The sequence below is a fragment of the Rattus norvegicus genome, chromosome 8, assembly GCF_036323735.1.
Source record: "Rattus norvegicus strain BN/NHsdMcwi chromosome 8, GRCr8, whole genome shotgun sequence".
Classification (NCBI taxonomy): domain Eukaryota; kingdom Metazoa; phylum Chordata; class Mammalia; order Rodentia; family Muridae; genus Rattus; species Rattus norvegicus.
In genome coordinates this window covers 89638597-89866232 of record NC_086026.1, presented here as the reverse complement: position 1 = coordinate 89866232, position 227636 = coordinate 89638597, and the positions used below count along the sequence as shown (strand labels likewise).

At 42.8% G+C, this 227636-nt stretch overlaps 1 protein-coding gene, 2 long non-coding RNA genes, 1 other non-coding gene and 1 pseudogene across 11 annotated transcripts; 2 read left to right on the top strand and 3 right to left on the bottom strand.

The window, feature by feature from the left end:
* Window positions 1-27077: 27077 nt before the first annotated feature.
* LOC134480211 (uncharacterized) lies at window positions 27078-34477 on the bottom strand. Its single transcript, XR_010054441.1, has 3 exons — window positions 34093-34477; window positions 32600-32842; window positions 27078-30161 (listed from the first exon to the last, which is right to left on the bottom strand). It is a non-coding gene; the product is annotated as an uncharacterized LOC134480211 (long non-coding RNA).
* Window positions 29461-224724, top strand: Filip1 (filamin A interacting protein 1). Of its 8 annotated transcripts, XM_017595472.3 has the most exons (8): window positions 109885-109962; window positions 126691-126969; window positions 167041-167214; window positions 180802-180980; window positions 205425-208230; window positions 209703-209760; window positions 218868-218930; window positions 220613-224724. In XM_017595472.3, the coding sequence occupies exons 1-7, from the start codon at window positions 109903-109905 to the stop codon at window positions 218900-218902; spliced, it is 3591 nt and encodes a 1196-aa protein (XP_017450961.3). In that variant the 5' UTR covers window positions 109885-109902; the 3' UTR covers window positions 218903-218930; window positions 220613-224724. The 8 variants fall into 8 exon arrangements, with proteins under 8 accessions (XP_017450956.1, XP_017450957.1, NP_663715.2 ...); XM_017595468.3 differs by lacking the exons at window positions 109885-109962; window positions 218868-218930; window positions 220613-224724 and adding exons at window positions 62502-63529; window positions 79117-79334 and having other exon boundaries at window positions 209703-210534; XM_017595471.3 differs by lacking the exon at window positions 218868-218930.
* On the bottom strand, window positions 34548-37164 carry LOC103690485 (5'-nucleotidase domain-containing protein 2 pseudogene; annotated as a pseudogene).
* LOC120094506 (small nucleolar RNA SNORA17) lies at window positions 137915-138047 on the top strand. The gene has a single exon (XR_005488810.1). It is a non-coding gene; the product is annotated as a small nucleolar RNA SNORA17 (small nucleolar RNA).
* Window positions 139844-145611, bottom strand: LOC134480210 (uncharacterized). The gene is made up of 2 exons (XR_010054440.1): window positions 144744-145611; window positions 139844-140183 (listed from the first exon to the last, which is right to left on the bottom strand). It is a non-coding gene; the product is annotated as an uncharacterized LOC134480210 (long non-coding RNA).
* Window positions 224725-227636: the final 2912 nt, after the last annotated feature.

Sequence of the window (227636 nt, the reverse complement as noted above, 5' to 3'; positions counted from 1 at the left end):
ACCCTGAGTTTCTTTAAGTGTTAGTAACTTCTGCTAGTCTGTGGAGCACCATCATTCCAGAAGTATAAAGCATCATCCAAAGGCTCCTTACAACACACTGGTTCACCCAAATCCATCGTGCCTGAGACGAGACAGACTGCAATTCTAACAAGTTCCAAAGGCACCGTTGCTGGGGGCTTTACTCTGGGGATGAGCTTTCAACAGTCTCTTAAGTTCTTTTCTAGTTCAGCCATTCTTGTACTGAGCCTGCAATTAGAAATCAGTTTCCATACTCAGGTATATTGCAGTGATGTTCTCTAACTCACCATTACTCCTAATGAGTACGATCAACTAAGATCAGTAGTGTCGTATTTATCTAGCACTCAGGACCTAGAAAATCTTATATTGGAAGATGTTCCTGTAGCTATATATTCAATATATTCACAAAAGTACTGAGACCTCCTCACCCTCCTCTACCTCCTCCTGTCCCCTCTCCCCCTTTTCTGAGGCAGGGTCTCCCTGCAGAGCTGAAGCCCCCATTGTCTCAGCCTCCTAGTGCTAGGTAGCATAGGGTTTGTACCACTATGCCCGCATTAGCCCTTCCTTAACCACACATTTTGAAGCTCATGGACTAATGACTAATAACAAAGCAGTTATTTTAGTTATTCGGATTTGATTAAGGTTAGCCATGGGCTAACAAGTTGGCTCAACAGGAAAAGTCTCTTGCTCGGCAAGCCTGGTGAGCAGAATTCAATCCGGGAGACCACATAAAGAAGCCAGGGTAGGGTGTTGATACAGCTCAAAAGGTAGACAATGGCTGGATACTTGCTGTGCAAGCCTGATGGCCTGAGTTTGATCCTAGGAACCCATTCCAAGGTGGGAGGAGAGACCGACCGACTGACCGACTCTACAAGTTTGTTCTCTGACTTCCAAATGCACACCCATTTCACGGACTCGTGGAGAAAAATGGTAGTATGTAAATTAGTTTCAAAGCCCAAATGTGGTGTCATCACTTCTACAGCAAAGTAAGAGGAGGGAACTATCTCTCAAAGTTGTCCTCTGACCTCCTCCACACACTAAATACACAGTAATAATAAACTTTAAAGAAAAACATTCGGGGCTGGAGAGATGGCTCAGCGGTTAAGAGCACCCGACTGCTCTTCCAGAGGTCATGAGTTCAATTCCCAGCAACCACATGGTGGCTCACAACCATCTGTAAAGAGATCCGATGCCCTCTTCTGGTGTATCTGAAGACAGCTACAGTGTACTTATATATAATAAATAAATAAATCTTTAAAAAAAAAAAAAAGAAAAAGAAAAACATTCATTTATTTAAAACGTTTTCCTTACCATGCTTTTATCATTTAAATTTAGCAAATGCCATTCAACTATCCGCTAACATTAAGGAAATTTTACTTTGGCATAAAATATAAAAGAGAAAAAGTTAGGTTATTTTAACATATATGAGTAGGCAACTAATATTAAATAATGTGATATTTTGTTTTGCTTATTTTAATTATTCCATTAAAGAAAATTTAGGGGCTAGAGATAGAGCTCAACCGTATATAAGGTGTTTATATAGGACCTGTGAGGCCTGCCTCCAGTCTTACCACAAGGAACGTCAGCTTTTCTCACCATTCCCAGCAATTCTCACCATACCAGTCCTCAGTGTTCACTGTAGAATAAAACACAAGCTAGCATTCCCTTAATTTACCAGAATTGTCTGCCTGGGCACAACCTATTCTAGTTTTAATATCCTGATTTAAAGTAGAGATGCTCACTCTCCACGGTCTACTAGATTAGATCTTCTCTGAATCAGAAAGCATTACTGCTTGTAACCTTAGGATGCTTTCTCACCACATATGCTTCAGTGTTGCAGACAAGTGGCAAGCATAGCTGTAGCCTACTTAAATTGTTTAAGCATGCATGGGAAGCTGGATACGGTGTTACAGTCCTATAATGCCAGCACTTGGGAGATAGAAGCAGGAGAGCCACTCAGGGGTTCAGGGCCACTCCTGGTAGAGTTCTCCATACTGAATTCCAGGCTACCCTAATAATGAAAGCCTGTCTCAAAACAATGCAAACAAACAAACAAAATTGATAACTGTGTTCTCAAAAACACACGTACTGAAACCAGGATGCTATTTTATTAATGTGGATCTGTTTGTCCCAAGAATTCTCTACCAGTGTTCCCCTGTGCTCCTCCCTGCCCAGATTTGTGGTGCTGGAGTCTCCCTAGTTCTTGAGATGGCATCCAGTGCTTCCTGCATGCTACATGAGCACTCTAACAACACAGATACACCTCCTTGGTTTTTGTTTGTGTTTATTTTTCTGTCTAGGATGGGAGAAAGCTTTTGTGGTCTGCACATGGTGGAAGTTAGAGGACCTAGAGATTGGTCATCAGGTGCCTTCCACCATTCAAGACAGGGTCTTTAATTGACCCTGGGACTTAAATTAGACCAGCCTGTCTTCCAGTTTGCCACCCCTGGTATTAAAAGTATGTTCCATGCTTGGGTTCTTGGTTTTTGTTTTGTTTTGTTTTTTAACATTGATTCTGGGAATTTGGTAGTTAGAATGAGAATGCCCACTCCCAGGCTCCCACACTTGAATGAATGCCTAATCTCCAGTTAATGGAGCTGTTTGGGAAAGATTAGGAAGTATGGCCTTGCTGGGGCTGGTATGTGAGGTTTCAAAACCCAAGCCAGGCCCAGTCTGTCTCTGTCTCTGTCTCTGTCTCTGTCTCTGTCTCTGTCTCTGTCTCTGTCACTCCTCCCTTTCTACTGCCTGTGGGGTTAGGTTGAAAAGCTCTTAGTTACTGCCTTACTGCCAAGCCTGCCTGCTTCTTACTATGATAATCATGGATTAACCCTCTAAAGAAGTCAGTGCAGGGCTGTTGATATAGCTCAAAAGGTAGACAATTAATTGCTCTCTTTGAAAAGAGTTGTCTTGGTCGTGGTGTCTCTTCGCAGCATAGAACCGTGACTTAGTGGGATCTGAATTCAGGTCTTTACACATATAAAGGCAAGAACTTTACCTACTGACCCATGTGTTTCTTTAGTCATGCCCCCTTTTCTTTTGTTTTAGAGACCAGGTTACATGTAGCCTAGGCTGCCCTCAAACTCCTGATCCTTCTGCCGTTGTCCGCAGAGTGAGCAGACTACCAGCCTGCCATTCAGGCCTGGCTTTGACATTTTACATCAACCTAAGTTTTCACTAAGTTGCCCATACTAGCCTTGAACTCATTTGTAGCCCAAGCAAATCTTGAATTGGCAGTGCCCAGTTTCAGAATCCAGAGCTTCGGGGATTACAGGCTTAAATCAAGTGTGGTTAAAGGCCTATTTCAAAAGGTCAGTCAAACAAAACAAACTAACAAAACAAACTGATAGAAAGGTCAACCAGAACCAGGGATGGTGAGTGAAGCCTGTAATCCTAGACCTCAGAGGTTTAAGAGGAGAGCTTGGGAGCTCGATAAAGAACCACTGTGAGTTACTGATGATTGTGAGCCACCATGTGGATGCTCAAAATCTAGGTCCTCTGTAAGAGCAACAAGCACACTTAACTGCTGAGCCCCTCTCCAGCCCCAGTCCCCCGAATTTTATATCAATATCAGTAGTTTCTTCTCACTTTTCCTTTCAAAAATAAACTTTGTTTATTTGGTGGTGCGTAGTACATGTGGAGGTCAGAGGACAACTTGTGAGGGTTAATTATCTCCTTCTACCTAGAGATGAAATCCAGGTTGTCAGATTTGAAAACAGCACCTTTACCCACTGAGCCATCTCCTTGACCTTCTTTTTCGTGGTTCTTTGTTTTTGTTTTGTTTTGACAAAGTCTCACTATGTAGGCTGGCTTCAAACTTTCAGTAATGTTGTTGTAAAAATATAAAAAATAAAAAAGTAACACTGTCTTTTACCCCGCTGGGTCCTGCACTTCGGTGCCCCAAGATATCTGCTAGATGTCTCTGCGGAAACTCATCCCAGCTCCTCGGCAGCCCACACCAGTCGCCCCCCACTCCATTACACTTAAATCTACACATTAAAGAACACACAACACAATAATCTTTGACCCAATTGGTAAGATATAATTGCCCACCTAAACATACAAAGCCCAGTACCATCCATCCCTTAGGAACATTAATAACAACCTGTAAATACACAGAGCGGAATCCCCCCCCCCCCCCCCCCCCCCCCGAGCTGGAGACCGAACCCAGGGCCTTGTGCTTCCTAGGCAAGCGCTCTACCACTGAGCTAAATCCCCAACCCCCACAGAGCAGAATCTTAACGTCAGCCTCCATTGTCCTGCCACAGCTTCTCTCTCTCTCTCCTGTCTCTTCCTTTCTCTTCTAGTCTCCTCCTCCTTCAAACTTCTCTCCTGCCCATCCTTCCTTCTCCTCCAATGACAGGCCTCCTTCTATCCTGTACCTACCCATCACCTGTACTTTACAAATTCAATGGGGAGAAGGTTCTGGTGAAGTCACCTGATTCCTGAGTAGTGACTAGGCAGCTGTCCTTGGGGCAGTGGAATGAGCATCAAAATACAGATAACAGCAGGGTAAACCACAACACAGTAATCTTGCGTTAGTCTCTAGTGCTGGTGTTGCAAGTGTGGGCCTCTGCATCTGGCTGTTTCTTTTAAAGGTTTTAAATTTTATTATTACTGTTTAGAGTGTATGCATGCGTGCATGTGTCTGTGTCTGTGTCTGTGTCTGTGTCTGTGTCTGTGTCTGTGTCTGTGTGTCTGTGTGTGTAGGCCATTGAGAATGTATGGTTGTCAGAGGACAGGAGCCAGTTCTCTCTTTCACCTTGCTGAGGCAGACTCTCTCTTGTTCTTGCTATTCAGAATACTCCAGGCTAGCTGGCTTCAGGGTGATTGTCTTGTATCTGCCACCCATCTCAGAGTAAGGATGTGGGATTGCAGACATATGCAACCACACTAGCTTTCTCCCTACAGGCTCTGGGGATTGAACTCAGGTTGACAGGCTTGCTTGGCAAGACCCCTTACCCATGAGTCCAGCTCACCATACCCTTTTAATTGGCATGTGTTTGTTACTCATAGTGATGGCTTTCATAAAAACATTTTCATACAAGGGTATTAATAAGTTCTTTCTCCATCGAGGGTGAAATGAGCCAATTCATTCCAGATGCAAGTTTGTTGGGAAGCTGCTCTGGGTCATGTTCACTGGCCCCAGGGACTGAGGCAAGGGAGTTGCTGTGGGAAGGAAGGGGGGGGGGGAGAAAAAACAAATGCAGAGAGAGAAGGAGAAGGAGAGGGCGAGAGAAGAGAGCAGGAAAACCAAAATGTCTGGATTGTATAGCCTGGGGGTTAGGACAGCCCAGCCCCTGGGAGGGAAAGTTCAAGGTTTGGGGCCTGGTATGCAAGGTAGGGACTGGAGGATGCTGGGAGAGCCTGGAGGACAGGTCTGCTTTGGTCTGTAAAATACGTGCCTGAGTCCCTCCTCAGGCCAGAAACCAAACACTAGGGCCTTGAGTTTCCTAAGCAGTCCTTCTACCACTGAACTGGAACCTCAGCCTTTAGTGTGTCTTTTTACTACTGTTGTTGCTGCTGCTGCTGCTGCTGCTGCTGCTTTTGAGATGGTACTGGTATGTAGCCCTGGCTGGCACTGAATTCAGAGATCTGAGAACTGGGATTGAAGATACATACTACTTCAGGCTTGAATGGTTTCTTTTCTTGATTGTTTTAGGTTTATTTTATGTGTATGAGTGTTTTGCCTACAGATATGTGCACCATGTGTGTCCCTGGTACCCAAACAGGGGGTCCCTGGACCCCCTGAAATTGGAGTTACATGTCAGCCACCACGTGGGTGCTGGGAACTGAACCTGGGTCCTGCAAGAGCAGTCAGTGCTCTTAACCACTGAGCCATCTCTCCAGCCTCCTCAGTGGTTTCTTAATCCTCATAAGCACGGGGATTTGTGTTGGTGGATTCTAGGGAAACTAGAAAGGTAACAAAACTAATCGGGATGTGGGGAGGACAAAAGAGACCCTCACTGCAGCAACTGGTGGAGCCTCTTACATGCTGAGCCAAGAATTCTACTAAAATTACTACAAAGGTGCCAACAGTAGAGAAAATATTTCTTTTATATGAAAATATTTTCAATTAAAAATGTTAAGTTATCATTAAGCAGGTACAAAACCTGAATGCATATGAACTCAGATAGGACCTGCTTCCTCTCGCTGATATTTTTGGGGAGTCTCAAAACCAAGATGATTCACTGTTTGACACTACATATATCCCACTTTGCTTCACCCCTGTGACCCAGAGCATTACCATTTCTCTCTTCCATGTCGTAGTCTTTCCAGATACACATGTGTAACATTCTTCTACCATCAATACGATAATCAATAAGTTGGACAAGCATTCACTTTTGATTTCTCCTTTGGTTTTGACATCTTAAGGTCCTTGGGGTGGTTTGGACCCCATAGACTCATCTGTTTGAATGCTTGGCCCACAGGGAGTGGTCCAAGCGTACAGGAAGAAATGCATCATCTACATGGAACGAGTCCAGCAGGAAAAGGCTAACGGCACAACTGACATGTGGGCACCCACCCAGCAAGGCGGGTGTCACCAGGCTAACGCTGGACAAGGACTGCAGAAGATCCTAGAGGGGAAAGCAAAGTCCCTACAAGTAGGAAAAGAGAACAGCAGTATAAGGAGGAAACAAGATGAGAGAGAGAGAGAGAGAGAGAGAGCGCATGGAGGGGTGCCGCTTACTGGCTTGCTTCCTATGGCTTGCTCAGCCTGTTTCTCAGATAACCCAGGACTACAAGCCTAGGGATGGTACTACCCACCATGGGCTGGGCCCTCTTCTCTTGATCACTAATTGAGAAAATACCTAAATGTAATGAGAAATATAGCTGTATCTCATGAAAGCATTTGTGTGTGTGTGTGTGTGCGTGTGTGTGTGTGTGTGTGCGTGTGTGTGTGTGTGTGTGTGTGTGTGTGCGTGTGCGCGCGCATATGCTCTCGCACGTGCATGCAAAGGAGAACATTCTTGAGTGTTGTGGTAGGGTGGTGATAGGTTCTCTCTTTGGCTGGCTGGTGAGCCAACCTCAAGGATCCATTGACCTCTTTCAAGCAGTGGATTTACAAGTTCACATCACCATGCCCAGCTTTTCACATGAGTCTTCAGGATAGAGTTCAGGTCCTCAAACTTGTATAGCAAACATTATTCCTACTGAGCCTTTTCTACATCCCAGTTGCTGCCTGCCAACCTGCTGGCCTGCCTACCTGAACCCTTCCGGTCTTTCTCATTCTCTTCCAGGCTAACCTCAAACTCATGATATAGTTGAGGATGACCTTGAATTCCCGATTCTCCTTCCTCTAGATTGGGATTATGGGGATGAGCCTGGTCCATGCCATTCTATTCATGAGTCCTGTTGCTGTGAAGAGAAGCCAGTGACCACAGCAGGTCTTAGAAAACAAAGCATTTTAACTGGGCAGTTGCTTCCAGTTTCAGAGGCTTACTCCATTATCATCGAGGCGGGGAGCACGGCAGCAGAGGGTCTTGTGGATGCTCAGAAGAGACCTCTGCAACAGCAGCCAGTGCTTTTAACTGCTGAGCCGTCTGTCTCTCCAGCCCCAGATTATACTTTTTAAATAACATTTGATTCACTGGCTTTTTCTTCCCCCACTGCTGTTTGTTCTTATTTGCATATACTGCAGAATTTTAGCATTATTTTACTGAAGTTTAAAGTAAAACTCACCTTAGAAAACTGAATTATTCAATCTGTGGAAGAAAGCTTCCTGTTTAAAAAAAAAAACAAACAAAAACCATTTTTTAAGAAACTAGGTTTTATTTTTAAAGCTTTCTAAAAATATCACTAGGTTTTTAAAATATTTCCCCCTTTTCTCCAAGTGGTGCCAGCTGTGCAGTTTTACTTCCAGCCAGGGTACTGCTTTCTACTCCCACTGCGGGGTTTTCTTCCCTGCATTAATCAGGCTATTTTGGATGTCATTTGCCGTAGCTTGAGAGAAATACTGAGACATGCTTACATATTGAACAGACATAAAATCACTACACGTGATTATATCTGCACTGAACAAATTGGAATCGTTTTGGATTGTTTTCTTCTTAAAGTATTTTTAAAACCCCTCTAAATTTTATATTCTGTTCTGTGGCCTTTAAGAGAAAAGGGGAGGGAGTTATCCCTCTTGTACTGTAAGATATTTGTAGCCACCGCCCTAAATACCAACTGTCTCCCTGAGAGAAAGCGGCCTGAGGACAGCTGTGTGGAAGGAAACCCCAACACAGTGCCTCTGAGCTGACGACACTCGGAATATCCAGGCCTCCTCTCTGTACAGGGAGTGTCTTCTCAGCAGGGAGCCGTCTGCTTCTTCCCAGCTTCCACTGAAGTACTCATTGTTTCAGCCGACTTGTTTTCTCATCTCAGGAGCCTTACCTCCCTTCTCCTTACCTCATCTCTCAGCATTCCTCTCATTCAGGGACAGCCAGCCTCTCGGATTGGCTTCCCCTCACCCTTCCTCTCCAGGCTCCCTCCTGGAAGCCAGCCTACTCAGGTACCCTAGACAGCATTCCCTCCATACCACCACTATCCTGAAAGCTAGGGAGGAAGGGTAAGGAAGGAGGGACTGAAGCACTCAGGTCTTCATTTGAATTTTTAAAAAACAATAGGCAGGGTGAATTGATCATTAAACAGGGTCCTGAGAATTCCAAATTTTAGAAAATTTGAGGGCTTACATGACTGTTTTCTATTGTTCCAGTGCAGCATTTGGATAGTATACATATTTTTATTTTGGTTAGTGGTTTTTGCATGAGTTCTGATTTACTGAGGCTTGATTAAAACAGGCTGTCAGGGAGTCCTGGTCAACTATGTCTGGGAATGCATTGACCTACACTCAAGCATTTGGAGTTTCTGAAATATGCTCCCTCTTCTCTCTTCCCACTCTTCCTCTTTTGTGTCTCTATCTTTCTCTTTCTCTCCCCCAGCTACTCTGTTTTGATATAGACTTTATTTTTTTAAAAAAAAATTCTATGTGACTGGTGGTTTAAATGAGAACGGGCCCCCATTGGTTCATATGTTTGACTGCTTGGTCCCCAGTTGGTGAAACTGTTTCCGAAGGATTAGGTGTCATGGTCTTCTTGGTGTAGGTGTGACCTTGTTGGAGGGAAATGTGTCACTGGGGATAGGCTTTGAGGTTTCAAAAGCCCATACCAGGCAGGCAGGCAGGCAGGCAGGCAGGCAGGCAGGCAGGCAGGCAGGCAGGCAGGCAGGCAGTCTCACCAACTTTCTTTCTCTTCCTCTTCTCCTCCCCCTCTGCCTCCCTGTCTCTTTCTCTCTGCCTGTCTCTGCAATTTGCAGATCAGAAGTGAGCTCTTGGGCTGAAGAGATGGCCCCGAAGTTAAAAACACTGACTGTTCTTTCAGAGGTCCTGAGTTCAATTCCCAGCAACCACATGGTGGCTCACAACCATCTGTAAAGAGATCCGATGCCCTCTTCTGGTGTATCTGAAGACAGCTAGTGTACTTATATATAATAAATGAATAAATCTTTAAAAAAAAAAAAAGAAAATTCAATACAAAGACAATACAGAGGATACAATAAACAGTAGTACTGGAAAAATTAACTTCTACTTAACTGTATCCCCAACCACAGAGAATCATGGAATGGGGGTAATGAATGCCCAAAGCCCACTATGGTTACAGCGTAAGATGCTACAACTATATGATGGGGAGAAATTAGAGGGGAAGAAATGGGGGGTGGATTTGATAAAAACATATTGTATTAGTCAGGGTTATCTAGAGCCACAGAACTTTGGAATGTCTCTCTGTATTGAGAGAAATTATTGTGATGACTTACAGTCTGTAGTCCAACTAACCCAAAAATGGGCAGCTGTGGATGGGAAGTCCAAGAGTCTAAAGTTGCTCAGCTGGTCTTCTTAGAAGTAGCTTCCAACAGGCGGACTGGCTGGTGAATGCAAACAGTTGAAGAAGAGTAAATCTTCCTTCTTCCAGTGTCCTTATGTAGGCCTCCAACAGAAGGTGTGTCCCAAATTAAAGGTCCCAGCTTGTCCCAGGCTAACCTTGAACTCAGAGATCTCCTTGCCTCAGTCTCCTGGGATTAAAGGCATGTGCTACCTTGCCTAGGCCTAAGCTTTTCATAGCCACTATGCCTCAAGATCCATGCCAAGATCCAGGTCAGAAACTTGTGTCTTCTGGCCTCAAGATCTGGATGGCAGGTGAGTCCTCCAATTCCGGATTCTAGTTCATTTCAGATATAGTCAACCAGGAATAGCCATTACATATATATGCATGCATTACAAAACAATATGATTTTTAAAAGATCCTATGATCAAAACAAAACAGAATTGCAAAAAATAAAAAATAACATGTTAGCTGTTAGGGGAAATTATTATACAGCACTACATAATATATAGAGCCCTTAAATGTCTGCAAATAATTTTTTTAACCTCCATGCTAGTTTGTAGGTTTGGCTGAGATATAAATATAACTCAAGTCTGAAATATAAATTAACTTAATAATTTAAGCTGAACAATCACGAGTCATCTATTTGTTTCTTGTCCTGTTTTTTTTTTTTTTTTTTTTTTTTGTAAATTTAACAAAAGCTAGAATTCCACCAGAAAGAGGATTCATAATTGAAGATGTCCCCATCGGAATGGCCTGTAGGCAAGTCTGTAATTTCTTGATTAATGGTTGACATGGAAGGTCCACTGGGGCAGTGCTACCTGTGGGAAGGTAGTCTTGGGTGATGAGGAGTAGGCTGTGCAAACCGTGATGAACCATGGGTGAGCAGCATCCCTCCATGGGCTCGGTGGATCGTGACCCAGGAGACATAAGTCAAATCAACCCTTTCCTCCCACGTTTCTTTGATGTAGTGAGAATTTTGGTTTCTTTAAAAACACAGGAGTATTATGGGAATACATTTTGTAAACGAAGCACATCCAGGTGTGGGATGTGGGGCCGGCTGCTTTAGAGTGTCCACAGCAGCTGACCCTGATTTGCCTCGTGCTCTAGCAGGGACGTGGTTTTGCCAGGTGCAGCCCAGGTGCAGATCGTTTCATCCAGTGTGTGATATTTGGAATTCTGGGACTTTTCAGAGAGTATGTAAACGTCAGGGCCTCTTGAGGCCGTGTGTGTTGTTGGTTGGTTGCTGTTTGTTATGTAGTTATATGCAAAGAAGAAAGAAGAAGAAATGAGATGTTTTGAAAGTGAAGATCCAACTTGCCTCAAGGAACTTCATGCCCCTTGTCAGCAGGAAGTAATCTAAAGATAAAGATACTCCCTTCCCCTTCTTCTTTCTCTCCTATCTGTGTAAGGGGGATTGGTGTGTGTTGGGGTGGGGGTGGGGGATGCACAAAGTGACCAAAAGTCTACCCTGGCTACACTTTGGCCAGTGTTTTTTTCACAGTAATAAAAACCAAACTAAGACAACCCCTCTTCTGTCAGAATTTCTTCCTCCTTCCCTGTCTTTGGTTTTGCTGAGATGGTCTCAAGAAGCCCAAGTAGTCTTGAATTCTGAATCCTCTTGCCTTTATTTTTTATATGCTAAGACTACAGCTGTGGTTCACCAAGTTACGATTTCCACACAAAACAGCTTGGGACCTTCCTTACCTCAGTCAGAAATGTCAGGATGGCATTCTTAATATGAATGTTGTTTATTATGCTAGACCTGCATTCTTATGCCTGCGTTCCCAAGGTTCCTCCTTCAGGCAGTCACAGCTATCAGTCCTTATGTGACTTTCTAAAAGTCACATGTGCAGAACAAAGAATTGTGCTGTGCTAACCTTTAGACAGCATTCTGGACTAGGATTCTGAATCTTTCCCATTTAATGATTTCCCATTTACTTAAAGAGTGCACAGAACCAATCCCCTCCCTTTCTCTTTTGTCCTTCCTTTCAGAAATGTATTCAGCCACTCTCTGTGAGATGTGCTGCTACCCATTGGGTGGATCTTACACTTTTCCTGCTGCCTCGCTGTATTTTATATGAAAGTTCCATAGTTTAATTAAGCTCTCTTACTGGGAGGCATTGGAGTTATTTTTAAAAACCGGGTAGTAAGCCAGGCGTGGTGTCGTTCACATGTAATTCCAGCATATAGAAGCAAGAGTTAGAAGGGTTACATGTTCAAGGTCATCCTCCACTAAACAGAGGTTGAGGCTAGCCTGAGGTACATTAAACACTGTCTCAAAAGTGTAAACAAAGCTCAAAGGTCTAAGAACAAGGAAGCACGAAAGTGCGGGAAGGAGCGCCTCTAAGCCAAGAAGGAGGAGATCATCAAGACTCTGTCCGAGGAGGAAGAGACCAAGAAATGAAGCTTCCCTCGTGTCTGTACATAGTGGCCAGGCTGTGGCCTCACGTGGATCAGTCATTAAAATAAAACAAGCCTTAAAAAATGTAAACAAAAAACAGCACAACTCTTGATATTGCTTGATATACTATTGGGATTAATCTTGGGTAGCTGTTATTTTGAAACTCAGTGAATCTTACTGAAAGATAAGTTCTACCAGTCAAATTGCCTGAACATTCACATCAAGTCACTGAGTCGGCTTCCACAGGGGTTGTACCAAACTGCACCCCAGAAGCAACGTGTCCAGTTTATTGGTTTTCTACATTTAACAACTGATAGGTGAGGTCATAGCTCAGAGTTGTTTTGCATATGCAAACAACTTTTGGTATGAGTTCCTTCCTGTTGAGCAAGACTTAAGTTCAATTCAAGAGCTGCTGGTTGGGCTGGGGAGATGGCTCAGCGGTTAAGAGCACCGGCTGGTCTTCCAGAGGTCCTGAGTTCAAATCCCAGCAACCACATGGTGGCTCACAACCATTTACAATGGGATCCGATGCCCTCTTCTGGTGTGTCTGAAGACAGCTACAGTGTACTTATATATACATAAAATAAATAAACTTTAAAAAAAAAAAAAAGAGCTGCTGGTTACCACCAACGTATTCACAGCACCATTGCAGGTTATCCTGCTATGCACTGTCAGTGTGGGTTATAGGTGTCATATCTACTGGGTAGGGACTCTTGATTCCTTCCCCATTTGGAAGCTTCCAGGGCACCTTCTCATATCTTGAAAATCCTACCAAGTGCTAATATTTATTAGACACATATATCAGGCATTAATATTTCCTTTCTTTAATTATTAAAACAGCTTTGTGCTTGGAACATTGCTAGTATGGTGTATTTTTATTTTTAAAAAATCATTTATAATTTGGAGACAGGCTCTCACTATGTAGCCCGGGCTAGCCCAGAACTTGCTTTGTATCCAGGCTGTTGTTGTTGTTGTTGTTTTATTTACATTTCGAATGTTGTTCCCCTTTCCGGTTTCCCCTCTGCACCCCTCCCATCCTATCCTCCCTCCCCTTCCCCCTGCTTCTATGAAGATACTACCCACTCCCACCTCAACACCCTGGCATTCCCCTACACTGAGGAAACAGGCCTTCACAGGACCATGGGCTTCTCCTCCTATTGATGCCAAACAATGCCAGCCTCTGCTACACAGGCAGCTGGAGCCGTGGGTACTCTTTGGTTGGTGATTTAGCCCTTGGGAGCTCTGGGGGGTCTGGTTGGTTGATATTGTTCTTCCTATGGGGGTGCAAACCCTGTCAGCTCCTTCAGTCCTTTCCCTAACTCCTCCGTTGGGGTCCCTGGGCTCAGTCCAGTGGTTGGCTGTGACTATCTGCATCCACATTGGTCAGGTGCTGGCAGAGCCTCTCAGGGGACAGCTATACCAGGCTCCTGTCTGCAAGCACTTCTTGGCATTGGCAATAGTGTTTGGGTTTGGGGTCTGCAGTGGGGATGCGTCCCCAGGTGGATGGCCTTTCCTTTAGCCTCCCCTCCATTTTTTTTTTGTCTCTGCATTTCCTTCAGATAGGAACAATTCTGGGTTAAAAGTTTGAGATGGGTGGGTAGCCCCTCCCTCAACTGGGGGCTGTGCCTATCCACTGGAGATGATTTCTACAGGTTCTACCCCCCTTTGTTGGGTATTTCAGCTAATGTCATTCCTATTGAGTCCTGGGAGTCTCTTGCTTCCCTGGAGTCTGGGACTTGTACTGGATACCTCCAGGTCCCTGCCCACCACTGCTACTTACTTCCATTTAACTTCCTGACCCTCTGGACTTCTCTCTCGTCTCTTCCCATAGCTGCCTCCCCTTCCCCTCCATCTCCTCTCTCCCTTCCTCCCTCTATCTCCTGAGATTATTTTGTTCTTCCTTCTAAGTAGGATTAAGTCCACACTTTGGTCATCCTTCTTCTTACTCTTCATATTGTCTGTGAGTTGTCTTGGGTGATTCGAGCTTTTGGGCTAATATCCACTTATCAGTGAGTACATACCATGTGTGTTCTTTTGTGTCTGGGTCCCTCACTCAGGATGATATTTTCTAGTTCCATCCATTTGCCTATGAATTTCATGAAGTCATTGTTTTTAATAGCTGAGTAGTACTCAATTGTGTAAATGTACCACATTTTCTATATCCATTCCTCTGTTGAGGGACATCTGGGTTCTTTCCAGCTTCTGGCTATTATAAATAAGGCTGCTATGAACATAGTGGAGCATGTGTCCTTGTTATATGTTGGAGCATTTTTGGGGGCATATGCCCAGGAGTTGTATAGCTGGGTCCTCAGGTAGTACTATGTCCAATTTTTTGAGGAACTGCCTGACTAATTTCTAGAGTGGTTCCGGCTGTTCTTGAACTCCTCTGCCTCCCGAAGGCTGGGATTAAAGACAAACTCCACCACCTCGACTAATGTACTTTAAAGTAAATATATATTAAATAAGAAACGGCCTTAGCAATGAGCTTTAAAGATAAGATCACGGGAACTGAGGCTGTGAGTGTCTGTCAGATTCCCCCAAGAAACACGACCCCAGTGCAGGTTCCATCAGTGTTTATGTCCGACTTTCACCACTAGGTGTCAGGGTTGCGCTGCATGAATGAATACCTCTGTTGTGAGTTGTAAGGATTTTGTTTCTGTCTAAAGGCCTTTGAGAACGTGACTGTTCTCTTTGTGAAATCAATCGAAAGGAATGTTTCTCTTTTCTCTGATATGTTCAGGTTAACTGCATTTGCCACCAGCCTGGAAGATGAGTCAGTTAGCTCTGTTACTGTGTTACTGTGACCAATACCTGTTAGAAGGAGTCACTCCGTTCCTGGTCTCAGAAAACTCTCTCTATGGTTGCTTGGTTCCAGGTGCCTAGGCAGGATACCCGTGTTGGCATATTGGCACATGCCTGTGATCCCAGCTATATAGTGCATTTGTGACCAGCTGGGCTATAGGAGACCCTGCCTCAAACAAACATGCAAAAGCAAAAGAAAAAAAATTGAAGAAGCAATATAGTTGAATTTCAAAATATAAAACCATAGACTTCATGTGGACAGCAACACACATGTGCTTTATACTGGCATATGTATCTGTACGTGGCCATCTCTGCTCTAACTCCCCCTCCAACCTAATAGTCTTAGAGATCTTCCCACACCCCTCCATAAATATTTTCTGGTTTTGTTGTTTTTGTTTTTGTGTCTACATATCTAATCAGTATTTTTTTATCTTGTCAATCAATCCGATCTAGATAATCCACAAGAGCTGCCCAGAGGCTTATGTTCATGGTGATTCAAAAGCCTATGAAGTTGATAATATTAAACACAACTCAGAGATCTTTAATTAATACTTAGTATATGAATAATCAATTCTGAGATTTTGATTACTAAATATGGGACTGTATATCCGTGCTCTTCTTATGTTTAATGTGTGTTAGTGAAGGGCTGTGATCTCGGTTATTTTACGACCTATTTATATTTTTGCCATTCCAGGCTGTAACGGGGATGTGCATAGTGGGAAGAGATTCTGCAGTGTGCCTCGGCGAGCTTTGCTAGTCTGCTCTTTACTAAGCAGTTTTCTCTACCTTCTATGTGAAGCAGACATTGACTACTTTGATTAAAAATAATAATGTGGGTGAGGGAGGCTACACTGTGGATGTAGGTGGTAGAGAAGTGAAATTGGTGTGTATTTATCTATTTATTTGCTGAAGCTGGAGACTAGTTTATCGCACTGTAGATAGTCTCGAGTCCTTGATCTTAGCATCCCTTTATTACCATATATATATATATATATATATAAACAGGGATTCACTATGCTACCTCAGGCTGGCCCCTGTCTCTCTCTGCCTAGAAATTGATTGCATGTGCCACCAATATGGGCAGTTTTTTCTGTTTTCTTTTTTTTTTCTTTTTTTCCGGAGCTGGGGACCGAACCCAGGGCCTTGCGCTTGCTAGGCAAGCGCTCTACCACTGAGCTAAATCCCCAACCCCAGTTTTTTCTTTAAAGCAGGGTTTCACATTGCCCCCCACTGGCCTACACTTCCTACACAGCAAGAACAGCATTGGACTTTGATCTTCTTGCTTCTACCTCCTGTGTGTGTGGGGATCACAGGCGTGTGCCACCACACCCAGCTACCTAAGGGAAACTGAAGAGCTCATGTTTACACAGGTCTTAGTGAGCAACATTTACCGTAGTGGAAATGAAAACCAAATGATTCTTTTGTGAAGTAGCAATGATGAACTGATTGTAACATATTTAGTAACAATTAATTATATTAAAAAGTATATAATACTTTGGATGGATGTATACATACAGTACTATTGGATGGCCCAATAGGTTAAACAAACAAACAAAAACAAAAACAAACAAAAACAAAACCAAAGCACACATGCTGCAACAAGTATGACAACCAGAGTTCAGTTCTTAAAGTCACTGTGGAAAGAGAGAACCAATTTCCAAGGGCATCCATTTGACCTTCACACATTCACTATAGCATGTATGCCCCCTGTCCAGGCCCCCACACACTAAAATAATGAAAAAAATTAAAATTATGCCAGGTGTAGATTGGAAATAGTGGCACATGATTTAATCCCAGCACTGGGGAGGCTCAGGTAGATAGGTCTCAGTATGTACAAGGATAGCCTGGTCTACATATCAGTTCTGAGCCAGCCAGGGACACATAGTGAGGTCATGTCAAAAAAATACTGTATGAATTGCATTGCTTTAAAGCTTCGTAAATCTCTTATATTTTGGTAAAACAAACAAACAGCTGAACCTAGGGCTTTAGTATAAAATTACTGTCTGGATTTATGTAATACTACATACCATGTTAGGCTCAAAGCTTTCATTACAAACTTCTGAAGAGCAGGAGTATAAAAGGCAGCCAATTCTGAAGTGTTTATTCTAGAATGTGAACCTTTTGACGTGAATTCGGTACTCAATTTTGATGCACTTCCTCCCAGCCCCCACTCTCCATGACTTGCCGATTAGTGCCTTTACCTACGAGAGGAAGTGTTACCTCCGGAAATGTGCTTAATAACCCCAGCTGAGGAGGCCAAAACAAGAGAATCAAAAGTAGGAGAGGCCTAAGCTGTATGGTGAATTCAACACTAGTCTGAGCAAGATACTATCCATAACAACAAGAAACAAAAGGGCATGGAATGTGCTTGCCTAGTTTATGTAATACTTGTGAAGCCCTAGGCACAACCCTCGGCACTGAAAAATAATTACTGCCTTTTATCCTTATATTCTGTGAAACCTGCCTGGATAGCAGACTTCCCCAGTTCATCTCAAGCTCTGTTTTCCCAGCATCATTTTCTGTGCTTTATTTGACTGTGTTTTATGTTCTTGCAATGCCGAGTGTAGAGCAAGGCTTGCCTGCCCGACGTGGCCGCAAAGCTGCCTTTCTTGGATGTGGACAATAGGGTGAGAGGGAGAGAGACAGACACACTCTAAACAGTCAGACCTGCTGTGCCCTTGTGGCCCAGGCTGGCTTGGACTCACTATGTCACAGAGGGTGACCTTGAACTGATCTTCCTTCCAAGTGCTGGCACTGGAGATGTGTGAGTGCCACTATGCCCAGCTTCTAAGTTTTTACAGATCTTTTTTCTATTTTTCTGTAATTTATATTGATTTTATATGTCCTTTTAAAAATAGAAAACCACATGCTTTCTTTACTAAGGGTGAAGGTTTGGTACGGTCATGTTATTTTGTATCTATTTTAAAATACTTCTTGTCATTGATTAAGTAGCTAGCCAAGCATTGACTTGCAGCTTCTTGGGCTCCCTGTCCTGCTGTGATTCAGTCTTAATCAACGACCCAAACCTTTTCTGACATCTATTGATTTTTGCTAAATAAAAGAACAACAGAATTATCAGGCTGGGGAGATTGCATAATGGGTGAAGTGCTTTCTGAGCAAGCCTTAGGACCAGAGTTCAAGTTCCCAGCCCAGGGAAAGCAGGTACAATGGCAGGACTCTGTAATTTCCATGCTCATATGATGAAATGGGAGATAGAGACAGAGTATCCCCGCACGCTCCCAAGCCAGCTAGCTGGGGTATGCTGCTGAAGAACAAAGAGTCTATCCTCTGAACTGCACTGCACTCCGAGTGGCACGCATGCATCTGCAGTCCCATGCATGAATGCCCATATGCACACATGTGCCACACAGAAAGATAAGACAAATTACTAAGGTCTCTTTGATGCATGGACTATTCTTGAAGGTCCCCAGATAAGGTCACAAGTTTGTTCTTTCAGTTATACTAATAAAAGTTTTCAGAAATAATTAGATTTGGGCAGTTGCAGCTTCTTCAGGCCTCCCCACAGCCCACCCCACACCCCCCTCGGCTCAGGAGTTCTGAACCACCAGTGGTAGAAGGCATGCCAAATGCTTCTTGGAGTACAAACTGTCAGGGATCATGCCTGAAGAGGTGTTGGCATAGAAGCTGCACCCGAATCGTGGTGGACAGAGTTGGGCAGCTAAGAAACCCAGGGGTGGAGACTGATGGTGTGAGAGAAAGGGGTTCATCACAGTGGATGAGCTTAAGCTAGTCTGAGTTGAGGGGCTCCATGCCTTTGCTGTGTCAGATGAGAGGGGCACTTGTTAAAGAGAGCCAACTTAGGTTTTGAAAATTAAAAGCATCAGGTATCGTCAGGGTTCCATAGCTCTAATCCCAGCACTTGGGAGGTGGAAGCAGAAGGATTAGAAGCTCAAAGCCATCTTTAGCCACACAGCAAGTTCAAGGCCATCCTAGGCTATCTAGTTAATAAATAGGATCAGCATCTGCTCATGCAACCCCTACCAGTGGCTTAGTCTGATCACTCCTGCCAGTGGTAAGCTCTGCAGACAGCAGCAGTTAATGAAGTGCCCACACTAAACCCAGCAAAGGAACTTGTTCTGTTATTTGAAGAATTAGCAAAAGTTATGGAAGCTTGTTAATCCAATACTGGTTTTCATTTTTTTTTGTCTTCATTATACCAGCAAGATATGAATTCAGCCGTTGCCACCTTCCACCTTTAGGCGCTCACAGATGTAGTATATAGTCACATCAAATGGTTTATGGGTTTGTTTATGGTCTTTTCTTACTTGAGATCTGAGCGTACCACAGAAAGGGTTTGGTGTACTGCAGCTTCTGTTGAGCTAGTGCAATTGCCAGACATGAATGGATCAGACTCAAAATGGTGCGCTTGTCCCTTAAGTGTTGCCTGCTGTACTGCACTCCCAGGCCTCTGTGAGTACAGCAAAGCTTGTTTAGGATGAATAATAGCAAGGGCGTATGGGGGAGGTATGTTTCATTTGTTTGCATTGTGTGTGAAGGAGATGAAATAGCTTAGTAAAAATAATGCAATTGGTACAATCACTACCTTTTCCTGTATATATTATTTTTCAGTTTAGATGGATATCACTACTTGATTTGATTCTTTTGTGTTTTTTTCTAAGGCAGGGTCTCATTATGCATCCCTGCCTAGTCTGGAACTCTAAAAGATCCATCTGCATCTGCTTCCCAAATGCTGGGTTGAAAGGTATGTGCCACCATGCCTGGCTACACATTTTTCAAAAGATGTTTTTATTTGTAATTAAGTGTGTCTATGGTGGGTTTGTGAACATGAATGGACTGCCTGTGGAGTCCAGAAGAGGGCGCTAGATTCTCCTCATCTGGAGTTAGAGGCAATTATGAACAACCAGAAGCCGGTATGGGGAACCAAACCTGGGTCCTTGTAAGAGCTGTGTGCACCCTTAACCACTGAGCCATCTCTCCAGCTCCTGACTCTCCTTTTCAGGCAGTATATACAAAACCACTGGATTGTTTACCCTGTATCCCCATGCTAATTCCATGACAGATGTTTTCAACCAGAGGACATTCTCAGTCTTACCTGCATGTCCTAGTCAATTTCCTCCCCTCTGATAAAATACTGCAGGTACAGTTTACAAGAGGAAATATTTATTTGGATGCACAGTTGTCAGCCCGTAGTTGCTAGTTCTATTGTGGGTTTGGGTCCATGTCAGGCAGAACATCATGATGGAAGGATGTGGTGGAGGCAGATGCTTGCCTGTCCCCAGAGAGCGAGCAGAGAGCGAGAGAAGCATTGTGGGATGGGAATTGCCTTACTCTTCCTGGCAACAGATTTCTCACATGTTCAGTAAGAACACACTTCTTTTCTTTAAGATAGTTACTAGAAAATCATTGAAAATTTGAATAGGAAGCTGATGCAGCAGGATAACCAGCTTGGCTTCATGGCTACTCCATGTTTTGAGGGAAAAGTGCCCAAATAGATAAATACATTGTGAAAGTAATTTCTTGGAATGGTTCATATCCTTGGGCTAGCTATGGGATAGTTTTAGAGGTCCAGTTCAAGATTCATAAGGAAAAATTTCAAAAACAAAATAAATGGTGACCTTAGGACTTGTTTAGCAAATAAAATTCCAGTCTGTAAGACCAGTATTTAGAACATGAATTTGTTAATTCACACATGGTGCATCAAAGTAGAAACTGAGACCAAACTAAGTAAGAACATTACCGTTTTCATGTGTACTAAATTAATTATAAGATTACTATTCCATAAAATACACGCGGGATACTATAAAAGCAAAACAAAACAGTGAAAGCTTTAGAAATAAATGGCCAAAAGATCTTTATTTCTTCCACCTTTTCTTCTTTCTTTTTCTTTTTTAAGGGCTTATTTTAAGTGTGTCTGTGTGTGTGTGTGTGTGTGTGTGTGTGAGAGAGAGAGAGAGAGAGAGAGAGAGAGAGAGAGAGAGAGGGAGAGAGAGAGAGAGAGAGAGAGAGAGAGAGAGAGAGAGGGAGAGAGAGAGAGAGAGAGAGAGAGAGAGAGAGAGAGAGAGAAGAGCCCATGTACACAGATCATACTAGGGTCTTGCAATGATAAGGATGAACTCTGCCATTGAGGTATACTTTCAGCCTTTCATTTTCTGTAGTTGAACTATTTCTTAACTATGAAATGATAGAGAACAAAATAATTCTAATGAGCTCTCTACTAGAAGGCAGCTCTGTGGCTATTGGTAAATGTGTCCGCCATCTTGATTGCTGTGAATATTTCTGTGCCTTTCCTTTAGTTCTAAACTGGTTATCACAGTTTTTTTTTCCCCCAGCATGTACCAATACATCAAAAGGTTTTGTTTGTTTGTTTGTTTGTTTGTTTGTTTTTGCATCCAGTAATACTTTTGTGTGGGAAAACTTTTTGGGAGCGTGTGCTCTGCTGGAAGGCATCCATCTAGAGGAATGACTTCAGGGGAACACTTGGCAGTGCTGCCGGAGATAAGTGTCTTCTATGCCTGGAATGAGACTTGGGTCCATGAGGACTCTCGAGGCATGAGATAAAATCACATTGGTGTCACCCTAGCCCTTGGCCCCTGGAGTTGCTCTTTGTGGGTAGGAGGTAAGAAGACCTGGAATCAATGACAGACTTCAGGAATGAGGTGAGAAGCAGAATCAGACTCATTTATTGCAGAACTGGGGAGTGCCACTACACCCTCCACTCATGCCCCATTGGTCCATGACATCTCGCTCCTTGTTGCTGGCACCCTGATTGACTGGCCAGGTCATACTCTGTCATCATTTGTCTCCCTGTGCCAGGCAGATCCTAAAGTTGTAAAATGCTGATATAGCTGTTGTGTTGCTTGGGCCATTACGGACCGGACCGCCAGTCAGGGTATGCTGACTCATTCCTCCTACAACACTGGTGTTGAATCGGTGTATTTGGATGCCTTTTGGTGTTTTGTTTTGTTTCTGTGACAGGGTTTCCCTGCTTGCCCCTGCTGCTCCGAAACTTACTCTGTAGACCTAATTGCCTCTGCCTCCCGAGTGCTGGGATTAAAGGTGGGTGCCACTGCCACACCTTTTAAAGCCAGAAGTTTAAATATTTTTAGGGGACAGTTTGAGTTGATTGAGTACCTGGCAGGATGGTTACATCACTGTATGTATACACATATGCATATGACAGACTAGTTCTAATCCATAATATATGCATAATTGATAAATCAATGGAAACAGGAAACAGATGCTCTTTTGTCGTCCCTGTAAAAAGGAAGACTAGCCCTTTTTAAATGCAAGGGTTTCCTTGCAGAGGAGGTCACCTAAATGGCAAGAGTCTGGAACTTTGAAGAGGCAGGAGTACGTTAGCTACCTGTGAAGCAAAATTCCCAGAGTGGCTGTGTGGAATAGCCTCAGTGAGCACAGAATGTCCTGGAGCAGCAGCAGCTGGACAGAGGTGGCACAGGGGACCAGAGTCTGTTTCTGGAGCTTAGTAATATTGATTTTACTTTGTGTTCCAGGATGAGAATATGATTTAACTGGAAAATCAGAATATTAGATTTCCTAAATAATCGGCTTAGCAATGGACACGTCATCTCATTTGCACTGATTACAGCCCAGTACTTCTGTTCAAGTATGAAAAAAAAAAAAAAAAGGAAAAGCCAAGCTTTCCTATTTGCTGGAAAAGGAACAATTAAGAACATGAGGCTGTATATGCTTTGCTTTGGAAAAGATCTTTATGACAAAAGCCAACCGAAGAGATTTGAAAAAAGAGAGAGGGAGAAAAGATCATACTGACCCAAACCCAGTCAAGATGCATGTACACCTACGTTCTGTCTCCTGAAATCCATCTTTATAGTCTTACAACTGAAACAACAAAACCAAAACATTAGAACACAGAATATTGAACAGGGCCCTGGACAATGAATAAGAAGCAAGACTCTCAGAGCTTTGGGACCAAACTCCTTTCTGAATAACAAAAGGGCCAGGTCTGCTGAGTTCCAAGGTCTATTCTGGTCCACCTGCAGACTTTGCTTTGGCACACCCAGAGATCCAGACCATTTGATTGACACTTAATTTTGTATTTTTAATATCCTCGTTGCAAGCTTGATTTTGTCCTTTGTTTTGAGATGGGGTCCCATGCAACCCAAATTGGCCTAGGACATGCCACATAGCTGAGAATGACCTTAACCTCTTACTACTTCTGCCACCACCTTCCAAGTTCTGGGATTCAGGCATGAGCCACAGCCTCCGGCTTATGAGAGAATCCTTTCTTTGAATGTAGAATTCCGAGTTGACATATTTCTTTCCCAAGAACTATAGAGATACATTTATTTTTCTTAACAATTATTTATGTATTTAGTAATGTACCCACATATGTTCAGGAGCTGGAAGAGACCAGAAGAGGATATCAGGTCCCTTGGGACTAAAGTTTCAGGTGGTTGGGTGCTAGGAACCAAAGCCAGGTCCTCTGCAAAAGCAGCAAGGGCTCCTAATCGCTGAGCCATTTCTCCAGCCCATTTGAGATCACTCATTAGCCTCATCACAAATTTGGTTAGCAAATGACCCGAAGAAATAAGCTGGAGTTGCCATTCTAATACCAAATAAAAATTGACTTTCAAGCAAAAGTCATTAAAAAAGATAACGTAGGATACTTCATATTCATCAAAGGAAAAATCCACCAAAATGAACTCTCAATCCTGAATATCTATGCTCCAAGTGCAAGGGCACCTACGTTCATAAAAGAAACCTTACTAAAGCTCAAAGCACACATTGCACTTCATACATTAATAGTGAGAGACTTCAACACCCCACTCTCATCAATGGGCAGATCATGGAAACAGAAATTAAACAGAGACATAGAGAAACTAACAGAAGTTATGTACCAAATGGATTTAATAGATATTTATAGAACATTTCATCCTAAAACAAAATAATATACCTTCTTAGCACTTCATGATACCTTCTCCAAAACTGACCATATCATCTGTCACAAAACAGGTCTCAACAGATACAAGATGATAGAATAATCCCACGCATTCTATCACATTACCACGGACTAAGGCTGGTCTTCAATAACAGCAAAAACAACAGAAAGCCCACAAACACATGGAAGCTAAGCAATGCTCTACTCAATGATAACTTGGTCAAGGAACAAATAAAGAAATTAAAGACTTTTTAGAATTTGATGAAAATGAACGCACAACATACCCAAACTTATGGAACATAATGAAAACAGTGCTAAGAGGAAAACTCATAGCTCTGAGTGCCTCCAAAAAGAAACTGAAGTGAGCATACACTAATAGCTTGACAGCACACCTGAAAGCTCTAGAACAAAAGGAAGCAATTATACCCAAGAGCAGTAGAAGGCAGGAAATCAACCAAGTAGAAACAAAAAGAACTATATAAAGAATCAACAAAACCAGGAGCTAATTCTTTTAGAAAATCAAAAGATAGATAAACCTTTAGCCATACTAACCGGAGGGCATAGATACAGTATGCAAATTAACAAAATCAGAAATGAAAAAGGAGACATAACAACAGAAACTGAGGAAATCCAAAAAGTCATCAGATCCTACTACAAAAGTGTATACTCAACAAAGCTGGAAAATCTGGATGAAATGGACAATTTTCTAGACAGATATCAGGTACTTAAGGTAAATCAGGATCAGATAAACCATCTAAACAGTTCCATAACTTCTAAAGAAATAGAAGCAGTCATTAAAAGTCTCCCAACCAAAAAAAGCCCAGGACCAGATGGGTTTAGTTCTGAATTCTCTCAGACCTTTGTAGAAGATCTCATACAAATACTATCCAAACTATTCCACGAAATAGAAACAGAAGGAACACTACCCAATTCTTTCTATGAAGCCACAATTACACTTATACCTAAACCACACAAAGACTTAACAAAGGAAGAGAACTTCAGACCAATTTCCCTTACGAACATGGATGCCAAAATACTCAATAATATTCTTGCAAACAGAATCCAAGAACACATCCCATCGTGATCAGGTAGGCTTCATCAGCGATGCAGGGATGGTTCAATATACGGAAATCCATTAATGTAATGTACTATATAAACAAACTCAAAGAAAAAAACACGTGATCATCTCATTAGATACTGAGAAAACATTTGACAAAATTCAACACCCCTTCATGATAAAAGTCTTGGAAAGATCAGGAATTCAAGGCCATATGTAAACATAATAAAAGCAATATATAGCAAACCAGTAGCCAACATTAAACTAAATGGAGAGAAACTTGAAGCAATCCCACTAAAATCAGGGACTAAACAAGGCTGCCCACTCTTTCCCTACCTATTCAATATACTACTTGAAGTCCTAGCCAGAGCAATTAGACAACAAAAAGAGATCAAAGGGATACAAATTGGAAAAGAAGTCAAAATATCACTATGTACAGATGATATGATAATATACTTAAGTGACCCCAAAAATTCCACCAGAGAACTCCTATAGCTGATAAACAACTTCAGCAAAATGGCTGAATATAAAATTAACTCAAATCAGTAGCCTTCCTATACTCAAATGATAGGTTGACAAAGAAATTAGGAAAATGTCACCCTTCACAGTAGTCATAAATAATATAAAATACCTTGGGGTGACTCTAACCAAGCAAGTGCAAGAACTGTATGATAAGAACTTCAAGTCTCTGAAGAAAGAAATTGAAGATGATCTCAGAAGTTGGGAAGACCTCCCATGCTCATGGATTGGCAGGATTAATATAGTAAAAATGGCCATCTTGCCAAAAGCAATCTACAGATTCAAAACAATCCCCATCAAAATTCCAAGTCAATTCTAGACAGAGTTAGAAAGAGCAATTTGCAAATTCATTTAGAATAACAAAAAACACAGGATAGCAAAAACTATTCTCAACAATAAAAGCACGTCTGGGGGAATCACCATCCCTAACCTCAAATAGTATTATATAAAAAACTGTATGGTATTGGTACAGAGACAGGCAGGTAGATCAATGGAATAGAATTGAAGACCCAGAAATGAACCCACACACCTATGGTCACTTGATCTTTGACAAAGGATCTAAAACCATCCTTTGGAAAAAAGATAACATTTTCAACAAATGGTGCTGGTTCAACTGGAGGACAGCATGTAGAAGAATGCAAATTGATCCATTCTTACTGCCTTGTACAAAGCTTAAGTCCAAGATCAAGGACCTCCACATAAAACCAGATACACTCAAACTAGTAGAAGAAAAAGTTGGGAAGAGCCTTGAACACATGGGCACTGGGGAAAATTTCCTGAACAAACACCAATGGCTTATGCTTTAACATCAAGAATGGACAAATGGGACCTCAGAAAATTGCAAGGCTTCTCTAAGACAAAGGACACTATCAATAAGACAAATCAGCAAACAATAGATTGGGAAAAGATCTTTACCAATCCTACATCTGATCGAGGGCTAATATCCAATATATACAAAGAACTCAAGTAGTTAGACTCCAGAGAATCAATGAACCCTTTTAAAAATGGGCTACAGAGCTAAACAAAGAATTCTCAACTGAGGAATATTGAACGGCTGAGAAGCACCTAAAGAAATGTTCACCATCCTTAGTCATCAGGGAAATGGAAATCAAAACAATCCTGAGATTCCACCCCACACCAGTCAGAATAGCTAAGATCAAAAACTCAGGTGACAGCAGATGCTGGCAAAGATGTGGAGAAAGAGGAACATTCCTCCATTGTTGGTGGGATTGCATGTTGGTACAACTACTCTGGAAATAAGTCTGGAGGTTCCTCAGAAAATTGGACATAGTACTACTTGAGGACCCAACTATACCACTCCTAGGTATATACCCAAAAGATGCTCCAACATATAACAAGGACACATACTCCACTATGTTCATAGCAGCCTTATTTATAATAGCCAGAAGCTGAAAAGAACCCAGATGTTCTTCACCAGAGGAATGGATATAGAAAATGTGGTACATTTACACAATGGAATACTAATCAGCTATTAAAATCAATGACTTTGTGAAATTCTTTTTTTTAAAGATTTATTCATTTATTATATATAAGTACACTGTAGCTGTCTTCAGATACACCAGAAGAGGGCATCGGATCTCTTTACCGATGGTTGTGAGCCACCATGTGGTTGCTGGGAATTGAACTCAGGACCTCTGGAAGAGTAGTCGGGTGCTCTCAACCGCTGAGCCATCTCTCCAGCCCAGATTTTGTGAAATTCTTAAGCAAATGGATGGAACTTAAAAAATATCATCCTGAGTGAGGTAACCCAATCACAAAAGAATACACATGGTATGTACTGTACTCACTGATATGTGGATATTAACCCCAAAGCTTGGAATACCCAAGATACAATTCACAAACCGCATGAAGCTCAAGAAGAAGGAAGACCAAAGTGTAGATGCTTCAGACCTTCTTAGAAGGGGGAGCAAAAATATTCACAAGAGGAAATACAGTGACAAAATATGGAGCAGAGACTGAAGGAAAGGTCATCCAGAGACTGCCTCACATAGGGATGCATCCCATATACAGCCACCAAACCCAGACAATATTATGGATGCCAAGAAGGGCACGGTGACAGGAGCCTGATATAGCTTTCTCCTGAGAGGCTCAGCCAGAGCATGACAAATACAGAGGTGAATGCTAGCAGCAAACCACTGGACTGAGAGTGGGGTCTCCGTAGGAGCAATTAGAGAAAGGATTGAAGGATCTGGAGGGGCTTATAACTCCATAAGAACAATAATACCTGTCAACCAGAGTTCCAAGGGACTAAACCACTACCCAAAGACTACATACACATGGACAGACCCATGGCTCCAGCTGCATATGGGAGGGGAAGCCCTTGGTCCTGTCAAGGCTAGATGTCCCAGTGTAGGGGAATGTCTGGGAGGGAGTGGGTATGTGTGTGAGGCAGCACCCTGATAGAAGCGGGGGTTGGGGGTGGGATAGGGGGTTTCTGGAGGGGAAGCCAGGAAATGGGATAACATTTAAAATGTAATTAAAAATTTTACTTATGAGTCCCCCACCCCAAATGTTCTTCATGAGACTTAACCAGACAACAAAGTCTATTAAACAAAAGAAGAAGAAGAAGCTGTGATGTTAGTTGACTGGGAGGCCCCAAGATGTTAACGATATCCGAGCCATGGTCTATCTGCTGAGGGAAGCTGCTAGCAGGAAGTGGAACCAGCCCAGGAGAAACAAGTTTGCTGCAGTCAACAAAGATGAAAAAAGGATCTGAAGACTGCTTTGACATCAGACACAGAGATGCAGAGTTTGGAGTATTCCCAGCTGGTTTTCTGTCCTGCTTTGGGGCTTACAGTTAAGTGATTGGATGAATCTCAGAAGAGACTTTGAACTTTGCACTTTTAACATTATTGAGACTGCTATAGGCTATGGGGAGTTTTGAAGTTGCAATAAATGTACTTTTTAAAAATTATATGTATGCCCCCCTCCTCCCATAGACTCATGTGCCTGAGGGAGGAGGGAGTGGGATGGTTTGTATATGCTAGGCCTAGGGAGTGGTATTATTAGGAGGTGTAGCTTTGTCGGAGTAGATGTATCACTGTGGGCCTGGGCTTTAATACCCTTGTCCTACTTGTCTGGAAGTCAGTCTTCTCCTAGCAGCCTTCAGATGAAGATGTAGACCTCTCAGCTCCTCCTGCACCATGCCTGCCTGGATGCTGCCATGCTTCTGCCTTGATGATAATGGACTGAATCTCTGAACCTCTAAACCAGCCCCAATTAAATGTTGATCTTATAAGACTTGCCTTGGTCATGGTGTCTGTTCACAGCAGTAAAACCCTAGTTAAGATAGGTGCTTTGGGAGGAGAAATCCTGGAGGCTGGTTGGAAACCATGAATGTCAAGCAGTCTACAAAGACTTCAAGAAAATGTGAAGTTTAGTTATGGTGGTACATACTTGGATAACTAGCACTCAAGAGATTCTTAAGTTTGAGGACAGTCTCAGCTACATCAAGAAACCTTTCCTCAAAAAAAAAAAATAAAGGCAATCAATAACAACAGAATAAACATCAAACAAAGAAGCAGAAAAGAAAAATCCTGAATTACGCAGGATAGCAAAGCTGTGTTTACAAAGATTGTCCTGGCAGTCCTGGAAGAGAGTCGGGCAGCCAGGGCACTTTCCCTGCTGCCATACACAGCAGCCATTCTTCTCTCATCTAGGCTGGCCCCTGCTTCTGTTAGACAAGGCTATGACAAAAATGTGGCAAGCATGACAAATATTTCCTCAGTGCGTACTTGACTCCCACTACTAGGAAAACAAAAATTGTCTTTCTAGTCCCACCCCACCCCCTCGAATCTCCTATCTGACCAAAGAAAGAGCATGCCTTGGGGGAAGACAATACTTCCCCCACAGATGCATAACTAGAGCGGCATTTTGAGATAGGTTTAATGTATAATGAGACACTGCAAACCTGAGGGAGATGTTTGCACACTATCGTTTCTTATTTTGCCTCTGAGCTAACCAAAGAAAGACATTTGAAAAAAATCAGCTGCAGACCTGAAAATAGAGAAACATCTTCTACAATTTTCTGCTTCCAAAGTCCTTAGCAAACTACAATGCCTAGAAGCTTCTGGAAGGCAGTGACCGTGGCTGTGGTAAGTCTCCACTTCTTCGTATCACATTATTTCTCTAATTTGTTGTTGCTGTTCACTCATTAATGACCCCTGAATGTACTGTGTGAATGGGGCTCAATTTGAGATCTGGGAGTTGATAGCAGAGGTGTGAATGAGATTTTTTTTTTTTGATTTTGCAATTAGATTTATGACTTGGTTAAAAGAAAATGAAGAGATGCAGCATCATTCCTCAAGCCATTCACCTCACAACCGAGATTTCTTTTCAGATTTCTCGGATCATGATCAGGATCATGACATAAGATTGCATGCCTTCATACTGAACATGTGGCTAGAATTAGCGCTAACAAGGCAGAAACAGTTTAAAAATACAGAGACTAACATCTGGAATCCTACATACGTACCCAGCTGTTCTTCTGTGCTAGGCATGGTGTCAAATGCTCTGCTCACTTCCTACAGCAGCAGCAGCATAGAAAGCAGTTGCCTTCTCATTGTACCTTGAGGGGACAGCCTGCACAGAAAGGAAAACTGATGAAGGCCCTACAACTGGTACCAGTTAATGCTGGTGCTCAACCCTGTTCTAGAGTCAGGCATGGCGGAGCACAGTAGCAATCCCAGTGCTCACCAGTAGAGCCAGAGGATAAGGAGTCAAGACCAGCCTCAACTCCATAATGAATCCGAAGTCAGTTCTGGCTTCAGGAAACCCTTCCTCATTACCTGTCAAACAACTTCAACTTAAACCATTTGAAAGCAACCCAAGCACCACGGCAAATCAGCCTTTCTCTTGCATGCACGGCTTCTTTTACATTTTATCCATGTGTATTGATAATTTGTGTTTGGTTTTTACTCCCTACCCTGCCTGGCCCAGAACTTACTTTACGGACCAGGCTGGCCTTGAACTTGTGACGATCCTCTTGTGTCTGACCCTGAGTGCTGGAATAGAGTTGTGGGCTGCTAGGCTCAGCTTTGTGTTCTTAAACATTTTGGTAGCTGTTCTACCAAATAGACCCCTGATCACCCATCAACCACTTTTATAATGCTTGACATCTTCTATTCTATAATGTTTATATTTTGTATGTTTTCTTTAAGATCTATTTCTAGGAAATACTGCGTCAAGAGCAGAATAGTTAAGTTTCTATGCTCTCTGCATGTGCAGATGCATGTACAAGGACACCTACTATACTGTGGAGGCAGGAAGGAAATCTCAGGAGCTAATTCACTTAAATCTTAAATGTTAATTAATTTATATTTTATGTGGATGACCAATTTGCCTGCATGTATGTCTGGTACCTACAGAGGAAACGAAGAGCAGCAGGCTCCCTGAAACCGGGGTTAAGAACAGTTGCAGGCCGTTATATAGGTGCTGGACCAGAACCTTGGTCTACAAGACCACAAATGCTCTTAACCTCTGACCCATATCTCAAGTCTGTACCTTACCCTTTGAAACAGAGCTTCTAATTGGCCTAGAGTTTGCTAATTTAGACTAAGCCTGATGGACAGTGAGCCCCAGGGACTCACCTGACTTTGTCTTTCCAGTGCTGGGATCATCAGTGTGCATCACTGTGCCCAGCTGCTTACTGATTTGTTTTATTTTTAACATGGATTCAGGAGATGGAATTCAGGTCCTCATGCTTCCAAGACAGCTTTGTTTTGGAGACACCAGCATTTTGGGGAAGGGGGGTGAACAGAATTTCATGTGTCCCAGGCTAGCACAGACCTGTAATCCCTACTACAAGAGGCTGACATAGGAGGATCAAAAATGATTTTTTAAAATTTGTAATTAAAATATAATTAATTATATAATTTCTCCTCTTTGTTTTCCTTCCCAATATTCTCATTCCTGCTCAAATGGATGGCCTGATTTTCTTTATTATTTTTACATATGAATATGCACATCAATATATAAATACAACCTGCTGAACCCAGTTCAGTGTATGATTCCAGGCTGACCACTATGTATTGAATAACCAATCAGGGGGCTCAATCCCTAGAAAAGAGAGTCCTCCCTCTCTTTGCAGTCATCAGTTGCTCGTAGGTCTTTGAGATCCTGCCCCCCCCCACATTAGCATGTCTACTGGTGCTGTCATTGTTTAGGTCTTGTTCTGGCAACCATACCATTGAGGTAGCATATGTGTAGTCTAGGAGATACACTCTCACAGCAGAGCTCCTGGTTCTCTGGTTCTTACAATCTTTCTGCTGTCGTCTTCTAGAATGTTCTCTTAGCCTTAGGTCCAGGAGTTCAGTGGTAGATGTATCTGTTGGGGCTGGGCACTCATTATCAATAGATCTTTGCACTTTGACCAGTGTGGTTTTCTGTCATGGTTTCCATTAGACCTTGACTCAACATAAAATGATATAAAAGGCTGGGAACTTATCAGTGGTAAAGTATTTGCCTAGAAAATATGTGTATGTTGCTGTGTTCAATACCCAGTGCTGGGGTAGGGGAACCAATGATGAAAATGGTTTTGGCAATGACAAAGAACTGGACAAGAAAAACCGAGCTGTGCACGATACACAAGACTCTGTCCGGGGGGACAGTGGGGCAGAAAAGCATCTCATACTCTTAGAATAATAGGGAATTTTGTTCACATGATGGATTAGCGGAAACGGTGTACTTTTGGAAACAGCAGTTGCTATGCCCTAACCTTCTTAGTACATTTCTGATTTCTAATTGATGGAAGAACAGAGCCCAGTGCTCAGTGGAAGGACATTTACAAATCACTAGATCTGGGCTTTGCTAGCTCTTGTCCCTTAGAGTCAGAACCTCATGTTGCCTGTTGCCCATTGTTGCTCAGTGTTATTGAAAAGGTTAGGCTGATTCCATGACAGACTTCAAATTGGCAGTCAAGGAGACTAAGTCAGTTACTAATAGAAAAAACCCCAGGCTCCAGCCTTCACACCTCAGTAATAGTTCCAGAGTGTCCTTAAGAGTAAGATAAAGCCACCTACCTAGGAATTCCAATGTGCCTTAAATGGAGCCTTTGAAGCTCACTTGTTTCTCTATCTTGGTAATGGGGAGACCCCAGCATGCTGGACTTCTGCAGAATAAAACACTTTTTGCGTTTACATACTCTCTGAGTCCAGGGCGTCATTCTTTGGCGTAGTTTTTTGTGCTTATCCAGTTTTGGTGTCAGGGTAACACTGGAATCACAGAAAGAGTTTGTGGAATTGATGTGGTACTTCATTCGGGACCTGCTTTGACAAATGCATAGTAAACTAAAATCACATTGAGAAAGGATCTGTTCTTGCATGTTTGACTTAACTTTCTTACCAATTAATATGAGGACATAAAAAGGAATAGAAAAAAACAATGTGAATATTGAGGAAACTTTCATTCATGCAAAGCAGAATCAAATTTCCACACTCTAGAGATGGTTCAATTCCCAGCAACCACATGGTGGCTCACAATCATCTATACCTGGATTTGATGCCCTCTTCTAGTGTGTAGATGTACATGTAGATAGAGCACTCACATACAAAAAAATAAATCTATAAAAAAAAAGTATTGATGTTAGCTCTTCCTTCAGGGTTTAAGAGAATTCAATACTGGGCTGGAGAGATGGCTCAGTGGTTAAGAGCACAGACTGCTCTTCCGGAGGCCCTGAGTTCAAATCCCAGGAACCACATGGTGGCTCACAACCATCTGTAATGGGATCTGATGCCCTCTTCTGGTGTGTCTGAAGACAGCTACAATGTACTTATATATAATAAATAAATAAATCTTAAAAAACAAAACAAAACAGGGTTCCAGGACTGGCAAGGCTATACAGAGAAACCTTGTCTAAAACCAAAAAAACAAAAAACTTAAAAAAAAAAAAAAAGAGAATTCAATACTGAGTCCATTCTGCCCTGTGTTACTGCAGTTCGACTAGGCTCCTCTCAGGAACCTAGCAACTGCTTAGGTAATTATTTGCCACAGTCGTCAGGTGTGGGCTGCATATAAAAAGACTGCCTGCCACCCCAGCTTGCTCTCTCTCTCTCTCTCTGTCTCTCTCTCTCTCTCTCTCTCTCTCTTTCTCTCTCTCTCTCTCTCTCTCTCTCTCTCTCTCTCTCTCTCTCTCTCTCTCTCTCTGTGTGTGTGTGTGTGTGTGTGCATTCTATATGTGTATGGGTGGTTCCAGAGGCCAGAAGATGGTGTTGGATCCCCTGGAGCCAGAGCTAGAGGCAGTCATGAGACCTTGAGTGGTTACCAGGAACAGAATTCTAGCTCTCTTTACTGCTGAGTCATCTCTCTAGCCCCCATCTGCATCCCTGGAGTGAAACTAGCTTGGTCCTCATCTTCTCAGTGTGTCCTTGAACTCAGTTTGCAAGAATGTTACTGGGAATGTTTACGTGTACTCACTGTGGTCTATAGTTTTCTTCCTGTTGTTTTTTTGTCAGTATCCAGTTTTGGTGTCAGGGTAACACCGGGATCACAGAAAGAATTTGGTAGTGTTCCTTACCTTTCTGTCTTGTGGAACAGTTCAAGAAGTATTGATGTGGGGTTGGGGATTTAGCTCAGTGGTAGAGCGCTTGCCTAGCAAGCGCAAGGCCCTGGGTTCCGTCCCCAGCTCTGAAAAAAAAAAGTATTGATGTGGGGTAAGAGAGATGGTTTAGCAGTTAAGAGACCTGTCTGCTCTTCCAGAGGTCCTGAGTTCAATCCTCAGCAACTACATGGTGACTCATAACCATCTATAATAAGATCTGGTGCCCTCTTCTGGAATGCAGGCATATATGCAGGCAGAACACTGCTCATAATAAATAAATAAATCTAAAAAAATACAAGTAATCCAATCTATAAATGGGCTAATGAACTTATCAGACATTTTTAAGAGAACTACAAATGGCCAGTAAATATTTGAAAAAAAATGTTTGTCATCCTTAGCCATCAGCATGCTAAAACTGCTCTATGGTGACATTGAACCCCAGTTAGAATTGCTGCAAACAAGAAAGCAAATGGTAACAAATGGTTGAACTATCAATGAGGGTGTGGTGGCACAGGTATCTTTATAGACTAGAGCAGCCACTTTAGAAATCAAGTTAGACCGACCACATGGCAGGTCCCTTCGGAATATGCCAAGGAACTCTTAAGTGGTATCTCGGAGATATTTGCATATCATTTTTTATTGCTGCACTATTCACAGAAAAATAAATGAAGAAAATGTGGTACATGCACAATGGAATTTTATTCAATGTAAAGAAAATGTAAACTGGGCAAGGTGGCTAACTAGGTAGAGATGCTTGATGAAGAATTTCCAGAGGAAGCTAATAGACTCCACGAAGTTGTCCTCTGGCATGAAATTCATTGACACAAGTGGAAATCATCATGTTAAGTGCAAAAAGCCAATACTCAAAGAAATAAATACCACATTTTCTGTGAAGTGGGTATCCTATACGGAGAGAGAGGCACAAAGACAGAGAGACAGAGACAGAGATAGACAGAGAGATATGAAGTGGACCATGGGAGAGGAAAATGAGATTTTTTTAAAAAAAGAGACTACTTTTGTTGCTTGTCAAGGTAGCTGGGGCTAAAAGGAATGGTCTGTCCAAGACAGTAAAAGTGTCTCCAGGGAATGTGGGCCATTTTTCAAGAATGGGTAGTTCCATGTAGTCAGTGCAGAACTTGTCCATCCAGAGGGGCACCTCAGGCTGCAGGGGTATGTGGCATGGCTAGACAGTGACCATATGGTAGTGAACACACAGCTGAGACCATGTACAGGTCAGAGAAGTATACAAGGCTTCTGGAAAAGTGGATTATGGAAGGTGTGGGAGATGCTCCCAAACGGAGCGTTGAATAGGGTGATGCATCTCGATTCTTGTGGCTCCTTCATCCACACAGCCAGGCATCTGCATCCTGGCAAATTTGCACACGCTCTAGCCATCCAGTGAGCACCTGTGGCGGGGCCAACAGTGTCCTTACTGTTGTATGTTGATGATGCAGATCTCATGCTCTAGCTCAGAGAGGAGGGCTCCTGGGTGCCTGCCAGGCCATAGCATGAGATCTGCCATGTCCTCATAGCAGTGGTCACTAAAGTAGAACACACGCAGCACTTGCCATTCTGTCAGACGAAGAAAGTCAAAAAGGTTGCCGATAGATACTGGCCCTTTTCCAGGAAAGTGACACAGTCCCAGGGGAGAGAAGCCTTACTCATCACGCTTTTCTAAAAGATTCTGCCAGGCAGTGAAATAGCCTGGCTTGTCTGCCTGGATGCTGACCACATTGAAGAGCTAGAGCCAATCAGGACCTAGCATGCGCCGCATGCCCTTGTCCACAAAGCGGAAGGGTGATGAGCAACAGATGTTTTACATGGCTAGCACGTGGCTCAGGACTGCAAATGTTTCATCCCTTCTCAGGATATACTTTGCCATGTCTTGCTCAACCCACTGGTACAGGAGGCCCTTCACATCCTGGGCGCCATCTCTCACATCCTTGGAGAGGTATACTTGATCAAACTCCAGGCTGTGGCCCAGAAAGTAATCTACCTACCATACAGGGCAGCAGTGGCATCGCTGGCAGTAAGAAGATGTCCATGAATTGCTTGATGAATGGGCTCTTGCCAAAAGCCACTCATCTATTATAGTGTCATATGCTGGGTGCCACCATATAAGGTCAGTCACTTGTACATAATGAAAAGCATCAATTTTCACCAGGGAACTCTTCTAAATGTCATAGTGCAGGTCACCGATGGCCCAGCTGGGGTCATTGTAATTCTGAATCCGCGCAGGGTATGAGTATGCTCGATCAGGATGTTCGGGGAGACATTGATGATCTCAGGGTGAAGCGCGTCCGCATACTGGTCAGTGTGTCGTCATAGTCAAAGCCACAGACTTCAGATGTCACTCGGGCAGATGTCATTGTTGGCGTAGACGGCTGCTGGGTTAAGGAAGCTGTAGACTTTGTGGCAGAAAGTTATGCACCGGCCTAGACTTGTCCTGGTAACAAGCCCACATGTGCTCCCTGAGGTACCTCCACTGTCTGCGGGCACTGAGCCTGGGGTGATGCAGCAGTGGCCTCTGGGACCTGGTGGGCCACAGTGAGGACTGGAGGGTGAGGACGAGACCTTTGTACAGCAGCCAGAGGTGAGCTGCAGCCAAGGTCCGGGAACGCCATACCCCTGCCACTGAATCTGCCGCCTTTGACTGGAAGACTGGATCTTAAGGGAGGTTAGAGGGGATAAAAGGGAGATTAATGGAATACATGAGGCATGAAAGCAGAAAAGAGGCTGTGGGTAAAGGAGAGAGACTAGCAAAAGAAAGAAGGGAAGGGGTGTGTTGTGGTGTGGTAGTGGGTGGGGAAGGGCAGTGGGGCCGGCACAAAAACAAAACTAAACAAAACAAAATTTCTATGAAAATGCCACGAAAAAATGAGTTTCTGTCTTAACTTTTAAAAATTAATAAATCATTACTGGATTTTTCTTTTTTGAGACAGGTCTTGTGTTGCCTAGGGCAGCCTCAAACCCACTAGGTAGCAACATGACCTTGAGCTTCCGATCCTTATGATCCTGAGTGCTGGAATTACTGATGTGTGCCGCCATGCCCCATTTTAGATATTACTGTATTGGAACCCAGAGTTTCATGCATGCTTGGCGAGCATTCTACCAACTGAGCTACAGCCACATTTTGGATTTAAATTTTTTTAAAAGTTTTATTTATTTTTTATGTGCGTTGATGTTTTGCCTGCCTGTCTGGGTGAGGCTGCTAGATCTTCCGGGACTGGAGTTACAGTTGTGAGCTGCCATGTGCGTTCTGGGAATTAAACCTAGGTTCTCTGGAAGAACAACCAGCGCTTTTAACAACGGAGCCTTCTCGTCAAGCCCTGGATTATTTTTTAACTTTCTACTTTCAATTTTTTTCACTATTAGAGAGTAATTGAGAGCAGCAAAAGGAACTATCTATGTATTTGAAAGCATGTGCTATGCATGTAGTCACGTTCTGTGTTTTGGTATTATATAGCCTCTAAGCAGGTGTGCTCCCTGGTATTTGGTGTCAGGCCCTTGTCCTAGCTGATAAAATCCCATGCTGCAGAGAGCGAATGCGCCACCAGGTGGCTCCCAAACACCATCCACTGATGGTTTCAGCTTAGAGCACAAGGGTGTGTTGGTATAAAAATCTATTTTCTTAAGAAAGTACTTAATTTTAATTTCATTTGTGGATGAACTCTAATATTGAAAAAATCCATCATTAAAATTCATCTAAATGAAAATAAGATTTCATCTGTTGTCTCTCTTGTTTTTTCCCCCTTTCATGCAGTGTTCACACAGAATTCTAGGTCACCCAGTGCTGCAAGACCCTATCTCCAAAAAGGGGGGCGGGGGAGGGGCAAAACCTACAAATACTAAGGAACGTAGCACATCAGACACAAAGTCAGTCCACAGTGGAACTCAAAAGAAAAGTCAAGGGCAGGCGGCAAGTGCTTGAGCACTTGCGATCTCGGCACTAAACTCCTGAGGCCCAAGTGCTGGGGTTTGAGGAGAGCTTGAATTGATCCTGTTCAATCAGGAAAGCAAAAGAAAGGGAAAGAGGGGGAAGAAAAACTTCATCTTGATAGAAGAGTGGCAATAGTCTTAAAAGAATAATGAAATGAAAAAGTAGCCGTTGTAGCTGGGCATGGTATTGCCTAGAAGCAGGGAGAATCCCAGACTACACAGAGCAACATATTGAAAACTTTGTCTCAAAACAAAATAAAAGCCCCTCCCCCACAAAACCCAACCAACCAACCCAACCAACTAACCAATTAAAAAACACAAAATATGGAGATATGCGAACATAAGAATATACTAGTTTTCTAAGAAAATTATGTTTTGGGCTGGAGAGATGGCTCAGCGGTTAAGAGCACCCGACTGCTCTTCCAGAGGTCCTGAGTTCAATTCCCAGCAACCACATGGTGGCTCACAACCATCTGTAAGGAGACCCGATGCCCTCTTCTGGTGTGTCTGAAGACAGCTACAGTGTACTTATATATAATAAATGAATAAATAAATCTTTTAAAAAAAAAAAGAAAATTATGTTTTTATTCTCTCACTTTTAAATGTATACCTTAATTTTTTTATTTGGTGTGTGTGTGTGTGTGTGTGTGTGTGTGTGTGTGTGTGTGTGTGTGTGTGTAAGAGAGAGAGAGAGAGAGAGAGAGAACACTTGTGGAGCCCCTTGCTCCTTCCACCTTTGTGGTGGATTCTGCTGGTCAAACTCAGGTCACCAAGTTTGCACAGCAGTCGCCTTTACCCAGTAAGCAGACTCACTGACCCTAATCTTTACACTTGATCTTAGCCAAAAGGCCGAGAAGCGATGACCCTAATCTTTAATACATACTTTAAGATAGCTTCTTCATACACTGAAGGAAAATTTGCAATTTCACTAAGGCAGTTAAAATATGTTGAATTAATAATATCATAAAATGGGCTGGAGAGATGGCTCAGAGGTTAAGAGCACTGGCTGTTCTTCCAGAGGTCCTGAGTTCAAATCCCAGCAACCACATGGTGGCTCACAACCATCTGTAACAAGATCCGGTGCCTTCTTATGGTGTGCAGGCATGCAGGCAGAACATTATATAAATAATAAATAAATAAACCTTTAAAAATAATATCATAAAATAGCTAAGATGACCTTGTTAAAGCATAAAATTATAATATCATTTTTATTTATATTAAACTATGTCTCTATTTGTAGTGTATCTTACACACACACCGAGGAAGAGCTAGCACATGAGCATCAGGCAGCTTTGGTGATATAAAAATTCTGTGCTACAATTACATGATTTATAACCTTAATTTTCCAAAAGTATTAGGAGTTTTTGGACTTTTTTTTTTTCAAATCCAGGAGGACCTATTGTTTGCTTGTAAATATCAAGTTTGTGGAGCAAAAGGGAACTTTAGCCTTCCCCACCCCTCCCCTTCTCCAAGTATATCACTGGAGAACAGAATGGGCAGATGTGCTAAGGCCCAGCTAGGCAGGTGGCATCCTCAAGGAAAAGCGCTTAATCGTGAAATGCTAAAATAAGAATGTGCTATAGAAGATTAAATGGGGGCTAAATAGGCAGACTTTAAAGGTGAAAGCTTTCAGTGTGCAAATATTCATTATTTAGTCAAAGTTTGCATATCTTTATATATCTCAAGTGTAAGGTATTGGAAAGATGAAAATCACGATGTGCTTCTGGACTGTTTAGGTCCTTTTATTCATGCGAAATCTGTTTACTACTTTAAGTTAGGTAAGTGTGTTCGAGCGTAGTTATTTCTGCTTGTGAGTCCAGTGAGTGTGTAGTTCTAACCTGCACACTGTTTTAGTATGAGTCTGTGTGAATTACGACCACTGGCCTGTAACTACATTAGCTAAGCTGTGTGTCTACTTAAGACATTTGGGTGGCGGGCTCTTCTGACTCTGGTCTTCATCCTTCTTCAGACTTAGTGTGATGCAATGTTCCTTACAAAAGTCTGCCATCAGTGAGGCTGGGCACTGACACAGGACTTGGCTGAAGACAATCGGGCCTTAGTATTCTCCCCATGCCCATTCGACTCAGCTGAAGCAGCCGTGACCACAGGCTTCCTTTAACCTCAAATAACCAAAGATCGCATTACACAGTTCAGCTGACCACAGGAGGAATGCAGCTTCCAGGGTTGAATGTGAGTGACATCGAGTGTCTTCTTGGGAATATGATCTTTAAAAACTATTTGAAGGTGCTAAGGAATAAACAGAAAGCTGTCTCCCACTCTGACAAGATGTTGACATGCTTTTGTGCTGTTCACAAAATCATCTTTTCATGTGTATGTATGTTTTGCCTGAATGTATGCATGTGTATCACATGAGCACCTTGTACTCATGGAGGTCGGAAGACGGTGTTGGGGCCCCTGAGCTAGAGTTACAGGTAGTTCTGAGCCACTGTGTGGGCATAGGGAGCAGAACTGGGATCCTCTGGAAGGACAATAGGAACTTCAACCATTTTAACAGGGGGAATTCCCCGTCTGTGACAGGTTCACAGGGGTTTCCCAGCCAGGTTATTACCTTAAAATAGAAAACGTTGTATTGATGAAACTGTTACTGCAGTAAGGATAAAGATTTTTCCTGTCCTCTTCCTATACTTGCCTTTTAAAATATAAAACCCAAAGTCATAAGGTAGCTAACTTTTTTAATTATTGACGTTTCAAATGTTATCCCCTTTCCTGGTTTCCCTTCTGGAAACCCCTTATCCCATCCTTCCTCCCCCTGCTTCTAGGAGGATGCTCCCCCACCTACCCACCCACTCCCTCCCTCCTCCCTGCCCTGGCATTCCCCTACACTGGGGCAATGAGCCTTCCCAGGACATTCTTATATCAAAATTCTAGGTCTTCCACAGATCCAGTCTTAATTATTTGTTCAAATGCATATGCAAAGCTGTGCCCTTTATGTCTTATTATGAATCACTTACATCTCCATGTATAGTCACCTGTTCTATTCTCTACACAATGTCAACAGGAAGTGCATAGACCAGGATCCTGTGAGGAGGAAGGGATGGGGACCATCTTAAGTAGGCTTGTTCAACAGAGTTAGCCTTGGCCAAGAGATGACTGACTAAATATAAAAAAAAGTCGTGTTAGCAAATGCCCTGATCATGTCTCGTTCCACCTTCAGGCTTAAAAAAAATCTGCTAAATTAAAAATATTATCAGAGAAGTTTTATTTATGCAATGTATCTAGGCTAACACAACCAGTTTTGTCTAATTTCCTATGAAACTGTTAGCATCACCACTGACAGGAAACGGGAAACTACTTTTGGTAGGAAGTCCACTTGTTTTGGAGGGTATAGAAACTTCTGAGAGTCACTGACTTTGTTTCCCGTTCTGACTCGCAGCCTTGTCAAGTTAATTAACTTAGAAATTATATTTGTCCATCCATAGTATTAGCTAGCATTATCCATAATGGTGGATTTATTAAGATTTGATTTGGGGGGTTGGGGATTTAGCTCAGCGGTAGAGCGATTGCCTAGCGAGCGCAAGGCCCTGGGTTCGGTCCCCAGCTCCAAAAAACAGAAAAAAGAAAAAAAAAAGATTTGATTTGGACTGGAATGGTGAATATAAAGTAGCTGAGGAAAATTAAGATTTGTGTTTTTTCTTGCATCTGTCTCTGATGCCCAGATTATCCTGAGAAGAAGCAATTGAGGGGAGAAAAGGTTTGACTTCCATGGGGATAGAAGAGACCATCCTGGCAACAGGCAGAGAAGGCGAGAGGAGCACACAGAAGCTTCCTGAGCACAGGCATCAGAAAGGGAAGCAAGTAGGCTGGACTGTAAAGCCTTCAAGATCACCCCAAGTTACACACTTACTCTAGGAAGGTCCACCACCTCTTACAGGTTCCTTAACTTTCCCAAACAGCGTCACCAGCTGGGACCAGGTGTGCAAACACCAGAGAACTGGCAGGATATTATATCTGACCTGTGGGGCAAGTTAGAACAGACATTCCAAAAACACGGAATAAAACCACCTTCAGGCTAAGGTGCATAAGATGCATGTGAAACATAAATGAGTTTCACATGTAGGCGTGGGTTCTGCCCCCCAATATCTCATCACATACACACACACACACACACACACACACACACACACACACACACACACATTTCCCAAAAAGAAAAGAAACATGAAATCTTTTAGTCACAGCACTTCAGAGAAGGGATAACCAATCTGCATTAGGGGCTGGAGAGATGGCTCAACGGTTAAGAGCTACTGACTGCTTTTCCAAAGGTCTTGAGTTCAAATCCCAGCAACCACATGGTGGCTCACAACTATCTGTAATGAGTTCAGATGCCCTCTTCTGGTGTATCTGAGGACAGTGACAGTATACTCATATACAAAATAAATAAATATTAAAAAATACTTTAAAGAAAGACATAACTTTTCCTTCATAATGTGCTTTCTTATCCAAGTTATCCATTACAAGGCTGAGCTGCTATAACCGACACCCTGTGCACAGTGGTGAAAAATAGGGTTCCGGATACAATGATCTTGATCAGCATGGCAGATCAGCTCCACATGCCAGTTCAGGGACCTGGGTTTCTTCTATCTTTCTGCTTCTCCCAGGACAGTGCTTGTGTATTACTGAGACAGATACAATGTCCCATATGGAAGATTCAGTCAGTGGGAAGGAGAAGAGAACAGAGAGGAATGTGTTCTTGTTATCTCAGGCCTAGATCCCAAGTGGCACACAAGACTTCTCTTCAGAAGGACAGACCTTAGTCATAAAACTGTGTGCAATTGCAATGAGTTTGGGAAGTATTGGTTAGCTAGGTAACTGAGTGCCTAACAAAACTGAACTAGGCTTTGGTGGACAGCCATCACTCCAAACCACATCCTCGTACATTGTACTGTAGCATCTATTTCAGGCTCCGTTCAGGTTTTTTTAGATCTTACCTCAGAAAGAGGGACAGGATGAACCTGTCACCTTGCCTGGTATCCTCCTTCTTATGTACTTGTGGACACTCTAGGTTTCTGCTCCTCTTTTGTCCTCACCCAACCACATTCTTGCCAAGAAATGCAACTATGCCATGCATATTTCTGTGTATTTGAGTGTTTGAATGTTTTGAATTGTTATAGTAGTATTCAGATCGAGGCTTGCCTAATTTCCTCCTTCCTCTACTGAGTAACTTCTGTTGTTTCATTGAAAAAAAGAGGTGCAACTAAAGTCACCAAAAGCTATGGTAGGGTGTCCCATGCTTCCACACATAGTAATCTCACAAAGACAGTGCCTGACCTGCCAAGAGGGGTGAGGAGGATCAGGAGCCAGAAGCCAGTTTCATGAGTCCCAGGATGGCCTTGATTGTATCATGAGATCTTTCCTCAGAACGCAAGAATAAAAACTTGTGTTTGAAGGTCTTTAATATATGCATATAGTGTATTTTTAGAGCTATAACCCCATAATATATTACCTAAAAATACTTTAATCAAATACTGCTTGCCCACCCCATATTTAAGTAAACTAGATGGTGAATAAAGATCTTCAAGAGTGTGGGCCTTCAATATAACACTATTGGTTTGATGGGGTCTTATGTTTCCCAGGAGATGATGGGTCATGTGAAATAGAAAGCTAAAGGATATTCAGATATCTGGAAAACATTATTTTTCATTGTGCTTGTGAGGCTGTTTCTGGAAGAGATTAGCATTTGAGTCACTAAAATGTGTAAAGGAGGTCTTCCTCAATCAGTGTGGGTGGGCACCATCTAATATAATGAGGTCCCTGTGGAGACAAAGCTCAGGGGGAATCCCTTCTTCCCAACTAGAACTTCCATCTATTCCTTCCAGGAAACACTCCTAGCTCTCAGAATTTGGACTTGGGCCAGGCTTACAGTATTTCTTTCCCACTCTTTGGCTCATAGAACTGGGACTACATTACACCGCCATCTTTTCCAGTTCTCTTCCTCAGCCAGCAGATCGGAGATGTCTCTGCTTCTATAATCATGTGAGCAAATTTTCATAGTAATGTCTTCATTCCCTTCTCTTTACCTATGAATCTACTATCTGACCATAATCCATCTATCCATCTATCTGTCTATCATCTATCTATCTATCTATCTATCTATCTATCTATCTATCTATCTATCTCTGTTTCTTCTATATAATTGGTTCCAGTTTTCTGTAGAATTTTGCCTCAGGATTGTGACTCTTGTCAGCTGTGGATACCAGTGATAAACTTGCAGGCTACAGACATAGAGGAATCATTGGTTCATGGCTTGCTGTTCTGATGGAGGCTAGACTCTCTTGTCTACACAACAGCTTGTACATGGCACTGCCTTGTAAGCATCCAAATGACTTTTAGTCAAGTGATTTACAAGATTTAAGATTTTGTTTTAGGTCTTATGTCTTAGGTTGTTACATGATGAATAAAGTTTGGAATGTTTGAAAATTTAATGTATAACAACAATGTAAACTATATTATTTTATTGTGTGTATTATCACTATATACTTTCTGTCTTTATAATCATGTATAATTGAGAATGGCTAATTTCCATTTTATGTATGTCATATATTCTTTGTCTGCATCTCTGATTTGTCCAGATCCTTCCAGAGAAGGATTCTCTTCTTTAAAAACTCCTGCAATGAATACAAATGATCCTGATTTTACATCATTATATAATTTTATTTTGCTCAAATTAAAATTTGTATAAATCCTGATTTTATGTTTGTTACATCCACTAGATGATATTTGCAGAAGTGAGAGACAACATAATTCTTCTCATTCCTAAGAACAAGGCTTCCTCATGGTGGTACTCAAGGACTGTATGATAGTACTGGCTTACTCTTTTATTTCTGGGGCTTTAATTTCTAAAGACACGGTCTTATGTCTTATGTAGCTCAGTCTGGCCTTTATCAAACTCTTTAGCCACCGATGACTTTGAATTTCTGATTCACTATAGATGGCCTACATGTCCTCAGTAAGTCAAATAAAAAGCTGCCTTTCATGAGACAGTCAGAATCGTTAGACTTCAGAAGTTGAAGATCAACTTCTATAGTTCTCAAACCCTGTTCTCAATGTTGTATGATTCTGTGATTTCTTTTTTAATGACCAAGAGGCCAAATACTATTATATGTCATATTTCCACTTAGGGCTTTGTTTGCTCTTTAGAGTTCCTCAAAAAGAACTGTGAGCCTTAATGTTTTAAGAGTAGTAAGAAATTGTTTTCCAATAGCCAGCAGGGATTGTCAAGTTTCTGACGCATTTTAATGGGCTCACCATTGGAGTTATTATATTTAGTGGTGCTAGACAGCAGCAACGAAATTCTGTTACTTTAACTGCTTTTGAGCAAGTCTAACTAAATTCTCTACACAATGTGCAGTTTCCACACAGGAGTGAACCAGCACACAACTGCAGAGGGTTCAGGCAGTGCAGATACCAAGAAGAAGCCAGGTGGAGTTTCCCTGGAAAGGTTTTTATTTCACTTTTATGATTAATAAAGTGTAGGCAGATGTCAGGAGCTTCTCTGAAATGTTCATAATGAACTATTGGAGGACAACTGCCTTTCAAAGACTAGCAAACCTCTGCAGCAGGATGAGGGTCGGGTAGATCTCATCATCCCCCTCCCACACATGAACCCATGTTACTCAGAAAGGAATAAAAGGCTATGTTCAACATGCTACAAAAAATTCTATTCACTCATTAAGCTCTTCCCTTTAAACGTGAGTCCTAGAGTTTCCAAGGTAACTTCTTGGGAAATCGTGTTACACAATTGCATGTTCCCAGAAACACAGCTGCTATTACACATTCAGACTCCATGGGACTTAGCAAAAGGAAATGGCACAGGAGTACAGCTAGTTCTATAAAACATCTCCAGCTACTTCATCCTAATGACAACAAGGTTATGAGGTCACAGAAGGGCAGGGGACCTGACTCAGTGATTGAGAGCGCTTACTGCTTTTGCAGAGAACCCAGGTTTAGTTGCCAGCACTCGTGTCGGAAGTTCAGAGCCACCTGTAGTTCCAGCTCCAGGAGGCCTCGCAGCCCTGGGCATCCAGAAGCACCGCCACTCTGTGCACGTACCACCCCTCCCACAGACGTACATACTTAAATATCATGAAAAATAACTCTGTTTGTAAAAGACACCACATAGAAGCTGGGCCTAGTGGTGAAGACCTGTTATCTCATCACTTGGGAGGACTGCTGTGAGTTTGAGGAGGTTAAAGTCTAAGCCTGCCCTGGCCTCAGAATAAGATACCATCTGAAACCAACCAAACAAATAACAACAACAACAACAACAACAACAAAAAAAAAGACTGCCAAAAATATTAGTTTTTAATATTATTGTACTGTTGACAGACATGAGTAAGGATGGATAGCTTCTGATATGGTAACAGATTTTATTTTGCAAATATATTAACACGCTATTTTTCCCACACCTGTCCTTTAAATTCTTCTCATTCATAGACTCCTTGTAGGCTGCCCTTCAGCTTTCTATAACCCTCTTGCCTCAAGTGCTGGGATCACAGGCATGGGCACTGTATTTCCCAGTGGACTTTTGCAGTGAGTCTTGAAGGCTATATAGGTCCAAGAATGGGAAGGGAGACCATGAGTCTCTAACAAGGCAACAAGGTTGACTTAAGGGAGCAGGAGAGTTGTTTTCACTTCCTGTGATGTGGATTTTCTTTGTAAAGGGAAAGTCTGGGGAACTTGCTCTGAGCTGGAGCTCTCCCATAAGGAAGAGGGGGCACTGCCTTTCCTCTGGCTTCTAGAAAATTTCCTGTCTGGGCCTTGGCCTGAGCAGCAATAGGTGTAGTAAACAGCTGTGTAGACAGCCATATTGGTTTTTGTATGAGAAAGATTGGGTGACCCCAAACAATTCAGGCTTCATTCATTACAAAATGAACTTGACCATGCAGTGTCACCCGGAGGTATTCTCAAGAATTAACTTTCTGTGTCAGATCTCTTTTTATCCCGAACCTCTCCTTATCCCTGCATCTTAAAAAGGACCCAGGCATCTGCAAAATTTCTGGAGGGAAATTTGCAAGATAGCAGTTTATTGTTGAGACCTGCTCTCTGGTCCCATTAGACACTGCTCTGGTTCCCCCTGCTACTCTGCTGGTTTAGTAATAAACCTATTCTGTGAAAGGTTTTGAGTTTGGGAGTCAAGGTGGGAAAATGGAGGTGGATTGTCTCTTGAGGTAAGGTATGCACTCGAATAGTTAATATCACCACAGACAAGCAAACAGCAGCATGGCATGGGCTCAGGTATGTGGTATGCAGGAGCCCCTTTCTGTAGGGGTCAGGAAGGGGACACATTTCAGGCCATGTGACTGCTGAGTCAGGCTATGTCTGAGTCAGCTATGAGGCTGGGGAGGGCAAGCATGTAGACCAACAAGCCACTTTAGTTATGTAAACCAACAATGCTGTTTTTTGTTTTTTGTTTTTTGTTTTTTTTTTTTTGGAGTTGTCGCAATTCAGTCAAAATAGAGAAACTTTACAAAATATAGAGAGCTGTAGGTCAGATCAAGGTCTAACACTGTTCTGCACTAGGGCTTATGCTTTCCGAACCCTCTATCACCTGGGCCATCCTTATGTTTCCTGAAGGTTCTGTGCTTTCCCACTCTGCAGCCCATCGACAGATGACTGCCTCTGCCGGAATCCCTCTGTCCATCTGCAATTTGCATTCTGTGGAATGACAGAAATGAAATAGACCTTCTCTTGCAGATGTCTTTAACGTCAGGTACCCTAGTGAGCAAGGGCTGAACCAAGACAAGGAAGGTTATTCAATATCATCTGTTCTCTGAGAAATGTAATCTTAGGACAGAAAGACCAGAGACACCAAGGAAATGCAGAAGGATGGAGGGTGGGAGCCCTGTCGTGTGACGTACCTCAGGATCATCTGTGAAGAGACAGCTCTAACATGGTTCAGAACATCTGAAAGATATATTCATCTGTCCGGATGTTGTATCTGCAGGAGGATCCAGAGTTTAAGGTCAACCAGATATTGACAAAGTCTGTCTCGAAAACAGATGGGCAGACAGACAAAAATCCAATACTGTAGAGGGGGAGAGGTGGGATGATGTGGGGAAATTGGATGGGGAGATGGTGTGGACAGATCATATTTCACTTTATACATGTATGAAATTCTCAAAAATAAATAAAATTGAGAATACAAATCAAAATGAAAGCCAACATTTCTTTGCCTTTCTACCATATGTTCTGATAACTTACCAACAAGGAGCTCCTTCCCGCAATGTCTTGCATTGGGAACATGGTGGTGCTCATGTGCTTGCCAAACTTGCTGAAACCTGGCCGTGAGAAGGGATGCTAGTGTTATCCCGCCCCCAAAAAGAGCTGGAGCAAGATGGGCAGGTGTCCTTCTTAGTCTCTTGCCTTTATCATTTTATTTCTTCTTTTAGTTCAAAGATCCCAGTGCTATCCAGAGATTTGAACATGAGATTCTAATCTTGTGTGTATATGTGTGTGTACATGTATATGTGCACATGTGTGTTAGTGAGTGTATGTCTATAAGTGTGCATGTGTGTAAGGGTATCTGTGTATGTGTGTATGTGCATGTGTGTGAATGTGTGAGTGTGTATGTGTGTGAGTGTATGTGTGCGAGTGTGTGAGTGTGTGTGTGTGCACATGTGTACGGGGTATGAGTGTGAGTCAGTGCATGTGTGTGTGTGTGTGTGTGTGTGTGTGTGTGTCAGTGTGTACTGCTAGAATGGAGCTCAGCTGGTCTTTGTTTCTCACAGAATCCAGTGCTATTGTAGAGCAGAGCAAATGTTTCAGCATTTTTTTTAGTTATTTATACTAAAAAGAACTACAGATATCTCTACCTTGTTTGGCTGGGTGTGATAGACAAGCTTGGGGCAGAAGCAGGAGGATCACTGCAAATCTGAGGCAAACCTGGACTACGTAGTTAGTTCTAGAAATGAGAATAAGCAACAAAACTCCATCCGAAAAGGCCAACCAACTGTGCCTGGGGTGCGTGGTGCACGTCTTTAATCTTGGCACTGGGGAGGCAGAAGCAGGCAGATCAGCGAGTTGAAGCTAGCCTGGTGTGTGTAGCAAGTTCTAGGCCAGACAGAGCTATGCAGGGAGACCCTGTCCCAAACAAACAAATAAACAAACAAACAATAATAACGAAACCCATCATTGAAACCACCGCCACCCTCCCCCATTGACACCTAAGTTTACTAAAAAAAACAACAAAGCAAAAAAACCCAAAACCCCCACCCTATTAAGATGGATATTAAAGGTATTCTTTTCCTTAAAAATTCCCTGACCTCAAAGCTAGAAGTCATTTTTAAATCTATATTGCTTAACATAGCCCCTCCTTGGGAATCAAACTGGGGTTTCATCCGTCCTAGCTATAGCCTCCTACTTGTATATCTTGTGGTTCTTTGTGCTTTGCTTGGCTTTTATGTCTCTGTCTCGTTATTGCTGTCAGACTCCAAGCTCTTGCTGGTCATTTTGTCTGATTGCTACTACTACTCTAGTTCTCTAGAGCAAAGTTTGTCACCCATACACTCACTACTGATATTTTGGGCAGTGTGATTCCTCTCTGGGGGGCTGTCCTGGCATTGGATAGCAGCCCAAGCCTCCATGTGAAACTGAAAAATTTGTCTGGCCATTGCCAAGTAGCTGCTGGGTGGTGAAGTCTCTCTCGATTCAGAAGCGTTGCATCGGGGAGCCTTGTATTAAGTTAGTGTTCACATCTATTTATGACATAATTTCTAAGGCAGATTTTAATCCAACCCCACAAAAAGACAATGTGGGAATTTTTGTCGTTTTGGGGGAAACCAATCTGGTGTTGGACTAGTCCTGTCAGCGGGCCTGGACTGACACTGAGATGAGCTGTGTTCCTGATTCCATTCCTCAAGGCCTGTCCTTTCATTAACATCCACTGATTCACAGTTTTAAAACATCTGGAGGTTTACAGTGTTAGTGTGTAGATAAAGCCTCCTTGCTTCCATAATGTGTAGGTTTATTTTCTGACACATGTCAATTCACACTCAGATGTACTTGTTTTACAGATGACTGAATTTCCAAGGCACCAAAGAATCAAATAGTTTTTTTTGGGGGGGGCGGGGGAGGGAGATAAACAAGAAAAAAATTGGCCTTGAAACTGAAACATATTTTTCTTCTTTAGCAAAGCTATAGATAATTAAGTCAGCGACTTTTTTTTTTAAAAAGGAACATTTGTCCTTTCTTATATTCACATATTTGACAGTGTTTTTCAACAGTTTAGAATTATGTAGAAAAACCTAAGCAGTGAAATATGTTTTGCAAAGAAAGACATTTATGTTAAAACAAAGCTTATAACAAGTAACACATTGTAGGTAATGAAAATTGTCTGGACTAAACCTCACTGTCCTCATGCCCCCTACTGCTATTTCCTTAAAAGCTCAGGGCACTGATGCCCTGTCACCCACAAGATCACCACTAGAAGTAGAGGCGGTGGTGGAGGGGAGAGAGCTCTGGAGGTAAAACTCCTTCATTCTGGGGAAATATCATCCCACTAGTGGGGTCAGATGGTCACCTCTTCCCAAGGCTCTTTGTAACCAAGTGACATATTCAGATAGTGACGTCACGTTCTAGTTCTTTGTAAGAAAAGGAAAAAGGAGTTTCTTGCCCTCTTAAGGTCAACTGCAGCAGAATGACCACACCCTTTCCTTAGGTAAACCCCAAAGGAGAAAATATGCCCTCCCACACCACGAAAAATTTCTGTGCAGATCCCAAACACAGCTCATGGCTTAGAAGGAAATGTCACAGCAGGAGCCACAGCAGAAACACACAGGGACTGTGAGAATTAATACGGGATGGAGATAAAAGAGCAGAAAACCCACACCCTGTGCATAGCCATCAAAGGAAGCTTAGTTTGTTGGGGGAAAAAATACCCAAACTATAAGACGATCTTGTTCTTTTTTCTGTGAGCAAATAGTGCAAACTGATAATTCCTATAGTTGGGAGGCAGAGCCCAGCCAGAGGTACACGGTAAGATTATCTCAGACAACAAAAGTTGCAAAATGACAGGGATTAAGTTAGTGAACTTGAATTCAGACCCACACCATAAAAATACTGATATTCATTTTCTTAATTACATTATTCCAAGGCAAACTTACTGAAATCCTGAGTAGTAACAAGAAAGGTAAGCTATGCAGACAGGCTCACCTTACGTGGTTCAGCCTGGCCTGGAGCTAGCATCCTCGTACTTCAGCCTCCTGGGTGTGGGGATTACAGACAAGAACCACGTCTGGCCTAAGTATGAAGCTTTATGTTAAATATTGAAAATTATCCCAATGAGAAGTGAATGACCTTTCCCCTCATTATGAAATATAGTGAATTTATGAAGTTTAAAAGCGTAGAGAGCACTGGGGAGATAACCATCTTCTGTTCTTGTTGTAGTACGTGTTCTTCAGATATATACCATCCCACCCTACACTTTCAGGGAATTCTATAGAAACAATGTGCACACACAAAAAGCATATATATTTGTGCCTATCTCCTTTTGGGTACAATAGTCACCATTCAATTGTGTTTTCTTGCCTGCTGCTCTCGCCAACGTTTCAGTATAGCTCTTTCCAATTCACCAAATAACTCAATAACCTTCTGTATTGTTATTTTAATTTTATGTATATCTGTTAATTCATGTACACACATGTGTGCACCTGGGAGTACACACTTGTGAGTATGTGTGTGTGTGTGTGTGTGTGTGTGTGTGTGTGTGTGTGTGTGTGTGTGGGTTCAGAGTACAACTTTCAGGATTCTGTTGTCTTCTTCCACCATGTGGGTTCTGGGGATCAAAGTCAGGTTTTGTCTGCAAAGCAAACATTTTACAGATTGAGCTAGCTCCCTAAACATCATATTTTTTGAGGTAGGGTCTCATGTGTCCTAGGCTGGACTAGAACTCACTATTTAGCCCAGGATGGGGTTGACCTTTCAAATATCCCTGCCTGTACCTCCTAAATGCTGGGATTAAAGGCATGCAGCACAGGTATGCGCGCGCATGTGTTTGTGTGTGTGTGTGTGTGTGTGTGTGTGTGTGTGTGTGTGTGTGTGTATGTGTGTGTGTGTGTGTGTGTGCTGCATGTTAAGTTACATCCTCAGCCTGTACTGTACTGTTTTGTTTTTGTCTTTTAAAGAAGCATCTGGGAACTCATGATGGCAGAGGCAAACTTTGTTTTAAAATATTTACTGTTACAGAACAGTAGTAGTTACTTTTTTATTGTCTCATCCTACCGAGTGATTCTAACAGCCATGTGTCTGTTTGTAGTACACTTAATTAACACAAGGCTTCAAGAGAACTTTCTCCACTACTCTGATCCATTGTCGACTTGTCTTGCATGGGTTACTGAGAGGAAGACACGAGAGCCACAAAGTTCTCGGATCATTTAGAAACAGGCTTCTATTCCTGAATATTTGTTTAACCTCCATCAGAAGATGACTTACCACCCCATTTTCAGAAAAGAGGTGTGATGGTTTGTGTATGTTTGGCCCATGGAGTGACACTATTAGAAGGTGTGGGCTGGAGTAAGTGTGTCATTGTGGGTGTGGACCTTAAGACCCTCCTTCTAGCTGCCTGCAAGTCAGTATTCTCCTCGATGCCTTCAGATGAAGATGTAGAACTCTCAGTTCCTCCTGCACCATGCCTGCCTGGATGCTGCCATGTTCTCACCTTGATGATAGTGGACTGAACCTCTGAACCTGTAAACCAGCCCCAATTAAATGCTGTCCTTTATAAGACTTGCCTTGGTCATGGTATCTATTCACAGAAGTAAAACCCTAAGACAAAATAAAATAAATGCAAATACTGAGCTCAAGAAGGCTTGCTCAGATGAATGGCAGATTCACATGTTCAGAAGATGTCTCCCTGTTTTCAGTTGAATGTTTGATCATGTGACCACAGTGCTGATACACAGGCAGGGCTGCAGCAGCTCTTGTGCTCCTTGGCTGCCTAACTTCCATGATAGTTTCCTCTGTAGTTTCAAACAGGTAAACCATTTACTCATGAGCTTTGTAATAGCAGGAAGGGCATCTTTTCCAGTAATTGGTAAACTAACTGCTTCAGGCAGGCCTCTCTCTCTCTCTCTCTCTCTCTCTTCATGTTTATAATTTCTAGATTTTTAAAAAAATTTTTTTTATTTTTAAAAATTTTAATTTTTAAAATTTGCATATCAAATTTTCCAGTTTCCCATCCATAAACCCCTATCCCATCTCCCTTTCCCCTGCTTCTGTGAGGGTGTTTCCCCATTCATTCCCCAACCCCTTAGGCCTTCCTGCCCTACCATTCCCCTACACTGGGTATCGAGAGCCTTGGCAGGACCAAAGGTTTCTCCTCCCATTGGTGCCCAACAAGGCCATCCTCTGCTACATATGCAGCTGGAGCCATGGGTCTGTCCATGTGTAGTCTTTGGACGGTGGTTTTGTCCCTGGGAGCTCAGGTTGGCTGGTGTTGTTGTTCTTATGGAACTGCAAACCCCTTCAGCTCCTTCAATCCTTTCTCTAATTCTTCCATTGGGGACCCCATTCTCAGTTCAGTGGTTGGCTGTGAACATCCACCTCTGTATTTGTCATGCTCTGGCAGACAGGCAGGCCTCTCTAGTTCCCTTCTTATTGACTTTTTAAAAATTTAATTGTTAGTAGCATACTGATACTATAAATCTAATTCTCTTTTAATGTTCTCAAGTCACCATTGAAATTTCATGTGCCTTCTGTGGAAGGATTCAGTTAGACAAAGAGTTCAGCTCAAAAATGTTTTTTTTTTTTTTTTGATTCTTTTTTTCGGAGCTGGGGACCGAACCCAGGGCCTTGCGCTTCCTAGGTAAGCGCTCTACCACTAAGCTAAATCCCCAGCCCCTCAAAAATGTTTTTACCTACTATCTATCCATCCATCATAATTTGTGACTAACTGGCTTTATATTCCATTGCTTTGAATGCCCCTCCCCACCCCCACCCCCCATTTTTCCATCGTTAGCTCCTGAATGCAGGGATTAAGGTTGTGTCCCACCACACCCAGCTCTTATGTTCATAATGATATTATATTTAATATTTGTTGACTATGTACTTTTGTGCAAACAGTCACCAGTGTTTAAATGCCTTATATTAGAGAAAACCTAAAGTTTCCATGAGAGTCCATAGAGCAGCATCATGGGTAGCTGCTTCTTGCCATCAGCATCTGTGGCCATTTTGTTTCCTCTTCCCATAATAGAATGGTTAGAAGCAAATCTCAGACAAAAATCTAGTTTCCTCAGGTATTCATGTGTCTAGGGTTTTCCCACAGAATTAAAGCCTATAAACAGAAAAATTTGTGAATCATCTTGATGAATCTTAGTGGTTGCACTTACTGGTGTAACGTGTAAGAAGAGCAATACTCATGCCCTGTGAGCCTTCCTCCTGGCCAGTTCCAGTGGTGTCCTACCTTCCAACGGCGCTATGCATCCTTGCTCCCATGCTGCAGATTCTCATGGTCCAGCTATGAGCTATGTGGATGAAATCACATAGTGTACTTTTTGAGTCTGGATTCTTTCACAACATTTTGTTTGAGAGATTTTATCTATTGGCCACTGCAACCATGCAGATAAATATCATTCTCAAAGCTATGGAGTATGTCATTTTGTGACTGTCCTAACCTACCTCTTTCTGATAGCATCCTAGTGCATGACCTTATGTTCCTTTATTCATCTAACAGAATATGCAAATGAGGCTTAGTAGAAAATAATTTACTAAATTCATGGAGACCACAAGCAGTGGTGTTAGAACATTCAAGCTAGTTCTGCCTGATTCTAGGATCAGAAATATTAATGGCTTCACCCAAGCCAAAACCATTTTTGCTTATTTGTTTGGATTTATCTAGGTATCTAAACAGCATTCTAATAAAAACCTATGTGTTCTGTGGAGAAAAAAAACTCTGATTATTAAATGGAGTTGTGTATCCAGTTCCCAGTTTTCATATTTTATTCTCTGTTTTCTAGAGAGTCCCTGTACAATTTTGTAATTTTGGTTTCTTTAAAAAACACAGAAGTATTATAAGAATGTTTTCATTTTAATCCACAGGTTGGGATATACAGCTGCTTCAGATTGTCCACAGCTGCTGACTATGATTTGCCCCACGCTCTAGCAGGGGTGTGATTTTGCCAGCTGTAGATGGTTTCTGTGATTGTTTGACATTTGGAATTCTTGGGTCTTTTCAGAGGGTATATAAATGCTAGGGCCCAGGAAGGCTTGGGTAGTGGGTGTTTGTAATCGGTTGTTGTTGGTCCCTCTTGGTCGCTGTTGGTTGTGTTAAGTAGGTTCTTTTCACATAATGATCATATTTTAAAAGTAGATCTAAGTTAGATATTTTGACTGCAAAGATCAAATTTTCCCCAAGGAACTAAAGCCCCCTAATCAGCAGGAAGTAGCTAAAGATAATGTTACCCCACCACCACCACCCCCTCCCCACCCCCATCCCCCTCCACCCAACACACACTCTCATACACAAAGTAGCAAAAGACTGGCTACAAATTCCACTTTCTTTCAAAAAACATTGAATAAGATGCAGTAGTGCGCACCTGCCGTCTTGGCACTCAGGAGACAGGAGGATGGACAGAGCCCTGCCTGACATATAGTGAGATCTTGCCTCAGAAAATCGGGAGCAATAGCAACCACAAACAGTTAAAAGTCATCTGTTGAAGTTCAGAGTGTTGAGTAAGAGAGGGGCATGGCTGTGGTGTAAGGAGAGGGAGCAGGAAGCGTATGCTGGACAATGTTGTCCAAGCTCCTTGAAAGTGGGATGCTGGCATCTGTCACTGCAGAACATGATCCTGTCACAACATGCATGCTCCTTTCTTGCTTGCTCTCTTGCTCCTTTGTTTTTTAAAAAATGATATAGGTTTTATGTATATGAGTGTGCACATGCCTGAATGTATGTATGTGTACTATGTGTGTGCATGGCACATGCTACAGAGGACAGGAGAGGGAATCAGACATCTTGGAATTGGAGTTAGGGATAGTTGAGAGCCACCATGTGGTGCTGGGAACTGAACCTAGGTCTTCTGCAAGAGCAGCCAGTGCTCTTGGCTCAGGAGCTGCCTCTCCAGCCTTGCTTTCCTGCTTGCTTGTATTCTTGCCCTGCTCTCCACTTTCTTTTTTAAACTTGGAAGACTGAGGCAGGAAAACAAAAGGATCTGAGGCCAAACTGGGCTATATTTGGTTCTCTCTGTCCACTATGTGTGGGTCCAGGGAATCAAACTCAGGTTGTCAAATGCTTTTGCCCCTGAGCTAGCTCTCAGAACCTAAAGTTCTGTAACCTCTTTTGAAAATCGTTTTATTTTTCATGCATATGAGTGTTTTGGTTGCATGCATGTATGTGTGCCACATATGTTCCTGGTGCCCTTAGAAATCAGAAGAGGAAGTCAGATCCCCCGTAAATGGAGCTGCAGATGATAATTGCCGAGAAATCTGGACCTCGGGACAAGCAGCCTTGCTCATAACCTCTGAGCCGCCGCTCCAGCCCCAAATTCTGCAAAATCTTAATAGCATGAGAACCACATTAACAGCAAATGGAAAACCTGATTATATCCAGATAAACAAAACAAAACAAACAAACAAACCCCAGCATTGTTCTGGCACCAAATAACCAAATGTAAATTTCTCTCCAATGCCCTTTTGCCTTTTCTTGTTGTTGTTTGTGCCTTTGTGAGGTTTTGGTTATGAACACATCACTCATAAACATTTTTCAATTCTTATCAAACCACAGACCCAGGGTGTCTTTTTAAAAGACATTTTTAGAATTTCCCTGAGCAGTGAACTTGTTCATCCCCAAGCCATTATGAATCACTCTTTAAAGAGAAAGTGCTAAATAGCTCACACATACACATTTTTTAAAATTAGTCATTCCATTTGTTTACATCTCAAATGATATCCATCTTCCTGGTTACCCCTCCACAATTTTTAAAATAAGATTTATTTATTTATTCATTTATTTATTTATTATATATAAGTACACCATAGCTGTCTTCAGACACACCAGAAGAGGGCATCAGATCTCATTATATATGGTTGTGAGCCACCATGTGGTTGCTGGGAATTGAACTCAGGACCTCTGGAAGAGCAGCCAGTGCTCTTAACCACTGAGCCATCTCTCCAGGTCCTCATTTTTTTTTTAAAACTATGCTTCTAATGGGATTATCTTGATTTCTGTCTTCAGCACTATTGGGTTTGAAATGAACTTTGTTAGGGCTTGAGACATAGCTGAGGATAGAACACTTGCTTAACACATGTGCCCTGGACTCAAGCCCCAGTACCACAAAACAAAACATTTTGTTGTTGTTGTTGTTAAAAGTCTGTGTGTTCAGAGGTAGTAAAGTCCATATGGTTTAGCTGTCAGAGATCATGTAAGTAATTACTGTACTTACTATAATTACTGAATACGGGAGAGAACTACGAGGTTGAAACCACACATTTTCAGAGCCGTACTCTCTGACATAAGTACTGGTTCTACTACTTAACAACCAGTTTGTGACCTTGGCTCACTTACTTTGTGTCCCCGCGCCTGGATTTCGTTGCCTTCCACATGTAGGCAATTGTTCCTACGTCGTAAGATTGCTGTAAGACTTAAGCAAGCCAGTGCATGTCAAGTGCTCAGAACTCTGCTCAGCTTCTGCAAGCATTCAATGGATGGTAGTTCTCTATTTTCCTTTTTGTTTTTAGAAATACAACATCCTCTCTTTCGAAGTTTTTATTTTTATTTACGTGTGTGTGTGTGTGTGTGTGTGTGTGTGTGTGTGTGTTTATGCCATAGAGCAGGTGAGAAGCCAGAGGATGACTTACTGAAGTCAGTTCTCTCCTTCCAACATGTGGGTTCTAGGAACCTAACTCAGACCGTCAGTCTCGAGGGTAAGCACCTGTATCTGCTGCCACCTCTTCAGCCTAGGCTATATGTTTGTTTGAGACAGGTTTTCATGGTATAGCCATGGCTGTCCTAGACAGAACTCACTATGTAGACCAGGTTGCACTCAAACTCACAGAGATCCCCTCGCCTCTGCTGCTTTCCACGTTCTAGGCTTAAAGTTGTACACTATCATGCCCAACTTCAGGAGATAATAGATGCTAGTTCAATAATTTTTTAATTTTTATTTTTATTACTTGTATATTTTTATAATTTCACAAAGTATACTTTGCATTGTGACACTCTCATTTCCTATTCCCCTACCACTCCATTCACCCTTCCTTGCCCACTAATTACTCTCCCTCTCTCAAGTACACATCTGTCTGTCTGTTTGATCTACCAAGATGAACCAGGCCCATACGTCTGTGTGACCAGGGTTTTAGAGCTCTGTATTGGAACCTGGTTGACTCAGAAGAAGATAGGCAACTAAAGACTGGGGTTCTTCTGTCTCCCAGAATCTACAGATACTCTATGGTTCGGGAGCCCTTCACTCTTCTTTAACTGATTGTTGGTGGGACTGGCATTGTGGAGGCTCAGTGCTGGTAGCTACAGTTCATAGGAACTAACGATTACAATGGTTGAATCAAGACTACAGAGTGTTGCTTCACAGCCGGTTACCAGTCGCTCAGTTCTTATGAAGTTCCCACTCCATCTCCTGGGCTGTCTTAATTTGCTTTCTATTTCTGTGATAAAACACCACAACCAAAAGTAACTTGAGGAAGAAAGGGTTTATTTCTGCTATTATCTTATCGTCTATCATGAAGTCAGCACAGAACTCAAGGCAGGAACACGGACACAGGAACTGAAACAGAGACCATGGAGGAATGTGCATACAACCTGGTCCAGGGGTAACACCTTCCTCAGAGGGCTGAATCTTCCCACATTAGTTAACATAAGTCCTCCACAGACATGCATGCTGGTCAAGCTTGTCTAGACAGTCCTTCATTGAGATTCTCTTTCCAGGTAACTCTAGACTGTGTCATGCCGACAATTAAATATAAACATCGTGGTGACTGTATTGGTCAGGGTTCTTTAAAGTCACAGAACTTATAGAATGTCTCTCTATATTGAGGGAACTTATTGTGATGACTTACAGCCTGAAGTCCAACTAACCCAACAATGGGCAGCTGTGGATGGGAAGTCCAAGAACCTAGTAGTTGCTCAGTCCCACGAGGCTGATTGTTTCAGCTGCTCTTCTGTAGAAGTAGATTCCAACAGATGTGCTGGCAAGTAAATGCAAGCAGGGGAAGAGTGAGCCTTCTTTCTTCTAATGTCCTTATGTAGGCCTTCAGCAGATAGTGTGTACCAATATGCCTAGATCTGGGTCTTGCTAGCCCAGGATAACCTTGAATTCAGAGATCTCTGCTTCAGTCTCCTGGGATTAGAGGCATGTACTACCTTGCCCGATCGTAAGCTTTCCTGGCCACTATGCCTCAAGATCTTCATGCCAAGATCTAGGTCAGAAACTTGTGTCTTCCAGCCTCAAAATCTGGATCACAGTTGAGTCCTCCAATTCTGGATTGCAGTTCATTCCAGATATAGTCAAGTTGACAACCAGGAATAGTCATTACAGTGACCAAGATTTTTTTTTTTTGTATCCGGAAATCTATTATTTTTGCAGGAAATTTAAACATTAAAAATGTTTGACTTTTAACCCGAGTGTCTCTTTTCATCATTTTTATTTATAATTATTATTGTTGTTATTTCATGGTTACTTTGAGACAAGTCTCAGGTAGCCATGGCCGACCTCAAACTCAGTATGTAGCTAAGGTTGGTTTTGAATTGCTGATCCTACTGCCTTAGCCTTCCGAGTATTGGGAGGACAGTCATGTGCAGGAACACTTTACTTTCTTTCCACCGTGTGCATCTGGCTAATGATGATCTAGTTGTGTACACAGAGCCTGGAGGCACTTTTGTATGTGTTAAGCTTTCCTTTTTCTTTGAGAAAACCTTTCAGAACCACCAGGAGTGAACTGGTTCGTCCTTCCATCCTTCCATCCATCCATCCATTCATTTTTACAAAGGCAGAGATAACTTTGAACAATACACACACTCCTGACATCCGTACCACACACAACAGTTCCAAGTTGAAAACCACCAAAGAGAGCTCTGGGAATGTGTCATTTCACCGCTGTAGAGTTGGTCTTTGGTTGGCTCCAATCCACAATGCAGCGAAGAAGAGTGGAAACAGCCCAGTGTGCCTGTACATTCCACCAAAAAATAATGTGCTAGAACATTCCAGCAAAAGAATAATGGGCCTATTTCTTCTGTAAATATCCATAAGGGGCTTTTGGATTTATTTTGTTTTGTATTATGGAAAGTGGATTCCTTGATATTATCGGATATTCAGCAAGGAATAAGAGATATTTTCTGCTACTGATAGGCTTAAACTTAAATCTCAGAGTTGGGCACTAAATATCAACAGAGCATATCTGTGTGGAACATTGATCATGAATGACACCTCTCTAGTCTTGTACGTTGCCAATGTAAACATACCAGTCAGTCACAAATGTATTGAAGAATGTAATACATCTTTATGATGGAAAATCACTAAATCACTATGGTTTTTAAAATAAACAAGGGGGGAGATTTGGTTTTAGAAATGGATCTAGAGATAGTGTGCTGACAGCTATTTCATTCACTTGCTTTTTCTCCAAATGATAGCAATCTGCAAAAAAAAAAAAAATCTTCATGACTCATCCTTGAAGTTGGGAAATTAAGCTTACTCTTCAAGAGGTTCCCAGAGTGCTCATACTTGAGACCGTGGGAGAGGATACAGCTGAACAGTCATGTATGAACAGCATGTGCTGAAAATCAGGTCCTCATCAACTGTGCACAAATCACAAATTTCTAATAATTTTTAATGGCACTGCTTCCTCTGTGGGTAATGTAGGAACTACTTTAGTCTGAATAATTGTTCCCGAAGGAAAAGCCTTCGAAATAAATTCACAGTATGCACTCACACATACATACACACGTAAACACATGCATGCATACATACATACATACATACATACATACATAAACACACACACACGATGGGGGAGGGAAAGAGGGGGAGGGGAAAGAGAGAGGGAGACAGAGAGACACGAAGACATAGCAACTGAGAGAGAGAGAGCCTGTGAGCATGTGCTATAAGTAGAATACTAATCTGTTATGTTTGCGTGTCTAGTATAATTAAGAACAGTTTAATCAGCTGGGTGTGGTGGCTCATGCCCTCCTTCAGCACACAGGAGTTCAGGAGGCAGAGGCAGGCAGAGCTCTGTGAGGTAGAGACCAATTTGGTATACACATCCAGAACAGTCAGCACTACAAAGAGCCTGTCTCAGGAGAAAAAAAAACCAAAAGAACGTAGTTTGAAGGTGGCAACAGTCTGATTATAAGTCACATTCTGTATGTTTTGGCTTACTACTGCATTGTTTAAAGCTAATAGCAATAGTGGTCCGCTCATCCAAGGGCTAAAGTAACAGCAGGGGATTCACTTTCCATAATACAAAACAAAACAAATCCGGAAACCCTTCATGGATATTTGTGGAAGATGTAGCCCCATTATTCTTTTGCTGGAATGTTCTAGTACATTATTCTCTGGTGGAATGTATAGGTACACTGGGCTGTTTCCACTCTCCTTCCCTGCATTGTGGATTGGAGCCAGCCATAGACCAATTCTACAGCGATGAAATGACACATTCCCAGAGCTCTCTTTGGTGGTTTTCCACTTGGACCTGTTGTGTGTGGTATGTCAGGAGTGTGTGCATTTTCCAAAGCTATCTCTGCCTTTGTGGTGGTGGTGGTGATAATGACGATGACAATGATGACGATGACAACAATAATAACAACCATTGCTCTCCCGATGGTTCTGAATCATCCATAGCCTGGATTCATAATGTCCACGTGTATCAGAACCTACTTTTGGGACTGTGACTAGGCAGTCCGTTGTAGGGACTGTGAATGAAATATCAATTATTGTTCTAGAAGATACAGCTACTTTCACACGGAAGCTTAACAGCAGTTTCTCCCTTTAAACACTTTATTTATTGATTGTCAATGTATGTATACGCCATGTAGGCATGTGTGCCAGGGGACAAGTGTAGAGGTCAGAGGGCAACTTTGTGTATTCCTGCCATCTTTATGTGCATCGTGGTCACCAGGCTTTTGTGCTGTACCTGCTGAGCTATCTCACCTGTGTCACACACACCCCTGCCCCACTTCTCCTTCCTTCTCCCCAGCCTTAAGGCTAGTTCAGACCCAGAAAGACCGAGCCTGAACAAATGAAATTTGAAAGGATATTACTGAGAGCTTTGTCTGGGCAATATTCTGGGAAGGTTCTGAAGCAGCCCTGAACACCATTAATTTCCTGTATATACATAGTAAATTAGAGCACTAAGCACACATTTTTATAAATCTTAAGCTTGGGAGGTTCATACTTTTCTATGATACAGAATGAAGTAGAGGGAAAAAAAAAAAAAAACCTCCAGACTTGAAGTTTAAGTCGGAGGTGTTTGTTCACTGGTTTTGGAGAATGGAGGGTTACTGATGACTCAAGCTTGTCAACCACTAGCGAGGTCTCCGGTCCTGGTGTTTCTGGGGTGTTTGCCATGCGCTGCTTTGAATGAATGGCTTGAGTGGAAATAGTAAGAGTTTCCTTCCTGCCTTTACTTTCATATTCCTAGTGCTGTCGACATTCCTTTACGGTAGCCTTATTTGAAAAACACTCATATATACAGCAGGACACATCTTTCAGGAGTTAGGGATCAAGCTATAAATATAACTCTCCAATGATGAAAGCTGCTTGGAAAAGATCTCTTACTATGACTTTTCTCAACCGTCGCAGCGCACTATTAAATGCATTTAAAAAAAAAACAAAACACTTATCTAAGAGTCTAATTGAGAAGAGTATTGCCTTGGGAAATTGCTCTGCCCAAGACAGCTGCCGCTCTGTTCCTTCTCAGATTTAAAAAGCCAAGTCCCACTTCGCAGTCTGCAAACAGTAATTACCTCGGTGAAATGAGCAGAGGTTCCTTAAAAGGGTCTGCCGGCTTCCCGGGATCTTTCCGGGGTGAGCAGGGATGCGGGGCTGATAACCCAGCTGCCTAGGAACTGAGCAGGGCCGGCTGCAAACTTCTCAGCTGTTGACAGGCTGGCCTGCTGAGAACACTGGTTAAATATAGCACGCGCAGCTCAGCGCCCCAACAAAGTCACTGCGCTGACAGTGTGCGGGGAGCAGCAGAGGAGAAACCTAATCTCAGAACCCAACAACACCTAGCAACAGTTGAAAAAACTTTGAAACAAAAGTCTGGGGTGGGAGATAGGCGACTTCCAATTCCTGCTGATCCTGACTGAAGGCGAAGCTGCAGCTACTCTGTTTCCTGTATGACTTCAGCTACTGGCTAGTCCTAGCACAGTGGGAAAAGCGTTTTTTCCTCAGTCTTCTTTTGGGCTGGCTAGTTTTTCAGGACTCAGTCTTGGGCTGTGGGACAAGCCACTGGGTTCTTCAAGGGATAAACCAGCGGCGAAAGAACACACCATTGGTTAAGGAGTCGACAACAGGTAAGACAAACCCCCCCCCCCCCGCACCCCCAAGTAGCAACTTACTCCGGTAAGAAATCTGTTTCTACAAGAAGATGGGTCGCTCCTATTCTGCTTTGTCTCTTGCTTGGCCCCTGAACGTGTAGGAATTATTAGAATCGGTGTGAATTATTAAAAAAAATCAAAACCTTTTCTCTTCTTCACAGTCATATCGATTCCCTTTTAAAGGCAACATTCTGTGCTGTCTTAATAGTCATCAAGCTAGCCCTGCTGAGTGATTCATGTTTCTGCAGGTAATAGAAATATGACGAAAGTACAACCAGGGTAACTAGCTAAGTCGTGGAGGGGACATTTTCCCAGGGACAAAATAGCTTTTATTTACTGAAAGTAGCTGAGCAGCTTGTGAGGTGACTGAGGAATGTCCTGTCTGCTGTCCGGCGTTGTTGTGCTGTTGACCCGCTTCTTTGTGGGCTTGGTTTGCTGGGTTCTCTGATTGCACCGGGACACCTTGTGCCGGTTCTGACCTCATTTGCCTGCTGTTGCCCAAATGCATCTGACTCGCACAAAATCTGCCTGCTGCTGATTCACTGGGAATGCTGTGTTACTTAAACAAATTACATTGAGTGATTGCCTTTGTACAGATAATAGATTCTGCTTTAAGAAACTTAGAATTTTTTCTTTCTTTTAGGAAACAAATTTATCTTTTCGAAAGCTGCGTGGGTGTGAGTAAGAGTGTATTTCCAGTTGTGTGAAGGAAATTCTGGTATCCTCTGAGGGTGTATTGTCTCCCCTTCCATGAAGTGACATGCACTTTCATCAGAACTGCTTACACAGAACAGTTTCATGTTGAGTCTCATGCAGAGCTTGTGGCTACAAACCACTGATACAATAGCCACTGTATCAAACCACTGATTGATTCCCAGCGATGTGTAGCATAAGAGAATGGAATTATTTTTTCAAATAATGCAGAGTTTGGATGAATAAATCTAAGAGCAATATCAAAGAAAATACTGAAGAACTTTTTAAATAATTGAATGCTGGACTTGGAAGTCCATGCTTGTAATCTAGCAATGGAGAGACTGAGGCAGGAAGATTGCTGTGAGTTCAAAGCTAACCCGAGTGACAGAGTAGCTACATGGTACATTTTAGTCTAGCCTGGCTACAGAGTAAGACTCTGCCTTTAAAGACAAGAAGAAACAAAAAAATGTATTTGTGTCTATTTTGTCAATGTAAAAAAAAGAGAGAGAGAGAATTTCCAGGGGCTAGGGAGATGGTGAAGAGCACTGGGGGCAGAGGACCAGGGTTCAATTCCCAGCACCTGCATGGCAGCTCACAATTGTCTGTAACTTCATTTCCAGGGAGATCGGACACCCTCGCACAGGCATACATGTAGGCAAAACACCAATACACATTAAATAAAAAAAATTCAAAAAATCCTGAGCTTCCATAAACCAATTTGGAAAAGAACCTTTTTGACAGATGATAATATGAAAGCCTTTTTAGCAAATGTTCCTGTAGTCGATTGATGACTAAACAGTGTGTTTAGGGAAAAGAAGTGACACTGTCATTTCAATGTGTATCATGCTACACAGTTCTGGCTATGTGCTTGGTTTGCAAAATAAGTGAGGCCAATCCTGTGTTACTGACTTATGCAAATGACACTGAGTGTGCCTGCTAGGAGCATCCAGGTTGGAGAGGAAACTCACGGTTTGCCGGGGATGAACTATCTTTGTCTTGAGACACTTATGAGAGTAAGACGTAGATGATCTGCCTCTTTCTCAGTCCTAGGAAGGGCTACACCGCTGGCTTCCACACGCCTGTGGAAGTTCAGAATCTGCCGTCAGTCTGAGGCCCTCAATACTCTCTGCCATCAGGGAGAGGCACCTTTTAGATACCAGCACAGTGTTCTACCCTGAGTGAAGGCCGCGTCTGCTGAAGTGGAGTCTTGAGTATCATGAATTGTTTTCCTGGCTCTAAGTTTCCTCACGAGAGTTAAGAAGTGCTAAGGTTAAACCATGTCGTTCCCTCCACTATCTGAACAAAATATCAAAGTCCACGAGTGCGGCATCCATCCTCTGATTCGCTTGAGTGCACGTTTGTGTGCTGTTTTGGAGTGTCCTCTCCTTCCTTTCCCTGTAAGAGCAGTTGGACTCCACTGTTGCTCTCTTTAGCTCTTGGCTGGATGCTCTTCTGCTGCCCACTTTCAGCCCCATTACCGTCCAAACCATGCTGCTGGCGACTAGGGGAAATATCTGTCCACTTTGCTGTACTTGTCTGTCTATGTGTTGGGTATCCAGTGGATAACCAACGCCTTGTTGCTGCTAAACACCAAGGCTGGATATTTTGAAAACCTTCCATTACCTGACACCCACTTCACTTTTCCATTTTCATTCCCACTACTCAGCAGCAAGGTCCCTTGGCTTCAGGTACTTCAGACTGGGGACCATCCTTCAAAACAGGCACAGTGGACATTTGAAGACGTTGCCCTTTCTCTTGCCACTCGCCTTGCTTGGGACACACTTACTCTGCACTACCACCTCCCATCTTCACAGTGGTTTTGGAAGTGACTCCTTAGTTTGGACAGTGGGATGCTGTTTGAGTTATCGTCCTTCACGGTAGGCTTGGCCTCATTCAAGCTGGGTCTGTTCTGTGAAATCTTGATAGCTCTGAAGTGTCCCGGCCCCATGTACACAGTGGATGATCTATTAACTTCCTAGGTTCCAGATCTCTAACAATGGCCATGTGAGGAAGTATAAAATCAAGAAAACTAACGAGAAGCATGGCTAAAAGCATCTTACCTAACGTTTTTCTCAGTGAAAAAAATGTTCACAGTTTTGCCAAGCTTAACAGTGTTCATGCATCTGACCGTGAGGATGATATCGCATGCCTCACAAGTGATCCCAAAAGGATAGCTATTTACCTCCATTCTGTATATGAACCTAGACTTGTTAAGCCACTAAATTCTGTAGTTCATATTTTTTTAAAAGTCATCTTTTAAGGCCAGATTTTGTGTATGGTTACCTTTGGTCAATTCACTTAAATCATGACTCTATGAGTCATGGATTAAACTCTGGCCATGAACAACAAAACATTTAAATATCATGGTCATTTAAAATATTTTCTTCTTATGTATTTAAAACACAGATGTTTCTTGGTACCGCTTTCAATCGTTCATGAAAGCTGCAGCCTTGCTGAGAGAGGGCAAGACTGCACAAGGCATTTGAAGCAATTTGTTCTGTATTCACCAAGACAAACAGAGTCTTTTCCTATTCTAAGGTGGTTTTCTATTGGGATTAGTGAAATAGTTAATATATTCATTGAGCAGTGATCTCTGCCTAGTTTATAGTTTTTAGTTAATCTTTAGGAGTGAGATGTTGGGGTTTATACCTTCTAAGTAGTGTATATTGTAATATACTACGTTTTTGTTTTAGATGAGCATTTCTCTTTAAAAGTTTTTATTTATATCATTTTTAGTTTGTGTGTGTGTGTGTGTGTGTGTGTGTGTGTGTGTGTGTGTGTGTGCGCACACGCGAGCACATGCACGTACCTGGTGAGGCCAGAGGCACAGGATCTTGCAGGAGCTGGAGTTGTAGGCCATTATGAACTGCCTGACGTGGGTGTTCAGAATTAAACACACATCCTTCGCAAGAAAATTAATGTGCCTGATATGCACCGCCCCCTTCCAAGACTTATGTTTATTTATGTTTATGTGCTTGCCTCTGTGTGACTGTGGGCCACATGGGTGATGCTGCCCGAGGATACCAGAAGAGGGCACTTCATTCCCTGCAACTCTTAGCTGTTCACCTTAACTGTTGAGTGCTGGGAACTGAACTCCACACAGTCAGGGAGTCCCCGTAACCACGGGTCTTCTCTCCAGCCTACAGATGAGCATTGAAAAAAAGATAACAATAGGACAATAGATGCCTCAGACTTAAGAGTATTATAGAGTTTAATCCACACTTTGTGCTTTTAAATAGAAAGGGATGGGACCAGTAAGCAAGCTTAGGCTAATGTCTACTTTAACAAGAATGATTAACAGAAAAATTAACAACTTAGAAAAGTGATATAAAATGTACATTATAAATTAATTTATGCAATATTTTAATACACGCTAACAGAATAAAAGGTAAGGTAATGAAATAATTTTTGCTGTCTTGAGTCTGATTAAAGATCTAATAGTAAGGAGCCCGTCCTGGAAGGGGAGTCAGGAACAGCAAGCCTGGTGACCTGGGCTCAGATTTCAGCTCGCTTTGGCCTTGGTCAGGTTCCCTGTGCTCCGGTTTTCTTACCTGAGAGTTACAGTGCTTTGTCTTCATAGTGCTGTGAGAGGATTGAGCAGCTAATACTGTAGGTATGTGTCTGATAGGTTGCCCAATGAATCTAGTCTCACCTTTACTGTCACATTTTAAGTGTAATTATTTTAATCCTAGTTCTCTGATAGCTTGTAAACCGAAGCTCCCCATCGTTAAGAAGGGCAGGAGAACTCATTCTTTACATTGGAATCTGGGTTGGGACATTCTCTGCTGCTGGGCGCCCTAAGCAGACACAATTTGAAGAGCAGCCAATAATTCCAGATGGAATTTATGCTGCAACCCCCACCCCACCCCCACCCCTGTTATCACTCGGCAGTCTTGTGTCTTCTAGAAGCTTTACTAAAAAGGTTAAGAAATCACCCACAGGATAGACTGTTCTTGTTTCTATATTTGCACTTGGAGATAAAATGTCTTTATACTTAGGGCTTGGCTGTCTCTTCCACAGCCAGCTACGCCGGGTAATGCATAGCAGGGAAGACTTCCATGGGGTGGAATGATATTAAATTTATTATTCTTTATTTCTTGCCTTAGATGTTTTGTTTTGTTTCACTAACCTAATAACAAGTAAATCAAAAAACAAACAAATCAACAACAGTTAAAAAAAAAAAACAAACCAAGAAAGGTCGCCTCAGGCTAACTTAGACCTTACCAAGTCAAAATGAATCCTTGCTACTCAGAGCTCTTAACTCTAGTCAGTCTTAAACATGACAAGAAAATCTACCACAGGACAAACAGAAGTGATGTCATAATACAAAGATGTTTGCGCATACACGGTACATTGTATGCACCCAATTTAACAGAAATATATGAAGTACTCCTACCGGGGGTGAGTTTCTAAGTGGAGAGAGTAGCAGTAAACTTCGTTAGATATCTATGGTTTAGATTTGCCGATTCTATTCCAGCTCCCTAGTTGGCCGGCCAAGTCTGTACTGAAGATGTGGCATTGCTCTCCAGTGAAAACCTGGTGTGATGAAGGAAAGAACGAAGTGGGGTGGAAGACAAACATATAGATAGGTGAGGTGGGGGATGGGGGTTAGGGGAGAAAGCCCTTTTCTTGGTTTTGCAAATACACCGCAGAGGTTCTGAGGCCAAAATATAAGGACTCAGGAAAGCAAACCAAGTTATATTATTTTTCCTTAAATGGTCAATATCACTCTTTCCCTAACAAGAAAAGGGAAAGGTGGTTGGCAGAATACAAGTTTCTCTGGTAGTAAGTAGCTGGAGCAGTTGAATTTCAAAGGCCAGGCATCCTGTTGTGGCAGAACTCAGGAGGAAAGTCAGCCTTGAAGTGAGTAGTTTTATGGTTTAACATCCGATGGACAACTTGAGAAACTCTGGGCAGAGGAATGAAGTCATGAGACTTTGCTAGTGTCCCTGTGTCCCCCACCCCTGCGGGCTTCGTTTAAGCCACAGCAACACGGAAGCATGGCGTAAGTTTGTGTTTGCTTGTCCTTTTTTGGGAAATGGTGTCAGTGTGTAAGACTGGGTGATTTATGTGTTTCTGGGGGCCTGTGGAGGACAAACCAAAGGATATTTTAAAGCTAGGACAGAATTGATCCCAAGTAATTTGACTTCAATTGAGCACTCAAGGTTTAAGGATTTTTCCAGTCTGAGTTCCTTGCTTAAATGCTGCTTCCTACTGCTTTGTCTTAAACGTGGGGAAAACCATGCTCGTTACACTGTGGCCGAGGACCTTAAGAGTCTGCACTTAGGAATAGCTCTTTCTCTTTTGTCATCATTGTAGCTGCAGTCTTCCAGGCGCCTCAAATAAATGAATTATCCATTCCTTACTTTCCTAAAGAAAATGCATAGGAAAGACATGACTCGGACATAGGAGGGAGAGGGGAACGCATGCTTAAAACATCTTCCATTCTGAGGATCTGAGATCAGAAGATGATTTGATTGAAAACAGTAGACTTATGACGTCACCAAGACAATCAAGTTATTGCCAACTTGTCTTGTTTGTCTGTAAGAGTTTTGCAAAAATAATCTCCCCCCTACACACGCAGACGTACATGAGTCACAGGCAACATAGTAATAGGGATAAATTAACTTTCTTTTTCTTTAATATACTTATGCCTCGAGTAACTCGTTTTAGAGCTTTCTGCCCGGGCTGGAGTGCTACAGAACAACAGGAAGGGAAGAGGCATTGCTGAGTTCATAATGCTATTTCAGTGCAGCAGTAGAGGCGCATGAGGAAATGACACCCGGGTCTGTGTCTGGAGCCTGCAGTTACTGTGACAACAATGAAATTCGAATGAAAACAAAGATGGTCTGCTCAATGGGGAGAGCCAGCAAGCTGTGCCAGCTGAGAGGTGTTCAAGGCTCTCTGAGCTTCCTTGACTGTTCAGGAAGGGACTCGTGCTTGAAGGGCAGCCTGGTATTTGGATCATGGAAGCTTGGTTTTCACACGCTGCCCTTTTGGACATCCTCTGCTCTGTTGGGCACCACCAAACCAGATGCTTTACTCACAGCCTGCTCTGCTCTGCTCTTTAAGCTAGTTGGGTTCGTGGTAGTCACTCCTCAGGTGATGCCCCAACCTTGGTAAGACATTCTCACCTTCAACTCTCTGCCCATTCAACAGATCATTGCCCAGCTCACCAGGGGTTTCATCAGTTACTGGGGCACTCAAGCCCCAAGTTTTGCAGAGTGATCTGATTCATAATATAATGACAACAGTAGCTGTGTGTATCACCATTTACATGTGACCATGTGTGATATATGCGAATAGTGATAATAACAGCCAGTGTACACTTGAGAGCAATTTGTGCAAGCATTATGCCAAGCATACCATGTGACTGGTTTCATGTGCTCCTCAGAGAAGCTCTATGACTCCACCCTCAATTTTTTTTAAGTGTTAGAATTTGAACTCAGGGCCTCAAACATACTAGAAAAAATGATCTACCTTTTTTTAAATCCCTAATCTCATAGATTAGGGAATGAAATTCATACATGCTGAGTAACTTGCCCAGTGGTAGATATAAAATTCAAAGTCAGGTGATTCATCCACTTTTATGCCTTAGTTCAGCCACCTTTTTGAAATGTAGGAAGTTTCTCAAGGAGCAACCCCTGTGCCGTGTTTAGGAGACTATAGAACTCAACACTGAAGGGCTTTGCTGCCCTTGTAGTTGTAGAAGGTTCACCAAGGGCAGAGGATAAACAGACTGAAGGGCCTTTTCCAGAGCTCCCACAGCTGAACTAAAAGCTTGAAAGGCTAATGAAGTCTAATAACGCAGGAAGAAGTGGAAGACCTGGGCACAGAGTTCAGGAGAAGCAAGTCTTAGTCACTGATTTTCTCTCCCAGGACAGTTTGGTTTCTGTCAACTGGCAGGAAGTTGTCCCATCAAAGCCAAGCAGAAAGGATCAGAGAGTCTGCCATAGCTTAAGAACAACTACCTGAGTTGGGGATTTAGCTCAGCGGTAGAGCACTTGCCTAGCGAGTGCAAGGCCCTGGGTTCAGTCGCCAGCTCCGGAAAAAAAAAAAAAAAAAAAAAGAACAACTACCTGAAAGTTGTCAAATTTTGTGTTATTTGAGACAAGATCTCACTATGTAGCCCAGGCTGGCCTTGAGTTAATGATTCTCAGCTTCCCGAGTTCTGGCTAACATACTTAATTACCTCTGGCTCTGCAGCCAGTGCATGGCTATTGTGAAGCTCTGCCAAGACATTTTACCAGGTACTTCTTTTCAGCCTTTTATCTTCATAATTCAAGAGTTACATGATGCTAAGTTCTAACCATTCAGAAATAATTGGGAAATTTTTAGTTTCCTCTGTTGACATTTAACTTCTGGATTGTCTGAAGTAAAGGAAAACAGTTTGAAAGGAAGGGAGTTTTAATATTATATTTATTTTTATTATTTTGATTTATGTATATATGCATATTCACTCCCATGTGTGGGTATGTTCATAAGACTGCAGGTGCCCACGAAAGCCACAGTGGTTGGAATCCCAGGACTGGAGTTTCAGGCAGTTGTGAGCAGCCCAATGTGTGTGTACTGAGAACTAAATTCAGATCCTCTGTTAAGAGTAGCAAGGGCTCTTAACCACTGAGCCCTCTCCCCACATTGCTAATAAATTTTAAATGGAGCGTATAGAATGCTTTTTCTTATGCCAGAGTCTGTAAATACTTTATTTTCCCAGTGAATCAAACAGTTCTCCCAAAGAGAATGTTTCATACAGAATGAAGATGCATAATAGAACTAAGTTCTCCCTTCCGAGAGATGCTCTAAGTTGAAAGCAGTGCCTTGGCCACCAGGTTAGCACAGCCTCGTCCCTCCTCCCAACACCCACTCACTATTATGCACTTGGCTAATGCATAGGACTTGCACTGTGGCTACAGGATGAACATCTTCCTCAAGCAAAGCTGATGTGTGTGTGTGTGTGCGTGTGCGTGTGTGTGGCATAGACCTGTTTCATACATGGTGATGGGGAAAAATTAAGGCAGAGAGTTTCCTTTTTACCATCAAGGCTTTCTGCTTCATTTGTAGATCCCCTTGTAACAAATTCAGAATTTCCCCCCTATTCTTCTTCTGCCTTTAAGTTAAAAGATCACACTGTCAAAGGGAGGAAAATCCTTAAGTGTTCTCTCCTTTGGTGACAAAGGACTTGACTGGTTGACTTCCGGAATCTTCTCCCTACCTCACTCAATTATTCTAAAGCTCTCTTGGCAACAAGACTGACTGATACTTTCCACACTGGTCTTTAATGAATGCCTCTTAAGTGGGAGATATTAACAATTTATCACACTTAAGAGTTATTGAGATCTCTGTAAGATTTGCTAATTCTCTTGATACTTCTGTGCCTGTCTGACGGCAAGCAGAAATGGGGGCTGTGAGTTTTATGCCTCTAATGATTTTGTAGATTTGCTTCTGGGGCCATCTCTCCCAGGATACAGAAGAGCTTGGACACCTGTAGACTCGCTTCAAGTGGAAACCATCCCACCATCCAGTGGGGCGGTTCTTAGCACTCTGGTATTAGCGATGCTTCTGGCACTATGATGAAATATCCACAGAAGCAACTTAGGAGAGGAGAGATTTTCTCTGGTTCATAGTTTCTGAAGGGACAGTCTGTCATGGCCAGGAAGGCATGGTAGCCAGAGGCTTGGTCTGTGGCCTTCAGAGCTTTTAACATGGTAGATTAGGTATCTGTGCCCTCAGTCTGGAAACCAAAAGTAGATACCACCTACAGGGTCCAGTTGCAGCAACCCACTTCTGCCAGTGAGGCCACAACCTCAAAGGTTCCAGTCTCCCAAGACAGCACTACCATCTGGAGACCAAGTGTTCAAACACAGGAGTCCATGTAGGACATTTTACATGTTACATTCTGTTTGTTATGCAATGGTAATGAAATTCTATGAATCCAGTTCTCGTGCGAGTACTTGAAACATGTAAGTGCCCATAGCTCCAGAGATTCTGATCCAAGTTGGCCTATGTGGGGACTTTCATGTGACTATAACTTGTATTCGTAGATTAAGTTCCCAAGTCCTCTGAAGGTAGCATTGGGTTGGGAACAGCCCCTGCCCAGTGCTTGGTAGTGGGCTCTTCCCACACCTCCTAGTGGCTGCATTTCTGTCTGAGGTCAGTGGATCCCAGGATCATATGTGGATTTATCTCTTAGAGTCTCAACTCGTGATCAGTGACCGCTTCCTGATTTGTCTTTTTGTGATTGCACTTCGGTTCTATAGAAGTGGCACAGATGTAAACTAGGTCCAGAACAAGGACCTGAATGTGAGGCCTCACGTCCTCATGTATTCATCTCTATCACACAGGTCTCATAAACGTTATAGCGGCTTAGCAATTATTGACATTTTCTGTGAAATGGGTGTATGAGATAGGTACTCATATATGATGACTTGACAGATTGGGAGGCTGAGGGAACTGAGGCTGCCTCCCTCCCCACAGCAAGCAGGTGGCCCGTCTGAAATGAGTCCAGGCGCTCCCAGTCCGTGCTCATCCACTCTTAATCACTCTGCTATTTTGGAGCTGCTCTGAGGGTATAAGGTGTTGAACAGCAGCTGCTCCTTGTTTCGGCATGAGTCTGGTGGCAGCTGGCTTTGGTGCCATGAGCGCTCACTCCTGGGTTTTTGCTTGACTAGGGACTAGGATTGTGCCTTGCCTTCTCTTTTCCCAATGAGTAATCTGGTTGGAGGAACCCTACTGCCCTCAAGACTTCGTCCAGTGACTTTGCTCCCTAAGTCCAGCCTTTTCTTCCCTTGTGGTCTGTATAATACCTTATGCCTTTCTGCTGGGAACGGGTTCTTTTACTGTTCCGGTCATTCTAACCACAAATTCTACTCCTGTTTTAGATCCCTTGACATTTCTTTGCTCTGTAAGTCCGGTTTGTCCCTTTCATTCTTCCTGTAAGTCCTTGGTCTATGCGTTCACACCACACCCCAGCTTCTCAAACAGGATCCACAGCACCAGGAAGGGATTAATCAGTTATACTCCACAGCAGCAATGGAGCATGGGAAGCACACTGTTCCCTCGTGTGAGGCTGGTCAGTGGGTCAGTGCAGTCGGAAGAACTTTTAAAAAATCTACATTTTTAGGCAGTACCTATAAAATTCTGTATGTGGTACATTCTACAACTTTCAAGTTCCACAGAACAGGCCCTTGAATACCTGTAAGGAAATTTATCACTAGCCTATTAAGTGAACCTTTCTTAAGATAAAAATCAACGACACACATTGTGCTATAGATTTCTCTAAACAATAGAAACAAAATAGGAAGCGAGAGACTATTGTGATCACTTTGTAATAAATAAATGCAAACTGAAACAGTGCAATAAGATAGTTCCAATTATGACTTAAGACTGCCTTTAGAATCATCTACAAGTAGTGCTGAACAGTGTTTGTTAAGTCATTAAATACCAGGAACTCGAGAAAGCAAATATTCTCAACCAGTTTTTATTATTAACAGGCTCCACATCTTTGCCACCCCACAACAGGAGAGAGAGAGAGAGAGAGAGAGAGAGAGAGAGAGAGAGAGAGAGAGAGAGAGAGAGAGAGAGAGAGAGAAAACGAACTATGGGTGTTTTTCCTGCTTCCCACCTCTAGACATCATAGCAATGTTTTTTCTAAACAGTAACCTAAAATCCGCCAGCACTGCCTGAGCAGCGGATGTTACCAGGTGAGAGGGGGCGAGCCATCACTCTGACTCCCAAGGCACAGATGCACTTCCGGTAGCAAGCTAGAATGTTGTTTGTCGTACCTGCATACCACAGTCCAAAACTCAACCATCTATAGGCTTCACAACAACTGTTTGCTCCTCATTCTTTTCCCACAAGCTCATGAGAAAAAAAAAAAAAAAAAAAAAAAAAAGGAGAATCCCACAACCAGGCTTCTCCTGCAGTCATTAGCTGGAAACGCTCTCATCCTCAGAAATCTATTTTGGAGTTAGGATTGCTCCACTCCCCTACAAGTGGTGAAGCAACAGCTGCCATTTAATGAATGTCCTTGCTGACAGTTCCAGATGAATACCGCGGAGTTTCCCCACCCGTGTGGATGCTCCCCGTGTCGCTCCCGGAGGACATGTTGAGTGGACTTGTTTGATTTCATCTTCTTTGCCACAGCTTTTTTTTCCCCCTTGCATCACTTCCTCCAGATTTTAGCGATGCCGGAATGTGCATCAGGATTCCCGGCTCCCGGGGAATAAAGTCCCAGTGCGCGCATGTGTTCCTGGTGATGTACTGGGATGGACTCTTTCCAAGACGAGCACGTGGACCTCTGAGCTCAATGAGAAGAAAGGACAAGGGCTGGGAGCAGCCAGATGAAAGTGGCTTGTGGTTTCTCAAGAACTGAAGAATTGTGTCCATTCGAGAAACAAATTAGACAAAAGACAGAGCTCTTGTTTCCCACATAGTGCTAATGAAAGACGGTGATCCTACAGTTGGATGCCTGGCTGGAATATATTATCGTTCCAATTTCTGTTTCTAGACACTCTCCACAGTGCTGGCTCGATTACTGTGAGATTTAAAAGGATTTGGGCTATGTGGAAGCAAGTGACCCTAGAGGGAGGTCTCTGCATCCACTCATGTTGAAGAACAAGTCCTGGGGCCCAGTCAGTCTCCTGTAGCCAGAGAGGGGGCTAGGCTGATGCTGAGCTGGGAGCATGACAGAACACAGGATCCAAGCGTCAAAGCACCAGACAGCAAACAGGTTGAGATGCTATGTCAATATTGCACGGTCTGTACTCGCTCACAGGGACAGAGCTGACAGCAACACAGCCTCACTGTCATGTGACCAGACCACTTACACTTGGGGGTGTCAGGGATGCATGCGGTAAATTGATTCTTGCTGTGGTCAATTGGGAATGCTGAGGTCGAGAGGGAAATAGGGCTGGATAAATAGGGCCTAAGGGAACACAGCAGAAATTAACGTGACTGAAAGTTGCCGCTACCAGGGATGCTGGGACAGGTCCGCCGTAGCTCGATACATGTGGAGTTGGGAAGTTGCACTTTTTCCTCTATGTGATAATTTTAATGTCTTAAAAATATCATGAAGAGAGTCTATTGCACACACACACACACACACACACACACACACACACACACACATACACACACACACACATTTCATCACACTTTAGACTGTAGTGGGTTTAATGAGCCCAGAAAATATGCATTTGTGGCCTGGAAAATTCCTAATCCATACCATTCCCACTTCAGAACAGTGAGCACTCTCACCATGTTTGAGAAGGGGAGCAGAAGGCATCCTACAAAAGTGTTTGCTTTGGGCCTTTTATAAGTTTGTGCACTTTAACAAAAATGCTTACATGTATTGAATCCTCCAAGTACCCAGCTGCTGCTGAGCCAATAAACCCCACAAGCAGCCAGAAGTGTTTCGAAGCACAAGTTGAAAGTGTTGCCTCACCACATATTAAAATACAAGTTGAAGGGCTGGAGAGACGGCTCAGCGAGGAAGCTTGCTGCTCGTGCAGAGGACCCTGGCTCCGTTTCCAGCACCCTTTTCTTTGTGTGGCTGACGACTGCCTGTAGCTCCAGCTTTAGGATATCTGAGCTCTCTCCTGGCCTCTGTGTGCACCCGTGCACACACAGATATACATGTAATATAATGAGCCTTAATATACATGTAGTATTATACATGTAATAATAAAATGAACCTTAAATTGGAACCACACAAGTTAGACACACTTTCATAGTGGTATCGAAATCAGCTTACATCAGATAAGGAGATCAAGGGGGAAAAGAATAGAAAGTAAAAATCAACCCCAAATAATCCAAACCTGGCCATGTATGGTTTTAGTATTGGAGGGCAGAGACATATCAAACCCGAAGTGGTATTGTCATTTAACCAACAGCGTTGAAATGACTCTGGAGAAGAGAAATTAAGTTTCTACATCATACTCAAAATACATATTAGATAGACCAGAAATTTAAGTTTTAAAAAAAATTTAAGTTCCTCAAACGTGTACATAGACGCAGACAGATGACCGTGGAAGACCTTCCTAATCCAGAACAAACAAACACTCCAGGAAGGTGGGCCAGTGACCATGGCCCAGTGGGCAAAGGGCCTTGGTGCCAGTCCTGACGAACTGAGTTGGATCCAGTCATGGTGGAAGGAAAGAACCAAGTCCTCCGTGTTGACCTCTAACCTCCAATACACTCTGTGGCACATGTGCACATGCCAACATGCCCCCACATAATTATTTGTAAAGCAAAAGGTTTTTTAAAAAAACCCTGTGAAACAAAACAGTCAAATGAGTTTGACTCTGTAAAAAATGGGGAAAACTCTTGATCAGGAAAATAAAAACAAACACCCAAAATACCAACAGAGCAGGACATGGGCACAGATACCCATAAGCCCGACGCTTTGGGAGAGAAGCCAGAGGATCAGGACTTCAAGGCCAGTCTCAGCTACTTACTGAATTCAAGGCCGGTTTAGTGTTATTGCAGCCCTGTCTCATTGAAAACAAACGAAACAAAAATACAAACAACCTTTATGAACAAAGTTTAAACTTTAAATAGCAATTTGTGATTTAGTGACGAAGACCAATGTCTTTAAAACAAGGAGCTCCTTTAAGTAAAGCAAACGCCATTATAGAGAAATGGATAAATGACAATTCCAATAAGCCCTTGGAAGACCGTTTAACCTTCCTGGGAATAAAAACTTCAAATTAAAAGAATTTGTTATGATCTCAGCCAGCACATTAACAAGGGACCGAAAAAATTCTGACATTAGTGGAAGTAGGAAACAGACGCTATATATTGATGGTGGGAAATTCAACTGGGACAGGCTTCCTGAAAAATACGGTTCGACAATAGGTGACAATATGCTTGCAGTCAGAAGGAAAATAAGTGCATTTCCATTCTGAAAAATAAGAGAGTGCACACACACACACACACACACACACACACACACACACACGAAATGCTTCTGAGAGCACATTGTTTTCTTTTTCCTCCTATTGTTCTCAAATCTGGCAGATGTAAAGCCTTTTATTTTCAAAAAAGCCAGCATACTTCTCACTCAGTTGTTTTGGTGACTTTACCAGGTTGATTTACTGGGCTGGAGTTTTGAAGCAGGCTCAGCAGGCTGAAGCGGCAAGTGCATCATGGTAGCCTCTTGTTTCCTGAGTGACGCTATGGTCCAAGCCTAAGCTGACAGCCCACATTACAGAGTGTCATATGGGGTGGATGTGCTCCAAAGTGGAGTCCCTCCCACAGGGAGGTGCGTGATCCCCAGATGCTTGACAGTTAGCGGGCTGGTGCAGAGCAGAGATGGAGGCAGCATCTCCCTTGAGTCCCATGCGCTCACATCCTGCTTCCCTCTGGGGCAGTCCTGCTTTGGGAAGAGCCTTGCCTGCAGCTGGACCTCGTGAGGGCAAGCCTGCTGTTTGCTGTCTGATCCTGCGGCTGAGATGAGTAGCGGTGTGTGCCCGCTTTGTTTTTCCAAATGTGCTTTTTCACAACACTGATTTACTATTATGTGGGCATGCCTGGTGTGTGTGTGTGTGTGTGTGTGTGTGTGTGTGTGTGTGTGTGTGTGTATGTGTGTGTGTGTGTTTGCCACACGTGCAGGTCAGAGGAAAAATTTTGAGGAGTTGGTCCTCCCCTTCCACCTTTATGTGGAATCCAGAAATTGAACTTGAGTAGCCAGGCATGAATGGCAAGCAGCTCTACTCACTGAGCCATCTTGCTAGCCTGAGATCTTTTTACCTTTCTCTCAGTGAGGACTGAGGCCAAATACTACCCACAATTCTGTGTGCTTTAGCCGGTGACTGCTAGATGAAGGGCAGTTGTGTACCTCATGAGTACCAGTTGGCTTTTTTGGCTTCCAGGCACTTGGTACCTCACACAATGCTACCTGAAAATAATACCTAGAAAGTTTCAGAAGTGCACACCTCCTGCGTGTGAAATGGTGCAGTGCTGTTCGGAGTGGTGTGACATCCTGGACCTCCCAGCTTTGTCCTGCCTGGGGATGTGGATCAGCCAGGCTGGATTCACTTCCTGCTGCGTCATCATCAGTAGCCATCTCTGGTATAAGATCAACTGTTAGGTACGTGGTGCTGTGTTCAAGTAACCATTAATTTCTTAGCAATGCACAGGACTGGTGAAGGGCAGAGAGGTAAGTTTCCAAAGGGAGAGAGACACACAGACAGAGACAGAGAGAGACAGAGGGACAAAGAACAAGTTGACATGACTTTTATTATAATATATTGTTATACTTGTTCCATCCTGTTATTAACTCTTGTCTGGGTATCTAATTTACAAAGTAACCTTTCTTACAAACACACAAAGGCCAGGCAGTGTCAGTAGGCTTCCTGTGGCGAGATCAGCAGTTTCAAGTACCTACTGGTGGAGCTGTAACCTGTGCCTTCTTTCTACAGTGACTGCTCTAATTTCAGCCATTGGTCTCATTTCTCTGTCCCTTTCCTTTAGATAGCTTATCTATGCTATCCCCATGTCTGTATTTTGTATTATCTCAGGTATATAATCACATGGTGATGCGTGCGGTGGGAATTTTTTTGCTTTGGGCTGAGTTTCTTGCACATTGCACTATGGGGTCAGAGATCAACTTGAATCCCTGGTCTTCTGCTCTTAGGATGAGTCCCACCCGCCTCCATGGGAAGTCTTTTTCCCCTTCTCCACGGTGGCTTCTCAGTCAGGCTGTTTAGGCCACCTTCCGTGCAACCCCGTGCTTGCGCCTTGTTTCCTCTTTGCCAAGTCTGCTTCCTGTTGTTTTTCAGTCAATCTCAGAGCATCCCTTACCATTAATATATATGAAAGCTGCATGTGTCAGGATGCATCGTTAGTGTATAAATTAAAAAAAAACATTTTGTTTTTTAAAATAATGTGCTGGGGGCGGGGTTCTGCGCTCAGTTGGGCAGACATCAGTAGAGGGTGTCGGGTTCCCTAGACCTGAAGTCACAAGCCACTGAGAGAGTCATGTGGCTGTTGTGAAACAAACTACACTTCTCTCAAAGACCAGTCAGTGCTCTTAGCTGCTGAACGGTCTCTTTAGTCCCAGGGACAAGATTTTTATTCACAAATGAAGATGTTTCTAACAGCGATGAACCTTCAAACGTCAAGATGTGCTATAAGTTTCTAGTTATAACCCTAGGGATTCTCTGGGAAGTGTCTCCCCTGGAAAAGGGACCTGCAGCTTCTTCTGGATTCTTGTTCAACAGCATATGAAGAATAATTACCAGTCAATGTGGGGACCAAATCAGAAACCTGGGAACATCAGGATGATCGGAATCAACTTTCCTGGGTTTCAACATTTGTTACTCCATTCTACAATAGTATCTACTATATATACTAAGAAACAGGGTCAGCATGCTTATGTATAATGATTACAAAGGTTTTTAACTGTACTAAGAAAAAGTCAGAGTCTTGGTTACATGAGGCCTTCGTCTAAGTTGTAGAAAATCCTTAAGTATGTTCTGTAGGAGGTTCCGCTTGCCTAGCCTGCACAAGGCACTAGATTCACCCTCCAGCAAAACAGAGTAAATAGATAAACACAAACAAACAGGTTAGCGCAATGGCTTGCTTCTGAAAGGAGTTTTACAAATAGGTGTTTAAAGTGTACACGGCTGGAGATACAGCTCAGTGGTGGAGCGATCCTCTGGAGCAAACGGTGCCTGGAAGAAAAGACCTGGCGTTTCAGTGAGAGTCAAGAGGTACAGAGAAGCTTTAACTTTTTCACTTCTAAGTTCATTGACTACAATAGTAATAATAACAATAACAATAATAACAGTAACAACAACAAAGCAATAATTCAAGCTAGTTCACAAAAGACAGGTTTCATGTTGATATTTTTAAAACATTTATTTAATGTATATAAATGCTGTATCTGCATGTACACCTGCATGCCAGAAGAGGACATTAGATCACATTATGGATGGTTGTGAGCCACCATGTGGTTGCTAAGAATTGAACTCAGGATCTCTGGAAGAAGGACCAGTGCCCTTAACTGCTGAGCCATCTCCCCAGGTCCTCGTGTTGATACTTATACTGTATATATCATTATACTTTGCTTGTCTTTGCCCTTTCCACTCCCGTGTCTGCTCCCTTCTCTTGCTGGTTCCCCCACCACACACTACTCCTTCTATATAAGCAGATGTCATATATGCAGATGTGCATGTGTGTGTGTGTGTGTGTGTGTGTTGTAGTTAAGCCTAGATTCTATAGGAATGAAAACTCACAGTGCTTTATCATTCTTCTTTTCCATTACCCTCTATCACTCTGCTTCATCCTTTAGACCCCTTCCTCCCCTCTCAGTGCCCCTCCCACTTTACTTTCATGCTCTATACACTTAAATATTGGCATCTAGTTTCCACACAGAACATTAAACATCTCTCTTTGTGACCAATTACACCTAACATGGTCTCCACTTTCATCCCTTTTTCTATAAATGACATAATTTCATCTATCTCTGTGATGGGACAGGATGTACATAGAAATATGAAATTGGCTTTATTCTTCTCTTGATGAACATCTAGGCTGAGTCCGGGTCGTGGTTTTCATGAATACTGTCTGAGTAAACACTGGTACTCGAGTATTTCTGTCCTGTGCTGATTTATATTCCTTTGGATACATACTCAGGAGCAGGGCAGATGAATTCTACAATAACTCTGCTTTGAATTTTCTGAACAATTTTTCTATGGCTCTCCACAGTAGCTGAAGCAGCATAGATCCAATCAGCAGCGAACAAGGAATCCTCTGCCCCCAGCCGCCCCTGCCCCGGACCGCCTCACTAGCATTTCGGTGCATTCTCGATGACAGCTGTTCTCACTGGAATGGAGTTCTCAGTGCAGTTTCACTATGCCCTTACTATGCCTTCACGGAGGGTTGAGAAAGCTAAAAAAGCTTTTTCAAATATTCATTGCCCATGTTCAGTTTGCCCGTTTCCTGATGGGACATTTCTCAGTGTTGGGATTTCTTGGTTCATTCCAGATAACTCTCCATCGTCTGTACAATCGCAAGGATTCTCTCCCACTCTGGAGGTCGTCTCTCCACTCTGTAGATATCTTTCTTCCTTTTTGCTTTTCAGAAGCCTTTCACTTTCATGCCATTTCGTTTCTTGATTGAGAGAGAGAGAGAGAGAGAGAGAGAGAGAGAGAGAGAGAGAGAGAGGAGAGAGAGGTGAGTGCATGTGGAGGTCAAAGGACATCTTGAGGAGTCAGCTCAATAATATGGGTTCCAGGAATCATTCCTGTCACAAAAATGTGTGACAAATCCATGAAAAAGTTACAAGTATCCTTTCCCCCAAAGGCTGACAGAAGGCTTCTGTCCAGCTGTCTGTCTCCCAGTTCTTCAGGATATGTTCCCCACAGCAGTGGCATACTTGTTTGCTACAGTGCACACATGATTACTGACCTACCAGTGACACCTCTCTTTGCTGACCTTTCTCAAGATTACAGGTCACTGGTTCTGCAGACTGGCCTTCATTTAGTTTTTTTCCCAGTGATTCTTTGTGATTAGACTTACCGTTCTCATCCTCAGTGAAGCATTTCCTTGTCTTAAGTGCCAGAAGGTCTCCTTTCTGATACTAGAAATATAATTTTATTGGTACAACAAGGTCGCATACCTGGTCTAGAATTCTGTGAGGCTCCATCCTTTATAATGTTAGCACTTTTTTTAGACCTTGACTCAGCATGTTCTGAGGCGTAAACTGGTAGACAGCCATACCGCTGTGATAGTGTTGCATGGGCCTTCGTAATCTCCACACAGCTGACTTTTGGACTGTGTGATTGTATGCTGTAGGGAGTCTGTCCTGAGCACAGTGGGATGTTTATCAGATAGCAGTGACTTAAATCCACTAGGCACAAGTACATTCACCCCCTACTAATGACAACCAAAAAGGTCTTTAGCCGTTGCTTACATCCCCTGAGGGATAAAATTACCCATGACTGAAAAGTGCTGTATTAGCTCCCTTGGTCCTCCGACTTGAACCCTGTTGGTCCTTAGGTCTTATGAAACTGAAAGAGAATGGTTGGGACAAACATTTTTCTACTTCGGTTCCATCCCTGTTTAACTGTAAATAGAACAGTTTACCGCATTTACCAACAGCATCTTCAGATACTAAATATTGCTCACCTTGTGGGCAAGAAATTTGCCTGATGTAAATTTTAGTGTCTGTTTGCTCCCAGCAAGTATCACCACAGGCAGAAAATTTTTTGATGTTGCTGGTCATTCAGAATTCACTAGATAACACCCCCGCCCCCAACAGACAGCTCCCACTTCTCCCTATAATTAATAGATGTTTCTAATGCCATTCTTTTCGTGCCTTTGAGAATACGTGTTTGGTTTATTTACATATTTCGGCAAGTAATTACGCTGCCCTTAAACTTGGTTTTCTATCGTTTGAACACTTGCTCACTTCCACCTGTATTCCCATTGAGCTGGAAAGTCTTCAAGAATGAGAGATGTGTGTACCTCTTTATTTCCAACAAAACATGAAAGATGGGCAAAACATCAATAGTGAACATTCAATGATCATGGAGGTGTGACTTCATTCAGCTGCTTGTGCTGGGAGGGACAACTAAATATTTTACTCTAGGACAGATTGCTACCAAGTTTAATTCCAGCTAACAGGGGTGGGGAGAAAGAGGAGGGGGGACATCTTGAATGACCCTTGTGGGGCTAGAGAGAAAACTTCAGGGTATCAGAGAGGCTCTGGGAGAAATTCTAGTGCTCTGCCCTCCCTGTTGTCTCAGAACCCTTGTGATTCTTAGATTTTTATTTCAAAAAGGGAGTGAAAGGTCTTTGACTTTTTTTCTTGTACTTCCTGAGATCTCCCCATTGTTACTACTTTCCCATCTAGAGATTCTGAGTGATAGAATTTTTCTGGAAAACTTGTATAAAGTCATGGAAAGCACTTACATATGTTCTGCACCTATCCTGTGACATTTTTTCTTTTAGAAAAGTGGCTGTTCTTTTTCATTCCTCACACTATCATGAACTCAGTTCTTCCATTTAAATGTTTAAAAATCAAGTTTTAAAAAATTATTAGTTTTCCATTACTGATGGTGTGTTCTTTTTCTTAAATTGTCTGTGGACTACTTAGTAAATATTCTTTATTTGACATATTTTAAGGGCCTGTGGCAGTCTCGCTTCCCAAGTTAGGCACATATTAAAGCTGTGATCCCCCCTCATAGCTCATCCAGGAAGTCCAAGGCAGCGCAGGCTTCTCTGCAGCTCAGTGAGTTGGAAAGTAGCCCAATTTCACTTCACACCCTGACCCGCTTGCCTGATATGTCCTCTCCACGCCCTGGGCTTCCTTCAAGTGTATAGAGACCATAATTAGGAAGACATGAAAATACTGAAATAAGCATTGAGAAAAGAAAAACTAAAATGTGGCCAAAAGTCTTTGAAAGGTGGGTATATTTTTTTTCACTCTTCGTGGGCTCCACATGGACTTTGGGACGATATAAAATCTGCTGCATGGTGTACATCATGTCTCTGTGGCCAATACACATGGAAATAAGCTGACGCTTTCAGGGCTTTAAATACTTCTCCTTAAATAAATCTATTCAGTCCATTAACCATAGCTAATGTTTTCACTCTGGTCTGAGCATGTCACAACTAACGACCAATGTGCAACGAGAAAGAAAAATGAGTCCATTCATGAATCATGCTCTGTTCTCACTTTAGACAAGTTAATTTTCCTTAAATTATCAGGTTCTATCTTAGCCATAGGCCATTTGTGGTTATCAGGAATAAATGTTTGTATGTTTGGCCTTCTGTCTTATGTTTCACATGGAGAGCCAAATTGAATTAGCCTGGTAACACAAAAATGCTTAATGTGCAAATTAAAAATTTGAAAAAGGCCTAATTCTTAGATTGTAAGTTTGCTTTTCTATCGAATATGGTACGAAGACTTGAACAAGACTTTTTTTTATTAACATGTTAATATACCTAAACTAAGAAGATGTATTCTCCTTCCAAGTAGTGATATCAGAAATTAAAGAACATATATCATGGCAGGCTGAGTGAATAATTCAAACTTCACCTGAAAACCAGACACTAAAGTAGGACACTCAAGATACCCGCCATCCTTAAGATCCAATCGAGCAAAAAGATGTAGGACCAGGTGTGATACGGTAGCATCTTTGGACTCCCCAGTCCTGTGAATGAAAGGAAGACTGGCCTAGATTTTACAAGGACTGTTGTTTCATTGACTTTAACAGTTTAAAGCTGCTTTTCTCATCTAGTGTGATGGTTAATCTTCATTGTCAATTGACTAGATTAAGACACACCCAGGGACTTGGAGACACAAACTTCCAGGTGTGTCTGTGATAGTGTTTCCAGAGACAATTAAATCATGAAGGCTCCGACTTAATCAGTGCGTGGATCTCTCGATGGATTCATAATATGATGACATGTGAATGTGGTCTTCTGCCCAAGCACCATCTTAAATTGTGAACTGGGATACATCTTTCCTCCTTTCAGTTGTTTCTGGCAGGCACTTGTTCACAGCAACGGGGAAAGGAACTGCTTGGCTACCTTTTTTTTTTTTTCTCTTTTTTCTTTTTTTCGGAGCTGGGGACCGAACCCAGGGCCTTGCACTTGCTAGGCAAGCGCTCTACCACTGAGCTAAATCCCCAACCCCTGCTCGGCTACCTTTATTATAACTTCGTTTTCTTTTGCTTTACCTCGATGACGTTAAAATGATTTGAGCACTAAACTTAAATCACCACGGCAACAGATTCTCCACATTAAAAGTTGTAATTTTATAAATTATACTGGAGTATATATCCTTCGATTATCTCCTTAGAACTCTTCACCACTATCGACTATCGATGTGATGTATGTACTTGTAGACTTGTCCATAGTTACTCATAGAAAAGGTGTGTGTGTGTGTGTGTGTGTGTGTGTGTGTGTGTGTGTGCACAGGAGCTGGGAGTATAGCTCAGATTGTAGAATGCCTTCCTAAGTCCTGTGCTAGGATCCCATAACCACATAAAAACAGGTTGCTCCTGCTTATAATTCCAGCACTTGGGAGGTACATACAGGAGGGTCAGAAGTTCAAGGTCATCCTCAGTTACACAGAGAGTTTGAAGCAAGACTGGGATATGTGAGATTCACAACAACAGAACGGGGAAAAAATAATGTATGTACTATTGCACCTAACAATATGACTTCTACAATTCTTCCCATCAGTACCAGTAGGTTCACCCATGTTTATTTAGACAGTTGCAACCTGGTCTTCCATTGAAGGAATACACAGTTACTCATTTAGCTATTCCTGTTTTCATAAACACATAGGCTGTACTTGCTTTTTCATAGTCACAGATATCACTGAAATGAACAGCCATGCACTTGCCTCTTGGTGGTGGGGAAATGAGCAGAGTTTCAAGGCGATCAGGGTTACAGCTCACTGTCCTGCTAGTTTTACTTGCACTTCTGTTCTCTCCAGCTGTGTGTGAGCATGCTTCATGAATCTCAACTTCCCCCATCAAGATGAGGTTGAGAGCCAGGTTACATAAATCTTGACTATTTTTTTTTTTTTTTGGTTCTTTTTTTCGGAGCTGGGGACCGAACCCAGGGCCTTGCACTTCCTAGGTAAGCGCTCTACCACTGAGCTAAATCCCCAGCCCCGATCTTGACTATTTTTAAAAGACCTTCTATGAGCTGCCGGTTCACATCCTTGCCTCTGTTTTCTGTTGAATTTTTCTCTCCTTACATGGCTTGATTCCAATCTTTTACTGTTACTCAGGTTAGACCGTCTCATCTTATCCCTTGGGTTAGTTGCCTGGCCCTTTACCTGACAAAAGCAACTTAGGGGAGAAACGGTTTATTTGGCTAAGAGATCATGGGGGCATATGGTTCATCATGACTAGGAAAGCATGGAGGCAGGAGCCTGGGGCTGGCTGCCACACTGCTTTGGCAGTTCAGAAGCAGAGCAAGAATAGGAAGTAGAACCAGGCTATAAATAATACCTCAAAACCCGCCTCTGGGGATACACTTCCTCCATCCAGGTTCACCCTCTAAAGGTTTCATAACTTCCTTAAACAGCACTGCCAGCTGGAGAGCAAGTGCTAACACACATTTCACAGTTCTAAGGTCATACATATCCCCCTGAATTTTCTTTTAATAATTTCTTATCATTGGGGAAAGTTTTTAAAATATTTATTTACATATTTATTTTATGTAGTGTGTGTGTGTGTGTGTGTGTGTGTGTGTGTGTGTGTGTGTGGTATGGGAGTGTGGGCACATATGGTTTTTCTCTTTGCTCCAAACCTTTCTAGCTCATCTACCTTACCGATCTGAAAGTTAAGTCTTGATTAGTGATTGATGCAGGAGGACTCAGTCGACTGTGGTTGGTGCCACCCCTGGGCTGGTGGTCCTACATTTTATGAGAAAGTAGAAGCCAGTAAGTAGCACCCACCACCAGCACCAGCACCAGCACCAGCAGCAGCAGCAGCACGCACGGCCTCTGCATCAGCTCTTGCTCCAGGTGCCTGCCGTTTGAGTTCCCGCCATGGTTTTCTTCCATGGTGGACTATAATGTGGAACTGTGAGCTGAATAAACTACCCAACTTGCTTTTGATCATGCTGTTTATCACAGCAATAGAAACCCCTAACTAAGACATCACTTTTAGGCCATTATAAGAATTTTGTCTATTCCTTGAAAAGGGTTTGGAGCAGAGAAATAGCATAATCTGACTTAACATTTAAATATTATATAATTCAGAAGCGTCCATATAGCTTCTGAATTAGGAGGACAGTGCAAGCTAGCCATGGAGGCCTGTAGTGCTAGCACCTGAGATAAAAGAACTAGCATGAATTTGAGGCTAGCCTGGGCTACAGGGGAATTCAAGGTCAGTCTGGACTACAGAATGAGATTCTGTCTCAAAACAACATGAAATGACAAACAATCAAAACCAGAAGGAACAAACCTGAAAGGCATTGTCATTGGGTATGGTGGTCCATGCCTATGATCCCAGAACTCACTCAAGCAGCCCAAGATCAGAAATTTACAAGTCCAAGACCAGGCTGAGCAAGTCAGTTTGAGGTCAGCATGGGCTACACATAATGTGATCTTGTCTATCAAAAGAAAAGAACAGGAGGAAGGAGGTGACAGTGTTGTCATTCAACAAGGACAGAGACGAAAGCAGCAGTTAGGTGGAAACTGTTGTGTTGCAATATCCTGGGAGAAGATGGAGCTGGGTCTGGAGTGGAAGCAGAGTGAGCAGTGCAAAAATGTGGTTCTAGGATCTGGGGATGCGCGTGCGTGCATGCGTGTGTGTGTGTGTGTGTGTGTGTGTGTGTGTGTGTGTGTGCGTGCATGCATGCATGCGTATGTATGTGTGTGTGTGCGTGTGTGTGTGTGTGTCTGAGAGAGAGAGAGAGAGAGAGAGAGAGAGAGAGAGAGAGAGAGAGAGAACTCCGAGTTTCACACAGCGGCATGAAGGTTGGAGTCAGCAATGGGGTGACGACAGATGCAGCAGGGACAGTTGCAGGAGTAGGACCAGAGATCGCATTTGCGCACATTGAACTTGCAGTGCCTGTTTAAACACAGAAGCAAAGATGCTGACTAGATGGCTGAATATGCAAAATACAGATGGGCGAGAACCATCCGGGATGGAAAGAGTGTGATTGACAGGTGAGCAAATACACTGTTAGCGAACTGCAAGTCTTCGTACGTCAGAAGGTGCGATTCGGCTAGCTGTGAGGTGGGATAAAAATACCATTTTGTTCTTAGCAGGAACTAGGAGAACTGTTCACAAATTTAGCTTCACAAATAGTCACAAAATAGTCGGGCGTTAACCTCAACATAAAGGCACGGGTGATGGTGTACAGGACTTCCTAATTCTCCTAGAAGCGCTTTGGTCTCTTTGAAAGTCTCAGTGCTGCATTGGGAGGGATTTCTATCTGGAAGACTAACTCATAAACTGTAAGCACTGGGGCACCAGGCCAGGGGCTCATGAAATAAGTTAAGCAGGTGTGGAACTCTGTAATCCCAAGGATGACATCAAGGTCTGATGTCTTGGATTCTTAAGACCAGACAGTGAACAGACCAACATCTCTGCCAGAATGACATCTACGAAGTGTAATATTTCCATTTAAATATTTAGTCATCATGATAGTTTTCCATGGTTTTAATTCATAAAATATGGTTGTTTTTTCAAAGCCACAGGAGAATGGTAGGTTTTGGTTTTTTTTTTCCAGCCATCTCCTTCTTTCTCTACATCATTTTTTTTTTTTTTTTGGTTTTATTCTCAGTTAACACTTCATGGGAACAATTCAATTATCGCTTTCTTTCAGAAATATAAACATCTCTATGTATTTCTGAATAAGAAAATAAGGTGATATAAAAACACTAGTCCAGCTCATGGGTTAGGGCTACAAATATAATGAAATTATACAGGCAACCTAAGATGAGACACATTCAATGCTTATGTTTATAATTCATTCTTATATTTCCTCTAGTTAAGAGTGTACTTTCTGGGTCAAATGTGTTACAGTGTCCCGTGTTACCGTATGGTTCCCAGAAAACAGCTTCAGAGGAGTCACAAGGGTTGACACTGGAAACTCATGGGCTCTGCCTATTTTTAGCTGTTTTAATTGAGCAACCCCAAACTATGTATTTATATGAGGAAACGGTGTTCTGCTGTTTTCCCTTGGAAAAGATTATGTGCTTCTCATTCTCTTTCATCTCACCCCAGCCACTGTAGGCAGCTAAAATAGTTATGACAGGTCAGGGTAATTCATTGACTTCAGTGTCATTTTATTAAAAATTTTAGTGTGCCAAATGATGTGCACACATGTGTGATCCCACCTATCAGAGAAAATATCTGAGGTTCTCTCTTCTCCCCTCTACTCACCCCCACAGTTCAGTTCCCTTTCTATTTTTATATCACACACAGACACACACAGACACACAGACACACACACACACACACACACACACACGTGTAGATTCGACATAAGAGAAAAATGTAATATTTATTTAATGTGACCATCTCTAGGTCTACCTATTTTCTTGCAAATAATATATAGTGTCCTTGCTCTTTAGAGCTGGATAAACTCCACTCCATACACATGTACACTCATTTCTTGGTGAGCATGTACAGGATTCTGCACCCTGGCTACTGTGAGGAGTGCTGCAGTAAATGCAGAAATGCGAGCCTCTTCTGGGTAGGCTGGTTTTGATGTCTTTGACTATGTACTCAGGAGTGGTGTGTCATATGTAGAGTAATTCCACTTTTAGGTTCTGAGGAACTCCAGAAACCTTTATGTCCCTCAGCAGTGAATAAGGGCCCTTCTTTCCTTGTATCCTTGACAGCATTTGTCCGTTTTTCAACGACAGCCATTCTGACTGGGGTGAAGGCAGATTTCATTTTGCATCTCCTCCGAGGCTGAGGGTGCTGAACCGTTTTGCATGGCTACATTGGCATCTGCATGTCTCAATAAATATGTTAACTCACTTACTTATTGACTGAGGAGGGTTTTTTTATTATTTTATGTGCATGGGTTTTTTTTCTGCATGTATGTCTATGTACCACATGTATGCCTTGTGCTTTTGAGACCAGAAGGTAGTGTAAGATCCCCTAGAACTGGAGTTATAGATGATCGTAAGCCATCGTGTGGGGTCTAAGAATTGAGCTCAGGTCTCGTGGAAGAGCAGTACCACTGTACCATATGCCCAGTTCTCTCCCTCCCTCTCCCTCTCCTCCTCCCGACCTCCCTCATCCCCTCATCTCTCCCTCTCTCTCTCTCCCTCCCCTCCTTCTTCCTCTCCTCCCCCTCCCTCCCCCTTCCCCCTCCGTGTTCTCTCTTTCTCTCTGTGTAACTTTGGGAGTTCTTTGAAGTCTATAGACTCTAGCGTCCGTTCTGTATCCTAATTCTGTCTGATACATAGTTGGTGACATTGTGCCTTCTGTAGGCTGCCTCTTCTTCCCCTTGCAGATGATCTCAGGGATTTTATCGCCTTTTCTGTGTGCTGGATACTGAATGCCAAGAACTTACCTATAATAGACCACACACGTTCTTCTCTTCATGTGACTGTCGTTCAGATAACATGGGAGACAGGAGTGAGCGTGAGAAGTGCGCTCTGAGCACTACCCCTGCCTTAAAGCTCTTGGGTCACAGGCATATCATTTCCTCATCAATACAGTTTGTCTACTCTGCCGAGAGATAAATATTTTAACTGCGCACTCTTTCACATTCAGTCTTCTACTTTTGGTTTGTTGGTTTGTTGGTTTGGTGGTTGTTGTGTTGTTCTGTTTTTCTACTGTGGTTTTGTTTTGAGACAGGGTCTTACTGTGAAGCATTGGCTGGCCTGGAGCTCACTATGTAGACGAGGTCAGCTCCAAACTCACAGAAATTCACCTGCCTCAACTTCCCAAGTGTTGGGTTTAAAGGAATGTGCCATCATGCCTGGGTTCATTTTTTTTTATTCCAACATAACTGTAAAGTCTCAAGTACAAATGACTTCATTGATGACAAAACCAAAATAAGCATCTGAGTACGCACGTTCTGTGGCCCCACCTTCTCAATCATCACCTCTGACCCTACCTCCACCACTCTTCATGGGCGGCTGTTGTCGCAGTGGGCAGGGCAGAGGAGTGAGAGTGTGGGGAAGGTGACTTCTCTGACAGAGTGAAGTTGAGGTAATGGTGTAGAATGACCTTTCTGTGTATCTTCAAACTCTCAGAGTAACAGCACAGGCTGGGTAAGAGGCTTGGTTTGAATTTGAAAGAAAACGTTATTAGAGTTTAGAGTCAAGGAGAAAGGAGATTTCCTTTGAGCAATAGTTGTGCAAAGCTTATCTTCACAGCTCCTTCCCACTGCCTTCTCTGTACACCACATATGCATCATATACATTGTCGCACTTCTATGTGACTCGGCTGAAAAGATTTGAAAGATCTTCTCTTTCTCTTCCTCTTCTCTCTTTCTCCCTCTTTTTATTCTTCCTTCTTCCTTTCCCTCTTTTCTTTCCTCCTCCTCCTCCTTCTCCTCCTCCTCTTCCTCCTCCTTTTCCTCCTCCTCTTCTTCCTCCTCCCACTATGTAACTCTTGGCTTGCCTGAAGCTCTCTATGTAGAACAGGCTGGCCTCAAACTCACAGTGACTGTCCTGCACTGGCCTCCCAGGTCACCACACCTGGGTTAGCTTACTCTTATTTTTTTTTATTATCTCTGACCTTCAGGATTTATAGTAACCTGCCAGGAAGGGCAAGCTGGCTGTGTGCAGTTTATTGTTTTGATTGGGCCAGTGTCCCTTCTGTTAGGTTGGTGACTCATCTTAGCCGTGTCCTTTCTCTAGTATTCTTTGCTCCATGTCTCCAAATCCTGAAACTGAAATGTTCAAGTTTGTGCTCTGTGGGGCCTCAGGAGCTTACTTTGACCCATAGTTGGCATGTAGACTGGCTGGGGGTATTTAAACTATTCCCTGTCAGTAAGATGCAGCCAAAGCTGGTTCCTAAAGGTACTCAATATGCAGAAAGGGCAGATGCTCTTTGGTAGAGGTGGGGATGGGGTTGGGGAGGAGGGAGAGAAGGGAAGAGGGGGTCAAATGCCTGTATTTCACCTTTGTGACACTCAGGGATGTGGAGGGGGAGGAGGGAGAGACAGAGAGAGAGGGCAGAAGGGAGAGGGGGTTATTGTAGAAGCAGACTGAATAAGGAAACTGAAAGGTAGGGTCAGAGTTAATGGCTCACTCCCGGGAAGGGAGGGGTAGTAGGAAAGCACACAGACACCTCTGTAGTGTCTAAGTGCGCACTATCCCTCTGTCCCCACCTCAGAGTTCTTGTAGGTGCCTTTGAGAGAATGCTTCCTGTTGCTCCACTTGAGCACCCACACTGAGCTCTGTTCTCTTCAGTCCTCTGCCACAGGGATGCACTTCAACCTTGCACAGTGGTAGTCAAGGGGAGTCCTTGACTGTTCTCTAACGCATGTCTCTAGGCTCCTGGGTGCTGGGCGAATGGAGGTGACCTCATATAGCACCTTCAAAGGAAGTCTAAAGAAACAGCATCATTGCCACATCCACATCCTGGCGACTCACTGACTACACTCTGGGTTTCCTGTGAGGATTATTATACGATGAGGACAAACTTGAAATTTGTTTCTGTACTTTAAGCCTAATTCATTTAGCTTTTTTCTTTATTCTCTGAAGACCTAGAAAAATATTCCTAATATTATGCTAAGTGAAAATACATATATGATCCCACTTTAAAAATATATATAATTTTAGAGAACGGAAAAATTCTACGTCTAAGCCAATAAATATTCTCCTTTGCTGTCATGAGAAGTAGTAAAATGGGTGTTCTGGGGTTCAACTTGTTTGGATTCAACTTCCAGTAAGGAAGTGCTTTTTTCTCTATACCTCAGGTTCCTCAGGTGTAAGGTCTGATGACGATGCAAGGTGATTCAGACTAGAGCAAGGGCAGACACACAGTAGGGCTGCATGTGTTAGATCTTATTATCATCTGCATTTTCAAAGGGTTAGGTTCTCTATGATCTAGACTTAAAGTTTCATTTTAAAGTTTATTATTACTGGTGTGCGTGTGTGCGTGTGTGTGTGTGTGTGTGTGTTCTAAGGACTGTACTCAGGTTGTCAGGCTTAAGGTCAGATACAAAGAGAGGCCTTTGGCAGTACAGTAAACTCCACCTGAGTTGTGGCCCAACATGTTTGCCACAAAAAACTCTGAAAGTATTAGTTTTTTCATAAGCCAGCTTGTTTGGATTGATTCTATTTTCATAACTACTGTGTTTTATCTTTCATATAAGCAAATCATGTCCATTGAAGCCAAGGGCGGGGCTATCCCACTGTCCAGTCACGTTACTTGTGTGTGTGTGTGTGTGTGTGTGTGTGTGTGTGTGCTCTGTTTTTTGGCCACATTGCCTTGATCATTTCAAACTGAGCCTCATAAGAGTTAGGATGGGATGCAGACGTTGAGGATTAAGTCCTGTGTCCCTGCAGCAGTGCTCTACCTGGGTTAAGGGGAAGAATGAAAAGAATTTTCCAGACAAAAGTTCTGACAAATTATTTCAAGATAGCTGAAATTCCAAGGTAATGAATTTGCATAGTATCTTTTTGGAGACAGGGTTTCCCGTTTCCCAGGCTGCCTCCCAGTTGTTGTGTTCCTGAGGGTGATCTTGAACCTGTGTTCCCTTCCTCTACTCCCCAAGTTTTAGGACTACAGGCATGTGTCACCATGTCAGCTTGTTTATCAGCATTGGGCAAACCTAGGGCTTTGTGCATGCCAGGCAAGCATCTACCACGTGAGCGTCATCCCCAGCCCTTGGGATAACTTCTTGATCCCAACCTCTCACCTACAAAAATAATTCAACACCTAACATTATTTATTCCAAGATTAAATTATACTCTTTCAGAACGTGAGTAGTCCCCGCCAATATGATATTTAGATTTTGTTTTTAAAAAACGGTTAATACACATAAATGACATTGCCATGGGAAAGATGTGACAACCGAGTGTCCTTACAGCAGCAGGTAAGTGACTTGCTTCTAAGTATACAACCGTATCACAGGAGGAATGCCTTCATCTTTCCTGGAACTTAGCAAAAATGGCTTGCTGGTTCTTGTCAGCTTGACAAGGCCTAACATTTCCTGAAGGTTTTAGACAGGCAGTCCATGCCAAATTCTTAATGGAGTTTCAAAGGAAGCATCCCATGAGACCTGTCGTGACTTACCTGCTTGGAGGGGGGGGTGGGTTCTGTCTTCTTCAATGGAAAAGCTAATGACTGCAGGGTTTCAGAGCAGGAGTGGGGGAGGGAGGACTGCTAGTCATGGGATCCTTACTGGCTGTTGGCGGTGGCAAGCTCTTAAGTACTTTTGAAAATCAGAGCCAGGAGTCAGTAGTGTATCCTTTCTCAGAATAACATTGCCTTGAGTTACTTACAATTCCTTAACTCACTTGCAAGGAACTAATGTAAATATTTGGGAGAGCTGACTCCCAGGAAACACATAGTGGTCTGAAATTCTGAGTATTATCTTGTAACTCTCTTACAAATGCAAAGTGTGTGGATAAACCAAATGTGGAAACAGGAACGGTTTGACAGTTGGTGAACCTGCAAACGAAGAGCATGTCTGCTAAGTCAGTGGACCAAAGAGCACCACCACCAAAATAATATGAATGATACGGATAGAGTGGATGCTCCAAGGAAGTGTTAGAAAGCAGCAGGTTCAGAGTCAGGCAGAACTGCAGGGAGGGCGATGGTAGGGCCATGAAGTCTTACCTCTTGCAAAAGAAACACAGCAGCTGAATGATGAAGCCAAGGAGTCTGAGAAAGCAATGAGGATTTCTCAGTATCTTCCTGACAGAATATGCCCTAAAATTCATTTTTATGTCTCATGTAAAATTTCTTTCCGTATAGGGAGTGCTTCCTTAAATAATGTGGTTCAAGCAATGATCCTCCCAAGTTCAGCCCTGACCCGCAAAAATAATAGTAGTAACACACACACACACAAAAATAATACCAGTAACTAACACCCTGAACATTAAACCCAAGTACCACATTTAAGGAAATTCAGCTCCTGCGTTAAAATATTTCTGAAAGCGGTGGCAAGAAGGAATCATCACAGACACTTGCAGAAGAGAAGCCATAAAATTCGGTCTGTTAATATTAAACCAAGCCGGATCAGAGACAGCATGCAGTGTCGTTAGATCTTAGGTCATTAGATTATCTTGGCCAGCTCTTTACTTAGATGAGCCGTGCTGCTTGCTTTGGGCCTCCAAGCAAACCGTGTGTGGCAAGAATTGACGTCTGACTGCGTTTTCAGTACACCACTTTGTGTTATTTCATAGGCCTCTGACACTTGGCCTTCCCCCAGAACAGACGGCAGTAGGCTACATCAATGCCTTCCTTTTCCTTTTGTGATACTTACTAACCTCTTACGGTGGTTTCTATTTAAGTCACTTCTCCACATCCAGGAGCAACCGAGATCCTTGGAAAAGAAAAGTTAATCTCTCTCAAAGATGAGAACAATGAGTCTTTGTAGGTCAAAGGAAAAGTGAGATCCGAGGGTAGAGATAATCAGCGCTCATTCCAAGCCAGTGTTTTCTCTCTCCCTTCTTTCCTTCAAATAAAATTAGAAGTGGGGAAATAAGATTTAGAAAAATATTTGAAGGAGAATTGTATCCCAAGTCCTAGAATGGCTCCTTTTTTTCCTAGTCAGAGGCCACCCAGAGGCTTGACTGATGCTCTCTTGGAGACTCCTGAAGGCATTCATTCTTGGGTAGCTGAAGTGCATCTCCTTCAGTGGCGAGATTTCCGGGCCACACAGAAGTGGAAGCAGTTTTCTGGGTTTTGCCTCCAAGATGACTAGCTGTGCAAATCATTAGCTGCAGGGCTTACGGCTAGCCACTAACTCCCCCAGTCTTAGCAGCAGCGCCCGTGCTTAGCATGTGTGAGCACCTGGGTTCAGTCAATAGCATCCTTCCCCGCCAAATGGAGTAGACATTAGATGTTCTCAAAGGTCATCCTAGATCAAGATTTCCTAGATTACACACACACACACACACACACACACACACACACACACACACACACACACACTTTGGAGGACTATGGAAGAAATTAATTAAAATAATTGTGAGTAGCAAATGGGAGTAGGGTAGGGATAATCTTGATAATCTTTCCTAGATCTTTTGTCACTGTTGTTTTGGATTTTTTAGATTTATATTTAATTCTCTCTCTCTCTCTCTCTCTCTCTCTCTCTCTCTCTCTCTCTCTCTCTGTGTGTGTGTGTGTATGTGTGTGTATGTAGGTGTGTGTGTGTGTTAAGCACATGCATGCATGGTATCTAAGGAATTGTTGAGCCTCTTTGTAGATGCTGGGAATCAAATCCAGTTCCTTTGAAAGAACAAGTGCTCTAATTACCGAGTCATCATCTCCAACCCCAACACCTCTGGTTTTTATGCATACACTCCAGTAGGACTGCTGTGTTCTGTTTTCTTGTTGCTATTGAAAATAATGCCATAAGAAAGGCAACTTGAGCAAGAAAGGGTTTGTTTAGCTTACGGTTTAAGGTGCAGTCTACCATCCTGGGAAGCCAAGGAGCAGGAGGTTGAAGCCCCTGGGCACACTAAATACACAATCAGGAAACAGAGAGGGGAGAATGAAAACTGCCCTTAAGTTCATTTTTCTCTGTTTATGCAGTCCAGGATCCCAGCCCAGAGAATGGTCACATCCACAATTAAGATTGCTCTTCCCACACCAATTGATGTAATAAAGACAGCCGCCGCCTAGAGGCCTTTGGATTCTGTCACTATAATTAATAGTAATCACCACAAATACTCTGTTTTCTTTGTTAAAGTCACAAGAGTCTTGGCAAGAAAAATGTCCCTGTTGGCAAACTGCAGGTCTTGTAGTTTCTTTAGAAAGGGTCTGTGGGTTCTCAGTGATAGTTTATATATTCACAAGGCCCAGAGTTGAACCCACAAACAACGCAGCACGATGCAATGCAGGGCAATAGAGTTAGGGATGAGGAGGAGGGAGAGACGGAGAGAGGAATACAGTGGATTTGATTGGGTTGTGGAAGGGTGAGTGTTGCAGTTAGAGTTTCATTGCTGTGAAGTGGCCACAGTAACTCTTATAAGGGAAAACATTTAATTTGGGCTGGCCTACAGTTCAGAGGTTCAGTGCATTATCATCATGGTGGGAAGTATGTCGGCAGGCAGCAGACATGGTGCTGGAGAAGAAGCTGAGAGTTCTATATCCACTGATGCCAGTGCCTCTCAGGGACAGGCTTTCTCCAACAAAGCCACAGCTACTCCAGCAAGGCCACACCTCCTAACTGTGCTCCCTGTAAGCCTATGGGGACCATTTTCTTTCAAACCACCACAGTGAGTAATAGGCTTCTAAAGGCAAAGGCAGTGGTGGTGGGAGGCCTCTCAGGGGAGGGAAGTGGAATGAAAACGGATGCCAGAAACAGAAAAGCGGTGGCTCAGTTTAAGGTACCACAGGTAGATGTGTTTAAGTGTGTAGTTGTGGTTCATGTGAAAAATCGGAGGATTGTGAAGTTCTTTAAAAATTAGACCATTTTGTGATTCTTCCTGTGTCTCGAGCCCAGGAGTCAGGTGCTTCACATCATCTTAGCAACAGTGAGTCACAAATACAATGGAGCTGCCACTGCTGCCACCATAGTACATAGTACAATGAATTCTTTACTCATGTGTTTGGGGCAAAGCTGGTACACGCTCTCACAAAACACACCCAGTTGGAAAGGTATAGCATGCAAAGGTATTTGGTCATAATACTTGAAAACGAAGGTAGCCGTGTCTACTGTACCATTTGCCATTATTTTAGAGCATTTTCCTACCTAGAGAAACGCATAGGCTAGCATGCATTGTGTGGTAGCAGCCCTCTAGATGTCTTGTTCTCTGCGTCTGAATCAAGAGGCCAGCTTGAGTGGTTGACCTCTGCCATTCAGTGGATAAGTCCGATGTATGCTGTGAGCACAATGAAGAGTCACCCAACTGCACGTTTCTCAGAGCAGACCTCTGTTGTAATCAACCCTGACTGTACTGTCTTGACCTCTGTGGCTGCTCAACCATTAGTAGTTGATATGACTTGAAAAGCAAACGTGTCAAAATGGGAAGTCTTTGGAAGAAAATCTAAAAGGTGAAACCTTTTCCCGCAGGCAGAGGAGAGCCTTCTGAGCTTTCTGAGCAAGAGACTTGATCTTGAGAAAGACAGGCTGTTCTCAGACTGGTTTTCCCACTGGCAAGATGTAGGTGAGAGACTGAGAATTGTAATAGCAACCACCGTGGAAATCTCTTTTGCTTCACAATTTGCAAAGCACCTCTGCCTGAATTCTCTAATTCGATTGCCTCCAAATTCGTTATTATTTATTTACCTAGCATTTTTTCTTTAGATACTTTTCTTTGCACATAGCACTCATTCTTAGACACGGCAGTAAGATGAGCTTTGAATATATTTTCTACTATGAAACAAACAAAACTTTCGGCAATTTGATTTTTTTTCACTCCTCAAGCTGTGATGTTGTCAGTAGACCTGGCAGCTGTTTGATTTATGGGCCAAGAAGAGTCTTCTGTCCTTGGCAGAGAGGGGCATGTCGGGCTCCCTTCTGTCTGGGATCCAGCGTGGACATGTTTCTCTTACCTCCTCAGATGAATACAGCACTGCACAAACACCGTTGGCCGTCATTCCAGCTTGGCATTGTCCCCTCCACAATCTCCTCAGAGTCTCTGTGTGTGCTCCAGGGTCATTCTTTGATCACTCTGTTCCTTCCAGGCTGTGATGGCCGGGTAGCTTTTTCTGATGTGCCCACTTCTCAGCCGCTGTTCCCATCCTGTGGGGAAGTTGCATATTTGGGGGTGTTATGAGGTAATGTGCAAATATTCTCCTTCCCCCTCAAACCAACGTCTCCTACTTTGGGGGTTTTCAGTGTCTGGCTAAGGTTAGGACAAAGCTGAGAGTAAATTAGCTGATCCAACAAAAATAGAGGGAATGACTAACTGTCTTTAAACTCTCTAGACCAGGCTGGCCTTGAACCCACAGAGCCTCCTGTCTCTGTTCCCACGGACTGAGAGTGAAGGCCTGTGCTACCATGGCCTGTGAAAATATTTTTTTTTAATTCTCAGAAATGTGTGTATTTTAACATGGAGTAATAGTTTCTTATGTGTTATATCACAACTGAAGGAATAATCAGGTCCCACTGATCATTTCAAGGGAGCTATAAATGCTTGCGTCTTTAGCATTTAAGTTAAAAACTGGGAGTAAGTCTCAGAAGTTCTGCCACAGCAAAATAATTATTTTTTTCAAATTTTGTTGATAGACTATTCTACCCATTTTGAATTTAGTTAACTATATCTATCTAGGCTTAAATAGGTAGTTAATTGATTGGTTTACTCTTGTTGCTGGGAATTGAACTCAGGGTCTTTCCCATAAGAACCACACACTGTAACTTTTTCTACCAGCCATGAAAAGAACCCAGAGTCTTGCATATGCTCTAACACTGAGCTGTACCTCAGACACAGCATCTATTTATTTATTAATTTGTGTCTACTATATTTAATTGTGGTAGGGCTATACATGAGCTGGTCAGGGACAACTTGGCATGAATTGGTTCTTTCCTTCTACCATGCAGATCCTGTGGTCAAAGTAGATTGGTGACAAGTGTCCTTACCCGCTAAGTCATCTTGGTGGCTCCCACCATGAAGTTTGAAGAGATCTGTTAGCTATCTCACTTACCCTGTACAAGCCCATAATTGTACTTCAGTGTAAAAGAACTGATAGCAGAGATGTCAAACCGTGTATGTGGAGACTCCGATCTGTTAGTAGAGATGGTTGAAACGCCATTAGAGGGATTCGGAGGACGTATAGGACTTAATAGCCAAAGAAAGCCACACTAACCAGTGACCTAGGAGGAGATAGCAACCATGCTGTACGCTCACCATCCTGGTTAGTGGAGATTTAAATTTTCTGAAAGTTGAGTCACAAATAGGTATTTCAAAGTGACTTGATGCCTGGCATTCTGTCTTTGAAGTAAAATTACAGGTGTTTTCTCTCCTCGATGTAGAGTGTGTTGCACTGTCTGCAGCCATGGTTTGATGCTGCCCTTAAGTTCACTTCTGTTTGAAAATTGCTCTGAGGAATCCTGAGGGGGTTCCGTTTTCCTCATGTCGACACTTCGTTTGTTTTTTCAAGGGCTTAGTCTTCAAAGAATAGGAGAGGAGGCACAATTTGTTTAGATTTAAAGATACCGTCTTTCCTGATGGAGCCTCTGTTGGGTATTCTGGTGAGGGTACAGTACAGAGCGGGGGAGATGAAAAGGGACAATCTTTTCAGTTTCCCTGATCAAACTGGTGCCTGAGACACAGACAGAACCTTAGCTCTTCCCGACCTCACCACTAATCTTCAAGTCAGTCTTCATTATTCCTAGGATAATTAACCTCTGTCTTTCATCATGCCCCAGAGCATTTAAAACCATCTGAGCTTGGAAAAGTAAACCTCTTGTGTATGAACACCCTAGTGGACAGTGCTGTCTCTCCTCATCAGTGGTCGCCATTGGATACCAGACACACCATACAGTTTAGGTGACCCTGACTTTATCTCAAATTCTGAGGTGAAAAAATTAGTTATTTATTAGAACTAATTAAGTAATAATTCCTTATAACTATAATACTAGAGCTAACTATGAATTGATAATAATCAGCTAATTATTAAACAATGATTAGAGCTAATTATTAAACAACAATTAGAACTAATTATTAGAAATTTGTTTTTTTACAGATGGTGGGATACCGTGTTGACTGAAAATGTCTCCTGCTAATTAAATCAAGAAAATAAATGTTTATTATAACTGACTTTCAGGGACCAAAGTTTTAAGTTTCATTACTATAGTATCTTAAAGGGAACAGTTTCTTAACAAAACAAAACAAAACAAACAAAACAAAATCCTCTTAAAAGAGACTTTTAAATACACACAGCTTTGCTCTTTATCTCCTCGGCTCTGCCCAAGCCTCCTTTCAGCTAGAAGTATGCCCAGCTCTTAACACCACTCAAGTTTATTGGTTTGTTCACACCAACTGGGTTTTTATGATTTCTTCCTTGGTTTCGACTGAACATCTCAGAAAAACACTCTGCTCTTTGGAAAGCAAGCTCTCCCCCACACCCCAGGCTTGATGACTTTATTGATATGGTACCAATGCTGACCAAGGAGAGGAAGACTGAGCACTGGAAAACCAGAAAGAAAGGTGTTTTCACTGACGAGACAGGCTCTTGGCACCAGAGTTTCAGAGGCTACTGGCTCAAGCAGTCAATGGAGGCAACGTGCCACCCTGGTGTAAAGAATGTGACTCTCCAAATTATAGCTGGCAGAAAGCTGCCACTGGGTTTTCATTTGCTGGGCAACGTCATCCTTGGCCACAGTGCAATGAAAGATTCATCATCGTCGTGGGTGACACGGGGCAAAGCGAGGTTTAGTCTCCTATTGCCAGGGGGATTGATGGTTATGGGAAGAAACCATGCAAACGTTGGCAGTTCAGACTTACCGAGTTGTCAGGTCTGTCCAAGTACAAGTTAAGGGGTGTGAGCCCAGGTAAACGAAATTTTCACCACTGAAGAAGCCATCGTGGGTTTGAAACCACCAAGGCACATCTCGAACTACCAGGGCCTTGCCCTTAAAGACAGCACTGCCTCTGTAGATGGCTGCATTGCAGGTTAGATCATTGATATTCTGGACTAAGCTTGCAAGAGGGAGACTTTCCTCAGATGGGCAGTGGTTACATCCGCAGCATTCGGCTCATAAGAAACACAGTTAGACCACTGTGGAGAATTTGGGCTTTGCCTCGTTTAATATAAAAGCTTGTCATATTTCATAATGATTGGAACTGCAGACGTTACCTCCCGCCGTGGTTAGCAGCGATGCCATAGCTGTGAAGAGAAGGATTTGAATAATGAATAGAACAAGAAGCAGATTTATTCTCTTAAGAATGTAGCTATGCTCTTCCTCCTCTCGTGTCCTCTGTCCCTGTCCCTTCTCTCTCCATTCCCCCTTCCCCCCCACGTGCCCATGGCTGGCCTTTCCTCTCTTCTTCTATTCTTCTTCTCTCATTAAACCTCTCCATGTGGGGGAAAAAAAAGAGAATGTAGCTATATTAGTCGCTTTAGAGAGTAAAAAATCTTGTGATTTGAAGAAAAATTGCTTAATTATAAATAGAGATCTCTTACGTTTTGTGTTGTGACTTGAAGTCTGTATTGCACATTTAGAAATGAGTCCTTAAAGGGCACTGTTGTCTGATTCCCCGCTAAATGACAACAACTGTGCCGTGATACTTGAGATGTTTCCAATTTGTAGAACTCAGTAAAGTAATGACCCCCTGGGCTTGCCCGGATCAGATCCGTTTGTTGCTGTTACTAGATAGAAAATACAGACTGACGCGAAGGGCATAAATGAAGAAAGGAGATGTTTCAAACAGAATGATGTGTGAAACTATATCATTCATTAACTGTGGGCTGGTAAGAAGAGTCTTGTAGAACAGAATTAGTAAATGTGTTGGGCATAGGCGCTCAGCAGTTCCATTTGGTCAATGGCCGACAGAGTGTGGCAAGCTCTGTGTTGGGTGCTAGGAACAAAATAATTTAAAAGTGAAGTCCTGCTTTCAAGAAGCTCCAACCAGGCAAATAAACATCTAGCTGCCCCAGTTACAAGTGAATAAGGTCCAGGCGAATAAGGAAGGCTAAGTTAGGAAGCCAGCTTAAAGAGCAGTGCCTGAGGTGATGTTTAGTGGGCGAGCAGAAGGATTACGGTGGGGAGGAGAAAGGCTGAGACCTAAAGGACCAGATATATCAAGGGTTCTCAGGGAATGAAAGCAGTTGGCATAGTTAGGATCCAGGCTTCTATGAGGAGAGGGGCAAGAGAATGCCCAGTTTGCACAGTGTGGTGGTGTGAGTAAGAGTGGCTCCTATAGGCTTGGGAATGGCCTTAGTCAAGCTTGAATGCTTAGTCATCAGGAATGACATCATTTGAGAAGAAATAGGAGGTGTGGCCTTGCTGGAGGAAGTGTGAGACTAGGGGGTGGGTTTTGAGGTGTCTCTCTCCCGTCCTTCTACCTGTGGATCCAGTTATAGAAATCTGAGACACTTCCCCGGCACCCTACCTGCCTGTGTGCTGACATTTTCCCTGCCACGACAATGGACTGAATCTCTGAACTGTAAGGCAGCCCCAGTAAAAGGCTTTCCTTTGTAAGAGTTGCCATGGTCATGGTACCTCGTCACAGCCATGGAAGAATGACAAAGATGGCCAGTCAAGGTCAGGGGGACTGGAGAACTTTTTCAGGGAAGAGACATTCTCTGTCAGCACAGAAGCGATTATTGTGTGAGAAACATTGTTGTGAGAACTCTGAAGAGTTGGAGAGTCTGCACTGGGGCTAGAGTGCTCTTGAAGGTTGAAGAGGTGGGAGGAAGTGGGCACAGCTCAGGCTGGAAGATGACCGCATTGACCTGCCTCCACCTGGCAACTCCGCCCATTTCGTCTCAGCTTCAAGTTCATGATGGGCTGAAAATCAATATAACTCCCTTAATGCTTGCTGGATGCTCTTTAATTAGCCCAAAACTCTGCAGTTATACAAACAATCCCGATACCTTTACAAATAAACAAGTTAATAAAACAGCTCCCCAAAGGGTCGAGAATTATTTAAACTTCCTTAAATGTTGTTGCCCGATGTATTACTGGGTTAGACATGCTGCTCTTCTACAAATAGATAAATTAACAATTTTTTGAGTCAGTTAATGAAAAATACACCTTAAATTTTAGACAGATCTGTGCTAATCATACACCTAAGCCAGTCTGTCCCAGCTCTATCACTAAGCACCCAGAGTACATGAAGTGCGTGGCTGGTCTGACAAGGTAGGGAATGACACGCCATCATGACCAATTGATTCAGTAGCAGTTTCCAATGACTGGGACACCAAAGACAAATGCTTCACAGGCCTGCGTAGGCTCATCTGTGGCTTTGCTGTGCAGAGAAGTCCAGCCCAAGCTCTCTGCTAAGGTGGGCATTTGTGTTTAACAAGGGTCACCTGGGGCAGATGATTGCCCTTCCAAACTCAGTGAGTGGGACTTCGACTTACACAAAGGCAATATTCCAAGCTGGTCCCACCAGAAGGGGAGAGCCAAATGAAGCAGAGGCACTCAGAGAACGACTTTTCCAGTTTGCTGCATACCATGCAGGATTTCCAGGGTGTTTGGTATCAACTGAGCAAAGAGCATCTGAAAATTAGATGCACATCTCTGAGTTTTAAAAGCACTTGGAAGGGAGGAGTTGTGGACTGTAGGGTTGAGCCATTCATTCTGTCTACCACAGCCTTAACTGCTACCTCTCCCATTTATTAAGCACTGTCCAGAAGGCTCTGAGCCAAACTGCTCCCACTCACTGTTCCATTCTGTCCCTGTAATGTTCAGGAAATTGTCGGAGAGTATTACTATCATTCTCATGTTATACTGAAACCGAGGTTTAGACAGGTTAACGGCGTGTGTGTGTGTGTGTGTGTGTGTGTGTGTGTGTGTGTGTCTTAGCTTAATGAGAAAATGTTAACATTGAAGGATATTTAGAGGGAATGTGTTTCACCACAACTTAGAGGGTTAAATGGTGAGAGACAATTAAGTCAGGAGTGCATCCTTGCCAGTATCAGCATAGGGTTGATTTGCTGGGGTCCCTTACTTTATTGCTTCCTAGGAGAACGGGCCCTCTGTCTCCAATCTTACCATTTCTGATCAGTGTTTGAATGCATCATTTCCAAAATTTCTAGGCATGCTTGGTAAGCAGGATATGTTCGGAACTATTCAGCCAGTGGGTCAGCTGTGGTCCGCCCCTTGACTTCACAGTGAGGGGTGAGGCAAGGGACCCAGCAAGTCTCAGGTGCTGCCACAGTCCGCCTGCAATGCATGGTCATCATCTTCCACAAAACCAGGTCAGATCAAGTTAGCAAAGCATTGCTCTAAGCTTTTCAGGAAAATTGGTAGACTTAAAGATAGATTTCAGGCACTGGAGAGATGGCTCAGTGGTTAAGAGCATTGTCTGCTCTTCCAGAGGTCCTGTGTTCAGTTCCCGGCAACCACATGGTGGCTCACAACCATCTGTAATGAGATCTGGTGCCCTCTTCTGGTGTGTCTGAAGACAGCAACAGTGTAGTTATATACATAAAATAAATAAATAATCCTAAAAAATGGATATCAATTGTTTACTTTTTGACACAGTCCAGTCAAAATATATTGATGGTTAAATATTAATTTTATATAGGTGCATATTTCCATGTGTATATGTGTGCCTGCACAGGCCAGGGGTCAGTGTTAAGTGCTTTCTCTTTTGTTTACCACTATTATTTTTCCCCATAGAGATGCAGGTAAGGTAGGATGGCCATAATGCTTTGAGTTGAATAAGTACTCAAGAAATATCTGTCAACTGTTGACTACAGTAGTAAATAGGTTTGCTGGTACACCTCCTGTTTTTAATTGAGACCTATTTCATCTTTTTTGTTAATTTATTCTTTTACAATTTCATACATATAATGTTCATTGATTGTATTTCCCCAACCCATTATCCTTTCACCATTCTTCCCACCAAATCCTTTTGTCTTCCCCACAAGTCCCCTTATGTTCATGACCCTTTTTCTTAAACAAAAACAATAACAAAACCCCAATAATTTACTGAGGAATATATATAGAAAATAAATTCCACTACATCTCCAAGAAATCAATAAAAAGCATATTTTATTCATTTATTTATTTATTTATTTATTTATTTATTTATTTATTTATTTTAGACCAATAGCGTTTGGTTCTACCCTTGGTCTCTGGTTCTCGGTCACCTGAGCAGCGTCAGGTTCCAGCTTGTGGACTGGGCCTTAATCAAATCAGATATTTGGCTGTACCACCATTGCTCTAGCATAGTTTGTAGGCAGAACTGATTGTAGATCAAAGGCTTTGTGGTTGGGTTGGTGTTTATGCTTCTCCTTTTGGTAGCCTGCAGAGTACTTTTTCCATGTCAAACACACCGGAATATGGGGTGAAGTTCCGGTGGAGTCACTGGCTCTACCTCTCCATGGTCAGTGAGCTGTATGGGTCTTGTCTTCAGCAGTGGGGCCTTCGGTCAGTTTGTGGAAAGCAACCTTGGCAATAGCCTGGGTTATTTAGGGATTTCCATAGGATCCTTTCAGATCCCAACAACTCAATTGTGTGAAACCCAGTCCTGGTACTGGAAACGTTCTGACAAGAGGTGGCGAGTTGGGGTTCCATCTTCCTCCTCATGTGGAGACTTCAGTAAGATCAACTTCATATACTATAGGAAGGTTTCACTGCGCTAGGTTTCCATACCGACCCTCAATGCTCTTCAATTCCAGCTTATCTCCCATCATTCCTTTCCCAATCCCATCTCCCTCCTCCTTCCGGCCTGATCGTCTTGTTCTCACCCCCTCCCCTTGACCCTGGCTCTAGTTCACCCATAAGATCTATTCTATTTCTCCTCCCTGGAAAATCCATGCGACACCCTCCTCCCCCCAGTCCCTGGAAAAGTGTATTTTAAAGTGAATAATCAGTTTTTTTCATCCCACGTGAAAGTTTCACAAACTTGCACAAATGATCGGAGTGGGAGAAAGTTAGGTTGGGTCTGAGGCAAAGACAAGGTTAAGTCTCAGTGAGTACAGTGACTGAGTTTCTAACATTCACTACCTCGCCGTAGCCCTCTGTAACAGTTGACGTGAGCTTCATTTCTCGGAGAAGGGGCTTGCATATTAGAGATCTTGGTCTGTTCTCCTGGTCACTGGAGACCAGAGTTAGACGCTGTACAGAGATGCATTCTTCATCTGGACTTACAAGCAGGAATATCGTCTCCGTCCTCTGTTCCCCGGGCGGGACAGGCCCCAGTGTCTGCTTGTTCAGTTTCCTGTATTGGGTATATTAAGCTAAGGCAGGCTCCCTTGTCTTGTTGGCTGGAACGGGCCTGCCACTGGTGAGTCCTGTGCAAAGGGATGTTCCACTGCTTCACTAATGGGGAGGCTAAGCAGCAGGTACAGAAACTGGGTCCAGAGCAGATACCTTGGCAGTAAGGAACTTGGTCAGAACCCACGATCACAGAGCAAAGCAGGGCTGCACTGCGAGTGTTTCCTGAGGGGATTTGCAAGGCAGTTCTTCAAGTCTGAAAACCCCTACCTAGTTCAGATGCTGTCTAGAAACAGAGAGTGTAGGCTTTCAGCAGCAGCCTGGGAAGACTGGAGAGTCTAGAAATCCGCTGGCGGGCTGGACAATGCTATGTAATCTCCTCAGTAATGAGTTTTACTTTAGTAGCCAACGATGTTTCTTTCCTCTCTCTGCAGGGCTATGGATAAATGTAGGACCTCAAGCATGCTAAGCAAGCGTTCTATCACTCAACTGACTTCCTGGTCCTCCATGAGTTTTAAAATAAGGCCAGATGCTTTTTGCACCCTTCTCCTTTCTATGAGCTAACGCATAGACAGGTGTCTAAGGTCTTTGGCACAATTCTCATGTCCTACAAAGATGAATGTGCCCAGCAGTGGGGGTGCACACTGCTGTTTGATAACCAGCACTGAGGTATAAGTATAGAATAATTTCAGATAGAAAGAAGGAAGTAAAGATCTGGCTTACGGAACAAAAGGGGGCTGGAGTAATGGGGAACTAGAATCACATTTAAAAGCACTGTTGAAAAATCTGAACTATAAAATTCATCACCTCTCATTATTACATCTACACAAAAGGCACTTCAAACAAAGTTTGGCTTCTTGGATGCTGCTGATAAAAATCATCTTAAGAGTACATGGTTCTTAAATACATAAATACTCGTGCATCCTTTTATAGTAATAGCTACTGGAAAAGGCAAGGTATTTGCAAAGCCCATGTAGCAGGATTCCTTTCCATTCTAGTTGCCTCTATGTTGGTAACAACAGGACTCTCAAGATCTGTCAAGATTCAGGCCCTTCGCCCTAACCTCCTTCCTCAGTCTGTCACCAGAAGTATTTCATTAATTCCCTTCTGGTAGAAAACTGTAGCAGATCACCCCATCAGCCATTCCCATCACCTGGCCTAGAAAGTGACATCATAACTGTGACTCAGGAAGAGGTAGTTGGCCCAGGCCATGGAAAGAGACAATAGCTGGTCCAGGTTACAGCTGCTTCACCAGGTGGGTAGTATATTCTGATAGACGGCACAGGATGAATGCTGTTGATACTATGTGTGTTTAGCAAATCAACAATAATAGTCGTTCCTCCTAGTGCCTTTGAGATCCCTAGTTGTGAGCCCTTGATCAGGATTACAGTACCAAACATGAATTCCCTTCCATGAGGTGGGCCTTTAGTCCAATCTGAAAGTGGATGACTACCTACCATAAGAGTCAAATCTTCTACGGTAGCTCCCCGCATTTCCAGCTAGGTAACCTTGATAACCTTTCTTACCCCAGCAGCCTTCACAGAACCTTCTAGCACTACAGAACTAGCTGTCAGGGAGAAAATTTCCAGGCCAGTTCTAGCTTGATTTCTCCATGTCCTGTAACAAAATGGTATGGTATCCTCCAATTGGATGTTATCATCTAGTTCTGGTGGTCTCTGTGATTTCCCTGAACGTGATAGCCCCACACCCGGCACTGTTAGTTTCACTTATGTCTTCTGAGAACAGCACAGCCCACCCACTTAGGGTACTTTGAGAGAGATAGTTCTCAGTAGTGGCTTGATTTTTATTTTGGTATTGGGAAGAATATACCACACTTGTTTAAATGTATAGATGCTAGAATTCAAAGACTTCTTTTTAAAAAAGATTTATTTATTTATTATATATAAGTACACTGTCACTGTCTTCTGACACACCAGAAGAGGTCATCGGATCCCATTACAGATGGTTGTGAGCCACCATGTGGTTGCCAGGATTTGAACTCAGGACCTCTGGAAGAGCAGTCGGTGCTCTTAACCGCTGAGCCATCTCTCCAGCCCCAAAGACTTCTTTTAAGTGGGGTTCTAGGGATCGAGCACAGGGCACCACACAAATGCATCATGGCTTGAACCACCAAGTGTCACTCCCAGCTCCAACAGAGGAATTTTACAGTTTCTCTCTACATTCTATTTGAAGGCTAATGTCATCCCTAATACTTCTATTTTTAAGGTCCTATTATAAAATCTGTACCCATGCAGTGGGGGAGAATTCGGAGAGCTGGAGGCATTTGTCAGAGGTTATTTGGGGAGAAGGTAAGATTGGCCTGTCGAGTTGGTCAGCTGCCTGCTCACAACCCAAGGAGAGCAGCATCAGCTTGCACAATGAACTCGTTCAGAATTTATCTAGTTTGTCATTAACCTTCTCATTGCTTTTTGGTTTTCCGGGTTTTTCTATAATTTCTGGCAAATTGTGTGAATTATCCATCTTTCATTCCATTTCAAAATCTTACCTGTTATTATTGTATATGTGTGTGTATGGTTTGTAGTTTGTGTTATGGTTAGTGTGTGTGTGTGTGTGTGTGTGTGTGTGTGTGTGTGTGTGTGTGTGTGTGTGTGTGTGAAGGTTCTGAAGTTAACTCTTCAGAGCTGGTTCTCTCTTTCCAAGGATTGAACTCTGGTTGTCAGGCTTCCATTGTTCATGGGTAAGTGCCCTGACCCTCTGTGGAGCCATTTTACCCCACACTTTCTTCTTTCTTCCCTCCTCTTCCTGAAGATTCCATAACTTCTCCTCCCTACAAGGGCCTTATGACTCTAAGGACTTTTGAGAGATTGTATCAGATTTTTCACAACCAGTTTATTATTTAATCCTGGAGAAGGCCCACCTTTGTAGGAGTCTGAGTAATTTGCAAACCTACATGTAACCATGCTTGCTGTGTCTTCCCATGCCCTCACTTCTGGATTCCCTCGCCTGAGAAGTTTGAGTACACAAAGACGCACTGCTTGTGCATTCTGAGTCCCGTGCTAACTGTTCAGTCATCACAAAAGTGAGTCAGACAGCTTTCGCCTGCAGGCAGTTTAAGATCTTGTGGGATGAAAGAACTGGTGAGTGCGGCAAAGCTGTCATGCAAAATTAGTACAATTTCTGTTTCCATTTTTACACTCTACTTCGCTTCAATTTATCTTACACTTTACAATCGCTGGGCCGTAGAATAACGGAGGATACAAAGGGGAAAAGCAAAATCCACAGCTGAATCCGCCCCTCTGTGTCTGTTGAGAAGGTGTGCAGTGGACGACACAGGGCAGGCGCTGAGTTCCCACCACAGCTGGGCGGATGATGCCTACATGAAGCAAAGCTTCTTTAGCTTCGTGGTTGTCCAGACACTCTGATGAGGCACTAACCGTCTTTGAGAACTATCTCCTGCCCAGAAAGCTCCCTTAGAAGGCACTAAACTCTACTGAAAAGCAAATATTCCGTAATTCCTGACAGCAATACTAGCTGTCTTTTGGCAGTCACTGTACCACAGTTACAGGACCTAACAGTACAGGAATTGTTACAACATGGATTACAACACATGGTTCATGCAGTCAGGATGTGCAGGGGGGCCCTCTCTAAAATCTCCCTCTTTATAAAGTTTATTCACGGATCTCATCAGTTAGCCCCGTGAAAGAAAACAAATCAGTGGTTTTGTATAGAAATTGAGGGAGAAAAAAAACTAAGCAGTTAATTTCTTTGAGATGTTCAGTTAGCAGTTAATTTCTTTGGAATGCTTGTGTGGTCTCTTAGCCAACATTACTGATGACTAATCCCTGGTCTTGACAACAGTTTTTCCCTGGCTCAAATATGTTCTTCGCAAATCAAGAAGAACCTTGACCAGTGAGCGAAGCTCTGTTAGACACACTCCAAGTCTCAAGGTCACTGTGCGTTTGTATATATATCTTTGACATCATCTCTATGGACTGACTGTACTTGAGGCCATTACCTCATCGTGAGCACAGAGCGATCCCTGACTACATCAACACAGCAGTAACTGTTACAGAAATATCACAGGCCCAGGCTCTCACGTGAGGAGTCTCTGGCCAAGAGAGCTGCCGAGATGAAGGCAGTGAGGAAGACAAGCCAGCATCCTTATGAACTGAGCTTTATTGCCAATAAAGGGGAAGAAAGCAGGAACTTGACTTCACCTCAAACTCCAGCCTGTTTTCTTTACAGAGGCCATTTGTTTTAAGTTTGTCTATGCATAATCAAGCATTTTTTGTCCTAGCTTTTATTCCCCCATACTTTTAAAAGAACATTGATTTCCTTGTGATGTCCCCTCCTCCAGTGTCTTTCTATTGTTTTAGAACAGAAATATGCCTTTAAATAACTCTAATACTTTGGATTATATTTGGAGGTTTGGCTGGTCTGGGTGAGCTGTTCTTATCCCAGCTGGAGAGTAAGTGGAGGAAGCAGGGGGGGGTAGGGGGTGGAGCCATGCTGGGTTTCTCTGTCCTTTTAGTTCTGCCTTCATAATGCCTTACTTGGTTCTTGGTGATGTGGGGGAATCCCTCCATTATGATTCAGGACTCATGGGGAAGAAAGAACAGCGACAAGAAAGAACGCTGGACCTTGGCTCACGGAAAGGCTGTACAGCTGGCTGAATGGGTTCGTCTTTCCCATCTTCCACTCTGGTGGTAGCCAGAAATAAGCCATGGCGAAGTTTTTACACCAAGAAGATCGGCAAATACTGCCAATCAAGGCAGGGTGGTGTGTGTGTGTGTGTGTGTGTGTGTGTGTGTGTGTAGGGGATGGTCGGAGTCCTTGCCTCCCTCCTTGTTTTATTCCTCCCTAACCTCTGCCTCTGAAGTGCTGGGATTAAAGGTGTGTGGCACCACCACCTGGCTTCTCTGATAGTATCTTAGTCACCTCCATGCTGACAGGAAGGCCGTGTGGTAGAAATACAGACCAGGAACCGAAAACATGTCTCTCTAGCTGTCAGGACAGCATTAGGAACAGTTTCTCATTTTCTTCCAGAAGACTTCTAGAAATGGCCCAGTAAGGGTTTTTAGGTAATGCCTGGAAGTTCCTAGTCATAGTGGAAGGGGCATGTGAGAAGTCAAAATCTTATACTCAGGTTACTGTAATTCAGGGTTTTAATTCTTATTCTGTAAAATTAAGAGGCAAAATCTGTGGAATCTGTGTTGAATCAGACACCATTTACTTTTTAAAAATTAAAAAAAAATTTGAAATAGGGTATCACTAATGTAGCCCAGGCTAGCTTTGAAGCTGGTTTTAGACTTGTGATCCCCCTGCCTCTGCCTCTTGAGTGCTGGGAATACAGGTGTAATTTCTGGCAGTCATGACTTCATTAATTAAACCCCAACAATAATTCATTTGTTTTCCAAGATGGAAATGCAAGGGAATCTGCCTTTGAAGAAAAGCGAGTAAAACTTTCTTTGGGTCTCCTGAGTCACCATTGCATTAAGATTCCAGCGTGGTGTTTGACCAGGCAATGGCTGCAATACAGAGTACATTTTCTATTTTCAATTGATTACATTAAAAAATGAAACCCTGTGGAGGGAAACCACGTACAAGGAAGGTACTCTAATATTTTTCTTAAAGAGCTGTTCTGCAATGATAGTACTATGAACTCATTTTTATGATAAAGTAAGATAAAGGTTGACCTGGAAACAACTCATTTAGCAAAAGATTGTCAAGGTTTTCCCAGCTCAGCCTCTGATGGTCCCCCTCCCCTGAAACAGTTTCTCTAGACTGTGATGCTCCTGGGGACAGTAACCAGCTGGACTTCCTTTTGTTACCGAGCGCCTGGCCCTCTCAGATGATTCAGTAAACCTCGGAAAGAGGACTCTGACATTTGCTCCCACACGTAATGGTATCTGTGTGATTGCGGTCCGTTCTGCCTGCATACGTGTTCTTTAGCAACGAGTTTTAAAGTGGCAAAAACAGCTGTCCTAAGTTTTCCCTTACATAGTGTTTGGTGCTTTTAAACATGCAGATGAGAGGCTGGAGAGACAGCTCAGCAGGTAAGAGCACTGACTGCTTTCCAGAGGACCTGGGTTCAATTCCCAGTACCCTCACAGCAGCTCTGTAACTCCAGTTCTAGGAGACTGGATATCCACATAGAGATATACATGCAGGCAAAACACCAATGCACATTAAATAAATAATAAAAAATATAAATTTACATTGCGAGTATGTGGCAAGTCTAAGCAACCTATCAGGCACACATGTAATGCATTTATGTTTTAGGTAAGATTTATCCATAAATGGAAAACCCTAATTCTCAGCCCTGGACATAGGACTTTAGCTCAAACAAAGTCTATTTATAATATTTTAAAAATCTCGGTTTCTACACAGTTCACATATGCTATGGTCATTCATTTAGAATATTTTGAGAGATGTTTTTCATAGAGAATTTCGTTTGAGGTTTTGATTTGGGGAGCTTGTTTCTTATAATTCCTCTTGTCCAAACTCCTGCCAATCATTGGACACAGTCCCATAGCCCCAGAAAGGACAGAGAGGTATTTTGGCCATTACCTCAGCTGGCCTATGGGCCCCAACCTGTAAGCTGATTTGCCTGCCTAGGACGGTTGGCTGTGCGGTGGGGGAGGCTCTGTGTGCAAGCACGCCACACCTTCGTTCTGGTTGACGGCTGTCAGGTAAATCTTCGTTGGTGGCCACAAGTGTCATTAGGAGAGAGAAAGTGGGCACTGAAGGCAAACAGCTCCACAGTCCTGGAAGAGCAGCCCCCTTTGCATCCTGTGGCCAGTGAGTCATGCCTGTGGAGCCATAGCAGAGGTGGCAGAGAGCGAGGGAGCAGGGGAAGGATGCCCTCCCGGTGACAAATTTGGAAAACGCTCACTTTGGGCATTTTTGTTGGCTTGAATGGCAGCTGATGAAAATAAGGTAGTATTGAATTACTGGGAAAGTATTTTTTTTCCTCTCATGGCTGCATGAGAAAGACTCTTCTATTTATGTGCATCTGAATTTTTAGACATTAAAACTATTGGCGCGTAGCCAAACTTAAAAATAACCTGTGTTTTGTGCTTTCTTGATGCGTAACTATAGAACATTCCCTGACCTTCCTCCGCCCTCTCTCCCAGTATTTAGTTACCATGGCTCCTAACAAAGCGATTTTTTCCCCTTGACATGACAGGATGGCAGGGTCATAGAAAGCTCAGAAATGCAAACTCAAAGTGTAGTCTTACAGTATGCAACTGGTTAGCACACTGTGATTCTGTCACAGCTTGTGACTCTTCTGCGCCTGGCCTCCATTTTGACTTTCTCTTGGTAGTTCCTTCTCAGGAATCAGACACCCGGGTCTCACTGCATCAGCTGGAAGAAGCTTATTCATCCCCCAGGGATCAGCTGGACACCACCACTCAGACTGTCCTGGGTAGGAATATAGCTACATTGGCAGAGGGCTTATCTAGGATACAAAACCTACATTTTCTGAGTTCAAGACCAGCCTGGATACATAAGACTCTTCTTAAGAAAATAAACAACTTCCCCTTTGCCCAGCTCTTCAACTTTCTGTCGCTGCATGCTTTTCTGATCTATGACATCTCAGGAGTGACCCCGAATCAAATTTACTGAACTCTCAGATATGAGATTATTCACTGATGCGTACCCCAAACTTCTTTTATTGAAAAGAAAAAATAGACTTCAATTTCTATTTGGTAAGTAGTTGCGAGGCCTTGAGGCACGGGTGCCTACTGCATTTGTTTACAGTGAGTTTACTCATGATGACAGTCTGTGCACACAACTCCTCCAGGAATCTGATGATGGCCTTGAGGCTGTCACAGCTCTGCTCCTGACTTCCCAAGCAGGACGATATTTAAAGAAGACACCATATCCATGGTCTGGACATCCTTCTATACTTAACTGTTTGCAAAAGGACAACCACTTTTATAATTCAAAGTCAACCCTCCACAATGGATGGGGCACGATTCTACTACTTCTCTGTTTTTAAAAATATATTTATTATTATTGTTAGTATGAATGTATGACATGTGTGTGTTTGTCTGTATGTGTGTATATGTGGGCACACACATGTACCATGGCACACATGCATACATCAGATGACAGCTGTGAGGAGTCAGTTCTCCCCTTCTACCTTGGGTACCAGCGATTGAGAGTTCGGATCACCAGGTTCCTGGGGTGACCTTTACCCACTGATCCATCCTCCTGGCCTACTTGCTTTCTTCATGACTATTTCAACTTTGCTCTTTAGATCTCTTGAACTCCTTTCTCCAAATGTCTTCTTAGGCAGGAAACTTAACCCGAACATTTCCTGGACAACTCGCCAATATGAGTCAGTCCTGGATGGAATTAATCCATTTCAGTCTTCCTGTCTTCTCTCTTAGACTCCCCTTCACATTTTGGGGCATAGCAGAGCCGTGCACACTGGCGGTAGGGGAAAGAGATCTGGTGTAAATAGTCAGGAGCCTGGCTTTTGTCTGCATTACAGTGGCTCTTGGCTGCTGTCGGGACTGCCTCTATAATGAAAAAGCCCAGTGAAAAATGACAATGTGGTGGGAGGTAGGTGTCCAAGGATTATTAAGAGTTTTAAGCTGGGCCTCTAGCACAGGCTTGTAATCTTGGGTCTTCTATGGCAAAGGGAGAGGATCAGTAGGTCAAAGATGCTTGGCTACATGATGACTAAGAGGCCATGGGATGAGGTAAAAAAAAAAAAAGACAACAAAGCAAAAAGGGGAAAGGGAATGAAACAGTTTCAAGGAAGAAACAAGCATGTTCTGTATGGCTGCTCAGCTCACAACGGTGAAGCCCACTCTACCTGTGCTCCCTGCTGTCCTCTCTCAGTCTGACTCCCGATTAAATAGCCCCACTACTCTCTGGTGAGTACCTCTCTCTCATGACATCTCTCTCCATCCTAACCCCTACCGGTGCAGACGCCTCGCACCTTCTATTTCAACCCCAATGTTGGCGCTCTACCTTGAAAGCCCCCCGCCCTGATGATTCATGTGTTCTCACTCGAGCCGCCTCTCCTGTCTGCTGTCCAGCTGTACTGGGCACTTGGCCACTTCTCCGTCTCTCAGAAAGTCCTAGCAGTGCTCAAGGCACACACTGCTAAATCTGGAGTATACGTTTGCATATCTCAGGACACAGATTAGTGCCAGTGGGGATCCTCTTGAGTTTCAGCCATAAAACTTCATGGGAATTCCTTTCCTTTTATGTTCATTTCTTCAGCAGTGTATCTGAGAGAGGAGGAGGAGGGGAGGGGCAGAGGGCATCACTGCTGCCCTATCTCTTCTCTCACTTCTGTTCTTATTTTCAAATTACAGCGAGCTGGGGACAGAATGAAAATGGGTCGAAACTGTCCAGCTTAGATGAACCCATCAACCAAGTTTGTTACAGCTTAGACCAAGTTTGGCAAACTAAGGGCTAGAGACCAGACAGGGTCACATCTGATGACTTCTATGCTGTCTGTGATTGCCTCTTGCATAGAGCAGAGCTGAGGAGACGTACCAGAAGCCGCATAGTCCTGCAAAGTGCAACATAGTTACTGACTGCAGACATAGCTTGCCAACCCCAGTCCTAGATGTTCACAGAACATAAAGCGCCCCTTCCCTCCTGGTTACCTATATGTCAGTCTTCACATGTGTCTGAAACCTTGGATGTTAAGCTGTCGCAGGGTGGGATTCCTGCCACAACGCTCCTGGGAAGGGCCTTCGCACACACAAGGAGAGTCCAAGCTTGTGGCTTCACACTCTACAGTGGGTAATGTAGCTGAACTCTGTCATCCTCACTTTACAGATGAGGAACCTGTGGCTGGGGGCCGACATGTGTCAGATTAAGGGTGACAGCCCTCTTGGTTCCACAGAGTTAATGGCAGAGAGGAGTAGGCAGGTGGGCACACAACTCCATCGCTATTGATGCGTGAGGTCGTGGGGTTGGTAGGTGAGCTGAGGTGGGGTGGCTTCGAGGTAGGGACGAACGGTGGCCAGTAATGTCTTTGTCAAAAACCATTGCAAAGGTGGTGGCACCTACGTACTTCCTGGACGCCTGCTGGACCTGAAATTCCTGTCTTGTGATATGACATTTTACACATGGTTAATTCTTAAGCGCCTTAATTAGTGTATCACAGAGTTTTCCAACTTTATGAACCAGCATTTGCATTTTCTGACCAATTAAGTCTATGATGATTGGTTAATTGACAAAGAAGCCAGACTCTTGGTCTAGTCCCAGAGTGGTAAACATCATCAATATCTAAGACAATATCTAAGATAGTGGTTACCCTCACAGCACACATATTAACGGGAGTGAGTTTTTACTTTTCTTCCTCTTTGGCTTCTAAGTTAGCTCTGTTTGGCTTCAAATTTGGGTGCCTCTAACTTTTATTTAATCTAAAATAAGGAATATTAGAGGACAGTTAGAGACAGAACCTGGAAGTTTAAAATAGACATTTCCTTACATTACAAAAGACGAAGTTACCCCTTTCATGTTAAAAAGAATAGTCTAAGGATTTGAGGAGCAAGACATCTTTAAAGACAAGGGAACACACCTGACATGTGGCAGGCAGGCATGGAGTCATTGTCAGCACACACATGGGGGAGTCAGTTCAGTTTCTCATTTCTCTCCCCTGTCAGCATGAAGCGATGACATCACCATTCCTTCCACTAACATGGCTAATGCCGGCTATCAAATGGGATTTGCCTCATGTTTCTCGAAAACGGAATAAAATTGTTTTAAGAATGTTTTCCATATAAGACAAACATTTTTATAATGTGAAATTTTGCAGTTATTTTAATAGAATAATTAGCTCATCTGGAAACTGGAGCTTTCTTTTTTTTTTCCTTTTTTTTCATTTTGCTAACTGAAAGATTGGTCCGGCTCATATTCAGTTGTCATAACAGTTATGCCTGTGGTGTGCCTGTGACTTTTATGACTTAAAAAGCTACATGCTAAGACTGTGATAGTAAAGTTACCCTTTTGGTCCATTGAAAATGAAAGACTCATGCAGGGGCTGGAGATATCGTTCACTCTGTAAAGCTCTTGTGGAAGCCCAGGAACCTGGGGTTTCACCTTCAGCACCCATATTAAAGGTCAGGCTTGGCAGCGTTTGTCTGTGACCCTTGCCTGGGGGAGGCAGAGACAAATGCATCCCTGGGACTCAGCGACCCGGCTTTTTAGCTTAGTGTCTGGGGTTGAGTCTGTGTAATTGAGGAAGACACCTGGTCTTAGCCTCGGGCCTCCACATCGCCTGAACACCTACCCCGCCACCCAGGGTGGGGACTTACACACTATGGAAGTCTTAGAAGGTCTTAGAAGAACAAAGTTATCACAAGAGTCAAAATTACAGAAAAAACATTTCTTAGATTGTGCAGTTTTACTTCAAGCATTGCTGAGAGAGGCTGTGGGAGCTTGTATATCCTGCAATTGTATTTCAGCTCATGGGAGGATGGCTGTGATTTTTTTTTTTTGCATCATTGTTTCTGACCTCGGGATAAAAAGCTGCTGTTCAGATTCTGTATCTAGAAAATCCAGCTTGCCTTGTGTTCTAGTTAAGGCTTTCTCAGGTACTGACCTAGATATGTGCAAATAACTATCCCTCATTTTGTTTATCTTGATTTTTTTTCAAGTAGGGAAAGATAATCAAATTCACCAGAAAACTAAAAGGACCCTAATCATATACATTTGAGAGTCTTGCCTTTTGTATATAATCAAACAGTTATTATTGATTGTATACTATGCCTAAGGTAACTGATTTCAGATTTATAATAATGTAACTCTATGAGCCGGCACAACGCACACGCTTGTAATCCTAGCACTCAGGAAGCTAAGCCAGGAGGATTCTTTAGTATTTGAAGCCCTCCTGGACCACATAGCGAATTCTAAGCCAGCTTGAAGCAGTCCCTGTTTCAAACAAACATGCAAACAAAGGAACCCACCCAAAACACACATGTACGTATAATAAATATATTTCAAAATGTGTTTAAAAATCAAGAATTAATGATTGATGTTGGAAATATATGAAAAACATGGCAGAGGTCATTCCGCCATTATTGTATTTATCACTCCGTAACTAAACGGATGAGTTTTTATCTTTTATATCTTGATAATGGCATTGCTTATGTCAAAGGAGGAAAACAAAACCCAAATCCCCTGTAATAGATGCTGTAAGCGAACAGAAGAGGTTTAATGTGATGCCCAGGCTGCAGGGTCACAGGCCTTCATGGTAAATGCTGTGCATAGAAAAGAGGGACCCCCTAAGGGATGGGTGGAGAAGGACAGAACCCTGAAGCTCACTGGTCAGCCCATCTAGTGGAGTCACTGAGCTACAGCGAGAGACCCTGGCTTGACAAATAAGGTGGGGAATGAAGAAGCACCTGACGCTCACATCTGGCCTCCACAGGCATGTGCCCACAACTGTTATCTCCCACACGACTACATGTGTACATGTGTACAGGTATGTACAATACACACGACACACCACTACATGACCGGGTATGTACAATACACCCAAAAGATGCTGTGCGACAAGTATCGTTCTTGTTACTTGTCAGAAGAGGTGTAAAAAGCACAAGGGTAAAGCCAGTGAAATTGTTCACTGGGCAAACACACTTGCCACTAAGTCTGGTGACCTGAATTAATTCCCTGGGGCTCACATGATAGAAGGTGAAAACCAATTCCCAGAGTTATCTCCAATGTCATACCCCCATACCACTAGTACAGCCTCCGACATGTATGCACATGTGTGTTACCCACACGAGTGTGTACATACACACACACACACACATCAACATAAAACAATTTACAGTATGAAGGTAGTCTCTTTACATTTTAAACCTTTATTTAAAAATAATATTGCAAATTAGTAATTTCTTACATACCATTTTTTAAGTTTTCTTAAAATATGTATTTTATGTTGCAAATTCTTCCTCCTATTCCTCCTCATATGACCCCTTTTTGTCCCTTTCTCCTACTGTTGGGAGTAGATCATTTTGTGAAAATATTCATGGACAATTTTTAAAAATTGTCTTTGTTGTATGGGTATTTTGCCTGCGAGTTTGTCTGAGTGCTGGGTGCATGCAGTGCCCTTAGAAGCCAGAAGAGGGCGAAAGAGTTCCCCGGACCTGGAGTTAGGATGTGGCTGCCCGGAGTGCTGGGAATCAGTATGTGGTCCTCTGAAAGAGCAGCCGATGCTCTGAACTGCCGAGCCTCTCTCTAGACCCATGAGCAACTATGGAAATGATGCTATGATTTGTAGATAGAGACAGATCTATGTACAAGTAGACAAACATAGGGGATGTATGGGAGACAAGACTGGAAGTTCAAGGTTTCTGGTGAAGGATCTTGGGCGCTGGGCGACGGCTGGTGGAGAGAGCAGCACAGAAGACACCGTGGCGAACAATCAGTCTGGGGACTTTAAAGCATTTGGGAAAGGTTGCCGTCCGTCATCACTCCACGTATACTGTGCTCTCTTCCACTCCCACGGTTCACTCCACGGCACTTCTCTAGCCCAGTCATTTGCTAGTTTTTAGAATTTGTTTTCCTAGAAAACTTTTATAGGTCAGTCTGATGCTATCCTCCTTGAGGCACATTAAACAGAATTTCACAAAGCATTTCAGTACAGTCGTAGATTAGGGTGGAATAATATTTTTCTGATTTGCCCTAGTTTGTGTTTTCTTTGCTGTTTTTGTTTATTATTATTATTATTATTATTATTATTATTATTATTATTACAACATGAGTGCAGAGGCTCAAAGAATCCTCCAAATTCTAATGCTTCATAAGACTATTTAATGGAATATTCAGCTTGTCTGGCTAGATCTGGTTTAGCAGGAGAAAAACATTTTAAAATTAAAAAACCTGGTTATTGCAAAGATTTAAAAAATGTGCACAATGAGAAGCAAAAAAATTCACTTTACAGGTCTTGTGGTACAGAATGTGAAGGACAAAAGGAAGAAACCATGGTAACAGGTAGGACAAACCCAGGGGAAAAGTGTCACGTTTAGGGTCACCCCAGGAGCCTTTGTAAACAGTGAGCATCACGAAGATGGAAATCTCTCTGGGACGCTCAAATGTTTCCTGGGCTGGGATATTTATAAACAGATTTAACAGAGTATCGGCGATGCACACAGGAAGTAGCCTGGTGGTTCAGAGGAAGGGGTAGGTGGTTTGACTGGTTTTTCACGTGTTAGGAATTCACAGAGGACACAAAACTAGAACCAGTGACTGCCTTTGCCTCTGGCTTTAGGCACGTGGGTTTCTGTCTTTTCTGTTTGAAAGAAAGAATGAGGACAGGTCTGTGATGATGTCGGTACTCCTCTGACCCCACCCCCTTTCATAAGGCCACCCTGTAAAGCGTAAACCTCTGTGCAGTGACAGGGTTTCCCTTTTCTGTGTATTAGGCATTTTTCTTATAATTCTATGAAGTAATTGAAAAATATAATTATATACATTCATATGATACTGTGGCTTCTCATCTTGTGTGCCAGACAGATAGGCCCTTGAAAGTATGAGTAGAGAAAATAAAACCTGAAAGAGACAGGGGTTGGATGCTTGGAGATGCGGATGAGCATAGGAAAGAGCCAAGCTTGGGCAGAAAAGAAGTATTTGCTGGCGGTGAGGATAGGGAGTGTTTTGAGCAGAGTTGAATCGCAACAGGAAAAGGAGTGCCTGATACAGAGGAGCACAATCCTGGGTGTGCCAGGGCGAGTTCAACGTTAAGGTCTGGAAGGGTCACGGAAGCTTGGGACAAGAATGGGCATTTAGCTGCTAAACTCTCATCCCCTTCCCCCTCTTCTTTATTTTTAAAGAGGATTTATTTTAGTGCATGCGTGCACTGTGTGGGGGTGGGGTGAGGGTCGGGGTGACTGCAGAAGCCATGAGAGGGCGGTGCTGGGCAGTTGTGAGCTTCAGGACACAGGTACTGGGAACCTGCCTGTCCCCTGCAAGAGCAAATGCTCTTTAGGTCTGAACTGTCTCTCCAGCCTTTCTTCACATGCTGTGGAAATGATTGTTATTTCGGTATAAATGACGGACTTGTATTTATGTTTTGGAATTCATTTGATATCGCCCATCTGGCAGAACAGGGTGGTACTGCCCAGTGTGGAAGGTAGCAGGAATGAAGAGGAGGGAGAGCCACAGATAAAAGGAGGAGTTTCAGGATGCTCTTCAGCCCCTCCTTTCTCTTCCCACTCTATTCAGCAAATTCCATGCACTGTGTTGCTGTTAGGTTGCTAAGAAACAAAACATAAGGTATTTAATGAAGTACGTTAATATGGTTGCTAACTATGCCAAACAGAACAATCTGTGTCCACGTAATACCGATTTTCAAACAATGTCCGCAAAACTTGATGTGGATCTTCAGTGTATCCTACCGTTTTCTGGGGGAAAACCTCTTTTGAGACATGCCATGGAAGGCTGCAAAGGCAACCTTTTGTTTTCTAACTTGCTGTGGGCCAATGAAGGCCTGTGGGGCTCCTTATGCTTGCCCTGCCACCTGCCTGTTCTCCTTAAGCACGCTGGACTGGATTTTGCATTAAATGTGTGCTATTGTTTGGCTCTGAGGCTTTTAAAACAGTACACCTGTATGTAATGTTCATCCCTGTTCAGACTTTATGTCCTGTCTCTATAACATGCTGTACCTGTTAGAACTGACCGTCACATTGTACCTCAGGAAGAGTCTTGGGAAGTTCATCGTTTTACAAGCTCTGCAGTCAATTGGTTTAAAAATGGATGCTTTTGTTTTATCCTTAGTAAACTAATTTCAGTTACTCTAGGAATTTTGGAGGAGAACACATGTACACATTTCTCTGTTTCCACTGACCATCCCAAGAAAACATTATTTCATGAGCACTTTTGGTGTTTTCCTCATCCTCTGATTTCCACCATCAGAGATGGACTCAGACCCTAGCTCTTCTCAGCTGTGCAAACAAGGGAAGAATAGTTTATATCTTCACCTCTTGTCCTCACCTGCAAGTCTCAGAATAGCAGCATCTGCTCTTGGAGGTGGGTGTAAGAGTCGATGTTACACTGTGTGTGAAGTGCTTCAGGCTCTGTGGGTGAGAGGGATCAGAAACTGTGGGAAACAAGATGGCATGGATCTCTCCATGATAAGGCAGGAGGTACCTTGCTGAAACATTAGTCCCTATAAGATACGATAAAGTGGCTTAAAGTAATTCTCTGGGGTAGCACCTCCTTTCTTGACTTTCCCTTCATTTTTTCTCCCTCTTTCTTCTATTTTTATTTTTTAAAGCCTTTGTTTATTTTTCATTTCCAAATTAAATTACATTTGGATGTTTAGCCTGTTTATGTCTGTGTGTTATATGTATGCCTGCTGTCTGTGTAGAGGGAGCATTGGACACCCTGAAACTGGAGTTGCAGGTAGTTAAACGCTCCCCTGTGGGTGCTGGGAACCGAACCCTGGTCCTCTTGCAAGAGTAGCATGTGCTGAGCCGTCTCTCCAGCCCCACCTCCTTTCTTTTTTAAAGTCATCTTGGAGCTTAGGCTAGCTCACAAATAAACTGTGATAATGAACAGCGGATATGCTCCAAAGTGTTTCCATTATAAAATAACATCATTTTGTTGTTGTTGTTGTTGTTGTTGTTGTTGTTGTTGTTGTTTACCAGAGAAGTACAAAAGAGTCTCTAAAATTGAGAAGTAATCACTGGGTCAGTCAGAAAACAGTGTTCCAGTATCAAGGAATGCTTTTTCAGTTCATATTGTTTATACTTGTAGAGCGCTCTCACCCATAAAAGGGTCCATTTCCTTATAAGAGTTCCTTTTAAAAGAAGGACATGAGCTGTTAATTTCAATATTCATTTGAAGGAATGAATAGTCACTATTTGAAAGGAGATATCGGGTTGGGGATTTAGCTCAGTGGTAGAGCGCTTGCCTACCAAGCGCAAGGCCCTGGGTTCGGTCCCCAGCACCGAAAAAAAAGAAAAAAAAAAAGAAAAAGAAAGGAGATATCATACCATGATTGCATACTTAGTTGTTGTAAAAATCCGTTTTAAAAAGCTTTCCTTAGTTCCTGAAGTATGATTAGTTTCATAAGGGGAATTTCTGTTCCAACAACAAAGTCATTGTGTTTGGAATAAATAACGAAAATCCCATTGCTTATCTGCCTCCAGAGAAAATGTTTTATACTGAGAATTTTAAATAAGGCCACATCTTAGTTACTTTCCATTGCTGTGCTAACACACTATGACCAAGGCAACTTAGAGGAGAAAGAGTTTACTTGTGGATCACAGTTCAGAAAGTTCTAGTCCATCTTGGCAGGGAGCATGGATGTGGGCAGGCAGACACAGTGCTCCAGCAGCAGCTAAGAGTTACATCTCAGTGCACAAGGTAGAGAAAGCACACTGGGAATGACATGAACTTTTGAAACCTTCGCTCTCCCCTCAGAGACACACCTCTTCCAACAAGGACACACCTCTTAATCCTTACCAAACAGTTCCACTAACTAGGATAATGAGAATTTTGGTTTCTTTAAAAACATAGAAATGTTTTGGGGATATGTTTTTGTTTCAGTCCCAGGTGTGGGATATGGGGCTGCTTCAGATTGTCCACAGTAGCTGACTAGGATTTTCCTTGTGGTCTGGCAGGGGTGTGATTTTGCCAGCTGCAGACGGTTTTTGTGAGTGTGTGACATTTGGAATTCTTGGGACTCTTGAGAGGGTATAAAAATGCTAGAGCCCCAAGAGGGCTGCAGCCACTGCTGCTTCTTCTGTTGCCAGTTGCAGATACCCAAATGACTGGCCCCAAGGAGTCCAATGCCCCAATCAGCAGGAAGTAGTCTAAGGACATTGACTTCCACTTTCCCCTCTAGCCTTCTTTCTCTCCTACCTAGTGTTGGGGGATTGGAAGGGATAAGGGTGGAGAAGGGCAGTAGAAATAGGAATCCATAAAGTAGCCAAAAAATCCAGCTACAAACTGGGGACCAAATATTGAAAAATATAAGCCTTTGGGGGCCATTTTCATTCAAACCGCCATAGACCACCTGCTACACACTGAATTTCATGTCTTAGGCAACTTTTGTAGCATGGCCCCAGGCTATTAGTGCTTTCGTCTATGACTTCAGTTCTAACTTTTGAGCCAGCTATGTTGGTTTGCAGCATCGCAGTTGCTCCTGTTCTATTGTACCGTTCTTCATATAATGACAGGAACATTCTCCCCATGTGGTATGTATATATCTTAGCTATGGCTTTCTACTTCTCCAGAAAATATCATCTAATTTTTTTATTTTGAAATTGGTCATTTCTCCGTTTTTTTTTTTTTTTTTTGGGGGGGGTGGTTATTCTCTTATCACTGTTAGTAACTGAAACAGAGATCTCACCTTGGAAAAAGAAACTATGGAAAAATAAAATTTCCTGTCCTGTGCACTGTCCTCTCTAGGATTTCTCTATGATTTTCACCCCTGTCGATGCTCCAAGTTTGAATCTTCTAAGTGGTTTTATGTAGATTCTTGGCGTTATTTCAAAGTTAGTTCTGTATAGCCCATGCCATTTCCTCTATAGCTGATATCTTAGTGAGTATGGAGTGAACCTGCAGTAGTGAGGCAGAATGTGTGTCTCGTGGATGACTGCTATCTCTGCTTTGGTCAGGCGTCCTTCCTTCTCTTTGCTGTGCCTGGGGTTCTAGGATCCCATCCTAGAAGTCATGGTCACGTGTATTTGACTGGGCTGCAACAATTTTTATTGCTTTTGATAGCCTTGACCATCTGAATGATTCCTGGTTGGGAGTTTTGAGAACTCACACCTGTGTTTATCCTGTTAATTAAGTGCCTGGTAAGATCTCTAGGTACATTGCCATTCTATCTGGCGAGATGCGTGTGACTGAGAACAGTTGGTACCAGTCTTGATCTTGGCTTGAGTTGGTTTTTTCTTCTCCCTGAAGACTAACCAAGCATTTTCTTGGAAACTTTAAATTGTATTCACCAAGGCCACCAGGGAGCTGATGGGGGGGAATGCTCTTTCACTCTTGATTGGTTACGTTGTAAAGCTAAGTTTCTAAGTATTTAGACAAAATTATTTTCAGTGGTGATGAAGAACGTTTCTCTTCCTGTGTTGCAGGTGGGAATGAGATCACGAAATCAAGGTGGAGAAAGTTCATCTAACGGGCATGTCTCCTGCCCCAAGTCCTCCATCATCAGCAGTGATGGTGGTAAGGGCCCCTCAGAAGATGCAAAAAAGAACAAGGCCAATCGGAAGGAGGAGGATGTCATGGCTTCCGGAACTATCAAAAGGCACCTCAAACCATCTGGAGAAAGTGAGAAAAAGACTAAGAAGTCTGTGGAGTTATCCAAGGAGGACCTCATCCAGCTCCTGAGTATCATGGAAGGGGAGTTGCAGGTAGAGTCAGATGTGTTCAGCTCATGTGCTGCTAGTTCCCAGCGTAGAGAGTAAGAAATATCATCCTGTCCCTCACTGGACCAAGAACATCACTGGCGGGGGCGGGGGGGGCTTATCATCCTTATTTATGTCTACAGCCTGATGTTGGCACAGGTTGTCACTAAACAAGTATCTGTTTAAAGAGCAACACATGAGCAAGTCCTAACTCCAGCTTCCAGCTTCTCTGGAAACAAAGTTTTGTCATGATAGAATTCAGCAATAAGTTAATACAGATTCTAGAAAGAGGTTATCTGATTTGGACACGGCTCTGATGGAAAGATTTGGAAATGTTAGAGACAGGAAAATGATGCGCTGCATAAGTACTTTTGTGCTTTGTTTAGGAGGGAGGGACAATGGGAAACAGAAGTAGAGCTTTGTAGGAACCAGCCTTTCCGCTTCATGGTTTCATGTCTTTGTAACTCAGAAAGTGTTCTGTCATGCCGTAGGAGTCGAGGCACAGTGACTAGACGAGCACATTGTGAAGAACCCGAATGGTTTCCCAAAGCATTTTCAAGTCTCTTACCTTACTCGATGTTGGTAACATGGCAGAATAATTGTGTTATACAAACGAAGAAGCTGAGGGTAGGAGCCTTAATCTGGTTTGCTCAGATCTCGTCTCAGGCATCTTGGCTCTCGGTCCAGTGATCTTTCTGTCCATCCACTTCAGCTTTTCTGGCAGTCATGGGCCTGGACTATCCCAGTAAAGTATGTGCTTTGGAAAATTCAGGAAACAGTTTAAATTTTCTTGAACTTGTGGACTTAAGACAATTGAATTTCTGACAGTAAGGGAAGAGTGACTTGTTTCTCAAGGACAGGATGACTTTACTTGATTATAGCCAAAAGGCTGAGAAGCGATAGGACAGGATGACTTAAGAGTGGAGTTAATGTTTTCAGCTTTTGTTAGTTTTGTTAGTTTGCAGAAGCCTCCAAGGAAATACTAGCAACTCTGTGAAGTGAGCCCTTTGTTGCCTTACAGCAGTACAGGGGAGATTCGCAGTCTTCCCCTAACTAGTATGGTTACTTCATTCCTCTCCCCATCTGTGTGTGTATGTTCAGATAAGGAAGCCTCTGGGGTAAAGAAAAATACAAATATATAAAATATAAATATAAAAATATAAATCACATATAACTCAAATATATATTTATATATTTGAAAAATACAAATACAACTAAACAAAATCACATTTAAATTTCACAGCGAAAGGAAAACTACCCAGAACACAACCATTACTAAGTATAATGTCACCATTCCTAGAAGTGTGGTCCTCATTTGGTTGAGTAACATTTATTGGATGGAGTTGAATGATGACCCCGGCTGTGCCCAGGGGTACCTGATGGTTGGGTACAGTGAGAGTATGTGTGTGCCTCTTGGAGCAACGCCATCTTCTTGCCTCATTTCAGCTGTGCTGGTTACTGTGAATCTGTGACTTCTGCGGACACTTCTCCCTATAGAAGGCTGTTACATCACGGTGGACTCTGTAAGGTCACTCATGTGGTTTTAGTGGTGCTGACTGTCATTCTAGATTGTTGTGCAAAAGATACACTCACACTCCAGGGAACCTGAGGAAAGTAGGTGTCCCAAAGACAGGTGTTTTCATTTATCTCTTTGAAACATCTTACAGTGGATGCTTCCCTTACATGTATCCCTAGGCAGTTAAAGAAAAATAAAATGTACACAGTGTCATTTGTTAGGGAGAGGAGTGAAGGGAAGGGGAAATGAAGGGCCCAGGACTTCACAGAGTTCCAAGGTTTACGTCACAAGCAAACCATGACACTCGCTCATGCAAAGGCACCTGTGAACATTTTTGTAAATGGACGTTTCGCAAGGTTCAATCTGTTTAAGAGGAGAGTGATATTGTAGACTAGACAATAGTAGATATTGGAGACTACACATGGTCTTGTAGTAGACATGTGTCCTCTCTTAACTCTAGCACATTGGAGGTGGGTATTGTGGCTAACAGTGGGAAGCTAGTCCCACTAGCAAATGTGAGTGGGCTGATGAAAATGGGCTGGCAGTCTGCTACGCTTACCAGACCAGATGGGAGAAAGGAAAGAATTCTGCCTGAAAGGCTGGTGCTGGGAGAAGAGGTGGGAATGTGTAATAATCAATAGTATTATATATGTATGCAGAAAATTAATATGGTAGGAGTTTTTCTTAAACCTTAGCTAGTTCCCAAATGAAACAGAAAGACTAAGATTTATTTACAATTTAAAGGCACAGCAATTAGGCATTATAATTATATTCTAATCCTCTAATCTAATCTTGCTACCTCCCAACCACAATACTTGCATTTAGGGCCCTCCAGGCTCCAACTGAACTTTTGTGATGGGTTTTTTCCTTCCTTCTGGCAGAATCTTCCCTGCCTCACTCTCTCCCCGAATCCTTTCTCCTCCCAGATGCTCCACCCTATTCTCTCTCTTGCTTAGTGATTGGCTTTTCTAGACTTTATTGACAAGGCAGAGAATAAATGGTGAGCGTTGTTTATACAAAGAAAGGAGATTCTTGACGTAAACATTACAACATCATGTTCTGGATTAAAACCAGATAGTGCGATAGAGAAATCAGCATTTGAATAGTAAAAGGACAATCTTGACCTAGTACACAATGACCTTATGCCTACAGAAATGTGCTTTGGGAAGGACTATAGGGATGGCTCAAGATTCAAGGAGCCATTGGTGTGCTGTTGCCCAGATTTCCATTGGCCACCAGCCTGTCTAGAGGCTGACTGTGTCTGAGTCCAATGCCCTTACTCCACAAATGACCTCCCAGAGTTCTATATAATTTTGGGACTGTAATACAAACTAGAGATGCCTTACTCCTTCATCTCCATATTACAAACAGAAATGCTCCGAGCCCAAGGAGGATCCACCCTCTAGTCATAGCTGCTATAGAGCTAAACTCCTTGCCTCACATACAGTCCAACACCCTTCCTATCTTATTACTTGCACTCTGGAGAAAGTTGACATTTGAGTTTCGGGATCTTTGTATCTACTCTTGATCTCCAGAACCTCCTCCATGTAAATTCATACGGAAACCCACAAAGCAAAGACATTATGTGGAAAGATACTTTTTGAAGCAAGATAAGCTGAAGGATTCCTTTTCATCAGGGGGACAGAACGAGATCAGAGCCCAAGGTTTGGTGTGTTGCAAATATCAAAAGTAGGGACCAGTCGAGAGGCTACATGCTGGATGCTGTGCAAATCTGGGGGTTTTGTGTTTGCTACTCACTGGCTGGTGTCCAGTGAAGTGGTGTACCTAGGGAGGCCTTGGGGTAGGGGAGAGGGAAACCAGGTTGATAGGCCAAAGGAAGTAGAGTAATAGACAGAAAAGGGGGCTTACAGGGTGAGAGAATAAGACAGTAACGAGGTCTGTTAGAGGAGAGCATCTTTCAGATTTTTCACTGCCACACTTCAGCGGTTGTACACTGCTGGCTGTCTCAGCACAGGTCCTGGCCTCAGGGCTCTAGGGTAGTTTCTGTGACTACAGTCCTGCCCTTGACTGTGTGTCCAGCAACACGTGCTTTCTAGTAAATTGGAACTTTTTTTTTTTTTTTTTACTTTCTGGGTGAAAAACTAGTGACATATTTCCCAGACTGAACTGAAAGTAATGAAACTGTACACCCAGACCAAGGCTTGGGTTCCGTGATTCATTTCTCCTTGTGTTTATTCTAAAATAGCACGTTTAAGAATCCAGTCAACTTGGCTTTGCTAAAACCAACAAAACTTCAAAGGAAGCAGTACTCTCATCATAAAATCCACAATACGAAAGACTTGGCAAAAGGGCATTCTTATAAAGGAAGTCCAAGCCAGCATGTAAATACATTATTCTTCTTCACTCAAAAAAGCATTTTACATTGTAAATTCCCTTGGCATATCCAATTCAATACATTTTAGGGATGGGGGAACTCCCTCAGATTGGATCTCATTATTTCTCCCTTTGTTGTTCTGTTTTGTTCTCTTTGCCCTGCATATGCAGAGATACAGAGAAAACCAGATAGCACAATCAGATAATGTCTCACAATACCATTGGCTTTCATGATCTGCTGGCTAAATCATACGGTCAGTGGCACACTGAGAAAAACTCAAGCCTTTGGCAACTGGCAGAAGGTGGTATATCTCAAATATGGTTTATGAAACAGTAAGATATGCATAAGGACTTTAGTGCCCTCTGCTCTCTGGAACGCCTAGTCACTTTCTTTAATATGGTTCACTAGCTTATCTCTACTACCACCTCTACTGGAGGGAACCCCGCTCTCTGCACTTCTTCCTCACCAAGGCAGTCCATTCATCCCTAGAACTTAAGTGTTAGAGTTTGACTTACAGTATGTGAGGAACATTGTTATGGGAGAGGTGCAAACACCCAGGATGTTTCAAACTTATCACCCTCCTTCTCTCAGCTTGAGGTGTCAGAGAGCAGAGAGTTTGGAGTCAGATGACAAGGAACTCTGCTTGGGGAGGACTGGAGCTCTCTTTGGCTTTATGAACTGAATTACTGGAAATGTTTTCCAGAAGGATCCCCCACAACTCTAAGCTTATTGTCTGGGAGGAGAAGCAGGGAGGGAAGTTAAAGAAATAGAGTGGTATCTCTTGGAAACCTAGGAATTTAGAAGAAAATGGATAAGAGTTATTTTAAATTTGAAATACACACTCGAACATTGTGATGGTGGAGGAGGGGGCTAAGTTCTTTCTTCTTTAGCTGAGCAGCAAAATGGGTTTCACACAACGAAGGCCCTTAGAACACACCTTAAACCTCCTTATTTGAAACCACCACATTACTTTTCTCTACTTTGAGCTTTCTTTAAGAGATGAACAGTGTGATTTGAATGCTAAATCCTACGAAGAAGTTTGGTAGAATTTTGAAGGTTTGCTTCTTGGCCCTCAAATGCTAAGTCTAGGCCTCTGTTCAGTCCCTGGTGTATGAAGGTGGATTTCCTACCTTCTAGTGAGACTGTCATCACTAACCTTGGCTAACAAAGTGACTTGGATAAGTTTGAGGGAAGAAAGCAGAGGAAGGATAGCAGCTAGAGGGGAAACATGCCAAGGAAGGTTTTCAATGATTAAAGGACTTTATGATAGGTTAGGAGGATACAGAACCAGAAAGGAGCAATGCCAAGAACACAGGCAGAGAAGAGATCACTGGTGACAGAATCTTGGAGGAGACAGAAGAAAGGGAATCAAAAGTCATAATGTGGGAGCTGACCTGGATCCTGGTCTTCAAATGGAGGAAAATCCTCCATCTTCTGTGTGACAAGAGAATGAAAAGAGCTCCCTCACAGGCCTGAGTTTCTCATTCAAGGAAAGTGACATCCGGTCCATTGACAGGTGCTATGAGCTAATCAGGCGTCCTGAAGAGGATCCAGCACACACTGAATCACTGCCCAAGGTGCGGGCCAGGTGTTAGAAGACCACTGGTTCTCAACTGGTGGGCGGCAACCTCCTGGGAGTCACATGACCCTTTCACACAGGGGTCGAGTACCAGACATCCTGTATATCAGATATCTGAATTAGAATTCATAACGGTAGCAAAATTACAGTTACGAAGTAGCAAAAATATTTTATGTGGGTCACCTGCAGTTATGAAGCAGCAATGAAATAATTTTATGGTTGGGGGGTCACGACAACATGACGAACTGCATTAAAAGGTCACAGCATCAGGAAGGTTGAGAACCAGTGTGTAAGAGGAAGGTTGTCAAGGATAACATGGCCACTTATGAGTAGAATTTAGAGTTGTACAGAAAGTGAGACTGCATTTGCAGCCGTAACTGGCCTTTTTAAAAGGAGACACAGCTCGTGGTGTTGAATTGCGGGTTAAAGGTTGGAGCGGCTACGGAAAGCAGAGAGTGTGGATGAGGAGCAGCCAGCCTGGGAGAGCTGTTGAGCTGAATGATTAGGCCAACAGAGAATGATCAAGAAAGGGCTGGAGAGACTGGGGGTAGCCTCTTTGTCCACAGGCTTTGAGGTGAAGCTGTCATAACCAACATAAGGTATTGAGTGTGGTCTTGAAAGTACTTGGAGTTACTGGCGTGAAGGTGAAGTTAGGATGTTGACTAAGTCGTCCATTGAATGTCGAAACCCAGGATGAGGGCAGATTTGGAATGGAGAACAAGTCTGTATCATTGGTTAAATATGAAAGCTGGGGACAGCAGGTCAGCAGATGACTGCACAGATGGCTTTGGCCAAAGTATTCGTCTTGATTACGTCATTCTGTTACTTAAGAATTTGTGTGACAGCCTTGATCTTTATTAGATTGAAATTGAAATTGCTCAGGCTGGGTGGGACAATCTGTTAACTATCTAATCCTTAGCTATGAAAAGGCATTCTTAGTGCTCCTTTAAATGGCCATCCCTATCCAAATAGGCAGGTCGTATGCTATCCCACAGCACTGACCCACACTCATTAATACAAACTCAAATACAATCACCATCCCAATGGGGAATGGATCTTTTTCTTTCACACTGAGAATACTTGCAAGACAAAACTTGGTCTTTTGGGAAATTGTAGTGTATTATTCTGCACTTTTTACAAAACCAGATTATGTGTATCTAGAGACCACCAAAGGCTTACCTTCATTGTTAAGTCTTTTATAATCCCTTACTCTCTAAACACTTGCCTCTGTTCTGCCATGGAATTTGCATGATTTTATTATGCATAAATCATAGAATCTCACCTATACACATTCTCTATGTTTTATAGACTTAAATTGTGTTGCCCCCCCAAAAAAACAACCCTTAAAACAACAACAAAATAACAAAAAAACTTTAAAGGACAGAGAGACTAGAAAGGGATTGAGCATATATTACCATTGTAAGTCTATCTGTTATTGATAGTCTCAAATCGTTCTAATGTTATACACCCTGTGAAGCATTTATACGATCAACTTTTAGTGTATATATGTAGTATATGCATGGATTAAGTGTCTGTGTGTTGTGTGTGCACGTGTGTGTGTGCTTATGCTCCTGGAAGAATTTTATCAGCAGAGCTGTCCTTTCAAGCCCAAGATTGATGTTTTCACATCTTCAAAGACATTTGAATTATCTAAAGCAAAAGTATCATAATCAAAATCATGTTGCTATTCCATTACTGCTAATGGTTATAGATATGTAATAGTATTTCCAACCACACATGCTATAATCCCAAGGTTGTTTTTGTTTGTTTGCTTGGTTAGTTTGTTGTCGATTTTGATCATCTTGGTTTTTTTTTTGTTTTTGTTTTTTTTTTTTTGTGGGGAGGGTAATCTTTAATTACATGTATGTGTTTGTGTGCAAGCATTTGAGTACAGGTGCCTGAGGCCTTGGATCCTATAGAATTGGAGTTTTAGGCCACTGGGAGCCACCTGATGCCATGAGGGTGTTGAGAAATTCATTCAGGTTCCCTACAGCACTGTGCTCTGGTAACTGCTCATCCGTTTCTCCAGCCCCCAATTTTGCCATCTTTAAAAAGAGCTGTCTGTCATACTCCACTGAAGACGAGGACAGTCCCCTCAGATGGCAGCACTTAGCACAGCCAGGCACAGCAGGCTCATCTCGAAGGGATGCCATACATCACCTTTCTCTTTGGCAATGGCTTTTCTTTTCCTAAATGAGCTCCATTTGTCACCAGGTGGGGCCCCCTCTAGAACTTCTGTGCTTCTGAAGTCTCGACTTTGGTTACCCTTTCTGGCTTTTTAACCCCATGACTCACCTGCTCTCAATCTGCTTCATCTTTCGAGTCTCAGGCTGAGGTCACCTTGAGCAAGGGACCCAGTGAAATCTCACACCACTGACATGATCGGTGTGCTGAGAATGGCATGTCTTTGCTGGGTTCAGGAGGCAGAAGGGCAGGCTGCCTTCTGATTAAAACCAAGACCCACATCTGACCTTTTGTTAGCTACAAAGCCCCAGAATCTTGTGGCGGGTCTTGTCTGCAGTTTGACAAAGAGCTCTTCTGTCTGTTTTTCACTCTTTTGTGGCAGAATATGTTCGGCGTTCCTCATATGATCAGAGTCTGCAGTGAGGACAATATATTCACTGTCGGTACAGAGCAGAACTTGGGTTTGAGTGTGAAGTGTGGGGAAAGACATATTAATAAAGAAAATATCTCACAAAATGTTTTCGTTGTTTGGTGGGATCCGGACAGGAGAAAACTCTGTAGGGAGACTCATGTAAAGACAACGACAGTTCCTTTCTTCTGTGACCCACCTTTCTATCAGTGAAAATGATCTCAAGTCATTTCAATGAACAAACTCTGTCCAAATATTCTAATTATCGATGCAAAAATCCCCCCAATTATGTGTTTTATATATATGTATTTGTTGTATGGAGCCAATTTTAAGTAAAATCAGGGTATATGCCGATGTTGGAAGGAACATATTAAATAGACTCAGAACATAATGGGCTCCTGACTTTAGAATGCCTTCCAGGGGAGACATCAAGTGCACATCTGCACTCCCAGGTGTGCTGTTGTGGAGTATCCACTAGAGAAGACTGCTCGGATATGGATTTAAGCCAACAGTCTTTATTAGTCAGCTGGCTACTACACTGGGTGTTTGGGATTCTAGTATAACTGTGAGCCTTTCTCAAGGTGATCTTTTAACCACACACAAAAACTATATTCTGGTTGATAAACTTCAGTTAACAAGGACAGTTTGCCAGAAGGGGAACTATAGAAGCCAAAAAGCAAGGTTGTTACACTTAGAGAACTACGAACTTTGATGGATTAGGTCTTCGTTGTGGCTGGTGGTACTGTCTATGGTGCTGCTGAATCTTAGGCTTAAATGGTACTTCTACCATGGAGTCACTTTTGCCAAGGTCTGGAACCCTGTTATGCTTCAGCTCAGGCAAGAACTAGACCTGTGCTACTCACTGGAACTCCTGATGAAGGCAGGAATATTTTATACCTATATGGTAGTCACTAGCCACATGTGACTTTGTAGTTTCTTGAAATGTTGCTAATTAAGCTGAGAAGTTGTATTTTGACTTTTGTTTAATGCCAATTAAAAAGATATGTCGTCTTATTTTTTATACTGTGTGGACACACGTGTCTGTGAGTGGGTTTGTGCACATGCATACAGTGCCCGTGGAGGCCGGAAGAGGACATCAGTTAACCTGGAGCCTGAGTTGTAGGTGCTCCTAAGCTGCTCATGATGACTGTGGGACTTGAACTCCGGTCCTCTGGAAGAACAGTATGTACTCTCGTTCTGAGTCATCTCTCCAGTGCCAATTGCTAATTAATCTGACTTTAAGTAGCCACCTGTATGTAGCAGAGGGCTGGTGCCAAGGCATCCATCCTTGGCAGGCCCTTAGATGATACTGAGCCTAGGGCAGAGGGAAAAGTCCTGGCTAGGGAGGAATTGGAGTCCTGGGTACAGAGCGAGAGGTGGTGTATCATAGATTCACGTGAGGAGAGAAGTTCAGAAGACATTTACAGATCCCAGAGCTGTTGTTTCTTTCCTGTTGCTGTGATTTAAAAACTCCCCCAACAAAGCTGGGTGTGGTGGCCTACTCCTTGAATCTCAGCGCTTGGGAGGCAGAGGGCTAAGAGGAGCCTAGTCTACAGGAGCGTGGGGCTAGGGAGTGTGGAAGCCTTGAAGCAAGAGTGGAGTCAAGGTGTGTCCAAACCCTACACATCTCCATCTAAGATGGACAGGAGTAGGATTGTTCCTGCCCTGCCCTGGTCCTGCATATCCCAGTATGCCAACCTTTGTCCCTCAGAGGAGGCTATGTAGCCTGGCAACCAGGATGGACTCCTTTGCAATATGTGAAGATCTGCCTATGCATATGAGGTATTCTCAGCACCCTGGCTCTGGCCAATGTTGTACGCTCTCCCAAAGACCCCTACCCACTCCCCAAAGGTTTAAATAGTCTTTGTTCTTCATGCAGCCTGTCTCCCAAGAGTATGTTCTTGTGCTCATTCACTGCCTGAGGTGTCCATCCCTACCACTGCTTCCTGTCTCACTTCCCCTCTCAGGATCTAACAAGACCGTCAGAAATATACAACTAAACCATTTTAAACAGATCAATAAAGCGAAAACAAAGAATCCTGACAAAAACAAAGCAATTTAAGGAGCTGTGTATGGTAGTAAAATGTCAGCTCATAAAAGGGCTACTTAATTGGGGGAAAGATATTTTGACTCATAGTCCAAGGTACACTCCATTATGGTAGGGCACTGAAGGTAGCAGGAGCTTGGAGCAGCTGCTCACGTCCCACCACACTTAGGAACACAGAGGGATGCATGCTGCCTGCTATTCAACTCCTTTCCTTGCTCTCTGGTGTGGTGGGATCTGCACATTTAATCATCACCCTTCTGCATGGGTTGAGGAGAGAATAGGCTCAGATGCTTAAGCAGACTTTGCCAAGAGCATGTCTTTGTAAGGCACAGCACATTTGAAGTTCATAGTTGTAAACGACGGGTCTGAGGGGTACCTGGAAGAGAATGGGGGACAAGGGACATGAAGAAGGACACCAAGACAAGAGTCTGATCAAGGTGATAATTTTATTTTTCCCCAAGGCTGAATGTATACCATAACATGGATGACAGAGGGAGGAGGGAAAGTAAGAAACATTTACGCAGGCCAAGGACACAATATTCGTGTGGTCAGGGAGTAGGCTGATGTTGACAGGTTGTCAGAAAGGTCACAGGTTTGTCATATCTATTAGTCAGCAGGATGTTGGTTTTTATCATAAAGGTTACAGGTCATCACATTGGGTATCTTTATCACATGATTATTATTTTGACCACCAGATTTGTATTAGTCTTCTTTATCTGGCTGGGGATTTTCCATGAACCTAGTCATATTTAATTCTAACATCAACAATGGAGGGCTTCAAGGACATCGCTCCCAACACATAGTCTCTTCCTCCACAATCATTCCCTAAAGACTGGGGGGCTAGCACACTCTTTTCTTAAATCATCTTTAAAAAACTCTACTCTGTCCTGTCCTGGTGTTATATCTGTGAATGCTGTGTCACATATGTGTCAGTAGGTGACAGAGAGGAGAGATGCTTTGTTTACACTTGGTGTTCTGACATGTGAACATCTGAATAATTAGTAGTCTATTATTCCCTGATAAAAGCAAGCCTGAGGGGAACACTAGTCCACCACCATGGGGGACCTGCCTGGCTCCCAGGGCTTGGAGCAAGCTGGAGACCCTATCTGGGGTCTGCATGGCCCAGTGGGAATGAGCTGGAGACTAGAAGAATGCCACCTGGGACCTTGGGGCTCCAGGCAGAAGTGAGCCCAAGACAGATGACCTGGAACCTGGAAAGGTGCAGCACAGGGCTGGAGAGGAAGACCATGCCTGAGATGACCCCTGATTGATACCACAATGGACAATCAGAGCATAGCACTTCTGAGACCACTCTTCAGACAATCCAGACACTCAGAGAGCCCAGATGCCAATAAGGGGAACAAGTAAGTGATGGAGAAATGGAAGAGAAAGAGAAGCAGAAGGATGTGGGCATAAGGAAGAGAGGCAGAACTGGAGACTTGAGGGTAGTAGGGAGCATCTCTACCCAGTGATGCCACCTGGGACCATGGTGGTGTTCTGCTCTGTGATGCCATGGTGGAGGGCGGTCCACTTCTGGATCCATGGCCGTGTAGTAACAGGTGTCTGAACCATCAAGGTCAGGCAGAGTCCTGGTCTGAGCTGCCGCCCTGGGATGTGTTGATGACTTTGTGTTAGAGCTGGCTCTGGTGGCATGAGTACAGGAAAGCTGACCCAGCCTCTAGCCAGCTGCGGTACGTTGGAGAATAGCCTTGCCTATCACCTGGGAAGTACAGTAGAGCTGGCCCTGGTTGCAGGAGTTGGTGAGCAGACCCCAAGTGTGTGAGCATGAGAGAGCTGGCCCTGTCACTTGTTTCCTGTGGAGTGAAAAGGACAAGGGAGAGATACCCTTCTCCCTACTTGCTCCTCACCACCTGTGGCAGGCTGGAGACTTGGCCCTGGGCTCATGAGACCTGGCCCTGCCCCTCACCAGCTGCAGCACTTGGGAGAGAGGGCCCTACGCTCCAGCCCTGCACCTTGATTGGGCAGCACAGGACAGGCCTAAGGTCACGAGAGTGGTAGAGCTGGTTCTAACCCTCTGCCCCTTGCTGGAAGTGGTATTGGATGGGCTAGCCATGGCAGGGGAGGGGGAGGCAGGAGAACTCCCTTCAGTGGTATGGTGCCATGAGTGCAGGTGAGCTGGTGGGCTGACCAGCTCAAGATACCTCTCAGGCCCAGATCCAGGGCTTTGAATTGGCCCACCCCAACATCTACCCTCTTCAATGAACTGCTGGAATACATGAAGGGGCTGTTGGATCCCCATGACACAGGGCAACAACAAGATATCCAAGAGTCCCAGTGAGGTTCCAGTATTAATAGTGCCTTGTACCAAACCAACAAGTCATTGCAATGAACAATTTACAAGCAGAGAAGTATGGACAAGAGGGTATACTGTGGGACACACTGTGACACACTGTAACACATTATAGCTTTCACAACCAGATATCCCCACCCCCTTTGGTGGGGAGATAGGAGAGGTGGGGATGGATATGAGGAGAGAGGGAGATGAGTAGGATTGGGGTGCTTGATGTGAAATTCACAAAGAATCAATAAAGAGTTCAAAAAAGTTTCTACCTTTTACTAAACACTGACTGCTGATGATTTTAAATCACACCGAGGGGGCTGGAGAGATGGTTCAGCAGTTAAGAGCACTGACTACTCTTCCAGAGGTCCTGAGTTCAATTCCCAGCAACCACATGGTGGCTCACAACCATCTGTAATGAGTTTTGATACCCTCTTCTGGTGTGCATGAAGACAGCCTCAGTGTACTCACATACATAAAATAAATAAATAAAACTTAAAAAAAAATCACACCGAGTCACTAAGTTGTATGCCAAAGAAATAACGTATCACCGTCATGCTGGCAGTCCGAGTTGAAAGAAAGCACTAGGAAAAGACTCTTGTTTCATAGATAAAGGGAAGAGGCATACATTCTTTAGCAACAGGAGAATTTTTCATATCAAACATTTTAAAAAATTTTTTTTGGATTTCAAACTCTGACATTTTTGGCCTCTAATTCATATTTTGAAATGAAGCTGTAGATATCTTTATCCGTACCTCAGCTGCATTTTGCTCTTTAATCTTCCTGTTTCTCAGCAAAAGGAGTTTGCTCACCCGTGCATCAGTGCTGGTTTGTAGTTGGTGATTTAAAACCTTAAAGGTAAGAGATATGCTTCTGTCGGGTGCATTTTTCTAGTTCGCATCATTTCATCGTGTAAAATGTTTCTAACTAAGGAATCAGGAGAGCAAGACATGGTAGAAGGCAGGTGTGGTTACAGCATGTTGGGCATGTTCAGAAACACCACAGTGAGATCTATTAACTTATATGATTACTATGTGCAAATGCTTAGTGTTAAAAATGAAATTTGTCAGGCTTGGAGATGGCTCGGAGGAGGGCTTTGTTGCCAAACCTGATAGCTTGAGCTTGAGTCCCAACACATACACAAACACACACAAGAAAATAAATGTCATATTTTTTTCTTTCAAAGAATTATTAGTTCTTTGAGAGTTTCATACAATATGCCTTAATCATACTCAGGGTTCCCAATTCTTCCATGGTTCACCCCACTTCTCTACTTATTCAACTTTGTATCAAGATCACCTTGTGCTGCCCAGATATTCTTGGATGTGTGGTCATGCACTGGCGAGTGACAGACTTACCTAGGCATGCGCTCTTAGAGGAAACTGTCTCTTCTCCTAGAAGCTAATAATTGGCAATAGCATTCTAGCTGGGGGAGGGATCATATGCCTAACTCCCCTCTTCCTGCTGGGATTTGCTCTATCTTGGGCTTACACACATGCTCTCACGCCATTGTGAATTCACAGGTGCAGCTGTTCTGCTCTGTCTGGAAGACAACAGCCCCTTGAGGTCTCTGACACTTATACTCCTTTTGCCCCTCCTTTCACCATGATCCCCGAGTCTTGGGAGGGTGTTACACTGTATATGCTGCCTTTAGGGCTGGACATTCTGTAGTCTCTTAATTGTAATAAAAAATTTTAAATGAAATTTGTTGACTTTAAAAACAGAATAAAATGTATAGACTAGGTGTATAGCTCAGTGGTAGACCAGCCACGTGGCAAGTGTAAGGCCCTGACTTTGATTCATACACCATCAAAAAGTATAAAAAGCAACAAACAAACAAAAAAACCCAAACAAATAAAGTGCAGGCCAGAATGTCTATAGAGTATATAGTTAATTTAAATAATGGTACCACTGCATTGACACAACCTATGTGTAAAACCTGATCATTATATATGGATGTCTGCACTAGTTCTTAATGTCTTTTATTCTCTTCTGTTTCTTGAAACCACTGCATAAAGAGAGTAGATAAAGTACCATGCATTCTTTAGTGCTTTTGCTCCTGTTTCTCCTCCTGTTGATCTACAAGAGACCTCTCAGGGTGCTATGGTGGGAGAGAGAAGACTAGTGCACACACTATCATACTTTTGTCTTTGCAGGTCCAACAGGTCCATCTAAGATCAATATTGAACTTCACATGTGTTCATGTCAACCAGGAACGGACCTGCCTTGAAGCTGTTAACAATCTAAAGTGACTCATGCTGTGACTGGCAGCAGGAAATATTTTTATCCAACTTGTGAATGTTTAAGAGGAAAAAGCAGGGCCCTGATGAGAATCATTGAAATAATTCCAACAGGATATTCTTGTATAATAAAAAAGGAAGGGCATACATTCTGAGTTAAGAGGGCTGATGTGGGGCTAGAGAAGTCAAGGGGGTTTGCTGCTCTTACAGAGAGGACCCAGCACCCACATCCAGAGGCTCACAGCCACCACGGGTTGGGGGGATTCATATCCTCCGCTGGCCTCTTTGGGCACCTGCAAACACATGCTATACATGCGCATATACATATAAAATATCCAAAAGAATCTTTTTTTTTTTCAAAACGAACACTTGTCATCTGGGCTTTCCAGCTCGCATGTAATTCTGTCTGTAGACCAGACCTGCATACCAACAACACATATGTTTGCCTTCAGGATTTCTATCATCCTTTTCAGACAGCAGCTGTTAACATCTAGAAATGCTTGCTCTGATGTTAAACATTTCCTGATCAAAGGCCTGAAGGGAAGCATGAAACAATGTGTACTAATTATAGCGAAGCCTGTGTTATCCCCCTCCCCCTGCATCTCAGAATCAGCAATTAGGAGATTTCACTTGTAAGTCCACAGTCTGTGGGGCATTATCTAAAATGTTTATTATTACTATGTATGCTTGTGTTTGCATGAGTTTGGATCACCAGATTGATGATGTTTGCATACATTATATGTTCATCTTATGACGTGCACAAAGCAATCTCCGTGGGTTAAATCCTCACACAGGGAACTGGTGGCGGAAGCTTGTGGGTCTAGGAGAAGCTGGGGAAATCATGAAAAAACCATATCTAGATACAGATAGGAGGTAAGAAGAAAATCCTATCGTAAGATGATGGAGAGATGAGATGAGATAGAGTTAGGAGACTGGGAAGGAGTGGCTCAGGACATCAGGAGGAAATTAGTGTAGGGACCCAAAGTCTGGTTTTCGCCGTAGAGAGAAGGATCAAAAGTATGATGTTGGAGCAAGAAAATGGAGGATAAGGAGAGACCATTGCAGTTAGCAACAGAACATCACAAATTCACCTTCAGGGAGCCACTGGAGCACAATCTTGATGAGAAGTTCAAACAATAACCACTCCTTGGGAGGGGCAAGTCTTAGAGTGAGTTTCTCATAAAGGAAAGGAGAAAGATGAAGTGAGGTCTATGGGAAAAGTAGAGTCACAAGAGGGTCTTGTTGCAGGGAAAAAATAGCTGCATCTTTGTATGCTTTTGTAGTTCAAAGATGGATGTGTTAAAGATGTAGGCTTTATCAAAGAAGTCTCTGCCTCAGCAAATGGAGATCATCACAGAAAACCACAACTAGACATCATGCAGAGATTAATGAATCATGGGGAGCGCAGCCCCAATGGAAACATTTATATTACAGCTCCTACATCTATGGATGACTTGAGGAATGAGAATATCACAGAAGAGAGGCCAGAGGATTGTAAGAGCTAGAATACTGTGAAGTTTGCTGTGAAAGTCTCTCCTAGAAATGACAGTGTAAACAAGACCAAAACATTGGCAGTATCAGTGGGCACATGAGGTTGATGGGAGAAATTCTCACATGGTCCCATCTCTAGACAAAGAACTACAGGCAACCAAGGACTGCTGGAAAAGGAGAGTTAGCACCTCCCATGGATGAACCTCCTTACTGGCAGAGTAGTCATCCCCAAAAAAATGTATACGCACAAACAACAAAAGCAGACTCACTATATTTATAGACACCTGCTATATTTATGTGTCTGTGTACACACACGCACATACATACATGTAATAACAACAACAACAATAATAATAACCATCATCATCATCATCATCATCAAAGAAAAAGAGGCTTTTAACTTGAGAGTGAAGGCATAATGAGGAGGGTTGGAGGAAGGGCTCGTGTCAGGGAGTGATGTAGATTCTATTTCAATGAAATACATTTGAATACAGAAATGTTTTTACTCTCAGCCAGTGAGGCTACTGGGAAATAGTGGAAATTTGAGAAGTGGGGCCCAGTTGAAGAAAATAGATTTCTGAGAGATACAGCCCTTGAAGGGGACAATGGGACCTAGACCATCCTCCTTCGTTTCTTGGCTGCTACATGCTTCTGCCAATGGATACAACCTCATTAGAGGCCTAAAAGCTATTGAGCCAAGACAATGAGCTTCTGAAACCCCAAGCCAAAACAAATGTCTCCTCCTTCATGCTAACTCTCTCAAGTCTTCTGTCACAGCAAAAGAAAGCTGGCTTACACATAAGCCAGCCAGAATGATCTAGCACAGAATGGGCCCTGATACTAGTGAGGGACTGAATAGCTGAGAGAGGACAGGCTCCAGTGGACAAGGTGAGAAGCTGGCCCTGACGGTTCAGTTCTTCACATGGGCCATGAGCTTTATGCTCTAAGATACAGTAGAATATGAGGTGATAGGAGAGTGTAGAAGTTTATCTCCAGTTGTTTTACTTTTCTTGGTAAGCTGGGAAGTAAGGAGAAGTATTTGTGAATGATTTGGTAAAGGAGATGTTAGGCCATAAAGGATTCATGAGAATGGGGAGAGGACGGCAGTAATGATTTGTTGGTACCAACAACTGGCCAGTTAAGGCTGAGGATCATGAATGTAAAATGGGATCAGTTGGTATGAAGTGGTTTTTGCTGTAGATATAGATTTGAGAATTAGGGATGAGGACTAGGGGGAGTCAAACAAGGCTGTAGTTTGACCCCAAGACCACAGTCAAGTGGCAGAAAGGTGCAGAAAATGAAGAAGCAGTGGAAACTGAGGTAAGATGGAAAGGAAAATGAGCATTGTTGGGGTAAATATAAATTGGGGGTTTCTACCCCACCTTTGATCATTCAGTTCCTAAGTAAAAGACACAAAACTTCGATATTTATAACAAGCCTTAAAGCATGAGAGCCAGGCAGATATCAACCCTCTAAACTATTGTGTCTCCTCTAAACTATTGTCCATGTCAAGAACCCTGAGTTATAACTTGCCATGTTCTGCCTGGGCCACTCTTACTCCAACTGGCCAACCCTCATGGCCATGTTTTCATGATTCACCCATCCCATGGTGTCTTATCCTAACCTCTTTGTTCTAGCCTTTGAGGTCTCTCCTCAGACCCCAACAGAAGCCCCACCTACCTCTCTTCTGCCTGGCTATAGGCTGTAGGCATCTTTAGTGAGTCAATAGTTTTATAAGGAGCAAGGTTAAATAGCATCATTTGTTGTAGGTGAGGATATCCTTGACCCTGAAGATTCCTTGTTAGGAGCAACCAGATCTTGGGGCCAGAATTTAGAATTACAATGCATAGCAACAGACCAACAACAGCTCCCTTGGGAAAGGGAACATGAAAGACAGTGAAAGGATCAGAAAGCCATTGGCTTATAGGCTCTGCCATCACCACCACCAAAGCCTGTTAGATTTCAGGTTCTAGAGACAACTAATGGTAAATAGTTGGAGTTATAGTTGGTTACGGTTTTTATAATACCAGAGAGCTAAATTATGACCTAGAAGTTGCTGGCTGCCATAGCTTAAAGACAGATCATTAGAACAGAGTGTTCAGGAACTATGAAAATGAGGGTTCTAAATGACACTGTGTCTCTTGTTTTGGACAGTGAATCCAAAGAAATCATAATTTCCTTGGAATTTCATTTGTTGGAGAAGGAAAAGGCCAAGTCTGGAGCAAGAAAGAGATTTATTACCTGTCAGACTACCTTGCAGAAGAGATTAGAACCTAAACAATGATGGGAGAGTGATAGGCAGGGCCACACACTGACCATACGTGTTAGCTATGTGTTACTCTGGCCCTCTACTTATAGAATCTAAACCTCATGCCAGAATTCTGCAGATGGAGCTGAGGGGAGGAATGCGACTGAATTCTTTTGTCCTTTTCTAAGTGGTCACATTGAATAAACCTCCCTTTCCTGCCTTTTGCCATGAATTTGGCTCTTTTAATTGCTTTATTAGGAATACTTGATGGAGCTTGGCTTGTCCGAGCAGCTGGAGCACAGGCTCTGACCCTAATAATTTTGGTGGTGAGAGTATCAGAATGATTATGAAAGGGAATTATGGACTCGACCAGAAACTTGACAGTGATCCAGAGGCTACAGCATCAAGGAAGGAGACTGAATAACCAAGCGGGGATGGATGCAACAAGGCAGAAAGAAATTACCTGGTCTTATTTGATGACATCAGTGAAAATAGGCAGGTATGAGAGAGTGATCTGGAGCATGGAGTTAAATCTTTATCACATTCAAGCCCATCAGAGCAAGGAGAGTAGAGAGAACCCACCCCCTTCTGAACTACCAGGCAGGTGGTGTGCACACTAGTATGCTCCCCTGGGGCAGTTTAACAACTGCTTAGCAGTTTAATAACTTCTGGGTGCAAGAGCAAGGGTCTGACCTCATATGCATGCACAGGCTCATGTGTGCCTGTGTGCGTGCGTGAGTGCATGCGTGTGTGTGTGTGTGTGTGTGCACTACCTTAGACCAAGTGAATGGGATGTTCTTAGAAGAGTTGATACATATATAAGAATTTGGTTGTAGTTGAGCATGAGTTTCAAAGCACGCTGTTGAAAAGTTTATGGTAGGAAAGACATGTGAGCAGAAATGAGAGGACGGGGAGAAGCATGGGCTGATTTGGGTTTGGAAGTGAGAATGAGTTTTCCGTTTTATTAGTAGATCCCCAAATACCAAGAGCCTATTCTCTTTGGCAGCCGCCGCATCAGAGGATGCGCGTATTTCTTTTGCTCGTAGGAGGCTTTGGCGAATTCTTTGGAGATACAGCGAGGAGAGCAATGCCAGACACCCGATGAAGAGCTGGTTTCAAATGGTTTTCTGTGGTCTAGTCATCTAAGAACCTTCAGAGTTCATCCCTACGAATGTGACATCATGCCCCTGGCACAGCACTTTGGCTAGAAAGTCCATGTCGTTTGGGCTTCTTTTGCCAGAATGGCTCTTGGGATTAAGTATGTATTAAGGGTGTTGGCAGAAAGAGGGCAGTCATACTACATACTCGTTAGCCTTTAAGATCATGGAGAAATGTGAAAGGCATGTGGGGATATTTTCATATCGTTATCAAGCAGACTGGCCACTGTTAAACACGAAACGATGAGTTCAGTGCTATGAAATCTGGCAGTGATGGCCGACTGACCTCATCCACCTGCCTCTTCTATTTAGTCATTGTCACCGTGCTTTGATCTGACCATTCACTTATGGATGACAAACTGGTATGATGACAGCTCAGATAAGGCTCCTGACCACAAAGTCTCAGCACAAGTCAGTGCATATCAATTGTCTGAGGCACTAATGCTTGGCTCAGGGGGTGCAGATAAACAGTAGGGACCTTGAAATAAGCCAGGAGGACTTTGGATCATTCTGTCAGTTCTATCCGTAATCTAGAAAGTTCTGTCCCTGGATGTCTTAGCTATTAATATAAATTTTGGCAAGTGGTTCTTGGTCATTTATGTTTGAAAAGATAAGATGCATTGGCAATATTAGAGTAGCTAGTGTGACCAGTTTTTCCAACCTCGGAGTCAGTGTCATGCTGTCCCATACAGCTTAAATTTAACTTATTATGGAAAAAATGCTGTAAGGTACAAGACACGAAACCATAGCATTTAACATGCCTAATCTGACTGCTCTTAGTTTAGATGATGGATGAGTGGAAATAGATGCTCACAAGCTTGTTAAAAATAATCAAGTTCTCCAACATCTAACCTCAGGAGGACCATCAAAGCTACCAGCCAGCTCTTGGTTGACTTTTGGAAGTACACACAGGGAGAAAGCATGCTATAAATAATATTTTAAATGTGCACTCACCTGAAAATTAAAGTACAAATGACGAATTAAAATGTCTGAGGCACTGAGCCCGTTGACTGTGTTCCATTGCTAATGGGCAAATAATGTATTTGAACACACTGTGACATTTTAGTGAAATGCCAGCTAATTTCTGATGGTGTTGACTTTATTTTCATACATTGCCATTAACCTGTATGCAGTGTTTTTCTGGTGTAGTCAATAAGCATTCAAATGCATAAAATATTGATTTAACAAAAATGTACATTATACATTTTGGGACAAATCACAGAAATGTAGAAAAAGGTTTCAATGCTACACCCAAATTGCAGTGAAGATCTTTGTTTCAAGCACACCTACTATGAGGAACTCAAGATGAACTTAGCCACATATCTGATTCTTCTATTAGGAAAAAATTGTAGTAGATTTTGCTCTAAATTTTGGTTCATGGGTTTAGGTAAGAAAATAGATTGATAAAACGGAAAAGAAACCCATTTGATAAAGAGGTATGTAAAAATAGAGGGTTAAAAAAATCAGTACGGCAAAATGACTATTGGTGTTCATGGAATCTCAGCCTTCTTGGCTCCTCCACTTATTGTTAAATAAAGAAATGAAATGAGGGGCTGAAGAGATGCCTATGAAGAGCTTGCTGCTCTTCAGAGGGTCAGAGTTTTGTTACTAACATTCATGTGAGGTAGCTCAAACCACCTACAACTCCAGGTCCAGAGGATTGGACTCTTGTGCATGGCACACGCATACACGCACATGTGCAGTTTGGACAATAGTTTGGTGGTAGTGTACTTGCTGGAGACCATAAATCCAATAACTAGTACTGTAGATAGATAGATAGATAGATAGATAGATAGATAGATAGATAGATAGATAGATAGATAGATACGTGGATGGATGGATGGATGGATGGATGGATGGGTGAATGGATAAATGGACGGACGGACAGACGGATGGACAGACGGATGGATGGAGGGATGGATGATGGATGCATGGATGGATGGATGGATGGGTAAATGGACAGACGGATGGATAGATGGATAGATGGATAGGTAGATGGATAGATAGATGTTTGAGAGGGTCTAACAGCCACATGTATATAGAGAATCCATAGGGTTTGGTGTTAAGAATTCCTGCTCTAAAGTTAGATAGTCTAGATTTGTATCCTGCAGTCACCATTTATCAGTTATATGACTTTGGGCAAGTTACCAACCTTTTCTGTTCCAGTTTCAGACCCATCATCTACATAGTGATGACCATAGTGGCTTTTATCTGATGTGACTGTTACGTGGCTTCAGTGAGATCACATTTGTAAAATCCTGTGCACACTTCTTAGCATTTAACATTAGGAAGTGGTGGTGGGGAAATGTGCTGCTCTAATTGTGTATCAATGGAGACAAACAGTTTCTGGAATCATCCACCCCAAGTTGTTAGTAGAGTTTTCCCTTCCGAGTGGATTTGGAGGATGTATTTATTTATCTTTCATTTTTCTTTTTTTTAATTATTTTATTAATTTTTATTTATATAAGTACACTGTAGCTGCCTTCAGACACACCAGAAGAGGGCACCAGATCTCATTACAGATGGTTGTGAGCCACTGTGTGGTTGCTGGGAATTGAACTCAGGACCTCTGGAAGAGCAGTCAGTGCTCTTAACTGCTGAGCCATTTCTCCTGCCCTCGTTTTTTCTTTAAGCACATTTAAATTGTTGATTTTAGTGCCATGCTATACATCATAATTTTAAAACTTTAAAAAGGTTAGTCACACATCTAAATGTCTAAAGTACAAGTCAAATGAATTGATGCTAATTTCTTTTGGTGGGGGAGAATATTTTAATGCAGTTCTGAAAGCTATGGTCTAAGCCAACCCTTTTGAGTTACATATAACTTTGAAATCATTATTTTCATCCATGTTGAGAAAGATGAGACTGCTATCTTTTACCTATGAAGAGGGCTAGAACTGGACCACATCTCTGGGATTCCATCAAAACCTGCTCACCTACTTTCTGGCTGTCTACAGTGCCGTCTGCTTCCCATAGAGCCCGGGTTGCAGAGACAAGTGGAAGCTTATTTACATAATCTCAAAACTCAATAGCAGGGCAAAGAGAAACCGCCTTCTTGTGAATGGCCCATGTGTTAATTTAGATCTATATAAAAACATGTGGCAACTCTCATAACACATCATCAAATTTATCTTGTGTAAGGTTTAAACTGCTAACGCTTTTTGCTTTCCTGGCTGATAAACCAACCTTTCCACCTTATGGATGATTAACTTCTTTAGCTTTGCTCTGGATCTCATTCTTCTGGCTGGGGATTCATGAGATCCCCCCCCCCCCCCAGAATCTATTCAGTAATTGAGATGCATTCCTGTAGCACTTGAGACTAAGCCCTTAAAAGCTGTGCTTTGTGTCCTTGATCTGCATTGACCTTTGGAGTTTGTTGCCCATTGAACGGATGGTCTTCCTTATGAAATCATAGAATGGCGCCCCAGTTCACTCGCTGTGACTGGAGATCACCAAACAAAAATACCATTATCAGTGTCTGAGAAGGAAAAAGACACGATACCCTGTCTCTTTAAAAGTCGGAGGATGGGGAGCACAGCAGAGTTAATTCTTCAGGGGCCGTGCCTTGAGAATTTTCTGGCCCAGAATGAAGTTCCAGATAATTAATTATGTCAGTAAAGAGCTCTGATGGTCTGTTCTCTTCGGAGAAAAGTGACATCACCCGTAGAATTCTTTGGCAATAAAGAAGAACAAAGCTGCGAGCACAGGAAATAACAGACGAATGTCCACGAGTGCATATTTTATCCACTTCAAAGTGTGCTATGAGAAAACTTTCTGTGGCGCTGCCTCCCAGCAGCCATGGCTTGGCGAGGGGCCTCCTCGGGGCAGCAGAAAGGGAAGACTTGGGAAGCTGGGCTGTCAGACTCAGAAGCTGTGTCCTGATCTGAGTGTGCTGTTCTTAGGAAAGATACTAAAAAGATGACAAAGCTCAAAAGTTTTGGCGAGAGCAGCGGGGCCCATCAAGTGATGTAGTGTGAGGAAACCGCCGCAGATGCGAAGGCTTCAGCTGCGGATGAGGTCAGTCTGGGAAGCGATATCCGGCCTCTCCTTCAGGCTTCCCTTTGCTTCGCGTTCCCATCAAACTCCCTCCCACAACGACTGTCACCCGCACACAACTGCCTCATGGAACAAGAGCACACAGCTCAGAGAAACTCTTTCAAAACTTTAGTCTTTCTCGTGTACAGTGGAGTTAAGAGAATCACATTAACGTTCCCCAAAAGGGTTTTGTCCCTGCTAGGGTGCAGCGGAACTATGGGTTATTGCTAAACCCAACTCTGTCCTTCCCTGCGAAATATGTTAGTTTCATGTTAGCTGTCTAGAGCTAGGCTTTGTTGGCTGAAACTTTTCTTTTCACTTACATCACCAATTTAAAGTCTATTAACAGAAAATCAGCTTCAAAACCTCAGGTGTCCCACATCTGACTATCAGAGACATAAATATTCTTTTGATCTGAAACTAACTGTTCCAAAACTCTAAAATGTTTTATATAATTGGCTAAGCAAGACCAGTTACATTTATACTATTTAGAAGGTGCATTCTCAGTGAGATCACTGTTGTTCCTCAGAGGATGAAAACTGGTGCTTAAGAAGACGTGAAGACATCTTCGATGACTCATGACCCTTGAAATACCCTAGTACACAAACATGGATGTGGTGTGTCTGTACAATTAAACTTCATAATGGGCCTAAGGGATAAAATAGCCAAGAGAGTCTCCTTGGGAAGACAGTACTGATTAAAAACTTACACAGAAAAATATAAATCATCTGTAAGTCTGGAAACCAGAGGAAATATTTCTTTTTTTTTTTTTTTTTTTTTTTTTTTTTGCAATCAGCAAGAGGGTTTATTGGAAAACACAGGTACCTGCGGGCACACAGTCTCTTCGGAGGACTTGCGCGCCCAGCAGCTCCAGCATGGGGCTTTTATAGGGATTGGGGAAGCAGAAGCGGGCGTACAGAAGCAGATGCATAGTTACAGGGATTGGTGGATTCAAACGAGGCACATAGACATGTTCACATATGATTGGCTATTTCACATGATGAGGTAATAAGGTATAGCTACACACATTGGCAGGTTTGGGGCGTCCTGGATGTCGGGGGCTGGGGGCTTATCTCTTCCTGCCAGGTGGCCTGTGAGTGGTACTCCTGGTCTGTTCTGCATTCCTTTCCTTTTATGGTCTGTTAGTTTCAGAGGAAATATTTCAAATGTGGCATTTTTCCTTAGTCGCAATGTATAAGTTGGAATATCAGCTATACCATTTGAATCTCTGGAAGTTCAAATTCTTTTCATAATATCTTCTGTTTATCCCTTGACAATTTTGTACGTGTATACAATGTCTACCCACCACACTTTCCTCTCCTGAGTCTCCAGAACCCTGGTGGATTCCCACGCCTATCTTCATACCCCTTTCATGTTTGTTTGTTGTTTTTTAACCCATTGAGTCCAGTTAGTGTTGCCTGTTAGAACGTGAACTGATCGAATTGGCTTGAGATTGCTCAGGTCTGGTACAGATGACTGAGTTCAATGTCCATGACATGTCCAGAAGATAGCATTTCCCAGCTTTCTGTTCATCCCCGAACACTTCTGTTTCACCTCTTCTGAGGTGTTCCTCTGTGTGTGTGTATGTGTATGTGTATGTGTGTGTGTGTGTGTGTATGTGTGTGTCTATGTGTGTGTATGTGTGTGTGTATATGTGTGTATGTGTATGTGTGTGTGGTGTGTGTATGTGTGTGTATATGTGTGTGCATGTGTATGTGTGTATGTGTATGTGTGTGTGTGGTGTGTGTATGTGTGTGTGTATGTGTGTGTATGTGTATGTGTGTGTATGTGTGTGTCTATGTGTGTGTATGTGTGTGTCTATGTGTGTGTATGTGTGTGTATATGTGTGTATGTGTGTATGTGTGTATGTGTATGTGTGTGTGTGTTTGTGCATGGTGTGTGTGTATGTGTGTATGTGTTTGTTTATGTGTGTGTATGTGTATGTGTGTGTCTATGTGTGTGTATGTGTGTGTGTATATGTGTGTGTATGTGTGTATGTGTATGTGTGTGTGTGGTGTGTGTATGTGTGTGTATATGTGTGTGTGTGTTTGTGCGTGGTGTGTGTGTATGTGTGTGTGTATGTGTGTGTATGTGTGTGTGTATGTGTATATGTATGTGTGTGTGTATGTGTGTGTATGTGTGTGTGTGGTATGTGTGTGTATTGTGCGTGTATGTGTGTGTGTATACGCACGCACAATATAGATGACCGTATACAACCGAATGCCCAGCATTATGTACTTGTGGTGCTTTGACAGTTATGAATCGCTGTCCACTGCAGAAAAGCTCTATATTTTATTCAAAAGCTTCTGAAGAGTAGAGGTTTTCTAGTTTTTTTTTGTTGTGGTGGTGGTGGTTAGAAATAGCATCATGTTTTTCCAACAAACTCCATCTCTCTTGGTTAAATGACATATCTTGGGGGGTATGCATGTGTATTCTAAAGGTATGGCCCCTGAAGAAGAGATTGAGTTCACAGGTAGAATCAGCCACTCAAAGTCACACGTGGTTGTCCATGTTTCTAGCATAGATTCCCAGGTGTGTGCTCCTTTTTCTACCACATTCCATCTGTTCAAGGGCTAAGTCTTGATAATTTTCCCTCCCCTCCCCTCTCCTTTCCTCTTCTCTTCTCTCCTCTCCTTCCCTCCCACCCCTCCCTTCCCCTTCCCTTCTTTCTCTCCCCTCCCCTCCTTTTCCCTCCCCCTCCCCTTTGCTTCCTTGCCTTCCCTCCCCTACTCTTCCCTTCCCTTCCTTCCCCATTTATTTTTCTAAGAAATATCCAGTGTAACATTCTCTGCAGGTTCAGGATGACTGAGGCTTTTTGATTGTTTTGTGTTTTGTTTTTAAAGAAATCAAAGTATAGTTTTGCCAGTTGGTCACTTGTATGGTACAGATATACAATTTGCTTAGGTGGCAGTTGGAGTGAATAGAATACCCAGTCACCTCCCGGGGAACTCAATGCTGTGTGATTCAAATAAATTTCAAGAACAAATTATATCCAGAAGTCTAGTTTTACCATGTTTTTTTATGTTAATACTTTCTCTTTTGAAAACTCAACGTCTGTATTTCTCAGCTCTAATTCACATCAATATAAAAAATAAAATGGAAGGCTTTTCCCTCTCCTGCCTCTGCCAGGGGTCTGCTTAACAGGCATCCTAATTCCTTTCTGACTTCTCTAGGGAATCTTAAAGGGCTCCAGAGAATGGCAGATGTAAACTTCCCCACCCTCCTCTAGGTTACCATTGGCATTCGCCTTTTTCCCTGCCCTTGACCCACATAATCCTGTGCTTGCCTGGGTTGATGCTTGCTGAAGTACAGCCCATGTTGCTCCTCTGTGGGCGTCAGCCAGTTTCTATTTGCAGGGTGCTCCCCTGAAGCCTGACCTGAGCTCCACTTGGGATAGCAAGTTTCTCTTCCCTACCCCCACCTCTTGCAGAAGCTGCAATGCCGTGAATTCTAATTCACCAATTCTTTCAGTTTTTATTTAGGTCTTTTGTTGCCCATCCCTTACAATGGAGCTCAGGAGAGAATAGGAAGGAGGGGGTACGCTGGGCTAGACAGGAGGCCCTGGACTGCACTCAGATTCACCCTTCCCCTCTGACCTGCTCCATTGTTCTACAACCAAAATGGTTCCTCCCCCACCCCCATCCCCAGGATAAGTCCTTTCCCATGAAAAGCTTTGGTTTGTCAGACAACTCTGTGGCAAGACTAGCTTGCCAGTCAGTTTTTAGGAAACTGCATTAGTGCATTTCACCAGGGATAAACTTATGCCTGCTATACCAACTGGACTGGAGGTAACCCTGGGGAAATGTGAGAAAGAGAGGAAGCTTCCACCTGATTTGCAGAACCAAGGCAGAGATGCGCCATGTGCTAGGGATACTTCATGTGCTCAGAGTCCTGTCTAGCTGGTTTATGTTGACAGCATTAGCATTTACTGAGGGTCCTAGAGAGATACAGCTATAAAATACCTGTGCGTGCTTCTTCCTTGTTGCAGAGAATTCAGCTTCTCACTTGAGTCACAGAGAGACACCTAGCGACCACACAAAGAGGTGGGTAGCTTAAAAGCAGGCCCCAAAGTCTTTTGGGATTTCAGGATTTATCAGAGCACTGCATAAGGGAACCTGTGTCCTTATCTAAATTTTAAACCAGGACCTAGCAGCTGCCTTACTATTAATCTCCCAATGTGTGCAAAAGAAAAGAGAAGAAAACTACCTGTTTTTTACATGCATTTAAATCCATGGGTGATGTTGCTCTTTGTATGCCTAACCATAAGGAAAGTCGACTATGCTTTTAAAACATAGTGCATAGAAGTTTAGTTTTTCTTAAAAATAGGAAGTGGATTGAGAATGATTTTATTTTCCTTATTTGAATTTTAAAAATATGACAGAGGCACTAATTATTTATTTATTTATTTATTTATTTATTTATTTATTTATTTATTTAATGTATATGAGAACACTGTTGCTGTCTTCAGACACACCAGAAGAGGGCACCAGATCCCATTACAGATGGTTGTGAACCACCATGTGGTTGCTGAGAATTGAACTCAGGACCTCTGGAAGAACGTTCAGTGCTCTTAACCACTGAGCCATCTCTCTAGCTCTTGAAATTTCAAAACCCGGTGAAATAGACAATCCTATAAAAGTCAAGTTGGAACCTTTTCCTTCTTTCTTTCCTTCCTTCCTTTCCTTCTTTCTTTTTCTTTTTTTTTTCTTTCATTTTTTAAAGAAAAGGTCTTTCTATGTAGTCCTAGTTGGACTGGAACTCTTGCAGACCAAGTTACCCTCAAACTCACAGAGACCTGCCTACCTTTGACTTCTGAATACTTGGGTTAAAGGTATGTGTCACCATACCCGGACTATTGTGACTATTTCCAACTGTATAATTCAGTAGCTAACATGTTGACCTTGCCAGGCAACTGTCACCAACGAAGAGCTCAAGAAAATGTTTTTATTGGAAACTAGAAACTTTCCTCTTAGCTCCTCTGTCTCGGGAAATCACTCTCTGCTTTGTCTCTATGAATGGGGAGGCTCTGAGTCCCTCATATAAGTGAATCGCATAGCATTTGCCCTTTCATAACTGACTTACAACCCTTAGCATAACAGCTTTGGTTGATATTGTACTGTGTGTCCGAATTTCCCTCCTTTGAAAGCTGAGTGGCATTGCATTGGATGGGTCTACTGAATTTAGTGTATCACCTGGGGACAGACACTTGAGGCGCTCCCAGTTTGACCCCAAGCACTGCTAGGAAGGACGCGCACAATATCTATTAAAGCCACAGCTCTCTATTCCTTTGGGTCCATACCCAGTTGTGAAGTTGCTGCCTCATCTAGCAAAGCGTTTCATTTTCCGGTTTTTGAGGGATTTCTGTAGTCTTCTGCTCCTGGCTGCTTCATTTTTCTTGCCCCTGGGTACCTTAAGACTTCTGATGTTTTGCAACCTTATACCACTTACTATTTCTCTGTTGATTTAATATATGATGTAAATATCTATCATTTATTTGTGGCTTTGATTAGCATTTCTCTAATGGCTAGTGGTATTGGGCATCTCTTCATGTGCCTTTAACTGCTTGTGGTTTTATTCTTCTCTGAAGAAATATCTGTATCATCCTTGTGCTCATGAACAGTTTTGGGGTTTATAGAAGTTTTTAATATTCTGCATATTAACTCCATCAGCCACCAGCACTTCCTCACATTCTGTAATATGCTATTCTTCGATGCTTGGAAGGTTCTAAGTTTGGCATAGTCCTGCTAATCTATATGTTTTTTTTTCTTTCATGGCTTGTCTATTGATGTATTTAAGAAACAACTGCCAACTTCATGATCATAACATCATTTTCTTGTGTTTTGTGTCAATTTTATATTTTGACTGATTTTGAGCTAAGTTTAGTAATTACTCAAAGGTAAGCGTTACATTTTACTAAATGTGTGGATATCTAGGTTTCCTAACACTGTTGCCAACACTCTCCCCTCCCCCATTGAACAGTCTTGGCGTCTTTGTGGGAACTCTCGTGACTGGCTCTGTTTATGGGTTTTTCCATCCCGTGCTTTACACCTTTGTCTTTACGGCAGTGCCACACTCTGCTGATTAGTGTCGTCTTGTAAGCATTTTTGAAACCAGAAAGCACGTGACTTCTAACTTCATTCATCTGCGAAGCTGCCTAAGTTGTTACAGATCTCTTAAGATTCCATATGAATATTAACATGGATTTTTTCCATTTCTGCAAAAAAATCACTCCAATTTTGAGTATCTTATTTTTGAAATGTCAAACTATTAACTCGAACATAAAGGCAAATTTTAATGTGATAAGTCACATCTCTTCTTAATACTCTAAGGAAGGATTCCTCTTGGTTTGTTGTTTGAATGCTACTCTTTGGTGAGTAAGCTCTACAGAGAGCTTTAGGTTGCTGTGGACCATGCAGTTGTAGAGGGAAATTATTTCAGAGAATCCAAAGGGTAATACTTTAAGCTCCAATGGCCTTTCAAGCGAACCATGTCTGAATGTTCCTCTGGCGTGTTTTATTACTAATCACATTAGTTTTGCCTTTTTAAATTCAGGAAAAACTGGGTTTAATTTCTATAACAATAGCTAATAACATAAATTACATCTTTTTTGCTTCTAATCCACTTATAACATTAGTATTTGCCCAAGATGGATAAACATCTAATGTAATTTGTACGAGATTTAAAGATAACACATTTTCTATTGCAACATTCTGGTGGAATGCACTGTGTTTTCTTATTCCGTTTACATATTTTCTTTTGGAATAAACTATAAGGAACAAAATGACTCCTGAAATATAGACAAAGCTGTCAGAGGAAAGACTAAGGAAATTGACAAAATGTAACTGTTTAGATCTTTTGAACAAGGGTAAGTAGTCAAGGTTGTCCTTAGGGATTCCGGACTAGCTCTGCAGACCTCCTCATGTCACCTAACTTAAATTTACTCTTCTTGATTTCGACAAATATTTACTGAGTGCCTATCATGTGGTAGGCACTCTGTGAGGGAGGGGTAGTAGACATAGCCTCTGTCCTCACAGTGGCTCACTGCCCCCAGAAGGAAATAGACAAACTAATAAATTACCTTATGTAAATAGATACAGAACACCCGAGTTCCAAGAACGGGAAGTGTTCACAGCATGGCCACGCCCCGACCTTCCCACTGCTATGGTGGAGCTATATTTAAGCGGTTAACTAAGTCATACAAAGGAGTGGTAGAGTTTGGGAATAGCATCATTCTGGGTCTTCCGTAAGTAAAGATAGATTTATTTTTTTCTCAAATATATCCGTTGTTAAAAGTCAGCAGCTCCTGGCAGGAATGTCCTCTTTAAAACCAGATGATGCTAGATCCTCATCTAGGGGTTGGCTCCTAAATTCCCCGATGCATATTTTCCTCTCAGCCAAGTGAAGGGACACCAAGACAGGGCCCAGAGAGTGGCATCCCAACAGTCTGCAGTGAGCTGCCTACCTTAGCTCGGTGGTTTTTTGAAGTCTGTATTTCATCATCAACACTCAGGTAAACATAAAAATGCCATCACTATTCTGGGAGGTGAAAAGCTTTCAACGCTTTCTAAATCATAGTGAGGCAGGAATACTAAACAGGCCTGCTGTTCTGTTGATCATGTGTAGGGATAAGGTGCCTGAGTGGATTTTGGATGTTTTTACCACAAAGAAATGGTAAATATTCACCCTGTTTTGAACTTACACATTAGTATGTATTGAAGCATGACACGGTTCCTCATAAGTATGTACACTTTCTATGGGTCAAATAAATTATATCAACATTGTGAAAAAAGTTATAAAGTGTCACCTGAAGTCTTCCCCTGAGCAGACTGACACAGGAGACTGCTGCACTGTTTATGTGAGGGGCAGAGGGTCATTGTCATTCCCACTGTGCTCCCAAGATGACATGACCTCATATCATCCCCATTGTGCTCCCAAGGTGGCAGTGTCACCATTTCAAAAGTGCAGAAAGAGGGCAGGGCTAAACTGTTTTCCTTCCTTCTGCTCATTATAGCTTTGCTCGTTTCAAAGACTTCATAATCCAGCAAATTTAAACACGGTCACAACTGATACCAGGCATAACAATCCCTAACAGCAGTGTGCCTTTATTTTTTTTTTCTTTTTCTTTTTTTCAGAGCTGGGGACTGAACCCAGGGCCTTGCGCTTGCTAGGCAAGCGATCTACCACTGAGCTAAATCCCCAACCCCAGCAGTATGCCTTTAAAGGAAGCTGTTTTTAAGTCCAGCTTCTGAGCACTGTCAAGTCAGTTACACTGCTCTGTGGCATATGGAATGTTCTGGAATACCCAGTTTCCTCACTGGCGTCTTCCACAGTGTGGATGACTTGTACCCATTTGCCTGGGTCTGGTTTGGCTTCCCACAGTCCAGCTTTCTAGGATGCTGTTCCCTTAGTAACTAAGGCTTGCTTGCAAGCAAACTCGCATAGTTGCTGAGCCTGACTTGTCAAGAAGCAGTAAACACATCTCAGTTTCTAGGGACCCTCTTGCTCTGAGGGGGACCACAATTCTTTGGTGATGAAAAGTCAGTTGGACTTACAACTCCACCAGATCATGGAGAAGTCTTAGAGGCTGGTGAATCCCTGGAAATGAGGGAACCACTGAAGATCTTGAGCTAACATCACAGTGTAGATGAGAGGATCAACATGGCCAGTTCATTAGGGAGACAGTTTTGAGAGAGAGAGAGAGAGAGAGAGAGAGAGAGAGAGAGAGAGAGAGAGAGAAGATACAGAGGCATCTGGGAGAGACCAGAGCAGGAAAAGGGAATGAAACTAGAAATGGCCCCAGGCTACAAGGAAGCAAGGGAGTGGGAGAGACAGCAAGGGATTAAGAGCTTGGTGAGAACCCAAGAGCTCAGCTCAGGACAGTACAAGAGAGCAGGGCAGAGAGTGAGACAGGGAGCACAGGTGAACACATCCCGAGGATTATAGAGTAGCCTGAGAGGGGAGAGCACTTTGGACCGAACACACAGCAGTCTCTCTCTGGTGCTGAGTAGTTGTGTGTGTCTCATGGATTAGCGATGTCTGGATATATCTGTGTTGCAGAGATGTTCTAAAACATAGTCATAAGGGAAAAGCAGCTGTATGAAGGAGGCCTTCTTGCCTCGGGTGAGCATGACTCACAGACCTGGGGTCAGATAATCAGAAGTCATCAAACCAGGTGGGCCAGTGGCTTCCGAGTATTTTGTCTGGTGAACTCAAAGAATGACTTTTGCAGACAGTGGAAGAATGAGTTGCAGAAAAGACGTTTTATTATAGGTGAAAGTTTGAGAGAGAGAGAGAGAGAGAGAGAGAGAGAGAGAGAGAGAGAGAGAAGCTCCCATATGGCTGGGGAGGGGAGAGGAGCAGAGGGGGAGGGAGGGAATGAGGTCAGAGAACAACTTTGTCTAGTTGATCTTCCACTCTATATGAGTTCTGAAGATCAAACTCAGGTCACTAGGCTTGCCCACTGAGTCTTTATAACATACATATCTGACAATGTCACTGTCCCACGGATTAAAAAGTCCAAAGTTTTTCGTTCCTCCATGACTTGGTGTGGGGCCAGAGGGCTTTATGTGAGGACATCATTACTATCGTGCTACAACATCTGTTTGGCCTTTTCATCATCTTTTTCTTTCTCTTAAAGATTAAAAAAAATTCTTTTAATGACTGTAAGTGTTTTGTCTGCGTTAACATATGTGCCTGGTGCCCTCTGAGAAGATGACATTGGATTACCTATAACTGGAGTTACTGACTGTTGTTAGCCAACATGTGGGTGCTGGAAATTGAACCCCAGGCCCTCTGCAAGAACCGGTGCTCTGAACCACTGAACCATCTTTGTTTTTACAGGCTTGAGCCTGGAGCCTCTAACCTAACTAAACCCATCTCCGATTTATTCATTCTGACATTTCGGATCCCATGCTCCTAGGAACCTCCTCTATTAGGACAATGTCAGACATTTTAGATAAACATGGCTCCCAGCCAGGTGGTGATGATGGTGGTGGTGGTGATGGTGGTAGAGGTGTGGTATTGGTGGTGGTGGTGATGGTGGTGGTGGTGGAGGTGGCGGTGGTGGTGGAGGTGGCAGCGGCGGCGGCGGCAGTGGTGGTGCACGCCTTTAATCCCAACACCTGGGAGGCAGAGGAGGCGCTGCTCTATGAGTTTGACAATAGCCTGACCTACTGAGCAAGTTCCAGGACAGCCAAGGCCACACAGCGAAACCCTGTTGTGAGAAAGAAAGAAAGAAAAGAAAGGAGAGAGAGAGAGAGAGGGAGAGAGAGAGAAAGAAAGAAAAAAAGACATTACTCCCTGTGTTTTCTCCAGCACATGCTTATTCTACAACAGTACCATAATATAAGTTATTTTCCATTGTCAGTATCCCTTCAGTCTGACAGGATATAATTCTTCCTGTAATGCTCAATACAATACATTGCACAGTGGGAATGTTCCTAACGTATTTAATGAATGACTGACTCTGCTCTGATTTTGAACCTGTTTCATGTTGCTGTGTCTCTGACTCTGGTTGTCCCAAATGCCTCCCTTGACTTCATGACTCACATACTTACTTACCTGTGGCCCAGGGCAGTGTGGGGTGGCTCTTTGCTGCCCCCACATGTTTTGAATCAGCTCCCTCTGCAACCAACTGAGACTACACTCCTTGTTCTCTAATGTTGCCATGGGCACAGAGAGGAGGTAGGTTCAGTGGCAGAGACATGAGACTCCTGTGTTTCTTTCTGTGCCTGAACCTCATATTTATTTGTAAGTAATTGAATATCATGCTGTCTCTTTCTTCTCTAATCTTCTTTCTCTTCTCATATAGAAGAAGGAAGCTCATTTTGATTGCCGCCTTCAAAGCATTCTTCTCTCTGATTCATTTATATTCTTAAGGTCTATTGAGAAGCTCCATGGAGTCCTAAGATCTTAGCCACTTGTTTCTGGTTCAACTTCTCTGTGAAAATAATGTTCAAGGGCAGAGGTTTTCTGACATTTTATCCCTTTTTACAAAAATTAACACATCCTTAAAAGTGGAGCTGTAGAGTAGGTGCAGGGTCTTTTTCTATACATTGAATCATGTATTTGAAGTCGTGAACAAATTTATTGAGCTTGCATAGCCATCACTAATCTGCTGATTCAAAAGATATTACACAGGCTGAGTATGTGGTATTACACAACTTTAATCTCATGGAGGCAGAGACAGGTGGATGTCTGTGAGTTTGAGACCAGCCTGGTCTACACAATGAATTTCAGGCCAATCAGGGCTACATAGAGAGTCCCTGTCTCAAAGGGTGAAAAAAAGCTATCACAAGGTCAGATGAGATAGCACAGTCCATGAAGGCACTCGGAGCAGAGCCTGATGGCCTGACTTTGAACCTTGGAATTGAATTCATGGCAGAAGGAGAGAACCAACTCCTACAAATTGTCCTCTGACCTCCATATGCATGCTACAGCAGTTTGCATGCACACACAAACCACAACCAAGTAACGAGGAAATACAACAGCTGTGATAAAAAATTTTTCTTAACTAGTAATATAGAAACAACATTGCTGATCTTTCCAGGGTTAGCTCTACACCAATTGCAGGGACCCTAAGCAAGTTCATGATGGCAAGTTCTGGATATAGAATACACCGTCACTCCTTTACTTGGTAATTAGTATCCAGGATAATTTTTTTTTCTTTTTCTCTTTTTCGGAGCTGGGGATCGAACCCAGGGCCTTGCGTTTGCTAGGCAAGCGCTCTACCATTGAGCTAAATCCCCAACCCCAGTATCCAGGATAATTAAATGAAGATGAAGTGTGTAACACATGGCATCATATTATGACTTTTTTAAGTAAAAGAAATAGGTATTTCCTTTTCTCATATGGAAGTTCAAGAAGCCCAAACAGCCAAAGGATTCTTGAACAACAACAACAACAACAACAACAACAACAACAATAACACAGCACAACAAAAACAGCGCTGGAAGCATCACAATTCTCAACTTCAATATATGTTATAGAGCCATAGTAACAAAACCAGCCCAGTACTGGCACCAATACAGACACACAGATCAGTGGGACAGAAGACACATACATAAATCCATGTAGCTATAGCAACCTGGTATCTGACAAAGACGCCAAAGACACACATTGGAGAAAAGACAGCTTCCCTAACAAGTCATGTGGGGAAACTGGACATCCACATGTAAAGGAGTGACACTAGTTTCAAATTGCCCATCCTGTATATAAAGATCAATCGACTTAGATCAAAGGCCTTAATATATGACTCCAAACCCTGAAACTAAAGCGCTTCCAGAAAGAGGTATAGGGATAGGCGAAGACTATTTGAAAAGGATTCTGGTAGCTTGGGGATATAATATCGAGAATTGGCTGGTGAGATTGCATGAAGTCCAAAGGTCCCCGCCAGCTAAAGAAAGGAAGCGAATAGGGAGCCTACAGAAGAAGATAAAAATTTTTGTTAGCCACACATCTGAAGGAGGGTTAGTATCCAGAATTTATTTAAAATTAAAAAAAAAACTGAACAGCAAACTAACAAACTACTCAGTAAATGGGTTAATGGCATGAGTGGGCAATTCTCAGAGGATAAATAAAAATGTAAAAAGATGTTCAGTGTCATTCATCAGGGAAATTCAAATTAAAACAATATTGAGATTCCATTTCACACCTGTCAGGATGGCTATCGCAAAGAAGACAACACTGGCAAAGACTCCAGGAGGGAGAGCTAATGCACCATTTATAGTAATCACCTTAGAAGTTCCTTAATAAACTAAAAATTTATATGGCCTATGACCCTGATATACCACTCGGGTCTATTCTCAAAGGACTGTAAGTCAACACAGCACAGGGATACTTACCCGTTTATATTAAATTTTTATTTCTATTTACGTTTATATGTGTTTACCTGCATACGTTTATGTGTGCACCATGTGAATGCAGAGGCCTGCAGAGGCCATAAGAAGTCGGATCCTGTGGAACTGAAGTTACATGCAGTTCTGAGCTGCCAGCCTTGGGTGCTGGGAGCCATGTCCTGGGCCAAAGCAGCACTTGTTCTTAATCACTGAGCCATCCCTCCAGCCGCCATGCTTGCACTTTTAAGTTTACTGCAGCGCTATTCATAATAGCCAAGTTATGAATCAGGCTACGTTGTTGTCAACAGATGCAGGAAGAAGAACGGTATACACACAATAGAGCTTTACTCCGTTATAAAGTTGAAAAATAGGCAGTGAAAGGGAAAAAGGGTGCCAGTGGGGACCATCATGTTAAGCTAAATTCGGGTAAATAAATATCACACATTTTCTCACCTGCAAATCCTAGATTTTGTACCGATACATAAACCATAGACATGAAAGTGGGTGTGAGACAGGGGCATGAGACTAACAAGAAAGGGAAGAAAGGAGACGGGATCGACCAGTGAGTAGGTCAAAGTACATGACACTATTGTTCAAAAATCGTCCATGATGCCCATCACTATGTACAACAAATATACTCCAGTTGAAGCTTCATATTAAAACATTTTTCCTCAAGAAGAGGGCATCTATCAAACATTGTAGCAAACCTCTCCATTGACTTAGGACCTACTCTGGGCCAAGTTCAACATTAGTCACTCCATGAACGTCTATATAATTCCATCCTGGCAACATTCTCATGAAATTGTTATGGCTTTATTCCATAGATAGTGACGTTAACCTAGAGCAACATTCATAGATCGCCCAGGACCAGAGTTTTTATTTCCAGAAAACAAGTCCGAGACTTTTAAAAGCTGGGCTCATCCCTCTGACCACACTTCAGATTATATGGCATGTTTTAAGCTCTTGTTTGTCTTACTGCTTTAGAATTTATTTAATTTCCTTTAGACCTAGGTCTCATATACTATCGTGAATTAATCATGAAATCCGTGCTGTGAAAAGTGTTACTTCAGTTTATGTTTGAAAGCCAACTTTCTGAACAATTTTATCCATGGTGAGGGATGTCCTCTTCAGAATGTGGTTTGCGGACGTAGTGTGTGGATAGCTCCCTCATGGTTCCTGTCACATAGGAATGTGGCGGTAGCAAAACAAGCATGACAGGAACCTGTGCTCCTGATGCACCTCCCCGACCGCCTGTTCAGTGACTGTTCTGTCCTCAGGGGTATGGCCGTGTTTGAATAATCCAAAAGGACTGACAATGCTGACCAGTGGGTGTAGCACAATCTTCGCAACGCTGGCTTTATGTTGGGTTTAGATCCCAGGAACACTGTGCATAGAGTCATGCATAGCAAGAACGAAGGCAGCTTGCTCAAGCTTCTAGGTAGAGAACACAGAACTTTCTAGTTTAGGAAAAAACTTCCCTTTATGGTAGTATTTTATTCTAGTTTAGAAATTCTAATTCTATTCTATTTGCCTTTGTGTGTCTATTATGAGAAGAAGCACAGTGTGGTTTTCTTTCTTTTCCTGTTTTACTTTAAAACTGGTGTGGTGGAATTTAATGAGAAACCTGTCTCTGAACATGTAAGGCAGAGAACGATTAAGGAAGACACGTTATCAGCTCCTGGTCTCCACAAACACACTCTCACACATGATCACACACATATGTGTACACATATGCACACATACTAGGAGGGGGAGGCAGAGAGGAGAGGGAGGGGGAAGAAAATGCCTGTTTTGTCTAGGAGATGCAGCCATTAGTTGAGGTGCCCTTTATCTAGTGAGCCACGGCTGGGCTGTGTTTTAGCCTGTTTATCTTATCTGCCAAGTAACCTTGGACAAAGTGTAAATCTGTATCTATGGCAGCACTGTAGCACAGGGCGCCTCCTGTACATTGACAGATTTTGATCCTATACTCATTTCATTCACGTAAGCATATATATATTATTACCAGAAGTTGGGTCACAGTCAGTGCCCAACAAGTCAGTTTAGCCACCTGTCCTCCATGAGCCAGTTAAAATAGCAACAGGATGATGATATTTTCCTTTAGCCACTCTCATATCTGGGCTCAACGTTTTTTGCATTGACTAAAGATGAAAGTGTCATCTTGAAAGAAGAAACTGTGACTGTAGGGGCTTGTGGACAAGGAAGGCAAATTTGGAATCATGTGTGAAGGCAGAAGGCAAACGGTGATAATGGAGGTTGGTTCACTGGACATCTCCATTAAGAAAAACTACCGTTTGCTTCTCCATCAGTGGGACTACAGATACTTGCCACAGTGTCCGTTTCTCACGGCTTCTGAAAAGTCACAGGCGGGTCCTCATGCTTGCTGTCTTGCTAGCCCCAGGCGACTGTCTCATGTTCAGATATGGTCCCTGGCTAGCATGACTTGGCGCTGAGCTTTGTGTGGGTCTCCCCAATTCCCCATGGTGATGAACTGCTTTTTCATTAGCCTGTTTTCCAACTTTAACATTCTCACTAATATTTCTAATTAGTAGGTTCTTCAGAAATTAATATTTTACATTTTATCTTGAAATGAGTATTTGCAACCGTGACCCTGGTAATATGCAAACTCTAATTCACTGCTAGCCCACTAGTGGATTCATCCTTATCCATCTGGACAAGAATAACTTGGAGACTGAAAAAAATGCAATAAAGTGAGAAGCCTTAAGAAATGGTCAGATTGTGGATTCGGTGCTTACATTTCACTAGTTAGTTCTCCATGCTTCAGTGACCAGGTTTGTAGTTTTAAACTCACGGCTAACAGTGGTGCAGGAGAAAACTGTTTTACTGTTATGGGTTGAAATTTGTGTCCAACCAGTTGTAATAAAGTTCACCTATTACCCTGATTGATGGTAAAGCAGCCCCAAGCTTAGGAAGGAACACATATACACAGCAAATGTCAGCTGCATCACAGTGTGTCAATAGAAAAGGCCCCCAGAGGTTCGAGCATTGTCTGACAGGGACCCAAGACAATGCCACATAGACCTAGAGCTGTGGTTTTCTTGAGAACATCTATAAGATGTTGAGCAAAACCACCAAAAGACTACCAACCTGCCTTGTCTGGTGACAGTCTAGGTGTTAAAAAGATAGGATTTGATGTGAAGTATTTAGTTCAAAAGCCCAGCCCAGCCCAGTGTGAGTTCTAACCATGTGTTTCCCGGCAAAGCAAATGACTTAGGAAGGCATGAAATCAGTAAGAACGGCTAGTCATTAATTGCATTAATGGAGTTATAACTACAGTGAACATGGTTATAGAATAGAGGGAGTGGGGTTTCCCTTTAAAATACATTTGAATACTGCATCGAGAGCATAAGTAGAAAACTAGGGGATTTTGATTGTTTCTGATCTCATGTACCCTAAAACAGGTTTTCCAGGACTAGCCTGCCTCGCCTCTCTCTCTCATATTAGGGCCACCTAACGAAAGCAATTTTTATGTAGTTAATATTAGCACAAATTCTTTTTCTGCTCCCCTGCTTCCTAGCAACCGAAGCAGAGAATCTGCTTGCCAATCTACTGTTGGTTAAAAAATATAATCCCCCCCAACTCTTCAGTAGACCCAAAGCAGTAGGGGTGTATCCAGTAAGCTCCCTGCTGACTTAGTCCGGAGTGTCAGCCCTCTGACCTTGCTGTACTTTTGGCCACAGGCTCGAGAAGATGTCATCCACATGCTGAGGACAGAGAAAACCAAGCCCGAGGTTCTGGAGGCACACTATGGATCTGCAGAACCTGAGAAAGTGCTTCGGGTCCTGCACCGAGATGCCATCCTTGCTCAAGAGAAGTCCATAGGAGAAGACGTCTATGAGAAACCTATCTCAGAGGTAAAAGCTAGACATCCGTCCGCAAGCCTCCCTAGAGAGACACTGTTCCCCTCTTCCTTTGTCTGCTTTGATGTTTTCTTCCAAGTGCAAAATTGTTATGATGCCCCATTGTAAGTGTGGTTAAGTAATTATCAGGCTGTACTAGATACGTTCTGATAGGGATTTCAAACTCAAACAGGCTTCAGATTTGAAGTCTTTATTTCTATATGGTTAGGAAAGTTATGTGCTCATGAAGTATATTATTATTATTATTATTATTATTATTATTATTATTATTATCCTCTAAGAAATAGCGTATTTGAGAATTTGAGATGCTTACTAGTTCTCCCAAGGAGTTTTCAGAATTATTATGAAATTGATAACCTTAGGTTCAATTCATTATTGATAGTTACGGTTTACTCCCACTGCTTTAGAAGTGTCTTAAAGTGTCATCATTTAAAAGGTCTTACGTGAATTCCAGTGATGAAGTAGAAAATCCAAATGAAATATTTAGGGTAATTTTTAAGGTGAAATAATATCAGTAGGGCTATAGTGAATCATTTTTATGCGAGAATATGTTAGGAATTCTGGCTACTGTTATTACCTACGACATGACAGTTTAATGATTCCCCATGCAATAGTGGAAGTTCAGTGTCAAATTAGGGTGCTCCTTTAATGGATGTAGCCATAGTGACTTTTCAAAATTCAGGCAAGCAATTCATAGCTTTACAATTACTAACACAAATTTAAAAAATATAAATCAAAAGTATGAGAAAAACAATTTTAAATTTATCTTTCAACCTAGGTTAGTGGCCAGATCAGATTTAGATAGTTTTCAAAAGAGATTGACAGCTCCATAATTCTCTAACTGAAGTAGATTGGTCCTCTCTGCTTTCCCTAAAATGGAGGTCGGGGGGAGGAGTTGTTTGTAGGGCAGGATTCAGGTAACAGGCTGGATCCACTTCACGTTTGAGATCCAGCTGTGGATGGTTTTGCAGAGCCCACTTCTATTCATTAAAACCTGATTTCTTATCTGTGAGGTGGGGGAGCCATCACAGCAGACACCTCACTGTGGCGTTGTGAGGACTGAACGGAACAATGCCCATAAAGCTTTGTGCATTGAGTCTGACCCATGCTAGATACTCAGCACTACCAGCCATTACTGTGGGTGTGGATTTGAGGAGGATAATTACTCATACCTTCAAGGTCTTCCACATGTGGGCTTGGGCTTGAGGAATAATAAATATACAGAAGTAAAAATATCAGTGTGATGATGATGATGGTGGTGGTGGTGATGGTGATGGTGATGACAGTAAAAACTGGGATTACCAAACTCAGTTTAGGCTTCCTAAGTCTTTTCTCTGAAGGTTAGGGCTTGAAGTGACTCCCCTAACCCTAAGGAAGAGGTAGGCCATCAGAGCAGACACATTAACCAGAATCACTACCCCTAAGCCACCGAACTCTGAAAACAGCACACAGAGAGGGGCTTCTGATTACCATCAGGAAGTGCATCTGCTCAGAGGGTCCCTCCTTTGGAGAAAGGGGCCCTGAAGAACCGCTCAGCTGTGTACAGCCCTGGGAATGGTGGTGCTGAGCCTGATTTTTGTTTTTCTCCTCTCAATAATCTCCCTAGGGGCAAAGTGAGAGACAGAGAGAGAGAGAGGGAGGAAGAAGAATAGAGTCAAGAGAGATAAAGGATAGATAGATAGATAGATAGATAGATAGATAGATAGATAGATAGATAGATAGATAGATAGAGATAGGTAGATAGATGGTAGATACTCTGTCTGTATCTTTGTGGAACATACAGAACACTAAAAGAAGAAAAGTTTTTCTGTTTGGCCCCTTACTTCAGCCGTTCATATGGGTTCAATTCTCTCCACCATGAAAACAAAAACAAAGACAGAGATAGGACTTTTAAAGCTGTTTATTTGGTTTTGTTTCATTTTGTGTGTGTGTGTGTGTGTGTGTGTGTGTGTGTGTGTGTGTGTGTGTGTATGTGTGTGTGTGATGTGTCCTTGTGTACAGATGCTAACAGAACAGAGCTGTTAGATCCTCTGGTCTTCCCTGGAACTGGAGTTACAAACAGGTATGAACTCCTGAACATGGGTGCTAGGAGCAGAAATGAGGTGGTCTGCAAGAACACTCTGCGATCTCTCCAGCCCCTAAATCAGTAAATATGGAACGAATAGTAGATAATTGTGCATATCCTAATAAATCCTTGAAGTTGTTGAAGAAAAAGAACAGGTGGGTTTCGGGATGCATGAGGAAAACTGAAATGCTAATAAGAGCAGAAAACTTTCCTGCACTCTCACAGGACACCGAGTTGTGATCTTCCTGCTGATGCCGAGCAGAGGAAAAAATTAAAAAGAAGGAAACCAAACTCATGTTTTCTTAGGACTTCACTTTAATAGTTTGGATTTTGATAGTTTGGAATCACGTGTGGAGATTTCCAGGGATTTAACATTGGCCGTTTACTTCCTCACCAAAGACTTGGTAGCAGAAAGCAGTCCATCGTGTTGGACTCACTACAGCCTCTGTAAATCCCGTTGATAACCCAGTGGGACTCACTACAGCCTCTGTGAATCCCGTTGATAACCCAGTGGGACTCACTACAGCCTCTGTGAATCCTATTGATAACCTAGTGGGACTCACTACAGCCTCTGTGAATCCTATTGATAACCTAGTGGGACTCACTACAGCCTCTGTGAATCCTATTGATAACCTAGTGGGTCTCACTACAGCCTCTGTGAATCCTGTTGATAACCCAGTGGGACTCACTACAGCCTCTGTGAATCCTATTGATAACCCAGTGGGACTCAATACAGCCTCTGTGAATCCTGTTGATAACCCAGTGGGATTTACTCTGTATGGATGTTTATTTCCTTTGCATCGCAGAGGATCAGACCTCTGGCCTCACACATGCCAGGCTCCATCACTGAGCCACAGCCTAGTCTTGACTGTTTCCCCAGCTCCCGTGGCCTGGTCTCCATCCTTTCTGAGGCCTATATGACTTGAGCCCACTTGGTATTGTTCATCCCCAGAACTAAGCCTTCTCTCACGTTAGGAAGCTTACTAATAGGGAATTTGTCCTAGTGAATCAGTAAATAGCTTCTGCCATTTTTCTTACCTTTAGGAAAGTTCGGCCAAGTTATTTTATTTTATTTTTTTAGAATTTCAATTTCTGTTTTCTTCAAGTGGCTCTCTTATTTTCACTGCTACTTTAAACTCTTTTTTATCTTTTTGCTTTTCTTTTCTCTATTCTTTGAAACTCAAGTATTTGTTATTTTACTTTACTTTTTCTTACCATGTAACAGTGTCTTACCATGTATCCCAGGGCACCTACACTTCTAGGCAAATATTTGTTTTTCTGCCTGGATATGGTAGCACAAGCCTGTAATCACAGTCTTCAGAGGGCTGAGACAGGACAATAACTAGTTCAAGACCAGCCTGGGCTACCTACAGTCTTTCGCAATCTGTGCTGTGTAGTCTCCTCCAGGGAAAGACACAAAACCAAGCCTTTAGAGTCTTCAAGACTGTGAGTTTAGCATGAACTTTTCGGGTTTCCTGTCATTAAGTTGGATAATCCTCAGTAGGGTATCTTCCCCATCACTTCTGAGCTAGGTGTGGACTGAGCTGGTGCTGCTCTGCTGAATTCCCTTTAGTTTGTCTCCTTTTCCCTTTGACACAAACCCAAGACCACGAAATGTGGGGCATGTTTAGTCAGACTCCAAGCAATGTCAGCAACTGCAGTCTATCACCGAGTAGTGCATCTGATATCTAGTCCTGCTACTCCCAAAGCTAATTCTCTCATCTCTGTGGATTTCATTCAATTATCTTGAAAATCTGTTGCATCCCCAGGGGAAAGGCTATAGGTGATCTCATGAGACCACTTGAAGATTTATAGCATGTTCCTCAGTTGTATTTTGGGTCCTAATACCCTCTGTGTACAAGAATCACCTTCCTCTGCTTTGGGGATCTCCTGACTCCACCATTCCCCAATTCTGATTCAACTGTGATTAAAATGTTTCTTTTACAACTTTATCCTATGCACACCCAAACCTATGTCCCTTCTCTGTGAGCCAATTTTGTTGCTAAGACCTTATATGTTACCTTCGGTTGATTTTCGTCTTCCTAGATTCCTCAGTGCATTGGAATTGGCTCTTTGCAAACAGCAGAGCTAAAATTATCTCCAAAGTTATGTTCTTTTGACATAAAACAGGCTGACACTGCTCCCTTTCTCAAGCCTGCTACTCCTGAGGCCTGTAAGATGGTTGTGCAAATAAAGGTGCTTGCCACCAAGCTGGAAAACTGGAGTTCCAGCCTGAGAACCATGGTGAAAGGAGAGGGCTGGTCTGTGCCAGAGGTCCTCTGACCTACACACTAGCACTTTGGCATGGGCACCCTCTTAGGAACACACACACACACACACACACACACACACACACACACACACACACACACACACACTTAACCAAAATTGTGCTTGGTGGTCCATGCCTTTTACTTGGGAGACAGAGGCAGATGTTCAAGGCTGGCTTTGTCTACATATTGAGTTCCAGGATAGCCAGGGCTACACCGAGAAACCTTGCTTTGAAAAACAAAAAACAAACAAAACAAACAAAACAAAAAAAGACTTCTAGGTACATTCTTTCTTTCCTTAGAAAATTCTTGAGGTTTCCATTTTGCTTCCCCTCTATTCAAATGAGTTATATGTCTAAAATAATAGATTCCCAGTGCAGTTGCACTGTTCTTCATTAACAGCCATTCATCTATGATGAGTCACCTCTTAAAAACCCAAAACCCAAAGTCAGTGCACAGAGCATGAATCTGCAGGATATATTGCTGAGGGTGGGAGGTGTCAATCTTCAGTCACTTAACAAGTTCTATAGAGCCAAGAAAAAGAAAGAAAGAAAGAATGAAAGGGAGGAAGGAAGGAAGGAAAAATATCTGTCAGATCTGATCATATTACCCATGCAAGTTTTACATGCAGAATTTAAGATTGAAAGCTAGATGCCACACTAATGCTTTAAGCAGAGTTCACCACACTGGGCAGGAATTCCTCAGCCTGTACTGAATCTGGAAGACTATCTCCTCATAATGCCACCATGATTACAATGAACTGTATGACAAATGTTGAGATGAACATTAGTCACAGCCACTCCAATAGCCCACTCCAGTGGTCCAACCTAAGACTATCACTGCCTTAAAGCCCGTGTGGTCAAGGCCAAGGCCTGCTGTGTGCTGAGGCCACACCAGAACATTTGATATTTCTGTGTGCTGTTATTCTATATGGATGCCCATATTCCATCTCCCATCCAATTCATACGCCATGATCTTCCCCCATACAGTTCTTTGGCGAGATTGAGATCACAATGGAGACTGGACTTTCAGAGCTCAATCATGCTACGGTATACAGAATGCAAAATAAATTAAGAGTGACTCTTAGGTACTTGACTCTGTATTCCAAATAGAGCCTTAAATAAGCATGGCCTTGTCCCTTGATGGGGGCAATAGTGACAGAGACAGAGCAGAGCTGCCCTTCAAATGATTTTCCAGGCTTGTCAAAGGCACAGAAAGAAGTTTGGCTGCCAAACTGTAAATAAAGGTCTGGGCACTATGAGTTATCAGTTTTTCAACCAGTCTCCATTTGACATCTACCCCAAAGCAAAGACAAGACAGGAGGGTCAAGTGACTCCCATTTTATTAGCATCCCAGAAACAATCCATTCTCAATGAACTGCTCACACACCTGTAAAGAGGACTGTCAAGGTTTCCCGAGATGGAAGGACAAGCATGGAAACCCAGAGGACAGCTTGGGTGTTGACACTCTCTGCAGTCCCGCTCCCCAGGAGGGCTAGGGTGTCATTAATGAGATTGAGAATGGATTGTAATCTCTGGCCTGCCTGGAATAGTGTGCTCAGAAGGGATGGGGAGAAGTAAAGAAATTTTTTTTTTCAGAAAACATGGAACAATGTCAGGTCCTTAGCTCATCACAGCTGGAGGTGGTGCTGGTGGCATCTGGTTGGAAAGATGTTGCTAACATCCCTTGCTGCATGGGATGAGGGGGGAGAGGGTTCTGCTGACCAGTCCCACATGCACAGCCCCACAGTGGGCCACCTCACCTCCGCAGTGCAGGTTAAAAACCTTTGTGCTGGAGTTTGAGAGAAGGGGTAGTGAGCAGGACAGGAGGGGTCAAAATAGTAACATTTGGTCCTCTTGAACAGGCATTTACTAAACATACTTCGTGCAGACGTAGGGGCCATAGTCAGAGCTGAAGGACTCACGAGGTCTGGTCACAAATAGCAACCCTGAGTTAGATGTGTAAGAACTCATTCAGAGAAATGTGCTCTTTAAATGTTCCCAACGGCCTCCCTACATTTAACATGTCTTGAAGGAAAAACAAAAACAGAAACAGAAACAGAAACAGAAAACAAAATAAAACAAAACCAGAACTCTGGAGCTTTCCTATACTTTCCTTAGAAATTCAGATGATTATAAGCTTATAACAGTGATAATTAATTCCCAGAAGAGAAGTCTGATACATACATACATGTAGATGGTGAGATCTTAGCTTTTCTGAGATGAGGAAGATGTTATCCACTTTCTTTTTTTTTTTTTTTATTAACTTGAGTATTTCTTATATACATTTCGAGTGTTATTCCCTTTCCCGGTTTCCGGGCAAACATACCCCTCCCCCCTCCCCTTCCTTATGGGTGTTCCCCTCCCAACCCTCCCCCCATTGCCGCCCTCCCCCCATAGTCTAGTTCACTGGGGGTTCAGTCTTAGCAGGACCCAGGGCTTCCCCTTCCACTGGTGCTCTTACTAGGATATTCATTGCTACCTATGGGGTCAGAGTCCAGGGTCAGTCCATGTATAGTCTTTAGGTAGTGGCTTAGTCCCTGGAAGCTCTGGTTGCTTGGCATTGTTGTACTTTTGGGGTCTCGAGCCCCTTCAAGCTCTTCCAGTTCTTTCTCTGATTCCTTCAATAGGGGACCTATTCTCAGTTCAGTGGTTTGCTGCTGGCATTCGCCTCTGTATTTGCTGTATTCTGGCTGTGTCTCTCAGGAGCGATCTACATCCGGCTCCTGTCGGTCTGCACTTCTTTGCTTCATCCATCTTGTCTAATTGGGTGGCTGTATATGTATGGGCCACATGTGGGGCAGGCTCTGAATGGGTGTTCCTTAAGTCTCTGTTTTAATCTTTGCCTCTCCCTTCCCTGCCAAGGGTATTCTTTTTCCTCATTTAAAGAAGGAGTGAAGCATTCACATTTTGATCATCCGTCTTGAGTTTCGTTTGTTCTAGGGATCTAGGGTAATTCAAGCATTTGGGCTAATAGCCACTTATCAATGAGTGCATACCATGTATGTCTTTCTGTGATTGGGTTAGCTCACTCAGGATGATATTTTCCAGTTCCAACCATTTGCCTACGAATTTCATAAACTCGTTGTTTTTGATAGCTGAGTAATATTCCATTGTGTAGATGTACCACATTTTCTGTATCCATTCCTCTGTTGAAGGGCATCTGGGTTCTTTCCATTTTCTGGCTATTATAAATAAGGCTGCGATGAACATAGTGGAGCACGTGTCTCTTTTATATGTTGAGGCATCTTTTGGTTATATGCCCAAGAGAGGTATAGCTGGATCCTCAGGCAGTTCAATGTCCAATTTTCTGAAGAACCTCCAGACTGATTTCCAGAATGGTTTTACCAGTCTGCAATCCCACCAACAATGGAGGAGTGTTCCTCTTTCTCCACATCCTCGCCAGCATCTGTTGTCACCTGAGTTTTTGATCTTAGCCAATCGCACTGGTGTGAGGTGAAATCTCAGGGTTGTTTTGATTTGCATTTCCCTTATGACTAAAGATGTTGAACATTTCTTTAGGTGTTTCTCAGCCATTCGGCATTCCTCAGCTGTGAATTCTTTGTTTAGCTCTGAACCCCATTTTTTAATAGGGTTATTTGTTTCCCTGCGGTCTAACTTCTTGAGTTCTTTCTATATTTTGGATATAAGGCCTCTATCTGTTGTAGGATTGGTAAAGATCTTTTCCCAATCTGTTGGTTGCCGTTTTGTCCTAACCACAGTGTCCTTTGCCTTACAGAAGCTTTGCAGTTTTATGAGATCCCATTTGTCGATTCTTGATCTTAGAGCATAAGCCATTGGTGTTTTGTTCAGGAAATTTTTTCCAGTGCCCATGTGTTCCAGATGTTTCCCTAGTTTTTCTTCTATTAGTTTGAGTGTGTCTGGTTTGATGTGGAGGTCCTTGATCCACTTGGACTTAAGCTTTGTACAGGGTGATAAGGATGGATCGATCTGCATTCTTCTACATGTTGCCCTCCAGTTGAACCAGCACCATTTGCTGAAAATGCTATCTTTTTTCCATTGGATGGTTTTGGCTCCTTTGTCAAAAATCAAGTGACCATAGGTGTGTGGGTTCATTTCTGGGTCTTCAATTCTATTCCATTGGTCTATCTGTCTGTCTCTGTACCAATACCATGCAGTTTTTATCACTATTGCTCTGTAATACTGCTTGAGTTCAGGGATAGTGATTCCCCCTGAAGTCCTTTTATTGTTGAGGATAGCTTTAGCTATCTTGGGTTTTTTGTTATTCCAGATGAATTTGCAAATTGTTCTGTCTAACTCTTTGAAGAATTGGATTGGTATTTTGATGGGGATTGCATTGAATCTGTAGATTGCTTTTGGTAAAATGGCCATTTTTACTATATTAATCCTGCCAATCCATGAGCATGGGAGATCTTTCCATCTTCTGAGGTCTTCTTCAATTTCTTTCCTCAGTGTCTTGAAGTTCTTATTGTACAGATCTTTTACTTGCTTGGTTAAAGTCACACCGAGGTACTTTATATTATTTGGGTCTATTATGAAGGGTGTCGTTTCCCTAATTTCTTTCTCGGCTTGTTTCTCTTTTGTATAGAGGAAGGCAACTGATTTATTTGAGTTAATTTTATACCCAGCCACTTTGCTGAAGTTGTTTATCAGCTTTAGTAGTTCTCTGGTGGAACTTTTGGGATCACTTAAATATACTATCATGTCATCTGCAAATAGTGATATTTTGACCTCTTCTTTTCCGATCTGTATCCCTTTGATCTCCTTTTGTTGTCTGATTGCTCTGGCTAGAACTTCAAGAACTATATTGAATAAGTAGGGAGAGAGTGGGCAGCCTTGTCTAGTCCCTGATTTTAGTGGGATTGCTTCAAGTTTCTCTCCATTTAGTTTAATGTTAGCAACTGGTTTGCTGTATATGGCTTTTACTATGTTTAGGTATGGGCCTTGAATTCCTATTCTTTCCAGGACTTTTATCATGAAGGGGTGTTGAATTTTGTCAAATGCTTTCTCAGCATCTAATGAAATGATCATGTGATTCTGTTCTTTCAGTTTGTTTATATAATGGATCACATTGATGGTTTTCCGTATATTAAACCATCCCTGCATGTCTGGGATGAAGCCTACTTGATGATGGTGGATGATTGTTTTGATGTGCTCTTGAATTCGGTTTGCCAGAATTTTATTGAGTATTTTTGCGTCAATATGCATAAGGGAAATTGGTCTGAAGTTCTCTTTCTTTGTTGTGTCTTTGTGTGGTTTAGGTATAAGAGTAATTGTGGCTTCGTAGAAGGAATTCGGGAGTGCTCCGTCTGTTTCAATTTTGTGGAATAGTTTGGATAATATTGGTATGAGGTCTTCTATGAAGGTTTGATAGAATTCTGCACTAAACCCGTCTGGACCTGGGCTCTTTTTGGTTGGGAGACCTTTAATGACTGCTTCTATTTCCTTAGGAGTTATGGGGTTGTTTAACTGGTTTATCTGTTCCTGATTTAACTTCGATACCTGGTATCTGTCTAGGAAATTGTCCATTTCCTGAAGATTTTCAAATTTTGTTGAATATAGGTTTTTATAGTAAGATCTGATGATTTTTTGAATTTCCTCTGAATCTGTAGTTATGTCTCCCTTTTCATTTCTGATTTTGTTAATTTGGACGCACTCTCTGTGTCCTCTCGTTAGTCTGGCTAAGGGTTTATCTATCTTGTTGGTTTTCTCAAAGAACCAACTTTTGGTTCTGTTGATTCTTTCTATGGTCCTTTTTGTTTCTACTTGGTTGATTTCAGCTCTGAGTTTGATTATTTCCTGCCTTCTACTCCTCCTGGGTGTATTTGCTTCTTTTTGTTCTAGAGCTTTTAGGTGTGCTGTCAAGCTGCTGACATATGCTCTTTCCTGTTTCTTTCTGCAGGCACTCAGCGCTATGAGTTTTCCTCTTAGCACAACTTTCATTGTGTCCCATAAGTTTGGGTATGTTGTACCTTCATTTTCATTAAATTCTAAAAAGTTTTTAATTTCTTTCTTTATTTCTTCCTTGACCAGGTTATCATTGAGTAGAGCATTGTTCAATTTCCACGTATATGTGGGCATTCTTCCCTTATTGTTATTGAAGACCAGTTTTAGGCCGTGGTGGTCCAATAGCACGCATGGGATTATTTCTATCTTTCTGTACCTGTTGAGGCCCGTTTTTTGACCAATTATATGGTCAATTTTGGAGAAAGTACCATGAGGAGCTGAGAAGAAGGTATATCCTTTTGCTTTAGGATAGAATGTTCTATAAATATCCGTTAAGTCCATTTGGCTCATGACTTCTCTTAGTCTGTCGACATCACTGTTTAATTTCTGTTTCCATGATCTGTCCATTGATGAGAGTGGGGTGTTGAAATCTCCCACTATTATTGTGTGAGGTGCAATGTGTGTTTTGAGCTTTAGTAAGGTTTCTTTTACGTATGTAGGTGCCCTTGTATTTGGGGCATAGATATTTAGGATTGAGAGTTCATCTTGGTGGATTTTTCCTTTGATGAATATGAAGTGTCCTTCCTTATCTTTTTTGATGACTTTTAGTTGGAAATTGATTTTATTTGATATTAGAATGGCTACTCCAGCTTGCTTCTTCTGACCATTTGCTTGGAAAGTTGTTTTCCAGCCTTTCACTCTGAGGTAGTGTCTGTCTTTGTCTCTGAGGTGTGTTTCTTGTAGGCAGCAGAATGCAGGGTCCTCGTTGCGTATCCAGTTTGTTAATCTATGTCTTTTTATTGGGGAGTTGAGGCCATTGATATTGAGAGATATTAAGGAATAGTGATTATTGTTTCCCTTTATATTCATATTTGGATGTGAGGTTATGTTTGTGTGCTTTCATTCTCTTTGTTTTGTTGCCAAGACGATTATTTTCTTGCTTCTTCTAGGGTATAGCTTGCCTCCTTATGTTGGGCTTTACCATTTATTATCCTTTGTAGTGCTGGATTTGTAGAAAGATATTGTGTAAATTTGGTTTTGTCATGGAATATCTTGGTTTCTCCATCAATGTTAATTGAGAGTTTTGCTGGATACAGTAACCTGGGCTGGCATTTGTGTTCTCTTAGGGTCTGTATGACATCAGTCCAGGATCTTCTGGCCTTCATAGTTTCTGGCGAGAAGTCTGGTGTGATTCTGATAGGTCTCCCTTTATATGTTACTTGACCTTTTTCCCTTACTGCTTTTAATATTCTTTCTTTATTTTGTGCGTTTGGTGTTTTGACAATTATGTGACGGGAGGTGTTTCTTTTCTGGTCCAATCTATTTGGAGTTCTGTAGGCTTCTTGTATGTCTATGGGTATCTCTTTTTTTAGGTTAGGGAAGTTTTCTTCTATGATTTTGTTGAAGATATTTACTGGTCCTTTGAGCTGGGAGTCTTCACTCTCTTCTATACCTATTATCCTTAGGTTTGATCTTCTCATTGAGTCCTGGATTTCCTGTATGTTTTGGACCAGTAGCTTTTTCCGCTTTACATTATCTTTGACAGTTGAGTCAATGATTTCTATGGAATCTTCTGCTCCTGAGATTCTCTCTTCCATCTCTTGTATTCTGTTGGTGAAGCTTGTATCTACAGCTCCTTGTCTCTTCTTTTGGTTTTCTATATCCAGGGTTGTTTCCATGTGTTCTTTCTTGATTGCTTCTATTTCCATTTTTAATTCCTTCAACTGTTTGATTGTGTTTTCCTGGAATTCTTTCAGGGATTTTTGCGATTCCTCTCTGTAGGCTTCTACTTGTTTATTAATGTTTTCCTGTGTTTCCCTAAGTGTGTTCATGTCTTTCTTGAAGTCCTCCAGCATCATGATCAAATATGATTTTGAAACTAGATCTTGCTTTTCTGGTGTGTTTGGATATTCCATGTTTGTTTTGGTGGGAGAATTGGGCTCCGATGATGGCATGTAGTCTTGGTTTCTGTTGCTTGGGTTCCTGCGCTTGCCTCTCGCCATCAGATTATCTCTAGTGTTACTTTGTTCTGCTATTTCTGACAGTGGCTAGACTGTCCTATAAGCCTGTGTGTCAGGAGTGCTGTAGACCTGTTTTCCTCTCTTTCAGTCAGTTATGGGGACAGAGTGTTCTGCTTTCGGGCGTGTAGTTTTTCCTCTCTACAGGTCTTCGCTGTTCCTGTGGGCCTGTGTCTTGAGTTCACCAGGCAGCTTTCTTGCAGCAGAAAATTTGGTCTTACCTGTGGTTCCGAGGCTCAAGTTCGCTTGTGGGGTGCTGCCCAGGGGCTCTCTGCAGCGGCAGCAACCAGGAAGACCTGTGCTGCCCCTTCCGGGAGCTTCAGTGCACCAGGGTTCCAGATGGTCTTTGGCTTTTTCCTCTGGCGTCCGAGATGTGTGTGCAGGGAGCAGTCTCTTCTGGTTTCCCAGGCTTGTCTGCCTCTCTGAAGGTTTAGCTCTCCCTCCCACGGGATTTGGGTGCAGAGAACTGTTTATCCGGTCTGTTTCCTTCAGGTTCCGGCGGTGTCTCAGGCGCAGGGGTCCTGCCGCTCCTGGGCCCTCCCCCACGGGAGCCCAGAGGCCTTATACAGATTCCTCTTGGGCCAGGGATGTGGGCAGGGGTGAGCAGTGTTGGTGGTCTCTTCCGCTCTGCAGCCTCAGGAGTGCCCACCTGACCAGGCGGTTGGGTCTCTCTCTCACCGGGTCTGGGAGCAGAGAGCTGCTGCGGGCCGGGATCCGCGGGTGTTATCCACTTTCTGAGGAATAATGTATTCTAAAATTTAGTGAGTCCACTCCAGAAGGCCGGCAGGTAAATTGTAGCATTGTGAACAGGGTATAAGCACACACTTTTAATTTTGGCATGAAGGAGGCTGAGGCGAGGAGATTTGAAGCTGGAGGCCAGCCAGTGCTGCATAACAAGACGGAGTCTCAAACGACAAACCAAAAGCTTACGGATTGTTATGGCTAGTTTTGTTGTTGTTGTTGTTGTTGTTTTGTTTTGTTTTGTTTTAGTTTGTTTAAGAAAGGGTTTTCCTGTGTAGCCCTGGCTGTCCTGGAATTCACTTTGTAGACCAGGAGGGTCTCAAACTCCAAGATCTGCCTGCTTCTGCCTCCAGAGTGCTGGGATTAAGGGCGTGTACCACAATGTACTATTACGGCTAGTTTATAAAGCCAATTGGCATTGAGAAAATAGCAGAAGGAGGAGGCAGTTTCCCCAGCAATGTTCTCCATCAGGTCGGAATCCCTTAGGCCAGTGTTAGCAATTTGCAGTCAGTGCCGATGGAGTCAGGCGGTTAAACTCTTTCCGGGTTTTGCTCTCTCAGCTGGACAGACTGGAGGAAAAGCAGAAGGAGACGTACCGCCGCATGCTAGAGCAGCTGCTGCTGGCTGAGAAGTGTCACAGGCGCACCGTGTACGAGCTGGAGAACGAGAAGCACAAGCACACTGACTACATGAACAAGAGCGACGACTTCACCAACCTGCTGGAGCAGGAGCGAGAGAGGTAACCTACGCGCAGGCGCCCGTCACATCTGGGTCCCCTAGAACTGGAGTTGTAAATGACTGTGAGCTACCGCGTGGGTGATGGAAACCAAATCCACATGTGCTATAAGAGCAACGAGTGCTTTCAACTCCTGAGCCACCTCTACAGCCCTAGGTCCACACTTTACATTTTTAAGAAACCAAACCAAAACCGTTCTACCATGACCCACCGGCCATCGGTCTTGGAGCCCTGACTAGGGCCTGTGAGGGGAGGAAAAAATGACAGACACACAGACACATGTACAGAAAAACTGTGGTCAGGTTGGGTGTGTGCACTCTGATGGAGTAGCACCTATTGCTACAACCCGGAACCTTAGCGTGTTCGTTATGTACTTGGGTGGGGGGAGCCAGTTTCTGTAGGAAATCTCTATGGCTGGTTTCATACAGTGAACATCCAAGGGGAGGAAGCGGCAGGTGCTAGGTTTTTTGCGCAAACTGGTCAATGGTTTGCACCGCCCAGGAGGAAAACTTTGTCATTCCTCCAAGCCTCACCTGGGAAAGGTTTTGACCCACCTTTGGGGCTGAGGTATTAGAGTCCTAGACATGGCTGCCCCCATGCCAACAATCAAAATTCACTAAAGACTTTACTCATCCAGGGCATCCTCTGCTCCCTAGAGTTCACCCTACACATCTACTCTCGTAGCACTGTTTCTGTAAACCACAGCCCGTCAACCAGAAGCAGAGATCTCAGTGGTAAAGCTTTCTACATAGCTGCTGGACTCACTCGTTTATATCTCTCCTGTCCTTCCATCAAATGGTTACTTCTTTGATGAAACCACTGACATTGAACTGCTTGTAACCCCCACCCTTTGGGATGTGGAGGCAGAAGGCTCAGGGCCAGCCTCAGCAATATAACAAGTTCAAGGTCAGTCTGTGCTACATGAAAGCTTGTCTCAAAAACAAAACAAAACAACAACAAAAATCAAACAACAAACCAAAACCAACACATGATACCAAACAGGTTGAATTTATAAAGTTTAAAAAAATATGTAATTGGTAATGTTACCTCTTCCTGGGTTTAGGGGGAGAAATGGAAAGAAAGCAATTAGGTTATATGTCCTATGTTCCTAAATGACAGTTTCTTTGTGTTTCTTTTAAATTGCAGTTAGCCAAGGCTCGCTTGTTTGAACAGATGAGCTGGTTAAGCATTTCTGGTAACCTTGGGTAACCAGGGAGAATAAGCCCCTGCCCTCAGTTTGAGAACTATCTGGTCTTAAACTGTAGATCCAGCATGATAGGAAGCCCTGCTAGGGCAATTAGACCCCCCTCTCCCGGTTCCTTGGCCTCTCAGCATTTGGAAAGTAGAATCAGGAGGATCAGGAATGGAAGGCTAGCTAACCTTGGCTACATAGTGAGTTAGAGGACATGCCAGGCTACCTGAGTTACTACCTTAAAAACCCAGGGATTGGAGAGATGGTTTGAAAATTAAGGTGCTCACTGGTTTTGCAGAGGACCCTAGTTCTGTTCCTAGCATATGTGTGGTTATCTCAGAATCATCGGTAACTCCATTCCCAGGTGGTTTCCAAACTACCCCACTAAAATGCTCTGGGTTGGTCCTGCTTTTGAAGTGAGCATTTGTATTTAAATCTTAAGGACCTGGCAGGACATCAGGTCACCCATACTGTGGCTCTACCTCTCTGGGCTTCCTAGCCTCTCTCTCCCCATCTCTGGCCTCCCTCTGTCTGAATGTCCATCCTCCTTCTCCTGACTCCCGAGCATCACTCTACCTCCTCCCCCTCCCTGGTCCCCCTCCTCCCTCTCCTGGTGCCTGTTCCTCTCACCTCTCTCCTGGAAAGTTACACTTCAGAGCATTAGCTGGGGTCCTAAGGGACTACGACAAGTCTTTGCTCACATGTTTCCCTTCCCTTCTCCTCTTCCCTATCTTAGAGTTTCTATTGCTACAACAAAACACCATGAACAACAAGCTTACTGTCTTGCTTCACATGGCTTGCTCAACCTTTCTTAAAGAACCCAAGACACCAGCCCAGTAATAGCACCGCTCACAATAGGCTGGGCCTCCTCCCAGTGACCACTAATTGAGAAAATGCATTATAGCTTGATCTAAGGAGGCATTTCCTCAAATGAGGCTCCTTTCTCTCGAATGACTCTAGCTTGTGTCAAGTAGACACACAAAACCAGCCAGTTCGCACCTCCAAAGCCTTTTTGTTAGTAACAAACAAACAGCCAAGAATGTCCCTTCAGGTGCCTCTGTGTCTATTCTGAGAATGTGCAAAGAAGAAAGCGTTGTGATGTCCCAGGGGCTTTGTCCATGTTCGCTAAGCTTGTCCCTCTTGTCCCTCTGGGTGTGGAAGGGTAAGGTGCCTCACCCCTACCCCAACACACACACACACACACACACACACACACACACACAGACACACACACACAGACACACACACACAGTAAGTGAATATGAGCGAGAGAGAGAATGAGAGAGAGAGAGAGACTGACTCTCCTGCACCTGCAATATTTAAACTTTATTTTCTTTACTTGTACTTCTCCACTATAGAGTCCTCCTTTTTCTAGACAATGGTTTATGTTGATAAAAAGGGACCCGTAATATGTCTCAGAAGCAGGTATTGGTGAGTCCACATCTAGACATCTATTGAACACCGAAACCCTAGGTGTTGGGCATTGCCTAAAGCTTCCGAGTTCAGTCCCTATGGGTGCCAAACTGGATTCACGTAAACTGAGAACTTGTGCAAAATGTCTTGTTGTCCCGGGGAAGGGGGTTCTCTCTATCATTCAGGGTTTTTTGTTCAAAGTATATCACAAAAGCTTAAAAAGCAGAGTTGTGGTTGTAGAAAAATATAAAGAGAGGTATCAATGGTGTCTCAGGGCTATCAGCATCTACTCTAGAGCAGTCGATTGCCAGAGTATCCCCAGGACTGGTTTTGAAGCAGCTTTGGAATAGCATATCTGGTATGTTTTCTTAGGATGCATTGTGAGGGGGTGATTATAGTGAAGCCTCCTCACCCATCATCCCCTTGCCCTTTGACTGTAAAGACAATGCAGAAATGATTTTCACCCTTCAAGAGTTCTTCAGTTCATCTGGTACAGGAGTTCTCCAAATTAAGTATTACAAATGGAAAGTACGATATTCTCTGCTTTCTGTGCTATGCTAACAGACTGGTCATGAATTATTATCACCATATACTACACAGAGTCCCAAGTTGGAAAGAGAAAATGCCATGAAAAGGGCATTGGTTTAACTTGAAATTTTAATAATAGAGATGAAAACATCTTGTGCCAATAAGATTGGATAAAGGAAGCTTCCTTGATTGAATAATACGCTACATTCTGTCTGGCCCACATTTCTATTGGCCTTGAGCTTTGAAGGCGTGAGACTGAGCAGGGGAGATCACCTCCAGGGTTTGTATTTTATTCTCTGTCGGAGATGCATGTCTTATTATTTTAATCCTAAGCTTCACTAGGGCTGCTCCAAAAATGCCAGACTACATCAAAAAGAGGCATGTGTGTGTGTGTGTGTGTGTGTGTGTGTGTGTGTGTATGTATGTTGTGCGCTGTCTAAATCTACCATTGTGAGTATAGGTTTGTAAAGCTTTTGGACTTTATAAACTCAGCTGGAAACAACATAAATATCATCATATAATATTGCAGCAAGGCTTCGGAGTACATGTTCCTGTTTTGTTTTGAGAACTATACAAATCACCATCTCAGGAGAAACTCTTTTACCTTTTCAGTAGAAAGTGTAGTTCTAGGGACCCAAGTGGAGAAGAAATTCCTTTAAATCAGTGTGAAGGTGGGCAAAACCCACTATTTCTTTACTACTTGAAAAAAGAGAGATTTATCTTATGTGTATAAATGTTTGCCTGCATTTGTCTGAACATCACATGTAGCCACAAAGGCCAGAAGATTAGATTCCAAGAAATTGGAATTACAGGTGCTCAAAAGCCACCATGTGGGTGCTGAGACTCAAACCAGGGTCCTCTGCAAGAGTTCTTAACTGCTGAGCCATCTCTCTAGCCACAACCAAGACCTACTATGCCTGAGAACTTGCTCTAGCAGACTGGAATTGTTGGGATTGTTTTAAATCAGAAACCATCTGAGCCCTCTTCTCCAAGCTTAGCGCTTGACTAACAGCTAGTTGAATCAACTTTTCTGATGAGATAGACATACACCACCTTGTTTTCATCTTGCAAAACTGTACTGTTGATTCTTGTCTCCACTGACAAATGGGGAAGCAGATTAAAACTCCTGCCAACAAGTTCCCTTTCCAATAGGTAACTGACAGAGTCAGGTTTGAAAATAACTTTTTTCTGCATCTACCTTCTTTTTCTTAAAGATTTTTTTTATTTTTATTTATATGAGTACACTGCATCTGTCCTCAGATACACATTACAGGAGGGCATCGGATCCCATTACAGATGGTTGTGAGCCACCATGTGGTTGCTGGGAATTGAACTCAGGACCTCTGGAAGAGCAGTCAGTGTTCTTAACCGCTGAGCCATGTCTCCAGCCCTGCATCTACTTTCTTACCTTCTGAATAAGAGAACACTTCCCTTCTCCCAATGTATGGAGGAGGAAGAAGTAGATGACTTAGAAACGAGGTCAGACATTGACTTCATGGAGTTTAAACTTGATCAGGAAAGTTACCACTTACGATTTTTAGTCTGATGACCAAGAAAATTGCTACAGCTTTGTTTTCTGATTTGTTTTGATGTGTGTGTTGTTGATGTTGTTTGTTGTTTCCTTGGTTTTGAGACAGGGTCCCATAATGTCACGTGGAATGTTGTTCTGAAAGTCACTATGTAGATTAGGCTGACTTTGAACTGACAGCCATCTGCTTGTCTCTGGCTCCTGGGTGCTAGGATTAAAGGAGTGGTCCACCATTTCTGGGTTGGGGACGGGCATCTTTTAAGAAAGGAGAGGAATTAGAATTCTGAAGTCTAATGACCAGCACACAAAGAATGGTTGATGGGGCTGGGGGTGGGAGTGGGGAATACCATAAAAATGCAATGAAGGAAGGCTTGGGCAGAAGGAAGACAATGAAGCAGTGCTGTGAAAATACAGAAAGGCCTCAACAAAAAAGGGTTCAATCATGGGATTCTCAGAGCTGAGAGTCCCCTTAAGTCTTTTTTCTCCTGGGCCAATGCACTCAAGGCTACTTCCCACTTTCCTTTCTATTACAGTCGGTGTATCTGGTTTTACGTTGAGGTTCTCGATTCACTTAGACTTGAGTTTTGGGTAGAGTAAATATGGATCAATACACATTCTTCTACATGCAGACTGCCAGTTAGACCAGCACCATTTGTTGAAGATTCTTTCTTCTGTATGGTCTTGGCTTCTTTGTCAAAAATCAAGTGTCTGTAGCTCTGTGGGTTTATTTCTGGGTTTCTGATTCAATTACATTGATCTACTTATCTGTTTTTGTACCAATACTATGCGGGGTTTTTTAATTTTTGCTTTTTGTTTGTTTGTTTTTTGTTTTTTACCACTATTGCTCTGCAGCACAGTTTGAGGTCAGGAATGGTGATTCCTCCAGTTCTTTTACTGTTCAGTATTGTTTTTGCTATTCTCATATTCCATATAAATTTGAGAATTGCTTTTTCTATCTCTGTGAAGAATTGAGTTGGAAATTTGATGGGGATTGCACTGAAACTGCAGGTTGCTTTTGGTATAGGATGTCCATTTTAACTCTATCAATCCTACCGATCCATCAGCATGGGGGATCTGTCCATCTTCTGAAGTATTCTTCCATTTCTTTCTTGAGAGACTTGAAGTTCTTCTCATTCAGATCTTTGACTTGCTTGGTTAGAGTCACACCAAGATATTTTATATTATTTGTGGCTATTATGATGGGTGTTGTTTCCATAATTTCTTTCTCAGCCCATTTATCCTTTGAGAAGTAGAAGGCTACTGATTTGTTTGAGTTAATTTTATACCCAGTCACTATGCTGAAGCTGTTTATCAGCTGAAGTTCTTTGGTAGAATTTTGGGGATAGCTTATGTATATACAATCATACCATCTGCAAATAGTGATACCTTGACTTCTTTTGTTGTCTTATGGCTTTAGTTAGAACTTCAAACACTATATTGAATAGATACAGAAAGTGGGGACAGCCTTGTTCCTGATTTTAGTGGAATTGCTTCAAGATTCTCTCCATTTAATTTGATGTTGGCTATTGATTTACCGTATGTTGCTTTTAATATATTTAGGTATGAACCTTGAATTCCTGATCTCTCCAAGACTTTTACCATGAAGAGGTGTTGGATTTTGTGTAAGGCTATTTCAGTATCTAATGATATGATATTGTGTGATTTTCTTTGAAATTTTTTATGTGGTGGATTGCATTGATAGATTTTCATATATCAAATCATTTCTGTATCCCTGGGATGAAGCCTACCTGATTATGGTGAATGATGTTTTTATGTGTTCTTGGAACCAGTTTTTGAGCATTTTATTGAGTATTTTTGCATCTCTGTGCCTTTTTGGCTGTAGGATGACAAACTCTGGAGTTCTGCTCCAAATTGGCCACTGTTAAACCATTGGGTGTTGTTGTAAAATATAAAAAATAATAAAAAGTATGGCTGTCTTTTACCTCGCTAGGTTCAGCACTGCAGTGCCCCAAGATATCTGCTAGATACCTTGGTGGAAACATCCCAACTCCGCAGCGGCCCAGTGTCTCCTGCTGCCGCAGTTTCCTACACTCAAAACGTCACATAAAAGGACACACAGCACAATGATCTTTGTCCCGATTGGTAAGATATAATTGCCCACTTAAACATACAAAGCCCAGTACTATCCACCCCTTAAGAACATTAATAACAACCTGTAAATACACAGAGCAGAATCTTAACATCATCTGCCATGGCTTCTCTCCCCCTCCCTCCTCTCTCTTCCCTTTTCCGTTCCAGTCTTCTCCTCTTCCTTCGAACTTCTCTCCCACCCATCCTTCCTTCTCCAATGACAGGCCTCCTTCTATCCTGTACCTGCCCCTTACCTGTATTTTACAAATTCAATGGGAGAAGGTTCTGGTGAAGTCACCTGAGTCCTGAGCACATGACTAGGCAGCTGTCCTTGGGGCAGTGGAATTAGCATCAAAATACAGACAACTTCAGGGCAAACCACAATAATCAGGTCAGTGTGTTTTCAGTCCATGCACCAAGAAAGAGTTAAGGAAAGTGCTGGAAAAACCGTGCTGAGTCTTAGCACCTCAGTGAGTGACTGTATTAGGTTTCTATTTCTGCCTGTTGTCCATGGTGGAAGGAGGTCCTCAGATTAGCATTCCAAATCCTGGATTCTGAGAGGGAGCCCGAACTTGGGTGGTGCTGTTTCAAGTGTTTGCTCTCCTCTCCTCTCTGGCTCCTTAACCAAGTGCGCAGTCTCTTTTCCAAGAATGCTTGTGTTTGGAAAGTGCTTCGTGGTGGTGAAAAGTTTGAACAGGAAAGATTAATCAAAGGTTGGGTCTTTCATGCTCAGCGCACAACATGTTTAGTTCTTGGATGTGAGCTCTTAGCCAGGAAACTGGTTAAATAATATTCAGGGACTGAATTTGAGCTCCAGCTGCAACTAAAAGTCAAGTCAATCTCAACTGGTTCCTTTCCAGTCCAGAAACACTGTGCCATGAGGATTCTCCTCCTATTTCTGTATGGCTCCTGAAGAGTAAGCGTTTACAAAGTAATTGGTATTTTTGTTTGTTGTTTGCATGAGTGGTTATTTTGAGATGAGGTCTCACACAGTGCTGCCTGGCCTCGAACTTATTACGTAGCTGAGGATGGCCTTGAACTTCTGATGATCCTCTTGCTTTCACCTCCTAACTGCTGGGACTGCATGCATGCTCCACCATGCCCAACTAGACTGTTTTCTGATTTTTGGGACAGGGTCTCATGTAGCCGAAGCTGCCTTTTAACTCAACGTAGCCAAAGATGCCCCCAAGCTCCTGTTTATCCTGCCTCTATAACTGGAATACTAGAGTTTGTCTTGCCCGTCACCACAGACTCCAATGAACAGAGACAGGAACTGAATTGAACAAAGCCATGCTTTATTCAGAAAGCTGGCAATCTGAGAAGAGAGAAGACAACATCCCTAAATCTCTAGCTAGTGCACTCCACAAAGGCAGTGTGGGTATTCCACAGTTTAGCCTTGACTCTCTGGGCTGTCAGTCAACCTCGTCTGAGCTTTTGATGTTGTTGCTTCTGGCCATGTTGCTGCCTGCACTTCCTCCTTACCCCCTCATTATGTCCCTTGTTACCCACCCTTCTATGAAGTGCAGTTACTTATTCCCAAAGCTGCTGAGCTTCGTGTTTCTCCTGTGGCACATCTCCGTTAAAGGCTAACTCAGAGCAAAGTGTTAGCAGTGTGATCTGCGGATTCCTTGCTACAGCATGAAGAAGTGCAAGTACGCTCTAGAATATGTAGTAAAAAGAAGTAATATTTAAAAAAAAATCCTGGTATGGGGTTCTACCCGCCTTAGACCATTTAGGTTTCTGGATGAAAGACACACACACAGACATAAAGACACACAGAGACAGACAGACAGACAGACAGACAGACAGACAGACAGACACACACAGAAACGCAGACACACAGACTCACACACAGACACACAGACACAGATATAGACACACACACACACACACAGAAACGCAGACACACAGACTCACACACAGACAGACAGACAGACACACACACCCACAGAGAGAGAGAAACGCAGACACACAGACTCACACACAGACACAGACACACACACACACGCACGGCCTTTGTATAATAGCAGGGGGCAGCTGCCTACCTCCATGTTACCTTCCCATCTATGACCCTAAACTATCACTATATCACTATTTACTCTGTTCCAGCTGGACTGCTCTTAACTCCAATCAGGCAGTCCTCTGGGCCATGTTATTTTGGACCCTAGAGCATGGCACCTCTCTTGCTCCTGCAGTTTCTTCTTCTATCTCTCTTCTCTGTGGTTCTCAACCCTGCCTATGTCTCTTCTCCCCAGCTATTGGCTGGCGGCATCTTTATTCACCAATCAGAATCAAGTTAGGGGCAGGGTGCTGGGAGCTAGTGTAGAGTCCAGGATTTGGAGGGTGGGTATCCTTACCCATCCTTTCTGGTACCTGTAACTCCCACTTCCCAAGCACAGGGATGACTGACGAGTGTGTACTGTGCTCGGCTTATGCTTTTCCTTAAGTGATTAAGAAAACACATTGGTCTGACTTGAAATATAAAGGAAACTAGACGTGATGGGCTACAGCCCTCCCACATCTAGTATGCGAGTAGAAAGGGGCAATATTTTGTTATACTTAACCTTCACCATTTCTTCCAGTGTCAAGAAATCCTGTATTCTAAATGTTCTTACTGCATGCCTGAGCTATGTCCCCTTCCTTCCCTCCAGGGCTTTCTGATTTGCTCAGGTCTTTACTGTTTTCAGGTTTGTCTGATATCTCCTGATATCTGTAACTCCTGGGAATTTGGGGTCTCAGAGGAAGAGGCATAGTAGCGTGTAGTGCCACACTTAAATATAACAGACGATACATCTCTAGGCCTCCAGGACGAGATCCCGGAAGAGACCCTAACTGCTCCGGCTTCCGTCTTGTCCCTGTCTGCCCTCTCTTCTTTGTCCCTCTCTGCATCCGTTCTTCAAAGTGTGGAGGAGAACATGAAGTGAGTGCACGCTGAGCTGGCAAGGGACACACCAACTTCCTGTGGGCGATTAGCTGAGCTACGTCTTCCTCACAAAGGCTCAGGAGCCCTGCCCTTCCTATCATCTGCCTGTGTGATCAGTTTGAATCAGGAACAATCCGGAGAAGACTTGGCTTTGAGCCGTCTATTCAGTCACAGGTCCCAGGGGCAGCCAGATGATGCTTGGCTTCAAATTCAGTCCTCTGAAAGGTTTTGACTACTCTTGGCCCACTCAAGACTCAGCCTGGGGAATCTAAATCCTATGAATACTTACCAAGTGCATTACAGAATACTGGAGTATACATTTCAGTTGATTTGTACTAATAAGGCTACTTTTTATAGAGGACAAAAACCTCGTCTTTAAATGAAAAGAAAATCTTCAACTGAAACAATGTTCATTTAATTCATTAAGTAAGGGATGATTGGATAAGCACCCATATTGTCTATTCTGACAGCCCACTTGAATATTAAATATGCCTCACCAACAAAATGTATCTTATACAGAACACTTGGCTGCTTACTAAATTTCCTTTTTCCTGGAGTGGATATTGTAATCACTCAAATCAAAATCCTGATTATTCCTTATCTCTCCACCTCCCAAATGCAAACATTAAAGTGTTGTATGGATGCAGCTTTCAAATTAAACATTGGAATTTGGTCATTTTCTTCCAGGACCACTGCCACTGCCGTATCCCAAAATGAAATCTTGTCTACCCTGCCAACACAGTGCTGATCTGGGAGGTTCCAACAGCTTCCATTAGATGGCTTCTCTACTTATGTCCTCTTCGCTCCCTGTAAACTCTATATATAGCTTGTGTAAACCAAAGCTATCAAAATAAAGTCTGAGTCTTTATGACCGGATAGCAAACTGGGTCTTGTCAACTTGACTCTCCTCTATTGATCTTTTTACAGATACTGGTAAGTCATGGCAAAGGATGTGTCACAGCAAAAGCAATGTCACACTCTGTCACATGGTAGTCTGTCTTTGTGCTCAAAGCACACAGTTGGGGACTGACCCCTGTTTGCACAAAACCACAGACAATATTGATCATAATATAAATATTTTTCTTCCTTCTCTTTTAAAGATTTATTTATTTAACGTATATGAGTACACTGTAGCTGTCTTCAGATACACCAGAAGAGGGCATCAGATCCCATTACAGATGGTTGTGAGCCACCATGTGGTTGCTGGGAATCAAACTCAGGACCTCTGGAGGAGCAGTCGGTGCTCTTAACCACTGAACCACTTCTCCAGCTCAACATTTTTCTTCTTATACACATACATATTTGACAGAGTTCTGGGAAAAGTGAGATACTAATAACAATAACAAAATAGGACAAATGTAATGATATACCATAACAAAGATTATTTAATGCATTATGTTTTTATGCCTATAGTTTTCACTTAATATTTGCGGACTATATCTGCAACTCCAGAACCTGATGAATTTTCTAGAGAAGTGGTAGAATTCTCTTCCACGTTTGAAGACACAGAGTCAATTTAAGGCCTGAACCTAGAGCAATACTCCTAAGAACACTAGGCTGTGGTACAAACTTGGTCTTCACACTTTATTCACACAGGGGTGGATGGGTCATCTATCCTGTATCAGTCACTCCTTCACCAGTAAAAATAAACGAATAAAAATAAATTATAGATGGACAGATAGATGGATGGGTGGATGGATGGGTGGATGGATGGATGGGTGGATGGATGGATGGGTGGATGGATGGATGGATGGATGGATAGACAGATGGATGGGTGGATGGATGGATGGTTAGGTGGATGGATGGATTGACAGATGGATGGGTGGATGGATGGATGGTTAGGTGGATGGATGGATTGATGGATGGATGGACAGACAGAAAGAAAGAAGGGAAGAAAGAAAGAAAAGAAAGAAAACAAACTAGGGGAATGGCTTAGCTGGTAAAGTACTTGCTCTACATATGTGTAGGTCAGAGTTTAGATACCCAATACCCATGTACATGCTGGTTAATTGATTACCTACCTATAATCCTAGGGCTTCCAAGGTTAGGAGATGAGATCACAAGGGGAAGCAGGCTATCTAAACTAGCCAAATCATCATCAACTCTTGGCTCAGTAAATACTACAGAGAAAGAATATGAAGGAAGATTCCCAGTGTCCACTTCTGATCTCCATATGCATGTACACACACACACACACACACACACACACACACACACACACACACACAAACACACACAAGATTTATAACCTTTCATTGCCAACTAGAAAACCTTCTACGGGGTTGGGGATTTAGCTCAGTGGTAGAGCGCTTGCCTAGGAAGCGCAAGGCCCTGGGTTCGGTCCCCAGCTCCGAAAAAAAAAAAAAAAAGAAAACCTTCTACTGCACAGTGAAGCCTGTGTCCAATCAGAGCTATGTCTGGAGCCTTTTTCCCTAGTGAAAACCTCCTACCAACAATCCAAATAGACCTGGCATCTGTCTTGTTTTCTCTCCTTGTTCTGGTCACACTGTGGTTTGGAACCTGGAGCCGCCCATGCTCATCCTCATTTAAGGTATTACCTTGTTACACTGCTGTGACTTGACCGGAGTCTCTGAGCTATACGCTTTGCATGGTCAATTTCCTCTAACCCTTCAACCTCAAATGCTGCTCCTCAGGGAAGATCTTTACAGAGTGAGCTCCAATGGTACATCATGTGAACAACTCCATTCCCTCTTCCTTCAGGCACTTAGCACTGGAGTGTGCCTCTCTCAAGATAGAGACTGTGTTCCCAATGGCTGATATGTTCATGCAGGTTAGGTATTTATTGTGAGAGTGAATATAAGATTCTTTCTTAAAGCAGAGTCAGAGAGAAGTGGTTCCTACTTCTCAGGATCTGATAGTGGGGCATTTCTAGACACGGTCTAAGGGGAGTGATGTCACCACTTAAACATTTTCTTTAGCTCCAAGAGGCTCCTAATAACTACTCTCATCTATTGAGACACCATTAATTAATTATCATAAATATCCATTTTAATGAGTCTTAGTATTAAATCAGCCTTGAATGCAGTCATTTAGAGGTGTTAAGAAAGAAACACACGGGGCTGGGGATTTAGCTCAGTGGTAGAGCGCTTACCTAGGAAGCGCAAGGCCCTGGGTTCGGTCCCCAGCTCCGGGAAAAAAAAGAACCAAAAAAAAAAAAAAAAAAAAAAAAAAGAAAGAAACACACGCCTGTGATTGGAAGTCATAGGGTTTTATAAGAAGATTTCCCAGAGATATTTAAATGTTTCCTCTGGCTGTTATTATTTGTTTCTAACTCTTAATTGAGTCTTATCTATTGTTTTGAGCATAATCAGTGTCTCCCTGGGATTGTTAACTCAGGTTTGAATCTCCAGAAACTTAGCGAGTGCAGAATACTGACAAGGAATAAGTTAATCCTGACCCCTAGATTGCTCTTTACCACAAAGGTTTATGGTATCTGTGTCAAAATTAGACAATTTATGTTTGATAGAGGAATTATTATAAAAACAAGTAAGCATATTATTCATTATTTACTGTGGGTCTACGATATGTCAGATTTCCAGGTCTCAACCTACACATTTTCTTTAATTCTCATAATAGCCTTGCAAGTTACAATCCATATCCTTACCATGCAGTGCAGGCGGATGAAGCCAGAGGAGTCAGAAAACACCACTAGCCCCCACCAAATGCTGCCAAGTCCAGACTCAGCCAGTCAATCAAGATGCTCCTCCCACCCAGCGGTTCAGCCACAGGCAGCGGCCTTTATTCGTTCCCTTCTTAAATTTCATTTCCCCATTTGTATTAATGTTGGTGTTAATACCTGTCATTTTTCTTTAACAATGAATGTTACTTTAGGTAACTTTAACCAAAGTAACTCTGTAGCCTAAAACACTCATTCATTCATTCATTCATTCATTCATTCATTCATTCATAATACGGTAACCTTAAAACTTGCAGTAACAATTAGCACTAACTGCACTATCAAGAAGTTAGACATATTCTGAAAGCAAAGGTGAGAGTGAACATGGTGGGTAGGGGAAGGGGGATCCTAAACATCTCCTTCTCCCTCCTCTTCTTCCTCCTCGTTGTCATCTTCTCTTCCTCCTCCTTCTTCCCTTTTATGCTTTAGCATACACTGACGTCCTCTAGAGTGTACCTGAAAGCCTTCGCCTACTCCTCAAACATTTCACTTAATTCACTTTGAAGTTAATCCGATGAAATTATCCGGTGTTGTGGTTTTACTTGGTAATTTCATATCACAAGCCCCTGCATTTGTGCTAAAAAAAAAAAAAAGACACTGCAGCATTTGAACTCATGACAAAGGAAGGGAGGAAGAAGGAAGGAAAGAAGGAAGGAAGGGAGGAAGGAAGGAAGGAAGGAAGGGAGGGAGGGAGGAAGGAGGGGAGGAAGGAAAGAAGGAAGGAAGGACACACCAGGAAAGAAAGGAAGAAGAGAAAGAAACAAGGGATGGGAGCAATGACTGCTGTTCCAGAGGACAGGGTTTGATTCTCAACATCCACACAGTGATTCATAACTATGACATGGGTATCAGGGAATCTGATGTCTTCTTCCAGCCTCCAAGGGCATTGCACGTGCGTGCGCACGCACACATACACACAGTGTACATGCAGGTAAAATACCCATCCACACAAAATAGATTCCCCAGAGATGTTAAAATCTTTTCGAGGTGTGAGAAAACTGCCTGAAGAGTGTGTGGCCACTCGACAGTAAGCATTTTCTGGCGACAGTGTTATGGGCATTCTGAGTTTGGCCGGCTGGATTCACGTTTGTTTGTGTGGGTAGTAGTTGGTTGGTGTTTTGTTTTGTTTCACTTAAAATTACTTTTATGGCAAAAAAAAATCAGCTGAAAATACCTGTAGAGAAAGAGCTAGGGAGATGGCTCAGCAGATAAAATGTTTATACAGCAACTGTGGGGGCAGAATGAAAGAAAAAAAAGAGGGCGTACCTGCTCCTCAGGGGTTGAGGTTTTTAATACAGATATAAGGAGGAATATACAGGCGGGAACCTCTGGGAGCATCCAGAGTGGACAGGACTGGCAGACTAGACCAGGCCATGCTGGGGAAGGGAGAGGGAGTGAGGGGATTTGGGCCAAAGGCCTGAAGGGCAAAAGACTAAAAGATCAAAAAGGACCATGTACCCAAAATGGATGAGTTATATGGGGGAAGAGTAGCTTGAGGAAGGGCAGCCCAGCCCAATTCCTGGACTGGAGAATTCAGGGTAGCGGGTAGGGTATGCTAGCCAGGAGGACCCTGTAAAAAGTCAGGACTGAGCCATGCTGGGAAAACCTGGTGGCCAGCACCCACTTTGATATGTTAAGAGGCCTCTTAGCCTTTTGTCTGGGTTTGAGACCTAACAAGGACCAGAGTTAGGACCCCCAGAACTCACATCAAAGCCAGGCCGGTATAGTAGCTAGACTGTACACAGTGGGTGGAGACAAGATCCCACAGCGAGATGACTACATAGACTAGCCGAAAGGTTGAGCTCCACATTCAGAGAAAGACGCTGCCTCAGTATATTAAGTGGAGAGTAATTAAGGAAGTCAACTCTGGGTCTCCACAATACACGTGCACACATATGCACATACTTTAAACATCTGTGTCCGCACATCCAGATGTGTATATAGACACATACATACAAATCATCTTTTCCTGAAGACAGAAATCACTCGTAAACTGAAGAGGACTTTGCCATTCCCTCGCTCATACTCGTGCTATCCTTAGCTTCCAGAGAGGGGCCTGCCTTTCCAGCCCAGGGCAGCTCCACCCTTTCTTCTCACAGCCCCTCAGTAAATCTACACAACAATGAACCATCTAAGGGGAGGATGACATCATCACTTTGTGGTCCCAAGCTGCTTTCCGCGACATCCACCTTGCTTTGTTCCGACGACAGGGCCGGAATGTGCCTGTTAATCCCCTGTGAAGTAAGAGGTTGAGCAGAGCCTGCTGCTGTTGAACAAACTTCAGTACCTCCTTATTTAAAAAAAAAAAAGACCTAGAAACAAAAGGTAAGGAAGCGGAGATCTGCTGTGATTTAAGCACTGGTACTTCAGTCCATGGCTTTTCATTCGTCATGAGGCTTCCTTGGCAGTGAACTCTTTTTCTTTAGTTACTACAGAGCCTCTGAATTCCAAGAGGCTGGATTTGGACATGTGTAGTGTCTTGACTAACTGACAAGGACTGTAGGGACCACAGGCTTTCAGAACACGGCTACAGGTTCTCGTCATGTGGATGGTGACAACCCTCGAAAACCCCGCTTAATGTGATTGTCCCTGATGTTTCAGAACCTTTGACTGAAACCAGCCAGGATGCACCTTGCTGTGGTAGGATGAATACTGATTTTTTTTTTTTCTGACGGAGGAGGTGGGGGTGAAATCTCATTCTGCAGAAACCACGGGCTGTTTGTGTCAGAGCTGAAAACTTTATCTTTTACCATTAGTTTAACTGATGTGCTCTGAATGTCTGAGTGCTTCTAACAGGAAGCCTTCCTACGCAGTGTGTATAGTTCCTGATTTATAATTCTTGATAAGCAAAATCAAGACAAACGATGCTAATGAAGTTGCTCTCGGCATTTTTGCTGTTCTATTTGTGTGCACGTGCTGCAGATCTTCCCCCCTGCAATGTGGAATCTTGTAAAAGTTGGCAGTGATTGGGATGCAGGGCTCTAAGAAAAGCCTTGTTTGTTCTGAAACACTTGAGTGCAGCAACGATATCAGATACTTAAGCAAAGAGGTTTGGTTTTAAGTGGGTCTGGGGGTGAAGTACGGACTGCATTAAACGATCGTGGAAAAACATTCAGCTTTAGCAGTTTTTTTTTTTTTTTAATGTTGAGGAACATTGAGTGCAGCAAAGCGTATCAAGAGAATCAGTTTATAGTTAGTGGTCAGCGGTGCTGGACGGTGCCGTGTTTCAGAAGAGTCTAGTTTCAGTCTTATTTCAGATTCACATGACTTGTTTGGAAGAAGTTTGAACATAAGGATGTATGGCATGGTCTACACTGTCAGATTTAATTTGTGAAACTACATTGTTAATATATTTTTGTCTCTGGGCTAAAAGATCTGATTTTTAGATTTTTTTTTTCCTCCTCTTGTTGGTTTTAAAGTCCCAAGAATGGCTTAAATAATGATTGAGCAAATCTTATCATACTTATAAAAATATTTAATAAATCTTCACATAAGCATATTTTTAAGAATGTTTATCATTCCAAAGAGGGGGAAGGATTGCTCCTCTGAATTAAGACATGCATTACTATGAATGATTTTATGCATTTGCTAAATTTGCTATTTAATTTACGTCTTTTATTTTAAACAAATCATATGAAAATGAATTTACCCATAACAAATCTGATGACTATACCTTAATGAAAAGCTTTACAATGTCTGTATTTGGGGAGCTCCCCAGATGAGTAAGTTAAAAACACTGACTCTTGCGCTTTACTCTATACATGCATGTGCCCAGTAAAATGAGATCACGGATACTTTTGATACTTGCTTTCATTTGTCTGATTATTCCTGGGAAGTCCCCATCCACCCTCATATTCTGTATGACCATAGCAAATCCCTTGGGAGAGAGGGCCCACACCGACAGGAGGATCCATGTGACGTCAGAAGCTGGACACTTCTGTGCGTCTTCATAGCCTTTACTGTTGCTGGCAACCCTGAGGAAACCTCTCGCGGTGCTTACATGGAAGGGGAGAGTGTTCTGTGGTTGTGAAGCACGTGTGTCCCCTGTTGTGTTTTGTAAAACCCAGTGTAATGCAGCAGGAGTACCTCAGTGGGCCTAGCCAAGGTGTCCCCCTGAACAACTAAGCCACATCAGACTTAGTATGAAGAAGATTTACTGGTGGGAAAAGAAGAGAACCTGGAAAAGGGTAGAGGCAGAGAAAGAAGGGGGGCAGAAAAGGGCAGAAAGAGAGAGGAAGAGGCTGGCCTAGAACATGTGGGGAAGAAAGAGGAGAGAAAAAGAGACAGAAAGAACGGGTTTGGGTAGCCAAGCGGTCCTTCTTATAAGCCTAATTGGCGAGCACATGGCAGGCACAGATGCCAGCGGTTACTAGGTAGCTGTTGGGCGGAACCTAGCAGAATTGCCAACATCCCCTGGATGGAGCATCTCAATTGGGTATGATGAACTTAGGCAACGAGTCAATCCAGACATTGTACACTGGGACTAGTTAGCCAGGAGGGGGACCTTATTCTGGTTCTCACAGAGATACCCTACGGTTTATACCTCTGACAGCAGGAGGAGAGTATCAGGAGCAATGACAAAAGTGTAAGTAAGGACGTTCACTGTCCATTTTTCCATCCTGGGCTGTCTCTTGCTAGGCTATACTTACAGTGTAACAACACTTTCCCTGTTCCTTAAAAATGACTTGAAAAATTATTAGTAGAACATAGTCCACTGTGTGATGTTAGGTAGAGGGCATTCAACTATCCTTGTTGATTTAGAATAAATTTATGTTTTACACTGGTGTGTAAATATAGGCAGTGTGCTTATAGCAAGTAATGAATCCTATAATCTTTATGGAGGATAATTTGCTATTATCTGTGCAAGAGTGTGTGCGTGTGGTGTGTGCATGTGGTGTGTGTGTTTGTGTGTGGGGGGGTGTGCATGTGGTGTGTGTGTTTGTGTGTAGGTGTGTATATGCATGTGGTGTGTGTTTGTGTGTGTGTGTGTGTGTGTGTGTGCATGTGGTGTGTGTGTGTTTAAGTTGCTGTACATTTTAAACATAAATTACTATGGGCTTAACTTACCAATCAGTTTAGTTTGTTGTGAGCTGTTTGCCTGACTCACAGAGGATCCAAAATGCAGATTCTTTGTATTAACTAGTCAGGGTTCCTAGAGTAACAGAACTTAGAGAATAAATCTCTCTCCTCTATCTGTCTGTCTGCCTGTCTGTATCTGTCTCTGTCTCTGTTTCTCTGTCTCTCTGTGCAAAGAGTTAAAGCTTCTTTCTTCCATGTCCATATATAGATTTCCAGCACAAAGTGAGGCCCAGATTAGAGGTGGGTTTTCCCAGCTTGAAGGCTCTGGATTAAAGGTATATCTTCCCGTTCAAAATCTGGATCATCTTACTTCAAATTAAGCAAAGGTCCCTTACAGGTGTGCCTCTCCATTTTGGGGTTATAGTTAGTTCTAGATGTAATGTAGTTGACAACTAACACTATTCATCGCATGCTTTTTAAAAGCAATTAGTGACTAAACCTTTAGACACAGTATTTATATGTCTCTTCTAGGGCAGAATTACATATAACTCCTCAATGGAGTGGAATTTCAAGGTGCTCTGCCTGTGATCTGTGGATCATTATTTAAATTACTTGGTTTATACCATCAAATTATGCATAATAACATTGCTCGTTATTTTTCAGTTTAGAGGCCGTGGTTTTACAATATAAAATTATGACCGACTACAGGCTGTCTAAAACATAACGAAGTAAGAGAAACTCACAAAAGTTGCCAGCAAGAAGTCGGCTTTAAATTTTTCTCTTTCAGTTTTGTGTCACTAAATTCTTTGGCTCTTTACTGTGGCCTAGGGTCAAAGATTTAGAGAGGATGGTTTAAAATTGTAGTGGTCTTCACATGAAGGGGAAAAGGAAAAGTATATAATGGTGTCATAAATACATCCTCACTAACAAGGGAAGACAAAACAAACCCAAAGACATGAGCTGGTGGGACAGGGCCAGCTGGTAAAGCTACTTGCTGCCTGATGACTTGAATTCAATCCTTGTGACCTACATGGTGGCAAGAGAGAACCAATCCCATATTGTCCTCTGTCCTTCATTGCATGCTGCGCCTGCACCCCACCTACCACACACACATACACATAATAAATGAGGGATTTAATTTTAATAGACTTATAAAGACCAAAAGCTTGTGTCCTATTATGAAAGACACGCCATTTCTTTATGTATCCAAAATGGCTCTATAGTTCACAATTGTCAGAGCCAGGTCTAGGGAGAGGCAAGTGGGATGCTCACGTTCGTGTAAACTTCAAGAAGTTGCCAGAGTACCCAGAATCGAGATGTACTATATTTTAGAAACACAAATCCACGATGGAGAAAATGTCAGCGCTGCAGATGAATGCAGGATCCAGCTCTGAAAAACCATGTCCCATCCCACTCCCGTGCAGCACACTGAGGATATAAGGTTATTTCTGGATAATTATATTAGTCACTGACTCGAAGAACAAGGGTAAGTTATTAAAAAGAGGCTCTCCTTCCTCCGTCATGTGATAAAGCCATGCCTCATCGTGTGAACAAGCGGCTTACCTCTAGACTACTCTCTAGTTGGGGGAAAGAATGCATTGTGATTAAAGTCTTCAAATTGCATGCAAGCTTGGCTCTTTTGACGTTCATTCATCTTTAATTACTATCACGCCCTTGCTAGTTTGAACCTGCTGTCTCCTTTGAAGAGAGAGGCGTAACAAGAGAGCAGAGAGTAGGGGGCGGTGTACAAAAATATCAAGCTGAGAGGAGGGGGAATTAGGATGATGTGCTGGAGAAGAAGCCCAGGGTGATTTCAGTAACATTGTCAGTTCACAATGGGGAAGCTGGTAAGAGACGAATGCCAGGAGACAATTGGTGTTTGGGAAAACGGTTGAAAAGTGGAAGCATCAAGGTTGTTGAGGGAAAAGACCCACAAAATCTTACATCATATGTTTTCAAGGAAAAGTGAGGACAGATACAGGTCCCTACATCAGAAGCAAAACAGACTCATTATTGCTTCAAAAATGGATGTTGGTCATCACCTCTCCACTATTCTTTGAAAGAATATATCCTTTGTTAAAAAAGAAAGAAAGAAAGAAAGAAAGAAAGAAAGAAAGAAAGAAAGAAAGAAGGGAAGAAGGAAAGAAAGAAAGAAAGAAAGAAAGAAAGAAAGAAAGAAAGAAAGAAAGAAAGAAAGAGGGGTGGGGTGGCTGGAGAGATGGCTCAGTGGTCAAGAGCACTGAGGTCTTGAGTTCAATTCCCAGCAACCACATAGTGGTTCAAAACCATCTGTAATGGGACCCGATGCCCTTTGCTGGTGTGTCTGAAGATAGCCAGAGTGTACTCATACAAATAAAATAAATAAATCTCTTTTTTTTTAAAAGGAAAAAAGATAAATTCACAAATACGTGTGGACTAAAATAAAGAATATTTTTAGAACCTAAGTTAGACTATATCAAATAAAAATTAATAAAAGAGGGCTGGAGAGATGGCTCAGTGGTTAAGAGCACTGACTGCTCTTCTAGAGGTCCTGAGTTCAAATCCCAGCAACCACATGGTGGCTCCCAACCATCTGTAATGGGATCTGGTGCCCTCTTCTGGTGTGTCATGACAGCTGCAATGTACTGATATAAATAATAAATAAGTAAATTTAAAAAAAATAAAAAAATTTAAAAAATTAATAGAAGAATGATAACCACAGACAACAGAATACCGTGATGCGCTAAGGATGGTTGAAATATCAGTAATGAAGGGAAGTGAAACTTGGGGAAACAAGGAGTAGTTAAAAATTCAAAGGAGAATTAAAAACTTTCATACGGAAAGTTTCAAGCAGTTTCAAAGATAAGGTGATTCGTGTCCTGAACCCCTGGGCACCGTTGCTTAGCTTCCACACTGAGTTGTTCCCCACCATCCTGCTTCTAGCCACTCCTCCTGTCAGAATGTGTTGATATGAATCTCACATTCATTTCAGTCTTCATTCATCAATACTTCAATATGTATTGCTAAAAGATAATGTTTTTTAAATATTATTTAAAATCTACAGTCAAATCTCAAATTTGCTAGTCCCTGGACAACACAAATTTCCTAATTGTCTCATTGAAATGAAGTTTAAATATGAACCTGAAAGGGTATATTGGTATATCTCCTAAATTTATTAGAGTCTATAGATAACATTGATGGTTTTGATGCTTTTAATTTTATTTTAGTGTGTACATGATTCTCATGTTTTTTACATTAAAATTTATCTGTTGAAGAATCTAGGTTCCTTATTGCATAAACTGCCCATGGCTTGGGTTTGTCATTGTGATGTCATTTAGCAGTTTCTTGCTCTGATCTTTCTGATTACCTACTAATTAGTTAGAGGGGTGTGATGCAATCCAGGCTCTACTTTCGCAGTGAGAATATTTCATAGATGATAAATGTACACTGTGCCTGGCAGGTTCCCTTCTGAGGGACACTGATAAGAGTTACCCCCCATCCATTACTTCAACATGGATTGTAGACGTGTGCCATGTCATTATATATTAATATATATTAATAATGGTATGTTATCATTGAGCCTTTTATCAACTGGACTACTGCCATGAAGGAAAACAAAAAGCTTTAAATGAAAGGAGACTGTTAGGTGATCTCTCTCTCTCTCTCTCTCTCTCTCTCACACACACACACACACACACACACACACACACACACAAATATCTGTGTATCTATAGCTGTATCATCTATATTTACCTAAATCATCTATATTTATCTGTATCTATATCATCTATATCAAACATTAAAAAATTGATCTTGTTTCCACTTTTTTCTCTTATTTCTCCCGAGTGGTAAAACCTAGCTTGTGTTCTCTCTCTCTCTCTCTCTCTCTCTCTCTCTCTCTCTCTCCTGACTCCTTCTTTTAAATCACCCAGATTTCTGGAAATAGAAGAGATCAAAGGTGGGCAGGAGTGGGCACCTGGAGTCAGATCAGAGGGATTTGCAGCAATCCATGGGCAGTAATTGGGTTTGGAACCTATTTTGAAGATGGAAATGATAAGACTTACCAAGAAAATGAGTGTGGGGATAGAAGAGAGAGAGAAAAATACAAAGTGCCTTTAAGTTTTGGGCCTAAATATCTGAAAAGATTGACGTGAGGAATATTCATTAGGGGAAGAGCGTGAGCTCAGAGGAGACAAAGAATGAACTCCAGTGGATACAGCAGCTAATTGAATGACAGTGTCGGTGCTAGTGAATGGATGGCTGACAGCAGGAGGGAGGTCCTGAGAGCATTTGGCAGGCCTTGTGCATTGACCTGACTTTTTATTAGTGATTGGGGTCATTTTTTCATTGACACAAATGCAAGGTATGAGCTTAAGCATTGGGCGAAGAAAACAATTCAAAGGGAGTCTTGACAATGGCAGGAGAGATTGGTTGACCCGTTCAGGTTAAAGTTAACCTAAACCGAGTCTTGTAAATTTGATGTGTCCAGTCAGGATCTCTTTAAGGGATAGTATTGCTACCAAAATACAATGTTTGCTTAAAAACAGATCTAATTCAAATCCCAACCAGCCCATCCCAATTATGTGTCTTCAATTAAGTTCAACAGTTTCTCTTATTTATAAAAATGGTATGATCACATTCAAAATGAGAATTAAGTGAAATAAAAAAAAAATACAGGAATACCTTTCTGTGTTAACTGTTGCCAAAGGTAGAACTTCTTGAAATGTATTAAGATGTAGCAGGTCTCTAGAACCTCAAACATTATGTCCCTAGAAGTATTCTTCTGCACCACTGTCCCAGCTGCATCGGGAAATGTCAATGTCCCTTTCTTCATCTTTCTCCATTCTGGGTTCCCCTTCTTCCCCTGCTTATGTGTTAGGTCACCAAGCAGGTTTCTTTTTTTTTTTTTTTAATCATAATTGAATCATTCTGTTAGCCCAATAAGAGCAAATGGTCTTAAATGCCCTTCTACTCATGCCAAGAGACATTCAGTGACGCTGCTACAGGATCACTCATGGCACTCTGTGGGATTTAAAAGCAAGCTTTTCTTTTTTGTTTTAAACAGAACAATATATTCGATAAATTCCATAAAAAAACCCTCTTAGACATCACCATAACAATTTCTATAATAATCCTATGACAATCGATTTTAAGTGATTTTTATAAATATGCCCAAACATTCATTGTACAAGGCAATGAGAGACATTTCTATGCACTTGGTTAACGGTTGGCCTTGTCATAAGCATGAAACAAACCCTTCTAAAGAATAAGGCCGTAAAATATACTGAAAGAATAAAATGTACTTAAACACATGATAGTGGCTTTTGTAACCTGCACCTCTTAATTAACATAATAGTTTCTGAAGTGTATTCTTACGTTGATTGATGGTGACTGATTTTAATTTTAACTCTGATTTATGGGTGTTCAGAGATAACCATTAACATGTTAAGACCTGATGATGGTTTGGCGATTTAGAGCATTTTTTTGTGCAGCCATAAAGACTGAAGTTCAGATCCCAACACCCATACCACAAGCTGGGTACCTAACAAATGTTTGCTAACTACAGCTCTGAGGAGTCTGATGTCTCTGTGCACACGTGTCTACATACACAGACACACATGCAGACATACAAAGTTTGAAGAATTGCTATGTTAAATGACCAAAACAAGAAAGATGAATCTCTCTTCCTTTCTGAGGCTATACATAAACAACATGGAGAAAGCATACTTCATACCTACAAAATATAATTCCTGTAGCTGCCACATGGTTTTTGTGTGTGTGTGTGGTGGGGGTGGTCATCATTAAGATTTCTTTTTTAAATTGATGATTTCATAAATTCATAAAACAGAAACAAGCGCCCTCTGAACCCGTCTCATGTCCCCTACTAGTCACTGCCCCTCCCCAAGGGGAACTGCTATCCTGACTTCTCATTAGTTTTGCCGATAGCCACGGGTGAGCCATACTTTTCTGAAGCTTAAGAGGGACCACGGTGCAGCATTTTGGCTATCTAAGGCTGTATTTGCTGATTGTATTTGATGATTACTCTCCTAACATGGAGCTGGCATTTTGTTTCTTAGGTTGAAAAAGCTCCTTGAACAAGAAAAAGCTTACCAAGCCCGCAAAGAAAAGGAAAACGCTAAGCGGCTCAACAAACTTCGAGATGAGCTTGTGAAGCTCAAGTCCTTCGCCCTCATGTTGGTGGACGAGAGGCAGATGCACATCGAGCAACTGGGCCTGCAGAGTCAGAAAGTCCAGGACCTCACTCAGAAGCTGAGGGAGGAGGAAGAAAAACTCAAAGCGGTCACTTACAAATCCAAGGAAGACCGCCAGAAGCTGCTCAAGTTAGAAGTGGACTTCGAACACAAGGCCTCGAGGTTTTCCCAGGAGCACGAAGAGATGAACGCCAAATTGGCGAATCAAGAATCTCACAACCGGCAACTTCGACTCAAACTGGTTGGCTTATCGCAAAGGATTGAGGAGCTGGAAGAGACCAATAAAAGCCTTCAGAAGGCAGAGGAAGAGCTCCAGGAGCTGAGAGAGAAAATTGCCAAAGGGGAATGTGGAAACTCCAGTCTCATGGCGGAAGTGGAGAGTCTGCGCAAGCGCGTGCTTGAGATGGAGGGCAAGGATGAAGAGATCACGAAGACTGAGGCCCAGTGCCGGGAGCTGAAGAAGAAGCTCCAAGAGGAAGAACACCACAGCAAGGAACTTAGACTAGAAGTGGAGAAGCTGCAGAAGAGGATGTCTGAGCTGGAGAAGCTGGAGGAAGCGTTCAGCCGGAGTAAGTCGGAATGCACCCAGCTCCATCTGAACCTGGAGAAGGAGAAGAACCTAACCAAAGACCTGCTGAACGAGCTGGAGGTGGTCAAGAGTCGAGTTAAAGAACTCGAATGCTCCGAGAGTAGACTGGAGAAGGCCGAGTTAAGCCTCAAAGATGACCTTACAAAGCTGAAGTCCTTCACTGTGATGCTGGTGGATGAGAGGAAAAATATGATGGAGAAAATAAAGCAAGAAGAGAGGAAAGTGGATGGGTTGAATAAAAACTTTAAGGTGGAGCAGGGAAAAGTCATGGATGTGACGGAAAAGCTAATCGAGGAAAGCAAGAAGCTTTTAAAACTCAAATCTGAAATGGAGGAAAAGGTGTACAGTCTGACAAAGGAGAGGGATGAGCTGATGGGTAAACTGAGGAGCGAAGAAGAAAGGTCCTGTGAACTGAGCTGCAGTGTAGACTTACTAAAGAAGCGGCTTGATGGCATAGAGGAGGTAGAAAGGGAAATAAACCGAGGTAGGTCGTGCAAGGGGTCTGAGTTCACCTGCCCGGAAGACAATAAGATCAGAGAACTAACGCTTGAAATCGAGAGACTGAAGAAACGGCTCCAGCAGTTGGAGGTGGTGGAGGGGGACTTGATGAAGACCGAGGACGAATATGACCAGTTGGAGCAGAAGTTCAGAACCGAGCAGGATAAGGCAAACTTCCTCTCCCAGCAGCTCGAGGAAATCAAACACCAAATGGCCAAGCACAAAGCCATAGAGAAAGGGGAGGCCGTGAGCCAGGAAGCCGAACTGCGACACAGGTTTCGGCTGGAGGAGGCTAAAAGTCGTGATTTACAGGCCGAGGTGCAGGCTCTCAAGGAGAAGATCCACGAGCTGATGAACAAGGAAGACCAGCTGTCTCAGCTCCAAGTCGACTATTCGGTCCTTCAGCAAAGATTTATGGAAGAAGAAACTAAGAACAAGAACATGGGGAGGGAGGTCCTCAATCTGACCAAGGAGCTAGAGCTTTCCAAGCGCTACAGCCGAGCTCTCAGGCCGAGTGGGAACGGCCGAAGGATGGTGGACGTGCCTGTGGCCTCCACTGGGGTGCAGACCGAGGCGGTGTGCGGGGATGCTGCGGAGGAGGAGACCCCGGCTGTGTTCATTCGCAAATCCTTCCAGGAGGAAAATCACATCATGAGTAATCTTCGACAGGTAGGCCTGAAGAAACCCATGGAACGGTCCTCGGTCCTCGACAGGTATCCCCCAGCAGCGAATGAGCTCACCATGAGGAAGTCTTGGATTCCTTGGATGAGAAAAAGAGAAAACGGTCCTTCCACTCCGCAGGAGAAAGGGCCCAGGCCAAACCAGGGTGCAGGGCACCCCGGGGAGCTGGTCCTAGCACCAAAGCAGGGCCAGCCCCTACACATCCGTGTGACACCAGATCATGAGAACAGCACTGCCACCCTGGAGATCACAAGCCCCACATCTGAAGAGTTTTTCTCTAGTACCACCGTCATTCCTACCTTAGGCAACCAGAAACCAAGAATAACCATTATTCCATCACCCAATGTCATGTCGCAAAAGCCCAAAAGTGCAGATCCTACTCTCGGCCCAGAACGAGCCATGTCCCCTGTCACGATTACTACTATTTCCAGAGAGAAGAGCCCGGAAGGTGGAAGGAGCGCCTTTGCCGACAGGCCTGCATCCCCCATCCAAATCATGACGGTGTCAACATCTGCAGCTCCCACTGAAATCGCTGTCTCTCCTGAATCTCAGGAAGTGCCTATGGGAAGGACTATCCTCAAAGTCACCCCGGAAAAACAAACTGTTCCAGCCCCCGTGCGGAAGTACAACTCCAATGCTAATATCATCACCACGGAAGACAATAAAATTCACATTCACCTGGGTTCTCAGTTTAAGCGATCTCCTGGGCCTGCCGCTGAAGGCGTGAGCCCAGTTATCACCGTCCGGCCTGTCAACGTGACAGCGGAGAAGGAGGTTTCTACAGGCACAGTCCTTCGCTCTCCCAGGAACCACCTCTCTTCAAGACCCGGTGCTAGCAAAGTGACCAGCACTATAACTATAACCCCGGTCACAACGTCATCCACACGAGGAACCCAATCAGTGGTGAGTACAGCAGGACCCAGAGCAAAGCACAAGCGGGGGTGGGGGGTGGGGGTGGGGGGGCTGGAGAGACTAGCCAGCTCCTGCACAGAAAGGAAACCCCTGCCTCTGCCTGTAACCCGATGTTTCCCGGAAGGGTACCTATACAGAAATAATAAGGCTCTTACCTAGAAATGAAAATTCTCATTTTGACAAATTGAGCCAATTTTAAGGAAGCATTTCATTTATTTATGGAGACTCCATAACATATTTACAAAGAATCTCTGAAAATGGTGCTACAGAATAACCATAAGGTTTAAAATGTGATTTTTTTAATGTTCAAAATATTTAAAAACAAACAAACAAACAGTCCAATAGCAGAGTTAAAACTGCTTCCAGGTGTGTTTCTATAGTGTAAAGGCACGGCCACAGCCATTCTTCATTACAAAAATTAAGACCACAAGATTTTCATATTAGAATCTTTTCAACAAAACATGACTCTATATGTCTAAAGAAATCTGTATTTTATTTAACAACATCTTGTGAAGTGCATATGACACTGTAAACAGGGACATACTGAAAACAGAACTGAAAACCAGGTGTGGTGGTATAGGCTAGGAATTCTAGCACTCAGGAAATGGGCAAGAGGGTTGCAGGTTTCAGCCCAGCTTAGACTACGTAGTAGGAACATACCTCGAAAGGAAGAGTGGGAAGGCAGAAATTAAAAGATTTCACAACAGAATGCATGCAGGCGGTGGCTTGGGGGTTCCAGTCTTTGCTATGTAAGTAGGGCGAGAAATGTAAGATTTGCTGGACATGACAGTAAGCAAAGTGACACCTGTGAAATGCCTGGGAGATGCTGTCCATGTCCCTTGAGTAGCTTCAGATCTGGACTTCAGAAGGGACTGGTGGCTAAGGACTTTGGGGCTTGGATGCATGGAATACAAGCAAGGGTATTCTCAGGGTAAACTGTGGGAACTTCAATAAAAGGGCCGAGACTAGGGCATGACGACCCATCTAGAAGGCAGGCAGGGTCGAAGGAACCATCAAGAGAAACAAAGGTGTCATTAGAGCTTGGAAGCATCAGTGAGACTCATACGGAGACCAAAGCAGTGCACTGCAAGAAACACTGTAAGAGGGTGGGCGTAGTCAGGGTGCCAATTAAAACAGAAGTCTGATGTCATTAACAGGTGAATAGAGCCACTTCCTTTGAAAGGGCAGAATGGAAGGCAGTGGCACATCTAGGCCTTGAGGTTATCCTCTGTCAGGGTAGAGGATGGGAACTAAGGTTTGAGAGGGAAACTCAGCATAGATGTTTCAAGAACACAGAAAGGGTAGGAGCGGTTAGGTGCAGACTCCAGCTTTCTCAGTCCTTTTCCCTGGCGTGGGTTGTTGTGAATCCCCCTTCGTGGCAGGAATTACGCTAATAAACAGGTTTAAGGCAAAACTGGGCAAACTCACCAACGTATCCCTTTTGTCTGTGTTTTCTCTTCCAGTCAGGACAAGATGGGTCATCTCAGCGGCCTACCCCCACCCGCATTCCTATGTCAAAAGGTATGAAAGCTGGAAAGCCAGTAGTGGCAGCCTCAGGAGCAGGAAATCTGACCAAATTCCAGCCTCGAGCTGAGACTCAGTCTATGAAAATAGAGCTGAAGAAATCTGCAGCCAGCAGCACTGCCTCTCTTGGAGGGGGGAAGGGCTGAGGGCAGTGGCTAAGGGGGTATGTTGTAAGGATGCTACTGCTGCAGTGGAAACAAACCTTCCTCTGTGCCAACCCTTTCCTTGTACTACTAATTTAAGTTTTAAATATCTTGTTTATAAAATAACCATTTAATAGCCATGCACCCCCCTCCCATTTTGTGCATCTGTTTCAATGCAGGGGAATAGAATTAATTAGCAGAATTTCTGTTTGCTGAATGTTCTGTTGAAGATGTTGGTCCAGTTCAGTTTTACTTCTAGCATGTGGCCCCATTCAAGGTAGCTCACGAGTTGTGAAGCCCTCAATATCGTCACCGGAGAGATTTGAGGACCACATTACATATGCTCCCAAAGGCTGGCTCCCAATTTTCCTAATTGTAAGCCAACTTTAATAGACTCAGTTCTGTGATTTTTTTTTCCAAAAAAAAATATTTTGAAATAGGACAGAGTTTAACAGTTGTCATTTTGCACTATCAAGCCATGAGTTTGATATATGGGTTATAAGAAAAGAATACTTTCAGAGCTATCACAGGGTCTCTAAACTTTTGGAAAAACAAAAGCCCCTAATATGACCTCAGGAAACAATTTGAACATGAAATAAAATGGAAATGAACTGTGGAATCTTAAAAAGAGAGTTTGATTTATTTGTGTGTGTTGGTGTGTATTCTAAAAATTGTGGCTAGCTCAAACCACCCCCAGCAGCCATCTCCTAGACAATAACTTTGAACCACTAGGATCAGAGTTATGCTCTCTCCTAGTGTGCAATTGGTTGAAATCGTAGAGTTGTAGGATAGCGCTGCTGAGGGGCCCTTTAAAAGCTCAGCAGAAACAGTGCTGAATAAAAAACCAGCGGAAAGCAAATGTAGGCATTCTAATGCCAAGGAAAAAGTGACATCATCCATGGCTTAATTGAATTTAACATTTTCCTCGGTGAAGTGCGGATTCTATTTGCAGATGTAGAACAGATCATGATTTGGGGTGCGTGTGTGTGCCTGCCGGTGTGTGAGGTGTGGGGAAGGACTTTATTATGGCTGCCAGTTTTACTCATGTTTGAATAATTTTCTTTAATTGTCAAGCATGCTCTAATAAGCATGGAACGGAGTGTAAACATGGAGTGCCGTGTGCCTGGGACATTAACCTTGAAGAAGTAGAGTGTTTCATGGTCATATAACCATGAATGAGCTCACGGCTGGTCAACTACAGCTTAGCATACCACTGTTGCATGCAGGCCATGCCGCTGCCAGACTATCTGAGCCACACAGATAAACTTCATAAAATTAGAGCAACTACAGGCTTTCAGATTTGTTCATTCCTATTTCTGACTTCTTCAGTGTCCCCAATCATGTGGGGTAGCACACACTTTGGGTGTCTAAGCAAGGCAAATTGGAAAAGGAAGATGTGTGCTTGGTTTCCAGACGGAACCAGTGTTTCTCTTGATGAAGAGGCACTTCTGCATTCCTCTCTGCACCAAACGCCTTACATCCTGCAGAACATGGACTGAACGTATGTGTGATGGCGGGTGTCTCCATCTCCAATCATTTGCACACAGGTTAGGTGAATCTGTCACCTGCTGCCCATTGGTTCTCAGCGTTTACATTAAATATGTGTAGCAAACCCTGTTAACAGCAATCCAGAATGCTGGTTCTGGAAGGTCAAAGAAAAATAGAGGTTAGCTAAGATGTGTGGATGATCATTGGACACATTTTTAACAAGACGTTTTGCCACTTAGAACACTGACTTGCGTTTCTAGAGGGATTTTTCTCCATTCTCATCAATGGACAGCCAACCTTTCAAAGACAGGACAGTCGTGGTTTTACGAGTGCCTACTGTGTGTTCATGAGGCATTCACAGTTGCTGCTCTATGACACACTTTGTTGGAGCAATGGCAGTGTCAACCTCGACTCTGCCTGCCCTCCTTTAAGTGACTGACGATCTCAGGATCTCAGTGTTGCTCGCCCATCCTCTTGCTTTCACCTGCCCACATTATGGCTACCTCACTTCCTCTTGGAAGTTCACGGCACCCCTGGGAGAGAGCTCAGGAAGGCTTAACAGTGAATGAACAGGGTGTAGATCCGGCATAGAGCCGTGTACAAAGCACAACCTGTAAGAAACCTTGGCAGAACAATACATAGTCACTTCAGAAATGGCAAAACGGAACTGCTGGGGAAGTTTCTCTTTGTAATTCTAGAAGCAGCTGTGCACTTATTGAATACCTTTGTTTCGAAGTCCACTTCAGAAGTGGAATGCATGGGGGACAGACAGGGAGTGGAGGATTAAATGCAGCCTTACTCTCCTTGGTAAATGTTTTTTAAGATGCTACTTAATGTGCTTTCGTAAGGAGTGAATGGGCTAAAAACTTAGACTCTTTCCTGTGTTAGTAACCCTATTGTATATGCTAAAATAAAAGCGGTCTCATAATGGTTGATGTGTACAACTGCTATTTGGATCCTGCAGTGAGAAACTCTAAGAGGTGGGACACACGTGTCATTTGCAGAGTTCGCTGAGATAATGCTTCCTAGGGATGTGCCAGTACAACCCACACAGCTACAGGGGGGATCCTGGTCGCCCACGTCTGTGAATCAACTGCCTATATTGACTGTCTCACGACACCATGGTGGCTACCATGCATGGTCCCAGGCATACTCTGTGGGCCGCTGTGCAGCGTCCTTGTCACATTGATGCTGTGGGCTCCATAGCTAGGTCATTTGCTTAAATGGGTTTGCTGGCTTCCTATCAGGTTTGTGGGAGGACAGGTTAATGGGTAGCAGTGGGGTCTCTCATGAGATGCTAGCATAGTCACCAAGGGTACTCACAGATCCCTTACTTGGTTGTTTCCAAGAACAAAGTCCAGACTCAGCACTCAGGTGTAGCCTAAGGACAGTGTAATTTCGGTGATGAAACAGGCCCAGGAGTACGAGATGTGAAGAAGACTTGGATTTCTCAGGAATTCGGAATACCGAGGGAAGAGTGAGACTGAGCAAAACCGTGGGACTATCAGTGAGAGGAGCACATAGGGCTGCTGAGGTGGTCCTGCGCTGGGCAGTTGTAGACCAGCGTAATGCCCTAGCGTGATATGAAGCCATAAACAAGAAGAAGAGATGTGTGTCAGAGGCTGAAGATGAGAGAGGGGGAGGGGGGAGGGAGGGAGAGAAAAGAGAAGGAGGAGGAGGAAGAGGGGAGGAGGAAGAAGAGTAACAAAGAGATGGGCATAGGGGACATTTAAAAATCCATCCAAATGTGATATTTCCCTTCCACATCTGCCAGGGTCTCATCATTAGTTATCTCTTCATCTCTGTTCTCCCTCCTTCCTCCCTTCCTCTCTCTTTCCCTCCATCCCTCCCTCCCCTTCTCTGTCTTCTCTCTTTCTCTCTCTCCACCTCCCTCTCTCCATAAGTGCTCTAGAACTGTCCTACACTCCCAGCCCCAGATTCCCCTTTTACCTGCCATTTCTACATAGGCTAGAAATACATTCCATCGTCTTCAAGTTTAGCCAACCTTTCCGTTCATCTGAGCAGGCCTCTGCAGTTCCCACGGTCTCCACCCATGTCTATCTAAGCCATCGATGGGACAGTTTACATCTCCTGCCTCTGCTTTCATCCTGCACACGTATCCTTAACATTTTATCGTTTTTAATCATGTGCATGTGTGTGGGTAAGAGCCCTTGAAAGCAGGTGCCCTTCATAGGCCAGAGACGTTGGATCCCTCCAAGACGGAGCTAACCGTGGCTATGAGCCGTCGTCATCTTAGGTGCTGTGAATTAGTTGGCCTTCAGCCCTCTGCCAAGCCATCTCTCCAGCCTCAACATTTTCTTTTTAAAAAGTTAATTCATGCACATTGCCTTTGTTGTTTAAGTACCAAGCGCATGGTGGACAGCAATAAAATACTTGTCGTTCTTTACCTGTTCCTTCTGACCCAAGGTTTTCCTTGGGGACACTTTCTCCAACTCTGACCCATTTCAGTAAACATTTTTTTCCATATTTGTAAACAAGGTCTTCGTAGTCTAAACCTCTTATTTCTAGATTTTAGGTATATTGCCTTCCTATTATGGTCTTGGTGGTGACCATTTAGGCTTCTAACTTTTTCCCTTTAACCATCCTCTCACCGTGGTCATACCACATCATCTTTTGGATATAGGAGTTAGATGTTTAAGTGTTTATAAAATGTGTACACTGGAAATTTGAGTATGGTTCCCTGCTGAACCCAGTCGTACACTCACTAGCAGTGCGTTCTCTTCCTCCTGACACTTCTTCCAAGGAATAATTGCTTTAATCTTTCATCTGTTTGGTTTTTTTTTATGTATCTATTTTAGTTTTCCCAAACACCCCATTTGATCTGCCAAACACTGATCAGTAATTTTTCCGACACTTAAACACAGCAGTTTTCTATTTCCTCCCACAGGCCTTCCTAGTGCAGCCCCGCTTCTCTCAAGCTGGACTGGTTGTCCTCCAAGACTGCTGCCCAGCTGTTGTCCTTTTGCCTGAACTGAATCCAACCTCACCTCTCTTCTGATTGGTTTCCTTCCTCTCCCCTCCCCTTCCTTCCCCTCCCCTTCCCTTCCCTTCCCCTCCCCTCCTCTCCTCTCCTCCTTTCCTCTCCTGTCCTGTCCTCTCTGGTCCTCTCCTCTCCTGTCCTGTCCTCTTCTCCCTTCCTCTTCCCCCACAAGAAGGAGGTTCAAGGACAACTTTCAGGAATTGATGCTCTCTTCCTGCCACAGGTTCCAGGGACCTAACTCTGGTCAGCAGACTTGTGTGCTTCGAGCGTTTTAACTTGCTTTTATCTCCCAAGCCCTAGACCCCAGTTTTTTATTCTTTATCTTTCATGTCTTTGTGCCAACATACCCTTCTTCCGTGTTTTAAAATGCACTTTCCTATAGATTCTATAGAAAGAGCACCTGTACCCTGAAGCAGGTTCTAGAACAAGGGGGTGGGCGAGATGTACCTCCCTGTTCCCACGTGTCAACTTTCCATGACCTTGTTCAGCCTATGCTGCCCATTGTTGTGCCTACAGCCAGGGTGTTTTAGATCAGTCCCCCACCCCCGGAAAATAATTGTCTCTAGAATATAACTAAACATCTTTATTTTACGTCTATGGACGTTTTGTTTGCGTGTGTGACTGTGCAGTATAATACCTGGTGCCAATGGTGGCTAAAGAGGAACTGGACTGTTGCTAAGTTACACGTGGTTATGAGCCACTGTGTGGTTGCCAGGAAATGAACCAAGGTCCTCTGGAAGAACAGCCAGTGCTGCAGGGCCACCTCCAGCCCCCCCCCCACATTGTTTGTTTGTTTGTTTGTTTGTTTGTTGTTGTTACCTCATTGGAACCTGGTGCTCAATGATGATGCTAGAGTGAGTACCCGAGATCTGGTCACCTGTTTTTGCCTCTCTGGTGCTGGGACTACAAGCACACTGACATGATTTGCATCCCAGGGATCCAGCTCAAGTTCTCATGGTTGCCCAGCCATGAGACTTCATGGACTGAGCTGTCTTCCTAGCCCCAAGTTCTAAAATGTATTTTAGGGTTGTATGTATGTGTACCCCATACGTGCAGGAGCATACAGAGGTCACAAGAAGGTATCAGATTCCTTAGAAGAGTGGTTCTTAGCCCTCCTATTGCTGCACTCCTTTAACATGCCTCCTCGTGGAGTGGTGACTCCCTCCACCCCCACCCCATCCCGACCATATATTATTTTCATTGCTACTTCATAACTGTAATTTTGTGACCGTTATGAATCACAGTGTAAACATCCAATATGCAGGGTATCTGATATGCAACCCCTGTGAAAGGGGTTCGACGTCCCCTGCCCCCAAAGGAATTTTGATCCACTACATGAGAACTGCTACCCTAGATAGACAAAGAGTAGCATGAGGTTAAGAGCCACACTGTGAAAGCTGAGAATTAAACCCAGACAGTCTACAAGAGCGGCAAGCACCTCTAACTACTGAACCATCTCTCTAGAACCTCCGCCCAAACCGTTCTAAATTTAAAGATAGATTTAAACATTTAGCCTATGTGCCTGAAAGAACAGAACCTGGGTATCACGGACTCAAAATGTACATATTTCTCATCATTCTGTTTATAGAGAATGTTATATTTGAGAGAAGCAGTTCGAATTTGCTTGTCCTGGGATTGGCTTGCCTGAAAAATAAATTATTAGGCATAACTATTGGTGACTCCTGTAGCCTGGAGCTGATGGCGGAGGAGGAAGTGTTTTGGAAGGAATCAGATAAAGGGTCCAGTGGTTATGAAACCCCAAGAGGGATTATATCATCTGGTTCAAAAGTTTTCTGGAACAAATGACAGAACTGATTATCGGAAGTACTTTTAATTAGCTGAGCTGAATCCAAAAGGAGGCGTACAAGTCCAAGCCAACAGAGGAAGTTTATTGAACTTCCTATTTAAAACAGATGTTCTATCGGGGGCCCTGAATGTGCTAATAGGATTGTATCCCGATGTAGTTCATGGGACTCGGAAATGCCAAAAACAACCCTCCCCCAAACAAAACAAAACAAAAAACAAAACAAAAACAAACAAAAAACAAAACAAAACAAAAACAAACAAAAAACAATACCTAAGCGTTCTCCCTTCTGAATGGCATACGGGACATTTGTTGAGCATTTCTGCAGGTGGGTAAGTTACTTGGAGGGTTGCAAGTTCAAAGATGAAGTTTAGAAGCTTGGGAAGGGGAAGAACTAAGCAGGTATGCTTCCTTCAGAGTCCCTGGTAGGGAGGGAGTCACTGAACATGTGGGCAGGTTGGTGGGCTGGTGTGGTAACAACCACAAGGACATGTACTCCGTAAGTTGATGTAAAATTTTCTGTGAACAAAGCCGTCTTCCTCACTAGACGTAAAGCCTCGCTACAAGGTGAGATGCCACAGTGCTCTGTCTTCAGTGTGTGTACCTAGCACACAGCCATTGCACTGGTTTGGTCAAACCAACTAGAGGGGACCTTTAAAATGCAGAGTCCCTTGCAGATAACTTGGCAGAGTAAACAGCATTGCCTGGGAGGAGATCAGGCCTTTTGCTGGAGGGTATCTTTCCCACTGGGTAGCCAACATGCTCTCCTGGGAAGAAGCAGAATTCCAACATGCTGTTAAGTTGTCCTACTCCAGCATTCAAGGGGATGCTCCCCGGAATTTCTCCCCAAATCCCACCGCATTGGAACCCACACCATCTGGTTGGCTAGAATTTCTGTGAACCACTCACAAGAGAATGGGTTCTAAGTAAGGTCGGCAGTCAAGTGAAACTCGGAATCAGTGAACTATCTAACAGTGTAATCAAAGAACGGGTTAGTACCCTCCCAGGGCAATGTCGGAATAGCAGTAGTGGGTTTATGTTTTGGCAAATTGTCAAAAGTATAGAAAAATCCAGTGTCATCTACATGCATATGATAGTCAAAGTTTAAAGAGCTTTTTCTTTCAATTGAAAAAAAAAGAAAAGAAAATTATATTGATAAGTGCCTGGGTATCAGGGGCCGCAAATTTAAGTGTTTTTGTTATTTTGAGTTTGCTGATAGTTGATAAGTAACTATGAAACTGGTCTTTAGTGTCTATTAAATACTTGACAAATTATAAATAATCCAAAGATGTATTTATAGAAAGAAAAACTTCTTATGGAATTGTCATAAGACAATTCCTGGTCATAATAACCTCTCCTCAGAGACCCCAAGTGACTGACACTTCGGTTCTTTTCTCGGACAAAATGAAAGCCTAGGAAGAGATGGGAAATATTTGTCAAGTTTGTTACCAACAACAACAAAATTGAAATAGGTTTTTAAAAATTACATTACTTATGCACTTATTTATTTCTCCCACCACTGTGTGTGTGTGTGTGTGTGTGTGTGTGTGTGTGTGTGTGTGTGTGTGTGCGCACCATAGAACATATAAGTTGGTCATAGAACAACTTATGAGAGTCTCTTCTGTCTCCTATTTGGGTCCTGGAAATCAAACTCAAGCCATTAAACTTCATTCATCTCACTGAACAATCTTTCTGGCCTCTCAACAATTTCTTTTAAAAAACTATTTAATGAACATTTTCAAAACCTTATGCTGTGCAATATTTATTTCTCACAATTTCGGGTATTAGATGAGTGATTCCTATTTGAGTTCATTTGCTACTTAGGGGGAAAGAGATCATAAGAAGTTACAGATAGTAGACGTTTTTAATTATGAACGTACAGTTTGTATGCACAACCACCTGTTATTTGGAAGTTTTGAGTATTTCTGACAGTCTACTATAAATATGCACACTTACCCATCGATTGCTACTTTGCTAATTGGCATATAATCAAGAAGACATAAAGCGAGACCATGATATTGCTTCCTTTGTGTAAACCCTCTGCGGACCGCTTTGCCAAACATGCGTTCTAACGAGATTGCTGCTGTTGGACTGCATGGCACTAGAGTTAAGAGAAGGAGACTGCAGGAATGGGGAAGCTTGCACTCAGGAAGGTGTTGTAAACGCTGAGAAATGTTAGTCCCACAGGGGACCCTAAAGTGATTGCTGGAACCTTTACTGTTTACCCGGGATGAGAACAAGGATTCTAAGTTACATCACACTGGGAATGACTCTGGATTCCTCTCTGAGCTTTGTTTCTGATTCTTTAAGGGGGGAAACGGAAGATACTGACATCCTGTAGAAGGGATTTGTGACGCAGGTCCCTTGAGGATTCTTTGATGCATACTATATAGTTTTTTAAGCAGTGACCAGAAAATAGCATTTTCATCCTAGATGATGACTTATACATAATATTAAATGCTTTTACTTTTCTGGCTTGAGGATAGATACATTTTTAGAGACTTTCTTAAAAGTGTTTCAGGTCTAGAGAAAATTGTATATATGTATTTATTTTTATTTCTTGCCTTTCTATATGTATATTATTTAAGCTGTGGGAAGCCTTCATTGGTAAACTGTCTTAAGTACAAGATTATTTTTGTGCTTCATATAAACTTTGTTTTGTTTAAAGCCAAACTCAAGTCAAAAGGCCAAGAAAGGGAATGAAAATATCTCCACCTAGTGGCTCCACGAGGTAATTAATGAAACCAAAATCCAAAAGCGTTTTCTGTAGAGGATCATCCACCATGCACTTTAGCATGAACTGTGTCTACGGTGAAATGCAATTTAGTTAATATTTACATAAGTAAAATAAAGTTCAGGTAATATGCACTTATAATTAAAGTGAAAACAATATGTGGAAATACTATTTGTTAGTTCTTTTTTGGGGGGAGTGCAGGGTGGGGTGGGTTGAGGGGTGCTGGGCTGGGGAAGAGTTGAGGAAGGAGCTCAGAGCCTTTCAAGTGCTAGGCAAACATGCTACAACCGTGCTACCCAACAGCTGCTCTTCGTGTTTTTGCAAATGCTGATATATGTTTCTTTTTTCTGCTTTGCCTACGCTCAGTGACCATAGAGCTGTGTCTTCTCACCAAGCTAGCTCTCTGCTTGCCGCTGGGTACTAACTCTGAACATGGTTTCTAAATGACTGAATGAAAAAATGTGGTGATCCAAGTTCATGAGGGCATAAGGGCTCATATAAAAGGAAGACCAATCAAACAATGTTACTAAATGTTTGTAATGTGGCTGGACTGCTTTAATTACTGAGTCAGCTTTGGAATTTATTATGAGACTGTTTTAGGGGGCTGGTGGGATGGCTGAGTGGGTAAACGTGCGTGTTGCCAAGCCTGAGGGCCATCCCTGGGGATCTAGATAGTGTAAGGTGAGAACCAATGCCCACAAGCCATCCTATGACCTCCACATGTACACCCGCCTACATACACAAAATAAATGAACATTAAAAAAAAAGGGTGAAAAACACGGGCTAGAGTCCACTACTCTTCCAGGGGTCCTGAGTTCAATTTCCAGCAACCACATGGTGGCTCACAACTATCTGTAATGGGGATCCGATGCCATCTTCTGGTGTGTCTGAAGACAGCGACAGTGTACTCATATGCATGAAATAAAAAACAATGAATGAATGTTTTTTATTTCAAACAAACAAACCATGAATAAATTTATAGGGCCAGTGAGGTGGCTCAGTGAGGAGGGATGGCCGCTGCCAAGCCTGACAACGTGGGGGCCTACATGGCAAACGGAGTTGTCCTTTGAACTCCACAGGTGTGCTGCAGAACACGCACACACACGACACAACACACACTCACTCAAATAGATAAATGTAGCAAACCAAAGAGAATGAATCTAGATATAAGAACATTAGCCAGTTATGCAAAAAAGCAATAGTCAGGGATCGAATTCTCTCTTACCTTCTTTGGAATGCAAAGGGACCAAGTGGTCATTAGCAATCCAATGCACACGCACGGAAAGAAGTCACAGGTGTGTGGACACCGTTCAGAACAGAGGCGTTTGGCTGGAGAACAGCTTCAGGAAAGTATTTTTCCATCATGTTACTTGTAGACGACGATTACCGTATTTGTGTTTAGTTTTTTTTTCATTAAGTAATATCTATCTAATATTACAAAAAATATTAGACACAGTTTCTAAAGAGGTTTAATTATTTTGGAAGTAAAGCACACGTTCATACGTAAAGAAGTTACCCCTAATAGCAAAGTCTGCCAAGCTGTTGTTCCTAGCCTCGTGCACCTGTCTTTGTTCTGTTGTTTAACACTTACAGTCTTTTAGTGAAGTGGTGTGCTACTGGTTTTCAAGTCAACTGCTTAACTGAGTTTAATCGAAAACGCATCTTTCTTCTCTTTATAGAAAGCGTCGTCATTCACCAGTTACGCATGAGCTCCAGATGAGATTACCAAGCACAGCACTCAATCATCACTGTGGTCACCAAGGCTATTGATGTTGACTGGAAACACCTCATGACTTCCAGTGATTTTCTTTTTTTGGAGGATACAATTTAGCAGTTAAAAACCACATTGTGGGGGACATGAACATCTGTGGCAAACGCCATTGATCTTTGTGCCCAGAAAAAGGTTTCTTCTCTTTGCAAAGTGTTCAGGCATGTGGGCACATGCTGCATAATGGATTTGTATAATACATTTTGTAATGTGATTTTTCCCCCTAAATTGTCTCTTTTCTCATAGTCCATGGTGCGTGTATCTGTAGATTGTAATGTCAATTCTTCGCAGTATTGTGTATTCAAAAGAGGTTAACCTATCATTTTCCTTTGATTAATTCATTATTTTTTAAGGAAAAGAAAGTACAACACCATTTCCCTGGACAACTTCACAAGGTAAACCTAGAAGCAGGAGATCCTGGGAATTTTATTGATTGAACAATGTTATGGTTCTAACCCTGGCCCAACACTGAAAACAGTGTCCTGACTTAGGAGTTTAAGTACTTGAAACCAATTGATAATTGTCTCCTTCGCTGTTCTGAGTGGGAAACAAACAGCTTTGACTGACAGTTCAATTTTATTTCTATCTGCATTGTTCAATTCTGTGTACAAAACATAATAGTGACTTTGATGTTGCTTTATTTCCCACGTATTAATGCTCCCCACGAAAGCTTGCAAATAAAAACTGACCTAAATAATGTCAATTTTTTTCTCTAAAAACAATAGGGAAACCCAAAGGTAGATAATCACTTTCCTCTCACTTTGATAGACTTTCAAAACTACTTGTAGGTAGGAAAAACAACTCCTCCTCCTCTTCCTCCTCTTCCTCCTCTTCCTCCTCTTCCTCCTCTTCCTCCTCCTCCTCTTCCTCCTCTTCCTCCTCTTCCTCCTCCTCCTCCTCCTCCTCCTCCTCCTCTTCCTCCTCCTCCTCCTCCTCCTCCTCCTCCTCCTCCTCCCATTCTTCTTCTTGTTACAGGTTCTTGCTATATGTATCCTGAGCTAGCCTAAAACTGGCTTTGTAAACCAGGCTGGCCTTGAAGTCACAGGGATCCTGCCTGTCTATGCCTCTCACATGTGCTTGGACTAAAGGCATGTGCCACGGAATCCAGCTAAGAGTATATACTTAAAGATTTAAAAGCCTAGCATATACCACCGGTCTCATTGTCAGAGCTGCTGTTGAATTTGGGATATGTGAAAATGTGAAGTCTCCTTGAAACTAATTATATAAAAAAATACTGTTGACCTCTTATAAGATCTTTAAAGTAACTTTAAGGATAAGAGCTGACACTCAGGTTTCTAAATGAAGTCATTTTCCGTGCTACCCCAGTAGGATTAAAGAGCCAAGGCATCTTCGGAATGTTATGAGGTAAATCAAGTCACATAAGTCACAGACTGGAGGTTCACCTCTGTAGTCCACAAACTGTACCCATATCAGCTGCAGAGGGAACTTTACAGAGTCTCTGGAATAGGAAACACAATAGTAAATTTCCTCTCTCCTGTAACCTAGAAAGGTTTTGTATAGTTTGTGGAACTACATATTATATTCAATACATACTGTAAATTAAATATTTCCTGAAAAGCCTTCTTGCATTTACTTAAAGTAAAATAAATGCTATGTTAGGCTTGCCCAAGCTTTAATGATTGTGGAAGTCTCACATAGCCTTCTGTGGTTTTGATTACTGACACAGAAGTCTAGACTCCGTGTGTGTGTGTGTGTGTGTGTGTGTGTGTGTGTGTGTGGGAGAGAGAGAGAGAGAGAGAGAGAGAGAGAGAGAGAGAGAGAGGGAGAGAGAGAGAGGGAGAGAGAGAGATTTTTAAATAGTTAAAATTTATTTTCTCAAAATGTTAAAATATAATGGTATTTTCAATCACCAAATAGTTCTCGCTTTGTGTAGTATTTTTATGTTGACAGTGAGTAGAAGCTTTAGGCCGCACAGTTACTGAAGCTTAACTATTGCTTTAAGTTACAAAATTACTAAGCTGTGTATATGGGTCTTCTGCGTTTCTTTCCTTCCTGAGTTGTAAAGAAATTTAGTATTTGTAAAGTCAATGAAGATTATGTTGTAACCAGTCATTTGGGTAGATGCTGAGATTCCCTGCCTACCTCATCACCAATTTCTTTGTCTAAACATAAGTGACAGATAAGTAAAAACGTGCACTGAACTTGAAGCAAGAGAATAGTAACAAGATCACAGTCACATCTTAGCGATCTTGTCGCTGTAAAAGTGGCCTTCACAAGAAGTTCCGGCTCTAACCGGATACATCACGTAACTTCACTTTTTTTACTGTTTAATTTTTAGATAAGATATTTTTAAACATCTCCATCAACTTGGGTAAGACTAATTTTTGGATGGAATTATTGCATTGTTTTCTGAGCTGTAATCAGTATTCCTAGTTCAAGGCACAGTCAATCTAAATCCATTGTTCTCTGTTCGATTTGTTCTGTTTTTTAAGACAGGGTTTCCTTATGTAGTTCTGGTTGTCCCGAAACACTCTCTCTCTCTCTCTCTCTCTCTCTCTCTCTCTCTCTCTCTCTCTCTCTCCCACCCTCCACCCCCGGTTTCCTGAGTGTTGGGAATAAAAATGTGCAATACAATGCCCAGCTTTTACACTTGTTTTCTGAGACAGGGTCTCACTATCTAGCCCAGGCTGTCCTCAAACACTATGTAGCTAAGGATAGGTTCACACCCATGATCTTCCTGCCCCAGTCACCCAAGGTTTAGAATTACAAGCATGAATCACAGTGCTGACTACACCTTTCCTCTTGATCACTGGTTTTGCATATTTGATTTTGGTTTTCGTGGCATCGTCTGCATTTTGTCAAGTGTTCATAAAGTGTTGAGCTGGATGAAGGGACTGGATAGAGTGTATCCACAGGATGTTCATGCCCAGAATGTACATACACTACCAATTCATTGAGTCTTAAAACAACCACTAAGAAATCATGATGTGGATATCTATTTAAGCATTAACAGCAACATAGGCACCTGTAACTTGGAGCTTGTAAAAGTCAGAGGCAAATGGAGAGTAAATGGTTTATTGGCATGGAATCGTTTTATCCACTGCCATTGTTGAACTTTTCTGGAAATACAGAAAAAAAACAAACATGGCAGAAGTTGTATATGTTCATGTATTGTTTCAGCCACGCATCTAAAAATAGCAGAAATATAAAATAAAACTTAAAACTCAAGAGTTGATACCTGAGGCTCGTGTCATCTTATCTCCTCTGCTAAAGCAATACTAGAAAGACCAATTAGAGGGCAAAGAGGAGAAAGAATAAAAATAACTGTAAGAAACTTATAAAAATTAGAAGTTTATGAGCAGTAGTATTTGCTTCTTAAGTTTTCATAGTTATTTCATAACTATATAATAGTCGTGTGTTCTTTATGGAAAATGTAATGGTTTCACAAATTTTGGACTGGTGTGTTTATGGACATCACGGTGGGAAACAGGCATTTTCTGTGTTTTTGTTTGTTTGTGGCTCATGTAATTTGGGGGTATTTCACCTTATCACCCAACAGATTTTGTCACTTTACCAGTGAAAATTTGAAATTCTAATCTAATTTTTAAACAAGAGAATGTAAGGCATTCAGATATCCAAAATAGTAAATGTGTAATGTGGTCAGTCAGTCTTAGAATCCTTCAAGTTTTCAGACTTTTCAAAAGCAAGAATATATTTTGGGAAGCTTTAGGAAATACATCCTATTTTCCTATCATTTTTAATTTGCCTCCCTTAAGCCCTATGAAGTACATAAGTTTATTATTTTCACCGAAGCCACCACATGGTTTTGTGTGCTTGTCTTTTATATGAGTGTAATGCCCTCTTTTCAGCTCTTCATGAATGATTGAGTTACAATTAAGACATTCTCTGTTGCTTTTAAAATCAAATACATTTATGGACATCTCACCAGAGTGTGAAAAATGACAATGAAATATGAAAGGATTGTGTGATATTCTTTTTACATCTGAAGACAACATTCATACAATTAAAACATTAAAATAAATTTCCTCTTTTAACACTTTATTATCTTATGTGTATGTGCATGTATATGTGTCCGTATGTGTGTATGTGTGTGTGTGTGTGTGTGTGTGTGTGTGTGTGTGTGTGATATGTATACAGGTATACCAGGAGGCTAGAAGAGGGCATTGAATCCCTTGGAATTGGAAGACTGGTACTTTTGAACCATCTGACAATGGGTGCTGGGCCCCAAACCTAGGTGCTCTGAAGAGCAGCAGTCACCGAGCCATTTCCCCAGCTTTACAACTTCCACTTATTCAGAATCATTTGCTCTGAAATAGTTTTATGGCTCCATGTTTTATATTTTCTTAGTATCTTTCACTATGGCTCATAGACCTGGCAAAGTAGGACCGTCAAAATGAAGGATGCTCTTCCTGGTTACCCCGTAGTTTGATTCTTTTTACACAGGAGACTGGCTAAGAGAGTCCTCTTGCCCCTTTACTACCCCCAAGTGCAGTGTCAATCAGTGGTCAGGTGCTATTCTGCTTTCTATTGTTAATCTAAAGGCAGACCACTCCGAAGAGTGGACATACCCAAGGCTCTGCCCACGAACTTGCTAGGGTGATGGCAGTTTGGGAAATGGTTTCTGTAAAGGGGGATGGAGATGAAGTGGATGATTCTTAACCTCTTCACTTATCAGCTAGCTCTGTGCCAGAAATGGTAGCCTGTAACCAAGGCTGTCCTAACTTACCTTTGTCTTACTTGGAATAAAGGGGCGAGTTAGAGATGCACTTATCAAAGAAGCGAAATGCCAGCGAGATCGAAAAGGCTATCGCTGTCTAGCTGGGCATCCTGAGTTCAATCCCTGAGACCCGTGCATGGTTGATTTTGTTCTCTGATCTCCAAAAGTACACCGTGGGGCAGGAGCTCTTGTACATATATAAGTAGGTATGTGCGCATGCACAAAATCAATAAATGTAAAACAAACCTTTTAAAAAGCAAACGGGGGGGGGGGGGGATTTAGTTCAGTGGTAGAGCGCTTGCGTAGCAAGCGCAAGGCCCTGGGTTAGGTCCGCAGCTCCGAAGGAAAAAAAAAAAAAAGCAAACGGGAAGCATAGTTAAGCCAAAATGCTTCCTGCAGACTAGTTGCAAGGGCTAGTGTGTCCTGCTTCTCAGGGGGTGATCTTTGCCGATGGAGAGAATGAAGGAGAGAAGCCCTGGGTGCACTATGGTTTAAGAACACTGGCTGAAAAACTCATATTATTTTGGCTTTTACAAGAGAAAATGCGCCAGGATCTAAACTACACTTAAATGAGTTTGTTAACCTGGAGTTTGGAGCTCCAGGTTAGTGACCATGAGAAAGAAAACAAGAACAGTCCCTCCAGCCCAGGCTTCTTCAAAGAACAATCCCTCCAGCCAAGGCTCTTGGCATCAGGGCACATTGTCTACTTCTGAGTTGACAACGTAGTCAAGGAACCAATGAAGGATATCAAATATTGAGACATTCTCTTCAAGTAGACTACTGAGGCAACTTCTAGTTCCAGGCACAGTGACCTCATCCATAGGGAAAGCCCTGGAATCTAGAAACTGGATTGCACAACCTCCTTTCTCCACCCCTGCTTTTTTTTTTCTTTTATTCCTTGTTTCTCCTGGCATGGTTACAGGATTTCTTTCAGCTCTCTGGAGAATAAACTCCTTTTTTTTCTTCTCTCCAGGACCCTATTTTTCAAAATCTCCCTTATATTGACTGCAGTATCAGTTCCTTGCTTCTGTAATAAAATGCCCAAGGAGTCAACTGATGCAGTAAAAGTTTACACTGGCTCACAGTTTCAGAGGTCAGTCCATGGTGCTTGCCTTTGTTGCACAAAGTACATCAGGGCAAGAGTCTGTGGTAGAGGAGACCTATTCAGCTGATGGTAGCCAGGAGGCAAAGAAAAAGACCGGACAGGAACAGGGTCTCACATTCCCTCCAGTGTATCCCCCCCCCCACCCCGGTATGGTTTGAATAAAAATGGGCCCATAGGCACAAATGTTGGATGCTTGGTTCCCAGTGGGTAGACTATTAGGTAGGATTAAGAGGCGTGGCCTTATTGGAGGAGGTGTGGCTTTGGAGGAGGTGTGACCTTTGCGGTTATGAAAGACCTCACCTGGCCCAGTCTCTTGCTCTGCCTGCAGCTTGCAGATTTGATGTGAACTCCCAGCTACTATTCCAGAGCCATGTGTACCTGAATGCCTGCTTGCCTGCTGATTGTAGACTAACCTCTGAAACTGTAAGCAAGCCCTAATTAAATGTTTTATTTTATAAGTTGCCTTGGTTGTGGTGTCTCATCACAGCAGTAGAACTAGTAAGACACTCTCATTGCTATAACTTCCTCCCTAGGCTCTATCTTTTATGGTTTTACTACCCCACCACCACCTGAGGAACACCATGAACTAGGATCAAGCCTTCAGTACATTGGACTGTGATGGACATTCTAGATTGAAGCTATAGCAGCTGGTATTGCCTGCCATACAATACACACTTCTTAAAAGACTTACATACTCCATACTGTGAATTCAAGAAACTGGGCACAGGGTTCCAGCAGCTCAATTGGTTAGCTTTTGGTGCTTATACAAGCAAGATACTGTACTTCTTTTTCATGTGTTAGAGGTTGAACCTGGGTCTCATATGACAGCACCTGCACCGACAGTGTGTGAATATCAGGCGTAGGTCTGCGGGATTGAAAGAAAACATGTACACGTCACCTGTTTTCAGAGAGTGCCACCAAGGCTTTACTGAGATCTCCTTATATTCCCGAGGCAGAAGCCGCAGGAAAACGAGGCAGGTGAAATTCCCCAACCAGGAAAACAGGAAAAGTCTGTGTGGTGAAAAGTCCCAGGCCCAATCAGGGGAATAAACAACTTCTTAACAACAACAAGCAGGAAGGCTCGGTGGGAGGAAGGGTGCCATGGAAAGTCCTGGCCCCAAATCAGGGGCT

Coding starts and splice junctions, on each gene's coding strand:
- Filip1 (XM_063264922.1), top strand. CDS start 109,903: ATGCAGTGGGGGAGAATTCGGAGAGCTGGAGGCATTTGTCAGAGGTTA. Junction 180,981..205,424: donor CTGGAGCAGGAGCGAGAGAG/GTAACCTACGCG, acceptor TTTGTTTCTTAG/GTTGAAAAAGCTCCTTGAAC. Junction 208,231..209,702: donor CACGAGGAACCCAATCAGTG/GTGAGTACAGCA, acceptor TTTCTCTTCCAG/TCAGGACAAGATGGGTCATC.